Here is a 253,347-nt window from a genome sequence, read left to right as displayed (position 1 = left end):
TGCGGGACAAACTCGATTAGCAACCTGCGAAAGTCTCTGAAGGTAGAGATAGCATAGCACTGTAATGGGGGAGGGAGCAGTCTTGCATTGCAGCGGTCACTATTTTTTTAAAAGCGGGTTAAAAATATCATTTTTATTTGTAGTTTTAAAAATATAGATTTAAAAAATTATTTTAATTAAAACTACTAAGAGATAGATTAATGCATTGGTTTACTGGAAGTGGCCCATATTTCATTTGTCAAAATCAGTTCTTTCTTCTTGTGTTAGGTAGCTAATGGTATTTATAGAATGGTTAGCTCTATGTTATCCAGAACATCTGCGGAGTAATATACATTGTCAGTTTATTTGAGCTGGGTTTCCCTTGTTTTAGTAATCGGGGTAAAATTTTAGTACTAGTGCATTTTGCTTCAACCAGTGGAGAAATTTGGTCAAAGCAAGAACCTGACCCCAAAAGTGGGAGAAACACCCCCCTCCCCCAATGATATTTACGTGGATAATTTGCAGTATTATAGTTAATGGTGTTCTTAGTTTCAGTTTTCGCTAAGCTTCTGCTGAGACATATGCATTGCGAGCTCACATCACATGGGTTCCCCCTTTTCTGGCGGTTGGGAAATAGAGTTGTAGTGTCTTTGCTTCAATCAGCCGAGAAACTTGAGAGTAAAAGAGTGAGAGCCCATGATGTTGGTGTGGAAATTCTTACAAGCGAGGAAAAAACCAAGGATTTGGTTGCATGTAATTTGTTTCTATTGTTCGAGTCTAGCGATTGGACACATGATGTTTCGATTGTGAGTATTGCTCACAATTGTGGTATATGATAACGGAATCGAACCTTTTGCATCGAGGATCATCTACCCGAGTTAATCTTGCACAACAATTGAAGAGGAAGTTGTTTTGTGTTCTTATCATTCTCGACATTCCAACGTATGAACGATGACTGATCCATACGTTGCTCAGTTCTTGCTGTAGTCTTCAACTACACTCATAAACTATGGAAAGATGAAGCACAAAGTACTTTTCATCTTTCTCTGCTGGCAGATATGAACTTCTAAACAGCCTTTGAAACAGGCCCCGAGGGAACCCCGTGCACTACTTCCATGTTTTCATTTTTCATTTGTATCGCCTCTGTTATAAGACTATTTTGTTTCAAACACTACAGTTCTCTCCACAGTTTTAGAGTGAATGTGCCAGCCTAAAAAAGGTATCGCTTGGAATCTAAGAAGTCTGCTGCTAGCATATTGGATCTGATCAACCCAAATGTACTCAAAACGAAGTGGTGGATTTTTCCAAGCATAATAACATGCGGCAACCCATTTTTAAGCCAGGCCATACCATTTGATTATTTTGCATGTCAGTAGGAGATACTCATAGCAATGTACTAAGGCATCACAAAACAAGGATAAAGGTACTATGGATGGGCAAGTGATGGAGGATAAAGATCTCTTCATCTAGCAAACGGAACCAACCACAATTTGCATAATTTGGCATTTTGCAGTAGCTGCTGGCTGCACTTCCAAAATGAACCTCTTATGAGCACATCATCTCGTGTTAGTTTGTGTCATGTACTCTTCACTACGATAACATAAGAAATTCCTTTCCTCTTATAATGGAGATGATAACTGCACCTAGAATTGGCAGCATTCCAATCAGGTCAACTGGATTTGATTTCAATCAGAGGAGCAGTAAAAGTGGTGGTGCTGGTGGTTTAATGGACAGGAAAGCAAATGAGTGATGTTATTGTCTGCCCATGTCATCCTGCATTCTAGAGTTAGGAGGCAGTGGGAAAAAAATTCCTTTTCCTTAAAAGAAACAATTGAGTTTGCTCAAGACTTTACGTATAGCTATCAGGGACATCTCTGTTGTGATCATGCCTGCGGTTTGCGCTAGTTTAGCTGGTTATTTTACTCTCTTCTCTTTAACTAACCTTGCCATAGTTTGTATGTTTTTCAAGTTCCCCAACCTCGTTGCTTTGTATTTTTCCAGGGAACGCCAATGTTTTATTTTCACGAGCTCGGTAATAATATGACGTCTACATTCTTTTTGAAGACTTGACAGGAAAAAAAAAGAATGAAAAATTCCCCATGTGTGCAGTGTGCATGACTGCATTTTGAATATGTGCATACTGGCCTGCGCATGAATTCGAAATTTCATACAAAGTGGTCTCTGCTGCTTATATATTATGCTTCATCTCACTGTTTGATGGATGTTCTGTTGTATTATTTAAGTGATCCATCTTTTTTAGACTCTTACTTCCAAAATTTTGACCGTGTTTTGAATTCAGCTATTTGATTGCATCAATGGGGCTTCAACTCCTTGGAGTTTTGGACTTGCATGCTTTGAGATCGAAGAAAAACCTGCAGAATCCTGTCTTAGTGAGCTTATTTGTTGTTGGTGATTGGGTAACAATCTTCTCTCCTTCACTTGTGTTAAATTATAATTTTCACAGAAGCAAGTGTTTATGGCATGGTAGGAGAGACTAATTAAATACGACACTTGACACAGCACTACCAGATTTTCATACACTATTCGTGTGGTTTCTTAGGACCATTTGCACTTGATTTGTTTGTTCTTTTATTAGCCAAAACAACAATGTATATGAACAGCATTCAGCATTGGTCAATTTTTTGAAGATATCATGGTGGGAAGAATTCTCAAAATATCTGCAAAATCCCTTTGTTGTTTCGATTAATATCTGAATGGAAGCAATTTCTCTCTTCATCATTCCCTGAAGTCACCATGCTTTTTTCTCGTTCACTTCACCTTCTTCCTTGCCATGCTGTCTCGCGGACATGTGAGTTATATCTACCCATCAGTGGCTAGATTTTTATTCAAGTTACGATTCTCCCTGTTTTGTTTCTTCGGAGATCAAGGTCTGATTACTTCATTCTACAGAATCGAGTATACTGTGCTGTAATGTTAGTTAAAAGTAGATTGATGCATAATTAGAAGGCGGTATCCTAGGAGTAAAGAGGGTCTGGATGGGTCATTCCTTTGTTAAGTAAAACACTTGACATCTTATTAGGCCAATCACACTCATGGAACAACTTTCCAAGAAATATATAATACCTGTTTCAGTTTTTTTAGTCGAAGCTTTTGCAGTTGTTAATGCTTGATGAGGCTTCGGGATAAATAATTGCCTGTCTAAAGAACTGGCTGGATTATAACCTCAGCAACTCATTACCAATTTGTGTGGTTAACAGTGTTCTTTCAATTGGCATATTCATCCAACTGAGCAGTTTTATAGCAATTATACGAGCGCGACTCCTCTATTCAAGTGGCTACAAAATATTATGTGATTATAAGGCTTTTAGGGAGTCTTTGGAGCAGTCGCTCAGGATTCCATTCATACCTCTGAAAGCAACATTTCAGTTTTTTCGCATATTTTAAAGTCTTGGTCTGTGTTGGTTTCCTCTTAACTGAGCAAAATTGAATGAGAGAATTCCTCTTCTAGCCAGCTGCTTAAATATTGGAAAGAGGAGGGTCTAAGAGGAAAATTGTGGAGTTGTTTGAATAAAATCTCAAAATTCAAAGCAAAAGTAATTCATTTACAATTTCTTGACCCAAGATTTTATTTGTCACACATAATTGCGTAGCTACCTTGCACAGTTGTGCATTAATCTAGTTTGGATTTTAGAACCCGTACATGGGGCAGAATGATGTCAGGAGCTGCACATGTTTCATTTTCTAAGCAGGTCTAAAAATTTGTTGAGATTGCAATATCTCAACTCCCATCTGTATTTCTTGGTTTCTTCCTTTGATAATTCATGTTTGAAAGACATGGTTACTGCTTGCTTCACATGGTAGGCCTCTCTCTCTCCCTCTCTCTCTCTCTCAGCAACATCATTGATAAAAGAATAGGTAGAGCATGCTCCCTCCAAATTATGCTTTCGGATTAGACTCGAGTCGTTAAATTGGGACAATTTTATCAAGTGATTGCATAGAAAATGCAATTTCTTTTCTCGTTTGCTATTCACATAAAGTCGCAATACACATTTACACCAAATGTGGCATGATTGTAGTTGGGATCCCACGTAATTATAATTAATTGATGGCCGTTGTGATACCCTCGTATAAAGCAATTAACAACATACAACTCCCTTTCACTTCGTCAAAAGGCAAGTACCCGTGACAGCCCTTATTTTTCAGCCCACCGTACCCTCTTCGGAGTTTTGCTCCAGAAAGACCAACATTGCTACCAGTTCGGGACCTCGACGGTACCTCTCTCAATCTCTTCATAGAAAGAGAAATCTGAAAATGTTGGTTCTGCAAGTTTCGGGACCACCCATGTACAGATAATTGAAAAAAATCTTAAGCTGTCCAACGACACTGATTGACAAAACAAAGAGTTTCATTGTTGATAAATTACACTGGATTCTGTGAAACTGAAGATTTCAATTTTACAACGTTTTGGTTACATGAAAACTTATTTTATCTACACCACAAAGTTGCACTTTCACACCATTTTCACATCTATGACAGACCTCCTCTTTCAGCAACCTAATTCGAACTCGAACTCGGAAAACATTTCCAAACGCAATAATTTGCAACCCTCCCAAGGGCTTTAAACGTAGTCTGCAAATCCCAAACCCAGTCCCTCACATTACAATCTCTGGCTTCAAGATGCTCGATTTGATCTCTTTGTGGGGTAAAACCACACCTCCATTGCTGTAAATTTCGTCACACACTTGGACATCTTCTCCAAGGATTGTCATGTTCTCTACACGGGCCCATCTCCCGACAGTGGAGTGCCACCCGATGATACTGCTAGATATGCAAGCGTGCTTCTTGATGTAAACTCCACGCATCACAGAGCAACGAGAGAGTCTAACTCCTGACTCGACAATGCATCCTGGTCCTATTGCAACATCAGGTCCAATCAAACAACCCTCTCCAATCTTGGCGGTCTCATCCACCAAGACATTTCCCACAATATGGGGACCAGTGGCCAACTTAGATGAGGAATTTTTTTTAAGGGAATCTAGATAGAGTCTTAGGCCTACAATATAGTCTCTTGGCTGTCCAATGTCCATCCAAAACCCTGGAAGCACCATTGCGTAGAGCTTGTTATCTGCTGCAATTTTTGGGAAGACCTCTTTCTCAATTGAGGTGGGCCTCAGTTCAATTCTATCAATAACAGATGGGTTCAGCAGATAAATCCCAGCATTGATTTTGTTACCAACAAATATTTTTGGTTTTTCCACGAATCTTTCAACTTTTCCTGTGGATTCTTCCATAACCACAACACCATACTTTGATGGCTCATCCACCTACAGTTTAAGGCGAAACGATTTTCAACATTAGTTTAGTTCCACGTCTCCAAGGAAAACTAACGAAAATAAACTGATAACTAGTAGATGTTACCTTGGTCACCATTATGGAAGCCTCTCCACCATGGGCTTTGTGGAAATCTATCATTTGTTTGAGTGGGTATTCGCTGATAACATCACTATTGAGAACAAAAAACGGCTCGCCAGAATCATCGATTAGTTTGTCCCTTGCTAAGGCCAAAGGACCAGCAGTGCCGAGCGGCTCAGTCTCTTGTGAGCAAGTGATCTTAATCTCAAGCTTCGTCTCAAATTCCTTCAAGAAGTTGAGCATCACCTGCAGGAAAGAGCACAACCACCCCAGTTGGAACAATCTGTTAATTTTTAATAACAGTTGATAGTGGTGAAAAGGGGTTGGGAAGAGAAGCTGCTTGTTCTTACCTCAGGCTGGTAGTTGATAGCCAAAACAACTTCAGTCACTCCAATAGCCTTGAGAGCCTCTATCTGCAAACAATTAAAAAAGATCAATAACTGGATATAACACATGCATAACCAATTTCCAAATTTAGAAAATGTGCTTGACAGAGCATGGAATTGTTACGGCCCATCATACATGGGTAAGTGTCTAAATTCTTTTAGCAACTAGGTTTTAAAACAAGCCGTTTCTAAATCATGGCAATCAACGGATTATAACAAGTTATTGCACAGAGGAAGCAGTTAACCAGAACAATAGCATCCAACATGAGTTCAATTATTCTTGTATCAACACAGGCAATGCTAAAAAAATTATACCTGATGCAGGATCATAGGTTTGTTAGCAAATTCAACAAGTGGTTTAGGAACACTGAGAGTCAACGGCCTCAACCTTGTTCCAAACCCTCCAACAAGGATCAGTGCCTTCATTCTGATATGCCCCCTGCTTTTTCTGCAAATTACATGTTCAGAAACTAAGCAGAAGTCTAGCCAAGAGTAACAGAATACAATCTATGCCTGTTCTCTAACTGTGCTATGGCAAAACTGTCAAACCTGAACTAATAGGAACTAAATTAAGCTTGACACATTCATCCAGGCAGGAAGAGTAAGAAACACAAGTCCATCACAACAGTCAGAAAAGCGGAGCACACGGGACGCAGGTCAAAATTTAAACACGTGTCATAAGATAAATCATAACGCTCAAAAGAGTATGTGAATCTGTCCAGATGAATTAGCTGGTATTAGCAAACAGCTTCCAGCTATACCACAGGTTGGAAATTTTAATGAGAACGAAAAAATTGATTTTATTTTGTGATCAATTTACTCCGTATAGAAGAACAAGGAACCTAAACCAGAATCTAGTAGACAAATAAATCCAATTCTACATGAACAAGTAAATGAGGAAATTTTAAGCTGCTTAATCCATCTCTCCAGGGAAAAGATGCCTCAAGGCATTCAACTAAATATAAGTCACAAATTTCCCTTTTTAACAACCAGACACGATACATAGTCATGGATGATAAGTGCAAAAGAACTGCTAGCACCATCTTCCCAGCCAAAGACATTCAAAAGATCACATTGGAAGAGAGCACAACTTAAATTCAAATTCCCTCCAACAAACAGAGCTGCCCAAGTAAGTCTTTGTTTTGCCATTTTACCTGCTTTTTTATGTGATGATAAGCATGAGTCACTATATTCAGTAGTTTATGATTTGTTACCATAAGGGGAAAAACAGGATGCATTTAAAATGAGTACATAAGAATGAGAAGCCAGATGCGTTCTTTCATTTGCTCAAACACCCAATGAAGAAAAAGCGCAACATTCTTGTCCTTTATCAGAAATGAATGGACACAATAATGGATTTTTTTCCCTCCACAATAAAGGACAATTTGCAAACGTAGGGTCAATCTCTACCGACTGCAAAATAGACTTGCTACTGAACTAAAATAAAAAAGATCTTAACATTCTACTAATGAAAAGCCCTGGAAAATTAAAAAAAAAAAACTTCTTTCACCATTCAACTCATCAACAAGCCTGATCTCCACCGATTTGGATGTATCATTGAGTGAAAAGGTGGACATCATTTAATCATTTAGCCCAAGAAGAACAACAGAAATTTGAATAGGGATCCTCATGATGTCATAAAGACAATCTTTCAACATGATTCTTTCTTGTTGAAGTGAATTTTGCATTGAAACTTATCGTACACGTCAAATAGTTCAAAAAAAGGACTCGATTTCACTAAAAACAACAAATCTTGATGTAATATAAACTGAAGCAATAAATATACACAAGATCTAACAAAAAAAAATGAACTAACAAATTAATCAATCATAAAAATGGCTTTAAAAATTCTTTAAAAAATCAAACAAAACCACAAAAATCAGAATTGCAAGTACACCAAGAAAGAAATAAAGATACAGAAAAAACTAGCAGAAAAACAATAAAAGAAAGTCAGATTACAGTCAAGACATTATCCACATTGCTTCATTTCACCGTAGATCAAGAGAACCACACCAGACCCAAACGACACCATAAAGCCTCAAAACGAGACAAAAAAAGTAAAACGATTACCTTTGGCGTCACAAGATCCAGAATCCGAGTCACGAGAGCACGAGCAGATTTCCGAGCAAGCGAGTCAGAATGGCGGGGCCTGGGTCGACTCGGAAAGGTTTTGGCTCGCTCGCAGGCTGTTTTTAACGGTCGGTGACGAGGAGGTGTCTAAGGCTGAGCTGTCCAAATTACAAAAGGCAGCTTGGTTTGATGGGTTATTTATATACGCAAAACAATAGGGATTGAATTATTCAAATTTAATATTAATTCAATTTAAATTTTTAAACAAGGAAACTTTCCTTTTAAGAAAATAATATTGGGGTCAAGGTTTTAATTTGGTGGAAGTTCCGGGGTTGTTTCAAAATTTGGAACTTTTATGTTGCGGGTAAAATAGTACGTACCATACGTCTATTTTTTGTATTTTTTGCTAATAAAATAATAAGCAGAGTAGAGTTTTTTACGACGCACCACACAAAAACGAAGGAGGGCGGCGTTGAGCTGCAATTTGCAATATTTTTTATTTATTTATTAACAAATGATGTTTGAACTAGTTTATACCTAATTTAATTAAAAATATAAATTAGTCTAATTTATTAATTGATTTAGATTAATTGTTGAACAATCATTATATTTAACAACCTGAACCATCAGCTCCGATGAAAAAAAGTTGTATATTTGATTTTTTATCATTTAAGAAGTTAAGCCTTCAATTTTCAGTATCTCCCCCTGTTTTTAATGTCCAAGTTGATAATAATTTGTGTATAGTATTAAAACATGATTCCGTATTAACTACGAGTTGATTATTTCTTTAAGCATTATTTACGTGAATCATGTAAATAAGAAAATAGGCTCTTATTCTTGCTTCCTTTTTTTTTTGTAGAATTACTATAGATTTATTCGGGATTCACCGATTCCCACTCTAATCTTCAAGCGGTGAGGAGACGGATCCGTATTTCTTACTTGTTCTTTTTGTTGGTATAGTTTGTAAATGAATAAAGAAAAGATGTTTATCTCATATTGGAAAGAAACACTCCCCTAATATTTCTAAGTATGGATTTCTATTATGTAGTAAATTAAGTCATGGTGGACAAACTCTCCTATTTAACTTTCTAATGTTATTAAATGGATATTTATAATATCAAAAAATAGCATTTGGAACTTGAAATTTAATATGAACAATTATACTGTTTTATGAATAGTCATATTATTTGATGAACAATTATATTATTTCATCAACAATTTTATTGTTTGATGAACAAGCATATTGTTTCATCAATAATCATATTGTTTGATGAATAGTCATAGTGTTTCATCATTATATTTCAAGTCTATAAAAGTATGTTACTATACAAAAAAAAAATAATAACAAAAAGACATGTTCTTTTCTTGGTCTTATCTTTTTATTTTTTAAAAGGTTTAGAGAGCTTAGTTGTTTCCTGAAGGTATTGTTTCTATGTGGAACAAATAAATACCTTAAAGATAATATTTTCACGCATTTAAGTCAACTTCATATTTGTTTCCATCCTAAACTTTCCTAACACTTTTTGTATTTCTATATTGTTCCCGGCCGACAAAATAGAATGGTTTTCACCCATATATTACCATTTATGGATGAATCCGTCCCCTGCGATGACCAGATAGACTTTCCTTGTGCGTTGATGCCGGTATCTGAACTAAATTTTAGGCCAACTCCCAATTACACCGAAGTAGGAAACATGCTAAAACCAGAGAATTCCACGAAGGAGCTTGACAGGGCAGAGCACTGAGCAGGCCTTGCTAGTAACGAGCGTTGAAGCCAACCTAGTAAAGGGTCGTCGTTCATATCTACCGATGGTCACTGCACTGAATCAATGGCTAGTCAATCATCATTACAAGTTTCCTAACTGAAAAGACTCATTTCATTCCCGGGAAAAAATAAAATAAAAAAGTTCAGACCGTGCGGTGCCAATCATAAAACCCACAGTACTCCGTCCATTATTAACAATGCTTACGCCGCCGGGATTAAAGGGGCCGCGTGCCGCGTGCGAGTTTTTCTAAAAAAAGGTGCACAAGTTATCTTATTTAGTGGTATTGACCAGTAGTCGCCGGAAGTAACATGGCCTCGCAATTGATTCCGTGGGCTTAGACTAGATCAAGGGGTTGGTAATTCACACAAAGTAGGTTTATAATATGCGCGTTGACACTTTGTCGTACGGTTTCACCTTTGACAATGCAGCAAGCTAGGGTTCGTTATGTTGCTAACTTCTAGAAATCTGGAGGCTTGAAGTTACAAAATGTATCTACTTTTTTTTTTTATTCCTTGCCTCCTCCCTCTTTAAAACTTTTAGGAAACGTGGTTACAGCGTTTTTAAAAAGTTAAAAAACAAAAATTTTATTAAAATTTAATATGATTTATATATTTTGGATCGTTTTGATGTGCTGATGTCAAAAATAATTTTTTTAAAAATAAAAAAACATCATTGATATACATTTCGACACAAAAAATTATTTAAAAAACAACCATTACCACACTGTTGAGTTGTCTTCTTCTTCTTGTCGGATCTTGAAATCACAATGACGTCATCTTTACGAACTGACATCGTGTTAGAAATAGAGGTCTGCTTCATCGTGTTATCGTATGATCAGATTTAAAAGTAGTTGATGATGTCATGTTGAGTAACATCTCTAACCACAGTAGCGTCAGATCCTTTGGCCATCCTCCACTAGCTAAATTAGCATTCTTGAGTTTGACGCACTGTATGTTTAATGTGTGTTGCGTATGTATTTAAAAATATATATTAAAATAATAATATAAATCATTTTATAAACTCGGTGATGGTGATATTGGGCAGCTCAAAAAATTAACATAATTATCCATAGCCATGAATAAATCATAGATATATTCTCATGCCTCCCATCTCATTGGCCTACCATTACACTTAAGAGGCTGTTTATATGGGGTTACGATGTAATTTGTATTTCATAATTTTTTAATTTTTTAATTTATTATTTAAAATTAATTTTTATATATTTTCAAATCATTTTGATATGTTAATGTAAAAATGAGTTTAAAATAAAATTAATATATTTTTATAAAAAAATAATTTAGAAAACAAATTTTTCAACCACATGAATCCTTGATTTTAAATACACGTGGAGTATACGTTTCTGAATACAAATCATGACCATTTTTTAAGATTCCGACTCTTATTAAGCTCGGGTTATCACATGGAAAAAGGTTGTCAACTATCGCTACTAAATTGTTTAAGGGAGAAGATGGAAGTGATGAAACAATTTCCCTCTTTCATTGTCGGTGATATTTTTCTATTCCTTAACTTCTTTGCATACATAATTGCGCATGTTTATTAAAAGTATAGTGGAATTTTTATTTCTCTTGAGGACGATCCACGTGGAGCAAAAACTAAAAATATATATTAAATATAACCATTTAATAAGTGGTCTAGTGATAAGAGCTTGAGATCAAGGGATTTGCTTTTCTTGTAGTCTCAAATTCAAACCTTATGGTTACTAATATGATAATTACTGGAGACTTACATGGTCGTTAACTTCAGAACCCGTAAAGTTAGTTGAGGTGCGCACAAATTAACCCGAACACCGACATTAATCAAAAAACTATGTATATACGTCAAATGGGCCTTGGTATATTTTCCTTCTAACCAAAGTCTAAGTTATATACTGCTGCATGATACAATCCAATTTTGAATTATAAAAAAAATAGAAATAAAAATGACTGGGGTTAGATTCCGGAGGAGGCAGTACCGTTTGAGTCAGCTCAGATCGAAAGGTAGCCCATCATCACCTCGATGCTCATGAGGAAGTTGGTGATGATTAATTGATCAATAAAAATTAACTGCAGGACGGTTCAATTAGTGCTATATATATATATATATATATATATATGGTATTTGACCAGTTTAGGAATTACGCCAAGTTTTGATCCAGATTATGATTGATTTAAAATTGTAACTACATTTCTAGAAATTTCTCAGCTGCTGTCTCATCCAGACGAAAGGAAAATTTCCTGAATAGAAAAGCAGTTTGGGTCAATTTAATGGACAGAACATCGCGGGTGGTGTACAGGATCGATTTCTTGTACTTGAGCAGCAGAATATTTATAATAAACCTTTTACAATTAATGTCCTTGAAGTAACTAAAAGTTTGTTGTTTAATCAGCGCTACCCGGCCGTGGGTTATAAATTTGTTGTTTTAAAAAATAATATCAAGCGTTATTTTAATATGTTTTTTTAATATAAAAAATATAAAATATAAATCAAAAGGTTTATAAAAACATATAATTAAATAAATTGATAATTATTTGGGTACATAAACAAAAAAAAAATCGTTAGAATAACTAAAGGAGAAATTAAAAAAATTAAAAAATAAACATAGATCAAGATATTTAATCACACGAAATAAGATATTTATCCGATTATGTTTACTAGACTTATTTATTTAAATCAATAAAAGACAATAAAAATAGAAACATAAATAAAATTGATTTAATAAACCCACGGCCTAAAAAATATATTAAGAAATGCCAAACATATCGAGAATATTATTTAAAAAAAATAATTTTTATTTTGAAAAATAGATTTCATTTGTGTATATAAAAAAATATAGATGAATAAAAATAATATCTTCAAAAATAAAATGCAAACAAAACAATTAAAAAAAACTTATATTAAAAAAAGATTTGCAGAACCTGTGACTTAGATTATAAGACCGGATAAACTCATAAAAAATAAATTAAAGATAATCACAAAACCAATTTTTTAAAAATATATATATATAATGTAGAATGATAAGTTTTTTATTAAAATGAGATAGATGTGGAAAAAATGTGAATGATGTTAACTTTTTAAATTCATGATCCATGTTATTGGATCAAAAGCATTATTAATAGAAAAAATAAGAATCTTGGTCCCCAACAAATCAAATATCAAATGATGTAATCGGAAAAAAAATTTAATTGCATAAAATGATCTAAAAATTACAATTTAAAGAATGATGTTGTAAATCAAAATAAAAAATACATTAGAGGGTAGACAAAAAAAAATTAAATTGGAGGGTGAAATTGAAATGAAAAATAACTTTAACAAAAGAAAAGACAAATCAAAAGAACGAGAGCCAAACTGAAACAAATAAAACAATATAAATTTTGATTGAATGATGAAATTGAAAGTCAATCAAACTTTAACAAAAATGCCACTAAAAAGAAATAAACATAAAAAAAGGATCAAAGAGAAAAAAAAATAGCATTCAAGAAATTGTAATTGAATGATTAAATTAAAAACAAACAAAACTTTCATAAGAGGGATAAGAATGAAAATAAGAAATCAAAAGAACAAGGACTGTAATTTAAATACTAAAAACAAAGAGAACAATTGTACACTTTTCCTGGCATAAAAGAAAAAAGAAGAGGAAAAAAAAATAACCACTGTTTATAAACCACTCATCATTTGTTGTCACGCGCCCCACTCAGAGGAAGAGGACACATTGTTGTTTCCAATGACACAACAAAAGTGCAAGCTTGGTCACTGGACGACGTTTCACATGTTGCTCAAAGAGCGAAGATGTCACCACTCGTTCATGAGTAATGAGCACATACCAACAGTTTTTCAAAATAAAAAATTAAAAACTCAATGTAAAAATATCAAAATGCCCCTCGTTCCCCTATAAATCACAAGTGAACCTGTGTGAAATGATAAAAAAAAACCCCTAAATGCATAACTTAATTTTTTTTCTTTTACAAGGGCAAACACGTATTTTTAATTGTAGCCTAAGTAAGAAAAAAACCAAAAAAAAAAACTCAATCAATAACTACTTTTTTTTTACCTTGAGATAAGGAATTATTTTAAAGTTTATGAAAAGATAAAAAAATACTTGGTCAACAATTTTATTTTTTGATGATTTCGAGGTCAAAGATGTATTTTTACTATACAAAATTTTTGAAAAAAAACTAATATACTCTTAAATAATCTTTTATTGACCAATGAATCTCTAGAAAAGATCAAACTATCCTTAGCATAAAGAGTCCATTTTTTCCACTCAAAAAACAAAATGATAATTTTAATATAGTAATCCACTGTAAACCATGTCCGGTGTTACAATATATTTTTTGATAATATATGAATTTGCATTTTGGCCCATATCCAAAAGTCAAGGCTTAAGTAAGAGCCCGTATCTAGGAAAGCAATCAAATGTAGCGAAATTGTATTCTCTTTTTTATTTTGTTTTTTAATTCCACCATCTTTTCTTTTCTCTTTTTTTTTAAATTATTTTTTTCACTAAGGTATTTATTTTTCGTTAAAGATATAATTCTATCTTCTTGGTAATTGAGAGAAGCTTCTTACTTCATCAAAATCGTTCTAATTCAGCATACTCCTTGTTCGGGGTCATCATTTTCGGTTTGGTTTAGTTTTTACATGAAAAAATTAACCAGACCAAAATTATTACTTTTTAAAATTTAAAATCAAAATCGAACCGAAACCGATTCAAATCAACTGGTTTCGGTTCGGTTTTTGTTGTTCAAAAACTAGTAAAACCCAAAAGCAAATCTCGTTTCTGTTGTTCAAGAACTTGTTCCAGTTTACATGACCAAGACATGATTGAATTCCATTTAAAATACAAGCAAGACTTTGTTGAATTCCATTTAAAATACAAGCAAAACCAAAGTCGCATATTATAACATAATGAAAAAAGCAAAAGCCCATGGACAAATCCTAGATGTAGTTTAGCTTGATTGAAGTAAAAGGTGAAATTCATGAATTTGTTGCAACTTGCAACTCAAAAAAGAAATTAGCCGCAAAACATGAAACCTTGATGGGAGCAAGAAAGAGCCGGACCGGAAAAGCAGGATCAAGATCTGGTGTCGAACAAGCAAGTAGGTGTCACTAGTAAGATGGTTGGTGACTCACTGGGCTTAGTTCTGGTGAACCCAATGAATAAAAATGCTAGACGTGCATGTGAAATGGATCTGATCGCCATTGAAATCGATCTTTTCCGCAGTGATCAAAAGGCTTTTGACATGCTACATCTAGGGAGAGGAGAAATCGATCTTTTCCGTAATGGTCAAAAGGCTTTTGACATGCTACATCTATGGAGAAGTCTGAGAAGATAAGATGCATGGAGGCAGATAGGAAAGAGAGGGGGCGGCTGCGAGTGTTGCTTTAGGGTCTAGGTTAATGACTATTTATACTGTCTTCTTATATTCTTTTTTTTTTTTATCTTTTTAGAGTTATGGTTGAACCGGTTCGGTTCATTCTGGTTCCATCGGTTTTAGACATTTAAAACCGTAACCGAACCAAACCGGAAATTCTTTTGGGTTTTCTAATCAGTTAATTTATTTTTCTTCTCGGTTTGGTTTTTTTCAATTTTCTCGGTTTAATCAGTTTTTCGAGTTTTTTGCTCACCCCTACTCCTCGTATAAAAAATACAAGGCTTAAACATCATTACAGGATATTCAATAATACATAAATAATATTTATTTTAAAAAACAATCAAAATTCTTGACTAAACCCTGGAAAATTATAAGATTTAAATACTTGCGATACAAGAGGAAGGATATTGGTTTTTATTCCCATCTCTCAATCCAACAATACATCTCCTAACTCAGAAGATCTTTTTTATACTACTTGTTTATGGTCAATAAATGTAAATACCAAACAATAGAAAAAAGTCAAGAAAAATCTCCTTTCCAGCACAATAAATCCACACAAGAGCATAAATAAAATATAGCAGGAATTTAATTGTAAATAAAATTAAAAAAACATGTTTAGTATAAGATTATTCAAGTGAAACTGACTAAAAAATGAAGAAACAATTTTGTAAGAATCACTCACAACTCCTCTTGATTTTAATAAAAGAGATGGCTACGAGGAGATTATGTAAAATTGATTCCATTGTATTATTCATACAAAAAGTCTTACTATTATTCATACAAAAAGTCTTACTTATAGTCTACTTTACCTTATTTGACACTAATTATTTTCTTATAATAAAATCATACAAGGACACTACGATTTTTGAACATGGGCCTAATCCGATCTTCCTCTGCCCAACATGGGCCTAATCCGATCTTCTTCTACCCAATATGGGCCCAATCCGATCTTCTTCTAATCGAAGCCCGCCCAGACTTTACAAGCCTTGGCAGCGTGCTGAGAGATATTGATGATTTTGACAGCCCATGTCCAAAAAAAAACAGAAGCCAAACCACAGTAATATGGATCGGATTCGTAATTTCCCCTTCGTCTTGTAACTAGCCCATAACCGACGTCGCATAACCTCCCAGACAAAACATCATCAAAAACCAAACCCTACTTGCACTTCTCTTGTACAGACACAGACAAAAGCACCATCTCCAATCAAACCCCGACGGCCACCAGAAAATATCCTTAACCTTAACCATGTCTGTAGACATATCAGCGAAACCAAGCAAGCTGCGTTGGGGTGAGCTAGACGAGGACGATGGTGAAGATCTAGACTTTCTGTTACCTCCCAAACAGGTGATTGGGCCCGATGATAACGGGATCAAAAAAGTGATCGAGTACAAATTTAACGATGATGGTAACAAGATTAAGATTACGACTACGACCCGAGTCCGCAAACTCGCTAAGGCTCGGTTGAGCAAGCGGGCCGTGGAGAGGCGAAACTGGCCGAAGTTTGGAGATGCAGTTCACGAGGATGTTGGGAGCAGGCTTACTATGGTTTCTACTGAAGAGATCTTGCTTGAAAGACCTAGAGCCCCTGGTATTTCTTTTATTTTAATATTCTTTTTGGTTTTTATGCGTTTTGCTGTCCTAGTAGGTGTCTGCTTATGTGAAACTTGATTTTTGTCGCATGCTTGATTCTTTAAGGATTTGCATGTTTTTTAGTTCAGTTTTGGGTGGCCAACCAATCATAGATAAGCTTCCCAGCGAATTGTTTTCTCTTATTATGAATGCTAAGTAAGCTCACCGAAATTTGTGCTCTGCTGGTGGCATTTGATGGTTATCCGGAGTTCTAGTTTCCCTTTTATGGAACTAATTAATTAATAACGGCGTTACATTCTGATGGTTCAATCGATTACATTCCTGTATATAATGATTTCTCTACATCTGTTTATATTTTACTGAAGTTCTGCAAAACTGTTCTGTTCGGTTTATTCATGGAGGACAATGCTTCCTTGACGTTGTTAATTTTTCCTGATTTTGCTAGAGTGAACTTGCTTTTAAAAGCTGTGGGGTTTGAACTCTCTGCAATGCATCAGTGGATCTATTGCTGTCCTGATTCCTCTCCAAGAGAATATGTGTTATTGTCTGCCCATTGGATTTTAGTGTTCATATTACGTGTATAGTTGGATGCCTTGGAACTGAAATTGGCTTTCTGCTTGTTAATTTTGTTAATGCTTTTTGCCTAGTATTCTGCAACCCTTATGCATGCAATAGTTACTTTTAGTTGCAAACCAAAATCATTGCTAGTCTTCCATATGTTTTACCGAGAGATGGTTGAGTTTGGAGAATTCTCATGTCTGGTCTTTAGATTCTTCTAGAGTGTATCTGAAAGTCTTGTTTGTCAATGACTATTTTTTTTTAAAGTCTATGGGTTGGTTGGTTTTCCATTTTAATAATGCATCGTCATGCCAAAAGGTACGAAAGCAGACGAAGCCAAGATGGCTGGAGATAACTTGGCTCAATTAGGTAAAGGTGGGGCTGTTCTCATGGTTTGCAGAACTTGTGGTAAGAAGGGTGATCACTGGACATCACGGTGCCCATACAAGGATCTTGCTCAACCGCCTGAAACCTTCATCGATAAACCTGCTGCAACAGAGACAGCTATGGCTGCCTCTGGAGCCACCAAGGGTGCTTATGTCCCACCAAGCATGAGGGCTGGTGCAGAGAGAACTACAGGATCGGACATGAGGCGCAGGAATGAAGAAAACTCAGTCAGGGTTACCAATTTATCAGAGGACACCAGAGAACCTGACTTGCTTGAACTTTTCCGCACATTTGGTCATGTGAGTCGTGTTTATGTTGCTATTGATCAGAAGACTGGTGTCAGCAGGGGCTTTGGTTTTGTGAACTTTGTAAGCAAGGAAGATGCTGAGAGGGCAATAAACAAGCTCAATGGATATGGTTATGACAATCTAATCCTTCGAGTCGAATGGGCCACACCAAGATCAAACTAGATTGTTTAGAATCGCTGTGCATTTCTACTGTTAAGCACAGTTCTAGGCTTCCTAATATTGTCTTCCTGAAGAGTGCTTCTTGTTCTCCATCAACCTTGGGATTTTATTATCAGATAAGAGTCGTTTAATGTTCATGACTGGATTTTGATGTTCTCTTTGCTGTTATTGTTTCTCCGTGAATTATTTTTTAACAAAATGCTGACGAGTAAATTTTTTAACAAAATGCTGAAGAGTAAATTGTCCATTTTATGCCTCTTTATCGAAAGTTTGATCTCAACATGCAGATACTCAATGATAAATGGGAAATAAGATTTTAGCTAGTTGGGCACCATGATGATGAGATGCAATGAACTAAAATTTGATGAAATTGTCTGTTGTCTGCTACTGTGCTAAATGCTTTGCAATTGCAGTGATTCTGCTTCTGTATATGCAAAAACTGCTATGCGGGATTGAAATTCTCAAGTTCTTTACGGCAGAAGAAACTAAATCCCCCGGAGGTTGCAAGGATATTAACATCAAGCTCATCTCTGGGCAAATAAATTGTTGGGACATTTAAGAATTTATCACATCTATCTGATTTAGAAGACCCTTTACTTAAGAAAGAAAGAAAGAAAGAAAGCTGATAACTCCATCAAGGGAGAAAAATCAATCATGTTGGTTATCTATGCACAAAAAGCTATTGATGGCACAGAGAAGAACTAGTTTTGTATGATTTAATCTAATTAAGGATCTCACTAGACCCTACAAACTAAAACGGGGAGTGATAGCGGTGTCTTGTATTGTAGGTGAAAATGATTTTTTAAAGTGATTTTCTTCTAAAAAAACCATCATTTTTTTTTTAAAAAATATAAACTTATAAGCACTCAAGTCACAAAGCAAGATAGTGATCAATGTGATTATGCAGTGTTTTGGAGTTAGTGATCCATTTTCACTTTTTTTTTTTAAAAAAAAAATCAAGGATGCATGTATGTTCATGATCACATCTTATTGTAATTACATCCATATACATAGAGGGCAAAGCGCCAAGCAAACTCAAGCTAGGTATAGTAATATCAATTCCATAAGCACATCATATTCTGATCATTCAAATCATCAATCCCCATACTAGAGACCCAATCCTGTCTTCAAATGTTCTCTGCATATTGCTAGCTAGTTTTCGACCTCCCTTGCTGTTGCAATAGTCGTAATGTACTCAATTTCCTCAGCAACTTCTTTCATAGAAGGCCTATTCTGTCTCTTTTCCTCTATACAACTCAAAGCCAGAAATGCCAATGCCTTAACGGTCTCAAGGTGCAGAGAGCTCGCCTTCACCTTTAGCATTGGGTCTATCACATCCATTAGCTTTTCCTCTTCCATCATCCTCTGCACATAAACTGCCAGGTTTATATCATCTTCCGGTCTAGTAAAATCTAATGCCTTTTGAGAAGTCAATAGCTCCAACAACACAACCCCAAAACTATAAACATCGCTCTTATCAGTCAACTGATATTTCCTGTAATACTCAGGATCGAGATACCCTAGAGTGCCTTGGGCACAGGTTGATATGTGACTCAAATCACTATGAGCTAACCTTGACAATCCGAAATCCGAAACTTTGGCATTCAATTTCTCATCGAGAAGTATATTGCTTGACTTGACGTCTCGATGATATATTGGAGGAACAGCTGAGAAATGCAGGTAAGCAAGACCATCAGCAGTATCATGAGCAATTTGGAGGCGATGTAACCAAGACAGTTGGCTTTTTCCATCAGGTTTTAGACCTTGTAGACGGTCAAGAAGATTTCCATTTTCAATGTACTCATAAACGAGTATAGGTTGCTGAAGCTCCACACAGCAACCAAGCAAGCATACAAGGCTTCTATGATTGACTTGGCATAGAATTCGGACCTCATTGAGCACCTGGTCAGTTCCCTTGGTGTTTCCAAGCTTGGCACACTTGACAGCTACTACTGTGCCATCATCAAGAATGCCTTTAAAAACTTCACCATAGCCACCGGCTCCTAATAGGCGGTCTTTTGAGAAATTGTTTGTAGCCTTCTTTATCTGTTTGCCTGTGAAGATTTTTGCTGCTCTGCTTCCACCCGCGTTCAGGATCTCTTCACGTTCTCTAGCCAGGCGTTCTTGCGCTTCTTTGATCCGTCTACGGCGTTTATAGAGCAGGACAGATATGACGATTACCAAAAGAGTCAAACCAATCCCAGATGTTAAACCTATAGAAATTTTTGGGTTTTGTTAAACATAAATAAGAGAGAGGAGAGAATGGCTCTGGAGCTTTATAGTATAAAGAATCCTCAGCAAAAGCAATTAACAATCACGGAACAGACAAATGAAACAAAAAAATTAGTGTCCTGAGGTCTTCATCTCCCTACTATGGTTCGGTGTCTCCCACCCTGCTACACAGGAAGACATGTCTCACATTGGGACCTCTATGGGTTCTTGATACCATACCAGTAGCATCTCAGAACCTTTGTCCATCGATGTGTTAATGCTTTGCATCAATCTAAGCCCCCATAGTCATTTCCTTATTATTTTGCAGCTTATGATCAAGAAGCTAATTTTATTGGTGCTCAACTGCCTTGTAAATTGTTATGAGGGTGGCAAGCATGGCTACGTATTGTTAACATTTGACGAAAAAGAGAGAGTCCTCTACACGTAGCAGGAGAGTCGGAGGGTTTAATATCCTGCACGTCAAATGCTGAAAGAGTTCATGGGATGGATAGCAAGGCAACTGTTCCTTTCTAAAATTTTCCATCTTGCTTCTAGAATGTCGACTCCAGCCGTCACGACTGAGGCCCGATGGGCTGTTTTGACTTTTGAACCCGCAAACAATTTTAATTTTTTTTCAACCTAAGACTGCAGTAGTAGTTAGGACTTGGGACTGGGAGGCTTGGATCATTGTCGCCGTTAGTCAAATGAAAAATCAAAACACGAAAAGAAAACTAAGAAAATGTTAAAAGTAGTTTTCTTTTACCTAATTATGATCAAAAGTCTTGGAAGCTGCTTTTTAATTTTTTATTTAAAAATTAAATATATTTTTTAATATTAACATATCAAAAGAATTTATTTCAAAATAATAAGGAAACATAATTTGAATAAAAAAATTATTTTTTTAAAAAAACATTTTTATAAAACAAAAAAAAATGTCAATCATGAAAAGAAGGGGAAGAGGAAAGGAAAAATAGCTGCCGAGACAAAGACATGGCAATAGTTAAATCAAGGTAAAAATTACCTTGATTTACCTTGAAAAGAAGTAGTGTTTACCGGTTCAATTGTTAAAAATACGAAATTTGAGTGAAATCATTCTTAGATGTTTGCAAATTATCGGTTGAGATTATTAGATCATTTCTAACCGAAGCAGCTAAAATAATAGTAAAAATAAAAAAAAAATTATATTTTTACTTTTTATTTATATTTTTAATAATTTCAACGGATAAGTTATACGAATAGTTAAAATATCTATTTTTATTTTGAAATGTAATTTTTACGTTTTTTTATAGAAAAGCTAAAAGTAAATAAAAGAACATGTATAAAAAATAACTAAATTAATTATATAATTATATTAAAATTAGTTTAATATAAAATATATTAAAATATAATTGGTTCTTTTAAATAATTTTTTTCTATTCAAATATATATATAAATAAAGAAACTATATTTATATTATTAAAAAAATTATTTTATCAATTTGAGTATTTAACGTAGCATCTCCCATTTGGCTACTTATTGGAGATGCAATTATTATAGTAACTAGTCAACCATCTTGAATAATGACAAGAGAAGTACCAGCAATGAGAGCAGTCTTTGTTGATCCACCACAACTCCCATCATTTTGACACGTAGCATCTGCACAGGAATCCAAATTACACACTTCAACCAATCGAACAAAAAAAAATCAACATTTCAAGAGTAGAACTAGACTATGGGTTTTCAGGTTCCACAACACAATCCAAAATGACTACAGGGCACAGGCAAACTTACCATGAGCACAAATTCCTTGAATCGGATCCCAGTGAAGTCCACCTGTACAGTAACACCTCCTGACACCACTCAGATTTGCAGCGGGCCCACAAGTAGAATTCCCATCACAGTCAGCCTGAGACCCACAAACCGGTTCCTGAGGCAGCACCCACTCGATTGCCAGTCCCGGGTTAGACCACTTATCCACGGGCAAAACCGAATCCAAATCAACAAAACTAGTGTAAGCCCTGCACCCGGTGTCTCTTACCATTATTCTATGCGCCGTCGATGACCCGCCTGCCCTAAAAGTACAACAAATAGGAGCAGCTTGACAAGGAGCCTCCCCTTTGGTACTATTAACGTACACGTGACACAAACTGGTTGAGGTACAGTTCAACGGTGATCTAAGCAACGACTCCGTACAGTTCAAAAACATGATGGTGTTATCACTTGTGATGTTAAAAGGTAAGCTCTCGTTTAACGATATACCTTCGTAGATGTAATCAGACGTGACACATGTGTTTGGTAAGAGACTGGCTGGTTGGATCACTAGCCGTTGGATGGATGGATTTATGGACATGACCGGATAGGAGCTGTTGAGTGTATCAAACAAGAGGGTGCCTGAATTGCACCTGATCTTGTATTGTGGATCCCCGCATGCAGGAGCAGTGCTAAATGGGTAGGGGACTGGGGTGGTGCCACAGTTGGGGCAGTTTTTGGCTGAGAATGTGCACATGGCGCATCTTAGGAGCAGGATCGCCGCGAGGAGGAGGCGATGTGGTGGTAGTTTCATTGTGTGGGAGATGACACAGAGGAATTGGGTTTCAAGGTTTTTTATGTGTTTGTGTTTGTGTTTTGGTGATGATCATTGTTATAATGTGGCAGTGATTATGGGCAGATTTCGTGGGAGATTATTGGTGGACTTTAATCGGTGTTTGGAATGTAATGTATTTTTTAAATTAAAATATCTTTTTTAAAAAATATTTTTATTAATCCATTAAAATAATTTAAAAAATATTAAAAAAATTATCAACTTAACATTTTTCTAAACTAAATATATTTTTAAAATAAAAGGGAGTTTCAAACAAACAAAAAAACAGTAACTAAATACACTGGCTTTGGTCTTTATGTATAATATGTTTGACAATTGACTGTCGGTTTCATTAGTTGACTTTTTTTGTATTATTAGATAGATTTTTAGTACTTCTTCTAGACAGGGGCTGTTGAAATTAGAAATAGTATTTTTTTAAATTTAAAATATTTTTTATTTAAAATTATTTTTATTATTATTTTGATATGCTAATTTAAAAATAATTTTAAAAAAATAAAAAAATAATTTTAATATATTTTAAAAAATAATTACTACGACAACCTTAATCACCCTATCATGTCTGACTGGTTCAATCCTAATGCCATCTGTGCATGATAATTAGAGTTGTAATTAATCCAAGAATTCTTTGACAAAATTGAAGGAGTGGATTAGTGGAGGGTGGCCAAGCAAATAGTCTCTCGCAAACTGCAACTTGATGTTCATGTGCGATTGAGCGCACTAGCGAGTTAGCATTTGGTCCACGGGACGAGAGGTTTTTTATCGGTATGTTTGAAAGGTGGTTGAGGATATTTTTTTAAAATTATTTTTAATATTAATATAAAAAAATTATTAAAAAAATGTTAATTTAAAATTAAAAAATGAGATTTTTTTTAATTTTTTAAAAATATAAAAATAAATATAAGACAAGTACGGCAAGCAGCTTTATCACGCATGACCTTTCATTTGTTTCAAATTAAAAATTCTGTTTGTCAATGAGGATGTGTTCGTTTCGTCAATGTTAACGATATTGCGATAGTGATTTGGGACTGCACGGGAAGCAAGGCTGGCGGAGTACCTGGCATACTAACGGTGTTAACCAATAATTTCAACTTTCCATCAAATGGAAAAGAAGAAGAAAAAAACTCATGAGAATTGTTGCACAAATGGATATTTTTATTCAAGTTTTTTCTTCTAGTGAGTGGAGTTATTTCAATTTATTTAATATTCTTTTATTCTCGAAATGTAATTCTATAAAATAATTTTATAAGTGTAAACATATTACATGTTTTTCCTTTTGATTCCATCATATAAAATGATAGAAAAGAATTAAAAATAAAAACAATGCATGAGAAAAGCTCAAATTGTCTTCATCCTTTCTATATTATATTGTCTCGTGTCTTTTATTTTGAAACAACATTTGAACGTTACCTTAAAAACAGGGGCTGGTGCTCTTTAGTCTGGTGGTCGTGTGGGTTTCTGGGCTGTAATTTCGTTACATGAATAGCTCAAATTGATCCGAGGGACCGGAATGAATAAATAAAAATCAAAGTGATGCTCTACCAAACTGGCATGATTCTCATGTTTTAGAGAGGCAAATGGGCGTGCGCTTCGACCGGAGATGAACAAATCAAAACCAGAAAACTAAACCGAACTTCCATAACTTGATTCGTCTGTTTTCAAATTATTTGATTGAAAACTCGATAAATTAAAATAATTAAAAAGCTAAGTAAAACAAACTACGGAAGTTCTTTTTTCTCCCTTGCAATTCATGTTCTCGTAAAATAATTGAAAAATAAATTGAAAACTGAAAAACCAAATTGAATATCTTGGTTTTCAGAATTCGGTTTTCCAATAACTTCATGAGTAAACCCAAAACGGATTGCTATTTGGTCCCCCTATCTTCGACAATCGTTTTATCTCAAGGTATTGTAAAATATTTCCAGCATATAAGAAATAAATAGTTTATGCAGGATGAATAATCTTGGCCCTCTAGAAGAAAATTTTATAGTCTTAGCCCCGCCTAAAATAAATTCCCGACTCTGCCACTACTTTCAAGTTCATTTTACTAGTTGAATTCTGCTTTGACTTTGACTGGCATCTTAGGTAAAGCCCACTTCTAATCTCCCTGCAAGAAGTACTCTATTCATATCCCATAACATACCTTACCAGCTCATAACCCTATAGCTACTGTTGCCATAAATAAAAAAATAAATATTTACAGGTCAGATCCAACTAGGAAATGTTTTAGAACAACTAGTGGCTAATTACGTGTTTGACATTGTTGTAATTTGATATTATGGTAGTTTATAATTTTTATGTAGAAATATGGTGTGCTGATTAATTAAAAAAATAAATAATTAAATACTTTCAATTTTTTAGTTGAGGCAAAGAGTAAATTGCGTCACATAAATAAAAGAGTTTAAATGAGTCGGATCTCTTCTAACGTCGAGTCATTTGAGAATTGATACCTCAATTAAAAAAGCTCGGAATTCACCTTCCACAATTAAATTTTGTGAGGTTCCATCCATTGATTAACAAATTTGACACTCTAGCTCTTACCTGGACATGACGTCCCAGATGGATATAAATGGAGGGTCAATTGTAGATATAATAGATAGTAAAGGGACTCAATACACATGTATTATCGAAGGCTGTTTGAGTTTGATTCATTGTTTTCTATCACCATTTTTTTTCAAGTTTTTTCTTCTAATCATGTAGGAGCTGGCTCTACTTCAAAGGCTCACGAGGAGGGAAATAATCCCTTGGAACTCCCTGGTAATGTGCATCTGTGTGTTTGCTAGTGCGGATTAGAGGAAAAATGAACGAGGAGAGTGGGAGGGATGGAGTTCATTGAAGCCTTTCAGTTGGGATATATTGACCTTTATCTCTCGTTTCTTTGTTAGCAAAGCAATTAGATTGAATACAAATTTAGTAAGAAATGATTTTTAATTTCAAGGATATAATTAAAATATTTTCAGATTTTAGGATTAAGATGTAAAATTAGGTTTAAGCGTGCCCTTAACTCTCTACCCGGCTCCCCCGTCCTTCATGACCCAAAAAAAGAAAAACCTTAAAAGAAGGAGAGTAGCAGCAGCGAGCAAACCTCGTCAGCTGACCACACTAATATGGGAATTTTTTAGCACATTCCTGCAGAAAATGTTGCCATAGATAGTTTTGAATTTTGACTTTGCTTAAATATACAGAAAGGAAAGGACCCCACAACTGAAACTTGACACATCAATGCTATGCAGGCTGCCAGGCTCATCCAGGAGACTTCAAAGTCGTCTTCAAATAATAGCCATAATGTCAGCAGCTGCTATTTGCCAACAAACCTTGCCGGACAATTATTGTATGCGTTGAGCCAGATAAGGATGGACAAGAAGCTTCGAAGTAGGTGGTGAACACTGAAATACTAAGAAGAAACCATATTCTTAGACATTAATATTCTTCCCGTGAAAAGAACGCCCCCGGATTCAGCAGGACGCCATTGACATTTTATCCAAGAACACGCTAGTTGGTTTTGACCTTTAAACTATCACCAAGATTCTCAGATACGAAGTTTATAATTTGAGCCCTACAAAGTGTGGTGGACAAGAATTTATGAGACCAAATTAAAACCTTACATTTCATGAATATATTAAAATCCTTTTTGTTCCTGATCAGGATTTATACATGTGTGACCTTCATCCTAAGATTGTGAGCCCAAATTTCTTTACCATACAAGGAAAAAATTGTAATTTGAATATCCCTTGTTTGTTTGGGAACGCGGTGCAAACCGCGTTCTCAAAAAATTTTATTTTTTTTTTGCAAAAAATTAAAATTTTTTTGTATGTTTTAGATCGTTTTGACGTGCTAATCTCAAAAATGATTTTTAAAAAAATAAAAAAAAATCATTTTGATACATTTTAACACGAAAAGTTATTTGAAAAGAAACAACAATTACATTCTCAAACACCCAATGAGGCAACAACATCTTAAAGCTTCCTATTTAAATTGGTTTTGTATTTTTAGGAGGTAAGGAAAAGCTTATAAATTGAACGTTTCATCAGTCTCCATCCCCATGGAAACTTTTTCAAGCTTGGTGTCCATGTTCAGATTGCACATCTCAAAGAGAAAATGCAAACTGAGACTCTTCTAAGAAAAGTAACCCTCGATGGCACAATCACGAGCAAATTCATGAAAAATCTGAGGTCACAACCCACTTGCGATCACCAGAAAATGAAATGCTGCAACTCGTTCATTTTTGGGTATCCAAAACAGCACTTCTTTTCGCTTTCCTCAAGCGCGGTTTGAAAACATGACATGAGCTAAGCACAATAGCAAGCTTGCATTAAGTTAACAGACTCCATAACACTTTATACACAACAATACTTGTCTTTTCATGACATTGAGTACAGTATAATGTTCAAATGGTACTAAATAAAATATACACAACGGACCTAGCTAGATCATGTTTTACATCTTGAAAGCGTTGTATCACTGTAATAGTTTTAAAAGATGGAACTATCTGTGGTGCACCTGAGCCACGAAAGAATGAGGACGAGCACGTGTGTAAGCATACAAGCTACTGCAAGTAGCTATACATGGATCTTAATGATATGTCAGCGGTCTGAAAACACTTTTTACCTAACAAAACTGTGCCGAGGCTAGGCAGAGTCAGATACTCAGGTAGGTGACTCGGCCAGAAGTAGGGTATGCCACCAGCCACATGCTACATTTTTAGGGACACAGCCATCAATGGTAACTTGAGAAGGAACATTGCGGTCAATCACATCACCCAAGCCAAGCTGTTTCACATTAACAAAATCATACGTCCTTAAATTGGCAGACATAAACATTGGAACATAATGATGCGAACCTGAATTCCATATCAATTATAGTGCATGGTAAACATTATAAACAACAACGGAGGCTTATTTAGCTTGATATGAATCACAGAAATGAATGTATTCCAATGTCATTCCAGATGCTCGCAAATTAGATGATTGATTGGGATTAAGTATAAGTACCTGGCCATACTTGTTCCAGCCCCAACAGAACACTTTTCCATCCTCTTCGAGAAACAAAAGCAGAGAGTCAGGCTTCATAGTTATGTAGTATACACATCCAACGTAATTCTAAGAACATGCATATGGGTCACAAGTCTAAAAAGTATTGTAATAGTACTTAACAGAATGGTGAATATATACTTATTAAATAGTTGTATTTAACACATATTTGCGCTATCTTTTACATACATCAATGATTGCAACATCTCATTCACCACTAAACAATCTTTTAACTGGTCTGGTTCCTGATCAGTTATTTATTATGCTAAAAACCTATGTTTTACATTGGCTATATGTTTATCCCTTTCAAAGTGGTCCTTTTATTTCTCCATGCAGTCATCACATTTACGTTTTTAGGATTTAGATAAGCATTCACATTTTTGTTTCACCCAACCAAAACATTAAATGTCAGTCTGTTGCCAACACCAAACAGGGAGATGAGGAGGCCTAAAAATAGCCACAAACCTGAAATTATAGTACTGTGGCGAGCCCCACAAGAAATAGTTTTTGCATGTATATTTTCCAAGCTCGGAGCTTCCAAGAGTCTGGGAAGAGTCTGATTTAAAATTCAATAAATTGTAAAGTTAACCACAGAACATTCTTCAAGATAAAAACATTGGCTAACATAGTAGCTATGTTTGAGGTGTCAGTAGTCAGTGACAATGATGATGATTAAGATATAGTGCAGTACCAGTGCTTAGATCTTTCAGTGCCCAAATGAAATTTCGAAACTCTAGAATCTACACACCCCAGTATTATATTGGCGATGAAGAATAATTAATAACCTTTTCTTTTTAAGCAACACATTTTTCCGTAATTTGTTGATGAAATGCTAAATGCAATCGAATTAGTCTTCCTTTGAGATCTTATTATATGCACACCGTCTTTATCATATCCAAAAATCAGTATTTCCATTTACTATCCTGCAGTCAAGGGAAAGAGGAAACTTGAGCAACCCAGTTATAATTTGTAATGTACCTCTGCTTGGTCACCACCAGTTCCCAACTGTCCAAACTGGTTCCCACCAAATGTGTAGACATCACCATCAGCAGAAACACAGACTGTATGCCATAGCCCTGCGGCAACTCCCTCTATCCTAATTCCCAGCAAGGAAGATACACAAGTAGGGCTTAACTCATCATCTGTGCTTCCTTGACCACACTTGAAAAAACAATATAACAACAGATTTTATTCCTTTAACCATGATAAGCCAAAGCACGCAGCAATAAAATTAATCACAAGAAAAATATAAGTATATAAGCATTAGAAAGAGAAAGAGTAAATAGATAATCCCTTGTTCGAGTGGACCTCATTTTCAACATCTACATTTCTTTTTCTCCACCGTTATCTACATTACCTACATGTCAATACTGAAGAATGGTAATGCTGGAAACTGTCACCCCCAGATTAAACTTTTGAACTGCTAGTTTAAGAAGAAAAGCATGGTTTAACAAAAAATGCTCCAGGAACCTTTAGTTACACAATCTTGAAGGCACAACCAATGAACTTCAGAATCTAGAAACCGAATGGGCAGAAACACTATAGGATTTAATAATTCAAGATTGGGGAAAACAGTTGGCAATTTAAATCCACTGCAACTTTGCAATCAACTACACTATCAAGAAATGAATAATTATATCCACCATAAACATGTACCTTCATTGCTTCAAGACATGAATTCTTTACTTGTAATTGAGGGGATACTTTCAAGTTTGATTTGCAACCAATGTGCAAGAACTAAAACTTATACAAAGCACGAAGGTTCTGAAAGCATAATAGCTTAAACTATAGCAAGTAAACATGGATGAATGGTAATAAATAATGTAAGGATTGACAATTTTATTGCAGTAAAATTGGCGTAGAATTCACTCAAATACTTCCATGATGATTCTTAAAGTCTGACGATTTTTATAATGTGAGGACTTCAAAGAAGAAACTGCTGAAAACAGTGAACCTTAAAGTCTGATGATTTTATTATCGTAAGGACTTCAAAGAAAAATCTGCTGAAAGTAGTGAACCTCCTAGATATTCAAAGGTGCATCACTGATGATGAAATTTTGAGTTATTCTCGAAATAGAAAAGTTTAATCGGATGTGCATCCACTCTTTCCTTTAGTGGTGCTATTTCATAAGTATGGCAACTTCACAAAATGTTTCTGCAGTTGCTCATAAGGGGCGTGTCCCACGCAAGGAAGAGATTGCATCATAAGCAGTAATAACAAATGTAGGCCAATTCTCATGGCATCAAAATCACTTTTTACTGGCCAAGATGTTAGAAAGTAAGTCATCCAAATGAGGTTCGACAGTCAAGAAACAGACCCAACATTTAATATTCGAGTGGTTAAAACAGATGCATAAGAGTTCAACCAATCAGGACTTAATCCACAAGAGTTCACCTAATCGAGACTTGCACAAACAAAAGACAAGCAACTAATGATTTGTGTTTTTTCAAAATATTATTTACTGATGCTATTTCTTTGCAAGAACCAAATTCAAATAAACAGTCAGATCAAGTCCATATTCGCTGAAACACATAGCTAAGTAACGTATGAATAATGAAAAATACATTTTTCAAATAAAAAAGCACGGAACAGGTCACACAACAAAAAAAATTTACTTTCAGAAAATAGAAAACCCCAGGAGAGACTCATTGACTGCCAAGCATCTACCAGACCAAAGTACCTGTCCATAAAGTCCCCAGCCAAAAGTAAGTAATGCTCCAGCATCTGTAATAAGTTTGATGCCAAAAGTATCAATTAATACACGTGAAGGTCATAAAACACACAATAAAAAGGAAAACAACAAAGGGAAAACAGGTATGCATTGATCATGCGGTCAACTCATGCCGTGGCCAGAATTCAAAACTTGCAGTCTAGGTCATAAATCTTGTTGTTGCACATCCAGATACAAGTAAACCAACTGCAGGGCTCAAATGCTCCTAAAGCATGTTGCTTGTTCATTGCATAACAGATTCAACATAGCAGTACGATCATCAAAAAAGAACATCATCATTCAATCGTACCTGTAATTACTGCACTGTGTCGACCTCCACAAGCGATCCCTTTAACATAAGTTCCAGGAACTCTAAAACCCTGTCCCTCTGAAGTCATGCCCCCTCGAGAAAGCACTGCATCTCTCTCTTTTCCATAAGAAGAGTCAATGCAAGGTATGGGATGAGGAGAGGACACCATCCGTATTCGGGAGCCCAAACCAAGCTGCCCTTCGCCACCATAGCCCCAACCCCACACCTGTCCTATATCTGAAACTTCAGGAAAATTAGGATACATCAAATGTCTTGCTTAGTTTCTTTACATAAAATATCTTCCATGGCTTCAGGCTTCATACTGCCTATAATTTTGTTACCATGATTTCCTTGAATAGAGAACTACACATGAAAATACTGAGTCAGCACAGCACCATCCCAGGTGAGGACTTACCTGACAATGTTAAAGTGTGGCGCCCGCCAGCAGAAACAGTGACAATCCTCACTCCAGGGTTAAGTGTTACTAGGCATGGGAAAGCTGAGGGTGTTTCATCTCCAGTGGATGAGCTTTCAGCTGCTTGTTTTGCTGATGATATTCTCCGCCTCTTTGTACTTTCATCTTTACTTCCTCTACCATCAAGTCCAGACAAAGTTCCACTTCCACCACTGGACCTCGGACCTTGAGAGCGAGGGCTGCCTGCAAATGATCACCATTCACACATTAGCCTACTAAGAGTAAATTACTTGGTGCACTGTGTTTGAAAAGGTAGCCATATGGAAAGTACCTTGCTCTGTAAAAAAAAGATTCTGCCTTTCAAACACATCCTTCTCCATTCCTCCCGCCCCTGATGGATCACTAAAGACTTTCCCTGAGGGAATACATTCTTTCCATCCCCATGTATAGACTTCTCCATTGCCTGTACTTGAGAAGTCAAAAAAAGCTTAGTCATTTTAGGCAACGTAATATGATGCATAATGAATTATTTATCAAAGCAAGACTTCAACAGTGCCCTAGCGTACAGTTATTTACCTGTAGCTGCTACACAATGTGCCCAGCCAGCTGCAGCTTTTACAATGGAAGCCTCTGTTGGGAGAGGGAAAGCCTCGGGAGTTTCCTTAAACAAGAAAAAGAAAAAAAAACCTTGTTTGTCAGTTCTAAAACATGTAAAATTAATCAACACATACGGAATGAAGTTGAAGTGTTTTATGGTGCAGCACTACCCCATGCTTCCCGGATGTGACATAGCTTTGACCTAGATCATCTGTTGAACCCCATGTAATGAGCTTTCCAGACTCTGATTAAACAACAACCATGAGTAAAAACACTACTATTTTCTAAATCAATTGAATGGAATGAAATGATGCTTATATTAGTTTCGAAGGGAAGCAAGAAAAAGTAAAAGTTTATGCGCATCCATAAATCGTATTATAAGCATTATCTCAAGCTTCGATTAAGAGGAAAGCAAGAAGGGGCCAAACAGAAATGAAAGGTGCTTCAAATGACAATTGAATGCAAATTACAGCAAGAAAACAATTCTAGCGTCTAATCATAGTCAAAATGTTGACATAAGAAAGGGGGCAAACAAAAAGATGGCTTGCATCCAAGAAAAGCTAATTTTCCTTTCTTTAATGTGAAAAGTGAATACTGTTGCATTGAAAACTGAAATTAAAAAGAAAATTGATCCCCTGAAATTAAATGTCAGAAGCAACTTAATTTAAACTTGAAATTGTCTAAAAAGCAAATTGAGACAAAATTAAATAATAGAAATGCAAAAATGAGGATTTGGACCGATCAAAGTAAAAAACCTCACTTGAATACCTTCATTATTCCCATTTTAGCCCAGTTAAGCTCGTCACCAGTACCAAAGTAGAATAAAAACAAACGAAAAAAACAAAATCCTCACTTTCTCTCCCTTTCCCACATTTTCTCGGCAACCAAACAGAATGAAAATCAAATGTACTGGAAAACCCTCCATTTTTCCATCATAACCCAAGTTAATGCCATTCCCGTATATGACCTCTGAACCACCCAAGAAAAAAAATAAAGAAAATTGAAAGAGATTTAAAAGAAAAATCACCAGAAATGGCCATGGCAAAACCGCAACCGCCGCCACAGACGTCCTTCCAAGCGTACACAGTAGACCTAACAGCAAGGGGAGACAAAATCGGTGACCTTTGTGGCAAAGCACCAGGTAAATATCCCCACATATACACCAATTTCTCATTATGCACATCCATGTTCACCACCCCCTCTTCCTTTCGCTCCCCATTCATTGTTTATTATATTTTTATATGTAGAAGGAAATGAAAGATATATCAATACTCGCGGAAAATTTTATTGGAAATTGTTTTTTCCAATACTCGCTACTGTTTTTCCTTTTAGTTTTTCTTATTTTTTATTTATTTTGGGACGAAATTTTGGGGTTTTGTGCGTGTTTTTTTTGGCAAGTAATGGAGAGTGTAGAAATGGTGGCAATAAAAGGGGCGTATCATTTTCAAGAAAATAGAAGGTGCCACCTAGGATGCTCGCGTGGGTTCAATGAACACGTGGCTATATATGAGCCGCTAGATTAATCAGTTAATTCTAGCCAGGAGTTCTCAGAAGTTTCTGGAAAGTCGGGCCTCTTAATTGAAAAAAACATACTAAGAGATGGCGTGAAGTAGTTGTTAACGTGTGACACGTGCTTGCTGCCTATGAGGAGTCAAACCTTACACGGGTCGGGTTACTAGTGATGGGTGTTTGGAAAAGGGCATGCCATGTCATTTGTCGGGAGAGAAAAGGAAAAGGCAGATTAAAAAAATACTATTTTATACAAGAATTGTTATCATTTTCTTTTGGTGATTGTATATATCTTTATTTTCTTTTTGTGTTTATCTATCTTTTATGTAATTGTTTTTTACATCGTTAAACGGCAAAAGGTTACATGTAATTCCATTAGTTTCATGAAAATTTTAAAGAATAAATTATTAAAATAATTTTTTTTATATCTTTTAATTATTTTGATGTTAAGAATAATTTTTAAAAATAAAAAAATTATTTTAATATATTTTCAAATAAAAAAATATTATAATTTTTTAAATGAAATCATTTCCATCCATGCTGTTTATAGATTCCTGTGTAGTTAATTAGAGGGGGAAAGCATAACATTATACATGGGATGGAAAAAAGAAGAAGAAGAAGAAGAAGAAGAAGCTAAGTTCAGCATTGACACGTGTAATGGTGAACATTCGTGTAGTTTCTTTACAGAAGAGAGGTGCGTGTCTTGTCTCATCAATTCTATTTCCAAGTGCACTACATATTCGAGTTTTTTTACTCTCAAACATAAACACGGAATAAAAAACAAGAAGAGCTGGAAGAATTACAGGAATTTCCAACAACATGAGGCCGACATTTCCCAGACAAGCAAATGGACCCATCACCGAGCTTATAATATCACAAGCTTGACGACCTTGTCGAATGATTGTAACCCAGCAGTTGAGAGAGCGGGACATCAACCACCGACATGTGTTCGTGTGTTCCCTTGCGTTGGTATGTTTGAGCTTGCTTTAATTAGGTGTTAAAAAGTGGTTTACTTTTTACTTTTCCATTAATTTTTTATTTTAATTCAGACGAAAGTTGTGATTTTTTTTCTTCACTAAGCTGTCAATGCATCAATTCGAACGGTGTTCCTTAAATACACTTTACCAACAAAACCCAGAAAAGGAAAGCATTGCATGCTTTGGTGTTGAACAATTGTTGTCTGCATGCGAGACTATTACACCTACTCGACACAGCACGTAGGAGATCAACCACCTAATTCGTGGGATTCGTTCAATTCCATAACTGACCTTTGTCTTCCAACTATCACTTTCTAAACATATAAAATTTAATTGGTAAAGTTTTAAGTTTGTTTTTCATTTGAGTTTTTTCAGGGCCATTTAAGACTTTCATAATCGTTAATTTTAAGACCCGTAAGATTAGTTGAGATGCATACAAGCTAATTCAGATAGTCATATTAATAAAAAAAATAATAACATATGTGAAGCATACGTTTATAGGGGGGGCGCATCTGATTCCGGATTAAATTGATATATGATTTGAAATGAGATTACAGATTAAAGAATAACTCGTTATTTTTATTTTCTCGGTCCATGTAGGCTATTGCACATCCTTGCTTACAAATTATTGTATGTTCATGCAATCCAGTTAACCTACAGGTGCTGAAATTATTTGGTCCAGGGAAGTTACAAATTATTGGATGTTCATCTGTGTTGCAGAACTTCCCACCTCTTCTCTAAGGCCCAGGATGTCACCCTGTTGGGCCTGCAAATATATAATTCACCACTCAGTCATGGGCCCTTTTCTCACAATGATTGGACCTCTCAGCTGAGCCACGCAATTAGTTGTCCAAATTAGCTAACCCTATCAGCAGTCATGGATGATGCTTGGGGACTCTACAATCATGGATGATGCTTTCGTAGCCACAGGATTGATCACCATATACACAAGTGAGCCCATCAAATGATTAAAGAGACAGGCACGTATTATTAGAGGGTCCTACTTTGACAATCTGGGGCCACCGATTTTGTGGTTTCGCGAGGCCCAAAGTGCAAGTGTTTTTGCAGTCCACAGACCTAGAATGTGGTTTTACGGATCCGTACTTTATACCCCGCCCAAAAATTAGTGAACGGAAGTTTATTCAGTTTACAGTTGGTGACCTCGACAAGATTCATATTTTGGGCCGACTCCGTGGTTACGTCCTGAGTTGGTAAAGGCCCTATAACAGTCGCATGTTTGTTATAGTAAGTTCTGGTTTTGGACACTCCATGAAGAGGAAAGTTGATAATTTTGGATATCTTTTAATTATTATTTTAGAATATAAGAGATAGAAATAATTGAAGAAAAAAAAGAAGAAATGTCTTCCTTTCTTCACTCTTTTAAAAAGAATGAAAATCCATTCTAAAACTATTTTAAACATATATATATATGCGCGCGCGCGCAAGATAAGCGGCCACTGCACGTGGTAAGATGAGAATAGATCAGCTCCGTGTCGAGATAACATGAGAAGACCAGCTCCGTGTCGGGCAAGACTTGAGTGGTCAAGATTTGGAGGCATTTGGAATTGTATTTCAATGGTATTTTAAAAATAATGTTTTTTTTATATGAATTGGTATTAAAAAATAAAAAAATATTATGAAAAGCAAGCATTATCCTTGGATTTTATACATGATAGAGAATAATATAAATTATATCTTAAAATCTCACATAATAATTTAAATTTTAAATTAAATTGATTTTTTAACACGATACCAGAGCCTTGATGACCAGTGGTCACGAGTTTGAATATTATCATCCTCATTTATTTGATAAAAATTAAGTACAAGGTGGTATAAGTTTGTGTAAATTTTAAACTCAAAGACTCTCACATGAAAGGAGTGTGTTAGAAAATAATATAAATCATATTTTAAAATCTCACCTGACAACTTAAGTTTTTAGAATGAATTGATTTTTTTAATAATGTATTAAAGCCTTTTATGATCAAATGGTCACGAGTTTGAATCTCACCACCTTCATTTATTTTATCAAAATTAATTATAAAATAGTATACTTCTGAAAGTTTAAAATTTAAAGAATTTTTACTTAAAAAATATATTGAAAATTAATGAAAAATTATACTTTACACCTTACTTTGCTACTTAAATTTTGAAGTTAAATTGATTTTGTTGACACTGTGTACCCATAGATTGTAATCGCTGCACATTCGAGAGAGATCGCAACATGGCATATTATCAACCAATCGAATGCCTAGGATTCTCAACTTTTTTTCTATTCGTTAACCTTGTATAAATAGAAAACAAAAGCAGTTTATTTATTTGGGACCGACTATTTTCCAAAGCAAACACAACTTTTTTTAACGCTTTTTTTTTTAATTATTTGATTTGCAGCGGAAGCTTTTCATCTTATTGATTCTAATTAACTTAATTTATTTTTATTGAACTCCTCTTTCTCCTTGAAGCAACAACTTCCGTTCATTTGACGTTCCTCGATCTTACAAAATAATAATAATAATAATAATAATAATTCTTATATTAAATCGCACCAGTTGTAAAGTAAAAACCCCATTATTTACATCACTGATGACTTGGTGATGCATCAAAGTTAGAATGAAAACCACATGCACGTTCTGGAGACCCACAAAATACCTGGGAATCTGGGATCTGTCCAACAAATGAACTCTTCTACAAAAAAACTGATACATAAAAATAAAAACAGCCCAGACAGTGAAATTAAATTGATAATTCTGGGTCCAAAGAAATGATTACAAGTGTGATTATGATTGCGATTGTTTTTTTAAATATTTTTTATTTAAAAATGTATTAAAATAGTATATTTTTTTTATTTTTTAAATTATTTTTGATATCAGCATATTAAAATGATACGAAAACATTGAAAAAATATTAATTTTAAATAAAAAATTTAATTTTTTAAAAAATATTTTTTAAATATAAAAACAAACATGACAGCAAGAAAATATAATTGTGTTGACGGTGCTAGCTTCTTCCGAATGTCACTTCACGCCCCAGATACGCCAAGAAAGACCAGCAAGACATGCCTGCGTGGCTGCCTGATAGGCTCCTTGCTGAGTACGGGTTAATTACCTGTGAGACGTGACGTGACTCGGCTTGCAAGAGAGAATTTGCAATTGGTGCTTCTTTACGACCTGATCATGAAAATCCAAGAGATTCATCTCCTTGCCGTGGTTTTGAGCATTGTTCAACATCACGGAATTTTTTTTTTTAGTTTAACGTGGATGTTCGGGTCAGTTTGTATGTACCTTGACTAATTCCACGGGCCCTGAAGTTAACGACCATGTAAACCTTTAGTGGCTATCATATAAGCAACCACAGGACTCGAACCTGAGACCACAGAAAAAGTAAACTTTTTTGATCCCAAACTTTTACCACTAGACCATCACCTAAATAATTACAAATATCTTATCTTAATTATTGCGTACCTAGCCAATGATGAAAAAGCATGGACGCTCTTGGACTCAAAAGGGCGGGCTATGCACTTATTTTATTTATTTAGTTATTTGTTCAAAAGAGTAGATGACATGATGTTTATTCTGTTTTTTCTTTAACAAACTACATATTATCCGTCGTTGATGACCTGTCGTTTGCTGGAGAATATTTTCTGTCACTACCTATTAACAAATAAATAAATAAAGTTTTTGAACCCTAAAAGGCTAGTTTTCATTTTGTTTTTACTTTAAAACATCTGAAAAACTTTAATAAATTCACTTTTAATCCTAAAACATCATTTAATCAATCAAAAATTAGAAAATTAAACGAACAAAAAAAAAAAAAACAGTTTAGGCCATGACTTAACTTTATTCAACTCCCTCGAGCCTTTTATTGTCAAAATATTGTCAATCGAACACCATCTCTTGCCTCTCTCCTTTTTTTTTTTTTATATCAATTTTGTCTTGTATCTCTTAATATTCAGGGCTAAAATATAATTAAATTGAAGTTTATGATTAAAAAATAGAAACCTAAAACGATCGAAATCAAACTTTTTCATGCCCCTTGAACGAAGTAAATGAGATAACTTGTCTTTGTTTGTGATAATTTCAGTACTTATTTCTTTAATTATTTTATTTTAAACTAAAACTTACAATTCTATGTTGTAATATCATCTTTAATTTAATATTAAAATATTCTTAAACTCCTGAGAGCATGCAAAGCGAGTCGAACCTGACATGTAAAAACATTGACAGTATATTTTTCGAGTATGAAATGCAAAGAAATAAAGTTTGAGAGTGTGACTGAAAAAAGAATCAACGACAAAAACGAAGAAACACCCTGGGATTCTATATTCGCTGCCATCCTCCAAAATTGTATATTTCTTTTAGCTGTATAGATTAGAGCCCCCCCGACCGGCTAAAAAAATAAAACAAATGTTGTTTTTTGGAAACAAGAAAATCCGGAGTAGCAGGAAATTAACCCATGAGCGAGGGGTTGAAAGTTCAAGAAGAAGATAAAATAGAAAATACCAATTAACTTGCCAGTGTACTCGGACTTCGCTGCAAATAGAATTCAAGTTAATGCAAAGGAAGATGTCGAAATGCATTTTCTAGTATCATAAAACTTAATATAATTAATTAAAAAATATATTAAATGATAAATTTTAAAAAGTAGCTAATGCCAGAAAAACAGTATACCAGCAGAACTTGCTGTATTTTTTCTGTTTTCCTTTTAGTATATACTGTAAGTAAATTATTCCAAGAGAAGAAAGAAAAAAAGGACTGGATGCCTGCCACGATGGGCAGTTGGTTTTTTATTTTATTTTTCTTTTATCTTTCCCATTTTTTCACTGACTATCATCCATCGAAAGCTTTCCAGCAGTCATGACAGCATAAAGGACGAACAAAAGGTGTGGTTTTACAGAAGTAGCCAAGCTAGGCAGCAAGTAAGAGACCAGTTCCTAGTTAAAATAGATCCAAGACAAGGGGCAAGCTCAAGGGCTCTAGGAGGGCGATAATCTGGTCATCTGTCTTAAAGGGGAGAGAGAGAGAGAAAAGAACACGTTGTAAAAACAAAACCAACAAACATTTTCTAGCAAAACTTGCAACTACCAACACTTTTGATCATACACCATACAGGAATCAGGACGAAATTTCGATGTCAGTCACACTATCGCTAGATCACATTCCATAGAGGAGGACAGAATTACAATTTGCAAGCAACTATCTACATCTAAAACCGCCTCCTCAAACGCCTGCCATTGGGATTTGCTGATTCTGCTGGAGCCCCATCCGCTAGATCAACCCCAAGTAAACTGCTGCCACTCCTCTTCCTACCTGACAGAAGACTTGAGTTCTCATCTCCAGAAGCAAGTGTCTTCAGCAACTCACATAACATTGAAGGGCAGCTCTCCTCCAAGTGTCGGAACCCTTCTGACTGCATTACCGCTGCAGAAAAGAAACAATGAAGATAAAATTTTCAGCAAAACATAGAAATGTGCAAATGAGAAACCAATAAGATAAAATGATCGATTTCATTCCTGCTTTATGGGCAAATGCACTCGAGTAAGAATGTAATAAATTAATAGCAAAAGGGTTCCTTTTTTGGAATGGTATACTGTTTGGGTAGTGCTCTTTCATAAGACAGAATGACTTAGATTAAAAGGAAAACTGTGAGCCATCCAACATGATCAACGTGGAAGTTATTGGTGGATTCTATCAATCCAACGACTTATAATGTTCTTGTCATACATTCTTCTTGTTTTTTCTTGTCACACAGCAAGAACTGTCATGAACATATGCTTCCAACTGTGGCAAAACTTTGGCCAAGCAATTCTGTCCAGACCAGAAAACTGAGTAATTACATATTTTCCACACCCAACCATGCAAAAACAAAATCCTCCAAAACAATGATGCTCTAATGCATCTCCCTGGGCATTTAGAACATAAAATTCAATGAAAAGAAATGGTTGACGTGGACAGTTTTAGTATACCTGATGCTAAAAAGAAAATAAAAAAACTGACCAATCTCTGTTCAGCCATATGATAAAACTCCTATAATCTCAGATAGCCCTGCTATTTTATCTCAAGCATGCACTGCATTATATAATGAAATGATATATGATATATGGAACTTCCAGGATTCAACTAGTATTTCAATCAATAGAGAAAATAAAGCATCTAAAAATATCATCTAGAGGAAAACACATACACAAGCATATGCACCCTAAAGAAATTATCCACCAATAATTGCATCAAGGCTCTCAGAAATGGAATGCCCGGGTCAATTTAGACATAAAGGAGGAAAAAGAAATCATGTACAAGTTACTTTTCACGTAAAGGCATTGCAATGATGCAGTTGCATTGTTAAGATCTAAGCATGATGCAACTAAACATATTTCTATTTCAAGGAGCAAACATCACAAACATTTAAAACTTTCAAGGTGCTCTATTTCTGGGGTGCTAAGCATCTTAAAATTTTAGATAATGAAAATCTTTGTATTTTTATCCAGATAAGACGCAAAACCATAAAACTGATACAATTTGAATTTGCACCACTCATAACCTACAAACAACACGCACCTCCCAAGTTCGCTGGATTTGCTGCAAATTTCAAACAGATGGCCTTCAGTTGCATGCACTGATGCTGCTCAGCCAATGCCAGTGTTGTTGCCACATTCTCGGCACTGAGTTCCTCACACAACTTTGCTTCACATAACAATTTCAATCGATCTAAATTGTAAAGGTCAGAGACAGCCAACAGATGCTGCACCATATTGGTGGATGTGCACATTGATGTCGAGCCAGTTATTTCATGTGCATCAGGAAGTTTGTCTGTGTATATAAACAGAAGCATTGCCTGAAAACACAGGAGCCCAATCAAGTCATACCTGCTACTTTTAAACAAGTGACCATAACAGTGTTCAAGAAATTTGCATAAAGAATAAATTCAAAGTTGGGGAATAATAACAAAGGTCTAGAATGCAATATTTCGATATGGTGAATTTAACAGGAAAAAAAGCGAGTTATCCTTTTCTCTAGACACATAAAAATGCATCCTATTCTCTTTCTTCAAATGGTGATAGATAGGAATTAGGACAGGATCCTTACCTTGAATATCAGGGGATCAACATCCTTCACTACTACTTTATCCATGTTAGGATCCCCGACAAGTCCAAAAAATTGAGCTCTGAAAACAGGTGAACGAGCAGCAAGGATCAGCTTATGAGCTCTAAACGTTTCATCACCAACCTGGAAATCTATGTCACAACCAGATTCAGACTCCAGTAGTTCTTTAAAACCCCAACCCATGTCTGAAGGTGGAACTGAAATGGAGTACTGTTTTGGTCCTTCAAGACGAGTTCTGACAACTCCAACAGTGCAGTTCATGATAAGGCAGTCATCCTTCAGATAATCAGAAGTTTCCAAGGTTGTCCTTCGGAAGAAACGTTTGTAACCCCTGAAATGCAAACAAAGTGTCATGAGTGAAAATATTGAGAAGTTGTTTGATGCACTCCCAGCCCAATACCGCCCGACTCCCCAAAAGAAAAGGACAAAGAAGAGATGAGAGTGCACTGATTAAACTTCTATATGACATTTACAGGCACTAAAAGCAAGCAATCAAATTTTATAAAAACATAATGAAAATAATTCTAATTAACCTCCAAAACTACTGAAATTACAAGAAACCAACACAGAGTAACACCACATGGATATCTCCACAATCCCAGTGTCACAGGCATGGATCAATATGCAGGTTTGAGGAATGCAATACATTGAAGGCCAAAACTCATCTTCTCACTCAACAATGTACAATTGCAATGCCCAAAGTAAAATTCCAAACCACTTGCAGGTTAAGTTTCAAAGCTATAGGCATCTGCATGTGCAAGTGGGAATCTTGGCATTTAGCTTAATAGTGAGAGGTATGCGAATTTGTAAGGTAGCACTTCTGGATGTTTTCAGTTATAGTAATGTATTATTCTTCGTCTGTCCATGTGTAAACCTTCTAGGTATGGGAGATATAGGTTCTTTTTTCTTAGAACTTAGGATCTTAATTTCCAGTGCATGTTATTATAGATTAATTGGGATCTGTCAAGGAGAACAACAAAAGAGCTACAAGGAAATGAACAATATATTCTATCTTGACTCTGACTGCTATTGGCCGCAACAAAATCTTTCATAATTCGATTTTGCTTTTGAGAGGAGGAATCATATGCCACCTGTTTGAAGGACAAAAAGATTAATACCATATGTAATTGGACATCAGATCTTTCATAATTCTAACCTCGGCCACAACAGTAACGGCAGCACTATTGCATGCTATTTTTCATTAAGCAGAGCTGTCATTTTGCAATAGCAGCAGTCATTTACTAACACACAATATCATAGTACACAACATGCTATGACTAGCATCCCACATTCCTACACTGGCACCACGTTCAAACACATAGCAGTATCTGATAGAAACAAAATTACTGATTAGATCAACTATGCAAGCATAAGATCCAAACTTTCATCTACCATCCATCAAGCTTGGGGAGTATCTTATTCGCACTACCTAAAACAAGCTCATATCGACAGGCATAATTTTTTTTTATTCTCTTTACATCATTAACTCCCGAGCCAAAAGTCCCAAAATCCCATCTTTTAACCCGCAAACTACAGATACATTAATCAAAATCCAGTAATACTTAATCATATATATAAAACATAATAAAACCAAGATTTCGAAAACCAAGATTAACCAACCTAAACAAAGGAAACAGAACCGAACAAAATTAGAAAAAGGAAAACACTACCACATGCTGCCTCTGTACTTCAATGAATAAGGTCCACTCTCCAACGCACGATCGAAATGACTATGTACTTTATGCTTCCCTTTCCCACTCTGATCCACCAGCGTCAACTCGAACAAAGCCCTAACATCCGTTCCTTCGCTCGCTAACGCAATAAAAACCGACACATACATCGAGCTATCCTCAGGGTTTTTCCCATCTGGGTAAAAATAAATCGCCCAATCATAACCACCCACGTTGAAAACATCACTCGGTATGCATCTCCCAGCTCCCATTCCTTTCGCTAATGAATACCCTTTTATCGTAAACTGGTGAGACCCATTCACCGTCTCGTTTATTGACTTCGAACACGACTCCTTATCTACATCTCCCTTGAAATCGTCCATGATTTCATCGAAATAGAGCAACCATGGATACAGTTACGCTTTTTAGCCGTGAATTCAGGCGAATTGAATCAATTGATAGCAGAATACGGACTTTAAAGGGTGGAATTGTAGGATATTCAACAAACTGCGCTGTTTGTTGAAGGTTAGGGCAAACCCTAGAATTAATTGATGGTGAAATTAGGTTATTGTTTTTTTTTTTAGGATTTGAAGAGAAGGAAACGGGGGGGGGGGGGGTGTTGAAGAGAGATAGGGGAAATCAATTGAAGGGAATTGAGAGAGGTGAACGGTGAATTTAGCCGAGGAGCAGGTGATTGCCCGATCGATGGAGGACTGTTAATGAGAGGGAGTGAAAATAGAAAAAGGTGGAAATGTAGGATCCGTTGTTAAAGATTGGAATTTATAGAGAGAGAGAGAGAGACGTGGCGAGTTTGAATTTGTGGTCGGGTCTTCTTTTTTTTTCGTGCTGGTCGGCTGGGGTGGGGCGGGGTCAAAGTTTCAACTCTCAAAAAATTTGTTGAAAAGGAATTTATAAATTCCTTTTCGACATTGGGCCGTGTCCGTGGGCCTTTTTCCTTTCTCAGCCTTTTCTTGTGTGTGGATCAGCGCCCCAGCGGCCTAGATCGGTTGCTACTATATAAGTAATCAAACGTCATTAGATACTCCTAACACGCCATAAAAACATCTCGTTGAAACTAAATCCATTTTTAGTTGCTTTAAGTTATCATTTCTATCCAAATTGATGTGTTGTCCTTTTATTTTTTTTTATAGCTTTCTTTGTATATAAATCCTATATACATTTAAATTCTAAGACGTTAATTTCCTCGTTTTTTAAAAAGATATATAATTAAAAGCATTCCTTCCCTCGCCCGCTTTCATGCACTTGTACAAGCAGAATATTAGCCATCAACAAGGACTAGTCAAGGAAGGACAATTACTGGACTGCTATCCTCTTTGCATGTTATTAATTTCTGGAATAGTGACATGTTTTCTTCTTCTTTTTTCCTTTTCTTTTTTCTCTTGTTTTTTTTCTTTGTAATATTTTTCATATCTTGATACTAGGTTTGCTAATGATTCAACTTTGTTATTTTTTTTAATTTTTTTTTTGATATAGAGCTATTATGATACTGAAAAAATATCTTAATATTAAATTTGTATTTATTTTCATGATATTCAATTTTTTTTTGTATCATACTAATAAAAAATAGCCTATCATTTTGTTAAATAATGAATAATTATGAAAAAAATTATTATAATTTAAACTTTATAATTTTTTTTGAATTTTTTTATATAGACATCGTGATTTTTAAAAAATGTATCAATATGAACCTGTTTGGGAGTGTGGTTGCGGTTGCTTTTCAAAGTGTTTTTTGTGCCAAAATGCATCAAAATGATGTTTTTTATGTTTTAAAAAATTATTTTTGAAATCAGCGTATCAAAACGATTCAAAACACAAAAAAAATTAGCAAAAAAAAAAATTTTTTTGAAAACACAGTTTGCATCGCGTTCCCAAACGGTATTTAAGTTGATGCTCGGTTTTTTGAGCATCTACTTATTTATTATATCATTAAATACAAATGTTCTTTTAAAAAAATGATCACTGAGAAGTAGACCTTGTGATAAGTTGACGTTTGGTTTTGTAATTATTTATTTTTTATCATGTAATTAAATAAAAATAGCTTTAAAAATAAAGTTAATAAACTCATTGGAATTTGTGACATAATTCATGGGTTTAGCGGGTTATCTTAGGTTAATCCAATTGTTATTGTTTTATTTTTTAAAAAATAATGTCTTCTTAACAATATTTTTAAAGTTAAATTATATTTTTGTTAATTGTTTAAACTTGTTAAGTTATGTGGGCTACATCAACATATTTTTTATATAATTTAATTTAAATTTTGAGCTAAATAATAAATATAGTTGAGAGATTTTAGATTTTGGCCAAATAAATAAAGTTTAATAATACCATCGAAGAATTTTTTTATCTATATATATATATATATATATATAAACACATATATAATATTTTTTGTCTCATGAAAACGTAGCGTGGGGAATTTTCTTATCATAACCTAATCTCCATTGTCCAACAAAATTGATTAATTAAATTTAAAATTATTTAACAATCCTATGTCAAATATTCTCAATCCAGTAGCGTTTTGTTTCAAAAACGATTTATTTCCAAATTAATTTGAATCTTATAAATGTTCGACAATTTATTTTCTGTCACATAGAAATAGAAAAAAATTAAAAAATAACAACAGGAAACTACTGAAGGACCAAAGTTATATTTTTCTAGTACTTGGCACTTGCACGCAATCACTTTCAATAAGCTCACTCTTCTTCCTTTCACCTCATCTTATTCACAACCCGTCACTAGATCACCGACCTATTCTCGCTAGCTCACTCTCGCACCAGTGCGGGCTCAGCTCGCTCGCATTCTCAGATCCTATAAAAACCGCCGCCGCCGCCAACACATCAATTAATCATGAAACCACTCACCAATACAGATCTCATTAAAACCCCGCTAATCCTCAAAATCACAGCCTTCACTTTAATCTCAATCACATTTTTCTACCTTGGCAAACACTGGTCCAACGGTGGCTACCAGCAGCTCCTCTTCTTCTCCACACCACAAAACTCCATTTCCATCTCTCCTAACAACGACAGGTCGTTCAACATTACCCCTCTAGTTTCCCTAAACCAATCTGATCAACCCCTTACAGATCAAGCCACAACCATTTCTCCACCTCCCGATGAATCTCCACTACCCGATCCCAATCGGACGTTTGGGATCATTGATTCTGATGGAAAAATGAGTGATGATTTTGAAGCTGGGGAGTTTGATCCGGACATCGTGGAGAATTGGGGGAACGGGAGTGAAATTGAGAGTGGAAGTAAGGATTCTAGGTTTAGGGCCGAGAGATATGAGTTGTGTCCAGTGAGTATGAGAGAGTATATACCGTGTTTGGATAATGTGAAGGCTCTTAAGAGGTTGAAATCGACGGAGAAAGGGGAGAGATTCGAAAGGCATTGCCCGGAGAAGGGGGACGAACTGAATTGCTTGGTTCCCCCTCCTAAAGGATACCGGCCACCAATTCCATGGCCGCGGAGCCGTGATGAGGTATTGGAATTGAACTGGGGTTTGTTTTGTCGTAGAGAAAATGGAAAGAAAAACAGTATTTTTTTTCCCTTTTGTTTTGATGTCCTCCAGTTTTCGTTATTAACTGTGTATAGATTGAGGGATCGTTCTTTCGTGTTTGCCAAGACAGTGAAGCAAAACGAAAGAGCATGGGAAGTTGTTGATCAAATTTCTTGATCCTATCCAATTTTTACAGTGCGATTGCTGACTGTTCATGCACTAGCTCTTTTTATGAACTTAGCGCAAGTAAACAAGTGGTTATTTAGGGTAGCTGCACCACTCATTTTGTAAATTTATTACAGTAGAAAGCAATTTTGTTTATATTGTGATGAGCTGTGTGGAATATATGGAGTTGTGTTCTATTTCTAACGTGATATACTTTACTGCATTTCCTGATTCAAGACAGTCAGTCTGTTCTGGGGGGTTTTGTTTGAAAACACCCTGATGCGCAATAGCCAGGACTGATATATTTTTGTTCTCACCGGAGACTTAATTAAATGCCACTTCCCTACAGGTATGGTATAGCAATGTTCCTCATTCGCGATTAGTTGAAGATAAAGGGGGCCAAAACTGGATTTCTAAAGCGAAAGACAAGTTTACGTTTCCTGGCGGTGGTACACAGTTCATACACGGGGCGGATAAATATTTGGACCAGATTTCTGAGGTATGCCAATTTTTTTATCCGTATTTTTGGGAAGGAAATAATATTCATATCCTGTCCATTTGTTGTTTGTGATATTGCTCTATGTGTAGATGGTTCCAGACATTGCATTTGGTCGCCATACTCGAGTGGTTCTAGATGTTGGGTGTGGCGTGGCAAGTTTTGGTGCCTATCTGCTATCACGGGATGTTATGACTATGTCTATTGCTCCCAAAGATGTTCACGAGAATCAAATTCAATTTGCTCTTGAGCGTGGTGTACCTGCAATGGTGGCTGCATTTGCAACTCACCGTCTTCCATATCCGAGTCAAGCATTTGAATTGATACATTGTTCAAGATGCAGAATCAATTGGACTCGGGATGGTATGTTGCTTCTGTTTTGACTAGTTTTGGTCACAGAATTGTTTCAATGAACTTGTAGAATAAGAGAAGAAGCATTGTATTACATGTTTGAAATGCCACCCACAACTTTCCAACATAATTCTAAAATCAACTGCAGTTTTATATGCACTTGCTCTACACTCCTCAGACTATGTGAAGTTCTCCCATTCCCTTGCTGTTTTATCCCCCCCCCAGCCCGATTGTGTACATATTGTGTGAGATTATTGTATTCCTTAATGAGTTTGTGTTGCTAATGCACATCTCATGCTTTTAAGGTTTTGTACCTTTGAAAAATTTGCATTTTTCATCTTCGTTCTGGGATTCTGATAGTCTCTTTATTTTCAAACATTATGATGAAGATGGAATTTTGCTCCTCGAGGTCAATAGGATGCTTCGGGCAGGAGGATACTTTGCTTGGGCAGCACAACCGGTTTATAAGCACGAACAAGTCCTAGAGGAACAGTGGGAAGGTATCTATTTAGTTTCTCACTTGGAAATTGCATGTTAAAAAATCAAAGGTTTTGCATTCTTGATGACCTCTTTTGTTTCCCTTCAGATAATCCACACGAGTTTTGTTTTCTCCTCCTGTTCAGTGTCTGTAATCTAAATGTACTGAATTAATTGAATTTTTGATTTCTTTATGTGACAGGCTAGTTTTTTTGAATAACGAACTTTGTCCAATCCAAAAAAACAGCATATCAACCTCAGACAGAAATGTGTCGTGGGAGGGTTGAAACTACATTAGTAATGAACGCATATAATTACTAAAGAATGGTGTGATGATGTTTGACTACATATTGGTTGAACCAGTTTATTAGATATGTTGTGCCCTCATGCCATTGATAGGTTGTTATATTACTGTATTTAACTACGTTATGTCTTTCTATATTTTCAGAGATGCTTAATCTTACTACTCGTCTTTGCTGGGAGCTTGTTAAGAAGGAGGGATATATTGCAATATGGCAAAAACCCTTAAACAACAGCTGCTATCTAAGCCGTGACACTGGAGCAAAACCTCACTTGTGTGATTCAGATGATGACCCTGATAATGTTTGGTAAACTTGTTTCACCTAGAACTGCTTTTATGGTTTTCATGGCATATAGAATAGCCTTTTTTAGCTTGGCTGGAAAAACTGTTGTTACACAGGTAGATAGCCTGAGATAATCTGACCTTTGCTGCCATGGTAGTATAAAAACAGAAATTGGAGAGGAAGAAACATTTACTGGATTAAAAAATTAATGGAAGAGTAGAAAAACAAAACTCGCAACTCTCATTTGGAATGCAATTGGCTGTGGTCTTGGATATTTTAATTTCCTTGGTTACCCTTGGGAAGAATTCTTTTGGAAAGGTGCCATATGTACTTGTATCGTACTCCTACTCTTCTACTTCCCCTTAGCCCTGGAAGAGTGAGTTTTCTTTATTGTTTTAACAGCGATGCTTAACCTCATGTCAACTCTTTTTTGATCATTTAAAGCAAGTTTCTACTGAGAAATCACTTGCAAGTGGTTATCATCTTTATACTTTTCACATTGCTTTGTTCAAACTAAAAAACCCTGGTGATCTCTTTCATGAAAGATCTTCTGCAATTCTCTCTTTTCAAATGATGAATTTGTTAATAATGTGGAGGATTTAATTAAATATTAAGTTGGAAAAGATGCAGCAATGACTTTCTGTTGAAGCTCTTCCACATTGATTTTTTGGGTTTAAATTCTCCAACTCTTTTACTAGGGACGTGCTGTTCGCTGTCCGAAGAAGTTTCAAATTCTCATTATGTGGCTTAGATAGTATAACTATCTCTTCACTTTATCATGTGAACTAGATATAGTGTTTTATTGTAGTGACTATTTTGCCATTTAGGTGATTTAAAGATTTAGGAGTACAGGAGGCTTTTTTAGCAGTGTAAATGACACATCCCTTTTAGAAACTAGAGCTTTTATTTCCTGTCCCATTACTCTCGAATTTTTCGATTGAATACACTAAAAGGAAGAATGGAGGTGATTTAGTGCCATTTAAAAAAAAGGTGATACAGCTCTTTGAAAGAAAACAAGGTAAGATTATCAGGCATGTTGCTCACTTTCTTATTTTCATTTTCCATATCTGTCATACTGACAAACCTAATTCATTCAACGAAGAAACTGGTTTCCCTGTAAAAATTTTCTTGGTGAAACAATGAGTTTGTCCGAATGATCTCATAAACAAATGTTAGTTCATGCAGTCAATGAAAGACAAGTTTAGTTTGTCACTGATTCTGTACACTTTAGTTTATTGTAAACCTAATCTTTTTAGGAACTGTCGTACTTGAGAATATTACTGCTAGTTATAAATCTTAGTATACTCAAGAAAGTAAATATCAATTAGGATTTCCTATTATTTATGGTTTTCCTTTTCCTTTTTGGCTTTTCTATTTCTTATGTAGTTTAAAACTGCTAGTACTTTTGATGCCTATTAAAGAAGCAGCAATTCTGTGTAGAATAATGCTACCAATAACAATACTTATTTTCCTAATAATGTGTCTATCTGCAATAGCTACTCCAAAAATGGAAGAATCTACATTAAATTGTGGATCGACCTCTTCATAATTTTAGAACATTCTTATGTTATATATGCCACATCTATTAGTGCCATACTTTGCAAGGACATGTTAGCATACCTAACATTACTCTTCTATGTAATACGGAGCACCTCAATATGTATTTTTTTCTTGCTACAGTAAAAATCTCATTCTTCCTAATTTCAATTTTTCCTGCCTACCTCATTGTGAATCCTTTTTTGGTCACAAGCCTAATTTATCCTGCGTCACTAGTGAAGGAAACATTTTCTTGAATTAGATGAGTTTGTCTGAATGAAACTCATACAAATGCTAGTGAATGAGAGGTTTCATTTATTCCTGGTTGCTGTCTTCATTTCTTCTTTCTGAATGAAATAATTCAGCCTTAACTGATTTCTAACCTGGATGGTTGCCTGTACCTTCTGGTTGTCTCTTACCATGATGGCAGACTTGCATCTAGTTTGGTTGTTGTTGATAAATGTAATTTACTTGATGCAAATTACAGCTGTAAAAGTTTTTTGTTTTCTTTCTGTGGTTTGAGGGAATATATCTTTAGGAAAAACCAGAGAGAACATGTTTAGAACTGTTAATTTTTCTTGACAGAGGTTACATATTTAGAACTGTTAGCCGAGCAGCTGAGCCCCTTGGGCCCATCGGTTAGGATAGCTGCTGTTAAAAAATTGATGAAGAATTTTATACAATCGTTTGTGCGTAAAAAGTTAATTTGCTTATTCTTCTGAGTTATCTATTTATCCTCTCTTATAGCTTTCATTGTATGATGTTGTTAGGTATGTTGATCTGAAGGCATGTATTAGTCGACTTCCAGAGAATGGATATGGAGCAAATGTTTCCATGTGGCCTTCCCGCTTGCACACTCCACCTGATAGACTCCAGAGCATACAATACGAGTCATTCATAGCCAGAAAAGAGCTATTAAAGGCAGAAAATAAGTTTTGGTCTGAAACAATAGCTGGCTATGTCCGTGCTTGGCATTGGAAGAAGTTTAAACTAAGAAATGTAATGGACATGAAAGCTGGCTTTGGAGGGTATTCCATCTACTATTCATCTCATCTTACACTGTTCCATTACAAAAGGTTATTTTAATTTGTCATATTTATGCTTTGATTGTTGATTTTGTTAGATTTGCGGCTGCATTGATTGAGCAAGGATTTGATTGCTGGGTTTTGAACGTGGTTCCAGTAAGCGGGTCCAACACGTTGCCTGTTTTATATGACCGTGGACTCCTAGGAGTTATGCACGATTGGTACTGTTCTAAACTGTCAGAGTAGCTGATGCATATAGTTTATTGGATCCTCATTTTGGAAACCATTTCTTGATTGTTTTCATAAATATTAACATCTGAAAATAATGATGCATGCCTTTGACCGTTCCTCCTTTCCTATTGGATTTCCCCCTTCACTGATAAGAAATGCATGCAATGTTGAATTGATTTTGTTTAAAAGTTTGTTCACAATTTATAATTCTTCAACTTAGTCGAACGAGCTTCTGTTTCTCATGATGTTTCATTTATCAGGTGTGAACCATTTGATACGTACCCAAGAACCTATGATTTACTGCATGCAGCTGGCCTCTTTTCTGTTGAAAGGAAAAGGTATGCCTTATTCTTTGCTCAATTCTTGACCTGCCCAAGATCTTATAATTGAGGTTAAGCAGGAGGTTTTTCCTTCTCCTTCTCTTTTTTACGTTGTTTGTTTCTTTGACTCAGATGTAATATGTCTACAATCATGCTTGAGATGGATCGCATACTCAGACCTGGTGGTCGAGCATACATTCGTGACACTCTTGATGTCATGGATGAACTTCAACAGATAGCTAAAGTCGTGGGTTGGGAAGCAACTGTGCGTGACACATCTGAGGGTCCTCATGCAAGTTACAGGATCTTGACATGTGACAAGCGCCTTTTGCGTCCTTGAATAAATGTAATCTAAAAGCTAGCAGTGATTTCTGGAGGTAGCTGTAAAGGATCAGATCAACCCGATGTCTCCTTAGCCACTTAGAGACACTGGAGAAAGATGGCTAAGAAAGGCTGGATTTCCAAGGAGGAAGGATTGTTTTGATTTTGCAGTGATTAGGACTGTGGGTGGCTGAGATTCATTGACTTCACCCCTTGTTGTTTGAGGACTTGCCCTGCTGTGATCCTGCTATCAGAACATGGTTCATCCTGCCAAGAAGGGGAGCCCACTGTCTGCGTGTCTGGTGTAATTGTTGCAAAACACAATGTCTATAGTAGCAGAAGACCTTCTGAAGTCAAAACCAGCTGTATTATCTATTCTTTACTAACATTTGATGTAGAAATATACACAAACACTCAATCTCTAATCTCTAATTTCATCCACTTTTGGAATTGTAAATTTTTTGTCAGTGTCCTATGCTTTTCTTAAAATCCGATGATGAAATAGGAAGGCTGCTAAGCAAGTTGATCAATAAATTTATAAATTTAGGGGGTATTTGGAAGTTTATTAGTAGTTGCATTTTAAAATATTTTTTACTTTAAAATGTAATAAATAATATTTTTTTAATTTTTTAAAATTTATTTTTAATATTAGCATATTAAAATAATTTAAAATTAAAAAAATTAAATTTTAACCATCTCCGTTTATATGTATCATCACAACCAAACCAAAACAAATTACTACTGAACGTATAATTAGAAAATCATCCCCCAAAAAAAAATAAAGAAAAAAAAAATAGAGAAAAAGACACCGTTCCCACTTGAACACCTCATTCGTGAGGTTTAAAAAAACAAGAAGGAAAAAAAAAGGGGCACTACAAACACAGAGCATTATCCGTGGCCGCTTTCCCAGAGGTATCCTTCTCTTTTAAGAGAATTTGGGGCACATCAAGCCTCGATAAGATTAATTTTTGTTTTAATTCTATTTTGTTTCAAATTAATTTTTTTAAGATTTTCAAATTATTTTGATATACTGATATTAAAAATAAATTTTAAATAATAATAAAAATATTATTTTAATATATTTTTAAATAAAAAATAATTTAAAAAATAACACTGGACTCCAAATGCCCCATTACAAATGATTTTTGTTTCTTACAAAGGGCCACGGAAAAAAAATAATATTAGCCCACTGGAAAAATGACATCATAAGCCCAATAAGATTATTTCTTAAATTAATGTTCGATCTAAACTCTAAAGGCCCAACCACATGTTTGCGCTTTATAGAAACAGCAGCTATTAGGGTTTTACGTTTCCACTTCCCAACGGCTTCACAGTTTAAGCCACTTTTAGCGAGAGAGAGAGAGCGCATAGACTCGGAGTTGGAAAATGGTGAAGGGACGCCAAGGAGAGCGAGTCAGGTTTGCGATACTTTCTCTAATGTTTTAATAAGAAAAGAATCAAAATTTTAATTTTCTGTAAATAATTTGTTATTTAAGCTAATGAACAATTGCATTTTTTTTAACACTCTCTCTATATTTTCTTTTTCTTTAGGCTTTATGTCAGAGGCACAATCTTGGGTTACAAGAGGTAATAACTATAGCTTAGCTTTTATATTCTGTGAATTTATTATGCGTGTTTTCTTGATTTGTATTTTATTCACTCTGTTTGGTTACGGAGAAATCTGAATAAGAAAAGAAAGTTAAGGGCATTTAGGTTATGGGATTGGTTTTTTAGAAGCTATTATGTTTGATTTTGTTGTCTTAAATGAAATATTGGCATCAGGTTTGATGTCAAGTAAGTGCTGGCATTTTCTAGTTTATAGAGAATGTTTTGATCTTCTTTTGAAAGATAAGCAAAATAAAACATGTTTTATCAGTTCAAGATTTGTGGTTTTAACTATAACTATATTTGCAGCAATTTGAATTGACTAAGTGCAGTAAAGAATAGGATGGATTCATTGGAATTCTTTCATTCAAGTTTCAGAAATTGAATATAGTTTGTCAGAAATTGAATATTGTTTGTCAGAAATGGAATTAGGATTTTGTTTTTGTTGTGTGGATTAGTCTGGAGATTAAAATATTGTTTTGGTGGTTAGGTCGAAGTCCAACCAATATCCCAACACATCACTGATCCAGATTGAGGGAGTCAACACCAAGGAAGAAGTTGCATGGTATGCTGGTAAGCGCATGGCATACATCTACAAGGCCAAGGTGAAGAAGCAAGGATCCCATTATCGCTGCATTTGGGGCAAGGTCACAAGGCCTCATGGAAACAGCGGTGTTGTCAGAGCTAAGTTCAAGTCCAACCTGCCTCCAAAGTCCATGGTATTTTTTTTTTAAATAGCTGTTGTGATTGGTATGTCATAGTTTCTGGGTATTTGGCTTTTTGTGTATTAAATATGTGTTTCATTTGCAGGGAACTCGTGTTAGAGTTTTCATGTATCCGAGCAACATTTGAGGTACAGATAACTTTATATCATCATTACGACTCTCTTTGTACGTGTTAATCTAGATGAGTAGTTCTAATTTAGCTTTGCATGAATTTGAGTGCTTTGTTTATCCATGTTTTTTATGACTGTAATGCTTTGTTTCTTCATTTGAATTTTCCTCTTATGGTCAGTGTCTAACTTAATAGTTTGATGGTAACGTACCTAATAACACTTGGTCTGCTTTTGGTTGTTTTGCGGGGAATGATTTTGAAGATTAGATATGGTTATCAACTTGAAATATGATTTTCTCATAATGAATCTATTAGCTTTTGGAGATGGATTGTAATGCTCTAATGATTCTTCATTGCAAATGCGTTCCTTTGGGAAGTGAATGGGGTGGGTTAAATGGTATCCTAAACACACCAGTGCTTCATTATCCACCAAAACTGTCAAAATGTGCTTCTGTTCTATCGAATTGGTACTGTACACAATCTTATTACATGGTTGTACAATGTTGCGTTGCAGGTGTATTGGAGTGTAAGCATTTTACTTGCATATACATAATATAAGATGATCAAAGGGCTCTGGTTTTTTCCTGCCTTTCTGTTGGTCACCCGAGTCTTGTCAAACTTGTACTGTTTAATCATGCCTTTCTAGTAGTATATTAATTTCATTCTTTTATAAATGGACGTGGTTTCAGGATACTGTTGTCATGTGTGCGATACTGATAGAGCTCAGCTTATGTTATTCTTTTGGATTCATTTTATTCCATTGCTAACCATGCTCAGATAACATAAGAAACGTGTGTATTTTAATCCCCCGTATAGCGAGTCCACTTTTTAGTTTTATGCCGTGATTTAATTAGTGCTTGCTTTAGTTTTATTAACGTGATGTTGTGTTGTGGACAATTACCATGGTTCTGATGTCCATTATTTTTTTTTTCTTGCAGTTCCTCAGGCGTTTTGGCAGGTAGCAGCGTGGGCTCGTTTGACGTCTTGTATTACTTATTATAAGTTTAAATATCGCTTGAGTTAAGAATGATGGGTGGACTTTGTTGCTAATTCCAGTCTCTGTTTTCCACCATTTTGTTCTTGATGCGAGTGGTTTTATTATCACCTTTAGGCTTTACCTCGATTTACACATCAAGTTCTTTGATATGATGAACAAATATGAGGCGCGCATTTATTTCCTTGATAATTTCTTATGTTATAACACAATTTCGTATGGCCAAAGTGGTTAAGTTCAAAGTATGGACAAAAGCATGGCACATATTTTGCAAGGAAGCACAAAAAAAAAAAAAAAAACAAGGGATGCCAATTGTTATAATCTAATTTTGATCCCATTTCTTTTTATTTTAATTTTTAAAAGGAGGTTAAATTTGGAATTAAATGATCGATGATTAATTTTGATCAACAGAGTTATTTTTGAACTTGTGAAAAAAATAGAGATTATAATGTGTTTTTGCTTTTATCTTTTTTGATATATAATTTTTAAAAATGATATGATAATTTTGAACACATTTGTTTTTATTTTAAAATTTTAAAGATAGAATAAATTTGGCATTAAATGATAAAGGACTAATTTTGATAAAGAAAATGATTTTTCAACTTGTACAAAAAATAGATGCTATATTGTTGTGTTTTTTTTTTTTTTAAATGATAATTTTAGTTGTTTATTTTCAAATTTAAATTTAAATTTTAATCAAAATTTTAATTTTAAAAAGAGAGTAAATCTTTTTAAAACCTTGTTTTTTATATGTTACGGGATTTATAAGAGTAAGGGGTGAGATAAAAAAAGGAATATTGCATATGGCAAGGTAAATTTATTTTACTAGTATTAAAATCAAGAATATCCATATTCACTAATATCAAAATTAGGAATATCTTTGATTTTCACTAAAATCGGAGTTATGAATATTGATACTAAAATCAGAAATAATTTTGAAACTCTAATATTCATTGAAGCCATGAATATCATACATGTTCTTCATGTAATACTAACCAAAATCAGAGTTAGAAGTATTTGTATTTAAATATTCAATTACACTAGAATAATGAATATTATAGGCAAACTATCAAAAACAGAATACAACAAATCCCTAGCAATTTAAGATAAAATTAGCGACGCAACCTATCTCGGGTAAGACACTTAAGGGGTGATAGTATATTCTCTTTTGTGTAATCAATCTCATACTATAAAATCTCTGTTGACCAGTTAGGATTTCTAGTGATCATAATATTAGGTGACGACTTCTTAAACTAAACCTTTTTTTCTTCTAAGAATAAGATGCTAGATATTTGTTATTTTTTCTTAAAATTTAAAGGTCGTCACGATGTTAAGTGCAACAGAATGACAACTCCTCTGAGCACTTAGGACTAAACTTTGCTTTTTTCTTCTTATTATTATTATTATCTTGTTTGTTATGCTTGTTTGTTTATTTTCTTGTCTTCACTGTTTTAGCATACATCTCTATTTCTATTGTTATATATTACTTAAGAGCACACACCTTAAAATTTAAGATAGGCAGGGAAGTAACGGTACCCCAATAACTCTAGTTTGGGAAATACTTATAAAACCATTCAATTTTCACTTGATTGTTTACTTGGAAATAATTGGTATTCTAATTTGACATTGTTCAGGGCTTTTATCTTCACACTTCTTGTAAGTCTTATATTAACCTTTCAAGGATAATTATTGCGTAGACAAGAAATTCTTTGAGACTAGATAATAATCTACCTCTTGATGCACTTAACGACTAGAACTTACCGGCTTTACCCTTTGTAATCTCATTATAGCAAGTCCAACATGTGGTATCTTGAATTTCAAAATCATTGGGTGGTAAATGGTGGTTATATTGAAATTTTACAAGGGTCGGAGTGGTTATAGTTGATTAAAAAAAAAAATTTCTTAAATTAAAAGCCAAAGGTTTGTTAAAAGCTTAAACTTAGACAAGACTGGAAAAGATCCTCTCCAATGATATGATAATGGAAGGCAACATGAAGAGCTTATACACCCTTGATCTACGAAGTTATTTGTTTCGATCACCAACAATACCGAATGTGCTGTGGAAATTAGAATATCTAAGACATTTGCTGGTAGAATACAGTTCAGTTAGTGGTAGTATTAACAGAGTGGATACAATAAGAAACCTGGAGACTTTGAGATGGATAAGAGCTAACAATCTAATTAGTAATGATACAATGTTCAAATTGACTAATCTTCGAAAGCTAGGAATGTTCTTTGATAGGACAGAGGAAGTTGAGGTGGAGAAGATTTTGACAAGGTCCGGCACATTCCAGACCCATGGGAGCTACTCGATTGTCTTGTGATAAGAACACACATGATTTATTGTGTTATTGTGTGTTGAATAATTTAAACCATGTAATCTTTTGTTTTGTTTTCTCGTTTTTAATCGAATTTTTTCACAGATAATAATTCCATTTCTTCTGGATGTTCTGTAACTGATACAATTGAGGGGGGGGGGGGGATGATGAAGGAGAGTCGACAACGAAAAAGTAGAAATTTGAACGCGGCACAAAATCTGAAATAGAAAGAAAAATAAATAAAGTATGAGAGTTAAAATATTTATGTCCCATGTTTAAATATTATTATCCTGTAGACATTCTAAAAAATTCAAACATGAGAGTTGCCTAAAGAATTCTCTATAATTACATCACTTTCTTCTTGAATGATTTGATTTTTTTTATAAACAAATTCGAGTTTTGTGTGGTGTCAATTGCTTGTTTTTTTGTTATTTATTAATTCTCAAATTTGGGTTTTGCGAGTGGGATTTCGTGGTCGGAAAGTGCTTTCACATGGCTCGGTTTGATACATTTTATTAGTTTTACCCACCCTAGATGTCAATTAGATTCTAGAAGCAATTATGCACTTACAATCCAACAAAATATTTTCCAGGGATGGATGCTGATGGATTCAAACACTGTGATATGTCCAGGGACTAGGCCTCGACCACATAACCCACCCAGGGACCAGTAAAATACGTCTGCAGGCTAAAACATCTGCACTGTACTATCTTCTTCATGACAACTAGTAGAATCTCCCACTATGAGAACTGATGAAGACTCTCTTGATCTGATCTAGGCCTCCACTTTGGCTGTCCTTGACTGAGGTATTGTGGCAAGTGCCTTTGCTCGGTCGAACTGCTTGGGCGACTTCCCTTTCTTTGCGTGCTCAAATTGTTGGGATGGCTTTCCTGTCTTGTGTTGGAGGGTTTGAAGCTGTGCTTACGATTGAGAATACACAGACCTACTTATTTGTGATCGGGTCATAAGATGTTGGCCAGCGGTGTAGCTTGAGTTCCCAACAGGAGCTCTAACATGGTGGCCATCAGTATTGCTTGAGTTTCCAGCTGGTGTTCCTGCAATAAAACGTGATATTCGTGGCCTGACTAACGCTTCCAGGACAGAAAACCGATTCTGATTAACCAAGACAAGTTTAAGGTAGGTTGTTTGAATGGCTTCAGATATCTTCACCAGGTTTCCAGCACTAACAGCTCTCGCAGTGTTTTCTGGCTGCTCAAAGGGATCCTCAATCTAAAATAGCTTCTAATTTCTTCCGACTGCCCCGTGAACGGACAAATTCCTAGCTCTGTGGCCTTTGAACTTGTGTCATAGAACTGCAAATATAAAAAATAGATTGGAGTATATCAATAAAAACTCGGATGCAAGCTCCCCCAGGAAATGGGAAAAGCAGGTCGAACTTTGAACAGCTTGCTTATCAGAGAACTTTCACCGAATTGAAAGTTCATTGTTGCATCATAATCGCACCTGAAAACATATAAAATGGAGACATAAACCAGCATTCATACAAGCCAGCACGTCTTTCATCATGGACTCCAATTGCAGGAATTACCTCCTAGGCACATAGAATCGTAAAATAAAATTAAATCACACAATAATTATTACCTTTACAAGTAATGAAATGAATGGCCAGTGATTATCTACATCCTGTGAAATCCTATCTGGACTGGCTTCTCGTAATCTCGTCCCATATTTCTCTACTTCACCGCTATTTGTAGCCCATACTGTTCCCCGGTCCATTTGCTCCGATTGTGGTTCTACGGGCTGTCGTAGAATTTTATGCCTGCCAAAAATTTTCAACTTCAGTGGCTGCAATTCAAGTTGGACTCTAAAGGCCAGGAAGGATAATTAAAGAGATGCGTTTTTTAGATTATTTAAGAAAGAAAACGATCAAATTATCGTTTGACAAAAATTATAAAAAGAATTGTAATTCAGAAATTATTTTTTATAAAAAAATTATAGTAAAAATGGGTTAGTTGAACTTCTGGTTAAAATGATTTAAAATAATCTTTTTTTATGAAAACAAAAGGTATAAGTTAGAATTTCGTTTTACATAACAACTTCATAGAAATATATTTCTTATAAAATATCTTATGGAGAAATGGACTAATATAAACTATTTTACAATGAATTATTTAACTTAATTTATTCTTGAAAAATACTTATAAAATATTATAAAATATTTTACAAGTACTAATACATTGATAATATTATTTAACTATTTTAATTATTATCACATCATTACCATAATACTTCATCGATATTTCATTACAAATTTTATTGTTGTATTCTTTACATCACTACTAGTTGAATGTTGTAAAAAAAATTTTAATATAAAATTATTTTATGTAAAACAAACGTCTTCTAAGGCTATATTTATTTTCTGAAATTCACTTTCCGGAAAACCACTTTCCAAACTTTTCTTTGTTTGTTTGTCATTAGAAAAGTTGGTCAACGAAAAACATTTTCCAGTCAAAAAAAAATTTGGCTTGGTTTTCAAAAAAGTGTTTTCCTGAAAAATTTGGGCGGAAAACACTTTTCAGAAGTTGTGAAAAATTTAAAAATATCATATTATTTGTTAATTATATCAAATTTGGTCCTCAAACTTCTGATTACTATATATATATATATATATATATATATATATATATATATATATATATATATATATACACAATTTTGTTAATTTTTATAATTGTTATTTGCTTTTCTCTTATCATTTTTTTATTAAAACATTTTATGTATCAAATTTGGTCCTCATTCTTTTGATTGTTACTTATTTTATTTGAAATAATTTATGAAATGTTATTTATTATTATTTTAATTTCTTCATCTTTCATTTTTTTTTATTTTTTAGATTTGATTTCTATTATTTTGATTATTTTTTATTTTATATGAGATAATTTATGAAATTATATTTTTTTTTAATTTCATTCTCATTTAACTTTTTAATTTGTAAGATTGATTCCTTATTATTTTAATAAACTTGAGAAAAATAAAATATTAATAAGTTATTTTCCAGCTCATTTTCCATGACATAACCAAACATTGGAAAGTGTTTTCCAACTTATTTTTCATTAAACTACCAAACATCAGAAAATAATTTATTTTCTCGGAATTCACTTTCCAAAAAAAAACTACTTTCCAGCAAACAAACGAGGCCTAAAAAAATTAATTTTTTACTAGAGTAAAATTATTAGCTTAATTTTCCAACCGGCGCCTTTTAATCTCAAACCAAGGTTATTTATAATAAAAATACATCTTTTTTCATCAAAAATTTTTAAAAAAATGATAACTACAAATAAATTTGTAAAAGTTCTACAAAACATAAACTCTATCAAATGACACACAAGCTAACTATAGATATCTGTGAGTGTAGGGGACCAAAAACAAAGCAATTGGAAGCTTATTATTATTGAGTTTCATCTTCATTTTGCTTTTGCCTGCTGTTATCCCCCAATTGTTGTCGGCTTGGTTGTAGGAAAGACATCAACAACAAGAATCGTTCGCTCTCATAAGGGGTTTCATCAAATTAGCAATGCTGATTAATGGTGGTAATTTCTCGAACTGATAAGTGCACTTATTAGATAGACAAAGATCACATGGCTTGGCTGAAGGGGAGAATTATGCCCGTACTGGAAATGATGCCCTACCTAAATGACAATGATATATGATGTATCAGGAGTTTTTGCTCTTCGATGAAATGCATTTATTACTAGAATCTGATGCTCCATAATTCACTTCTTAGATCGTTCAAATGCTTATTCCCCGTACAAGTTCACAGCATTGCCTATCCATAAGAAGCATGAACTTTTATCACGATTAGCATAAAACTAAAGTTAAGTTCAACATGTCAATTTCAGCACAAACCTGTTACGATTGTGGTCAGAATTCATGACAAGAGGCTTCAGAAATTTGACATCGTTTCATCTGATGTCTTAAATTTGATTTCCTTTTCCTTTTCTCCCCGTTGAGAATCAGAACATGCTGTCTTTTGGGAATGGGACACGATTCTGTTCAAAAATTAAACCCTCCTGGATAAATTGACAGTACAGTCGCTGTCTTTCGCAAACTGATCTTATCAGAATATCCGGTGCGGACAAGGACTACAGAGTATAGAGAATTAAAGGCGTCAAAGAGATACAAAGCTGAGGCAAGCAACAAGCAAACGGCAAGAGAAATATTGAGAACCTTTTTTCTATCGAACAACAGTATAAAGGAGGAATGATGCCATATTCCACGGCGTATGAAAATCTTGGACTGGGTTTTTTCGTTCGTTCGTTCTTTCTTTCTTTTCTTTTATTTTTGATGAATCAGAAGACAGTATTATTAGAAAAGCTTAAAGAAAACAACAATGGCCCGGAGTGTGCTCCTGATTTTAGCACGGTACAAGGAAATCCAAAACTCAAATGCTAATCTCAAAGAAAAAATGTGAATATCTTGTATTTACTTCTGCAGGAGATAAAGCTAAGGGCTCAATTGGTATTATACGTGTTTTTATTTTATCTATATGTTTTCATATTAAAAACAGATTATTTTTTTGTTTTAATAAAAAATGTAAAATGTCCACCGCGCGTCGGTTGTCAGGGTTTTTTTAACACCAGAATAAAGCCATCTTCAGAACAAGAAAGTTTTATGTTTCAAAGTCTCAGAAGTTAAAAAACAAGAAGGAAAACGGCAAATAATACCAAGCAACCTCTTGAGTAATCCTGCTATTTGATGTTCAATTCAGCACAGTCACACAATATGCTCATTGTTTCTCTTGAGCGCCGAATCCACAAAACTTTACTCATTTAGATTTGTTCTTATTTTAGTTCGTCGGCCTGGAGAGGAAACCAGGGGCGTACACCACAGAGAAACATCATACAAGTAGTTGAACAGCAACCACATCTCTGATGTCGCGCATTCCTTTTTGATTGTGTTCATTACTGGAAACTTAATTTCGTGTGTGTGTGTGTGTATCATTGGCAGATTGTCACTTATGCAGAGAAAGGTGGCCGAACGTTGACCTCTCCTCCTGAGGTCTGGCTTTATAGTGACTGGCCACGAACTAGTGTTCTGAATGATAGTAATGCTATGAATATGAGCAATAGCGTCCCGTTATGGCCAACTTCCAGATGCCAAAGAGTGTACTCTGAGTCATCCAAAACAAGGCAAATGGCTGACCACTGATAGGTCTCCTCTCAAACAATAAGCTCTGTACTATCATGTTTCCAAAGTGCAGAAACGCGATGGAGACCCATTTACCTAGCTAGCTAGCTAGCTTGTCATTTGGATAGGGATTTACTGTTTCCGGAGTTTATTTTTTAAAATATATTTTTTTAATTTATTAAAATAATATTTTCTCATGATATTTTTTTATTTTTTACACTATAAAATATATTAATTTAAATTTTTTTCAAAAAAAAACGAAGTGCAAGCACTATCCTGAACCGCCGTGCTAACATAAATGGCCCAGACTCATTCCGCACGTCATGCGCTTGATTCACAAATCCAGTCAAAATAATTTACGTTTTTTGAGCAAGTAAATTTACTTGCAAGAAATCAATTACCGAATGAGTGAGTGTCTTCAAGACAGGTTGTGCCATCATCATCAAATCAAAACCAAATCTAGGACAGCAGAGAGAACCGAGACAAAATGCTACGTGTCTGCTGATGATTGTATGTCCAGGTGAGCCCCCCACATCTTGTCAAGAATTTAGAATCAAATAATGGAACACGATATCCACCCTTCCATGTACCCCAGGAGGAACTTAATTATCATCTATCCATCCACAACATCCGCATTATCTCCAAAGTTGACCCCCTCCTCCTCTCTCATGTTAATTTTCCTTCCGGATGTTAAAAAGGAGCATAATCAATCATAATTAACCGGGGAGTATTTTAAACCAACAACCGCACAGGATGAAACATATCGCTGGTCTCCGGCGATAGCAATCGACAGAGAACCAGAGTTACATGCATGCACATCATTTTTAATCGGATCGGCGGATGCCTTCATCTATCCATCCGCCTTCATCTCATCTATGAAGAAAGCTAGTGGAAGAACCATCTCTTTGAATTGATCAGAAAGGATGAAATTTTTCCTTGGAACAAGAAATAATCATATTTTTCATAAGGTCATCCCTGCCTCCTCATTTCTCCGACGTGGGGGGGGGAAACAGAAAGCAATTTCACAGAAATTCCTGGCGATTTAAAGGATATGATCAGACGTGGAACACTGGCACCGGGAATTTACAATAATGGAACGAAAAAAGAAAACTCGAAGGAAAATAACTGATTGATCCATCGAGGAAAAAAGAGCCCCTTAGTTCTTATACACAAATTAGAACCACATTCCCCGCCTCCTCAACCATGCATTCATATTCCTGCAAATTTTTGCAGCCTAGTATAGTAAAACTAACCATTCGTCAAGCTCAGGAGAAAAACCCATGTAAGATTTCCTTTTCCCTTCAAAAAAGGAAACTAGAAAATACAATAAAAAAACCGAATGGCACTGCCCTCCGTATTTTTCTTTAACTGATCTAAATTACATAATTTTTTTTTATCTACTATTGTACTGTTAATGTTGATTTCTTCTCAAATCCACAACAACAACACTAATATTGTCCGTGCTATGTCTAGCCAAGGCCAACTTAGTCAACAGAACTGACGCATCTGAGCAGGCCTTATCAGAGCTCCCAAGGGCGCCATTAGAACCTGGTGGTGAAGGTGGCTTTTGGGCACGGAGGCACATTCGCACAACCCCACAAGCAGTGTCATTTGACACCACATCCCACAGTCCATCACTTGCCAATATCAAACACTCATCCTCCTCCATCCGTTCCGTCACAGTCACTTCCGGTTCCGGTATGACGTAGGGCTTCAAGTAATTGTCACCTGATGACAAGCCAAAAAAACATGAGTACATGAATCAAGCAGAAACCAGCCACAATTTGATGGGGGTGTAATAAATCAAGTGCAATGTTAATTACCTATGGCTCTAGACATGGCCAAAACACCAAGGACTCTTGGGCCATCCCAATAAATTACACGCCCACCAGCTTCTTGGATTCGAAGCAATTCATCTGGTCGATCAGGCTGTAATTACAAATATAAACAGAAGTCAGCAAAATAAAATCGAAATAAAATCTACATCATGATTAACAATAATATTATAATTAGGTCCTAAGAATTAAAAATGTGCACGGCACACGCCGATTCCTAAAAAGTTCCTTAGCTATCAACAATCAACAAAGCTAAAGCTCAAACCTTGACCCACATCCGCACGCCTAATTCTTTTAGTGGAAACAACATTTCGACTTGTTCTTTAACATGGTTCATAAATAATCACTCCAAACAAAAACTAAAAGCATGGATCAATTTAAAGGAAATGATTAACCTCACCTTGTGATCAGAGGAGAGAGGAATAGCGACACCGTTTCGACAAAGCACGGCACGAGAATCGCCACAGTTGGAGACAATAATCTTCTCAGGCGTCACCACAGCAACCACAGCAGTAGATCCAACGGCGTCGCCTTGTGGCGTCTGTAACCCACACCTACAAGTAGAACAGTTTTCTCCTTCAACGCACCAATTACCCACTTCTTTATCCATCTCTACAAAACTTCTCTCCATAGTTTCCTTCCATTCTACACTTTCTTCTTCTTTAAAACCTTCAACTTCTTGTTTTACTATCTCATGCAACCGATCTCTACACTTCATCGCCACCTAAATTAAAAATAACACACCAAAATCAGCACCATAAAATAACATGATTAAAAAAAAGAAACTGGAAAGCAATTTAAGGGAGGAAGTTCGCTCTTACATGTGAGCAACCATGACCGTCGAAAACACCAAAATACGAGGTGTTTTTTGTAGTAAAAGAAGTGTGTATCGAAACGGCGTCTTCCATATCTCTTCTTCTACCACAAACAGAAGTCATGCCGAATTTAAGAGCTTCTTTCAATTTCACAGATTCTGGTTTACTTGAATCCGAGATGCTATTGTTTTTATTTTCTTCAATTCTTTTGCAGTTTTCTACTGCGTTACCACAATCACGTGAGATGGGAATGGGAAACAACTCGAGTTTCTTCCTTTTCGCCGGAGCGACATCCAAAATCGTCGACGGTGGAACAGACACGTCGGAAACCAACCGGAGTTCTAATCTCCTGCGTCTTGATGCTCGTGACCTTGCCTCAACTGCTGCAGCTGCTTCATTCTCAGCAACAACTCCGCAGCAAATCCCAGCCATTAGTTCAGATTCACAGGCAATAAAAATACTCAATAAGCAAAAACAAATCAACTATCTCCAAAATCCTCAAGTAATAATTAATTAAGGGGGGTAACAGAGAGAAATGAAAAGAGAGACGATAGATCTTTCTTGCACAGAGAGAGGAGCTATAAAATGACAACGAAAAGGAGGAGGGACTAAAAAAGCGAGATGTTTTCACCTGGGGGCCACGATGACATGACGGGCAGGACTGCCCGTCACCGTCACGGGCAAGAAGGATCCGACATGTACAGATGGTATGAATTGATCTACTGAATACGAAGGTGCTGATCTTCACCGTCCATTTTTCTCTTTCCTTGTAGTAATTCACCACGTGTTAACCTTTCTATCGAAATATTGACGTGTCCCAATAGAATACGAACACGCGCTGTTGCAGCTTCCTTTGTTTCCTGACACGCATGTGGTCCTGAAATCTTATTTTAAGTATGATTTTGTTTATTTTAATAAATTTAGTTTGGTACTGTTTAAACGGAGGTCTCGTTTTCTAATTGCAAAGATATCACCACGTGGCAGAGATCTTCGAATACGAGATTCGTGTCTGATTACTCTCTCTGCACACGCGCTCCGCGGGTTCCGAGTAAGGACATAGGTAATAAGTGCACGGCCTTTTTTACGTTATTGCAATTTGCTGTCTTGGTGCCCTGCTCTAGGTTTTAGATCATGAGCCATGATCCCATGCGGCCACCGAAAAGAAGACCATGCTCTCATGTTGAAGAAACCTTCCCACGTGACACGTGGGTGATATTTTCATGGTTGTCAATATTTTATTAGATCATCTTGTGTAATTAAAATTTCTTAAATTATACAGGACCGTATTTACAGAAACTGTCAGCTTCTAATATAAGAAACAAATTTGCTCCGGCGAAATTCATATAATTTCAAAAATCATCCAAAAGTTTAGGTGTCAGTGCATTTTTATTATCAAATTTAAATCAATCTCCATGTTTGTTTCTTGAACAATAATTTCTGAGAAATCACTTTCCAAACTTTCCTGTATTTGTTTGCTATTAAAAAAGCTGGTCAACAAAAAACACTTTCCGGTCAAAGAAAAATTTGGTTTGGTTTCCAGAAAAGTGTTTTCTCTTTTGGTTGTGTTTGTTTTCCGGAAAGTGGTTTTCGAAAAATCACTTTCCAAACTTTCATGTGTTTGTTTGCCATTAGAAAAATTGGTCAACGAAAAACACTTTCCAGTCAAAGAAAAATTTGGCTTGGTTTTTAGGAAAGTGTTTTCCTGTAAAATTTGGGCGGAAAACACTTTCCGGAAGTTGTGAAAAATTTAGAAATGTCATTATTTACTGATTATATCAAATTTGATCCTCAAACTTTTGATTGCTATGTATAATTTGTTTTGAATATTTATTTTTTAATTTCATCCCTTAAAATTTAATTTTTATATTAACTTTGGTCCTTATTTTTATAATTGCTATTTGCTTTTTCTTTATCATTTTTTTATTGAAATTTTTTATCTATCAAATTTGGTCTTCATTCTTTTGATTGTTACTTATTTTATTTGAAATAATTTATGAAATATTAATTATTATTATTTTAATTTCTTCATCTTTCTTTTTTTTAATTTTTTAGATTTGATCTCTATTATTTTGATTATTATTTATTTTATTTGAGATTATTTATGAAATTATATTTTTTTTCAATTTCATTCTCATTCAACCTTTTAATTTGTAATATCTGTTTCTCATTATTTTAATAAACTTGAGAAAAATAAAACATTAATATGTAACACCCCACCCCAATAGCAAGATATTGTCCGCTTTGGGCCTCCCAGTCCACCCAAATCCAGGCTTCCACCCAGGTCTCCCTCACGGGTTTGTTCTTGGCAGCCACGCATGGTCCCAAAACGCGTTTTACTAGTCAAGGTAAGCATGCACTGATAAAGCCCTGGCTCTAGATGCTCGCTTCCGATGTGGGATCTTATAAATAAGTTATTTTCCAGCTCATTTTCCATGACATAACCAAACACTGGAAAGTGTTTTCCAACTTATTTTCTATTACACTACCAAATATCAGAAAATACTTTTCTGGAATTCACTTTCCAAAATAAAACTACTTTTCAGCAAATAAACGGGACTTAATATGTTTTTCCAGGGCAGGTTGTAAAATTAGTATGCAAACAATAATTAAAAACATAAAAATAATATCTGGCTAACATAATAACTCAATGAGAGAGAGAGAGAGAGAGAAGAGGGGGGGGGGGAGCAATTACACACAAAATTTCCTAAGAAGTTCTTGCATTCTATTCAATTTTTTTGAGAATAATAATAAATTACTTGAATATAATGAATGGGGCTTTGATGATGACTACGATGATTCGCTTATTAAATAAAGATAATATTTGGGAGTATGGTAGTTTTTTTTTAGTGTTTTTTTTAATTATTAAAATAATATTTTTTATATTTTTTTAATTATTTTAATATCATCATTTCAAAATAAATTAAAAATAATAAAAATAAATTTTAACCGATCTTTATCTGTACAATACTCCTAAATTGTGGTTTTTTTTTTCTTCTTTCCTGGAAAGTAATAATTACCGGTATCTTTATCATAACAGAGGTAAACAGGGTGGTGGGGATGATATGCTCCTCTGCCTGCTCTTGTGTTGTCTAATAGAGCGTGATACAACGCGCGAGATGGTGCATCGACCAGTGATCAATCTGGTGCAATCGCTTTATTCTGGTTGTTACAGTTGTTCGATGAAAGGGTCTACAGAACGAGGGAGATTTGGACACGTAATGTTCCTCATGTCAACATCAATTGACTCTACCTTTTGCAGAATATCTTAATGTTTGGTTACCGTATTGCAAGACACGTGTCTATCAAATGACGTGGAGCTGAAGGTGCAAACGCCCCCTCGGTTTTTGAGCATAGACATGTCTCCAGCGTTCACACTTGCCTTTCCATTAAATTTTGCCGTCCTCGACCCAATTTTGGATAGGTATCCACCTTCCGAGTTTTATTGGCTGTTCGGATGTGATTGTGATTGCTTGTGGTTTATTATTTTTCTTGATCATTTAACTTCTGACCCTATATTATAAATAATTACTTTAATATTTTTAAATATATTAAAATATTTTTGAAATGAAAAATAAAAAGTGTTTCCGCATTCTAAAAGATAAATAGAGACATTAAAAAAAAAAAACTAAAATTGGAGTCAGGTATAGCTTCAAAATTATCCTTTTCAAGTTGGAACAATTATAACGTTACGTGAGTTTTCGAATTTGATTCTTGTTCGAGCAAAAAATAAGATGCGTCCTTGTATTGATTTGTGATGCCGTGATTCATGTCATGAGGGAAAATAGATAGAAGGAAGAGATTTTTTTATTATTATTAATGCGGGTGTTCGGCCAGCTTGCGTGTATCTTGATTAATCTAACGGATCCTAAAATTAACAACCACGTAAGCCTCCAGTAACTATGAGGTTTGTGAAACTTGAACCGGTGATCTCTAGAAAACAAATATAAAATCTGACAAGTTAAATTATACTTCTCAATATTAATACAACTAAGAGTTTTAGTTACGGTGATGTGAATGCAAAACATCTCCTGTTGTGATGGGATGTCCTTCATCATGCTCCCACGTATCTATATTTTTTTTTATTATTATTAACGTAGATTTTTGGATTAATTTATGCGCATTACAATTAATTCTATGGGTTCTAAAATTAACTATCATATAAGTTTCTAATAACCTTGAGGTTTGTAAGATTTAAACTGATAACTCTAAAATCTAACGAATTAAACTATATCCTCTATTATTAACAAGAGGGGTGTTATATGCTTATTTTTCTTTCATTCTCCGTGGCTCGTTGATTGTTGTAGCAAATCAATAACTTCTGGCCCTATGTAATGAACAAGAGGCGGTGTTATATGCTTTTTGGATGAAGTTTTTTCTAAGTGTTTTTTCATAATTTTAATATAATAATATTAGAAAAACTATTTTTTTAATATATTTTTAATACAAAAGATATTTTTATAAAAATATACGGTACCATTACCGAACATCTTTTGACTGGCACCCTTGATTTTTCGAAACTCCATGACAATTAATGTATTTGAACTCCCAGAAATTGTTTACATTATTTATGTAAATGATGGTTTAACAAACCATTTGGTGCCGACCACCATGCACGGGACATGGACACCGGAGAATTTCTGAGAAGGGACGGCCTCGATCTGTGATTTATATATTTGCTTGCATTTTTTTAAATCCATCTGCTTTCCTTGTCTAGATCTACCAGAACTTCAGCTAATCGATCGAGATATGAAAAATTGATGCATCTTAGTGGATTGAGGTCTCATCTATCAAAATATAAAGATATACTTAAAAAAAAAAAATAGCATGTGCATGTACATTAATTTTTCAGAAAACGAGTTAAAACGTGACATACCATTAAAATAGGTCCGTCAATCAGGCACTCCCTCTACATCCCAGTTTCAACGACTCTCTCGAGTTTTCAAGAGATCAATTTTTAAACATTTTTTTTTCGAACCAAATAAAGATTTTAAAACAATAGCTTTAAATAAAAATATAAACTTTAATCTTTCGAAAACTTAATTCTTTATTGTTTTTTTCGATCATTAAAGTCAGTTATTGCTTAAAGTTTAATATTTCTGTTTACTTTTCAAAACTAACGATTAGGATTATAAACTTTCACTATAAGTCAAGAGCAAAAAAAATTGGAAAGAATCGAACAAGATTTGGAGATGGATTACGACAATTGTGTAATTTGAAATTTGGGATCCCATCAACCCACAGTAATTATTCACACCAGCCCTTGAAAAGTAAAAGAAGCGCCTGTTATATATATATATAAAAAATACATTAGTAACCATCTAGGTGGTGGTCCAGTGGTAAAAACTTGGGACTAAGAGGTTTGCTCCCTTTGTGATCTCAGGTTCAAGCCCTGTGGTTGCTCATATGATGGCCACTTGAGGCTTACATGGTCGTTAACTTCAGGGCCCGTGGGATTAGTCGAGGTGCGCGCAAGCTGGCCCGGATACCCACGTTAAACTAAAAAAAAAATACACTAGTTTAATTAATTAATTTATCTGTTGTTCTTATTGCACTACGAGTAGGATAAAAATTATATGACTGCATTAAAAAATATAAAAAATGTTTTTTCCTTACTTGCATGTTATAAAATACTTGAAATAAAGATTAAAAATTCAATCAGTGCATTAGAATAAATTAATTAATCACTATAAACATTAATAAATGATAACAAATATGTTGAAACTATAGTTGTGAAAGAATTTAAGTTGAAACTATACAAATATATCATACTATATTGATCGCATTAGGCTTTAATCAACAAATAAAATTTAGAATTCAAGTCAAAATATGATACCGATCATGCATATTTTTTCTAAGCTAAGTGATAAAAAAATAATGAAATGATTTTTTTTATTTGTATTTAAATATAAAAAATCAATGATAACAAAGGGATACATTACAATTTTTTTTATAAAAACAATCAAGTGGATCATTAAAAAAAAGCCCTCTGTATGATGTGTCACGACCTGTCGAATCAATAATTTACACCAAGGGCTCAGTGGGGTCTAATAATTTGTTTTAATAAATTTATTTTTATATCTTAATGAAAACTAAAAAGAATTGTAAAGAAAAACCCATCAAAAAGCTCAGGTGTGCGGGCCTAATGGCTAACACGTCTGGGTATATGAAAAAAAAAGCAAAAGTTCACGCGCTTAAGCCTTGTATTTTTTTTTTTAAGATGCGGAATCATGGTATTGGGACTTGTGCCTAAAAATCTTTTTTTTTTCCAACCTTTTTTAAATTAAGAAATACCTTTTTGAGGTAATATTAAAGTTTGAAATAACAACTATTCAACTCTTTCCATCAAATATAACACGTGGACACCAAGATTAACCAATTTTGGTGGTCAAATAGGCAAAAACAATGACTTTCTTCCTTTACGCAGAAATCCGATGAAAATTTATCTCCCCTTGAAAAATTAGGGATTTAAAAACAATAAAAATAAAGTTGTGTATCAAAATTAAATTTAAAAAATTATAAAGGACCAAAAAATTTAATTTTATAAATTAGGGGATTAAAATATATTTTTTACACCAACTTTAAACGCACCGCTTATTTTCAACGTCTTGTTCTAAGTCGGTTCATTGTTTTTTTTATTTTATTTTTAACCAATAAATTTGATGGGACGCTAATTTTGCAACTAAAGAAAACAACCGAGAAAAAAAAAAACCAAGGTGAAAAAAATTGAAATGGCACCACTTTCCAAAACACCCTTGTATTTTAATATATTTAGTTATTTTACTTTCCCGTGAGTTATCTGACAAACTCACCTTAATTAATTAGTTCACGTAGTAGCTGATGAAAATTATGATTGTATTTTTATTTTTATTTTAAAAATTTATTTTTAACTTGTATATTAAAATAATTTTTTAAAAAAAAACTGAAAAAAAAAAATCTCAAACTTTTCACAAAAAACAGACAGTGCCGAAAACCACCATGAAAACTGTGGTCCAGGGTAGTACAAGCACTCGCCATCAAAAATTGCCACGCACAACATAAAAGCTGTCAAGCATGATCCTCAACACTCTGCGAGGGGTGACGTAACACAAACCGGTTGGCAGGTGATTGAGAAAGCATGCATGACTAACCACTAACTTTTTTATAAACAGAAACCGGCACGGACCTCTGGCCTGCTTTAGCTATGATTGGGATTACCGCCCAACTGTTTTATGATTTTTTTTTTGTCATTTTTGTTGGGCTTTTAAGATAATTTAATATTAAAAATAAAAAATAAAATAATAATAATAATTTTAATATATTCTAAAATAAAAAATATTTTAAAAAACAATTTATATCTTACTCCCGAAGTTATTGTCTTAATTTCTTTACATAACCAATATTAACGTAGGAAAGCACCCAATGCCCTCGAGCACAAAAGTACGTAAAAGCAAGAGGATTGTGCTATTTCAAGACACGTACGTGCAATGCGTGCTTGAATACTATAGGGTATTTCAAGCTTTAGGTTGGCCTTGCAATCACATAGGTGTGTTATACGGTGAGATAAATTAAATTATATATGGTTCGGAACTTCTTGAAGTAAACTAAGAAGAGATTGGGGTTTTTTCCACTGTATCCGACTATATGATTTAAGCCATGAAGGTATTGGTGTCAGTCTGGAAAGATATTTTGTTAGCTTTCGTGGCAGTAACATTGTTAATTATCTAATTGATGTATCTAGAGCTCGAGTATACAAGGAGGTTTTGGAAAATAACAGAATCCATTTTTTATTACAAGAATGCAAGGATGATTCGTTGATTTCAAGTGCTTTCTTGCTCTCTTTCTTTCTTAATATATATTTTTTTTCCATGTCACTGTATATCTGGGTCATGTGGGGAATTCAGTTTATAAATTTTTTACTGATAAAAATTTGACGAGGGCAAAAAAAATTAAAAAATTTCCAATAAATGATACATAAAACCAGGATAAAGCTTTAGTTTTGGATTCTTTGGATTCAAACCCGGCGAAAAGGCTACTGGAATGCGTAGCCCAAATATTTTGGGCCCTCGTCTTAAAAAAGTAAAATAAAATTTGAAGACAGCATATCTTAATCGCAATGCTAAAAAATCTAGAGGCAAATTTTGAGCAAAATTAATCACCACCATTTATCAGAGAAGGCCGAGTGCTGACAATATAACACTACTCCATACAAAAGGTCCTGATTAAACAGAAACACAAGGAAATGACAAATGTGCTGAGCAATAGAATGCTACACATGCATCGCTGTTCGAGGAAAATGGTTGTTTCTCTCTTAATCTTGTCTATACCGGGTTAAATCCATTCACAGTAAATCCCCCATCAACAGAAATAACTTGTCCGGTGATGTAAGCAGCAGCAGGTAGGCAAAGGAATCCCACCAGGGATGAGACTTCCTTTGGATCTCCAACGCGCTGGAGAGGGGTTCGAGAGATTATTTTGTCTAGAAACACCTTGTCATCGAGCAACTGGAAAAAGAAGGAATCATATGATAGTTAGAAGAGTCTATGTAAAGCAATCCATTCGGATCGTGCGCACGCGCAAACACACTCCCCTCACAAGACCATGCAAAACTGAAGATAGCTTTATGGCTTGTTTCGTAGAAATGACTAATGAGTAACTCCTGAAATGCTGTCACAGAAACAATGTTGAGTGTATAATAAAGCTAGAAAAACTGAATTTCTGACGCAGCCCTCGCAGTGGGGTGTATGGATCAAAAAGTGCGCAATATCAGGTCTACAGACCGCATAATTTAGTTCGATTACTGCTTGGTAGATGTTGCCAGACAGACTGATGGAACTCTAGGTAACTAAGATGCTCGATCATAATAGATCTGAACCATCCAGACAATAATCTTGAGATTAGCATCATATACTTGAATATTTATTTAGTGATTGAGGTACATGGGCCCTTAAAAAGCCTGTCTTAATCCATGATACTCGAGTAGAGATCTATTAACAAGGGTTACCGCGAGGACATTCAGTTCAAGAGGCATCATCCTGACTTGAGGAAACCGCTAGGGAAATTATTGGGATTCTTAAGAGTAATAAGTGGTTTTCGGCAATTATGTGTTTCCCAAGATCACCAAAACGACGAAAAACATTTCTCAAGATTTCTAAAGCAGTCACCCATGTGATGTTGAAAGGTTAATGGGCTGGGTTTATAATTCCTACAAATATATATGCTGTTGCTAGATATTGACTGCAATTTAACTTAGCTAGCTATTAAAATAGGTTTGACAAAACATATTTTTAACTGGAATCAGATGCCTGCTTGCTGCTTACCAATCTCCATTTATTAGCTTTAGACCAATCCAGGACCGAATTAAATATATTCATTTGGATCTGGTGACTTCCACTACTTGCAGCATAAAACATGCCAGTAGTCTTAGATGGTAATACTTCAAAAGGATAATAACATAGAATAACTAGGAACGTTCCATCCACGTGCATAAAAAGGTTCCCAAAGAGATTTTGTTGATAAGCCTTTCAAGTTCATTATCTTAAAGGTTGAAGATAAGTAAATAGTACTGTAGGCAGGTTAGAAAATCGTACATGTTCCACAAGCGAGGTTCTGATATACCAGGGTGCAACACAGTTGGTCCTGATATTGTCTTTTGCCCACTCACAAGCCAGATTTTTTGTAAGTTGATTTATTGCACCTGAGAAAAAGAAAAATGGAAGAAAACACTTTTAACTCCACAACCACCAAGTTCTCACTCATACTTAGTGTGAACACTAGATTTCAACGACCACTCACCTTTACTTGCTCCATAAATTGATCCGCTACCTATATGCAAAAGACCTGCAACAGAGGAAATAAACACAACGCTTCCAGCTCCAGATTCTTTTAGAAGAGGATGTGCAATTTGAGACAAATGGTATGCAGATTCAAAGTTGGTTGCTAAGAGGTTTGAAAATTCCTCAGCAGAATAACCAGTGGTTGGCTTCCTGATATTTGTACCAACATTGTTTACCTAAACATAATACATCGTGCATATTAAATCTCTGAAAAAAAGAAGAATGTAATAATAAACTTTGCAATAATTCTTACACATGATAAGAGCGGATAATTATCTACTGGCTTCTATAAAAATGGGGTTCAAAACATGGCATTGGAAAGCCAAGGAAGTGACAACATGAACAGGCGGAAGAATTAGAACATCATCACAATATCATGGGTCCTGACGCAGCATTCATTTATTAAAAGTACAAAAAACATTTGGAATAGGATTCGGGACCGTTGTGGTTTATTTCTCTTGGAAGCAGAAACTATGCCTTTCAAGAATCCAAAATACAGTTGAACAGTAAAGCCTTGACCTGACCGCTAGCCCCACACAATAGCACGAGAATTGGGCAGACATATAACACAAAATCAATCCCATGTGATTTAAACAATGGAATTTATTCATAAAATTAACGATCAAAATTCATATGATTCCCATTTACTAGCCACCTTAAATTCATAACGGGTGAAATATAAATATCGCCAAAGAGGCAAGGAGGCGATGGATGCCTAAAGGCAAGGTGCCGCTTTTACCTACCCCTTTAAAACAAAACAGCTAATGAATCTAATCGTTGTCAAACCATAAGCCTAAATGATGTCTAAAACAATTCACTGACAACATCCAATTTCAACAGAAATTGCAAACCAATTTCACAGACCTGGTTTTAACAGGGTTACCTACCAGACTGTTGAGTTTGCCATGAAAAACAGAACCAACTTCCTCGATAAGCTTCTCTCTCTGGACACGAGAAGATGCATCACAAACTGAACCAGTAACCACAAAACCTTTAGCCTCCCATTCTTTCAAGCACTTATTGAGCTCTTCCTCGTTTCTTGAACACGTATGCACCCTCGCTCCAAACCCTGCAAGTTCCTCCACTGTTGCATTCCTAGTAAAAAACACAGATAACACACGTTCAAATATTAAAAAAGAAGACTTCGAAATCCATGAAGTGAGAAATAAATGAGAATTTGAAACTTTGTCATTTGAGATAGATAGATTGAGAGAGACCCGATTCCACGAGTGCCACCAGTGACAAGAGCAGTCATTCCATGGAGAGACCATCTCGAGTCTTTGAATCTGCTGCTCTCTGCCATTGCAATTGATTTTCCCTCTCTCTGTTTGACAGTGTCTTTATGGATTAGGAAACCTTCGATGGTACAGCGTGAATCGAAAGGTGATGATTTTTTTGGTTTTGGACGACAAATGGAAGAGGAGAAGCACGGGGCTTGGCAATCTTAATTGCTGTCGTTTGCTCTCTATTTAATAAAACAACAATAAATTAATAATAATAATTCTGTGGTAAGATGCTGTCGTTGGCACGCCAGTGCTCTTCAGATGTCTATACTGTCCTTCCTACAATCTCCAAAGTCCAAAGTGCCCCTTGCCTTTATTTTAAAACGGTCCTTCTTAGTTCTTACTTGGACCCTAGGCCCTAGCTCGACCCTAACCTGTGCAAAACCAAGCTAAAGTACCTTCAATCCTCACCAGTCACCACCGCGCCACGGCAACATTTTCGTCCCTTTCCCATCCCGTTTATGTACAAGGTACTACTTAGAGCCCGTTTCGATTATTGTAGTTGTTTTTTTTTTTTTTTAATTTAGAAATATATTATATAAAAATAATATATATTTTTATTTTTTAAAATTTATTTTTAATATTAGTATATAAAAACGATTTAAAAATACTAGAAAGTTTAATTTAAAACAAATACAAAAAATAATTTTTTAAAATTAAAAAGAATAACACCAACTCCATATATCACAGTGAGTGCTTGCATGAATAATTCAAAGGAATTGGCCTAATGGTTAAGAAATTATGCTTTATTTTTCTGACATTTTGGATTCAAATCTCAATGTCAATATCCGAAAGATTTTATTAAAGAGGTGTGCTTGTAAGATCCTCCGAGGAAAAAAAAACTAATCTTAATTAACAGGTAAATTAATTAGAAAATACCCTTTCAAGTTTTTTTAAAAATAGAAAAAGAAAAGAAAAAAGAAAAGGATATGGTTCGATGAATCGGGCAAGGGCCACTTTAGCGGCTGCGAGTACCAAGCCAAACTCATCCGCCAACAGTTATTCGATGAAATTCTGACACGTAGAGTCCCATAAAAATATGGATCGGGCTCTGCTAGGTGCATGAACTGAGAGGCTAGACCGCAGTCATAACCATGGCAGGGCTGGACGAGCCAGGCTGAAATCAAACACAATATACAATTAAATAAATTTGGGCCAGCCATGTCCTGTCCAATCAAATCTGATGCATAAGCCTCTTAGATCTCCACATCAGCAAATGGGCCATGGAGTCATTAACAGAATGACAGCCCTTTGCATTGACATGCACGTGTATCCTGGAGCCACTAGCCACAGGTCCCCCAGCTGGCTGGGTTGCTCTCTAGACAAATTCTCTGTTGAGAGACTGCCACGTACTCGCTGTTCAATGTTCCGTAAATTGCATAAAAATGAGATTTGTAGTATCTAATAAAATTTTCCTTCTTGAAGATACCCGACCATTCGAAGACCTAGGCACTTCCTCCGTTCCATGATGTTTGTTTGTATGCAAAATAAGAAAAAAATATTTTTATTTTACAAAAACATACATATATAGAGCAATAAAATTGCAGTACCAATTATAGAAAATAAAATTCTACAAATTAATTTTAATTTATCATGGAGTAGAGGTTCAATTTTGTCAAGAAATTTGTAGAGTTTGTGTTATTTTCGTGTTTTAAAAATATTTTTTTATTTTAATTTATTTTAATATTTTTAAATGGTTTTGATATATTAATATTAAAAATAAATTATTTTAAAATATCTATCATTATCGCACACTCCAAACCAGCAGGCTAGTAACTGCGATCCAATAGGAAATGCTATCAAGGGACATAAAAGTACACTAAATTAACAACACAGGATGACCAAAGGAGCAAGCCATGCATAGGGTTGTTGAACACTATATAATTCTTCCAAGAACCCTACACAAAGCAAGCTAAGATGAGAGAGAGAGAGAGAGATCCCATTCCTTTCTATACATTCCTATAGTGAATCTCTGAAAGCAACAGAGAAACATACATCATACGCCCATGTGCACCTCTGATCTGAAGCCTGATTTATGGCTAGGCAACTTCTTTCAGCTCCACGCCAGACAAAACTCTCAACCAATCCTCTTAACCAGCTGCTACTTCATAGAAACCCAACCCAAACTTTTGCTGTACTACCATTGCTTTACTGAATTCCTATCCTATAATCAACCCGCAGACAGGTCTAGCATAGGGTTTTATTTAAAGAACGATAACTTCTTAGACAATTTTAGGCTTCTATAGGGTTTGGTCGTTGATTGTGAATAAATACAACAGTAACAGATACATACAAAACAAAAGGAACGTATAAATAGTGTCTCCGTGATGTGACATAGACATGTAGTAGTAGAAGCAGCAGCAATTCCTTTCGATTTCTCGTTTTTTTTCCCTTGTCTGTTTGACTAGACGGGCAATACCCTATATTCTATTCAATTTAATTTGACTCCAAGGGAATTGGTTCAAGTTTTTGGACTTTTTTTTGAGATTTTCGAGAGGAAAGAATAAGAAGACAGGAAGTGTGTGGATTGAATATAGGGACGGGGCAAAAGGTGCTGGTGTAATAGCTGGTTTTTTGGTGAAGGTAGAAATTATAAAGGTAAAAAGGGAAATCATGTCCCCTAATGTTAATCCACAGGTATGTAGCTGAAGTGACTTACTGTCAGTTCCTTTTCCCCTTTTAAAACCCACAGTTAAGGTCATTTCTCTATCTCTCTTTATTCTCTGCTCTGAAATTGCAGTTAACGTCTAATTGTATTTAGTGTGCAAAAGAAGATTCACCCTGGTTTCCTTACAATCTTGGTTAAACTTTTCAGACAGGACCACGCTGAGAAAATGAATTCCAAATTAATGACCACTATACACGTTTACAAGGTGGGTGGGTTCGATCCATAAGGCAGAAACCCTAAAACAAATAATGTCGCGGAGAATAGGAATTAAATGGAAGTGCAAGGCAATTAAGAGAGATTATCTCAATTCTTTCTTTCGTTTTTACTGATAGGCAAAAACCCATGAATTGGAACTGATAGAAAACGAAAGATAAACATATCAGATATGAGATGTAAAAGAAAGGCTTTTCATTCTTTTCAAATTCAGTACTACAAGAGTTGTTTGAAATTTGATATTAGCACAAGAGTTGTTTGCTTATAAATGATTAGATAATAGCTAGCAAAACCAGCTAGAGAAAAGGGGAAAAAGAGGAAGTGCCAAATTAAGAAACACTGTTTTCTTAATTTCTTCTCATGTTAACATGTTTATGTGCCCTTCAACCCGTACAATTGCACTCTACTACTACACTACTTCACCTTTGGTGGCTCACCGAGCCGGAGCTCAAGATCTATGTCCTCCATGGAGCTAGACATCGGTCCGATTGCCTCTGATTGAGTACATCCATAATTTGAACGTGGCTTAACCAACAGCGAGAGCACTGAAACATTGGTTGTAGGCCCTTTGCAACTGATTGCCTCGTTACCACAAGAATCAGGAGATGATAAACTCTGGCTATTAGGAGCAGAACTCAAGCCCATAAATAAATCAGTTGCAACGAAATTGTCATGTCTCGAGCATGTAGAATCTAATTTACCCTGATTCTTTTCTGCTTCAGGTTTTGATTCTGAATCATTCAGAAGTCTAACTGCCAAAGAATGATCCGACCCTGATAAATTATTATGGAAATGAGGATACCCTTTATGCTGTTCTTGTTCGAAGTAAGAAGAAAAGGGAGAAACAAAGGCATGATCACTTAAATTTTCATGAGTGGACAAAGCTGAAAACCTAGAAGTGGAAAGAGTTGATGCGATATTAATAGTTCCAGAGACAGAAAGTTTAGGGTCAAGATCATAATTATCTAAGTTGCAAACCTCAGTTGGGAAATGAGATCCCAGTGATTTAAGTGACCTTTGGATATGATTCTGATGTCGAAAAACATCTTTATGAGGACTAAGAGTAAGAGATTGCTTAAGCCTAGCCCTATCCCTCCTATGAACATTCATGTGACCACCTAGGGCTTGAGCTGACCTGAATTCTCTTTTACAAAAACTGCAAGAATAAGATCTTGGAGGCCATATGCAACCACCAAGATGCCCAGATGCATCTTCTGCAAAAGCTTTCTCTTCTAACGAACATTTGGAATTGGAGTCCGTTGCTGCTTCAAGCTGTGACATCAGAAGTTGTTTCCTCTTCATCCACAACCAGTATTGAGCTTGCTCCATGGTGATTTCACTAAAAATATTGAATGGATCAGACTGAAAGGAAAATAAGAGGTGGCTAGGTTCTGAATGGAAGCTTTAATACAAGGCAAGAGGTTATAATGGAAAAAACACAACTAGAACTGCAATTCTGTACTCACTTACTATTGAATACATGAAAGCTACTTGAGAATCTATTAAAAGCTTACAAGCTGAAAAGTCTTCTTTCTAGGTTATGACAGTGGGTTGCTCCTCTCATTTGGCTCTTCCATTGAAGTTATACTGTTGTTTTTTGGCTAGTATATAGAATACAGTCACTGTTAGTGGGTATTATTTTGGCAATTTTTTGAAATGTGACATTTAAGTACCTGTTCAACATATTTTTTCCACACGCGTAGAATAACTACCGGTCATTAATAATAGAGAGGAGACATTAAATTATAATATTGGCTACAATAATATATACTACCTAGCTCTATCTGTTTTTTTTTCTGTATTTGGGAGTTTTTTTTCTTATAGAGAATCTAAAAAAAAAAAAATTTACGGAGGAGGAAAATGGGTTGCGAATTAAGACCTGGTCCAACGAACCACAATATCCAGAATTTGGATCGTTTGGATGAGGGTTCGTACGAGAAGAAAAGGTAGGGAATAGGGATTTCTTCAGTGCACTCAACGTATTGCTGTGCTTCTTCGCGTGCGCTCTGATCTGTTCCACATTATTTATGAAATTACCAGAGAGCTTCTCGTGAATTTGAGATGGAATTGTCCAACGCCTTAAAGCGTATTACTGTTAATGATTTTGACATTTGCAACCCAGTACTCCTCCGATCTTCAACTGGCATTAAGTTTAAATTTTATATATTTTTTATGCTGTACGGTTTTGTAAATGGAAGATCACATTCTGCTATTTTTTGTTTTCTTAAATTGATAAAATTCACTATTAAAAAAGTTTTTTTTTAATTGAAAATATTCATTGTTAGAATCATAAAGTAGAAGCTAAGCTTAGAAAGCATACAAATAAGAAATCATCTTGGTGAGACAATCTGTACTCATATATGAGTAAATTTTCTTAACATAATGAGGCCAAGGAATTCCGTAGATTAACGTTCTTCATCCTCATTTTGTTTTTTTAGTTTAACGTGGGTGTCCGGGCCAGCTTACGCGCACTTCGACTAATCCTACGTACGGGCCCTGAAGTTAACGACCATGTAAACCTCCAGTGGCCATCATATGAGCAACCACAGGGCTCGAACCTGAGACCACAGAGGGAGCAAACCTCTTAATCCCAAGCTTTTACCACTGGACTACCACCTAGATGGTTTTCTTCATCCTCATTCTGATTTGATTGGATGTGGCGTGCAGATATCCTTGTTGGTGTGATATATATATATATATTGAGATAGTGGCAGGCTCTCTACTGAAGTAGATTTTGATCTCAAGTGCATTGTTGGAGTGGCGCTGCATGTGGATTGCTGTGTTTTGAGCCTTGTTGGTGAAAATGCTAGGATGTTAACAATGCCTTGGAATTACTTCATCAGATACTCTTGTGAAGTTCATTCCAAAAGGAGTGATATCTGTGTTTTTCTTGTTATGTTTATGGAGGTAAATTGTAGCAGAATAACTCTGGATCCCCAAACGTGATGAATTAGCTTCTTCATTTTAGCTAGGTTGGAGACGAATATTTCAAGAGAGTTAGAAATGCAACATGATATGCCATGTTTTATGCGTTTTCACTCCAGTTTGCGGAGAGATTCATGGACTGCTTGTGCTTAAATATTATACGTGACAAATCATTTCAAAAGAGCTGATCTATGGTTGATTAATAAGCTGTGGTTCCAACAAATGGCTATATTAGAGATCATTATGTGGCTTTTAATTTTCATGGAGCTACCTGCTTTCGTCTTTTTTATATAATTAGATTCTAGAATATAATTTATATTATTTTCTAATACATCCCCTCAAGTGAAAGCTTTTTGGGCATCTCTTAAGTGAAAGTCCTTTGGGCTTGAAACTTGCACAGACTCACTTTACCTTGTGCTTAATTTTTATCAAATAAACGAGGTTGGTGAGATTCGAATTCATAACCGCTTGGTTATCAAGATTCTAATACCATGTTAAAGAATCATCTTAATTTAATAGTTTAAACTGTTAGGTGATGTTTTAGAATATGATTTATATTATTTTATAACACTGCACACGCTTCAAGAAACATATCATAAACATATATAGTATCTTGCAATTCTATTTAGTAAGAGTTGACTGCATAAACATCAAGCATTTTCGTGAGTTACTCGGCAGACATCCATGTATAACATCAAGCTCACCAATCATTGGACCAAGAGTTAGATTTTCACTGTTGTTTTGGGAGTCACTTAAATTCGGTCTCTTCTCATTGCCTCTTCCCCCTACTCTATATGCAGAAGAACCTGAGGAGACTCTGGTGCCAGCATGCATGTCGACCATCTGATATATATATTGTGGGTGTCATCATGTCGCAGAAGGATCGAGAGAAGAAAGGATCGATGAGAATTGAAGCAATGAAAATCTGGCTTGCTCTTTATTAATTGTAACGTTTTAAATTAATTTTATTTGTTTGTTTGCTTGTATGTGTGATGCAAGAAAACATTATATGAGAACTAACAGCCTTGAGCATTTCAAATCCATCATCAAATAACAAAAACCCATCATTTAATGGTTACTATTCTCCAAGCCTTGCAACTCACTATATGAAACCGAACAGTTTTTGTCGCTGTATCGAAAACAAAAATATTGGCGAACATTTTCAACAGAAGAACTCAGAAATAAAATGAATAGCTCTGAAATACGTAGGCTATCCGTTTGGTCTTTCTTTTTTTCTTAAGACCAATATACAGATCTTGAATGAGATAAAGAAAAAAACTATAAATGAATATATCTAGCTACAAATTAATATCTGGGTTCGGATTCTAAATTTCTTTGTTTTCATCCGTCCAACTGGATTAGTGGAGCAATTAAGTCTCTAAGAATTGGTCAGTGGAGAAGAAGTAGAGAAAACAAACCGATCATATCAAATCTTCAATCCTCTGCTACCTAATTTGCCTGGAAAGTGGAAATCAAATAGCGCGATTAATAAACAAACACTGCTAGAAGTCTGATGCAATCAAGCAACAATATAATCTGCTTGAAAAGTGGCAATCAAATGGTGAGCTACAAGTCCACACAGCTGCCCTGACATAGGGGCAGCTTTGATTGGTTTATTAATAGTATTATATATGTGACAGTTCATAAGTTCAGTCAGCACAGGAATTGCTCCCGCTTCTCCATCGGTATTACTAATTAAAAAATAATATAAATTATATATTAAAATTTTATTTAACAGATTAAATTATTAAAGTGTAAAGATTTTTTAATATGGTATTAAAGCTTTAATGATCAAGCGATCATAAGTTCGAATTTCATAATTTTTATTTATTTGATAAAAATTAAGTATAAAGTAATGTGGACCTATGCAAATATTAAACCCAAAAAGCTTTTATTTGAAATGATGTGTTAATAAATAATATAAATTATATCTTAAAATCTCACTTAACAACTTAAACTATTAAATTAAAATGATTATTTTACACTACTTAAATACAAATCAAAATACTTTTTAAGGACTTCAATACAATCTATATATCTCATATTCAAGGGCGGTGCTAGGATTTGCCAAAGCTAATATAACCGGCTAAATGATTATGAAGGTCTCGGTCTTTGATTTAATGACCATCTTTCCTCTTGTACCTGTAGTGAATGTAATTAGAATCCTTCTGTTTTTTTCTTCGAATTGGTCCCGTCTAGTTATCGAGTCAAAGAAAGCTCCCTCTCCATTAGGACTAAACGAGCAGTGATAATAATAATATATATAAAAAATAAAATCAAACGAATCTGGATTTAATTTAAATGGGGTTATAAATAGGACATTTGAGAGCTGACAAGCCACCAAATTAACGTATTGGGCGGATCATTTTGCTAATATCCACAGGGGTCGATTAGAAAAATATCAAGTGGGTTTTTTTGGCATTATTTCATCCCGAGTAAATTGAGTGATCAGTTACCTTAAACGAAATCGAAAGTTTATTATGACAACGGTGCTGATCGAGACAAGTAAGCATGCATGTAATAGCGTTTTACTTAAGTTTTTATTTTATATATATATATATCAGTAGGAGCATTTTCTTTCTTTTTTTTACTTTGATTTTTCCAATCGAACTTAATGCGACTGGATGCTCGGATTTGTCACGGATTGGCCTCAAATTATGTAGCCCTAGCTAGCTATTTATATTTTGGTTAGGGCACACGTATTATTAAACATGGAGGACCTATTCAAGCTACTAGATTTTTAAATTGTCGACATGTTATTTCATTATAAATTATGAAAGGAATTCGGGAACTCTGAAGACTAATTATCTCCAGAAACATTGCCTTGGTGAACAACTTGCGTGAGGGAGAATTCCCTGCTATAATATGTAGTCATACCCCACCTCAAAACATTTGTCTTTCTTTATTTTTTGTCCAAGTCAAGACAGCAAAATTCCGATAGCTTAATCAATGGGTGACTGGACATGCATTGACGTGCGATATAATGTGCAATCATTGACTACAATATAAGACCACTGCTTCAGTAAAATACTCGTAAGACTGTCTTTGTATATAGTAGATAGGTGCTTGCTACCTAAAATGTCTTGATTCTCAGCTTGTGGAAGAAGTCATTGTAATAAAATACGTTCATAATTTGTCTTCAAAATCATGACTTGATTGCAAAACAACAAATAGAGATGGCTTAAAATAGACTTTTTTTTAGATAAATATAATTTTGAAATGATAATGAAGCTGAAACCATAAAAATATAAAAAAAATTGCCGACTGATCGGGAGGTTTAGCAGAGTCGTGAATGGTATGTGGTGTGTGACATGACACTCGATGAAAAAAGCAAGTGATAGTGATTAACTCATAAGTTTGGTGGGCTTTTCTTTCAGCAAAGTTCTCAAATTAAAGAAGTCCTTTTGGGCTAGAGATTAATCGACGAAGTAAATTTGCACACATAAATACAACTTAAATTCAAAACCTTTACCTTATGTCGATATTGATATGGAGAAATTAGTGGGAAGATGTTCTCTATGTATGCCTAATGCATTCGTGTCTAAATTTTTATTTCCATTCCTTTCAGAAGGCTTGCTGCATGCAGAAATGGATATGTAGGGTGGCTAGCTCGGCCTATTCATGCCATCTCCTATTAAATATATCCCTTCTAATGAGTGTTGTTTTCTCATTCTACTGTTGTCATCTCTCCTCTCATCCTTCCATCTATGAACATGATTTTACGCATAACATTATCAACTAATCTAGCCGATCTACTGAGTTTTGACTGTAGCCATATATTTTGCCTTGTGTTAGGACTCCCCAGGTGCTGACTACTGAGCCTTAAAGTGCTTTCTCATGATTGGGCTGTCAATGCTCATCCCGCCAATATAGAAGGACTACTGGTTACTGTGCTGATTTCTTAGCAAATCAAGGGATATGTAGCCTAATGATGATAGGAAACTCGTTATTTTTGCACCAAGCTAGGCTATCTTTGCGATGTTTTAAGTCTCGTTTGTTTCGGCCTTTGGCCTCTCGCTGCATGCCCAGAACTTGAGATTTTTTTTTGTCTTGAAGCAGAACTGCAACTATTCTTTTCTTTTCTTTTCTTCGTATTCTCTTCATATTTCAAAATTAATTTTAAAAAATCACGTCTACCAATCAAGATTATAAAAGAGGAGGAAAGGAACGACTTTTTGTACGAACCTCGACTGGTCTTGAGGAGAGGAAAAGGAAACAGAAAAAAGAACCAATTTAGGTCCAGTCCATTCATCTGCAGTGACAAGCTTGTGGGCTTGTGAGATGGATAGGCTTTGCTTGAAATCTTGTGCTTAATATTACGTTGCAATTTTCAGGTGTTCCAGCCACATGGGCTTATGGGCCCCGTGTCTTTCGGGATTCCCTTGTGCCAGGCTAGACCTTGCGGTCTTCATCTCCAGTTGCTAACAGTGGAGATAAGATCCCTGCGTGTGCATTTTGGATGATGGTCCAGCAAGGCCTGCAACAATCTAATTCATTCTTGAACAGTTGATTAATCGTTCAGTCTATCATTTTAAAGAATTGAGGTTTGATCTACACATTTATAATTGAATTTCATCGTGGAAGAGTATTTATCAAGAATATTATGGTGAAGATCCTCAGGAATCACTGGAAATTCCATGGAAATTAAACCTCCTGATTTCAGCAAACGATGTTGACGATGACTAAAATGCCTTGGTTAGACTAATTATCTTTCGATGTTATTATTGATTAGTGAAAAAGTTGGTTAATCAAACCTTAAGAGATGTTGGTAGGTATTTTAATGAATGTTTTTTAAAGTATTTTTTATTTAAAAATATATTAAAATAATATATATTTTTTATTTTTTAAAATTAATTTTAACATTATCATATCAAAATAATATAAAAACATCATAATAATTAATTTAAAATAAAAAATATTAAATATTTTAAAAAATATTTTTAAAATATAAAAATCGTGGCAGTCGGTGTGATACGAAAGGACACCTAACTAGGCGGCAAGGCATAGTGGGCCACCTCCCAACAGGATGTAGATACTGGAGACCCGCCCGGATTCAATTGTCTTGTACGAGGAGAACGAAAGGACAATAGGACACAGCTAGGTGCCCTGATTTGTTCATAAAAAATAACAAGAACAGAATTATTTTTTGTTTGTAGAGATATTTTCACACCATCGAAATGTTTATAGAGATTTACATCTGAGAATGATGAAACTAGATGTCAATTTCTGTGAGTGGAAAAAAAAGTTTGATTTATTGAGTTATTGAATTAATTTATGAATTACCAAGTTAAATATTTCTAATAAAATAAAGTATTTTTTTCAAGATTTTTAAAGCTAATTCGAGCTTAGACCTTATTTAACCGAGTTAATCTGATTAACTGATAGGGTTTCACAAATCAAATTTAAATTATAAACTTTTTTGATTAACCTATAAACAAGATCAAGCCGAACAAAATTTAACGACCATGTTAATAATATTTGTTTTTATAGTTGAGCATGTTTTTCAAATTATTTTTTATTTAAAAAATATATTCAAATAATATTTTTTTATATATTTTTCAATATTTTTAATATATTGATGCTGAAAAATATAAAATAATTATTTTAAATTAAAAAATCTAAATACAAACTAATATTAATATAGACTTCAGATGATCCGCTATCACTAAATAACTAAAAAATATGTGATTATTACCATGACTATTACATGCCTTTTCAAACTATTGTTTTTTTTTTATATTTTTTTAATAATTATAATAAATTGATGCTAAAAAATATAAAATAATTATTTTAATATATTTTAAATTAAAAAATCCAAATTCAAACTAACATTAATATCAACTTCAATCATCCATTATCACCTAACAACTCAAAAATCTGTCATTATTACCATGATGGACATATATACCTGACTTTATCACGTTGATCAATCTATTATTATAATGTCATTTTTAATTTGTCAGCATATATTTATTCTAACTTAAACATTCGCAAGGGAAAAATTCTTAAAATATATATAGCAATAACATAAAGTCATCTAACAAGATGCATAACTAGCATTTCCCTTGCTTTTGTTTTTTTCCCTTGATTTTTGTAGCTAAAACAACAAATTAGATCTCCCAAGATGAGAAAAAAATAAAAATAAAGTCCTTCTATATCAAATTTATAAAGTATCTCGACATTTAGCCCATGATTATTATTGCATTCTAAAGAGGATGGGGTAAAATTTAAATATTTTTTGCTTAAAATTATTATTATTTTTAATGTTTTTAGATTATTTTGATGTGTTAGTTGTTAAAAAATAATATAAATTATATCCTGAAACCTCACTTAACAACTTAAATTTTTGGTTTTGAAATGATTTTTTAATATAGTATTAGAGTCTTAATGACAAAGTGGTGAGATGGTTCCTTTACACTGATATCAAAAATAATTTTTAAAAAATAAAAAAATATTATTTTAATATATTTTCAAATAAAAATACAACTACCATATTTTTAAATATACTTTTTAAATCCGCACATGCCAGGAACACATCCAAAAAGCACATTATTTCCTTTCACAAATCACAATTCATATAAAATGAAAGCTAAAGGCAACATTTTCACTTTTCCTATGAATGAAATTCACACTGTCCACATGCCAAACATCCACCTGTAGAATCTGGCTTTTTTGGTAGCTGACAATTCCACACTCCCTCCCTCCCTCCCCCTCTCCCTCTCCCTCTCCCTCCTTCACGACAACACCCTCACGTACCCACACTGCCCTCTCTCCTCCATCTCCAAACCATCACTTCATTATATATATACCATCCTCCACTCTAACCTTAAAAAGAAAATCTGATAAACAAACACAAAGTCAAAACACCCCTTAACACAACAAAAGAGGAAGTACTTGAAGCAGAAGATTAAAATATATATAGATTACTGTATCAGCCACAGAGATATTCGTTACTGTGTCTCAAGTAAGCCTTGGTTCTCGTAATTTGATCTCAAATGCATAGGTCTCCCGAGTTCATGGATAGTTTCAGGAATTAGAATTTTTCAAAGGTCTCTTCATTCCTTTCCTTTTTCCTTTCTTTTTTACCTTTTGTTATCAACAGGATCAGCGGAGAAGCCTGAGCTCTGCTTTCTGGACACCAGTGCATGCCTTTCCTGGCCCGGAAGTGGGACTCGTAAAACTAGAATTTCTCTGTCAGCAACCTCTGGTAGTTCTTGATCAGGGGTGTGGAAGAGAAGTTGTCCGGCAATTACGGGTATTTTCATCAATTAGTATTCTTCTTGAGCTCCCTAGAAATGAGTCAGACGCGTTTACAACCGAATCATGACCCGGCCAAAAAACTTGGACTGTTCGCTCTCCCTGAAAAAACCTGCGAGGTAATTTCATATCTCACGAGAATGTCTCTCCTCTTTTGTCTCATTTCCTCAATATCTCTCGTCCTCTACACCACTTTTTTCTCCAGCAACCAAACCCAATTCTGGCCCCCCTTTCCCCACCCGACCCGAATCGAAACCCAACTCAGATCCAGCCAGCCCACAAACATCTTCCACATCCTTTTTTGCATCGGTGGATCAGCCGCAACGTGGCACGATCGTAGCCGTTATAGCTCTACATGGTGGGTCCCAAATGTTACGCGAGGGTTTGTTTGGCTTGACCAAGAAACCAACAGTACCCAGACCAATAAGAACGTGCCAGCTGTCATGGTGTCATCTCCAGAGTGGACTCGGTTTAAATTTTCTAGTTCAAGATCAGCGGTCAGGATTGCTAGGGTCATAAGTGATAGCGTCAAATTACGGTTGCCTCGTGTGAGGTGGTTTGTGATGGGAGATGATGACACGGTGTATTACACTGACAACCTAGTTTCAGTGTTGTCGAGGTACGATCATAATCAAATGTGGTACATTGGAGGTAACTCTGAGAGTGTGGAACAAGATGTGATGCATTCATATGATATGGCTTTTGGTGGGGGTGGATTTGCTCTTAGTTATCCATTGGCTGAGAGATTGGTCAGCATGCTGGACGGTTGTCTTGATAGGTATTATTATTTCTACGGTTCTGATCAGAGGATCTGGGCTTGTATAAGTGAGATTGGCGTGCCGCTAACAAGAGAACCTGGATTTCACCAGGTACGTTTCTGCACTAGTTTTTAAGGGTTTTTTTTTATTTTTTTTATTTTTTTTTATGGATATTGTTTTTGAAATAATATATATTTTTTTATTTTTAAAATTAATTTTTAATATCAATATATTAAAAAATAATTTAAAACTAAAAAAAATTAAAAAAATTTAAAAGTAAGATTACACTGTAATGCCAAAGAGTTTAGTTACTAAGCTTTTTGTTTCCTGAAAGTGTGGAATGGGCCACAAGTCAAAGGAGCAAGTTCTTAAAAAGACTGGAATTTAAAACCTTAAATCGAATGAATCTTTTTTCCATACTATTTGAGTCAAGTTCTTAAAAAGTTCATAGAAATATACACATGAAAAGGAAATAAAATTCAAACAATGAATCGTATTTCACAATCCATAAGAGCAACACATCTCTCTGTTTTTGTTTCCATGGCTATATAACATGTACAGATTCCTGTAGTTCAAGTCTAGGAATTCTTTTTTGCAATCAAATAATTATTCTGGCGTTTTCTATTCAAAATCAACATCTTTCCCAGATCCAAAATCTCCTCTATTTGACAATTAAATATTAGTCAAATGATGGCAGACTTCAGCTTATTAACTGTTGCGTAGAATCGCTCTCAATACATCCCCAGTTTTTGGACTAAAGATTTTCTCTGTCTGTCTGTCTGTCTACCAACGGCAGCACAATGTTATTGAACAAAATAAGTAGTAGAAGATGTTTATAGAACCAAGCTGATGGTTCCCTTGAAATCTAATAGGCATAAAAGTGGCAAACAACAGAAAGAAAGAATTCATTTATAAGAACGTCTACACTCCTTACCAAATCAAATATTCTCTTTTATCTTGCAAATTACATCGCCATCAAAATAACCCTAGATAATTATGATGGGCTTACAGATCTTAAAGAACATGTACAAAATGTGTGCAACAATCTGAAGCTAATCATTCAGGACAACCTTACCATGTGCAAGATCTTCCTTACAACCTTTAAAGGTTCACTAAGAGCATGGTACAATAATCTGAAACCAGGTTTAATCGCCAGCTTTAATGACCTTTGTTTGAGGATAATAGCACTTACAAAGTCCCAAGAAATGATATGCATTCTGCCCACAGGGAATCTCCAAGGGATTGACATGGTCTTTCTAGTGCTATATGCAGTAGTCTTCAAGGGATGAACGTGGTCTTTTTAATGTTATATGTACCACTCTTCAAGAGATGGACTTGGTCTCCCTCAGGACAATAGCCCCTACAAAGTCCTAGGGGATGATATACGTTCTCCCGACAGGAAATCTCCAAGGGATTGTTTAGCGGTCTCTTTAAGGTTAATAATCTCAACTACCTCCCTAGGGATAATACTCCCAACTACAACGAACACCTCGTTATCTAATGTCTTGAGTCTTAACAACATGTAGATTACTACCTGGCACAGAGAACCCATCACTTTAGGCTGAACTAAGATATTTGGGTGCTGGTTGTTTTAATATAGTCCTTGTTGGATGTTGGTTGTTTAAACTTTCCTTGCCAGTGTTAACATTCTCATAAGAATTTTTCTAAGTATTAAAGATATATGTTTTTTTAACAGTGGCATTAAACCCATTTGGACTCTTAACACAACCTGTTAGCATACTTAAATACAATAATGATGTAAGTAATGTATCATATGCAAGTGATGTATCATAAATTTCAAAATCTAAAATATAAAACATAAGCATTATGATCAAATTCAAGGCTTGAAAAGCTCTAGTATTCAAGACATTGTAATAAAAAACAAACAACCTTAAAGGAACCTACATCTCCAAGCCAAGTTTGCAGGCCAGATAAACTCTACTCTTGGTCGAGACAGCTCAAACTGGGAAGACATCAATAAAGTCTAGGACTTGGCCATCTAGAAAACTCTTGCTAAAATTAACTTGTATCCCTCTAAACAGGTTGAAGAAATACAAGTTTAACATGACCAATAAAAGCTTATCTCCTATTGTCTCTGTTAGATACACGAACTCCCCATATTCAGACCAAAAAGGCCTGGGAGGAATTCTTCAGGCTTTCTATTCTTGCACGAGAGTTTTGAACCTTCTCCCTAACTATTTTCAACTGTTCTCTTAAGGTCCTTGCCCTCTTAAGCTCAATTACCTCCTTTTCCAAGCAGTCATCTATCTCTTCAGGAGGTCAATATAGTTGTAAGTCTCCACCAACCGTTGTTCAGTTGACTCTAAGACATAGATCTGAGCTTCCATATGCCCCTACAGCTTGGAATACACAACCCTAAGAGAGTCCATTTCAATATCTTGAGCAACCTTTTCTTTTCTAAGTTCGTGTAATTCAGACTTATCAGCACGACACTACTAAATGGCCTTTTTTATGACTTTTTTCTCCTTAACTCACCTATTCTTGGAGTGGACACATATCACGAAGGTCTAAACAAAAAAGATATAATATAAGTTATCTTTCAAAATAGCATAAAAAAATTAAATTAATTTTTTATCTTACTTAAAAGTTATCTGCCCAGTAATAATCAGATGACATTGGAAACTTGGGTCGGTTAGTCCTTCCATATCATAAGAAAAGGTGATGAGTTTTTTCAATGTCTTCATCACGCCCAATCCAACAAGTCACAGTATAGACCTCCCATGAAGAATAATTGCCATCATCCCTCTCTTTATCATCATAGGGTTTTAAGTCCTTTGTTCGAGATTGTTTTTGCAGGTACTCAAGCTTCTCTGGAGTTTTTTAGATTAAGAAAAAAAAGTTCAAACACTTGAACATATTAATTAGCCATTATCCCAAACATTAAATAACTTTTTATTTACCTAACTTAGATTTTGAAACATTCATATCAGGTAGATAAGATGGCACCTGAAGTTAAAATAAGATTATGCTCTCAATTCTGAAAACAGAGAAAAGTGCACCTTCATGGACATTAACTCTCGCTACTCTGACTGTCCTGGGTATCACAGTGAGGTACTAGGTAGCGCCTTCCAGGGTCTGAAAAAATTGAAGTCTGCTTTGTCTTCTTGTTATAAGTTGCCTATAAACTTTCAGCAAAAGGAGTCACTCTTGGTGGTCTCAACTCTCAACAAATAAGAAAAATATTTTGTTCAAAATGAAAACTGTTAGTAAAGTTTCTCTGGGTGCTTTACCTAGCCGTATTATTCTCTCTAGTTGCCACGTATAATTTAGAATATGAAACACAGTAATAAAGTATTAACAGGTCGTCATTAGAGCATGGCCAAAAGATTTTTTTCAAAGATTTCGTATGTCACATGGAAGTGTCATGCTGTAAACACTTAGACATCGAAATCTTTACACTTGTTCGTTTTACTAGGTCTATTCTTTTCGGTTAGAATTTGGACAGTTCTACCTTCACAGGGAATGTATGGCTGATGGTTGTCTGGCAACCTTTTCGATTAAACATGGAAGTGATTATCATGCATTCCGACTTAAATTACATGAAAGAATTTTGAATAGAGCAGTAGCTTCATTTTCCTTTCTGGATTGTTTGGAAGTGGCGATTCAAATTTTTTCGAAACAACATATTCATGACACTTGTGTTATGATTTCTACAGTTTGATATTAGAGGAAGCGTGTATGGTCTCCTAGCAGCACATCCTCTAGCCCCTCTTGTATCGCTCCACCACCTTGACAATTTGGAGCCATTGTTTCCCGATCACAGCCGAATAGACTCCCTAAAAACCATAAATCGGGCATACCAGGCTGACCCGCCCCGAATTTTTCAACAAACATTCTGTCACGACTACAAGCGGAAATGGTCAATATCCATAGCATGGGGCTACACAGTTCAGCTGTACACCTTATTGTTGCCTGCCAAGGACTTGCAAACGCCAGTACGGACGTTCAAGACGTGGCGGAGTTGGAGCGATGGACCATTCACATTCAATACCCGACCCACGGAGGCTGACCATTGTAAACAGCCCGTTGTTTTTATGCTTGAGCAGGCTAAGGAAGTGGGCATTAATGGATCCTTGACTAGTTACACGAGGATAGTGCAGAAGCCAGGGAAGACTTGTAATACAGCAAGCTATGCCCAAGCAATGTCAGTGCAGAGAATTCTTGTATCTTCCTTGAAGGTGGGGCCCGATTATTGGAAAAAGGTCGGTCTTCACATGCTTACATATCTACATGTTTACTATGCCCACGGTGTTCATCTCTATCAGGATACATTTGTGGCTAATAACGTTGATGTGGTCTTATGAGCAGGCACCAAGAAGATACTGCTGCGAGTTAATGAATAAAGGGAGCATAAAGAAGAGCAGTATGCAGATTAGGATTAGGAAATGCAGGAACTGGGAAACTGTTACTTCTAGGTAGGTCGGCTCTTAAGCATTCCAGTCATGTAAATATTCCCTTATAGGGAATGAGATGATAGGAGAACAAGCTGCGGTTTTGACATTTTCTAAATTTCTAATAAGATATACAAACCAGCCGTTCTCATTTTTTGGCAATGATAACAAAAGAATAGTTCTTATTTTCAATTCTACAGTCCATTCCTACACTTGCGAAAATGGAATTATTAGAGGTGAAGAGGTTTGAAAAAGAAAATGCCCAAGAAAGCGAAAGCAACTAGACTGCAGAAAGTATGGTGATATAGCACCATCCAAGAAATAAGTGCAAGATTTCCACAGAACCTAAGGATAAAATATAAGATTCTCCACCAGCTCCATTCCTAAAAGTCATCAACATAATCAATTGAAGACTTCTCTGACGTGGAACGATACAAAATGCTTCATGTGGGTGGAGCTTTCACTCTACACGAGGCAGAGAAGGAATAATTGGAATTCATTTGAATGCAGCTGAATATGCCAAGAACCACCGAAGGTAGATAAAAGGTGAAAGGAAAGCATTTAGCAACTTCTCAATGATTTAAAGTTGAATATAAATGCCACTCGGTGACTTATGCAATAATCGGATTGAAACATATCTCGAGATGGTGACTGCCATACTGTGCAAATTTCTCAAATTTGGTAGCGCCATTTTCACGTTCAATTTATCATTGGAACACCATGAACCTTGTCAAGCGTAATTACACAATCCTGGTCTTGGCATAAATAATGCCAGCAACAATGTTGGAATTATTACAATTGACATTTGTTTGATTAGGGCAATCTGACACTCCTCTGTACAGAAATAAACTAGGCAGTTTCACAATGTATACCCATCATATGTAACACAAATTAGATATCTTAACTAATAAAGATGGTAGCAGCAGAAGACCTCTCCAAACTAAGAACTAGCAAATAGCATGTGAGTTTTTCGGTAATTACAGAGAGCAAAGAAAACTAGTTGAAGTTAATGATGCCCGTACTATTGAGACTGGGGCGAAGACGAATGCTTCAGAAAACAAAATCACTGAAAAGAGTATAGGCAGAGTAACAATGGGAGAGACTGTCAATAGCAACTGAAGCTTAGAAATCTTGGTTTCTTTCCATAACAAGAGGTTTCATTGCGAACAATTGTTAAGTGGGTGTTTTCTTTAAACAATTTCATGGCAAACAATAAATGATCACACAAACATACTTGATTTATGGAATCCTCAATTACTGGCAAAGACTCCATAGAGGTGACAAAAGAATCCGATCTATGATAGATGTTTAAATCATTATACAGATACATGTATACCTCTTATACAGATGAGAATAAAAGCAAGGCTATAGATATTTTACATACAACTAAGTTATTGCAAACCTGAGCTCAAACGAAAATTGCAGCTGTTACAGATGCAGTGAAGCCGCTCCCCTGTGTTTCATTTCTTCAGTATGAAAAGAAACTAGTTGCAAAGCAATGTATCGCGTGTTGCATTTCCAGTAGTTGGATTCACCCTGATGAGAAATGGATGTATTTAATGTGGATCTATTCAAAATTGTTAGACAACTTCATTTTTCAAGCAATACATAGGTCTTACCCATCTGCAAATTTACACAAGTATTCACGTTGGTCCTCCCTTAAGGGCACATCTGTGAAATCTGATCACACAAACAATAGAAACATACCAGTTATCACACTCACAGTCTCTCCCCTGGGGCACATTTATGACATAAGGCACAAATAGATTTTGCTTTGCTGCTAAAGAGAAGACTCGACTTTTATATCACGACCTCTTCAACAGATAGAAGTTCTTGATATTAAAACAAGTGGTGCTACACCTACCAGCTCCTGTTATATTTGATCCTCTAAAAGATGTGTTGCCAGTAGCAAGTGCACCTTCCAAGTTAGCATTGCTCAAATTTGCCTGCAGAAAGAGGTGGAATCAGCATTAAGACATCACCAAAGCATGCATGAAATTATAGAATTAAGCTAAATTCTTTAAGCTTTAACAAATTATTCTAGACTGCATCAGCTACTACAATGCCTGCAGGCTGGTGCTGTCTAGTAAATTGAATGTGCATCTGAAAACACATTTACATAGTATGGCACCCAAAGAAAGTTGCTGAAAAGGCATTATATTCCTAAGACAACACGTAGTTGGATAAATAACGGCTCTAGTATTGTTATTAGACATCTAAGTTTATAGCTTTCAGCAGCTGTATAAAATGACCACCTTTGTCACATTTGTCAATGAGAAATCTGCACTTCTAAGGTCAGCATCTGAAAGATCAGCCCCTGTATGACACATCAAAACAGAAAAAAGCAACAAGAAACCATTATCCAGAAAGCATAAGAAGAAAATCATATCTTCCAAACCAGCTGCAATATGCAGTAGCTAAATTTGACGAGTTCTGAATAGCAGTAGCCACAACATATTTAACATATCTTGAAGGCCAGAGTTATCTATTTGAACGTGTAAGAACAAATCTCTGCGTTCACCTAAAACAGAATAAGCATACATTTCATACTGATAACACCCGCAGACCGTCCATTTATGTTAAAACATTCTAAGAAGTCATGTAGATGCAAAACTTCCTTCCAGCCTATGTTTACATCATGGTTTGGAACATGCAATGTCTATCAATAAGTTTTCAATCCCCAATCATAGAATCCTAAAATAGAACCAGTATAGAAGGTTAAGAAAAACCTGTTAAATCAGCATCGAAAAAACTAGCTCCCAACAATTTTGCACCTTTGAAATTGGCTTGTCTTAGTATGGACTGAAACAGACAAAAAATTAAAAACTCGACCATTCCATTAGGAAGAAATTAACCAATAACAAACTCATTGAATTTTGAACATACAAATAAAAAGAGAAGGGAAAAAAAACTAACTAAATCATATACCGTCTTAAAATCTTGCTTAATCAAGGTCCTGCCACTAAAATCCTTGCCAGTAAGATCCTGACCCCTCGTAACTTCAGAACCATACGGTCCTCCTCCCTTAACATAGCTCCACAGATTGTCAAATCAATAATTTTAAAAAAATAGCAGCAATCAGTTCTATTTCTTTTCTGGGTCCCATTTAATTAACGAAAAATATCAGCAAATAAGTTAGAGTTCTTTTATTTACAACAAATTTCTCATCAACTAAAGAAACACTAAAAAGCAAACAGAGTTAGACAAATAAAGAAACCATGAATCTCTCAACTTCGTTACCTTGAATGCAAGTGCAGGATCAGTAAAAAAGAGAGAAACAGAGAGAATAGCAAGGAAGCCTGTCTTTGCAAAATCTTCCACCAGCTGCTTGTTTGGTATCAATGCCTGTTGTTGAAGAAACAATGAGAAAGTGTGAAACCGAAAAAGAAAAGGAGGATGAAGAAGAAGAGTGTAATGTACCTGTGGCTTATCACAGTGAGAGAAGGATAGAGAAGGCAAGTGTGGGATTGAGAGGGAAGGTTTGGTTATTGAGAGATGGGGTTTTGGTGGGATTTTTGTACATAAATAGACGTTAAGAAGAGCCATTTCCTTTTTTGATCTCGTAGTTTCTGTTGTCTGCTAAGAAGGCAAGTCCATGTTCTGTTCTGTTTTGTTCTGATTGATGGATATGGATAACGAGAATAATGGGATTGGATGTAAGGATATCTTCTGGTGTGATGACTTTTGCAAAACCATTCTGTATACTTCAGCACTAATATTTAGCCACGTGGTTCTTTCCTTTTCTTTTCTTTTTTTCCTCGAAGAAAGGGCTAAAATTTCACAAAATCTCTAGGCAAGGTGAGTGGGCGTTTAGTTATTGAAACGACCCTCCTGTTTCGGCCCATGGCAATAGAGCAAGCCAAGATCTGTAAAGGATTTTCAGTGGGCTGGTTTATCTGTTATGGGTAAGGCCCACTGGGCTTATTTTGATCACGGTCGTTGAAAATCATTTTTAATGTATGCCTTTGGGTTCACGAAGGCCATGCACCCTCCCTAACCACTCGAAGGAATATAAGCCTCCATTTGTGCCTCTTGTTTTAATATTTTCAGCATAGAGCACATTTTGTACCGTGGTGTTTTTCATTAAGAAAATATTAAAATAATATTTTTTATTTTTTAAAATTTATTTTTGATAGTCTAAAAATACTAAAATAACCTAAATTAAAACGAAAGATATATATTTTTTCAAACATTAAAACAAACAGCCTCTTCAAAAAAGACACTATACTATGTTTATATAATAATTGTGAATTAGAGAGCCAAGGGAAAATATGGACGTCTTAAGTGTGCATAAAATGGTAGCTACCGACTTACTATTTACTTGAAAAAGGGATCAAACCAGTCTGATTTTTTTTTCTTTTTCGGTGAGGACGGAATATACGGAAAGGACAGAGTCATGAATTAATTGTAATAAATTCTGGAGCGCAAGGAAGTACCAAATTCCATCCCAATTTTGGACGTCCATCGTTCACTCAAGTTGTGAAGCAGGAAAACGGCTCTGATGAGTCTAATAAGGTGGTCACAGACAGACGAGACGAGAGCAGAGCTTTAATTGAAATGGGCCCAGCCGAGACCCAAGTTGCGACCTTTGCTTATCACTTTGGGAACACAACCAGAAGGAAACCTTCAAAAAACAAACAAACAAAAATGAAGACTGCTAGACACGTGTGCGCCGCTGAAAAGGATAAATGGAGCGTGTAAAATACAAGTAAATGGCGAAAAGTCACGTCAACAAAAAGCTGTGATGAAATATTATATATTTTTTTATTATATTTTAATTGATGTTGTGTTTTATATTTGTAACATTTAAATAGGATTTACTGGCCGCATTAATTAAAACGGTCGATTGGTTAGTGAGGAAATCACAATATTATCCGATCTTTCAGCACGAGATTTTTAAAATATAAACATCTAACAATTTTAAGAAAAATAATTTATAGAAATTCATGTAAAAATTTTAGCATGATTCTATAATTTAATAAAAAATTACAAATTTTTTTAGCTATTATTTTAATATTGCGTGGCTAGATCTCCTCTTAGATCTAAACATGTTTTATTGATCTACATATATTTACCTGTTATGTTGTGCATGTGATCTGTTTAAAACAAATTATTATCTAGTTATGACAAACCTTATCTATCTGTTTAGAATTACTCGTGATAATTATTATGTAAGCAATAATTTTTTAAAATTTTAATTAAGGTTAATTTTTGAGTTTATAAGTTGGATAAAAATATATATTTTTTTATTCATAAAATATATTTAAAAGAATTGTAATTTTTATGTTGGATATTTGACTTGTTATAGTTAAATACAACTAGTCAACCAATAATTATTTAAATATATAGTTATCTTCACGTGTTTGAGAATAAGAAATTTTAGTAGCGTGACAATGTAAAAAAATGTTTTACTTGGCTAAATCTTTTTTAAGTAATACTATGATGTCAAAACTCATAATTTAATGTACTAATTTAAAAAACAAATCCACAGAAAAGGGGTTAAATTACACAGATTAGATAGTTAAGTACACCTATGGGTAGTACAGTCATGTTCCTAGTCTTGGCAGTCGATTCCTTGTCGGGACATGTAGACAATGACGTGTTCCCACTCGCCACCGAACACTCTCGTCTCTTGCACTTCACCCCACGCACCCCCACCAGACAAAATCCACCTCTTAAGAAATGCTAGGAGCCACCATAAAAAACTAGCCCCAGCTCCCGTCCTTTGTCCTCTTCCTCGCCATAATTACACTCTGCTTTCTTCTTCTTCTTCTTCTTCTTCTTCGATATCTGTGTTTTAGAACCATTGAGCGTGCTGTGGCATTATTGTAGCTTCAGGTTGGTATTTTTGTGCAGTGTTTGTATAAGCTGAAAATATTTTTGTATTAATTTTATTATTATTGTTATTATGGGTGTTAGGACTATGTAACTCCATTAATTTTATATATTTTAAAATTAATAATCATATAAATTTTTAATGGTTTTAAAAAAGCTTAAATTCATTATTATTAAAAAAAATAAATTTAAAATCTGACTAATTAAACCATTTTTATTAACACTCTTTAATATTACTGATTACTCAAGTATTGCAAAATACACTTGATTAGAAAATAAAACATATTAGTTTAATTCTTTCTATTTCTCCTTTCATGTTTGCAAAACAAATTTTTACATTTTAAGATTGAGGGTTTTTATAATTTTTGAAATTGCTCGCATTAATTATTTATCCATTTAGAAATTAAACTTTTTTGTCACATAAAATCCATAATTAAGTGTTTCACACTCAGTATTTATTTTAATTGTTCAAGCTAGTTTCTTATAATATATAAGACTACTTGGTATTTTTTATTTTTATTGTTTAAATCAAACTCGAATTAACATCAAACTTTGATTGTTTCATGCACATGAGTATAAGATTTTGTATTTTTTTTTATAGATGTTAATGCTAATATAAAAAACCGTTATGCACGCCATAAATATATTAAAAAAAATACATAAAATGACGTTTTGTTACGTGCCTTTCCACTAATAGATTCACAACCACACACATGTATTTCTAGAATTCAATAATTTAAAATGTCAAAATTATCATCACGAGTCAATTCAAGTGATAACAAAAACTATTTTGGACTGTTTAAAAACGTGTGAACATAACCTAAACTTTAAAAAAGAAATAAATGTAATTAACACAATTATATATATGTTTTTTTAAAAAACGACACCAGCATATTTGAAAAAATAATTGAAATCATATTTTTTAAAGTTTAAAATTTTTATTTTTTCATTTAAAATTATATTTTATATATTTTCAGATTGTTTTAATATACTAATATTAAAAATAATTTTTTTTTAAAATATTATATTAATATATCACTTCACCAAAATCATTTTAGGTACTACCGTTACCTGTCTTCCAAAAACACCCTACCTAAATAAAAGGATCATCCAACGTGAAAGTCATGAAACCTTAGCTATCAAATGATGAACAAAAAGGACACATTGATGAATGTTTCACATAATAGTACGCTAGTAATTTACCAAGAAAACCCGTAATTACTGACCAGTGGGATGCTAGTCACTGGTCCAGCTTTCATGGTAGGTATTGGGTGGGTGCATAGTATAAAAAGTTATTCAAGGAGAAGCTTGAAACTTGTAGCGCACAAAACCGAAAAAACCAGTGAGACAAGAAAGGACCAGACTCTGCAAAACCGCTGTTGGATGTAGTGATACGCGTTACACGAATTCTTATCGTACGCCTAAGTGAATTTTTAACGTGCACCCTCATCTCAGAACTGGTAAAGCAGCAGGCAAAGTACTCCTACTAAATTTGGAGTCTTAGCTAACTTCTGTGTACTTCACAGAGCTGTAAAGTTCTTTTTTTCTTTTTCTTTATTTCTTTGACCAATTTCGCACTATACAGTACTCAAGTATACATGAGAGATGAGGTGAGTTTCTTCCATACAGGTGTTTGCTTTCCAAGGCCTTTCTTTGAGAAAGGGGAGAATTTTCTGCATGTTTTGCTTCATTTGGAGTGAGGTCTTTACAAGTTTTTGGGTTCAGAGAAGTGGGTTTTGTGTTGCTGGATCTGATTCTTATGAATTTGGAAGGTAATGTTTAGGGTTTTGATTTTCGCATGCAAAACAAAGGAAACCCATATCTCTTATGTCTGATTCATTCAACATGGGAAGCTATTAGTATTTATTAACCGGGTTAGTGGGTTTGGGTTGAATTCGATTCTTTCTTCTGGTGAGAAGGAATAAAGGATAAGGTTATGGATTATATATGTTTGGACTTGTTAGCTGATTTCTCTCAATCTGCATCTAGCTTGCTGCAAGCAAACAATTAACAAAGAGGGTAATAAGGCCAAGATACTCTTCCATCTTTCATTGTTTTGGTCTTGTCGGTTACTGATTCAAGAAGGAACTGATATAGAGCGAGACAAGAACACCGAAAAAGAGTTACAACACAAATATAAGCTATCCTTAGCTTATTGTCTCCTGGATTAATTCTTTTTGTGTTCGGAAGCCTAGGCCTTTCTTGGTTCTATCAAGAATCAAACATGGCAAATCGTTGGTGGGCTGGAAATGTTGCCATGAGCGGTGGAGATCCAGTATCTTCGATTCCATCTCTTCACTTGAGAAATCTTGAAGAAGAGAGTACTCCTCCAGGTTCGAACCGTTTAGGTCCAAGAAGAGAACAGAATTTCATTGACACCAACACCAATAGCCCTAAAACAACCACAACCACCACCGCCACAGCTCCCAGTGCTCAAAACCAAAGCCAAAACCGAGAAGAGCAAGAGGATAGCAGAGACAACACCAACAACCAAGAATCTGGCGACCACATAGCTCATGAAACCATTGAACCAGGCAGTGGTAGCACTTCTCGCAGGCCTAGAGGCCGACCTGCCGGTTCGAAGAACAAACCAAAACCCCCCGTCGTCATCACCAAAGAAAGCCCTAATTCTCTCCGAAGCCATGTCTTAGAAATCAGCTCCGGCAGTGACATTGTGGATAGCATTGCCAATTTCTCTCATCGCCGACATCACGGAGTTTCTATCCTTAGTGGAAGTGGCATTGTGGACAATGTTACTCTTAGGCAGCCTGCAGCACCTGGTGGGGTTATCACTCTTCATGGAAGATTCGAGATTTTATCACTTTCCGGTTCGTTTCTGCCTGCCCCGTCGCCCCCGGGAGCAACGAGGCTAACTGTTTATTTGGCAGGTGCACAAGGGCAGGTGGTGGGAGGAACTGTGATGGGGGAGCTAGTAGCAGCAGGGCCGGTGATGGTGATTGCAGCAACGTTTAGTAATGCAACGTATGAAAGATTGCCACTTGAGGAGCAAGAGCAAGAAGGGATGCAATTGCAGCAGCAAGTGGATTCGTCAGGGACGAATAATGGCAATGCTGCTGCAGGTGGTGGTAATAATTCCGGGACTCAATCTTCTCAGGGTCTAGGTGAGCATGGTTCAATCCCTGTGTTCAATTTGCCTCCTAATTTGTTACCTAATGGCCAAATGCCACATGATGTGTTTTGGGGTCCCCCTCCTCGTCCTCCCCCCTCTTACTAATAATGTGATATAAAGAGAAGAGCTGTTAGTTTGTATTGGATGACTGATTATGTGCAAAAATATTTTAGACAGTTTTATGTAAGCATAATGAAGAAGGTAGCTAGGACAATATTTTAGTTTAGTCCGTGTGAACTAGCTGGTTCTAATCGTTAGGTTTTGCTGTGTTGTTGAAACTCTTTGATGTTTGATCTGTTTGCTTTTCTCTAATCATCCTTTTGTGGAAGAATATTGTATTTTTTGATGATGTAGGAAGAGAAGAAATATACTAGTCAAGAACTGCAATCGGTGCTAATTAATAGAAATTTGTGGATGAGACCAGATAACTTTTTTTTCTTTTCTTAGGTAAGCATGCCAATCATATTCTCATATGTTATCTGCATTATTTGGCTTTTCTCTATTTAAAATGGTTAGAATTTTGCGAAACATTGTTTCAGAAAATGTGTGATTTGGGAAAATTTTGGAAGTAATTCAGCTTACTCCATCAATGTAACAGTTGATTTTTACTTTGAATATGAAATGTGGGGTTGATTCATCTGCACTTGCCTTCGAATGGGTCGTTTCATATTCCAAATTGGTCGAGCTTTTGAAAATGGTGGAATTTTTCATCATTAGTGCACGGTGTGATAATATAATTTGCCAAGTTGGGTTGTCACTCGTACGGGCAGCTGATGATTTGACTACTTTACACTTACTGCTTCGGGAGGCTAATTCCTGGCCAAAGATAGCAAATTGGCCTCTACCCTTGAATTTTCTTTTAGCATCTAGCATCTTCCAGTAAACTATTATTGGTAAGAAGTGTCTAGGGTTTCAATAACCTACATATTGCATCCAGTTATGTAGATGCACGCTAAGATCGTCCAGATATATACTAGCTTGTTACTCTTATTTATGCGTGGTGGAAGTTCTTAATGTCAAACAACAAGAAACCTGGACAAGTCTTAACTATCGGAGCTTATCATCGTTTGGGAAGCTCACCACTGGTTTTTCCCGATGTATTACTTCTATAGCAATATTTGTTTCGTGGATAGGCAGCTTAGCAAGTTCTAATTCCGATATGCGATTGCATATAATTAGAATTTTTAGCTTAATGCTTAATTAGAGCTCGTCATTGTTTAGGAACTCACCACTTGTTTATTCTTATATATGTATTCCTTCTATAGCAATGTTGCTTCATTGCTTGGCAGCTTAGGAAGTTCTAATTAATTGGTTTAGCAACTTGAGACTAATCTATTTCAGGATGTCTCTTCTTTGGTTTAGCAACTTGAGACTAATCTATTTCAGGATGTCTCTTCTTTGGTTTAGTAACTTGAGACTAATCTATTTCAGTACGTCTCTTCTTTGGTTTAGCAACTTGATACAGTTCGAGTTCTTTCTAATCTTTACTTTTGTCTTTTACAATCATGCAATCACTTCATATAATGTCCTCAAGTTGAGCATGAGCTTTACAACTGGGAAAAAAATGCACGACCGTTTTCTATATATTGGAAATTGAAGATTGAAGAAACCAGTGTTTGCATTCCCTTGATTATAGCTAGCTAGATCTCTGTGCTGGTCTTCCGAGCATGAATTTTCTTTTAATTTTGTTAATTTTATTAATTATTGACCGTTTGAATTTCTTGTTTGAAATGAGATATTAGAACTGAGAGCTTGTCATCATCCTACTTGTGTATGATATGATGTTGGTTATTACTAGTATGGCAAGCTGCCATGAGGGCTGTGAAAGATTTATTTTGTCCATTTTACACCATTTTATTCAAAGGTAGTTGATGTAATGTTGCGGGCAAGTTTTCAAAGTGGTTGGATAGACATTGAAGAAAATATGAAGAGTTATGTGCTATGTATACGCGTGTGACATTAACACGAGTAGAGAAGACTTAAGACTTACCTTGGATTGAGGTTAAGTATGGTCGACTATGCATGTGGCACAAACTTAAAGGAAAGAATGTCATCCTTCCGAGAAATAGAATACCAGAAGTAAAGGTTGCTTTTACGGATTCATGAGAAATGCAAAATTGTCAGTGTTCAAGAGGAAATATTTCTTGTACCAACGATTTCCAGCGACGGACGTACATGGATGTCTTGTAAGCGTGGTGTGTGTCAAGAATGCAAGGTAACGTGCATGACTAGTGATTGATTTGGTTTTGAGAAAACGAGCCATTTTTCTATCATCACTTAATTTGCTCGAGTCAATATTGTTAACAGCTGGATTAATTGATTTGATTAATTTCCTTTCGCTGACAGGGAATGAAAATCTCGCTTGTGCACCGATTGCTTGCTTGGTGTGTATGAGTGGATCTTTTATTTGGAATATTTTGGTCTCGTATTAATTAGCAGTTTAATTTCTTGAATCTGGTTCTGCTGCCTCTCCCAAGCCTGAAAAATCAGAATATTGCACCCTCAATAATGCATGATAATAATGTTTTTAGATTCGATCGGATTCTCATTCCCGATGCTCATTTGATTTGGTCTCATTGGGTTTCTTCCATCATTTCAAATGTACATAATTTTGATTGCACGCATGTCCATGTATGCTTGAATCCGTATTACATGTTTCAAATTGAACTAGGAAATTCTTACAAGTTGCAAGCTATTCATCATGTCATGTCGGTTTGTGCGCCTTCATCCTTGTTGATAGGCTGATCTAATATTGTCTAAATCTCGACTTAACTTGTAAAATAGCATGTTTTTATGATTTTATATGTATTTAACATGCAAATTAAAATTAAAATTTTAAAAATTAATAAAATCAAACTTGATTTATGCAAAGTTAGTAAGCTAAAAAAAGATTTACGCATAATGGTAGTCTTTATTATCATCTGTCTTTGGATTTTTTTTATTTTTTTGCTTTATGAGAAGATCAAATGGTAAGGCCTAACTGTCAAAGCGTAAATTCTGGGATTAAATGGTGGGCTGAGACTAAGGATCATCCTTTTTTCCCCCTTCTTTCCATGACAGATATGAGATAAAACTGGTGTTGAACCATTGCCTGAAGAAACTGTTATTATGAACCTATAGCAGTCTCTCGACATTTCGTGTGACATACATATGTTTAGATCCAGTTGTGAACCTCTACTCCATTTTGATGGTTATGGAAACTTGCTGACAAAGAAAGATTCAAACTGTATTAGAAAACTATTACTTTAGATTTGCGAGTCCTCTTTCTCACCCATGAAGTCCATTAGTCTCGCAGGATCCACACCTTCACACACATTCTACAGCTGTACTGAAATGGCGAAAGATTGGTGACCATAACTGCCTAGTGATGACATGGCCGAGCTCTCACGTCAAGTCCCAGTTGCATCAAATTGCCTACTCGTATTCCTTTTCTGTTTTATTTCTTTCTTTTTGCTTCAACTGCACACATTTGTTGTAAATTAAGACCTGGAACATTTAACTCAAGATGATGATGTTTCTTAGTTGCTCAAGTTGTTGGCATTCGTCTTCCCAGTACTGTAGCCTAATCCTTTTTTCTTTTCTTTTTTTTTACCTTTCTCCTGTATCTATGTAACGGCTTTTGATATTGTTCCATGGAATACCCTACAATATCAAGCAGAAATAATTAAATAGTATCATATATTCATCAAAATAAAAAAAAGATCAAACTTTAAACAAAAGGGTTATTTTTGGTTCATACAAGATTGATGAAAAATGGAACAGAATCTCCTTCTATTTTCTGTTAAATGTTCTTGGCTTCTCTAAAATCAATTAGCAAGATCATTCTAATTTCCACCATCAATTCCTAAGTAAACCAACATTACCTAAAGTTAAAAAGATCGAAACTTCATACATACAAAAGGGTATATTTGGTTCACTCTAGGATTCAAAAATTCAAAATGGAATGAAATCTCTTTCCATTCCTTTATTTTTTTTTGGTTCATTAACATCATGAATTACAATTCTTTCTAAACTTCCATCATCCAAAGAATTGTTAATATATAATTAATTAAAAAAAATTATTTACAACTTTACAATTCAAGTTTACATTGCATTTTTCATTTCGTCTTAAAAAAAAAAGGTTTCTGATAACCCTGGGCTGATGTATTTTGGCTTCTGCAAAAGGTTGCGTCGCCGAGCTATTTATGGGTGAACAACTATAAGCATCAATTAGATTTGGATATATTGAACTGGAAACTCTCTTCACATCTTGTATGGCAGTGGTAGTATATTGGCTTCGTTTGTCAACTCTTGATGGTCTTTGTTGAATGTTTCAATTACTAACTCGAACAGCAAATTTGAGCAGTAAATTGACTATTGTAATCAGAAACCAATCCGTCTCCTCTTTCGAGGGTGGAGCTACAAGATTTTCTCTGGAAATTTACTACACCATGTGTAGATTTTATAACTTCGTCTTATTTGAAGCTAGATCCTTGACGTTTTCTGCTTCCTGTTTTCTGGTTAAAGTAAGAGCTGAAAATAAAGTCCGGTCCTCCTACTTTTAACACACGGCGAATTGAACCTCCCACGTATAATTTGATAAAAAAAAAGGAAAAAAAAAGAGCACCCCATTGACGGTTAAAATGATCTTAATTAGCCCTTCACTCGTAGCCATCTGGGTGTTACAACCTGCGGCTAAAGCGTGGTAATCGGTCACTATCGTGAAACACTGGCTCTTGCTTTCCAGGGTTGCAATACCTTATGTGAACGACTTATTAGAACAGTATAGACAAAGTCAGATTTAGGATTTAATTATAACATGTGTAATCTTTGAATTGAATTCTATTTAAAATTTTTAATGAAATCTTATGTTTAAAATTTTTTTAAGTGTTAAAAATTGAATTTTAAATAGAATTTAATCTTTAAAAATATTATAAAAGTAAATTAGGGTTTGCATTTTCAAAGAAGATAAATTTAATATTAAAATTATTTTTTAAAAAAAATTGAAGGTTGGAATGTACTTGCACTCGTCATGCATATACTTTTCCTTGCACGGTTGCAATTTTGGTGACTAGGGTGGCGGCTTATTGTTCAGGTGGTGGTGGTGGTGGGGTTTTGGATAGGGTAAAGTTGTGGGGGGTTATAATTTTTTTTTAGAGAGCAAGAGATGCATGGAAAAAATGAAAAGAGAACTTGGTGATTTTTTAGAATTACTGAAATGATGTAACATATTAATATTGATTGATAGAATCACATTGTAATTTATAAAATGTCACTAATTATATTACTAAAACTATAATCCATACAAGAAGTTGTTCCCAGAGGAGCATCAGGAAGGAGATGCAACTCCCATTCCCGGGGGTGATTACTTGCATGAGTAGCAACGTTTCACTTGAGCAGTGGTTTTTCTCCCATTTCCAGCTACTTGAGGAGGACATTAATCTAGTGAGAATGGCAGTGACTGTGTGGTCTATTTGGATTCCTCGCAGTGATCGCTTATGGAATAATGGATCAATGCCTTCGCATATAGCTAGCAGTCAAGACAGGCCTGGATTTTCTCAACATCTGGACTGGTGCTCAGACCAAATCAACCACACCTTCACGTCAGCATTCTTTGCATAACTGGGAAAAGCCACCCCTGGGGTTTCTCAAGTGCAATGTAGATGCTGCTATCTCAAATAATGTTGCAGGTATGGGAGCTGGTTTTGTGCTCAGGGATGGCACTGTACTGTTTTTTGTGATTGTTTTTTATTGAAATGTATTAAAATAATTTTTTTTTATTTTTTAAAAATTATTTTTGATATCAATATCAAAATCCAAAACATAAAAAAAAATTAATTTTTAATAAAATTTAAAATTTTTAAAAATACACTTTTGATTTTATGGGTGATGTTTCTTGGAGTCACGCTCCTGATTTTCTCTGTACTGTGCTTTCAAGTGATGCTTAATAATACCGCTACCTTTCTTAAAAAAGAAATGAAAAGGACCCCTCTGTCCATTATTATCATGCGAGGAAGTACAACTTCGATTCTTTTGTTTTTTTTTTCTTTTTTTGTTTAAAAAAATATTTTGAAAATAGAAAAATAGACTCTCTGTCTCTCTCTCTCTCAACTTTACTCTGAGAGTAGGGTTTACTTGCACACACAAAACCCTAAGCCCAAGCACTCTCTCAACCTGCAAATTGTAGCTCTAGGTTAGCCATGATTCTTCATGCTCTGCTGTCTTTTTTTTTTATTATTTATAGATATACATACACACACTCTTTTCCTGTCTTGCCTCTGTTTTTTTTTCCCATATAGTTTCGTGAGTTTGTACAGGTCCAGTGTAATGGCGGGTACCCGAGAAATCACAGCAGCAACAGAATTCTTGCTTGTAAGTCTTTTTTTACTATCACTTTTCTTGGTTGTGATATGAAGGATAAAATTTTCAGTTTAATTTTTCTTGTATCTGCACTTGCAGGATTCAATTTCTTGTTAATTGTTCTAGAAATCTTATTTTTTTGTGATTTGTTTTCTTCCTGGAATTCTATTACAGGGTAACAATAGGAAAACCCTGTATGTACAGAGAGATTTGCCTATTAATCGACGGAACCAGTTGCTGTTGGGGATGCTTCGTGGTCATAGGCCTGCGTTTGGTGTATCTGATAAAAGGAGTGTTTCATTGAGGTGTCGTGCGCAATCAAAGCCTAGAGCTTTGGTTTCTGGGGGTGTGACGAGTTCTGTTGATGAGCAGTCAAGTTTAATTGAAAAGCCCGCGCAAGAACTGATTCATTTTTATCGCATTCCGTTGATTCAAGAGAGTGCAACTCTTGAATTACTTAAGTCTGTTCAAACGAAAGTTTCAAATAAGATTGTTGGTTTGCGAACTGAGCAGTGCTTTAATATCGGGATTCGGTCTGGGATTTCAAGCCAGAAGCTTGGGGTTCTTAGGTGGCTTCTACAAGAAACTTATGAGCCCGAGAATTTGGGGACTGAGAGCTTTCTCGAGAAGAAGATGAAGGAAGGAGTGAATGCTGTGATAGTCGAGGCTGGACCCAGGTTGTCTTTTACCACAGCTTGGTCTGCGAATGCTGTGTCAATTTGTCATGCTTGTGGGTTGACAGAGGTTACTAGACTGGAACGGTCAAGGAGGTACTTACTGTACAGTAAGGGTGTGTTGCAAGATTATCAAATCAATGAGTTTGCTGCAATGGTTCATGATCGGATGACTGAGTGTGTTTATACTCAGAAGCTTACATCTTTCGAAACCAGTGTAGTTCCGGAGGAAGTTCGATATGTTCCTGTCATGGAGAGGGGTAGAAAAGCATTGGAGGAGATTAATCAGGAGATGGGGCTTGCGTTTGATGAGCAAGATTTACAGTATTATACTAGTTTGTTCAGGGAGGACATCAAGCGGAATCCGACAACTGTGGAATTGTTTGACATTGCACAATCTAATAGCGAGCATAGCAGGCATTGGTTTTTCACTGGGAAGATTATTATAGATGGACAGCCCATGAATAGAACTCTTATGCAGATTGTGAAGAGCACGTTGCAGGCGAATCCAAATAATTCTGTCATTGGTTTCAAGGACAACTCGAGTGCAATCAAAGGCTTCCCTGTAAAGCAATTGCGGCCAGTTCAGCCCGGCTCAACATGTCCCTTAAATGCAAGCAACCGTGACCTTGATATTTTATTTACAGCCGAGACTCATAATTTCCCGTGTGCAGTGGCACCTCACCCTGGGGCAGAGACAGGTGCAGGGGGTCGAATTAGGGATACTCATGCAACAGGTAGAGGGTCATTTGTTGTTGCATCTACAGCTGGTTACTGCGTTGGGAATCTGAATGTTGAGGGGTCTTATGCGCCATGGGAAGATCATTCTTTCACATACCCATCAAACTTGGCATCACCTTTGCAGATTCTCATTGATGCTAGCAATGGTGCTTCAGATTATGGAAACAAATTTGGGGAGCCCTTGATTCAGGGCTACACTAGAACTTTTGGTATGCGACTTCCTAGTGGGGAGAGGCGGGAATGGTTGAAACCAATTATGTTCAGTGGAGGCATAGGGCAAATTGATCACACCCACATAACGAAAGGGGAACCTGATGTTGGCATGCTGGTTGTAAAGATTGGAGGTCCTGCTTATCGAATTGGAATGGGAGGTGGGGCCGCATCAAGCATGGTGAGTGGCCAGAATGATGCTGATCTTGACTTTAATGCTGTACAGCGCGGAGATGCTGAAATGGCACAGAAACTGTATCGTGTTGTTCGTTCCTGCATTGAGATGGGGGAGAACAATCCAATCATTAGTATCCATGATCAGGGAGCCGGTGGTAACTGTAATGTTGTGAAGGAAATTATATATCCAAAGGGTGCTCAAATTGACATCCAGGCAATTGTTGTTGGTGATCACACAATGTCTGTTTTGGAGATATGGGGTGCAGAGTATCAGGAGCAAGATGCAATTTTGGTGAAGGCTGAAAGCCGTGACCTCTTGCAATCAATCTGCAAAAGGGAAAGGGTGTCAATGGCTGTTATCGGAACTATTAGTGGCGAGGGACGTGTTGTCTTGGTTGATAGTTCAGCTACTGAGAAATGTCGTTCAAATGGACTCCCTCCCCCTCCTCCTGCAGTGGATCTTGAGCTTGAGAAAGTTCTTGGGGACATGCCTCAGAAAAGTTTTGAGTTCCACCGGGTGGTTTCTGCACGAGAGCCACTTGATATTGCTCCAGACATCACAGTGATGGATGCTTTAATGAGGGTATTAAGACTTCCATCTGTATGTTCAAAACGATTCTTAACAACAAAAGTGGACAGGTGTGTAACAGGTCTTGTAGCACAGCAGCAAACTGTTGGTCCTCTGCAAATTACACTTGCTGATGTTGCTGTCATTGCTCAGACCTATACTGACTTGACTGGAGGTGCCTGTGCCATTGGGGAACAACCTATCAAAGGTCTGGTTAATCCAAAGGCTATGGCGAGGTTGGCTGTTGGAGAAGCTCTCACAAATCTGGTTTGGGCAAAGATTACTTCTCTTTCTGATGTTAAGTCAAGCGGGAATTGGATGTATGCTGCCAAGCTGAATGGGGAAGGAGCTGACATGTATGATGCTGCCACAGCTCTTTCAGAAGCTATGATTGAACTTGGCATTGCTATCGATGGGGGCAAGGACAGTCTCTCCATGGCAGCCCATGCAGGTGGTGAGATTGTTAAGGCCCCAGGAAATCTCGTTATCAGTGCTTATGTCACTTGCCCTGACATAACAAAAACAATTACCCCTGATCTGAAGTTGAGAGATGAGGGTTTACTTCTTCACATTGATCTGGCCAAGGGAAAGAGGCGCCTGGGTGGATCTGCACTTGCTCAGGCTTTTGACCAAGTTGGCGATGACTGCCCAGATCTTGACGATGTTTCTTACCTGAAAAAAACTTTCGAGTTTGTGCAGGATCTTATTACTGAAGAAATAATCTCTTCTGGCCATGATATTAGTGATGGTGGGCTACTGGTCTGTGCCCTGGAGATGACATTTGCTGGGAATTGTGGTATTCTTTTGGACTTGATTTCAAAGGGGAGAGCCTCTTTGAAACAGTCTTTGCAGAAGAGCTTGGTCTTGTTCTTGAAGTCAGCAGAAAAAACTTGGATATTGTAATGCAAAAGCTCAATAGTGTTGGGGTTTCTGGCGAGATTATTGGGCGAGTGACTGCCTCACCCTTGATAGAATTGAAAGTTGATGGGGTGACTCAATTGAAGGAGGAAACATCTTTCCTTAGAGACATTTGGGAGGAAACCAGTTTCCATCTGGAGAAATTTCAGAGATTAGCTTCTTGTGTGGACTTAGAGAAGGAAGGTTTAAAGTCTAGGCATGAACCTACCTGGAGATTGTCCTTCACTCCTACCTTTACAGATGATAAATATATGATCTCAACATTGAAGCCAAAAGTAGCTGTCATTCGAGAGGAAGGCAGCAATGGAGATAGAGAGATGTCTGCAGCTTTTTATGCTGCTGGTTTTGAACCCTGGGATATTACAATGTCAGACCTTCTGAATGGAGTTATCACTCTTCGTGATTTCATTGGTATCGTGTTTGTGGGTGGCTTTAGCTATGCCGACGTGCTTGATTCTGCAAAAGGTTGGTCTGCTTCCATACGGTTTAACCAGCCTCTTTTGAATCAATTTCAAGAGTTCTACGAACGACCAGATACTTTTAGTCTTGGTGTATGCAATGGGTGTCAGCTCATGGCTCTATTGGGGTGGGTCCCAGGTCCCCAAGTTGGGGGTGTGTTTGGTACTGGAGGAGACCCATCACAACCAAGGTTTGTTCACAATGAATCTGGTCGGTTTGAATGCCGCTTTACAAGTGTGACAATAGAGGACTCGCCCGCTATCATGTTCAAAGGAATGGAGGGTAGCACATTGGGTGTGTGGGCGGCTCATGGTGAGGGAAGAGCATATTTCCCTGATGATGGTGTACTTGATCGTGTGATTCATTCAAATTTGGCCCCAGTAAGATACTGTGATGATGATGGGAATCCAACAGAAGTTTACCCTTTCAACGTCAATGGCTCTCCTTTAGGAGTTGCAGCAATTTGTTCTCCTGATGGGAGGCATCTTGCAATGATGCCTCATCCTGAGCGTTGCTTCTTGATGTGGCAATTCCCTTGGTACCCCACGCATTGGAGTTTGGACAAGAAAGGCCCTAGCCCGTGGTTAAAGATGTTCCAGAATGCCAGAGAATGGTGCTCTTGAGACAGGTTAGTGTCTTTCACAAACATTCTTGTCAGGGTTTTGCTTCAATTGCTTGCTGATACTCTATTTTTCTGTTTCAGGCCTGTATCTTGTCTGATGAACGGGGAGGATGGGTTCATTACTAATTAAGGCATCTAGAACTTTTTGAAGTCAGGTGGTGGATTTGCTTCTCTGTTCAAATCTAAGTATCTCCAAGGTTTCAATTTTTTTCCTCAATTTTTTCTGCCAAAAATACACAGAAGTTTGAGTGGATTTGTGGTGCACAACTTTTTTGAGTTTCATGTTGTTCCCTTTACCATGTTCTAGCTTCATCCTTTTGTACTGTAGCTAAAGTGCTAAATGAGGTAGGCATGAGGAATTTTAACTGTTAATGAAAAAAAAATATTTTTGGCCGTCCCTTGTGATGGATGAGAGGCATAAAGAACTGAGGCCAACTTCTTGCAATGGCCCTTCCATTGATTATGCTGATGTGCAAATGAAGAGGTTCCTTTTAACCAACTTGGAATGAACTGTTTTAGTTATGCAATCCATGAATCATTTTTATTGAAAGCCTAGTCATTAATATAGGGAAGTGGGGTGCACAACTTTTTTGAGTTTCATGTTGTTCCCTTTACTATGTTTTGGCTTTATCCTTTTGTGTTGTAGCTTAAGTGCTTAATGAGCTATACAGGAAGAATTTTAACTGTTAATGAAAAATAAATTTTTTGGACATCCTTTGTGATGGATGAGTGACATAAAGAACTGAGGCCAACTTCTTGCAATGACCCTTCCATTGTTTACGCTGTTGTGCAAATGAAGAGGTTCCTATTTAACCAGCTTGGAATGAACTGTTTTAGTTATGCAATCCATGAATCATTTTTATTGAAAGCCAAGTCGTTAATCCAGGGAAGTGTCAAACAGAGTAGTCAGGGGTGTGTGGCATATGGAATTGAATGAATTTTATGTTCAGTGAATCAGTCAATTCAGGATAACCTCTCTAGTTATTCACGATCTTTAAGAATTATGTGGTTTTCCATGTTATGGCCAAACATTATCTGCGTTGCAACCAATTGAACCTGTACAATTGCGGTACATATTTTGTCATTCTATGTTTCAGTAATCAAGTGTACAGTAGCACACAGAAATGAGATGGTGGCTATTGTCCATCTTTGAAGCCTATAAACCTGATGTTTGTGATTGTGTATTTGCTTATATTTTGCTGTTTACTCCACAAATTTACTTCCCCCTTTCAGGTTTTGATTATTCACCCACTTACGTCCCAAAACAAAAAGGCTTTACTGAGTTAGGTATCAGCTGTGGCCTGAAGGTCATCTAAATTTTTTGCCACAGTTTCTCCACAGAGAAGATTTAATATATTATAGAGCTTGCGTGCCCTATCTTCACGTCTAAAATTGGCTGTATTTTTGTCAAAACCACAGTTAACTGCACTTGGTGCTAAATACTCGTCAAACCATCTTAATATATCCGTATTTCCATCTTTCTGTCACGGTATCACTTTTTGGAGGCTTGGTTCATGTTGCATCACCATATCACTTATTCACATCATTGCAGTGAAAATTTATATCCAGGTGACATGGTGCCAATATATTTTACCCATGCCGAGCCTGTTTAGAATTTCAGTATGATAACATGATATGATATAAAATTATGTAGCCCTGCATCTGTATGCCTGTCTCAGTATGTTGTCTTTCTTTCTGTTGGTACTTGTGCATGCATATTATGTGCTGCAGGTACTTCATCTGGTTCTGCTCTAGTTTCATCATCCAAATTCTTACAGACTTAATTGATCCGAAAGAAAAGGGTGTTGCATGGTGGGGATTCATTTTGGAATACATCTATGCTTTTATGTTTATAATCATAGTTGTAGTAAAATTACAAAATAGCAACCCAAATTTGTTCCCTGATGGACCAGAAAAATTCTTATGTTATTCAAGCTCATATGGAAGCCTTATTCGATCCTAAGCTTGGATCTCTCATGGTTGTGCTGTCATTGACAAATCATGGGCAATGTGCAGAGGCCTCTTCGTTTGTTCCTTCCACAAATCTCTACAATAATTTTGGCTCAGACCTGCAAAACAGTGGATTTACAAAATTTCTCACTGTACACTGTTTTCTCGTTGGTTACGGGCTTACAGCCTGTATGTTGGGGTATATGATCCTGCTAAACTCAAGCGTTTAAAAAATAAAAATTTGCAGCCTATGCTCTGTGGAATGCTGCTTGAGGCTCCATCCTTTTCACGCAAGGAGTTCCAGGCACTTCTAGATCTGAATGAAGGCAGTCATCCTTGCAGAAAGTGGATTGACCTTAAAGTTTAGGTATGTTGTCATTCTAGCATGAGCTTTTCTCCTGCTATTTCATTCAATTTCATTTTATCATGCTTGTCTGCTTAATTCCAGCATTGAAGTTACAAATACTCTATGATCTCAATCACCCGTATGTATTTATTTTATAGTACTAAAGGTTACGATCTATTTTATAGACAATTATTAATATTATAATTTGCTAATGAGATAGTCAGGCAATGTTTAATGGTGTCATAGCTTGATCTGCATTTGTACGATTGCATATGAAAATGAGACCAATAATTTTTTGTGAAACAGCATGGTTGGAGCTAATTGTTGCATTCTAATGGAAGGGCTGTGAAAGGGGCATTCCCAACATAAGATGATAGATAAACTAGTCCTAGAGTGCAAACTGTGGTTGTTGTTACGAATTGGAAACTATTTGTAGTTGCATCAATTCAATCATATGACTTGGAAAGGCACTGCATATTTGAAGTTCACTTTCTCTATGGTATTTTTGTGTTTGGTGACTTGGTGCAAGGTTGTGGGTGCATTTTTTTTGGATTGAGCACACCATGATATATTCCTATCATAATCATGTTTAGTATGTTTTAGAATTTTTTCAAGTATCTCTCTTTTTTTTTATCACAATTGTGGATATGTGCTTGTCTCGGCTAGTTACTAAATGATCTATTTTGACAACCAGAACTTGAATAATTTCTCAAATAGAATGGGTTTATTTTAGGCTGCAATATATTGTAATGACCTTGAAGCCTGATTGCAAACTGCCTAATCAGTCTGGTTTAGATTTCCCGTGTAGCATTTTGCAGTCTATGCATGTACCTTTTTTTTCTATTTCTGCTGCTACCTGAATCTGTCGTCTTGATCTCTTCTGTCTTGATCTCTTCTCATCATCTTGTAAAGGCTACTAAAGGTATTTGATTTGATTTGATTTAGAGTTCTGGATAAAAGAGATGGTTGTATGGAATTCATTTTGAAGCTTCTTACACATGTGGCATTGAAAAAGGTTTTATATGGGTAAATATTGAGAAAAGTATCAATCTGTTGAATGCTTTGCATCACTTAATATTTATTTGGTTCATGAGTATGAATGTATTGAATACATCAAATCACTTAATATTTCTTTGGTTCATGACTGGTAGTGTTGCCAACTGCTAGGAATACTATTGCCTTTGCTAGAGTTGAGCGAAATTTTTTCTGGATGTGTCTCATCTATATGATTGCTTGCAGGTCTGAGGTTAGATGTTTTTAGATGACAGGAAATGCTTATTTGGAATCTCACACCCAGACCTTGAAACCGTTGCAATCTACATAACTGAAACTACAAAGATGCAAACACAATTTTCCTTATTGATCCACAAAACATCTGTTGTGCTAGCCCTGACTTGCCACAAATGCTGTCCCCAGAGTTAAGGATCTTCTCATATTATTTTGTTTCCGCTGTCTGGTCATGAACAAAAAGTGAAGATCTCTTTGTCCATTTCTTCGTGGAGTCTCTCTAAAGGACGTGGTGAGGGTTGCAAAAACTGTTTTGGTCTTCCCATCCATATAAAGAAGGAAGTGGTGCCTTCACTTTGTGCGCTGCTGCTAAGTGGGCCGCAGCCTGGTCGTAACAGAAGTACGGTGAAACACACATTCGCTTGTGCACTTTCTTCTCAGGAATTTGCAGGCTCCGCATGAAGAGCCCAGCCCTATCATTGTCCTATGTTTTTTACTTATTTCTGTCACGGTGATTTTACTTGTAAGAAAGCTGGTTTGTTTTGGAATTAGTGTTGAGATTTGCTCTTTATAATCATCACTTGCAAATATTTAGTTATGGCTAAGAGACATTCTCACTTTTCCTATTCTTTAGGGTCTTCCTTATGGGCTTCAATTTCATTCTCAAACTGGGTAGGGTTTTCCTGATTCGTGCCTTGAAAGGGCTTTATTCATCAATAATCTTCATAAATAAACTGATGGGAAATCTAATCATCATTTTCATTGGTTGGGCTCTGAAAATGTGATATAATTGCTATAAATAGTAATTTATCTTAAAAAAGAAATGCCACCATTCAGGCAAGTACATCAGTCATTTCTTTTTAATTGGCGTTATGAAAAGTTCTTTGCCGAGGAGAACGATTGTAAGAAAAAGGGTCCTTGAACTTTTGAAACTTGGAATGTGGGCATTTCCATAAATTTTAAGAAACGGGATCCACAAATCTGACTGTCCTTTCGAAATCTCGCTACTTCTTTCGCTGCAGGCGACTAGATTCTATTTCTTTGTTGCTTGCTGTTTGTGAAAATGCAGTCTAAACAAAGCCTTTACTATAGAAGTTGAATCAAATTATGCAGTTCTGACAGTGTTGATCTTATTTGTGATGTGATGCCATCTTAATGAGTTTCTTGATTGCTTTGTGAAGGTTTAATGGACCTAACGTCTTAGGTTTTATCATGAGATCTCAGCAGAGCAGTTGCTGAAGAAATCATGATAGGGGCTTCATTAAGTTATAGTAGTTGCTAAATTCCATTGACTTGGAAATATTTGGGCTTGTTTATGCGTATGTTTCTCTCGTCAGAATTCATTTCAGGAAAAAAAAAAAAAAAAAAACGGAGACTTAAGTTTATGAAGGTCACCAACTTGTAACTTTTTTTCCCTCTGGACTCAGATCCAACCATGTAGATTGGTGCAATGCCAAGTCCAACATGGTCGGTGTGTAGAGATAATGGTATATTGTTATTCAAGATTTTATTTCTTTAATCAGAATCAAGCTTTAGGATTTGGTGCATCACGGCTTTAAGTGTGCTCTTTTAGCTGAAGGGAACAAATTTATGTTGTTTTATATGCTGAAATCATAGCTTAGGCATTGGACATAAAGTGCATGACTCATAACAGCTTTTTGTCTGGTTCGCACTAATCCCCTAATTATGCAGTTTTTGATCGACTTAATGAGGCAATAATCCAATACCTAAGCATGTTTTAAAGTTACATTTAACGGATAGGTTGTTGCCCATTTTATAATAGTTACTTTCACGGCTGCGTTTCAAATAACGTTTCTTTGAATTTTGATTTTTTATTATTATTTTTTAATGTGTTAATATTAAAAATATTTTAATATATTTCCAGCAAAAAAAAAACATTTTAAAAAGTATTCATTATCATAATTCTATAGTCTGAGCGATATAAATTCCTATTATTTGTCTTTTCAAAACTGTTAAATTTTTCTATTTAAATGGAATTATGACAGGCAGGTGTTTATGGGATGGTGGAGGATGGAAGCTTTTTGGCTTTCGGGTATAACGATGAAAGTGTCTTTCTCTAACATGGAATGATGATCCGTTTATCCATCTACAAGTGCTAAAGCTTGCTTGATAACTTTTCTCCCTGAACCTATACTTTGCACGTTCAAGAACCTAATTGTTTACTAATTACTTCATTTAATTTTTTTATTTACCTAAAAAAAGAAAGATAATACAACTAACTGGATAGAATTATAGCATTCACACACAGACAGTCCCTTTAGGAGTCGCGGTCTTTGAGGCCATTAGAGCATTTGTGGGCCAAATTTTAGGTCCCCATCTTTTCGTTTACTTCCCAAAATGTCAAGACTCAGAATTTCAGAAGAAGAGCCCCAATTCAATAGGAAGAATTTGGGTCCCAAGCTAGGAAGATAAGTCTCTAGCTGGATATCGTCACCTGTGGCTGTGTTTCAACTTTGAATTCTGTTCGGCAATGAATGGACAAGGCGGTTCAACAGTCACCTGGACAAAACCATCGACAATTCTTGCACATGACATTTTGACTCTTCTGATGAGATCCTGATAACCATTTATAATCTCAGAATTATCCTGCAGTGATGTGAGTTTCGGCCCGTAAATAATTAGGGGTTTTCAAAATAACCCAGATATTGTTCTATATTTATATTATTCGAACCGAATTTACATGTTAAAATTAGATAATATATATAGGTCTGGTTAGGATTTTTAAAACTCGTTCAACTTGAAATAATTCATACAATCTAATGTAAATAATATAAGTTTTTGATGTAAATAATATTTTTCTTTCTCTCTAATTATCTTCACATTTTCAGTCACCTTTCATTCTTTTAATTTCTTCCCCTTTTCTTTATTCTCTTCTTCTACAAAAATTATATTTGTTTTTTATAAAATTTGATAATAACAATGCATTTTACAATTCTATTTTTTTTTCTGTTTTGCAACGAAGAGATAATAGAATAACAATTGAAAATTTCAAGAATTTAAATTAAATTTTTTTTTCTAGTCAAATCACAAAACCAAAGGTATTTTATAGTCTCTTCCTGTTAGACTATTTTTTATATGATATTATACTCTTAACTGTTTGATATAATATTTGACTATAATTTTTATTTTGTTTTGTTTTTATGTGAAAATTAATTATAATAATTTTTATGTTATTTCTATTATATACATTTTAGAAATCTTATCTAGTTTTAATAGTTGCAACGGGGTATTTTTTTTAGTATCATTGAATAATAAAAAACTTAATATGTTCAAGTCATGGATATATCTAATATCTACAAAAATTTTGATAGAAACAGACAATCACAAACGAACGGGGTGTGGTTCTAGTTTCTAAAGCTTTTGTGGTAAAGAGCACCTCAAACTCAAATTGCTAAACCCTCCAGAGGAACTCAAGCTAGAAACAATTGTCCTAATGCCACGTGGAAGCAATCCAATCTTGATTGTGTGGCCGTTAGGAATTCAAAAACCAATCCTCAAAGACCCCGATTTCCTGTTGCTATAAGTCCCTCACTTCGCACCTCAAAGGCCAAAACTCTGCATTTGCTAGCTAGAAGTGACTCTACCCTTTGCATTACTTTTTCAATCAATCACTGCTGTTCGATCATGGCAGCCACCATCTCCACCGTTGGAGCTGTCAACAGAGCACCGGTACTCTAATCTTAATTTCCCGCCATTTTATTCTTCAACTGACTATCTGCATCATGTGCTTTAAATTTGATACCTTCGCCTATATATAGCTTGTTTTCTTACCCAGTTTTAAGATCGCGGCTTCTTAAACTATCCAACACGGTAACTATTTTGCTGGTCTTTGTGTTGTTGTTTGTTTCTTTTCACTTTTGGGCCTTACATAATTAGCAAAAGAGTAAAATTGTCATGCTTTGTGCTCTTATGTGTGACGCTGCAAGCATATCTATGCTTGTATATGCATGAATTTATGTATGAATGAACCTATATAATTGTGCGCGCGTGCGTGTGTATGCATGCTTGTGTACTATAAAGGTTCAATCAGTTCTTTTCTAAAGGGAAAACTTAGTCTTGGATTGCTATATGAACTGGGATTAAAAGCTTTAAGCTGAACTAACTAATTAATGGGTTCGATATTCATAGATGAAGTGACGAAGGGCTTAATTTTGGTTGTGCTATATTGAATGTTAAAAAATTGGAATTTGCGATGAATTAGTTGGATCTATACATGTGGTTTGTTGGGTCTAAATAGTGTCAAACATAACTTGATGCAGCTGGCCTTGAATGGCTCTGGCGCTGGATCCACAGTCCCAACTTCAGCTTTCTTTGGCAACAGCTTGAAGAAAGTGAGCTCATCAAGGTTCACAAACTCCAAGATTTCATCAGGGAGCTTCAAGGTTGTTGCTGAGGAGTACGATGAGGAGAAGCAGACCGAAAAGGACAGATGGGGAGGCCTTGTTACAGACATGTCTGATGATCAACAAGATATCACCAGAGGAAAGGGTATGGTGGACTCTCTTTTCCAAGCCCCCCAGGGAACTGGAACTCACAACCCCGTTTTGAGTTCTTATGAGTACCTCAGTCAAGGTCTTCGTACGTAAGTAGCGCACTTTTATTTATGGAAATTATTGTAGATTATTCTCTAACACAACCAATACTTATGATTTCCATATTGCTTGAAGTTGTGGACAAGTTTGATTATGAACATGACTTGGTGACTGTGCTTTAGGTACAACCTGGACAACATGATGGATGGTTTCTACATTGCTCCTGCTTTCATGGACAAGATTGTTGTTCACATCTCCAAGAACTTCATGAGCCTGCCTAATATCAAGGTAAATATAACAGCCGACTTCTTTTATAAAGTCAATTAAGTAAATTATTAAATAATCACTTCTATTGGTATATTTGAAGAAAAAAAAGAACAATTTCTGTGACTTTGTTGCAGGTTCCTCTCATCTTGGGTATTTGGGGAGGCAAAGGTCAAGGAAAATCCTTCCAGTGTGAACTGGTCTTTGCCAAGATGGGAATTAGGTGAGTATTTGTTTCCATCAACTTTATTTCTCTGTCTGACAGCTTGTACATGTTGAATATGTTAGACTATAGATCTTTCTGTTATGCTTGTTGCCATTTCATCTGATGATAACACATATTTCAGCCCAATCATGATGAGTGCCGGAGAATTGGAAAGTGGAAACGCTGGTGAACCCGCAAAACTTATCAGGCAAAGGTACCGTGAGGCGGCTGATATAATCAAGAAGAAGGGAAAGATGTGCTGCCTCTTCATCAATGATCTTGATGCCGGAGCTGGGAGGCTTGGTGGAACTACCCAATACACTGTCAACAACCAGATGGTTAATGCTACCCTCATGAACATTGCTGACAACCCAACAAATGTGCAACTTCCCGGCATGTACAACAAGGAGGATAATCCACGTGTACCCATCATCGTCACTGGTAACGATTTTTCAACATTGTATGCTCCTCTTATCCGTGATGGTCGTATGGAGAAATTCTACTGGGCTCCTACCAGAGAAGATAGGATTGGTGTCTGCATTGGAATTTTCAAGACTGACAATGTTCCCGAGGATGATATTGTCAAGCTTGTTGATACCTTCCCTGGCCAATCTATTGGTAAGCTAGTTCCCTTCTAGAATTTTGAAAGCTTTATTGGTGGCAAGTGTTTCTTAAAACCAAGTTTCACAAAGTAGACGTTAGGCTCAACATTCAAAAAGGCCTTGGGTGCATTTTTGTTTGGGGTGGCTAACTTTTTGTACTTGTGCAGATTTCTTTGGTGCTCTCAGGGCCCGAGTATATGACGATGAGGTGAGGAAGTGGGTCTCAGGTGTTGGTGTTGAGAGCATTGGAAAGAAGCTTGTGAACTCAAGGGAAGGACCCCCAACTTTTGAGCAGCCACCGATGACAGTCGAGAAGCTCTTTGAGTACGGAAACATGCTTGTCAAGGAGCAAGAGAATGTGAAGAGAGTCCAATTGGCTGACAAGTACCTGAGCGACGCTGCTCTTGGTGAAGCCAATCAAGATGCCATTGAGAGAGGAACTTTCTATGGTTAGATCCCTACATCCTAGAGGCCTGGATGGGAGGTTTGCGTCTGGCTTCTGTTATAGTTATGGTACATGAAGTTAAAGCAGGAGTTTTACTTGAGTTGGTGTTCTTTCATTGTTGTTTGTTGTAGGCCAAGCGGCACAGCAAGTAAAGGTGCCTATCCCTGAAGGCTGTACCGACCCAAATGCAGCAAACTTTGATCCAACAGCTAGGAGTGATGATGGAAGCTGCTCTTACTGAATCCTTTTCTAGCTTATTCGGTGTGCAAGGAGCAGCACTTTCTAAGTCATGATGTGAGATAACCAAATCCTATTGTTCCATTTTCTTAAATGGATATTGCTATCCTCTGATTTTGTGTCATAATTTACACTGTCGAATATTTACTGGGTGCTATGTTTTTTACCACCGTATCCACGATATTTTTATTCCCCTCACATTCCACCTGCATCAATTTCTCACATGTTTTCATGTTTTCTTCTTGCTGCAACTCTCAAGAACTCTATAAATTTACAAATAGTTTTGGCAAGATCATATTTTTTCAAACCCTATCTTTTCGGTTTCCCGTATATTTTATATTTGACATGAAAATTGACAGAAAGGTTGGTAGTTGACTCCAAAATTAACAAAATATTGCCACTTGGCTTCGATCAATCAATAATTGCTCCTCCCACAAAGGAATTAAATCCACTTTGGAGGAATACTAGAATTAATTTATTGTTTTTTTTAAGAAAAAACCCTTGAAAACGTTTTTAGTATGAGCAATATGTTGTGATGTTATTGATGGATTGTTTTGTTTACTCGAGATGGTAGTTGGAGCATTAGAGAGCCAGTGATGGCAAATATCGAAATACGAGGGAATTTCCGACAAAAAAAAAATTGTGATTTAATCTCTATTTTAAAAAAAAAAAAAACTATAAAGAATGCAATTCAGTTCCTATCCAATTGGTTAGAGTTGATTGACCAATATTTTGTCTATTTTTGTGCATATCGACTAGTTTGAAATAATTGCACAGACTATAGATAGTTGGTCGGTAATTATTTTTTTAATATAAAAATAATATCCTCCTGTTACTTATATTTTTTTTAATTTTTTTAATTATGAGTTCAAAATAGAATATTAGATGATATTTTTTAAAATATTGAGACGGTGATATACTGAATCGATCTGAATTAACTTGTTAAATCTGTAAACCGGATCATAAAATTATGATAATTATATAGAAAAAACAAATAAAATTAATTATAAAGTTGAATTCCTAATCAATTTAATGTTGAAGGATGAAATTAAAAAAATAACAAAAATAACAAAAAAAATTACTTGAGTCAACTTGGATTAACCTACGAAACATGTGACTTGTTCATAAGATCAAAATAACCCTAAAAAAACAAATCTAAAAAATTTATGAAACTCAATTTTCAACCAATGATTCAATATTGAAAAATAAAATAAAAATAAATAAAAAATAAAAAAAATTAAGATCAACGCGAGTTAACTTTTTAAATCTACAACTTGATTATGAAACCAAAATAACTTAAAATAATAATAAAAAAAAAAGATGATAACTCTTCTACCTCTTTGATTAACAATAACCAGGCCTTTAGAAACTATATTTCCTTGAAGCAAGTCCAGCAATAAATCTATATATATATATATATGCTCATCAAAAAGAAATTAAAACAAAAATAAGTTAATGAAATGGTGGGAAAATCCTCTCGGAAATGGAGAATATTTTACATGCCATCACTATCACTTCATCACCCAACAATTATATCGTCTTATCACATAACAGCCATGTCAGTCTCACACTCTCACCATAATACTTCCAAAATTCCACCCTATTGTAGCTATTTTTAACGTTCACACATTTTTATATATATAAAGTATAAATCTAATATGCTATTAATTATCTCATTCATACACTGTGAGACCAACTTCCTAGTATCCGCCGCTATAGGCAAGCGTTTTCAAGATTGTATGGTGCAGACTATATATAGCCAAACACATAAAATTTGTTAATTGAGGCCCAGCTCTAAATTCCTAAGAACCTACTACATAGAAAATCCGCAAAAACCTGATTTCGTTAAAGTTGAAGTGACCGTACAATCCAAGACCTAAAAACTTAGCTGTAATTTGACTTAGAGCATAAGAATATTGAATAAAAAAGAAAACAAAATTAAAATCACACCATATCCTTCATAATCCTTGACAGATATTGACGAAATTGTTGCAGACCTATATATATATTATAATCGGTCTTCCAAGACGGACAAAACTGAGAGGTTGACAATGCTAGATTTGAGCACCCACAATGCTCGTAAATCAAGTTTTTTTGAGGTTTAGAGATCTTCATATGCTCAAGCTGATTAATGTACGTACGTAGGAGATAAAGAACTTGTAAAACTATAAGTGTGTGTGTGTATTTAGTTGCAGAGAAAATATTAGGGTTAGACAAGAGAAATGAAGAAGATGAAGTTTCTAATGAGAAAAAAAAAATAATGTCTTATCTCGGGGTTCAAGGCTTATATAGTCTTGAACCCACGGGAGTGCATGTGGCCATGCAAAGACAATTAATGTTCGATGTATTTATCATTGACAGTTCAGAATTGCCAAGGGACAGAGATCTAGCAATGACAAACGGGCTAGAACTACTTTGATTTTGGGTTGAATATTGAACAAGTTTTTTAGGTGATCATACGTGGCTAGAGGGCATATATACTCCCCTTTTATTTAATATGTATGTTTTGCCTGGTTAGTGCTAGATAAACAAAGTTCTATCAAAGAGTGTTATATGCATATTGGGTATACAATGATTCTGGTATATTGGGTCTCTTGTGCATATTCAGGCCTCAATAGAGATCAGAGAGTGGCATATCTTGGAAGTGCGTTGGGCAACAAGGATAACCCCCGGACCCATGTTCATGGGGTCCTCCTCCGTGGAGAATATGGGGTCATAAGGGCACTCATCGTGGAGCCACTATCAAGGTTGGCTAAACCTCGACGGGTATATTTTAATTGATGAGATTTTAAGTTTATTTTTTAAAAATTACCAGTTTGAATATCATAAATATCAGGATCACTGAAAGCTTACATGATCGTTAATTTCAGAATCTCAGGGGATTAGTCGAGATGCGTATAAATTGATCCAGACACCCCCAATTAAAAAAAAAAAAAAAAAACAAGGTTGGCTACATCCTACTGTCTTCTTGACAAACTATGTGGCCTAAGCAAACGAGGCTTGAATAGGAATTTGTTGGTAGTCCAATGATGTAAAGTATGTATCTCTTCACAAATTAAAATTGATTACATTTGGAATTAACGAGGATGTCCGTTGAACTTTGTGGACCAACCTCTTAAACTTCTTCTATCCACTTATTTTGTCGGTAAACTGTAATGAAGAATATTCACGACATTGAATATTTTTAATTTAGAATTTAGTTCTACGCGCGTAAACTAGCTCCAGATAATCCACGAATAAAAAAAATTATTGAGATTTTGAACTCAATTAGAATTCTAAACCTTGAGATTTAGAAGGCTGCAAGCAATTTCCACGTAGATATAAGGATTTTTTAGAGTTTTTTTTTATAATTATTCTTTAAAGTGTTTTTTTTAGAAATATATTAAAATAATATTTTTTTTATTTTTTAAAATTATTTTTAATATCAGATAATACTAATAAATATTAATTTAAAATAAATTAGTTTTTTAAAAAATACTTTAAAAATATAAAAACAAACATTCATGCCATGTTATATATATATATATCAAATTTAGAGGCATTCATTTACAAAACCAAAATGAGGATGCCTTTTTTTTTTCTTTTTTCTTTTTCCTATGAAAAGGAAAAGAGTCAAAAGACATCACATGGTGTGGTCTGGTGCATCCCCACAAATTAAGTGGTAGCCTCTTTCAAAACGTTGCAAAGACCGTAGTGTCCACTTCTTTTCAAAGTGCTGTCGTTTCCGACCGGGCTTGGTTGCCTGTCATCTTTGATGTCCTATTCAGTTGGAGGTAAAGAAGAGTGTTCATCGTTTGTAGTTAACAGCTATTTATCATGCAAAGTAGCAGTTGCTAACCTCAATAGCACTGTAGAACGTTCATAATTAAATAATAATAATAATAATCATGGCAATATTAAGTTATATTTCAAACTATATGATTCCATGAAAAGTGAGAGATTATGGGTTTAGCAAATGATATATATAATCACCTTGGATGTTGATTGTGATCATCTTTGATTCCAGGAATTATAAGATATGATTTGCTTAAACGATCTAAAATATATAATCGACCTTTTGACTTTGATACATTTGTAGACACAGAGAATAAGAAGATAGCAGTTGACTCTTCACACGGTGCCTTGTCAAGATTAATTTAAAACAATAATAAGAAGATAGTCGTTCTGGCTCCAAAACACCCACAAATTCCAAATGTTTTACAATATAGTTATAATAATATTAATAAGCATTGGGGGAAAATCAATAATGGACAGTAAACAGTAATGCAAAGTTGTGAGTCACCATCTTCAATACCATGTGAAACCAAACCAGAGTTCCACTTCACCAGCAACCTCTCGGAAATCCCACCTCCCTTTTTTTCCATACCTTTTCTTCATTTTCAAACCAAATGTCTACATAACATTAATACGTGACCAAAACCATACCTCAATCCTCTTCAACTTCACAGAAAAAACAGAGCATCCTCTGTTTCACAAAGGCCAGCCTTAACTCTCCAACATGTCCCAAAAGCTCACACTTTTCTTGTTTCTCATTTTCCTTGCAAACCAAAACCATGTTCTTACACAGCTTGATGATCTGTACTTCCAAGGATTCAATCATGTTAGAAACAACATGAGCCTAAATGGTGCTGCTGAGATTGAAAAGAATGGCTTATTGAGTTTAACAAACAATAGTAAAAGCATACTAGGCCATGCATTTTACTCGCATCAAATCAAGTTCAAGAACTCTACCAGTGGAAAAGCATTCTCCTTCTCAACCGCCTTTGTTTTTGCTGTTGTCCCTAAGTATCCAAATCTAGGTGGTCATGGCCTTGCTTTCACCCTCTCTACTTCAAACGAGCTGCCTGGTGCTTTTCCGAGGAAGTATCTGGGTCTCCTCAATACAACCGTCGCTGGTAGCTTCTCCTATCACATTTTTTCAGTTGAATTTGACACACATAAAGATTATGATTTTTTTGATATAAATGATAATCATGTTGGTGTTAATATCAATAGCATGATATCAAACAAATCGGTTCCTGCAGCATATTTTCTTCTTAATTCAGAAAAGGAAGAATTGGATCTCACTAGTGGTAATCCCATTCAAGCATGGGTTGATTATGATTCAGTCAAGAATCAATTAGAGGTTAGGCTTTCACCTTCTTCCACAAAACCGATTTATCCTATCTTGTCTATTGATATAGACCTCTCTAGTATTCTCAATGATTCTATGTATGTCGGTTTCTCTTCGTCAACTGGTATGCTCACAAGCACACATTATGTTCTTGGATGGAGTTTCAGTGTAAATGGAGAGGCTAAATCTTTCTCTATGTCTTCTCTTCCTTCTCTTCCTGAGACTAAAGATCTCTTGGTACTTGTTGTCTGCGTCTCAGTTGGGTCTACTTTTGTCATAATCTTGGGGATTGCTGTATCCTTTTATCTTGTTAGAAAGATTAAAGATGCAGATATGATCGAGGGATGGGAGCTACAAGTTGGTCCTCGCAGATTCTCTTATCAAGAACTCAGGGAAGCAACAAGGGGTTTTAGAGAAAAGGAGCTGCTTGGCTTTGGTGGATTTGGTAAAGTTTACAAAGGAACCCTGCCAAATTGTGGCACTCCAATAGCAGTGAAGAGATTTTGTCACGAATCTAAACAAGGTTTGAGGGAATTTTCGACTGAGATTGCTAGTATTGGCCGTCTCCGCCACAAAAATTTAGTTCGTTTACTAGGGTGGTCTCGCCTACGAGGTGAACTGCTGCTTGTCTATGATTTCATGCCTAATGGGAGCTTAGACAAGTACATATTTGAGGAGCCTAAAACCATTCTCAAATGGGAACAAAGGTTCAAGATTGTCAAGGATGTTGCTTCGGGCCTTCTGTATTTGCATGAAGAATGGGAGCAGACTGTGATTCACAGAGACATAAAGGCAGGGAATGTGTTGCTAGATTCCGAACTAAATGGAAGACTTGGCGACTTTGGTCTTGCCAAGTTATATGAGCGAGGCTCAAATCCCATCACCACCAAGGTGGTCGGCACATTGGGTTACTTGGCACCCGAGCTGACAAAAACAGGAAAGCCTACAACAAGTTCAGATGTGTTTGCCTTTGGTGCACTTTTGCTTGAAGTGATTTGTGGAAGGAGACCTATTGAGCCTAAAGCACTGCCTGAAGAGCTCATTTTGGTAGACTGGGTATGGGATAAGTGGAAAAGTGGTGCAATTCTTGATGTAGTGGACCCGAGATTAAATGGCGAGTTTGACGAGACTGAGGCTGTTCTTCTGCTTAAATTGGGGCTCATGTGTTCTAACTATGTCCCGAGAGCAAGGCCTTTAATGAGAAAGATTGTGAGGTATTTGGAGGGAGAAGTGGCATTGCCTGAGTTGGTTGCTGCCCCAGATGTCTATGATGGGGAAAATGCTGATGCAAATACTGATAGTGGTGATGAGTGTAAGGATCATATGTATTTTTATCCACAATCAACATAATTGGAGAAGGTCAGCACATGATCTTCTGGTGGAATTACGCGGATACTCGCTTGCATTGAGCTGGGTTGGTTTTAGCTCCTCCATTTTCTGATGGAAATGAAAGCAGGTAGGTAGCCATGGTAAAGAGAACTAAATTAGCCCTTTTTTCTGTTTAACTTTTTGTTTGGCAGTGTAGGGTTTTTCTATGCGAGAGATTTAATTTTCTTTTTTATTGACAAGGATCCCCAAATGCAGGTTGTAAATTTATAAAGCACAGGCATATAGATATTCCCATTGCGATTTGATTTCATAAGAGAATATTTTTCCGCTTCTTTCAGTTTTTAATTTTTTACTATGATGATACATTGAACGTCAAGAAAATATACAAGATTCCCTTCATTCCTTTTATATGTTCACGCAGTTGAATTCACTTAAAACTTTATATAAAATTATAATTCCTACTTGTTGGCTTCAATCCTATTCATACATACGTCTATTCCATGATTCTTGTCTTTTAGCTCGATTACAAAGAAAAAGAAAAGCTGCATTATGCAGAAATCAGTGTAAGTTTTGGATGGAGTCAGAAATTTGTTATGCAAAATACCGATTGTACAACCTTATGGAGAAGGCAGCATTTGATTGTTTAGTTTGGCTAATCACTCTCAAGTTTGCAGAATATAAGCGCTTTAGTTTAGCATTCTGGACATGAAAAATATTGATACGCAGTCTATCAGGAATCTGTGGTCTAAGAACAAGAATAAACTATTGTATGCCAAAACATTATAGTATGTTTCTTGACAGAACAAAAAAACTATAAAAATAAGTGGATTATGCCTTTAGGTGTTGATTGCCATTAGATTTGTGTCCAAGTATTATCAGATATGTCTTGCTGAAGGTGGTCCTCGCATATTCTCCTATCAAGAGCTAAAGAAAGCAAAAGGTGGTTTGAAAGACAGGAGCTACCTGGCTTTGGTGGTCCTGGCAGTTTAGAAAGGAACTCTGTTATTTTGCCGAATCTGGGGCTAATGCGTTCTAACAACGTGCCCAAAGCGAGGCCCACAGTACGGTAGGTTGTGAGGGACTTGGAGGAAGGGATGTCATTGTCTGAGGTGGTTGAAACTTGAAACTTGAAACCCTGGATGATTTTGATGTAAAAAATTACAATGGAGATGGTGATGGTAGGAGTGAGCGTCAGGGTTATTTTCGATCATCTGCTGCGTTGACATATTTAGACGAGGTCAGTACAGTCACCTGGAGATGGTCATGGAGATATTGATATTGAACTTGGGTTATCTTAACCTCACGCACTTTCTGGTGGAAATGGAAGCAGTTAGCTATAGTAAAGAAACTGATAGCCAGCTCTCTCTTTTTTGTAATAATTTTCTTTTTGGGGATCTTTATTTTGTTTCATTTGTTTTCCCCCCTTGTGATGAGATGTTTAGTTCTCTCCTGTGGCATTCTTCTTTAATCCTTTTTCTCCCGAAGTTAAAATTGTTTGATATAGAAGCAGTGATGTCCTCGCTTCTTGTATTTGGGCACACTGTTTGAAGATATAGGACATCGGATAAAGAAAGTCTGTAAAACCGGTGGTAAGGTGCCGTTTTTTAGATCGGAAACGTGCCAACCACCATAGTCAGCATATCCCTTTTACTCTCAGCCACTTGGTAAGAAAATTAAGGCTGTGTTATTTTCTATCTATCTTCACATGTCACTCTCAACAAGCAAGAAAATAAATGTCCTATTCGCTACATTGTATTATCTTAATTCACTTGAATAATATTACTCATCGGAATTATGATTACGAAGAGTATCAATATCATCGTTCAAATTTAGTACCCTCATGAGGATATGCAATGAGATGGGAAAGGGCTACCGGGAAGTTGGTCAGCCCTCAGCCCTCAGCCCTCAGCCCTCAGCTCTGCTACCATGAGAGAAACCCTTTCATTACTTTGTACTATCAATAAAAATAGAAAACGAGCATCAATTTCAGTAAGATCTTGATGGATCTCGATCTTTTATAAAATATATTCCAAAACTGGTCACAAGACATTTTAGTGGGATGGGGGGATGTGCTAATCAGAGCAGTTCCAAAAGCACCTAGCGACTTGAGCGGATGCGTTTCCCATCCTAGAATATCGAGATTTTTTATTGAGCATACCAAGCATGAATGAATCTTGATTTCACTGTAATAGTGGGATAGGGATGTTTTACCATAACGCTGGCTTTTATTTTTTCTCCTTGGCGGTTCATCTTCCAAGGTGTGTTTTATTAGCTGCCCTGAGCTATATATTTATATATATAAAGTCAATTGCATGATTAATGAGTGGGGTAGGGATGTGCAAAACAGTCGGTGCAGATCCAAAATCAACTAGAAACTTGAGTGGATGAATTTACTATCCTGTAATGTTGAATAATGTGTAACCAGCATTGAATAAAAGCTTGAATTTGCAAGTAAAGCAGAATAGTCAATGGCGCGCAGCACGTTGCTTCCGTATATTAGATGAATCAAGTAGAACACGTAAAACCAATTTCTATTATTTCACGTGTTCTACAGCACAAAAAGATGAGAAATGTTAAGAGGTTTGATAAGCTTAGTATTCAACCTTTTTCTACAATAATAGAGGTACTGCATACGTTACTGCGTGGAATACCAAAACAAAGCATCCGTAACTGCAGTTTGGGTTAAAGGGGAACTGTCTCGGATATATGAATAAATCACTTCACAATCACAAAACCAAATCGCCAAGTCAGAGTTACCCTAAATGCACTGTAATAGACTAATAGCAAGCAAAGGATGGAAAAGTTACCTTCAATATATAGCCGTTGATTGACATTTTGCTTTGTTTCTGTTTCTCTGCGCAATTCGCAAGCCAGTTAAGCATCTTTGAAGCTTTTAGACCTGTCGAAGTTGCTGGCAACATAGGCACAGCTTATCTACCCATGAAAGTTGAATCTGATGTGTTAATTTGGTCCTGTTTGTTTGCTGGAAAATAGTTTTTTATTTGAAAGTGAATTCCGAGAAAGTAAATTATTTTCTGATATTTGATAGTGTAATAAAAAATAAGTTAGAAAATATTTTCCGGTGTTTGGTTATGTCATAGAAAATGAACTGGAAAATAACCTATTAATGTTTTATTTTTTTCAAGTTTATTAAAATAATGAGAAACAAATCTTACAAATTAAAAAGTTAAAAGGGAAAGAAATTGAAAAAAATATATAATTTCATAAATTATCTCAAATAAAATAAATAATAATAAAAATAATAAAGATTAAATCTAAAAAATAAAAAAAAATGAAAGATGAAGAAATTAAAATAATAATAATTAACATTTCATAAATTATTTCAAATAAAATAAGTAACAATAAAAAAAAATGAGAACCAAATTTGATAGATAAAAAATTTCAATTAAAAATGATAAGGGAAAAGTAAATAACAATTATAAAAATAAGGACCAAAATTAATATAAAAATCAAATTCTAAGGGATGAAATTGAAAAATAAATATTCAAAACAAAAATATATAACAATCAAAAGTTTGAGGATCAAATTTGATATAATCAGCATATAATATGATATTTCTAAATTTTTCACAATTTCCGGAAAGGGTTTTCCGTCCAAAATAAAAGGAAAACACTTTCCTGAAAACCAAGCCAAATTTTCCTTGGACTGGAAAATGTTTTCCGTTAACCAGAAATCAGTTTTCAGAAAACAAACACAGCCAAGAATATATCATTATCAGGGATAAAAAGGCACACCAACAGAATGTTCCACATTCTACATGACTGAGAATCAATTTTAAAGAAAATTAAATTAAGGAAAGCATGTGAAGTAACAGACATGAGTTCTTTAATGGCAGCTCATTGAATTTCATCATACGAGCTGCTATTCAAGTTCTCCTGCGGCATGGTCAGTTGTTCTGCCACGTGAAATGAGCACCCACCATCTCTAGTGGAGTCTTTTCCCCACATAGAAATTTGAACAAAGTCTGGCCAAAGGAAAAGGAAAACAACGCAATCGACATGGTCTTAATCCAATGGACATGAGTACCAATCTCTAGTGGAGTCTTTTCCCCACATAGAAATTTGAGTGTCGAAGTTACTTTCAACTGCAAATGTAAAATTAGTATCAAACAAGCCAATCGCCCATCAAATTCTTCAACATTTCACCAATTGGACATCACATAAATCCACTTTACACGGGATCACATTTACTTTGATCGAATTACATGACTCTGTACTTTGTGATCGATCACATTTAAACAAAAAGGTCAAGCCTCCGAAGGAGCACAAAAGAAACCCTCATAGTTTTCACACATCTTCCCTGCTCTTCATCCAAATCTTCCTTGAGTCAGAGTTGGTTCGAGTCCATAATAATGAAGATTGGTAAACACCTTCATCATTTATGTAATGAAATAAAAATAAATCATCCGTCACTAGTGTTGTTTCTTCAAACAAATGTTCTAATTTTAAATGTTGAAGACAATTCAGGCCGGATGCCGTAACATAAGAGTTTTACCTTAATCTTGGAAGTTCAGCCTCGATCCCTCCCCAGTACTTCAAGTTATCTTTTAGGGATTCTCTGCTTCAGCTGGCCTCTTCCTTTGCTCCAATGGTTGCAAACATTGCCTGTAATGGATTCACAATTGAGAATGTAAGGTTATTGCCATGTGCAAGAAAGAAGAAGTAACAAAAAATGTACCCACTTACTCTTCAAATGTTCAGCGCATTCTTTTTTTGTTCTACAATCCGAGCATAAATAAATAAAATCTTAATCCCGGTGTCCCTTTCTATTTCCTCTGCCTCAGCGTTTCCCAGGACGTTCTTCATTTTACATGCTGGTACAGGTATCAGTTAATTTCCACAAATCAATCCCGGGTCGGCTATCAACATCCAGAATACTTGATGATCAACCATCGCGCTGTCTTAATCCTTCCCTCCTCCTCCTCCTCCACCACCACCACCACCAAGAATTTCCATCACCGTCCTTTCAAATCATTCACTTTCGAGTCCGAGAACAAAAACCATCCCCCCTCCAATGTTTTCTCTATCTAAAGTTCATCTTCAGCACAAGAATTCAATCATTCCAATTATAAATCCTTTAGCACACCTCGAATGCTTGTCACTTCATCAAGATAGATTTGGTAAAGAAAAACAAAACCAAAATAATCGCACACCATTTGTCCTTCAAAAAATTTCTGAATTTCAATCTAACCGAAATAATAAACCAAGTGGATGGAAGGATGAATTTTGTGGTAAATTTTGAAAGTTGAAGCTTTAACTGCCTTTTCCAGCGTCGCATGATCCATGTGATTAAATCATTGGGTCACGAGGAAGGGTCAACGTGACTTACTCGTTGAACCACATATAGCAACAGAAGAACTTTTTCTTTTGAGAATTGAAGAGCCGGGAGGCGCATCTTTGCTTTTTTTATTTATTTATTGTTTATGCTAGTTGTTTTTGTTCAAATTTAGAAAAAAAAAATATAATTTACATTTATACTGTTTTTGTTTATTTCACATAATAAATATTATCGAGTCAAATTGTACATCCACTAAGATTAAGAGGAGTGTTTTGAAATGTGGTAACAATTATTTTTCAAAGTGTTTTTCACTCGAAAATGCATCAAAATAATATTTTTTTTATTTTTTAAATTTTATTTTTAACATAAATGCATCAAAATGATTCAAAATCATTATAAAATATTAATTTGAAGCAAAAAAAATCAAATTTTAACAAAAAAACAAGTTGAAACTTAATGTCAAACACCCCATAAATCTTCTCATACAATCTTAAAAACATACCCCTCAAATGAGTCTGATGCATTTTGAATAAATGTGCCATTTGAACCCAAAAATTCAAGTAAGGAAATATACATCTTCAACCATTTGAAGTTATATACATTTATATAGTTTGAAATACAAGCCATGCACCTAAGAGAAAAGGAGGAAAAAAATAGATTTTGTTCTCTAAATTTACAAGTACTATCGATCTTTAGAGTATGGAATTTCTCAACATTCTCCTATGATTTTAAAAGGTCTTGATTTTACTTCTAATAATTAAATAGCTAATCAACACTAATAATAAGCTAACTTTTTAATTTCTAAATATTCATATGAGATATTAGCATATCTATACGAATTAAACAGGCTAAAATGAGAGAAAAAACATACTTATAAAGATACAAATCATGAATATTTTGAGTGGTAGTTTAAGAGGCATGTTCAATTTCTTAATTTTTTAGATTCAAATTTAGAGTCAGCACCTTAAATTTATTTGGATGCTGATATAAAAGTGCGCCTTTAAGATAAATTGAAATAAGAAGTGAGATTTCTTTTGATAAGAACTTGGACCTAATTTAGGATTGAAATCCAACCATGGTTTTGAAAAAAAATTAAAAAAATATATCTTTAAATTAATTTTTTTAATATTTTAGATACATGTTCATGTCAAATATAATTTTAAAAAATATATATTATTTTAAAACATTAAAAAAATATTTTAAAAAATAATCTTACCTATTATAAAAATACCCTTTCTCTGACGAGTGAAAAACTCATCAGAGGTTGTAGGAGTGACATGATTGAACAGGGTGTAAGCGTGAAAAAAAAAGACAAACCATTCGTGCACCAAGCAAGCAGACATCCATGATTAGTGGGGGTAATATTTTAAAATAAGAAAGATAAAACAATCCCATGCATCAGGAAAATTCCGTACTCTCCTAAACACAAAAGCTGTTTCCGCCTGGTAACATTTTTGTACAGTCACGATCATAAATTAATTACCTCCTCCCTTTTTACATACTTAAAAACTTGTACAGGAACTCTTTATCTTCTCTGCAAGGACTCGGCATGCTCACCATCAGAGCCCCAGCTAACCTGATTCTAGGTATATCCTCAAACTAAACATGTACAGTTTTTAGTACAACAGATAGTTCTTATTTTCATGAAGCTCCAATCCATCCAACAAATAGACAGAGCCCTTACTAGATATGAAAAGAAATAACAGAGAAAGAGGCGTTCAATACTATCCTCAGTTAGCTGTACAACGCTAGCCATCTATGCAGTAGCTGGATTCAGAGTAAGGAAGCTAATTCTCCTCTCTGCAAACAAAGCAAAGAAGAGAGGACTTGTTAGAGTCATTTCTGCACAAGAAATGCAATAAAATGCAACATTAATCTTTCGAGCCTGAAAATCTTGTATGTAGGTAAGCATCAGTAAGAGGAAAAGGAGAATATTAGACAAGGAAATTGATAACGTGAGCCCTTCATGTCATGTAAAAAAGAAAAGGGAAAAGTTGGATGCAGAAGAACTCTAAAAGATCATTTGAAGATATTCCGAAAGCATTCTCTCTTTAATTTAGTGTGAGAAAATGCATTAATATCAAAAGATTCCTAATTAGTGTATGAGGCATGCTTATGGAATCCAGGCACTTGTGTGGGAAAAGCTTGCTTTTGGCGAACCTCAAAAATCTAATATTTACCTGCATGATTTAAGTGTAACATAATAGAGTTTTCACTGATTACAGAAACAACAAAACATGACATGAAACATCATTAATCTTCCCACTCTTCTTGCTCATTGAACACCACAAAATGCTCATCCAAACACTAATGTCCTTAATCAACCATCAAACACTGAGCATACAAAATGAGTGTGGAAAAAAAATCAATGAACCAAAAGTTTGCAGCATTTATGGATGTTTTTCCTTTAGTGCAAAATCAGATACAGGAGAACCACATGTAAAAAAGCAGGAAAGGGGAGTCTCTGCTTACCTCCAGCTGCAACAAGTTTCTCTACACGCAGAACTATATGTTTCCCATAAGTATACTTCTTCAGAGCATTTAAGTGAACTTTTATTCGACTGAGTATGAGTCCAAGTTGCTGGTCATCACAAGTTTCCAGCACTTTCTGTACAACATAATTTGCAAACTGATCTTTCATCATGGCCTGCATATAACAAGAAACAGGAATCGAACAGGGAATCAAAGACTACAGAGACATCGATACATGAGGATCGCCATTTCAAAACAAATTGCCAAATAAAGTCCCACCAGAATCATATTATATTAGCTAAAGCAGAAGAATGTGCTACTGTGAATAGAATTAAAACTTACAATATAGAGAACGAAACCTAATCATCTTACTAATTAGACAAATAGGAATAAGTAAAAACACACAAGGCAAAGTTAGAGAATGCAATATGGTAATAAGCAAATACATAAGCAGAAACTTTAAATGCTTCTTCGCATGTTTAGTTATGAAGGGAGTACAGTACACACACAAGTCACAAACCTGTAGAGGCTCATTCTCATCAGTGGTGCCAAGCATCTCATCCACCAGGGCCTGACGTTCTGCAGGAGTGCCAAAAGTTAAGCATTTCTCTATTACATTGGAGGCAAACTTCTGCTGGCTCATTTGAACTATCTGCCCAGTTAATTTCTTTATTATTGCTGAACGCTCATGTGGTTTCCCATGCTCCAGGACATGCTGCAATATTATTTGAAAGTAACTAGGACAGATAAGTTTAAAAGTAAAATGGAACCAAATATGCATTTAGAGAGAGAGAGAGAGAGATTGCAGTTATTATAATAATCTGCAGAACAGGTTGGTTGACATGAGTTATGTCTGTAACAAGGGAAATACAGACATTAGCAGCAAATAATGGCCAAATGCTTCAGGCGCTTATGGTATGGCAGCAATTGAACTTCATGCTAAACTTCACATGTGATGTTATTGGTTAGAAATCCCACAAATTTAGGCAGGTATAAGAGGGTTTATCCATTATGTTCATTTAACAGGTACAACAGGGTAAGTTTCCACAAAAAATATGACGACTAAATGTTTTCTTGTCAACTGAACAAACTTGAGTTCACAATGGTGAAGAGATCAAACATAATGTTCTTTCATGGAACTATACACAAGTTATCTAGCATTGCTCGATCATATAATTAAGGGTGGATACCAGACTACTGCCAGCTTGAAATCAAATATCTCAGCCAGCAGAAAATGCCATAAAGCAGTGATGCTTCAACCTGGGAGCTGGGGCTGTACCCAATATGTCAGATATCAGCACTTCTTTGACACATTGCAGATGCTTGCCAAGCATGTTCAGAACATGAAAATTACACACATGCCCCCACACGCTATCCCTAGATCGGTATCCATGCTTAATTAATGTACTTTAAAAAGCATTCATATATGAACAAACCTGTACAACATAATTTCCATATTGGTCTTGTGCCAACATGCAAACAGACTGCAAAATCTCATCCATCATTATACGCTGGGTTTTGGTGTCATGGCAGTGCTCCAGCACTCTCTGTCACATAAAATTCATAACTATTTATAATAACAGTTGGACCTCTAAAATATATTCACAATAGACAAGCATACAAAGACATTCATAGCAAGTAAAAACAGAGTTTACATACCTGTATCACACGGCACCCATATGGATGAGTGGACAGCGTCACAACTTGATCATAAAATGTAGAAACAATAAACTGTATGGCATCTTCAGGTACACATTCAATACACTTCTGAATGACATGGTTTCCATTCTGATCACGTACACATCGCAAGATATGACCATTAAGCTCTGTGACCATTTTAGTCTGCTGGTCCAGTTCAACCACTTCTATAGCCTTGTTATTAAGATCATAGTGCATCGAACCCAAGAAGTTAGGTTTTAAGCAAAGTCAGACACGTCATTCTATATTTAATCAAACATCAGTGCACAAGTAATAGAAAAAAAAGGGCTTCAGTAAGATAAGAAGAAAAGTGATTTGGTCATGTCTTCAACTTAGCTTATGGCAAATACTAAACAGACAGAATTATGCAAGCACAAGGCATCACTGCAGATTATAGAAGTGATGTGAAAGAAGATAACCTATCTACAGAATATTTAAGATGCCTTCAGAAATAGTACAGGTTCCATAAGCAAGGTAATTGAAGTGTACCTTTTGGATAACACGACAGCCATACATTTGAAGGCTAAGGGTCAGCACATGGCCAGTTAGCTGATCAGCCAGTTCTCTTATTTGGGATGCAGATCCATGCTCAAAAAACTGAAGACAGACAGGAAAAATTCTATTCGTAACTCATTTTTTTCCTTCTTAGATGTAGGTGAGGGAGTGTGATGGGACTTCAGCACATGATAAGCATAAAAGGACATGGTAGTAACAAAGGCATGTCAAGCACAGCATAAGAGAAAATACCTTCTGAATCACATAATTACCAAAAACATCAGTCATTAGTGAAAGGGCTTGGGGCATAATTTCATCAAAAACCATGTTATTCTCTTCTGCCGTGGCAGTCTCAAGCTTCTGTTGAATGAATCGGCTCCCATACTGATCAGCGCTGTGCATTGAAGTTGGGAAAATAAATAAGTAAATTCCGGAGGCCTAAACTACGAAGATAGAAAAGTTCAATCAGGTTGCAATATATACCTGAACTCAACAACATGACCAGCAATTTCTGACAGTTCAAAACATTTAGTTTTATTGCTTTTGAACTCATCCAGTAAAGAGGAAGGAAAACTTTCATCCAGGTTACTACCAGCTTCTGAATGCCATGATCCCATGACACCCCCAGACAGATTCCTCATCCCAGGAGAAAAACGCATATTCCGTTCACTGTGCCTCACAGGACCACCAGATCCAGCAAGCAAATTTGGAAGAACGGGCCCCCCTAATGGGCTTCCAGAATAGGACATGCCAAGACCAAATCCTGTGTTTCCATAGTAATTATGGTTCAAGCTACCAGATTTGCCAAGGTATGGAACACCATACTGTGAATTTTGAGAGGACAGCAATGTCTCTAATTGAAGCTTTTGGAGGAGATCATATGCATTACCAACATACTCCCTGTCCAGCATGGGTTCATTGAGAGCTGCAAGCTGGGCAGTTGCAAGCTGGGCAGCTGCATACTCATCTGATCTCAAGTACTGAAGATATAATGGGTCCACAAGAGGCACACCTGCAGTTTGATTCCCAAATCTACTAAGATTTTGCAATTCTGCTGCTGAAGCCATTAAGTTCGGCCCTATTGCACCTAGTGCTTGAGAATCCAACCCACTTCCAGCCATTGCAGCAGCAGCAGCATTTCCAAACAAAGGTGGCAGACTCCCATTCGCAAGAGCACTTCCTATCATGGACGGCGATGAAGGATTCACAGGATACCCACTGAAGCCATAGTTAGCATATGGGGAATTCATGTTATCTGCATTCTGGTGATTAGAAGGAGAGCCTCCTCGACCACTCAGAGTCAGAGTTGAGGGTAATTTAAGGTTTGAGCTAGCAGATGACTTGTTTAAATATGATTGTTGCTTGACATAGTTTTGATCACCTTGCAAATTGAACAGGTTATGGCGATCATCAATTTCATGTTGGCTTCGTGACTGTGAGTGGTTCTCTTCATCAACTAAACCATTTGTTGACATCTTCAACCCAGACAATGCAGCTACGAGCTCAGAATCATTGAAGCTTGTTGAGATGCCATTAAATGAGTGTGAACCACTCACATCTCTTTTATCCATGGAATTGGTCCTACCTCCTCCAATGGGTGGAATGCGAGGGCTAGGAGCCCTCGCTACAAGCTGAGGGTCAGGTGTGGTGCTTCGAGACAAGGTGGCACCTAAAGCAGAAGCGTAGGTATGAGAAGCTGATGCACCAATGTTTTGAACTGCAGACATGCCCTGTTTGTTTGAACTGGAGCGTAGAGCATCAAGGGATGCCAAATCACCATGCAGCTGACTAAACTGAGCTTCAGAAGTTTCCATATCATCATCGAATGCATTGCGGCTAGCAGGACGTGAAGGGTGCCTTGAGATCGGGTTTGCATGACCCATATCATTCTGTATTGCAAAATTAAACAATTAATCTATCATCAAAAATGCAAGTGAAAGACAAGATATTCAGTAAAATTTTGAGCGAATACAATAAATCAAGAATAACAGGAATGGAAAAGGGAGAAGCTCTTCCAAAAAGAGATTAGTTTGCTTAAAATGAGTCAATCGCCAAAAACCATCATCTGCAGATTGCATCAAATATCTGAACAAATCAAAAAAATCAGGGAAGAATCTGGTGGTCGACTATAGATATTTTGTAACAATGAAGCCTTCTGTTTCGTTAGGCTTGCCATAGAAATCATGTATGCTTGAACATACAATAACAAATGCTTGCATAAACACATTTGTGCATGATTCATGCAACATCCATAGGGGCTACAAAAGAGAATAGTGAACACGTCTGATCTAGATACATATATTTTCAGCACTACAAGTGATCTCAAAGCAAACAATTAGAAATATAAAACAAATAAAAGAAGCACAAGGATCAAATAACAGGTTCTCATTCTCAGATCAACATCAAACTAGATTACCCTAACTTTCCCTTTCTGGAAATAGACAAGTTATCATGGGGAGAGAGACCTCTGTCCCTCTCCAGTGCCGCAACTCACTTCTCAACACATCGGAAGATTGCCATTAAAAAAACAATATCAGTAGCAGCACAACATGTTCTTCTTTCCAAAGATAATGACAGGCGCATCTTTTAAAAAGCAATATGTAGTTGTCAAAGAAACAAAGCAAGAGGAGCCAAGCTGGGAAGAGCCACAGCTGCCATTGAGGAGAAACAAATGAGCATTAAAAAACAGAAAATTAGATGAATTAACTCTTACAAAAAAAAAAATGATACTTGGCCGAGGTGGTAAAAGAGGATTAAGCATAAAAAATTCGCAATACCTTATAAAAAAATATTGGATTTAACAAAACGGAATGAAGAATAGAGATCCATGTATTTGAATCCAACTAGCTTGGGAATAAGACTTCAGAGTTGAATTGTTCTAGTCTTGCAATAAATTCTCACAAAGAAAATAACATACAAACTGGAAATTAAAAATATGAAGAACGCAGTATACCAGTGAGCCGCATACAAATATGCATAAACACCTACAAAGATTGGTATTGTATAATCATGTCAACTAGTTATAAGAAGAATTGGAGTTTTCATATCATCAATAGTTATACAGATACAATAAAAAGAGACAAAAAAGCATAAAGTGGTTAGATTAGCAAACAAGAATTTTGAATTGCTCTAATGAGTTGACTTTAGGCAACTAAGATCGACATAAAAAGAATGATGGCGTCAAAAATATTGCACCCAATACAGCATAACATCTTTATCAGATAATGGAAAAGTACAATACCAACAATCAATCTTCCAAATACCAACACAAACCGAAACAAAAAAAAACAAAAGTTTTCAGGCTTTACCTGAATGATCTCTGCAATGCTCTTTTGCCTACTTCCCAGCCCCAATCCCGGCAACCCAATAAGCCCATCTCCTCCCCACTCCACTCCATTCTCATTCCCATTCTCCTCCATTCCTCCTCCAAACCCTGGCTGCACTGCAAAAAGTGACCTATGCCCTTCATTTTCGCCGCCTCTACTTCCCCTCCTTCTATCCCCAACCACAGAATTAGAACCACCGCCACTTCCATGTAATCTCTGTGCAAATCTCCAATCCTCCTTTGACAATGATGGAGGAGGCAATCTTGGATTCAAGTTCACATTCGAATAATAATAATTAACATAAGCTGGGTCAGACCTTAGGACCTCTTCACTCGAAAAACCACCTCTATTGCTATTTTTGATACCAGGAATCCCTGTACCATCAAATAAGCCTCCAATAGAACTTAAAGAACCTTCTACTGTAGGCGGGGCTGAACCACTTCGATAAATATTGAGTTCTTTCTCTATTTCACTTGTTGCCTCTTGTTGCAACCTTTGCTCTCTAATTAGCTTGCTCAAATCCTCGTTTTTCAGCATTGATCGCTTTGAGATATCAGGCAAAACCTTTGAATATGTGTCAGTGATCATTAGGTACAAGTGTAAGGATTAAAACTTGGAATTCAATTTTAGCTAAAAAGTGATAAAAGAAAACTGAGTTTTGTTGGTAAGGCTCAGATAAGTAGGTTTTGTTGATCAAAACCAAGAACCCATGTGACCTCAAAATTAAAACTTACAGAAAAAGATAAACGAAAACCCAAGTTTTGATTTCGTGTTAGAGTGTGGATTTGAGGTAAAGATTGGAACTTTTGGTTATAAATACCGCGATCAGAGTGAGAGTGGCAGGTGGTCAATGAAGAAGGTGGCTTCAGCCATGTCTCTTTTTCTTTTTTTAGAGAGAGAGGGAGAGAGTAGAGTGAAGTGAAGAAAAGGGTGGGTGATAAGCACTAACGGTGGACAGATCTAAGCCATTGGATTTGTCAATTAAAGGCAAGGATGGATTCTTCCAAGATTTGTTCTTACAATGAGAGTCTTTAGGGTTTTATTTCAGATGGTTTTATGCCCGATTATTACTGATTTTTGTTTTTTCTTTTTATATTTCTGACCGGTATCAGTTTGTTTGGTAATAACAACAATAAAAGTCACGTTTGTTTTCTAATGTTGATTTGGTCGTACTGGGCTCCTAACCCTTTTTTCCCCTCCCTATCTTAGGTGTTAAAGGCCCCCCCCAGCTATCTATCTGTTCGAATTAGCAAAACATGGTGTGGGATTAGTTTAACGGTTCAGATGAACAATGACCCGGTTTATATTTTTTTTAGTCGTTTTATAACATTTTTATCTCTTAACTCGGGTGGTTATCACATGTATCTCAATCAAGGTTGCGGATTTGAAACACACCGGGTTTTATATGATAATTTTTTATGAGTTTGTTTTGGTATTTTAAAAGTATTTTTAAAATAAAATAAAATTTTTTTATCTTTTTATTTGTTTCAAATTAATTTTTTTATGTTTTTAGATTGTTTTAATGTGCTGATATCATAAATAAATGATTTTAAAAAAAATATTATTTTGATATATTTTCAAGTGAAAAACACTTTGAAAAAACAATCGCTACCACACTTATAAATACCCCAACATCCACCGTATTTGCCACTTGGGCTCACGCATCTCGACTTTTTTTTATTGGTTTTTTTGGTTTTTTTTTATATATTTTTTAATTTTTTAATTTTATCATTTTATATTGTGTTTTTATTGAATTGTATTTTTCAGTATTGAGTTTATTCTAAATTAATTTTAATATCTTTTATCATATAATAAAATAAAAATAATTCAACCCGATAGAGTTCATAACCTAAATTGCAGGTTTGACATGTTGATCTGAGTAAACCTAACTTTTTTTTCCTTTGAGTTTTTCTCTGGATTTGCCACGTTGATAATATCACATTGGAATAATTTTTACATAATGTAATTTAAAATTTAAATTTTCCCGGAGTTTTAAAATTTAAATCAGTGTACGGAATTTAAAGATATTGTTGAATTTTTTATACAATCCATAAATTATTTTTTTTAAGTTTACAAGAATTCTTGTCTAGCCCACGGGCGTGGAAAATAACAGTCGTTTCCTACATGGCATTACCAAAATTGAAAAAAAAAATCTCCTGATTATGCTCTACAAATAATGCATGATTTCATTGTTTTGAACTTTTGCCTGTTCTCAGAATTATCAATGTCTCCGTTTTTCTTTAATTCTCAGAGAGGCAAATGTTCACACACAAAACTTTATTTTCGTGCGCTTTTCGTGGATGAATGAAACAAATATTTTTGGGTGTAAAATAACTAAATTAGTGTCTGAAAACTAGCGGGTAATGTTTGATTATGTAGTAATAGCTAGAGGAGAGCAAAATAATATATATAGTATTATGATAATATTTATTTTTTAAAATATTATTTGTTTTTAAATATATTAAAATAATATTTTTTAATTTTATAGAATTTATTTTTTATACAAGTACACCAAGATGATTTAAAAAATAATTTAAAACAAAAAAATATTTTTTTTCCGAAACACGGCCAGCCATGTAGCAAACGGAATCTCAAGTGTAGCTAAAAACAATATACTTTGGTTGATAATCCCATGTTGGTGTACAGACCTTTAATCAATTGATGGAAGAAATAATATAGAACGAGGGCGAAGCACTCTGGTTTTACAAAGTGTATTGTTTTCATGTGAGTTTTTTATTTTTACCAATAATATTTTTTAAAAAATATTTGTTATTTAAAAAAAATTAAAAAAATTATTTTAAATTTTTAAAAATAATATATCAAAATTATTTATCAATTTAATATTTTTTTCATGTGGCTTTTTTTAACCTCAAACTCTGATATATATATAATAATATATATAGTATTATGAAAAGAAAATGGTCGATAATAATAGAATGATTGAGGAATGACATCTGTAATAAAAACTTGATTTAAGACGTGGAGGTATTGGGCTCAAGCCCACTATCTTGATGGCTTATCCAACTAATTCTTGCGAGTCACCGAATCTTTTTCTACAAAATAAGGACAGGATGGACTTTTGCGTGATTTGACCCAAAAAAATCCAGAATTGTCAAACTAGAAATAGTTGTGGGGACCCAGGGACACTAGATATCAAATAAATAAATAAAATTGTATTTTTAAAGCAATTTCAAAACACCATGCTACTAGCTCAGGTCAGGTCACCATCGTCTATAATTGTAACATATACTAAAATTATTCAATGAAAGTGTTTTTACTGTGTAAATTCACAGTAAAACATTGAGTTTTTTTTTAATGCCTTTCATGTTTTTTTTTTAACTTCTTTCTTTGTTTTTTTTTTAATAAAATTTTTTTGTTTAATTTAATTTGTTAATGTTAAATTATTTTTATTTAATTATCAAACTTTCATGACACGAATCTTGAATTTAACGGGTTAACCTGGTTTGACGAGTTAACCCGGAGTTTTTTTTTTTTGCTTTTTTTCTTTTTAATTATTTTTTTTCGTTTAGTTTAGTTTGTTAATGTTAAATTTCTTTTTATTTTGTTATCAGGCTTTAATGATATATATCTCGGTTTTTACGGGTTAACCTGATTTCACGGATTAACCAAGTTAATTCTAGGTTAACCCGTCAATTTTTTTTTCTATTTAGTTATCAAACTTTCATGACGCGAATCCCGGGTTTGACGGGTTAACCTGGTTTGAAGGATTAACCCAATTAATTCAGATTTTTTTCTTTTTCTTCATTAGTTTTTTTCGTCATGTTAGTTTTTATTCATTAGTTTTTCTCTTTTTAATTAATATATTTAATTATCACACTTTTATGACACGACCTTACAGCTAGACTCACATTCAAGGCTTTTGGATCTGGTGTTGCAGTCAGACTCACTCAAACTTGAGTTATGTAAGTTAAATATTATTATTAATATTATAAATATTACTTTTGGGTCAAGCGTTGCAGCTAGACCCAAGGCTTTTGGGTATCTCTTTACAGAAAAACCTAACACTCTTAGATCTTAGTTTTTTTTATATTTTTTATGCAAGAAAAAAAAATAACCCGTGGTGCATGCCTTTGTTTTTTTTCCTTTTCTTTTCCTTTTTAAGCATTTTACCGTGGATTGCACAGTGCAGTCCATAATGAAAAAATTTATGCCTTTAGTTTAGTTCATTAATATTAAATCTTTTTTCTATTTAGTTATCATATTTTCATGACATAAATCTCAGATTTGACGGGTTAACCCAGTTGATTCAGATTTTTTTTCTTTTTCTTCACTAGTTTTTTTCTTTCAATTTTTTCTTTTAATATTGTATGCAGTCTACAGTGAAAAGGCTAATGCCTTTAGTTATTTTTTTTTCTTTTTATGCCTTTTCATTGTGGACTGCATAGTGCAGTCCACGGTGAAAAGGCTGAAACCTTCTTCTTCTTCTTTTTTATTATTTTTTTTAATTTAGTTTGTTGATATTAATTTTTTTTCTATTTAGTTATCAGAATTTTATGACACGGATCTCAGGTTTGACGGGTTGACCCAATTAATATAGTTTTTTTTCTTTTTCTTCATTAGTTTTTTTTCTTCTTATAGGTTTTTTTCCTTTTATTTTTCCTTTTTAATTAATATATTTTTTTTAATTTAGTTCATTAATATTAAATTTTTTTTATTTAGTTATCGACTGATGCCTTTAATTTTTTTTTCTTTTTATTTTTTTTATATCTTTAACTGTGAATTGCACAGTACAGTTCACGATAAAAAAACTAATATCTTTTGTTTGTTTTTGTTTTTAATTAATTAGTAGAAGTGTAGAACTACTAAAACAACACCGATCTCCACCTATGCGGCGCGTCGCTAATGCACAGGTGGCACGCGGCATTTGTCTGTACGATGTTTGAGTGCAACTGGTGGGTCCCGTCGCACATTACTACTGCCCGTGCATGTTCCTAAAATCCTTTTTTTATAACCGGAACTTGTCACGTTGAGATGCCCGTGATGGCCACACGAAGATTTTTATTTTTTAGAAAATAATTTGGAAGGATTCAATCGAAAAAGAAATTAGTAAAATTGACTTAGATTTTGCCAAATCAAATATCAACTGAGCTACCGATTTATTTCTTGACACTGCAAGAATCGTGAATCAAATCAATCAAAATAAATTATATAGACCAATCACAAACTAATCTAATACAAAAATATCAAATTAAAAAAAAAAAAACATTAGCGCGGCTCACTGTACAACAGTGTTTCCACCCAAGTTTTTATAAGTATATTAATAATAATCGATAATGTTTTATATGTTCTCTGCGAGTGACATGCGTGCTTCTCTGAGAACAGATTTGCAATCAAACGCTCCTATTCTTGAAAGCTGGATAAAAAAAAAAAGTTCAATTTATATTGCCAGACAGGCCCCTCCTCGTTGAAAGATGCTTACCGTATGATAGGAAAAAAGAGTGAGTTGACGTTACAAGCACTGTCTGCTCGGGGAGAAATACGTGTTTCATCGTCCGCCAATAGACCCCGTGCACATTTCTTTATCTGTTAATAAATTCTCACTGGCAAAACTTCACATGAATTTCAATGAATAATCAATGCTAGTGGGAGGATGCTAGCTGCATAGATCGGCCATGGAAGATCTGGAACTGGCACAGTAATATTTATACTTGTAACTTTTTTCAAGCATTACAAGCATCGAGATGGTGTTAGTATCGCATTTTTTTTTATATTATTAATATAGATGTTTGGACTTATGCATATTTTAAATAATTTTATAATTTTTAAAGTTATTGATTATATAGATTTTTAATAATTTAGATTTATAAAATTTGAATTGATAATTACTACAAGAATAAATTCAGAGTTTGATGGATTAAATTACATCCTTAACCATTATAATCGCCAATATCTTGACTCGACATGCGATGATTATTGCCTGTATCTTCACGATAAAAATGCAAAGAAAGCTCTTTACAGTGGAACGCAGCCCACCCAAACAAAGGGACTCGATATGCCTTTGATATTTTTATGACCATGAACGACAAAAGCATCCACGTACCGCGCAATCCGCTAGCATTATTTTTGGTGGTTACGTCAGCCTTTGCTCCATCGGGTAATGGATAAAAATGATTTTGCAGGCACGTGAGGCAGTTTAGATATTAAAATTATAGATGACGAGGATCACGTGACCTGTCAGTTGGGGTGGAATTAGAAATTTTGATTTGTAAGGGCTAAATTAGAGAAACAATTGTAGACGAGTCTGAATTTTAATTGTTTTTTTATTTTTAAGGATTAAAATCTAATCTACTGAAGAAAGGGACCGAATTTTTTTTTTCTTGCAGGTCCCTGCCCCTGCCTGTCAGTCCCTCACCAACCCATCTCTAAAGTCTAAACACGCTCAGAATTGTTGATCTACTTGCAAGATACATCCTGAATACCATGAACAATCTGATTTTCCTGTTTATATATATATATATATATATATATATATACATATATATTCCCTTCCTGTTAACTTATGTTATCTTCTATCCTAAGGTTTCAGTGCTTTTATTTTACTCTATCAGTATATAATGAGTGAGACCAAGGGAAAAAATAATAATCTAACTACATGTAAGTGTGTGAATTAAAAACTAGTGCATGAGAGGTCAATTAAAGCTTCGAAAATTGGAAGTGCAGACAGCGAGTGCTGGAAAACCCAGGCATGTCGTCGCAAACATGTTCATGAACCTGTGCTCCCATTAATTGCTTTCGGAGATAATTTCCTCGCCGAGCACTCCTTGTACACAAATGCTGATTCCTTTCAGGAAAAGCTACCGTAATAAAATGATTTGGTATAGATTGATCTTGATAAAACAGACCCAAAAAACCCTTCAAAATAGACTATAAAATTTTCCTCGATCCTGCAAAAATACGAATCCTGAATCCACAATGCAACAAAGAGCTTAAATAAAAATAGGCTCGATAACCTTCTAGGTGGTGGCCCAGTGGTAAGAGTTTAGGACCAAGAGGTTTGCTCTCTCTGTGGTCTCAGGTTCGAGCCATGTGGTTGCTCATATGATGGCCACTGGAGGCTTACATGGTCGTTAACTTCAGGGCCCATGAGATTAGTCGAGGTGCGCGCAAGCTGGTCCGGACACCCACGTTAAACTAAAAAAAAAAAATAGGCTCGAGCAACCCGAGTCTAACTCCCTAAAAAACATGAAACATGAGCTCATGGAGGGTGCACGCCCAGTATGGACATGACATGCCCAACCCTCTTAATGTTGGGTGTGCACCCTAGTGTCTTCATGAGCTCAGGAGTGTGTCCCGGGCCTAACATATATTATAAATTATAAAAAAACAAGACTCGTGAACTATAAATATATAATAAAATATTTAGAATAATAGTTCATAATTTTTTTATTCTCAATATTTTTAGTATATATATTTTTAGAGTTTATATTTCTAAAATATCATTGCATTTCTTATCTCTATATAGTTACTGGCTTTACAATCGAAGAGTCTCCAAGTCCATTAAATAAAACTTTTTGGAGGTACTAGTTACAAGCCATTTTGATTTACCATACATCAAGTATAAGTTTTTGACCACCTTGACCAGGAGAACAAACGAGATTGTTATAACCAATTAACTAACCAATTATCCAAACTGGGAGCACTGTTACTAGATTATTGAGTCTTTTAGATTATTATTATTTTAAAATGTTATTTTATACTCTGAAACGACATATTTTTGGAAGTAAAGCGAGTTTGAACAATGTTGCAAGAAATATTCAATAATCAAGATTTAGTTTTTACTTTAAATGAGTTTTCTAATTAATTAATCAGTAGAAATCATGTTCTCGCCACTTTGCTGGAATTAATCAGGAAGCTTGAGGAACTAATTCACTGCAAACTATACAACTATGCAATAAAATATTCTAATCAGAAAAAAGGAAAAATTACTTGGAAAAACAATAAAAGATATTTATACAATTTTTCTTTCCACTGCATGATTAATATACCCTCACATCAAAACTTATAGCAAAAAGAAAAAAAAACAACGCAAACCTCAAGATCTAACATGGGAGTTATAATCATTTTCTTGGTTTTTAAAATTTAATTTCCGAGACTAAAAACATATTGGCTATAAAAAATATTAATTTTATACCTTTCAAAACAAAAAAAATACTCGATAAACAATCTCTGTTATAATTCTAAACTGGACCTTATTTGAAAGACACAGTGCTCTTGATATGTAAACAATGTCAGGGAAAAACATGTTGAAATATTTATCTGCAAAAAATACTAGACTTATTCTTAGAGACGAATGTTAATACAAACATCTAGCGGATGGTAAAAATAACGAGAGCAGGTCACAAGGAGAGGTAGGAAATCGAGTGAAATTCAATTGCTTCTCTGCTCCCCGCCCCTGGTTTTTTCACGTCGGCAGCAAGGAATTGAACCGGAGTTCAATGCCGTCCTTTTCTGCCATTCCTTCTGCGTTGCCCATTCAATCTTTCTTTTTTCTCTCATTAAATTCTTTGTTATGAGTTTATTTAAGAAACAGATCTGCCCTAAAGCATCCCAATTCAATGGAGGTGATATGAGGGAAGTGGTGGCAATTCAAACGGCTAAGAAACACATGAGATCCCTCTACTGTTTAGAGTTGTTCAAATCAAATTCTCTACTTTAATATTGTCTCTGGAATCGTAGCATGATGTTTTTAAAAAGTTATTTTAAGTTTCAAAAGGTTTAAGTTAATGTTTTTTCGATAATTTTAATATATTAATATCAAAAATAAAAAAATTATTTTAATATATTTTTAAATAAAAATACTTTTAAAAATATTATTTGTCACAGTAGCAGTGCTGCTTTCCAATAAAAGGTAATTTCAGCCCCTCCGTGGCTTCATCCGATATTGTTACCATTTAATTGTCTAAATGAATGCCACGTGTTATGACGTGATTGAACAGAGAATTTCAATTTCTCTGTAATCGGAAGTAAAGGAGCTGATATGATAAAATATAGGGTTTGGTTTGATCAAATCTGCAAATCAGGGGACGACATTCATTTTGAACCCAGTTTAATTTCTCGTGGACTTTTACTGGGAAACAAATTTTCTGGTGACTTCAAAACTCGACCAGTGTATAATTTCCAACGATTATTAGGCCCTTTAGCACATTGATCTCTCAGCCATACAAAAATGAGATCTACCAAACAAGTTCTCTCGATTTCGAGTGCTGCGAGCTGGCAACCAGGATTGATTTGAGCACGCGTCCGAATGGGCAATGGAAACTAGCCCGACGGCACTATTTGACCGAACAAATGGTATAGTCTGAGCTCTCTCTCGCATTATCAATATTCATAAGATAAATCGACAATTTACTGGGGATATATATAATTAGATATTGATGAAGTCATAAAAAATATATTTCACATCGAAATAAACCCTTTCATGATTAAGTTTTGAATCTAAGTTGTATTGTAAAAACAAGCTGCTCGTGAAACGAAAGATATTTAGATACTTGATTAATTTTAAATTTGGTTATGGGTAAAAATCAAAAACATGAAAAATATATTTATTGTATAGAGATTTGTGTCCTGCTTGTATGGAGATAGGTTGAGTGTAGAGATGAGTGTTTTCCTTAGTGTTTATTGTGTAGAGGGAAGTCGAGCGGAGAGATAAGTTGGGTGTTTTTGACTTTTGGACATTAATGGGTGCAAGAGGGGGGGCGAGAATGTTATAATAATTATAGTTTAAAGTGTTTTTTTATTTAAAAATATATTAAAATAATATTTTTAATTTTTTTTAAAATTATATTTAACTTCAGTATATAAAATAATTTTAAATATTTTTTTTTAAAAAATATAATTTCAATCGTGATGTGATGTAAAACACTATCTATTGCTTCTTTTTAAAATTTTAAGAAACTGTTCCGTGAATTACACGTGGTGGGTGATATAGCTTACTTTGTCCAGTGACATTTTATTAAGGTAATGATGACATTTAGCATGGCGCGATACCGCAGGTCAATTATTTTTTGCATTTCATAAAAACCTAAGATCTAAAAGTATTAGGTTTTTTTGCAAAGTTATACTCAAGAGTCTTAGGTTTAGTTGTAACGCCTAATCCAAGAGTAATATTTATAATATTAATAATAACATTAAACTTGCATGGCCTAAATTTAAGTGGGTTTGACTGCAATACCAAACCCAATAGTATTGGACGCGAGTCTAGCTGCAAGGTCGTGTCATAAATGTGTGATAATTAAATAGATTAGTTAAAAAGAAAAAAACAAAGAAAAAAAACCAACAGGAAAATAAAAATTAATGAAGAAAAAGAAAAAAATATGAATTAACTGGGTTAACCCTTCAAATCAGGTTAACCCGTCATACCTTGAATTCGCATCGTGAAAGTTTGATAATTAAAAAGGAAAAAAAACAAACTAATGGGTTAACCCAGAATTAACTGAGCTAACTCGTCAAACCAGGTTAACCTGTCAAACCCGGAATCCGTGTCATGAAAGTTTGATAACTAAATAGAAAAAAAAATTAACATTAACAATTTAAATTAAACAAAAAAAATTAATTAAAAAAAACAAAAGGATGAGCCTTTTCACTGTGGACTGCACTGTGCAGTCCACAGTCAAATGCATAAAAACAACAAAAAAATAAAAAGAAAAACTAAAGGCATTAGCCGAGAACTACTTAGAAAAAAATTTAATATTAATAAACTAAATTAATTAAATAAAATTAATTAAAAATAAAAAATAAAAGAAAAAAAAACCTCTAAGAAGAAAAAAAACTAAATAGAAAGAAATTTAACATTAACAAACCAAACTAAACGAAAAAAAAATAATTAAAAAGCAAAAAAAAAATTTCAGGTTAACTCGTCAAATCAGGTTAACCCGTTAAATCCGGGATCCGTGTCATGAATGTCTGGTAACTAAATAAAAAAAAGTGAACATTAACAAACTAAACTAAACGAATAAAATTAATAAAAAAAATTAAAAAAAATCCGGGTTAACCCGTCAAACCATATTAACCCGTTAAACCTAGGATCTGTGCCATGAAAGTCTGATAACTAAATAAAACAAATTTAACATTAACAAACTAAATTAATCAAAAAAAATTATGAAAAAAAAAAAATTGACCGGTCAACTCAGAATTAACTGGGTTCACCCGTGAAACTCGAGATATGTGTCATGAAAGTCTGATAACTAAATAGAAAGAAATTTAACATTAACAAACTAAACTAAATGAAAAAAATTAATTAAAAAGAAAAAAAGCAAAAAAAATATATTTCTGGGTTAACTTGTCAAATCATGTTAACCCGTTAAATCCGGAAAACGTGTCATGAAAATCTGATAACTAAATAAAAAAATTTAACATTAATAAACCAAATTAAACAAAAAACTTTTGTTAGAAGAAAAAAAATAAAGAAAGAAGCAAAAAAAAATCCCGAAAGACATAAAAAACAGCTAAAAAAATAAGACAACTTAAAAAAAAAAAACCAAAAACGGATCAGTGTTTTACTGTGGACTGCACTGTGCAGTCCACAGTAAAACACTGATCCGTTTTAGTATATGTTACAATTAATTAAAAAGAAAAAAAAATTCGGGTTAACTCGTCAAATCAGGTTAACCCGTCAAACCCGGGATCCGTGTTATGAAAGTTTGATAACTAAATAAAAAAATTAACATTAACAAAATAAATTAAACAAAAAAAATTCATTAAAAGAAAAATACACAAAGAAAAAGGCAAAAAAAAAACCCATAAAGGCAATAGAAAACCAAAAAAAAATAAAAAATAAAAACAGAAAAAATGAGAAGAAAATAAAAACAAAATAAAAATAAAAAACAAACAAAAAGAAGAAAAAGAAGGCAAAAAAAAACAAAAAAAAAAATTATAAAAAACTACTCAGTGTTTTATTGTAAACTTGCACAGTAAAACACTGAACAATTTTAGTTTTTTTTTAATAACTCTAGCACGGAGGCCTGTGGTGGTGTTTTATGTAAGTGATGATGACATATGTAACAACATGGATGGTTGCTAGCAAGTAACATGTAGATAATGCACCGTGCACGTAGCACGTAGATGCACACCTGCCGAGCATGTAGAGGATTATTGTAGCACGCACGTGGTAATAAAAATTACGCGTGCTACACACATTTATTTAGAAAATAAATGCAAAGAAAACCCAGAGAGAAGAAGGTAAATAAGCGGAGTAGGCGCCCAGCCCAGGGCGATTTTATTTTTTTAATAATTCAACAGGTGTACGGTGTACCACTACGAAACTTTGGTGTGCTACAAAAGCATAACGAGGATCTGGGCTTGGGCTGAGTGGCTCTCAAACATGTTATGGGGCCTCGAGCAGTTCATGGACCAAGCCCTAATACTAAGTTGTTAGCCCAATCAGAGTCGATACCCACTCAAACCAACTACGAATTATCCTGGACACCAAAGATGGATCAGTCTCCCTCAACTCAGAACAATAATTAAATCCCACATTTAGCTACGAGTTCATCAACACCAACTCGGGAAGTTTTGTTTATTTAATTCATGGCAATTCTGTAAGAGATTCTAGCCTGATGACTAATTAACTTCATAAATTGTACTAAGCCTGTTCCCAAAAGGCCAGAATTTCCTAACAAATTTCCGAACATATTTCCTACCAAACTTACCTAACGTAAAGGAGAAAGATTCATAACAGCCTGAAAAGAAAGTTAAAATAACAACTAGCATTTTGTAATCACAAGGAGTATTGCCCCAAAGAAGTTGAGCAACCGTAGTCAAAGAAGGCAAGAGCATTTTCTAACCCACTTCTAATTCTCAAGGAGCTTTAAAACATTTTCTAAATCGCAAGTGTCTTCTAGCAAGCATCCCATGATGACAAGCAAATTACAGCTATATATTCGGGACATTTTAGGCTGGATAAAGTCGAGGCATGGTTTTCTTCATACGGGCAATTAGTTACGTGTAGCCGAAAAACAACAACTTGGTGTTTGTTTACTGTTCAGGGATGAAGCGTCTTAAATAACAGTGTTGGCCATATCTTGAGCGACTTGTAATCTTTTTTCCTTCGAAACTATATATATATATAAGCAATTGATTTTCGGGCGCCTAACTCTATCATTGTTGATTCAGGCATGGGAATGATGTCATAGATTGGGTAGCCTAACAGGATGGGCTCGGGAAATCTCGGCTAGCAGTTATATTTTCTTACAGGATGATCCCAAGTAAGGCCGATGCGGTTGCAACTTGCATCAATTAATTTGGTACGAATAGGAACGATTCTTTTGCGCCGTTGTACATATTCGGAATTAGAAACATGCACTTCAATAAAGTAGCAAGTTCCATGACCATGCAACTTAACCTTAGATTAAGTTCTTGAAGCTGCAAGTTGAAGCTTGAGGGATTATGTTTGAAAATGTTTCATCAAAATATCCTAGGACTCTTCCTATTTGATCATAAAGCATGGCAGGTTGTTTTGAAAAAACTTGATTGCATGTGTATAGTTGTGTGTGTACACACACACAAACACACTACAAATTAAAATAAACGATGGATATCGCGAAAAAAAATTCCAACCAATTTCCAATCGGAAAGAAATTATATGATAACTGCCACGCAAAATCTTACTAGTCGAAAAAACAGCTGGGAAAAATTCACCCAGCCAACGCTATCGATTGGAAGTAAATATATATAATATTAAAATTCAATGGGGTTGCAAAGCTGTTATAAATCTACCAGCAAAAAAAATTCGCTGCTGAGTTGGTCGGTAACTGTCCGTCTTCCAGTGATATATACACGGGTTGCTAAGTATGTTGGTGTATAACGAGATCCAGTCATAATTTAATTGATCAGTACAGTTTATGAAACATAATCATGGTTCACACAAGACACAATTTTTGTTTGATGTCTTGACCTCCATTTTTGAAAAAACATTGACCAATATGTTTGGCATTTTCCGGAAGGCGTAGTAAAAAATGTTCTCTCTGAAGGAATACAGACATGTACCTTAACTATTCTGTTTCCAACAATAACAATTTGAAGCCCAGCTCGTGATTAGATCACTTCTTTAAAATAGACGAATTAAACTCTGCATATCATCTGTTTTCAATCTCTAAATTCACATAACTTGACACGTTGCAAGCTAAATTGAGAGCAAGTGTACAGACAGCGGGAGAGAGTTCCAGAAACTACCACAAGAGAGCTCAAAGAAAATGTGAAGCGTGACTAAAATGCATGTAGCTAAACAATGAAGAAGCAGCAGAGGCTGAAGCCAGCTTGCTAATTCCCATGCAACAACGTGGAAGAGATTATCACATACTTTGCAAATCGTCAGTCGAATTACATCACAATATATAACACACACATGTACAAATGGCTCAAGTTATCAGGTTAGTAACCTAATTTTAGGAGTACACATGGAGCAGTCAACCTGGTGTGATTGTTATATATAAAATTGCATAAAGTTGTTGGGGTTAAGTAATCAATCTTTGTATGGTAACGTGGCGTGCAATACTGCATATCCACGCAAGAGGCAGAGATTAATTATAAAGTATATAAGGGGTAGTTGTAAACTGATAAACCGTCTAATTTCAACCTTAGAGAGAAGTCAAGCCAACCTCTCTCGTAACCTTTTTAGCCCATAAAACCATTGTTACCTCGAGAGCAAATTAAGAACCAAACTAACATTTTGAACACACAAATATTATCCTCTCAAGATAGAAAAATAACAAAACACCAAAAACCCAAGCAAAAGAAAACCCCCATGGATTCAGTTGTTTCGGAGCTCGAGGGAACTCTTCTAAAAGGCGGAGACCCCTTCTCTTATTTCATGCTAGTAGCATTTGAGGCATCGGGTTTGCTTCGTTTTGCCTTGTTATTGATCTTATGGCCTGTGATTGGGTTACTGGATATGTTAGGGATGGGAGAATATGGGCTCAAGCTAATGGTCTTTGTTGCCATTGCGGGTGTTAGTGAATCGGAGATTGAGTCGGTAGCAAGAGCAGTTTTGCCAAAGTTTTACTTGGATGATATTGACATGGAAGCATGGAAGGTGTTTAGCTCATATGATAAAAGAGTTGTAGTGACTAAGATGCCAAGGATCATGGCTGAGAGGTTTGTGAAGGAGCATTTGCGAGCCGATGAGGTTATTGGAAGTGAACTTGTGATTAGCCGGTTTGGGTTCGCCACAGGATTTGTCAAGGGCAACATTATTGATTCTTATATTTCGAGTCGAGTCGCCAAATTGTTTATTGACGAAAAACCTTGTCTTGGACAAGGAAGGGTTACTTCTTCATTCCTATCTTTATGCAAGGTGAGTATTAGCAACCTCAAGCTAATGTGATTTAAGAAAATTAGTTAACTCAGTATCAATTAGCTTTCTTGGTTGAAATATAATTTAGTTTTTTAAGAACTAAATTTATTTAAATTACATGTGTTCAATGCATACAGAAAGAAGTGTAGTTATCACTATTCCCTAGGATCAAATTTTGGAATTTTTTGTCAGTTGTTGTGTATATGGACGAGGACTATGTGGAAAAAAAAAAAACAAAAACTAGTTCAATTAAACTAGTTCACACAGTATATATATTTCATTATATAATTCAAGCCCGCTAGGCCACCAATTGTATAACAAATTAAGAACTGATCAATACTATTCCAGTTAATTAATTAATTAATTAGAGCTAACCCTCAAATCTATTTCTTGTGCTGTCAGGAACAAATACACCCCCCATGCATGACCAATGATCAAAAGCAGCATGATCATCAGCTCGTCCGCCCTCTCCCGGTCATCTTTCATGATGGCCGCCTAGTCAAGCGTCCGACACCGTCCATGGCTCTCCTAATCATCCTATGGATGCCTATAGGCATCGTCCTCGCAGCAGTTCGGATTCTAGTGGGAATTATGCTACCGATGTGGGCTAAACCTTACTTGTCCAAGATGTTGGGTGGCAAAGTTATTGTCAAAGGCAAACCACCACCTCCCGCGTCCAGTGGCAATAGCGGTGTGCTGTTTGTTTGCACTCACCGAACCCTGATGGACCCTGTCGTCTTATCTACTGTGCTAAGACGTAAAATCCCAGCAGTCACATACTCCATTTCAAGATTATCAGAGATCTTATCGCCAATCCCCACCGTCCGATTAACAAGGATTCGCGATGTGGATGCTGATCAAATCAAACGAGAACTGGCCAGAGGTGACCTTGTGGTTTGTCCAGAAGGAACAACTTGTAGAGAACCATTCCTATTGAGATTTAGTGCACTCTTTGCTGAATTAACTGACCAAATAGTGCCAGTGGCAATGAACTATAGGGTTGGTTTTTTCCATGCAACTACAGCTAGAGGATGCAAAGCTTTGGACCCAATATTCTTCTTCATGAATCCTAGACCAGTTTACGAGGTGACTTTCTTGAGTCAGTTGCCAGTAGAAGCTACGTGCTCATCTGGTAAAAGCCCACATGATGTTGCAAATTATGTCCAAAGAATCTTAGCAGCTACGTTAGGATTTGAATGCACGAACTTCACCAGGAAGGACAAGTACAGGGTTCTTGCTGGGAATGATGGATCCGTATCGCACACCTCCTTTGCTAATCAACTTAAGAAGGTGGTGAGCACGTTCAAGCCCTTTTTTCACTAGCTATGATGATATATGAGAATAAGATTTGTCTTGTATTTCTGCTTCAATTTATCTCTGGTTCATGTATTCTTTTCTTTCTATTTTTAATTATTGTTTAATTTGTAATTGTTGAATAATGTTCGATGATTGACTAATGTTAATCAGTTGTTTTTATTGTTAACGTTAGCAATCCATATGGACTTGGAATCACAAATATTTTGTTTTATTTGCAGCTGAGAATGTTAATTTATAATATCATTTTCTTTTTATCTATTTTTACATATTTTTAAATTGCTTCTGATTATTAGGATAATTTATTATTCACGGAAATCATGTATGAATAAAAATTATTTTGTAAAGTATTTTTTATATCAAAATAATTTTTTTAAAAATATATTTATTTTTTACACTAATATATTAAAAGGATGTGAAAATATAAAAAATAATTAATTTAAAATAAAAATATTTTTAAAATATAAAAACAAACAGGCTATAGATATATTGTAAAATTTGTATTATTCATATTTATATTTACACAGTACTTTGTCTACGGTTTTTTTAATTTTTTTTGGCTTTAAGCACCTTTCTTTATGAAAAAAATAAATAAATAAAATGAAGCTCCTTTTCGTAAAAATAAAAAAAAAACAATTAATGGATCTTGAAAAATCGATAATTAAGAAAGGCTGCTTCCATTTCATGCTCCCTCGAATAAAAATAAGGGAAATGAAAATCAATATCTGCGATTTCTTTTATTTTTAATTTATTCTGTTGGGCGAACAAGCCAGGCCCTGGTCCATCACACTGGCATCTTATATGGACCACGACATAAGCGGACCATGATGCAGCAGGCACTGCCTTTCGACGAGGTATTATAATTATTATGGGCAACAGGCCTACAACACTGCAGTAGCCTCGTAAAGCTATACATGGACCATTCTCTTTGGTCCAGGATCTAACACCTACTTTATTCCCACTCCTACAAGAGACCATCTATTAATGAAAAGTAGTTTATTATAATTTGAGTTATTAATTATAATTCTTTTAATACAGTGAGTTGCTCTGGAAAAATCATAATTTAAAATTTGATCCAAATTAAATTTTAAATTGAATTAAAAAATATACTATTCTAATAAAATCTAATAACCTAGATTGAATCATGACTTAATTGATTTGATAAATCTTGAATTTTAATCAGAATAACTACAATTTTTTTTTTAAAATGAAATTATATTATTTTAAAAAAAATAATTCACATGAATTGATCTATTACCTCACTAATTACCTCTCTTTTTTCCAATCATTCCATGGATTTAGTTAAATAAATATGTTTTAAGCATTCTTTTTAAGATTTTTCTGTAAGTTCCAACTTGGAAAGATTAATAAGCCCACACAATAAACAAAACGCTACCCTTTTCTTCCATTGTCAAGGATTCGTTGCCAACTGAGTTTTTGATATTGACCATAAATATTATGGTCCCCAGATATGTTTGTGGCATAACTTTGCCTTTTCAAATCTATGTTCGAATTAACCATGGAATAACCTTGACATCCTTGAGAATATTTGCTTCCTCGATTTGGTGGGCGGATTGGAAATTCAGCTGTTTTGGGCTGTTTGATTTCAATTGTTCGGTGAGGCAGTTTTGACATTTTCAATTGCCCTTGGAGAAATGGCTATGGCGACCATTTAAGCCTACTGATTGGCTGTTATATTTTAAGGCTTGATGGGCATTCTTACAGGCACTCCAAACTTACAACTGTTTTTTTATGATTATTTGTTACAGAAGACAGGAATTTATGATATAACATTACCATTGCCCACTTATCATTTGCCATCTACATATTATATATCTGTGACATGAACACGTCTAGATAGCTACCGCAATCTAGAACACCCTTGTACACGGCACATTACTGTCAACCACGTCCAGAGGAAAATCAGGTACATGGTTTTCTATCTGGGATAGAGAAATCATTATCTACAGAGTAGAGGAAGGGTCTCTAACTATACAGAAGCTTTATTAAAGGTGATCTTCCCTGTCGTGAAAAGGCAAGTGATCTTTATACATGAACAACGCCTCATGTTTGCATATATTCCGGTCAAGGTCGTAAAGCGATCGTTATAAATATTACACAGGAAGAATATGTGAAGCGTTCTAAAGGGTTGTGGGAGCTTAGTTTGAAGATATAGGGAGTTGGTGGCAAGAGACCCTAGTAGAGAATCAAGAAGGAAAGACCAGAGAAGACTAGCTCTCTTGTAAGCCAAGTGCTAGTGGAAGCTTCTGTGTTCTCACCTGTCATGGTGAGCTTCGCATTTATCCAGAAACTCTCGGAGAAAAGAAAAGGGAAAGAACGAAAAGAATTGGCGACCAAATACATCGCAACGACCAGTCCCATTTGCTGTCGTGTGGAGGGATCGCATAAGATTTTTCTACAGGGCATCTATTAAGTCTTTTTTTTTTAAAAAAAATTATGCTTTCTTTTCCAAGACAAACAATTGTAATGCCAAACACGCTACATGGGAAATACAATGTTTTATTTTTTTTCAATGCTATTATGTTTTTATAAAAAAAAAAAAGAAAAAGAAATAGTCAACGACACCTCATAGGCTCATACATGTCACGAGAGAAGGGAACATCAACTTAGAAATTCAATACTTGTTGTTCATATTACACTACACGAATTGTTTAATATCCTTCAAACGAAATTTACGCTTATCGTGGATAGAAATGATAGATAATAATATAAATTATATTTTAAAATTTTATTTAATAGTTTAAATTTTTAGGTTGAGATGATTTTTTGATATGATATCAGAGTCTTGATGACCAAGCAGTCACGAGTTCGAATCTCACCATCCTTATTTATTTGATAAAAATTAAGTACAAGGTAAAGTAAGTTTGTGTAAGTTTCAAGCCCAAAGGGTTTTCATTTGAGGAGGTGTGTTAGAGAATAATATAAATTATATCTTGAGACCTCACCTAACAGTTTAAATTTTTAGATTTAGATAATTTTTTGACATGAAAGTTTCGAGTTTTTATTGGAGAACAGCTGACCACGTGGAAATCCACTCTCAAGGTTTCTTTTTCGCCATTTAAAATCTTATCGGCATCTTGCAAGCTTTGGAAAGGCCTTGACTGGATAAAGAAGTAATCTTCTGTTTTAACACTTGAGCGTGCACAGAGGGAGAGACAAGAGGGTGCTATTAAATTAATAATGGCTAGGATTTGATGAAAGGTCCTAATCTTCGACAGTAATTGTTCCGATTCGCATCATTGATGATGATTCCCCCATGTGTGATCTTGCCGGTAGCGATCAAGCCAGGTCAGAGAACCACCACAGCTGATCAACCGAAATTCTATTTTATTGATTAATTCAACCCGGCCATTTATTAAAATTGTATAATATGCAGAGCTATGTGCTCGGTGTCTTCTTCTACGTTTACAAGGATCAATAATGCAACCATTTACAAATTGCAGGCACCAGGATTAGAATTTTCTAAGAAGCAAGGGTTTTTATATCATTTATGTTTTAGATGTGATTTCGAAAAAATAAAGAATTTTTTTTCTTTGTTTTAAATGATTTTTTTGTGTTTTTAAAATTGTTTTAATGTGTTGATATTAAAAATATATTTAAAAATTAAAAAAAATTATTATTTAATATATTTTTAAATAAAAAATACTTTAAAAAATAACAATTAAAAATAAAAAATAACCCTTAGTAATAAATAAAGTTTTACACAGCAGAAGAAACCAACCAAACGCAAACTTGCGAAAGGGAACATGAATTCATGCTATGTAGGTAGATGGTGACGTGTCATGGAAAAGACGGGTCCATCTTCTCTCTGATCATGACTCAGCAATGCCGCGGGTGCCACGTTTCATGGCCTATAAACGCGCGTGAAAACGCACGGGTTTGAAGTAGTCAGATAATACAAATATTACAAAGAGCTGGTTTTTCTTATTACCACACATAGTTTGAAAGATTTCCCAGGATATTCAATTCAACCCCCCAGCTTTCAATTGATATGCAATTTCTGCCCCGTAATTTTACAAGAATGGTAATAATATTTAATTATTTATATCTAAAAATATCATACCTCGAAATGAACAAGGGAACCTCGAATGAATTATGATGCCAGTCAGCGTTCTCCACGTGTTGCACGTAGGAATATCTTTTAATATGCTCTGATTCTCATTCGCACTCGCCAAGTGGATTTTTCGTGATGGATCGTATAGAAACATGATTATTTTAAATTTTCTCTCCGTTATCATGGACTTCCAACTATTGTAGTTTTGCTTTAAGTTTTTTTTTTTAAAAAAAGGAACTATGCTAGGTTTTCTAGCGTATCAATCTCGATGCTAAAACTCCAGGAAAGGGGAAGTTTTTTTTTTTTTTTTTTAAATATAAATTCTTTATTTTTACATTTTAAAAAAAATTAATTTTTTTTTAAATTAATATGTTTTTAGTATTTTTAAATCATTTTGATGCGCTAATATTAAAAATAATTTTTAAAAACTAAAAAAATATATTAATTTAATACATTTTTGAGTGAAAAAAACTTTAAAAAATAATCGCAACTACACTTTCAAACAGTGAAGAGGGTAAAATATTTTTCATGCTCTCACCGTGGTCATGTTCATCTTCTCTGGATAATGAACTTGGGAATTTTAGTTATGCAAAGGAATTCAGAAAAAAATCTACACGAACAAAATAAACCATGTAGATTTTAGGTGGCATCCGAGCATGTAATTCTCGGTGATTTCCTCTTAAACACAACCATTTCCCTTGTGTTTTCCATTTTTTTTCATATAGATAAACATATAATTACGATAACATTGGATGTTGTTGAGCCTTTTTTGGTAGGGAATAATTGCTAAACGCAAAGGTCTCGGACATGCATTCATTGTTAGCCAATATGACCCTAAAAGCTAACACAGCAAATAGTGGAATGTCGGAGGATTTACATTATTAATGCAGCTGTAATAATCTATTCGCAGGTGTTCTATGAAGATGGCTTGCTCCGGCGAAGAAGGCAACAAAATGTCACGTCCACAACCGTAGATCAACCATAAAGCTTGACGTTTTAGAAGTCATCCCCCCCCACCCCCCCTTTTTTTTTTTTGCTTTGGTAGCAAAAACCAACATTCAATTATATATATATATATATATATATATATATATTCAAACACGGTGATTTAAAAAAAAATTATGCAATTGATTGTTGGGTTTTGATATTTTTTTTGAAGTGAAAAAGATTAAAAATAAAATAAAATGAGAGAAGCTTTTACAATCATTATGGGAGTCATAAAGTATCAAAGTATTTCCTAACATGATATCCGGAATCTTGTAACCCGGTGGATTGAATTAAATTTACAGTATTAAATCAATTTTATGTTTAAAAACCTTTTGAAGACATTAACCTGAATTTTAAACGGAATTCAAATTATAAAAAATGTGAAAAAATAAATTAAAACTGGGACTTTTTATCTGTTACAGTAATTTAGAATGAAAAATATTATTAAAAATTATTTTACATCATTTTAAATAAATATAAGGTTTTTGTAACAAAAATAAATGATTTTTACAAAAATAAATGAATTAAGAATAAAATAGTAAAAATTGTTAATTCAATTCAAATCAATTTATTCTCTCTGTTCAGGCTTTCTTATATATATATATATATATATATATATATATATAGATTCTTGATTTCACCAAAAAAAAAAATATAATTCAAATCAATTTATATATTGAGTTTAATTTAATATGTGACTTGATGGGGCTGCAACCTAAAATACACCAAAACCTTCCTGTTGGAAGAATTCCAAAAAAGAAGAAAAAAGGAGCGTTCCTTCCAAAACCCACCTTCCTTTGTTATACAATAATCAAATAGAAAAAAGAAAAAAAAGCACACCGAATCGAATCTGACTATACGAACCAAGAAATCAAACTAAACGTCCGTTTATATGTCACCAATCATCACACTCCACGTGTCGCGTTATAACTACGCTAACTCCGTTTACGCGTCTTAGCCGTTAAATTACCCCCCTCCACTCATGTAATCTCATCCCCTCCCATTTTTCTCTTTTAAAATAAAAACCCCAAATTTTCCCTTCAATTTTCTCTCCAACCAAACACCAAAAAGCTTTAATCTTTCACCAGATCTGATCCAAAATAAGTTTTGGATTTGTTTGAATTTGATGTCATCTCCAACAACGCCGTCTTTTTGGTGCTATGGATGCAGCCGTTTCGTTCAGGTTTGGAGACAAGACTCGTTAACTTGCGCAGAATGTGAATCCGGGTTCATTGAAGAAATCGAAAACCCACCGCACGTAATTCAAACAGAAATATCGAGTGACCGACACCGCAGGTTTTCTCCCGCTGCCGGAACCATGTTCATGATCGGTAACCGCTCAAACCCCCATAACCGGAACCGACGGGGTGGTGGCGCCGGGAGCGGAGACCGGTCTCCGATGAATCCTGTGATCTTGCTTCGTGGTGGGGCTGGAGGGGCGGCGGATGACGTGGTGGGAGACGACGGTGGCCGAGGTGGTGGTGGGTTTGAGCTTTATTACGATGACGGTGGTGGGTCCGGGTTGAGGCCGTTGCCGCCGAGCATGTCGGAGTTTTTGTTGGGATCAGGGTTTGAGAGATTGTTAGATCAGTTAGCACAGATTGAAATAAATGGAGGGTTTGGTCGGTATGAGAATCAGCATCCACCGGCCTCGAAATCCGCGATTGAATCGATGCCTACGGTAATTGTTAATGAATCCCATATTTTTACTGAATCTCATTGTGCTGTTTGTAAAGAGGCTTTTGAATTAGAATCCGAAGCACGGGAGATGCCTTGTAAACATATTTATCATACTGATTGTATACTTCCTTGGTTATCTATTCGTAATTCTTGCCCTGTTTGTCGACGTGAGTTGCCTTCTGGTGATGATGATGGTGGCGATGGTGATAATGGGGTTGTGAGTCCGTTGCCTGAAGCGGGGAATGGGCAGGGAAATAACGAGGAGGAGGCAGTTGGATTGACGATATGGAGGTTACCCGGAGGAGGGTATGCGGTGGGGAGGTTTACAGGGGCGAGGAGGGGAGAAAGGGAGTTGCCTGTGGTTTATACAGAGATGGATGGTGCCTTTAACAATGGTGGATTGCCGAGGAGGATATCTTGGGGGTCTAGAGGGGGTGGAAGGAGGGAAAATGGTGGTGGGGGTAGTGGTGGTAATAGACGGCTTGGTTTTGGGAGAGTTTTGAGGCACTGGTTTGCTTGTTTTGGCACGGCGCAGAGTTCGAATTTGGATTCCAGAGTTACAGGGAGCAGTAGGCCATATTCAGTTTTTAGCAGTTCCTCTTCAATGAGGAGAAGAGACTGGGCTAGAGAGATTAACAGTGCAAGGAGACGGTGAGAATAAATTAACAGGAGTTGAACAAATGATTGATCTGTTTTTGGCTTCTAAGGTGCTTGTTACTGAAATGTATATATGGAGATTTGAGAATGACTCCAATTGCGAGTTCAATTCATAATCTATCGAAAACTGATGGTTTGATGAATTGTGGAGGAACAATGCAATCTCAACAAATGACCTGCGAAGAAGCATTAGGAGCAAGGTACCTGAAAGATGTTTAGGGTCTGGCATTTGGAGAGAAACATTTTGGAGCAAGAAGGCACCTAACTATATTGAAGTGTCTTTAGCTAGTTTTCATGTAGTGAACTGTAGGCCTTGTAATTTATTTTTATCTGTTTCTTTTTTAATTTTTCGTTATTTGGTATTTGTAAGTTAGTATCAGAACAGCAGTTGTTTTCATTCTGTCATTCTTTTTCCAAGAAATCTATAAATTCTAGCACCTCTCAGTTTCAAGCATGTTGCACTTAGCTTTGTTTGGGATTGCTTCTCTATGCTTATCTTGATCAACCCTTGTGTTGAATCTTCTTGGAGTACTGGTTAGGAGGACATACTTCTCACCCTTGCTAGAATATACTAACCTTGGACTGATTTCACTTTTGTCTCAACCTAAAGGCCAAGGGTGTTGAACTCAACTGAACTCTTCAAGAAACCTGTGTCACCGCAGTTCTCTGGGGTGTTTGGCAAGTGGGGTTTACATTATATTTTTTAAAAGTGATTTTTAATTTAAAATATATTAAAATAATATTTTTTAGATTTTTTTAAAATTTTTAATATTAATATATTAAAATCATTTAAATTTTTTAAAAAATACCATTTTGATTTTTAGGTGAAAGTTTGAAAAAGTTTAACTTGCAAAAACAAACTCATTCAATAGAACATATCGCATCAAGTGATCAATGATTTTTTTTTTTTTTTTGCTTTATAGACAAACATGTGCTGTCAAAGTTGAGCCTGGAATCCGAATTATCTGTCTTGCTCAGCTAGAGTTGCAATAAAAAAGAATAAAAATGTGATGAACTATGGAGGGTAGCAATCAGATATCATGTTGGTATTGTCAGGAATGCTAAATATTCTTGTGAGATTTTGTCCATTGGGACGCTTTACAGTTTTCATTCCAACAAAATTCGGGCCTCCTAAGCTGGCTAACCAAGTTGTGCACGTCGTGTATACTCTTGGGACAAACTAGGACAGAGAAGCAGTGAGATACACTTAAAATCATGCCTTAGACGAGTGAAAGTTTTGCAAGCACCTTACTTTGGAAAGAAATGTTGACATGAGTATGAATAACGAAAATTATTTCATTTCAATTTTGCCGCTCGCGAATTTGCAATATATTAGAACTTTCAGTTGCCAGCTTCTTACACATCTGATTTGCAGTGAGCCCACAATTATCTGCAAGGCATGTGCAACAAGATTTCATCCTATCTCTACGTCGCGTTTAATCGGGATCAATGAGCATGGAAAGAACAATGACTTTATGCTGGATTTTATCCGAGTTCACGGGAGAATCCTTGCATCTGGCTGTGGCAGACGCCCATTTCTTGGTCGAAGTACATTTCCAACATAAGAAGAAGATAAGATCAAACGTTCTGTACAATGTCTGAATTTTGAACCATTCATTAAAACCCACGAGTATCATGTCAGCCTCCTTGTACAAATCAACTTGGATGTTTTTTTATGCCTTGTTCGAAACCCACACTAGATGCTAACATGTGGGATGTGTTGCGTATGTACGGCGACAATGAGTAACATGCCGTCTAGACGGCAAATCAATTTTGGGCCTGCTGATTGTTCGACCTCTAAGCCGTTTATTTTCTCTGGCAGCTAGTGTGGGTTTCGAATTTCTGAATGCGGCCACATAGTATAGAGTATATGCCTATATCGAGATAAAAACCCAAAAACGACCAGGGAGGCTTTGCATTCTAAGATGGACTCCTTGATGATTGTTATATCTCCATTACATTGCAACATCGGCAATGTTGCCTGTTCATAGAACGCATTTCCATCGCCATCTTCAAGATGTGAATCCCTTTGAACCACCAATTAAGTTGAGCCTTTGGCAAAGCCTTTGCGCTGATTAAATTGCTATTCCTCAAGTTTTCTCAGGACAAAAACCAAGATTTATATCCAGTTTGCCCAGATATTTCAAGCCATTTTCAGATAAAGCTGTGAGTAAATAATTTCCTCTTTCAGTAAAAATGACTTTTAACTCATCAGAAGAGTTTGTCCTGTGTTTTTGTATGCATTATGTGATGATTTTGGCCCAATCATGCATGTGAGGTGTATATTTTATGTTTTTGTCAGCTTACAGTTGTTTCCTACAAAATACTCTTCACAGGTTCTAGTAGATTTGATTTGAGGATTTACTCGGTTTAAAGCTCGAGTTATGGGTTAGGAGTTGATCCAGGTTAATTTAATATTTATTTTTATTTTAGTAAAAAGGCTAAAATATTGTTTTGTTAAAAAAAATATTCCACCAACCTTGCTTGGTCTAGATTATAGGTCAACAAGTCACTAAATTAATCTGTTGTGATGGGCCAATTATGCATATGACAGTAAATTGCAAGCAAACAATTATAGTCTATCACTTTGTATAAGCAAAAATAAATTCAAGGATTGTATTATAATATTAAAAGATTTAAGAATCAAATTAAAAGTAATTTAAAGATTTGAGAACCAAAGTGTAAAATATAAAAGTTTTAAAAGGCATCTTTTCAACTTTGTTTCATAACATTAAATTAAAGTATGAACTACATATATTATGTGTGAACATGCGGTTGAATTCTAAAACAAATGTTTGAAAATGAGGTTGAAGATTCAACCGGATGTTTGATTACTTAAAAATAATATTTTTGTTTTTTTTACTTTTTTCCTTTTAAAAAAAAATAAATGATTTTTTAAGTGTTTTTCTCGGATTTTTTTTAATTTTACTGTTCAAGATTCTTAGAATTTTTATATTGGTTCTGAAAATGTATGATCTAAATTTAATAGCATCTACTTTTAAGATAATATTATTTTTACATAAACAATCGCCAATTCTCTGAGATCACTTGCATAGATTTTACAAGAATTGCCACTGAAATACTGAGGACGGCAGGGGGGCAAGAGGGGACCTCTAGCTAGCAGTACAAAAGCGAATTTCCACTGCAGTGCTGTCATGACATGATCTTCGTGTCTATTCCAAAGAAGAAGGTAGGAATGCAGGAGAGATGTGAAAGACGAACCGACGTGTGCCTAACGAAGGTCAACAATCAACAGAGTCAAGTGGTTGGGAAAGATTTGGACGAGTCTTTGTATGATCAGAGCAATCATGCATGGAAGTCAGATATATATATTGTACGAAAAGAAGCATGCCTCCCCGGAAACAATCAAACTTTACTGGAATCAACTTACACAAATCTAATCAAGTGGAATTTTCTTTTTGAAAAGTAACACAGTTCCGAGAAAGTTAACAGGGCATCACACAATTTTGAAAAATTCCGGGGGAATGACATAGTTTATAAATGATTGTTTTGGAAATCGTGGTCACTGAAAAACTGCTAGTTTAAATAAAAAATATAATTTAGAATAACGGTTTTAAAGCCATAGCTATTTTTAATAATGATTTTTTAACAATTGCGATTTAAGACGGTGATTTCATAATAAAATTATGATTTTACGATGTATTTATAAATGCTCCTCTTTATAAATTAATAATATTTATTTGCTTTATAATAAATTGAGCAATTTTTATATGATAGTTGACATGCTGTGGTTGATTTTTGTGATCTCGACGATAATGATGGACTTACTTGTTATTATGTATATTCTTGTTTCGAGACATATCATACTACAATTAACTTTTATCATACTACAATTAACTTTTTATGAGAGATATTGAAGTTAGATGTTGTCTTGAAGGATGAGACTACACAGACATATGAAAGTCGTATTATTGATAAAACTAGTTCATTTACTCGTCATCGTAGAAAATATAAATAGTCTTAGATGTATTATTATATTATGCATAATTATATTGTGTTATTTTCCTAGTTAAGAGTTATTTTTAATATTACTATTTTTATAATATTATTTTTGCTAACTGTCATGTTGATTTTAAAGTTGTCTTGCATATCATGTATTTTCATACTTAGTTTATATAAACATAATCTAGTATCGTTAATTAACAAGTGAGCATGTGAATAAGTTATTTATAATTTCAAATCATCCATTGACAACTTAAAAAAATAAAAAATAAATAAAAACAATGTTTAAAAACAATACACATTAATAACTTTTGTCTCATGTGCTATTTTTTTAAAAAATTTATCAAACTGTGCTAGTATGATAAAAGACCCAATGAAGTGGGGTCTTGGTTTTTATATTTAAAAACATGTCTTTTTTTTTAAAAAAAAATGTGTTATAGTTATTAAAAAGATGTTTGAGATTGTATGATTCCGGTTATTTTTTAAAATATTTTTTATATATATTAAAATATTTTTTTTAATATTAGCAAATTAAAACAATAAATAAAAAAAACGTTATGCAAACAGAGGCCAATTAGTTAGAACCAAGTTCACATAACGCTCTGCATGCGTCTCTCATCACCTTCTCATCAAGCCATGACTTTTGATGATGAAAGCACACTTGCCTTCAATTTGACTTTTCCATTTCCCATTTCTTCACGCAAATTTCGTATGAATCCAAAAGTTAGCTAGACAAGTACCAATTTTATTGTAAGGTATCTTTTTGTTTAGAAGCAGCAATCAAAACAAATTAATGCTATCGACTAGAGTATACCTAATTGAATTGAAACCAAATATCTCATACGTCTATCTGCGTAAAACACTTGACTTGAAGGGCAATCCCTGCAAAGTTTCAAGTTTTATATATATTTTTTTTTAGTTTAACGTGGGTGTTCAGGCCAGCTTGCACGCACCTCGACTAATCCCACGGGCCCTGAAATTAACGACCATATAAGCCTCCAGTGGCCATCATATATATGAGCAACCACAGGGCTCGAACCTGAGACCACAGAGAGAGCAAACATCTTGATCCCAAACTCTTACCACTGGGCCACCACCTAGATGGTTTTCAAGTTTTATACTTTTGGTTTCACCACAAGGTAGGCAGTAACTAAGTATATATTCATTTCTGATTAACGATGGACAATATATCCTCTCCAGAATTGAAAGTTTCATAAAACTTTGCTTCGCATTCAAGCATGGCATTCAAGTTCTACATGCAGTGTATACGTAAAGGAGATTGAATATTCTTACCTCGTATGTAAACCCAACTAACAAGCAAATGTTAAAGAAAAACATCAAAGTTGCTGGACAATTTGGAAAGTGGGTCAGTGACCAGGCAATGAACTAGAAGGAGAAACATGTTTTAATCTGGGTGGGGAAGCCCTGTGTAGTGTAATAATCAACTAACCAACGGACATGAAATGTACAATGTAACGCCACCAACTCAATTTCCGAGGAAATGTGTATATGTATGCTTTCACGCCAACGTATATTGTCTTTATTGTAGAAAATTTGTAGCATAATTGTGGAAAAGCCAAGAGCGCAATAACTATTCGGTGCGCGATGGACAACGAGAGGTTGGTTTGGTGGCATCGCTGGCTGGCTAGCTAGCCAGATAGGAGGTTCCTTAGTACAGTTCTGACTTGGCTTCTCGCACGATTGAAAGCTATATATATATATATATACATGTTTTTTCACGAGTTTTATTTTAGTCGTCCTTGTACTCTTGATAATTTGTTCTTTATATTTTATTTTTATTTTAACACGGTCCTTGTTAAGAGCTTTTTTGGTCCTTTTAGTTTCTTAAAAATTAAATAGATTTTAATCCCTATATAAAAACATAATAAGCCATCATTATTATATTATATTATGGTCAGTTACATCGAACTAAACATATATTATTATTATTATTATTATTATTTCTAATGTTCCATAAAAAAAATTCATAATGAATTAGGCTTCATTTGGTATTGCTATTTGGTCGTTGTTTAAAATTGATTTTTTTCTGTACTGAATTGATACTAAACATACACTTAGATTCAAAAAGATTTGCGATGAGCAATGTCTAGCAAGAAAAAAAAACTCAGTGTAAATTATGTATGAAAATTTTATTTGAAAGCTAATAAAAATTCACAGCTTAAAAGCCCTTTTTTGGGATAAAATTCAGCTTTATGATTCAAATGTTATAGTTTTGATTTTTTAAATTTATTTCCTGTTTTATTTAGCTGGTGGAGCTTTTATATACACACACGTGAATATTCGAGTTAGCTTGTGTATATCTCGATTAATTTCTTGAGTTCTGAAATTAACAATCATGTAATTTTCTAGTAAACATAAAAAAACTCGTATTTATAATTATTAAAAAACAAACTCAAGAAATATAAGATGAGTTAGCCTCTGACTAACTTATATATTTCTTTTATATGATAGAGATCTTAATTATAATTAACTTGATGAATTGATTGGAATTTGTTCTGGTGCAATTATCATGTTTTATCCTTGCATTTTAGGATTTTGATCCCTGCGTCAGCAAATTACATCTCGAGAAATTAAATTTCAATTAAAAAACAAAACTGCTCTCAGCATGTCATAATTGACTGATTTTGTCAGTCAAGACCGAATATTATAAACGATAATTGTTATGTACATTTTAATGTGCAGACATTGCTCCTCGGTTGAAAACTACAGTTGCAGTTACAATTTATAATGCATGACAGGCCATCGATCAATCATCAATCAAAACAAACCTAAAGTTCCACGATTTCTCCCCGGTGCAATTTATAGACGGGAAGAGTTGGCAAGCTAGCTCCCCCCCCTCGGACCAAAGTCTCGACTGCTAATTATCTTTGCCGAAAGTTTCACATCTCAAACCATTATTTAATTCTGTGTCACAATCACCGATATATTACACGTAAATCAATTTTAATTAACCAACCACTTGTCTATTATTGTTCAAGTGTCAAAATTTAAGTGAAGTCTCTCATATCCAAGCAAAGGGTTTTGGTGGCTGCCATTACTGGATTCATCTTCCTGGTTTATATAATATTATCCACTTATTGTCCCCAATATTGCACCTTCCAGAGATTCCCTTTTTGAAAGGGCTCGTTGGCATTGAAAAACTGTCTCAAAGCACCATGAAGTAGTTGGAAATACAATCTTTGAACTAAAAAAACAGAGATTTCTCACGAAGACAAAAATTGTAAGTAATTACAGATCCAAGAAGAAAAAAAAATCAAGTTGAACTTTGTAATAATATCGTGGATTCATGGTGTCGTTTTATTGATAGCGAGAGTGAGATTACAAGACAATATGGAACCACACAGGTTACGATGAAACGTTAATAAAATAAGCTTTCGAAGGTAATTGGACATTGTTTTAGAGTACAGGGTTACATTATTCTGTTATGTAATTTCAATGTTGGAATTGTACTTTATAATAGGAAATTTCTTGTTTCTTCATCATCAGATTCGAGTGTTGATAAACTAGTTTTGGCGTATCTAAATTGATAATTCCGGAAGGGATACCTTGCATTTTGAGGCAACTTTATGCAATTGCTACCTATCAGACTGCAAGGAAAGTGAAAAGCAATTTGAGACAAAATGCAAACCGCAATGCACTGCCTCGCACATATAAGAGTTGTTTTTCTTTCATGCCAGATCAAGCAATTGCTAAACCATGGCTAGAAAACTTCTTAGTTACCTACGACAACAAAAGGAGTTTGGTAAAAGTTAAACTTTAATTTATGATTTCATGAAAAATAAATCACTAACTAAGCACCTAACCTGGGACCTAGCTAAATGTCATCTCCCCACCAAACATATATATATTAATCTCCATTTCTTTCCTTTTCTTTTCCAGGTTTCGTTGTTGATTCAATAACCATCATTATCTTATAATTACTCATCTAAATTTGTGTTCTGTGGGTGAACTTTGCAGATGGAATTTGTCATTTTCATTTAGAAAATCAACTCCCATGAACAGCTCTGATGCACTCAAATTTGTCATTTATATCATCTCCAATAAAAACCTTTTGTTTTGTAACCGTCCCCAATACCAAAATCCCCCCAAAACTAACAACGCGTTCTTTCAATTAATGCATCATTTCAAGCAGTAACCGTAGCTCTCTCCCTCCCTCCCTTCATTGATCTTTCAAAGTTTTCAATTATAAGCAAACGAAAGCAAAGCCCCAACCAAGGGAAACAGTACATTAGTAAACAAAACATCATGGCTTTTCTTCAGCTTCTCGTTCAACTATTCATTTCCTTCATTTTATTGCAATCCAAGCACTGTCTCTCTTCAAACCAACCACCAATAGTATTAGCTCTAAGAACCCAAAAGCACCGTACTCCTATCTCTACGCCAAGACTCTTCTCCACCACCTCAAAAACCACGGACAAGCTGTTATTTCACCACAACGTTACCCTCACCGTCTCTCTCACAGCTGGTACACCCCTGCAAAACATTACAATGGTCCTGGACACAGGGAGTGAGCTTTCTTGGCTCCATTGCAAAAAAGAACCAAACTTTAACTCAATTTTTAATCCCCTTGCCTCCAAAACATACACTAAAATTCCCTGCTCTTCACCAACCTGCGAGACCCGAACCCGTGACCTACCCCTACCCGTTTCCTGCGACCCGGCCAAGCTCTGCCACTTCATCATCTCCTACGCGGATGCCTCCTCCGTCGAAGGAAACCTAGCATTTGAAACTTTCCGGGTCGGATCGGTGACGGGACCTGCAACCGTTTTCGGGTGCATGGATTCGGGTTTTAGCTCCAATTCAGAGGAAGATGCGAAGACAACCGGGTTAATGGGCATGAACCGTGGTTCATTATCATTCGTGAACCAGATGGGGTTTCGAAAATTCTCGTATTGCATATCGGATCGCGACTCGTCCGGTGTTTTGCTTCTCGGGGAAGCCAGTTTCTCGTGGCTTAAACCATTAAATTACACTCCTTTGGTTGAAATGTCGACCCCGTTACCCTATTTTGATCGGGTCGCTTACTCGGTTCAGCTCGAGGGAATAAGGGTAAGTGACAAAGTTTTGTCTTTGCCCAAATCGGTGTTTGTGCCGGACCATACCGGTGCTGGTCAAACTATGGTGGACTCAGGTACCCAATTCACGTTTTTGTTGGGTCCGGTTTACAGTGCTCTAAAACAGGAATTTCTGTTGCAAACGAAAGGGGTTTTAAGAGTTTTAAATGAACCTCGTTACGTGTTTCAAGGAGCAATGGATCTGTGTTATTTGATTGAACCGACTCGGGCTGCTTTGCCAAATCTACCGGTTGTTAACTTAATGTTTAGAGGAGCCGAGATGAGTGTATCGGGTCAAAGGTTGCTGTATCGGGTTCCGGGTGAAGTTAGAGGGAAAGATTCAGTGTGGTGCTTTACTTTTGGAAACTCTGACTCGTTGGGAATTGAGTCCTTTGTGATTGGTCATCATCAACAACAAAATGTTTGGATGGAGTATGATCTTGAAAAATCTAGGATTGGATTTGCTGAGGTTAGGTGTGATCTTGCTGGTCAACGGCTTGGCTTGGATGTCTAAAATTTAGACAGAAGTACCAGAGCTACTCTAGCACCCAGTCAGCTCACACGTGGGGGCTAATCAGGTCTCCATTTTCAGCTGTTAAGGAACATCGTTATCAGCCTTCGATGAATGGGGGCACCCTATTTTAAAGACTGTACAAGGTTTAGCTGGTTTTTGGTAGCAATGAAAAGTTGGTATTATCGGATCGATCCATGAGTTATTGTCCAATCCATGGATGACCTCGATGCTCCAGAGGTGGCCCATTGATCGGACAGTGTCGGAAAGTGAAGGAAATTTTGGATCTCGGAGCATCAAATGTTGAAACTTGCGTGATATTATTCAACTTACTTTCATTGCTTTTATATTTGTGATTCTTGAATCTCTGAATTTGGTGAGACTGGGGCCAGGTGGTAAAGTAGGGTTTAATATTTGAGGACAGTTGGTTTACGGATGCCATGCCCAACACATTTTACTAGGTGTGTACCAAAACATGCCCTCTTGGCTGTTTTCTGAGACTCGTTTCTTTGGGGCTACAGCAGAGATGAGGTGAAATTTCATCATCAATCACGATGTCTGTCCCTCTCATGTTAAGGTACTCTCCTGTCTTTTCATGCAAACGCACTGCTTGTAATCGTAGATGCTTTGTTGGTGATTACTGCTTCTTGGTTTCGAGATTTTCTGTGCCAGTCTGGCACTGTTAACTGTCTTACGACTTTCGTATGTCTAGTCATTCAACACTGTACGGTTTGACCAAAAAAACTTTTCCTTCAAAAAAATCGCACCTAAATTTTTTATTTTTTTGGATAAATTATGCATTTACCGCAATAAAATTAAAAAAGCTTAAGAATTGATGTATGTTTAAAAAGATTTGGTGAATTAGTATAATATCACATTGTTGTGTTTTTAAAGCTGATGAGATTAAATAGTGTTATTTCTAGTTCAACTGATAAACTAGTTTGTAATGATCAATAAAACTGATCGACTGATTTCAAAAATAATAAGAAAAATCTCAACACTGACGAGACTGGAGGGGATCTTGGTAAGATATTTTATATCTAATGATTTGATGGTTTGAGTAGCGACACATTAGCTATTCTAAAAAAAAACCTCCAGAAACTCCTATAAAAATTTGAACGAGATCTAACAATTGAATCAAAAGTTATAGTTGTTTTGAGTTGTTATTCATGTTTGGAGTTATCAGACCTCCTCGAGTCTAGATCTATTCTACTGGTCTATAAATATATATGTTAAGTTATCCACATAATTTGTTTTAGACAAACCCTCTTTTAATTATGATAAATTTATATTTGACTGTTCAAAAATCACTCACTACTTCGAGAACATTATCTTTTTTATATTTTAATTAGAGTATATTTTTTATTCAACAAGTTGAACAAAAACATATACTGACTCATGAAAAATATTTTAAAAAAATAATTTAAAATTATAATTTTGATGTAAAATGATTGATCAATTAATATAACTGGATCTAAGCAGTCCACTTATTGAGATAAAAGATTGGAATTTGGCAATATCATGCTTTTAAATGTGATGTGATCCAACTGTATCATTTTGCCAATTTTTTTTGAACCAAAGTTAATTTATCATTTTTATTTATTTATTATGCTAATTTAAAAAAAAAATCTTATGTGCAACGCGAATCTTAGTTGTCAGTAAGAGGGTAGTTTGATTTTATTAATTTTTATTTTTAATTATGGAGATTAGCAGATCTAAAGTATAAAGGTCGTATAATAATGAAGGATTGTACTTGGCTAGTTTTATCTTTGACAAAGTAGCAGTACAGGTCCTTCATTTGAACGAATGAAGTGGACTTCTCATGGATGCCAGTCTTTATTTCTTACAAGGTGTTTCTTTTTGCAGTCTAATTATACTTTTAAAATATTTAATTTTTATTTTATTTTAAATTAATTTATTTTAATAGATTTTCAAATAAAAAATATTTTAATAAGTAATAGTTACAGCAAAGAGGATATTCAGGTAAAAGTTGAGTTCATACAGACCAGACCTCATCCTTTTCATTTTTCAAGCTACGCAAGTGGAGTTCAAATCGGCCTCACTCTTCAAGCTGGGCTCGGTATTCGGTCCACAGACTCTGGTCTGCCCATGCGTGGCCTAACATTGGACATTGAAAAAAACTTTGAGAAGAAGATTGAAAAACACCGTGCAGAGATTGCTGATAAGATCCAAATCGACGATCCAAAATGAAAAAAAAAAAAAAAAGTTTTCGTCAATTTTTTCACTCTGATCAAAACACATACAGTCGACATCAAGATTAAAGAATTTATGAGATTTTCATTTTTCCCAATATAATTCAAGTGTTGAATATAATCGCTAAAAAAAATTGAAATTATTGACCATCAAAACTTAATCAAGCCCTCTCTGTTTATTAAAGCTCCTGCGTTCTTTTGCTTGTAGCAGTGCCTTAATAACTTGAGTTTAGTGTAACTTAATTTATGTTTGTATGACTGTAATTTGATGTGATGTAAAATGATTTTTAAAAATATTTTTTAATTAAAAATGTATCAAAATAATATTTTTTAGATTTTTTTATTTTTAATATTAATACATAAAAAACATAAAAAACACTTAAAAAAACAATAATTTAATATTTTTTCAAACAAAAATAATTTTAAAAATAAAAACTACCAAACACTTAAAATTTAACAAAATTAAATAACAGTCTTTAGGGTCTTAGAAAGTATACATTTTCTCATGATACTTTAACCCATTCATAACATCGTCCTTTAACACATTATTTTTTTAAAAAAATAAAAGTGGTGGGGTGAAAACACTTGATCGAGGAAAGGGATATTTTTAACGAAAATCTTCTAAATTGAAGATGGTCGGCGTTGATAATTATATTTTGCAACAAAAGAAGAAAGATACAGGCAATGCTACTGGGAGCATTAGAATTGAGTAAAAAATCCGAGAAAATTAAGAAAATTAGAAAAAAATAACTAAAAAAACCAAACCGTGAAAAAAAACCAAATAAACATATTAAAATTTTGGAAAAACCAGCTGGTTCGGCTTCGGTTTTATAAGCCTAAAACTGAAAAAACCGAACCAAACCCAAACCGGCAAAAAACCGAACCAAACAGGAAAAAACCAAGCCAAACCGGTTTTGGTCCTAAAAAAACCAAATAGAACCGAACCGAAACCAGTCGGTTTGACCCGATTTTGGTTTTTTTTAAAAAAAATAACCAAACTGAATTTTTTTTTAAAAAAAACCAAACCGAATAAAAAATAATCACCTCTAGAGAGCATGAAGTATTCAGATGATGAGCTGACACGCATTGTGTGCTTCGAGCAAGTTACTGTAGTTTGGGGAGAGAGGCCTGTATCTTGACTTGTTTACATTAGTATCCATTTATTTATTTATTTTTGTTTTATAAAAGTTTTTTTTTTTAAAAATTTTTTATTTTTAATTTGATTTAATAGGTTGATATTAAAAATAATTTTTTAAAAATAAAAAAATATTATTTTAATATATTTTTAAATAAAAAACAATAACGGTCACAATTTTAATCACCAACTACGACTCTTGCAGCGGTTATTTTAACTTCGCAGCACCCTTTCGTTTTATTAACCGAGTACTAGCCATGGTTATGACAAATTTAAAGTGCTAAAACAAAAACCAACGTGCACTCTTCTATGCCTTTTGGTTTCTAACTTGCTTCCTTGGATAGTCAGAAACTCAGTTCAAACTTTCCTCATGCGGCTCGTTGAAGCAATTTCTTTGCATCTGCTATGTTGCAGTTATTTCAGTACTCCTTTTTCTTGTCTCTTCTTTCCTAAGCTCTTACCATCTTTCTCGTTTGGTTAAATAGTCCTGTATTAATTGATTTTCAAAAACGAATATTATGCGTGTGCAAAACAGTTATCTTTAATGGCTTTGCGTTTGTATTTAAACAGCGTTAAGATTTGACACCTCATGCAAGAAAATATTTTCATTTTGCAGTTCCGTGCGAATTGCATTGGCCCATGGCTACGGCAGGGAACATGCCCTGTCTGTGATGGAAATGGACAAGGTGGATTGGATGCTTCTTACATGCTTTCGTTACAAGCACTGGCCCATAGTTTGATGGATTTAGAAGCTAAATATAATGCATATATGAGCTCATTGATAAAGATGGAAGGTCTCATTTTTAGAGTGCAGCTTAGCGTTTGTGCAACACTTGATTTAACATTACAGAAATGAAGGTTCCTGTATAGTCAATGTCTTAGATATAAGGTGTATAACAGTGCTCTAGAAGCGCAGAATGATGGTTATATTCTACCATGATATCAGCCAAACAATCTCGGAAATAGATCCGAGAATCTTCGTTCAGAGCCGAAGGCTGCAAATTGAAGCCTTCAATTTTCAGTGGCATACATATGCTTTCAGAATCAGTCCAAAGCGGGGTTGCTTTCTCAGCTTTCTGCACGGTTGTAGCATTTATTGTGCGTTCAGGACGCTATACGAGGATGCTTCTTTTACTGAGAAATTGAAATTTTACTAAGAAATTTCAGTTTAAGATTGGGGTTTGGCGGATTATCGATTTGAAAGAATTGAAAGGGAGGCTAAGGCAGCCTGGATTCTAAATGACATTAGAGCTTATTTGTTTTTATAATTTAAAAGTGTTTTAAAAAAAATTAAATTTTTTTATTTTGTTCTTTACTTTAAATTAATTTTTTTTAATATTTTCATATTATTTTGATGTATTAACATCAAAAATGAATTTTAAAAAATTAAAAAAATTATTTTAATATATTTCTAAACATAAAATACTTTTAAAAAATAACTATTACTACACTCCAAACCCTCCCTTCAAATTACCCCCCTTGAAATTTTTACAAGGTGGGTTATTGTTTGCATACTGAACTGAAAAAAAATAGTAAATGTGCAGGCCAGGCAACCTGGGCCTAAATTCACGAACCTGAGTGTCTCCCAAGTTGAGATCGGGCTTAGGCTGTTGCCTCGAACCTAAATCTTCCCATGCTGCTGCTGCCACCCCCCTAAAAAAAAAAAAAAAACCTCCTCTACCATGAGCCATTTTCTACAAGACCACACATCGCACAAGCAATGGTTGATTAATAAACCCATCTAAGAAGAGCACACCTCATTACTCAATGGATTTCTTCTTAAAGCTCTGGCACCATAATGTGTTAACCATGTGATTTCAACAAGGAGGGAGCGGACTCGGGATCTCCAGCCCTTTGCCTCGTCTAAAAAGATCAACTCAGTACACCATCCAAGGTGAGAGCAGATTCGGACTTGAACTGTCTCAGAGACATGGGGGCAATCTTGACAAGTCCACAACACTAAATTCATGAGAGGAAGGCTAAGATATTAATCACCCATATAATCTAAAGGTCTTTCATATCACAACATGCTCATTTGCTGCATTCAACTACTCATATATCGAATATATTTTCTTCATTGGCCTTATTTTCCCTTCCCTTTTCCCTTTCCTTGACCTTTCTTTGATTCCAGCTTGGCTTGCATGCGGGCAGCAGCGGCTGCTTTAGCCTCTTCTCTCCTCTTCTTTTCTTCCTCTTTAGCTGCAGCAGCATGCTCTCTTTGCTTCTTCAGCTCCCTGATTCAACATTAAATCATGCGACATAAAGCCATTTTATTGCATGTCAATGTGGAAAATTGCAAGAAACAAATTTGTCAGATTCATCTATTTTAGATGTACAGCTTACTCTAGCCTAGCCCTCTCTTCTGAAACATCGGTTACACTGGAACCCTTCCGTGGTCTGCAGGCCACTAACTCCACCTCAAAGATAAGAGTTGCGCTGTTTAAAGCATACAAATATCTGATCAGCAGAGGTACAGATCCCCATTTATATGATAGAGCAAAGACAATTACCAAGAGCATGCTAAGATTTTAAAGCACTCCAATGATGACCGACAATTGTCATGCACAAACTGGCGCATTAGACTATTTATCCATACAAGAAGAAGTCCTTATATAAGTTTCTTATATTGTGACTTACAAAAGAAAAAAAGGTGAGAAATACATCCTTTGTTAGCATATCTCAAAAACTAGGAATCAAATTTCCCACATAGAATATCCTAGACTACATTCATAACTATCCACAAGGAGAATTGGATTACTTGTTTAGAAAAACACTCAGTCCAACTGATATCCAACAAGGTTTAAATCTTGGGGGAGATTCAAAGGGCTGTCTAAAGGGGAGGTCTAAGTCAATACAGGGCAAAATTAAGGATGGGCTTCCTATTAGCCTTTATGGGTCAGTTTAAGATACCTCGTTGATTGTGCACATATGCAGATTTTAATTAATACTTTCAATAGGTCGTCAATAAGGGTGCCGGTATGATTATTCAGCCTGCCTGGGTTGAAGATGGTGGTGGTCAATAAGGATTCTGACGAGATACTCAACAAAATCAGGTGAAAATGGTGGTGATGGTGGCAGTGGGTGATTCTACTGAAACATGCCAAAAACTAATGGTTGTAATGCGATATTAAATAAAAGAATGCTTCAGAGTTTGCAAATGTTTTAGTTAATTAACACAGTAGACAAATAATTAGGCAATGCTTTTGGAAACACAAGACTCCAAAATATTCATTTCATTTCCAGTATATCTTTCTTAGGCCTCTGGTCTTGAGAATGAATATTCCTAATTCACAGGCAACGCATTTTCGATACCCAACAAGTCTCTGTAACAGATAAGTAAGAGGATCTAAATAAGAAATTAAAAAATATGAATCTACATTGACATACTCAGTTGGGATATCTGGCGGGGAACCTGCACTGCCATACGCATATTCTGGTTTGCAAGTAATTTTTGCAACCTCCCCGACCTGGTATGACCAAGAAATGAGTTACAATACATGTATAAAAATCACAAAAAACTTAAAAAATTTGTATTGAGAAAGAACGTTTAAACCTTCATGGTTTTCACGGCAATCTCCCATGCCTGAATCACCGAGCCCTTCCCAAGTTCAAATGAGAAGACAGTGTTATCCTCGCGTGTCGTGTCAAAAACCTCACCGGTTTCAGCAAGCATGCCCTCATATTGAACTGTTCAAAGCAAGAATTCATATCCTATTTGGTGTTCTGACAATGAGTTGGTTAATATTAATAAAAGTCGACAAAAGCAAAACATACCATCAACAAGAGGAAGATCCTCCGAAGGACAAATCGCATCAGCTTTTCCTTTCCTCAAGATTGACTTGAAAACACCTCCATCCCCGGATAAATCAATAGAATCACCCATGGCTCCTCAATAACCTAATCCATCCGATTAAATCAGATAAACGGTTAGTTAGCATTAAACTAGAATCAAAAACCAAAAGACAAATTTAACGACAATTCCGAGGGTTTTAATTACTAATCAAGAAATTAATACCACTTCATTTTGCCCCGCATTTCTATATTAATAAACAAAAAAAAGTAATCAAATGCATGACAATCGAACGAAAGTTCAAATGACACAGTAAGAAACAAAAATTAGAAAAAGAGAAACTGCGATGAAATTATTTTTTTTTGTTTACTGACCTGATTCAGTGATAGAGCCGAGAAACCGAAAAGAAACGAAGAAATCAGGTTGAATCGCAGACGATATATCGGGGGAAATGGCGTAGATATCGGTGGCCATAGGCGTCTTGTGAGGTTTTTCAGTGAAACTGTGGAGCTAATTTCTTTTGTGTGAAGAAACGAATATTCTGCGCGTAAAATGGAAGCGTGGGCTTGCAGCCCGATCCACATGTAGAAAGAAAGAAAGTTAAGGTCTATGGGCTATGTTGTTATTTTGGGCCCAAACCGTTGAAAGCTTGGATCTCTTGGGCTCAGTTGTTTCAGCATCGGATGAGTGAGTCTAATATTAGTTCTAAGTTTTTAATTTTGTAGACTTAACAAGTTTATATAGTTATATGTCGGCGCTCCAATGCAGGTCGAATTAGATTTTTCATAAACATAACAAAAAGCATTTAGGTTATAGAAAATAATTGGATATTGTTATTAAATTCTGTTTATTATATCAATCTTCAAATTTTTCTGACTTAATTCCTTATTTAAATTTAATATTAAAGCATATGAAAATTATTCTGATATGAACTTGTCGACTTAACTAATTCAAAATTAACTAGTTGACATCTATAAAAAATTTGAGGATGAAATAAAACAGTAAAAAAAAATTAATAAAATAAAATATTTTTGAATGAGATTTTTTATAGGTTTAAAATTATACCATGCTAGGGTTAATATGACATGATCCATCCGAAGTAATCAGTCCAAAACAATCTAATTCAAAAATAATCTAGTTGACGTCTATAAAAATTTGAGGATGAAATAAAAAAGTAAAACGAAAAATTAATAAAATAAAATATCTTTGGAAGAGATTTTTTGTAGGTTTAAAATTACACCATGCCAAGGTTAATATAACATGATCTATTCGAAGTAGTCAGTCCAAAACAACCTAATTCAAAAATAATTCAGTTGACATTTATAAACAATTTGAGGATGAAATAGAAAAAGAAAAAGGAAAAAATTAATAAAATAAAATATTTTTGGATGAGAATTTTTTTATAGGTTTAAAATTACACTATGCAAGAGTTAATATGACATGATCTATTTGAAGTAGGCCGTTCAAAATAACCTAATTCAAAAATAATCTAGTTGGCATCTATAAAAAAATCGAGGATGAAATAAAAAAATAAAATAAAAGAATTAATAAAATAAAATATTTTGGATGGGATTTTTTATATGTTTAAAATTATATCATGCCATGGTTAATATGACATGATTCATTTGAAGTAGTCAGTCCCAAACAACCAGACGATTATCTACAAAAAAACTTAAGGACACCTATTAATAAAGTAGGTGTGTTGCATTTGAGTTGTTTTATGGCCTGTTTAGGATTGTGGTTACGATTTAAAATATTTTTTGTTTAGAAATATATCAAAATAATATATTTTTTATTTTTTAAAAATTATTTTTGAAATCAGCATATCAAAACAATTCAAATATATATAAAAAAATTAACATAAAAAATTAAAATTTAAACAAACACAGTTTCAACCGCATTCTTAAAAAGACTCTCAGAATAGAATCAACTCCGACCCATCTGCAATCTACGTATTAACGTTTTCTTTTCCCTTGACAACAGTATAGTTAGTATGATTAATAAAGAATAGAAAGCATGATTTTATCTTGGTTGTTCAGTTTTCCATGCCTGGGACCATAGTTTAAAATTAGTAACAAGTAAATACCTTCAATATTCTAAAATCATAGCTTTTTAATCACCAGAGCCATGGCTATGGCCGTGGTAACATCTGTATCAAATTGGCTGGGAGGAGAGGGAAAGAGATCTCAATGGAAAAGGAAAAACAGGGTTAGGGGTGTCAAGTCCGAACATGGGAGAAAGTGTTTCAAAGATGGTCAAACATTAAGCCATAACACAATCCAAATGAAAACGCAAATATCAACTTCAGAAACTCAACATTTAATACTCGTGGGAGTGTAGTAAAAGATCACATCCAAAGATACCATGTCCATGTCTTCGGAGCCGACGAACTCAGAGGGGTGGGTCCCTGCACCCTACGTTCCAGTCCCTACCTTTCAATAATTGCTCAAACCTCCTATTCCAACCAATCACAATCCAGAACCAAAACTAACCCTACACACCTTACACTTGCGACCCACCGAATACAAAACCATCTCCCTCGTGATGGCGGGTCCCTTATTCCCACGTGACCATCGGTTCACAATGGACGGAGACTCCTTTCTTCTCTCGTTTTTTTTTTATTGGCTATATTCTCATGCAATGGAAGAATTCCAGGTTTTGGAATATTTATCTCCATGCGCTTGATCAGATTACTCACTCTTGCGTGTCCAGGATGTGACCGTTGACCAAACAGGGACCTGGAGCGCTGCTTTGTCGTGGGACCCTTTGAGAACCCGTGCGTGGGTCAACGATCAGAATGGGTCCGCTAACAGTTTAGCCTTTTTTTGACAGAGTTTGGGGCTTTTCTCTCAGAGCCCGCACAAAAAACATTTTCCTGGTTCTTCTTTCCTTCCTCCTAAAAAACCCACAATTTGTTGCCTTTGAAAACAAGGCTTGCTTTTGTTTTTTTCTTCGTCCACTCACTAGATGTTGTCCGAAGAATAATAATAGATTTTTGTTTTGTTTTGATCTTATTATAGCTAATGTCCCATGAGAGTATAAGAGTATCGTTTTCCTTTAACTGGTGTGCATCCTTCAGTTCTAAGCTATTTTACTATTTTTTTTTTATCCATAAAAAGTATTTATAATAGAAATAATTCTCTTTCACTGTATTAAAACTAGAGAAACAAATGTCATTGAAACTCAAACTTGACTTGTTTTATTCGAGAAATTGACACTGTTTAGTCAAACTTACGTGTGCAGTATATCATCCATTTTCATTATCGTAAAATGAAGCGTGATAAAAACAAAAAGTTGAAGTAAATAATAATCTTTAATGCATATTTTACGCCGAAAAGAAAAGTTGAAATTCTTAATGGAGGCTACTCTAAATAGACGTGGACCGGGTCAAGGGAAAGTTCACGCTAGGTGGCTCGCAAGTCTCACATCAAGATTGCAGGAATCAATTTGCAATGATCAGTGGGGATTTTGTGTGTCCCAGAGAGAGTGAATATTTATTTGAGATTTACCACGTTTAAGCACAGAACCTGTTTTTGTCTTAAATATCAAATTACTATCATTAGAGCAACTGTAGAAGAGTGATTTTACTTGCTGTTCATACACACACACACCAACCATCTGGACAAATCAAGATAAATCTCACACTGGGCATCGTTTTTTAATCTCTAAATATTTAACAAATTTTTTGCATGGTAGTGGATAGAATCACTCAAATAAATAATGATGATGATCGCTACAGGTTTGCGAATGAAACCCTAGAAGATCCTAACTTAACCAGTAGAAAATGAACCACCATTACAAATGCAAGAATCCATTAAGAGTCTTGATGACCAGAATCACAAGTGGGAGAGGATTTGTGGGGTGGCCATGATTCCTTTTTCTTCCGGAGCTATTATGCGCAGGTCACCTCCCTCTCTACTAAAGCTAAGGAAGGAGATAATGTTTTCTTTGTTAATTTCCTTTTTGTTTTTGGTGAATCCTTTGGCACGCCAAGCTAACTTTAATGATTAGCATTGAGATCTTAATTTGTTATGGAAGTGATGTTTGTCTGGTTGCTAAAAGAGTGCATATAAAGAAGAAAATGCTAGGGAAAAGCAAGGTGTTTTTTTGACCATAACGAACAAGTAACTAAGACCGGGGAAAAGAAGAGAAAATGGAAAGTGTTGGGAAATAGTGAAACCCTATCTTAATAACTTGCCGTGGGCCAAAATTTGAAAAGGGGAGTGCTGCCATTAATGACACCAACGATCATCAACCACCATTGAATTCAAACTACGACAACAGAGTACACACAGTATCAAACTACTAATGCATCTGGGCACGTCACGAGAACAGACCGTATCCCGATTAGGTATTTTCGGCTCACAGGAATGTAATATATATTATTTCCAATTACTAAATGCACCTTTTTTTTATATATTACTACTCCCAATCCACCTTCTCACCTATCTATTTATTGTGAAGACGGGTATTTTTATTTTTTATTGTGATAAAGAGAAGACCATGTAAGAAAAAAAGTGTAGTTCATGCCTTTATATTCATAAATTCATGCCTAGCAAATCAGCTAAGAGATTTTTTTTTTCTTTTTGCGAAGGCAGAATTAACCCGACGTATACTGCTAATAATCTTACGAAGTGATCACTCAAATAAATGCCGAGACTATGTTTTTGTGGCTTCCGATTTTGTATACTATGAATTGATATCTTAACTAGTCTTTTTTTTTTTGGCTTCTTACCAATGGATTAAAAATCTATTCGTATGGAACCATCAAGTAGATGATCCAGTGCTAAGAGCTTATGACTAAGAGGTTTGCTTTCCTATGGTCTCAGGTTCAAGCCATGTGGATGCTAATATGATGACCACTGAAGGCTTACATGGTTGTTAAATTCAGGGTTCATGGGATTAGTCGAGGTACGCGTAAGCTGACCTGAACACCCACACTAATAATAATAAAAAAGAATCTACTCGCATGGATTAGATACATTACTTGAGATCACTCATCATAACCACAAAATACGAATTTGAAAATGTTGTGAAAACAATGTTGCTTAAAAATTTAAATTTTTTTTATTTTTTTATTTAAAATTATTTTTTTATATTTTTAAATCGTTTTAATATTAAAAATAAAAAATATTATTTTAATATATTTATAAAAAAATATTTTAAATTATAAGCACTTTTAAATACCTCAAACTCAATAACATAAACGGATCAAGGTTAAGATTTATCCACTACGGGTAGATGAGATGATATATATGCATATTATTAGAATACACAGTGGCAAGGAAAAATGACCCAAATACTTTATTACCGAGTGGTAAGGTAAGGATTGTCGATAAAAAGGAAGTAAAGGTATCTCGCGACTGTTAAATCTATAAAACCATCATGAAATTAATATGACGTGGCACACAAAATGGAAATAGGATCATTAACTCAATAAAGGCATATAGCATCATATTAATCTTGAGATATATAGTTTAATTAGTCTAGTTTTAAATTTATTTTTTTAAAATCATTCTTAAAGTTTTTGAAGTTTTATCTAATTGTTAATTTTAAAAACTTAAAAAATTGGTCGAGATACGTAATCCGAACATCTAATATTAAAAAAATAATAAAAATAAGACATCTGCCACGTGAAATGTGAACCGTGAAGGATACGAATTTGGGAACCCATGTGTCCATCAGCTAATTCATTGTCAGCCATGAAGCCAACTTGCCTTTTCCAAAGCATCTACTGTACTACTACTGTTACTATATAAATTATTACACTATACTCGCACTATATATATATATATATATATATATATATATATATATATATATATATATATATATATATATATATATAATCAAGTAATTTCCGATCTGTAACACACGCCAAAAAGTTTGAATTCTTAACCGTGCTTTCTTATTTTTAGCAATTGAAGCTTTATGTTCCCAAAGGTTTCTATTTTATAACTAGTCGTCGTCAGAACCCATGATGATAACACCACACTACCGATCCAGAGTCTCAAGCCTCAACATCAGGGAGCCCAGGTGTAAATAATCTCCACAGAAAGAATTACCCCCACTGCACTTGCTATTTTACCCTTCGCATGCCTCAGAGATGTACCACTGATATTGTTCATGGGAAAAGTACAAAAAAAATACCCTGAACTGGACAAGAAATCGAAGTGGTCCTCACTCCAAACTGTGGTCAATGGTTAAAGATTGCAGGATATTACAGTGATTTCGAACATTGAACACGGCACTGTAATTCGTGCTCATCAACTTCCCTAAATCTGATTATGAGCCCTATCAGTTGAAAATGATAAAAAGGTAATTAAATTGTGGTAAATATACATACAGTAGAAGGAAGTAGCAAGTATGATATTTTCTTCAAAATGAAGCTTTAATGGCTGTCATAGACTCATAGCAGTTAATATGCAAAAATAATTGAAGAAAAGGGCATCTCTTTTGCACTCCTTTGGGGAAGGACCCTAATAAAGAGACTCTCTCTCTCTCCCACGTTGATCCATCTTCATACTGAGATGACTATCATTATTTTATTAATTATCAACATCCATGATAGTATTAAAAATTCAAAAAATGAAATAAAAATAATAACTAATGCAGCCAATCATACCAGACCCACCCAGACGCACCTGTAGTAGCTGCAATGGTTGAATGGAATCTCTCTGACTCTCTCACAAAGTCCAGAGATAGAAGAAACTAGAGTGATGTGAGATCACACCCGTCACTTCAATCATTGAGACAAAGAAAACCCAGAAACGAAACGGAGAAACAAGGACAAAAATGGATTGTAGTGAACATAGAAGCATAATAGCGAGAACTATGTTTGAACGATCTCTCTGTCATATTAATCTCTGATTCTGAAAGTGACAGTAACATTAAGAACCCATCTCCTTCTGAAGAGTTCCCGGAGCCCAAAAAAATCTAACCCAAAAGGCAAAATTTAGAAAAGAAAACGACTAAAAAATCTTAATTTATATACATGTATATATATATATCTTCCTTCCTCTTCCTCTTCCTCTTCATCCTGGATGCCCAGAAAATGCCTTGACAGTGGGTCCTTTTGAAGCGAAGCCCAAGACACCATCTCATTGAGAGAGAGATAAATCTCTTAAAGAGGCTAAAAAAAGATAGAAACTTTGGCCAAAATTTCTCTTGCTAGATCCCTCTTGCCTTTTCTTTCTTTCTCTTCCAATTTTTTTTAAGCATCGTTGTAGTCTCTCCAGCAAATAAGCATTGTGACGCACCTCCTCATGATGTAGAACCTAGCTCTCTGTTCTTTAACAAGCCTTGCACATTTTCTTGTAAAAGAACACCTCCTTTGAGATGAATTCTTCATTAGAGAAGAAGTTGAGGATCTGCTTCTTGATGACCCCTCTTTCTTGGTCAGCTTCCACTTCTCATCGAAGTATAATTGTGGTGGAGCACTTGCACTGTGAGCGAGAGTATTAGTCATGACAGTTAACAAAGAAATGAATTCTCAGAAAAACTTATAAATATCTTCTCCCTCTTTAGTAGGCTTGGAGGCAAAAGAAGAGAGATGGAGAAAACAAGAGTTACGAGAAGGGAAAACGGATCAGTGAGGTTTGTTTGTTTTTCAGTAATGAGATCGAGTCACTGAGGAAGGAACATTACGGGTTAGGGCTCCTATTTATAATGAGTGAAGAGTAAAATTAAAGAATAATAAATAAGATGTAAAAATCCATTTCTTTGTCAATAGCGTTACTGTGGCTATCACCCGGGCCTTCTTCGCCTCGAGAGACCCATCATATAATTTCTTATTGTTTAATTATTTTATACAAAATATCCGTATTTTATTGAGGTGGGTTCCCAATCAGCACACGTCATCGGCCATGGAAGGGAGAAACGAGGTGAAGGAAATATTAGGGATGGTTTGTTTTTACATTACAATATTAAGGTTCTTAATGTGTTATTGTAAGAATTAAAAAAATATTATTTTTAATTAAAAAATAACATTTATTACAATAACAAAGAACCACTAATGCAAGAAATCTCACTGTGCTGTGTTTACAATAACAAATAACATTTATTACAATAACATTTTTGGGTCGTTTATACAGTTATCATTTCAATCTTGCTTTTTGACGGCACTGATACCATGTTTCTGCAACTTTACAACTAAATGGCATTTTGCTTTTGTAGTAGGAGCTCTGCCAAATAAAAATCTGTGATGCAATCGAGCCCGTTGATTTGGGTTTTTGTCTTTCTCGTTTATGCATTTGTTTGAACAGGATCGGGCGGGGTTCGATGCCCATTAGTCCCGAGAATAATAGGAGCAATGTTTTTTATATAATACAATTATGTATAGTAAAAATAATCCAATAACTTAGTAAAGTGTTTATAGAAGCTGAAAATTAATAATGCTACCTAATTGTTGGCGTCGACACTGGCTTTTAATAGAATTGTGTATAATAAAAATAATATAATAAGCAGAAAATAAATAGAGTTACTTGACTGTTGGTGCTTGGTGTGGGTCGAGGAGGAAGGCAGATGGGGTCGAGGAGGGAGGCAGATGGTACCAATCACTTAAAAAAAAATTGGGAATATATTTTTTGATAAATTTTTGCGTGTTTAATTGTTCGAGGAACAGAGATAATCTTGTTATACAGGAATTGAACTTACTAGAAGTACTCTTCGAGAAATGTGATTTCTGATGTGCGGATCACTCTAATTTATAGTATAAAAAAGAAAATGGCACCTTCCACGTAAGAATTATAGAGATACCGTGAGAAAAGGAACAGATTCAGTGACCTCCAGACGAATTTTCTTACAATACCGGGCCAAAATGAAAATTTAGAGAGTCCAGGTGCATATCGTTTCAGACTTCAGTGACTAACATCAAAGCTTCTTCGTCGACTCGAAGTTACTCAATTTATCATGATGTCATCCATTGGATAGCCTTTTTCGAGGCCCAGGTTATAGCTTCAGCACTTTCAGACCTAGAATCAGAACACAAAGATGATTTCTTAAGAAAATGGGTAGGCACCTAGTTAGCTCTTAGAACAGAACGTAGTAAAATAAAGTGAAACCATCCAAGATTTTTTATCTTCTTGATCTCTTGCACAGGAAAGAAAAGGGTCAAAAGATCTTCTTGATTTTCACTACAGAATCAAGAAATTCGCAGGTGGCAAATCATCATCGAAAGAATTTGTAGTGGTGTCGACTGTAGAAAGAGAGTAGAGTTATTTCTGATTACTCTAAGTAAGTGTGAATGGATGGTCACATCTCACACTAGATTGACCAGGACAGTACCGTTCTTATGTCTTTCGTCTTTTATTATTATTATTATTATTATTATTAATGTTCAAAATGTACTAAATTACTATTACTTTCTGCAGTTGCGATATTAACGAGATTTTGAGATGTTAGATTTTAGATGGAATACTTGATTTTGGGTTGCATAAATTTTGATTGGATTTTTGTAGCGCTGTGAAATCTAAACACGAGGATATACGGTGACAATTAAAGAGAGGTACTCCCTTCGCCGGGATTCAAATGGTAGAAAAAAAGAGTCTCTTTGTGCCGGTAATTTTATTTTTTTACTGTGCAACTTTCAGATAATTACGAGAACCAGTCGTTGTGTCCGACTCAGTGCGTGGTTGTGTTCTAATTACGAAATGCCTCTTCTTATTCAGGAAATATAAGTTTGAAAAATAGATGATTATTATAAAATAGGATGGCATGTATTTACCGATTTACATTTTGTTATTGAAGAAAAGTTTCAGTAACAATTTCAGTGAGCAATTGCCTTCCATCATTTACTGCATGACAAAATTACATGTTTACTATATTTAGAGATTTTTTTTTGTTTTTTTCAATATTTTTGTTTTAAAATATATCGAAGTAATTATTTTTATTTTTTAAAACTTATTTTTAACATTAACACATTAAAATAATTTAAAAATATTAATTTAAAATAAAAAATATTATTTTAAAAAAATTAAAATACAAAAGTAAACATACCATTGCACGTGCAAGAGCACCGGCCACCATGACAGTGTTTTTTAAAGGAGTTGCGCACTGCTTTGCGGTTTCTCATTTTTAGAGCTTTTTATATATATATATATAGCGGTGTAAATGGAAAAAAAACACAATACTTGATATTTTTTTAAGTAAAGCCGTACTTCTATGCCGTTCGAGATTATTGTTTTTTGCGCAATTAGTATCCAATGAATTCACATAAACCTCGTGGATCTGTGTTATTTCTAAAACTAGAGAGTGGGTTAATTAGTGTATACTTGCCAAGGCAATATACGATGATTTTGTAAGAATATATTTTAATTAAAAATTAAAATAGAAGCTGATAATAGAGGAGACTATTCTTTTTTTTTTTTTTACGTGGGTGTCCGGGCCAGCTTGCGCGCACCACGACTAATCCCACGGCCCACTGAACATCCTACAAACCCAGTGGGCATGTAAGGCACCACGGAGATGACAGACATGCACATGAGGACTCGAACCCAGGAGCAGCAGGAGGAGACAAGCCCCTCCCACCGCCAGGCCAAGACGCTCAGTGCTAGAGGAGACTATTCTTGTTTATGAGATTAGAGGCTGTTTTTATAATCTTAAATTCATATGGACATGCCAATATTAAAAATAGAATTTTAAATGTTCAAGTTACTTGTGACTATAATGTTGAACTACTTAAAGTTGTCTTCAATTTATAAAATTCAAAATGATAATATAATTCATCTTTAGAAGAAAAGCTCAATTATCTGTTAGAGAATAATATAAATTATATCTTTAAATCTTATCTAATAGTTTAAGCTATTAAGTTAAGATGATATTTTAACATGGTATCAGAGTCTTGATGATTAAGCGGTCACGAGTTCGAATCTCACCATTCTTATTTATTTGATAAAAATTAAGCACAATGTAATGTGGACCCGTGCAAGTTTCAAGTTTAAAAGACTTTCACTTGAGGGGATGTGTTAGAGAATAATATAAATCATATTCGAAACCCTTATCTCATAGTTTAAGATTTTAAATTTAGATGTTTTATTTATATTTGAAGAGAGCATTGAGAATAATACTAATTACTAGACTTCGATGTGATTTTTTTTCTTGATTTGTTTTATATATTAAAAGAACAAGAACACTCAATTAAGATCAACGGGAAGCATAGTGATTCCAGAACATAATTTGTACCGATATTACAGTCAAATTTGAATTTCATCAGACCCGATGTGTGTGTACACTACACACACACACATGCATATAGACAGAATATCCGCCATTACAGTATTGACTCTCTTTTTTTCCCTGATCAGAGTGCTGGTGGCTCGATTAATTAAACTTCGATCTAAATGCAAACTCGGGGACTTTCTAGAACTTGGCAAGATTTAACTGGCGAAATAAACTTGTACCTATAGGCATGCATGCTTGCTACAATGGAGAGAAATGATTACGTGGATGTGACCGTACACGGTAATGAGCCGACATGATTTTCACTCGGGTGTACATTTGATCAATCAATTGCAGGCGATCACCTACAAGCTACAATGACAAAACGAAGGAGACCGATGACTGATGGTTGGCGTGCTTTCTATTTTAAGCACTAGGAAAGGGTGGACCCATTATTCTATGGCTTTGATCATGCGTGCCTCTGCCAACTGTGGCGGTGGAAGGAAAAAAATGCTATTATGCATCCATGACCATTGATATAATATGACAGAGCCACGGTTGCCATTAATAAAAGTGTACTCGAAATTTATAGTAGAAGATGTACTGTACATTTTCATGTGGGTATAATTAAAAGGGTATTTTATCAACATAGCATGATTTGATAAAAAAAATTAAAAAAATAACAAGTCAGAAAAATATATTTCAAAAATAGTATATTTTTAACTCCACTGCTATACAGAATATGGTTTTATTAACGATAATTAACTGATTGCTAGTTAACTAATTCAAATTAATAACAGTTTATTTAAAAATTTTAAAAAATAAAAATATTATTTTAATATATTTTTAAATAAAATATACTTTAAAAAACAAAAATATGAAATTCCCGCAACAAATTAGTTGTTAATCCAGAGATGTGTAGCTCAATTAATCAGGTTTTGAGTTTGTTCTTTAAAGATCATCAATTCGAGTGTTATAAATCTCAGAATCATTAAAGATTCACATAATTGTTAGTTTCAGGATTTTAAAAGATTAGTCGATGTAAAATATCCATAATAAAAAAAAAAACAAGAAGAAGAAGAAAGAGTGATGCACGGGTGGAGCCGTGACTCTCTCAAAATAATTCACTAGTGTATAATTGCACCACCCTTAATGGTTAAACAACAGAGGCCCAGTCCTCTCCACTTCTAACCGCTAACCTCGTTTAATCTATGAATTATCAGAAGAAAACTTTTCACGGGATCAGAAACTCGTGCCTTGTCTCCTCACATCCGTCCAGTGAATGGAAACTGGCACCAAGATCATGCATACGACCAAATTATTTATTTGACCAAGTTGATCGTATACTCGCTCGAAGACAAATCTTGAAACAACGAGTCCAAAAACTGCTGTGCTAGTTAGTGGTGTAGCCTTAGCTATATTCGACCGCGCTTGGAGGTTGAATTTCAACAAATGTTGCGAGCTTAGAATTTTAACAAATCGATTTCAAGCTTCGCTATTGTTTTTTTTTCTCTTTTATTTTGAAAACTATAAAGAAATCTGCAGATAAAAGTTATACGACGCCGATGAACTAGAAAAGTAAAATAGAAGGAATGCTTAAAATATATCGGGCACTCTCCATTTGTGTAAAATATGTACGCGCAGGCGAAGGAAAGCATTGTTCTTCTGGAGTAGCGTTATATTGCAGGCTGATGATGATCACATGTGGCACATGACAACAATGCCAACAGAGGCCAACTTTTCATGGATTATTTATGCATTATCTATTATATGGCAATTTAATTTAGGGTAAACCATACTCCAATCCTCTTAACTGTGTTATATTAAGTTTCGGTTTCCATGGTTTAAAGTTTCCATATTGACCTTATAGAGTTTTCAGAAAAGTTCAATATGATCCCTTTCCATCAATTAACAAACTACAATTCATGATGGGATTTTGAATTTTATTGAATATTTGGACTTCTAAGGGTTTCTATAGAAAACTATCACGTGAATGATGCTCTGAGAGAAAAGATTGAGAGCAAACACGGAAAATTAAGTTGAAAATGAGCCTGTCCCATATTGAAATGTTCTGCAAACTATAAGGTTAACATTCGGAAGTCTTGATATACAGGGACTGAAATATATTTGTCTATTAGTCTAAAATCGAGGGTGCCCGTATCTCTTCGCACACGTGTCGGTCTGCGCCATGGACGCTTTGCGTCTCAGGTCACGGATACCGAAAGTCCTCACCGACTCTTCTCAGGTCAAGGAATCTCGTGCATGCACGTGTAAATAATTTAAAAGGTAATTTTCCAAGGCTTTTTTTTTTTTTTTTGCGTAGTCATTAAAAATAAATGACGAAAAAAATAATCAAAAGGTTCCATTTTCTCTCTTCATAGAATACTAAAAGGTTCAGCGGATGGAAATTAGTTTGATAACTTTTGGATTATGGTCGATCCATGGTCCCAGCTTAAAAAAAATGCTCACATGTCAACAGTTCAATAGCAAGAACTCTAGCATGGGGGTCGTGATAGATTGGTCTAATTGCAAATAGAGTTCGTTGGTTGCTTGAAGTTTGAACAGAATTATGATTTGAGATGCTCTATGTTGTAACATCGTAGCCTCCAATCAAGAATTTTTTAAAACCAGTTGTATATTAAGATCAACTCTTTTTTTTGGATATATTCGGTTAATGATGGCGTTTTGAGGATAAGAAATGTAAGCAGCTTCAAAGGCATCGAATTGCTCCTACTCGCTTCTCTCACATTCACATGGTTTAGGAATCAGGATCGACTAGTAAAAACTATCTTTGCTTTTGCGTGCTTGAATGTGAAATACAGAGCATTACATCAGAAGGATTGAATAATCTCTCAAACTAGCAGTCCTTCTCATTGGTTTTGTAACGAATCATTGACCTGGTTACTGACATTCAGACAACCCGTCGATTTTCTTCTCGTGAAGTTTCAATGCAATAATGTTGCGATGATTTGGTTGTCCTCGGAGGAAACAGGGTGCCTGTTTAGAATGGAAGTGCCGTGACATTTCTTGTATACCTCAATTCATCCATGCAGTCTGAGACAGATTTAAATACAATAGTGCAAATGGACTGACATCAAGTGAGTCCTAATTCAACAACTTCTTGAAAATTAGTAATCCCTAGAGGGTAAATCATACATTCGATGACATTAAGTGAGCATTTTAAGAACTGCAATGAGCTTTTCAAGGTTAGTAATGTGCACGTGTTCTTCAGCTTAGAGTTTCAGTTTGCCTTTCGAATGTACCTGTCTGGACTAGAACGTATGGACTGGTTTAGTTTCTCATTAATTTATGGGTATGATTAAGTGCATTTAGGAAAACAATTATAGCAAAAACAGTTTGTTTTAAATTTCTGGCAAAATCGTTGAGTGGTGAAAATAAATTCGAGATCAATTCGGATTAGCAGAAAAACTGATGCAGTTACAAGCCCCGGGACAATCTTTCGATGTACAGACAAGAAATTTCGATCGTTTCTTACGATTCCAAACCATATGATTTTCTCGTTCAGTTCATTGCAATTTTAATGGCAGGAGCTCCTGTTGTGAAAATCCTGAACAGGAAATTTCTTGCTTATTAGTGGCTTACTAAAATGGAGCAGAGTCTTACTCTTGTTAATAACTAAACCTTGACTAGATCCCATGAATCAGAAGTTGAAGGAAACTGTAATGCTGCGTGTTGAGTTGCGTTCTTAACGTTTCATGAATACGTTGAAATTAAGACCAGCTCGGACGAGGAAGGCCAACAGTGTTCTTGGGAGGACATTTACCCTGAAGATATTCATCATCAGGTTTTCTGTCAAAGAAATTCCCATGGTGTCGTTATTTTTCTTATGATGATAAGCTGAGGTTTTCTCTCTCTCTTTTGTTTTAATTTTTTTTGATAAAATATGATTAAGTGAGTTCAGCGGTCAAAACTCTCATCAACTGCAAATTGGATGCCAGAATACTAAAGAATTCAATTTGTGACGTCAATGTTACGCTGCATTAAAATTGGAAATGGCCAAAATAAGGAACGAATAGACGTTGGCTTCTTGGGGTCATGAGGAGGTTCATCAAGAGACGTCTTATTTTTTCTTAACTAACCAATTAGCGCTTCTTGTCCTATTCGCCGGTGCCCTTTAATGGTTTCTAGATCAAGGTTCGGGACCACTAACAATGCTTTTGACCTGCATAGGCTAGCTTTGGTCATAATTTATCCTCCTCTTTCTGGATATGTTTTCTCCGGTTAGACAGGCACTGTTAAATCATCACGTAAACAAGAGTCGCCTGTTCCCCCTGTGACTTCTTTTAGTATCGTGCAGGAAAGTGTTCTCCTCTAAAGTTGCAGCAATGTTCTAAAAGCAAAGGTCAAACAAAGAGGAACAAACTCTGGTTCCAGCTTTAGTACGTGTTTGGCTTTAGAGGTCATGTGTTGCACTCGAAGTTGTGTAACAACATAATTCAAAGAAAACTTCGATATTTAAATCAGTGGACAAGTGATCTTGCAGGGTAACTTTGCCGTATGGTCACTTGTTTAATCAAAGTGGGGAGAGAATCTCACATGGTTCCATGACAGTAAAGCCTGGAAATTGATAATCAAACCTTTTGTTTTGTATTGGCACTATGCACTTAGCAGTTACTGCCAAAGTATTTCACACAACATCTACCTTGCAAAGCTGCCGGGCATAAGATAAATAATTTTGCAGAACTTTTCCAAGCCTTGATCAAATCTTTGTTATTAGTCAATTTGAAAGAGAGGGCCATTATGGGAACATTAAACACCATTACCCATGTCTTTGTTTAAAGGCAGTGCTTTTTTTTTTGTTCCTGTCGGAGTCTGCGTGACGTAGAATATGATTTGGAGCGGCCTGTATAATATAAATTTAGGTGTCATACTTATTTTCTAATCAGATGATTAATATATATAATGATCGGAGGAGATTTTCTGCCCCTTTGTGCTCTTTTCTGTGAAAGATAATGGCCTTAGAAATAATTTCCTCTCTCAAATTATTCCTATCTGATACGAATATTGTTATCCAACCGATTCTGCTGATGTCCAACGTAGCAAAACACAAAAGTTTCCCTTGTGGCAAACAATAATGCTATTTTTATTTTCACAAACAAGGAGAATGCTAGACTTGAAGGTCTTCATCATACGACAGTTTACAGGCATGGCCCATTGGCCCTCGGAGTTCTTCATATTCAATGCTTTATCTGGTGACTTCGCGACAGTAAGCATGTCAAGAGATGAACTGACATTCAAGGAACCTTAATCATTTGAACTAAAAGCTTCCCTTTGTCCCTATTGAATGTACCAGTTTCAAGAACATTATGCAGTGCTTCAGTCGATAATCATACAGGTTCTCAGGTCTGGTGGAATGCATTTAGGCTAAAATAGATTTTCGCTCGCTGCAAGTTTACTTCCCTGAACAAACAGGGCACTTATTTTTTCAAACAAGCAGAAAAACTTAATCAATTTACTTCAACTTCACTCATGTGTGTAGCATTATCAAAACGATTCTCGGACAGGGAAATTTCTTGGTTAGACAAATGATCATGGGCCAAGATTTGCCTTTTCCTTCTGAACTTCCACCAGAGTAAATTATCTCACTTGCTACAAACCCTGGACTACTTCATTAACTAGCTACCCTTTTCTGCAGGAAAGACCCAGCACAAAGTATTCTTTGAGCCATAAATATACAGCAATGCACCATTGTTCATCGATTAAATAATAGAATCACAAGTCTTGCCATGTTAAGGGGTTAGCTACATTTGCCTGGATTTCATTTGTTATGCTTTTAAGAACGCAAAGATGTATATCATAATAACTTCCATATATTGCCAACAAACATGTAAATATAATGTTAGTTGGCAACGAAAGTCAACAATTGCGCAAGGCTTTCTTTGTGAATTTATATGGCAGCAGCACAAATTTCTGGGGCTGAACCTGTTCAAATGAAGTTGGCATTTCAGTATTTTTGAGCTTAAAGTTTCTCTGTCCCAATTGAATGTGTCGATTAAATGAAGGCAAACTGTTCATACAAAATCATATCTTTCGTTACTAAAAGTAAGAAACAACTTTCTCGTTACCAGTAAATGAGAGATTTTTCTTAATTTCACTCCACTTCCACTCAAATGGTTCTTCAGATTTATACTTCCCAGAGATTTCCTAGTTCGCTTATATCCGAGACCAATGATTAGTCTATCTGCAAAACCTATAGGCAGAAAGAAGGAAATATTTTTTTTTATAAAAAAAACAGAATCTTGATCATACAGACAATTCTTTTCATGCAGATTGCTTATAAAAAGACCTCGGCTGCCTTGTATTAAAAATGGGAAATAATACAGTTGGCTCTTTATCAATGCCGATGAAAATCTATCATTACCTCCACTTTCAGGGAATAAAACACCTTTCTTTTTGGAAATACTATATGAAACAAAATTTCAAAAGCAGGAGCAGCTCCCTTAAAGCATGCCATGTTCTCAGGACAGGATGCACTCACTCTAAAATTATCAATCCTTTTCTCTCCCATTGGTTTCTATGGCATCTTTGTTTTGTTTGTGATTATCTGACTTGACCCGTCAAAATTCCCCTCAAATGTAATTTGCCATACCATACAAGCACAGAATTCCTTTTCCCATTCTGCACATGAACTCAAACAGCCCAATTAAGAAATGAAGAGAAGGAATCTGGGATCATTGGAGTAGTTATTGCTTTTTCTTAATATTTTGGCCTACTCGGTCGCATCCTTAGCTATTGATTTTGAATTTATTATTTCTTCTAGAATAATAACTCTGCTGCTTGTAATTTATCCTTCTTCCTAACCCTGCGTTGTCAAAGTCTTCTTTGTTGTTATTTTAACTCCTAGTTTATGATTCCAAGCTACATAAGATGAAGGTTTTGCCGATAATATTGTTTAACATCTCTCTTTTAAATTGCAGTTTGTCAACAAAAGAAGCCTGTGCCTTTACCTATAAACCATTTCTTTTAACATTTCAGCTGCTAGGAACTCTATCTAACCAGTAACCATTAGCATCTTAATATGTTAAATTTCATCGCTGAGTAGTCAGTCATTCAGCAATCACAGGGATATTCGATGTCATTTGGTACACTGGCCTGTTTATTCATCTCAGCAGTAAAATCTTTAATTAATTTATTCTGAAGTTCGAGTAGCACAAGCAAGAGCTTGCAATGTAGTGTTAAATTACAGTTTAGCGAATTCTCTTACCTAGTGAGATGAGAATACCACATGCCTTCATGTGGACTACATGGTTTTAACCTTCAAGATAGAGGCTTTGTTGATATTTTATCTCAAAGCAGAGGCTTCGCTTGCCCATATCTTTCTTCCAAATTAAATTTGTTTTCTTGTTGCCATGAGAATCTAATGTGCTAGAAAGATGACTCGGAGGAAGATGAAACCATGCAGGAAGATTCAATGCATTCTGAGCCTCTTTCTGATAATTTATTCAGATATAGTTATCCTTGTTGGATTAGCAGAGTGCAGTCAATATAAATGTATATTAACATCATCTGTCTGGTCCACTTTTTTTCTATATGGTCAATCCAACCCTTTATATTTCTTTCTGTTCTTTTTCCCTGTTGTCAAAACAATGAAAAGGAAAAATAAAAAATAAAAAACAGAAACAGAAGCAGAACACAGGCCTTTATTTTACTTAATTTGTAATATTCAAGAGATTGTTCTATTTATCCAATTGCAGTAGTTTGGTAAATGGAAAATGATCATGTTCAATTTCCTTTTCATTTTCTTTCCCTGTTGCTGTCCGAACCTAAATGTGTAAACATGATGTGGAGGAACAAGAAATCGTCTACGATGATTCAGAGCAAACCATATCAACACTTCGTGTTTATTGTTTTTTTTGGTGTTCTTACTATTGATTACGATTATAAATTCAGGATTTTGTTCTCCTTTGTCAGACGATCTTCTACAAAGATCATGGATTTAGCTCCAAGAACAAACATCATAAACAGATCAAGATGCTTTTATATCACATTTCAGAAAAAAAATAAAATAATTCTATCTGACTCAAAATAAATAAAAAAAAACATTAAGAAAAGCAGAAAAATGTTATCCAATAGGAGAATCATCTCCAAGCAAATTAATAATTTTGAAATCTGAAAATGCAACGGGAGATGGTAATCAAATGGGTTAATCTGTACACATTAAAACACACTTTGACCAAAATAACAGCGAGATTGGCTCTGTTCCACGGTACAACTTTGTCTCGTTTCAGCTATGGTAGTGAAAAGCTAGTCCCCTACCTAGAATTATTTTTGGGCCCGGTGTCAACTTATGAAAAAGTTTATACCTCTGGGCTATCCGAAAGCATAGCTAGAATGCAAATGCAAGGTTGTCGATTTATATTCTGTCCAGAAATGATTGGTATACTTAAAAACCAAAACAAATAAAAATAGATTTTTTCTGTTCAGAATCTGGTCTAGAAATACCGTTCAAATTCTACCCGTCATATTATGATTAAATAGTGATTTTTTTGTTATTTGTTTTTAAAATAAAATATTTTAAGTTTTACAATATCAATTACATCTCTTAATTATATTATTGGTGATCTCCTTCCATACTATTATATCTCATATTAAAATCTTAAAGCAATTAGAATTTAAGCATTTTTATTATTTTGTTTAGAAATATTATTTTATTATATTTTTTTAAATTAATTTTTTTTAATTTCATTATTCAACAATAAATTTATTAATAATTAAATTTTATAATTTATTTTAATTTATTTTATTTAGAGTTATTATGATCTAATAATTAACCCGGGTTATAAATTTAAATTTAAAAAATTAATATAAGTTGATCTACATCAATCCAATGTGTTATTTTTTAATTATTATTATTTTTAATATTATTTTTAAATTCATTAAATCCATAAAGTAATATCAATTCAACTTCTTTTTAACTGAATATTTGTTGAATTGACAAGATGATATCTGCTATGATGAGTGGATGTTATCCTCAGCTAGCAAAGGCAATAGCTGTCATGCAAAAGAACCAAGAACCAAAAATCATCAGATTATGATTCAAATATACATGTATTAATACAACATCATGATGATCAGCTAGGACCCCCTATTTATTCACAGTTGTTCTTCTGGGGACTCAGACTTGCATAAAAATTAAACATCACAGGAATATCTGCAGGCAGGAAAGAAAGAAACCTCCCATGTCTGGCCTGAATTTTGGTTATGCATGATATTCACGACACAGCAAGGGAAAAGGAAAAAGAAAAGAAAAGAAAAAAACAAACTGTCAGGAAATAGATCCTGAAGTGAGAGCTTAAAGTTTTCAACTAAACATTTAAAAATAATCGGGTCTTAATTATCAATGAAGCTGTGGGAAGAAAATTAAATACATCACTCAAGAAATTCAAAATAAGATTAGAATTTTATTGATAAAATGTTAGATTACAACAAATTCATGGAGAGTTTATATACATTATCTACTCCTTTCAAGATCAATAATCAAATAATTCAGGTTCTTCCTTGGAAGTCAATTTACCTGGATTCAAATTAAATATGCAACATAAATGAGATGGAGCAATTAACATTAATCCCTAAAAAGACGTTCAACATTCGAATATTGGTCTTACAGTGAACAAAAAGAAATGCCACCTAAATGAAGAAAATGTAATAAAAGAAAACAAAAGCCAAAAAATTAGGCAATCTTGAAATGTTCTGAAGAAAAAGAGTTCTAGTACGGATTAAAAGCTTAGCTAAAGTAGTGGATAAGAACTCAGATAGGCACCTCAAACACATACCAAGTACTCTGTCAAGCAATAGGTATTAAAGAACAGAATTAGCAATCCCTTATAACAAGAAATTAATTAGGGTACGTAGTTGAAGCATTCCTCATTCATTGGGAAGATCTTTGCTGAACCTGAAGAACAAAATCATAGTTTCCATGAATATTCTTAGAAGAATATATGGTATTTCCTTCTTTTTATTCTCAAATGTATACCAAGAACATTGATAAGAAACTGAAAAGCCAAATCGGAAAAATTCCCTGCCATAAACCTGTAGATTTCCATCAAGAGGCAAATTAAGGATCAACCAAACGTAACTCTACAATGTTCATTTACGAAAGAGCAACAAAATGATTGTATATGTGACTTTTGTGTATTCAAGCACATCACATACCAGGTATAATTAAAGCATTGTCGTCAATCTGAAAACTTGCACGCATAATACACAGGTGAAAATGATGATCAAGATCTAGAGAAAGAACCAAAAGAGAAGAAAGATTTACAGGGCGAAAACTAAAGAAACACCATGTATCTGAGAAATAAAAGATGCCCACGATGTTTAATAATGTACAATATTCCTACCGAAGTACAGACATATATACTTACTGAGATCAGATCAAGTGGTGGCATGCAGTACTAAAAATCACCCGAGAAAAGCAAGTCAGAGAAAAGCACTCACAGAGAATCATCACTACAGATACAAATCTCTTCAGTTAACACAGATTTGCACCGTATTTCCAATTGGATCATAACCGAAGCTGCTTAACACAAACCCTTGTGCAAGTTGGGGTTAAACAGAACAAACCCTAACAAGTATTAGTGAATTTAAATTGCCCAAAACAAATTTATTAGTGAATAGCAACGTCATAAACTTAAAGAGTGCTGTTCTATTGACAATATAAATTAAACTCAGAAATATAAGCCGATAAGGTATACGTTCCAAACTATTTAGAGAGTTCACCTTCACCTTTGGGAGCCGGTAAAGATGAAAAGGGAGATAAATAAGCCATTTATTGCCGCTGCAGCATCATCAAGATTCCCAATTCAAATGGCTATTGGGTTGAAACGAAGGGACCACCAAAAGCCACCATCATCACCACTTATTAGCCCTAATAAAGTTTGTGAATCTTGATGGTGCTCCATCGGCAAACAGTGACTGGTTTCGATTCTTTTAGATCTTGGTAACCATCATCAGCATCAGCATCAGCATCATCCTCATGCAAAAGAGATGTTCAAAAGATAAAGGAAAGAGTAGAGAGCTATTTGGCTGATTGGGATATTTATTTACAAAGGGAACCCTCCTGACTTTGTTTTTCTTAAGCCAAGGGAACCCAATCCAAACCCTAAATCTTATCCAATGAAGGGAAAGTAAAGGGCAAAAAAGTATAACGAACGACGAATAAAACAAAAGCTTCAAAAGTTTAAGCCCATGTCCAGGTGTGGGAAATAAGTTAGACCCATTTGATACAAAAAGCTATCAATGGCTGTTCTCTTTGCATAAACCGTCAAGTGCTAGAGACTTAGAAAGATACAAGAGAACATGGAGAACTGTTAACTCAGCAACATAAAAAGCCTAGAGAAATAGACTCAAAGGCAAGGAAAGGGAAGTGAAGAGAAGAGAAGATGGTTGAGTGCTCTGAATCATTCAAGGGTGTTAAGAGGTATAAATACTCTTAATAGAGGCTCACTAGGGTTACCATGAGTAATGACTACGAGAGATACGATGATTGTTTGGTGAGATTTGTCAGTTGTGTGTGTGTGTGAGAGAGAGAGAGAGATGGAGGGGGGGAGATGGTGTGCCCACAACAGTTATCCATCGTAATCCACGGTACTAAATATGCCAAAATCTTTAAACCTCACTGACCAAGTCATTGTTTCTATACAGGTATCAAAGGAATAATAGCCACTTTGAGAATGGGAAAATGAACTTCTTACCGCCAGTAATGGTAGATATTGGTTATGGTTGCGTCTTCTACAAGCATTTTCAAGTGGATGGGGGGGTGGAATTGACGGGACCCTGACCTATCCTCGCATATCAAGAGACTCGGGAAGGTGAAGAGGGGAGGGGGGTTTCCTAGGGTTTCAGGTTCCTTGTTTTGATCCATCGTTTGCTATTTTGGGCCCTTAATTTTGAAGCTTTTCTATGAGACGAAGTCTGGCAAATTTATGCCCTCTTTTGGTTGTTTTTCAAGTTTTATCTAGTCCAATTTATCTAAGAGGCAAAAAGACTTAACTACATGTGCAAAGTAGTACTTGCGTGTTTCTCTAGTGCTCATTTTCATCAACTTACCCCAGTCCCCTCTTCTCGTTTCCATTTCATCGTTCAGTGTTTTCGTTGATTATTGAATAACTTACCCTGTAGTACTCCTATTTGCATGTCTATACATCTCTTATCTCTTGTATATGACAAAGGTTTAATTTGCTATCTAATTTGCACATGGCTAAAACTATATATTGATGAGACACTTGTAAGTAAATGTGCATCTACATGCATATCGAACTTATCACTTGCTCCAGTCTCCTTTAATTGATATTCAAGTGGACGAGGAGTGATCATTCCATGGATGTTGTGACTGACAATAATATTCTATCAGTTCCCTTTCTCATGGTAATTATCTCTTAATTAGTTGAAGGGTATTCCATGTATATTGATACTGATCCATGCATCCATCCATTTCCTCCAAGTTCCTTCCAGCTTCGAAGACGGGGACATGGGGGTCATGATCTTGAATTATTGAATTTCTGTAGGTCCCTCCAACTACATAATGAATTTGCCTTTTGATTCATTTGCAGTCGAGTGCAGTCGAGTGGGGAACAATAATATTACCCTTTCTTGTAAGATTGCGTGTGAGAGGTACGGTTTGATTTTCTACTCAGGTGTTTCGATTTTGAAAGGATTAATATCCAGATATTCCTGTTCTTGATTACATCTGGATTCAGAGTTCTTAGTTAATTTCCTTTCACACGTACGGTACGGTTAAGTATCAATGTTCATCAGTTCCAACTTTTCTTCTCAGGTTAGCAGATTTTGATGGCTGAGATTTCGAAATTGATGGTCTAAATATTTATGACAAGAAGGATATGTTTTCGCTAATTTGAAAAAAATCAAATCTAAAAAAGAAAACGACAGCATGTGAATTTCTGTACTAGCAAATCTTTTATAATCTTCGTTCATGCAAGTTTTTTGAAGCTTGGAAGAAATGTTTACATCCTCTAGAGATGCCAAGATGAAATTGTCGTTGTTTGCCCCCAAATTCATTTTGCTAAGACTATATTAACCACCTTCTACTTTATACATCAAGAGGTTATTTTAGATGACATTCCATCTAATCGCAAGGCATCTTTTTTCTAGTTAATTGATTGCTTTATTCTAATGATCGTATGAATTTCTTTACGTTCGTAGTATCATTCTCTGTTTCTCTTTTGCCTATGCGCACCTTGCACGCTACTAATATACCTCTTAAATCATAAATAAATTAGAGTTATATTTTGTATTTTTTATTAACGTGGGTGTTCGAGTTAATTTGCGCATACTTTAACTAATTTTACGGGCTTTAAAATTATCGATCATGTATTTTCCAGTGGCTTTAAGATTTAAAAGACTTGAACTGGTAATTTTTAAAAAGCAAATCTAGAACCTGATCAGATGAATTATACTTTTGAGAGTTTATATTTTTTAAATTTATTTAAGGTTATTATCATTTGATGTTAGAATTTGTGCTTTTAAATGTAAGAGATTATTTTTCTTTCAATTATTTTTTTTAAAATAAAAACCATAAAATTACCATCCCGGTACAGTGATGTTGTGTAAACAATTATGGGTTCTCAACGTGCTTATGAGCTATAATAAATGATTTGATTTTTTAATGCATAAACACTAGGTCACTGTGTTTGATAAGCTATGATCAAATTATACTTTCTTTCTTTCTTTCTTGAACAAGTCAACTTATCCAATCAGTGAGTTGATTGAATAACTTTCATCTTATTATTATCATTATTATTATTTTCATCGATTCACGAAACTTGCATTAGGTTTTCTTTTTCATCTTGACACCAACTGTATACGCGGCCAAGGCTAGATTTTTTTCTCTCAATTTCAAACATCTCCAGGAATTGACAAGCAGCATTTATCTAGTATCTAGTGCTGTGTGGTACATTAGTAGTTAAGAGAGTTCTCCATGGGCCTTTGTGTCCAAAGAAACCCTTCGACGCGTCGGAATTAAAAACCACCTGAGAGACAAAGAAAGGACTTGATGACTGATGTGACAATAATGATGTTGCTGCCATGGTCGTACGGACTCTCAAAGACAGGGAGGAACGAGTGTTGAACACAGTGAAAGTGGAGCCGTTTTACCAATATGGACAATGCCCACTGGCGAGCATAGTCCTCGTACGGACAAACTCCTGCCTCCCCTTTCTCGTTTTTGTTTCTGCTTTCTCGACCTTCTATATTGAAGTAATATTCTCCACTCCTCCCTACGACCATATTCACTTTTTAGGTGGCATGTCTTGAAACTTTTTGTTGGTATAACTATATATGCATATTTTATTTTGAAAAAAACACTTAATCCCAATATCAGTATAGATATATGCTACAATTACAATGGTAGTTTAATAATATTATTATATATGCAAGATTTTTCATACCCTGGGCTATTAAATAAATATATAAATATTTTTTAAGATCAATTATTAACTCATGTATATAAATTTTTGAAATTAACAGTAAAATTTTAATTCAAATACACTACCCAAAATATTAAAAAATAAATTTGAAAATACATAAAATTAAAGTAAAAGTAAAAATAAACTCATTATTAAAGTTACATCCTTTAATATTTTGTGAAATATAATTCATCTATAATCGAATCTGAATCGATATTGTAACAACTTCATGTCAACTGGAAAATAAAGTAATTAAATTTTTTTCCTCTCTCAATTCCTCATTCCTTTACTTGATTCTTCTTTAGATTAGTGTTTTATAAGGTGGACTTTGTAGGTTTACAAGGTTATTCTCTCACCTTTTTTTTATTTTTTTCCTTGGATTTTTTTTTATGTTTTTTCCTTACTTTTCTCTATCTCTCTCGCCTTTTATTTTTTTTCTCTATTCTGCTTCTGCCTAGTCGGAAACATATAAAAAGAAGGAAAGAGTTGATTTGTTTTATTTTTTAATGGCAAATAATTATTTTACTCTTAATAAGTCGTTTTGCTTTTATTTGACGGTCCCTTTTTTTTTAGCACTACCAAACCTCATTCATCCTAAAATTTTAACAAGATTTTATTCAATATATTTTAAGATTTCTCGTAAAATTTCAGCTCAATCTGATAGTCGAATTGAAAATTACGCCTAATAATATAAAACTGGTCAAATTGTGATTTTTCATCAAATTTCTGAATTTCTCCAAAAATTCTAAAATTTTAACTCAAGTTAAAACATCATATTAGAAGGCTCCACGCAAATTTTCAAAAATTTTTGATAGCTCAATTGAAAATTATAAATTTTTTTATATAAAACTTGTCAAAAGATATTAATAAAATCTTCACCTCAACTATATACTCACCCAAACCTTTAACATGCCTTCTCCCTTGATATATGTTCAGTAGCATTTCTGCTGGTAATATCGCCCGCTGCTGTTTCTAAAAGTTAGCAATAGTAGTGGTGGTTCGTAAAAAGTTGCCGACCATTTTTCTTTTTCTTTGTTGGTAGAAGTCCGCCAGGCGCAAATTGCAACTGATTGATTATGTTAATAGTTTGTTTAAGAAATCTTACAAACCATTTTTTATAATATAAGAGGCGTTGGAAAGATGATCTTGCTTAATAAATCGACGTTAATATCATCATCAGAGATCTCAATCCAATTAAAGTGCTCATGTAAGCTGATTTATAGGTAGCATCCACTAATCTCATGGTATAATTAGGAACTCCCGTCAATTATGAGGTGGTTTCGAATCATTTTCATTTCATGTTTTCTCCTTGTTTTTTTAAATTTAAAATAAAAATAAAAAAATGTTTTTTTATTTTAAAAACTTAGAAAACCAACATATTGAGAAAATTTAAAACAAAGAAAATGGTTTTCAAAAATTACAAGAGTATTTTTTTTCAAAAAACTGAAATTATAAATGATATCAAACAACTTCTCAAAAGTTTAATTTCTTATAAGCTAAAAGAATTTATTAAACACTCTAAACAACAAAAAAGGCGACGCGAACGATTCTATTTTTTTTAAGGACAAAGCAAGAGGAGAGGTAAAGGCTCAAGAATCTCGTATATATACGCAAGTTAATTTGAGACTCGGTCACTTTCTCCAGGAGTTAGGTTGATGTTGGAGCGAGGCATGCGCGCATGGTGATTTTCTCTTACTTGGCAAGCTACCGAGCTGGTCTTTCTCTTTCCTTGAGAAGAATATATCCCCTCGGAGTTTTAATTTGTTGATCGTTTGGTGCCAATCCTTTCATGGATTTCTATCCGACGCAAAACCTGGGACTAGTCAACTCACCAGCAACAACCAATTAATTGCTGTAAATATTCAACCTAACTCGTTAACGCAATAACTCGCTAGCTAGATGGTCAAAGACATATACCAATATATATGGATTGATAAGTTTTGAAGATAAAAAATTTAAATAAGCCAGCCTATGAGATAGAATTAATTTGAAGTCGTTACCTCGTCGAACAGAGATACAGCTAGAAGACGTTGCTGAATAAATCTTTTCGGACGAAATACCATGGTTTTTTATAATCTGATCCACTGGGAAATCGAAATACTAAAGACCAATTGTATCTATACCAGCATTTGTAGCTACTGTAGCTAAATAAAATAGTGCTTCAAATTTGACTTCCCAAATACTCGTTCCTCTATATTATAACAGCTTAATCGCAAAATAAATGCGGCAATTATATTCTCAATCTATGATGTTACACATCCGACCGCGGAGAAGCATGTTAAACCTTATAAATTTCTTAAACTTTGTAGGTCAGATTGCATGGGTCTTTATGAAATTGCTAGGCCAATATGATTAATGCATGCCGAAATTGTTTGTTTGATTGATTTTAGTAGGTTTTAATAATATCGTTGGCTGTTGAGATGGTTTTTATAATGTGATCAGTTTTTGGTCTGAATAAACCTGCAGGTTTGTGCAATATTTTTATTAGATATGTATAAATGTGTCTCGAATATCCTTTTCTAGGGGATTACACCTCTGAGATTTTCAAAAAAACAAAACTAATCGAGCATCAGAAGCGTTATAGAAGACGATTATGTCGTACTTCCTCATCGTGTCATTGATTTTCTTTTTCCTTTTTTAAAAAATATTTTACTATATCACGTACATTCGCAGCATTGATTTGTTGTTGGGGATCATCTATCTACACATTTACTCTGGTGGGACTGCCTGCTTTCCTCGTGGCCTACAACCTTGTACTACTTTTCAAACTCAAATAATTAAAAAAATAAATATCACAAGGGATAGTCCAGCGGTTAATTTAATTTGAATTTCTGTCTAAATCTCTACCGAGAGATTTTCAAGATGAAATCATGAAAAGCATAGAATAGATTGCGCTCTGAGGAGACGGAAGGTTACTCCCATTAATTAATCGGAAATCCAATTCGGAAGAACAGCATTCAAAATCAGCTAGCTAGATCAATAACTCGAATACATTTCCTAGTCACCCTCAATTGAAAAGGGAATAAAAGAAAAATGAATAATATATATGAATGCATGCTTTGACATGATTTATCACATGCAGACTTGCAAAAAGCAGCCCAGGAATCTCGCTGAGAACTGGAAGGAGAAAGTGTTGTGCATAGCAGATGCTACATGTATTGCATTCATTCTAGCTGTCTCCAAATGGCAACCCAAGTGTACGCAGCCTACTTGTCGCCTTATCACATAGACTTCATCCACCTACATTTTTCCTTCTGCTTACACGCTATCTCACCTCTCTGTCCAGCGTTTCTTTTCATCTCTTTCAGTGTCTAAATATTTTTCATTGCTCTGATTTCTATACTCAACAATCAGTGTGTTGTATAATGCCAACAGCAAAAATAGTTTTTGTTCACAAATTTCCTTTTCTTATGCCTGATTGAGGCTAGCTAACGTTAGATTTTGCACCTGTAATTGAATTTTAGATGTATTTAGATCTTGCAATCCATCTCTAATTAATTTATAACGTTTCAAAAAGTCAACTTAATTTTAGATATGATGTAGATTTATTTTTAAGTAAAAAGTTCAGTACTGATAGTGTTTTATTTTTTCATTAAAATAAAGTCGAGCACTCTATTTTGCATTTGTAATTATTTTAAACATCTTTAGTTGTAGAATATCCTCGTTGCTATAAATATATTAATTAAACTCCCTCTAAAAAATTCTAAGAGTGAATTTTGTGTTTGCTTTCAAAAAATAGTTTTCTTATTTACTCTAGATGTATTTTTCTCAGAATTAATTAAGAACACATGTTTATCATATGCAAAAAAATTAAAATAAAAAATAAGGATTTTTTATGGTGGAGAGTTTGGAAAACAACTATTTTGGTGTTGTCCAGTTTTCTAAGAAAGTGGAAAATGAAAAAACATGTATTTTTAAAATAGAATAAAAACATTCTCCATTAGAAATGAATTTTCTTTAATTTTCTGTTTTGATGAAATATTTTAAATTGCTGGAAAAAAAATTCACAAGTAAATTCTCTTAACTATTCAATGTCCCACGTTTAAAGGTTGTTTTCCGATGAACTTTAATATGCTTCTAACAGCATTTTTATAGAGAAAAAACATCTTCTAGAGTCGGTTTTTAATCTTTTGAAAACGATTTTCCTATGGCGATATGATAACAATCATGTGATGTATATTGATTGTGTATGTTTTTAATCAGATTTGATATTGATTTGGCCGTGACGTCCCAGTATCAGTAGATTCATGATTTCCCACTTAAATTATAATAGCGAATATAAAGCACATTTCATTGACCATGACCACGCATTTCCACATTTCCACATTTCATATAAAATAAGTTGAAAAATCGCTTATTGATATTTTAATTTTTTTTATATAAAAAAAAACATCTAACATAGAACATTAAATATATCATTTGCCAATTACAAGAAAAAAATATATAAAAAATATAATAGTAAAAAAAATTATAACATCATACATACATACATATAGATACATACATATGTGTGTGTATGAAGTACTGTAGCTTTTTATTTTTTTAATCCTTCAATAAAAATGTTTTGCAATCTCTTAAACTAGAAAATATTTTCCTTCATCCAAAAATCATGAAATTGCTTTGCCCGAAAATACTTTCCAGCATAGGCGTTACACGAATATCCGTCTTCAAGGAGCGTAGCGTAATAGTAAAAGATTTGAGATCTGCACAGCAGGTCTCGAGTTCGAATTAGGACGTGCATCTCTTGTAAGAGTCTGGAACAGCCAGAGTTTTACTCGCTTACCTGAACCCACAAAATATATTTTCCGGAATAGAATTTCCTCGAATCCAAAAAGTAACACGAAAATCCGAGTGAGTTTGACACCGAGTGACGAGGGCTAGCTGTGGGGTTCTTGCCCAACAAGGTAAAAGACCTCTTGTATCAACTTACCATTTAGGTCCTCTTTACTTCACGTGGCGTAACTATGTGGCTGTATATAGTAAAAAACAGTTTTGAGTTTCAATTTTCAACTCTGGCATTGAATTGATGGGCTGGTTTGAGAGCTGGCGAGATCTTAGTAAACTCTGCTTTTAGCATAGATGATGCGGCCACAGTGCTGATGCCATTCTACGCTAAGCTATTCTACAATTTTGAATGTAACTGGAGTTGAGTATAAAAATTAATCTACTCTGTATAGTGTATACGTGTCCGTGACCATTTTCCATTAGATGTAGTGATACGATGACCAAAAATTAATTACAGTAATTTGGATTCCAAAACCTAATTTCAATCTATTTTTATATAAAAACACAAAAAATATATCATAAAATTCTCAATAACTCTATTTTCAAACCGAATACATCATATAATTAGTCACAAAACTCAAAATCAAAACAATCTTTAAAGATTTTTTTTTTCTCAGCATATACTATATCATTAAACAGTTTTTCCGACGGATTAATTTCATTCCCGTGAAACTATCATCAATATTAGTTTTATTATGGTAGAAATACAGCTGATCGAAATCTTTCATTCTACTTTCTCTTTCTGATGATTTTCTCGATATTCAATGGTTGAAATATGAATAAAAAATAAAGTTGTATGACTAAAATGTAAAATGCAAAAATTATATGCCAAATGTGTAAAAAGTCAAAAAAGAATTAAGGACCATATTGTACTTTTCCACACTCCATGAACAATGAAAAAACAATCTACAACATAGGTACAAATTACAATTTACCATCTCTAGAAGAAGGAATTAGGCCCCTGAGACCACATGAACCTGCATGGTATCCAACGCCTTCGTACATGAGCAAGAGTTGCAAACCAAATTATCCACCACACATTACAGTAGACACTAGTACAGAAGGTGCCTTGCGTCACGTACAATAATTTAACCCAGCTATAAAGAAATGGCACAACCTTCGAAACATCCGAACTTCTCTAATTATTTCTTCCAAGATTAAAAATACAAGCTTTCAACAGAAAACGCTTTGCGTGATCAGTACTAGATACTGGGAAACATCGTTGTAAGTTCACGGCTAACATTTTGGTAATCGAAACCAGCAATAGAAATTATCACAACCGCTTCAGTTACAACTGCTGTGACGATAGACATGTTCAAGAAAAGCATCGATAGAGCTCAAGACGGGTTTGGTATTCCTAGCTGGCTGGTAAACCACTGACAAATTATAGGTCCTGTGGAAATGACTAGCTTGATGGAAAAACTAGCTAGGAACTCTCTTCGGATTCTTGTTTAATGTTCCTATTTACTTTAATATAGTTATTGAGAATTGAGAATCTGTTGGTTTTGTTGCTTTCATTTATTTCTGGTAGAATATTGGCAGTGAAACTGGTATTCATGATCATAGTGGTAGGGTAATAACAGTAATGTGGTGATGGTGAAGTTGATTATGGCGCCATTGTGCTGATGGTAGTTAACTGCAACTGTAGATTATAAGTGGGATATACAAGGCCTTATTTTGACAATGTCGAATGTTATCACAGTGACCAGCCTATTGATCCACCACAAGACCACTACTGTACTGAAGGCCCAGTATCACCTGCGTGCGATAAGTAATGAGTTGGGGCGTGAGCATAGCAGTTTAGCTCGGCCTCAAAAGGGTCTATCCTTCATGGAGGTGAACTCCATTTTCAACTTCAATTGCTGCCTTGTCGATGTTCAAACCTTTGCCCGGTGCCAAGAGCTAACCGTTCTCAGAAGAACCAGTAGGACCTGGCCCTGAATTTCTTCACGTCAGATTTAGGCATAAAGATGCTCGAATTATTAGGTCGTCGATAAAATGGCGAGAAGTGAACTTTTTACTTTGTGCAATCCAATCCAAGCCCAATACCCTCCCTGGCCGCTGGCTCTGCAAATTGTCACTCGCAACATGCCACTGACCCAGAAGTGTGGCTTAACTGGTGCTGTTGGTTTGAACTTTGAAACCCACCCTTATCAAATCACGGAGAAATTACTATATACGTTGTTGTGGGGGAGGGTCATGCATCCCTCAAAAAATTACTATAGCTCCTTGTTTCTAAATTTCGAGTTCCCTAGTCAATTGAGCAACAATTTTCCTTCCACTGCCGACAACGTCATTATCTGAAATTTATTGACTCCGCGTTCGGAACATTTGGCTTGATATCATTCATCAGAAAAAAAACAATTGTCTGTACAGGGAAAACTTCCCGCCCTATACTGCGGTGTGGAAAAAAAAACACAACATGATTGCATTAAGACGCATAAAACTTTTTCATATTATCATTAAATCTAATATAATGGGTTTAATTTGAGCACTAACAACTTAATTCTCTACTTAAATCAAGTTTTAAATTCAATCATATAAAAATCGCATCTACATGATATTGTTTACTTGATAAATTTAAGAAAACACAAAATTAAATGAATAAAAAACAATACGGTTCGTATTAATCCGATTTAACTTGTAAAATTTGTAAATAGAGTTATAAATTTCATTGGTTTTAATTAATTTTTATTTTATTTTATTGTATGATTAAAAAAATTCTACAACAACACAAAATTAAAATAAGATTGAAAAAAATAAATAAAAACTCTAAAAACAATACATAAAAAAAAAAAACCAAAGAATCCCATTGGTGTGAAAGTATGGCTATTGGCACTTGGGCCTCATTCAGGGCCGCGTGTCTGAACTATGGAGCTCATCAATATCCAATACAAATGGAATTCCCACCATTCTGGGAATCTTAAAACCAGCTCACCCAAGGAGTTATAATTAATCCTAACGTTCATTGATTTCCATCCCACCCGAAAAAGTTACAGTAACACACACCACAAAAATCATAACACAGCGAGAGTGAAAATTAAACCATATTGAATAGCAAGATTGACAGATAAAATATATAAACGTTTTAGAACCTAAGAAACAGAGTACGAGCAGAGAATATGTCTATAATTCCTACCCTAACTACAATCCTTCTAACAAACAAGTGGTTTTCCTTAAAAGGATTAGTGGGTTATCTTCAATTAACAGCAAAAAGATTCCAAGAAAGATGCTGTAATTCACAGATCTCACAACTACTGGGTATACAAAACAAGTTAAATGATAATACAAGCCACCTTTCTTTACAGTTCTCGCACAGTAGCCAGTCAAGCACAAGCTTCCCTTCTTGGTGCAATATCCATTAAGACTCCCTCAAGATCAGGAGGCTGAAAGTATCCTTCCTTTGGAGGGACCCTTCTTTGCTTAACATAAAAGGGTTTCTTCTTTGGTGGTGGCGGGCACACCAAAGGTGCCGGTATCTGATATTCGCTGCGTCTTGGCGTCCTGCATCCTTCATCAACTTCCATGATTGATTAGTTCAGACGAGTTTGAAATCCTGATGGAAGTGAAGCTTTGTTTAAATGGCTGTTTGTGGTATCTGAATCTAGACTTGCTGCTTGGCTACTGCAGTTTTGGGGAAGTATATATGCTGTCTCTCATTTGTAGGAGGCTAAAGCATCGCGCCAGCTTGCTAAAGAAGGTGTGCTGTTTGACTTATTCCATCGTGTGGTGGAAGCAACTACAGGCTGCTAGAAGCTTGCGTGGAACCCAAATCCAAGTAGTCACCAACCTGTTACTTGCATGCCAGTTTTTTTGTCCTTAAGCTAAACATGTACATGTTTTCAATAATTTCGAATTCCAAGAGCAGAATTTACAAGGTAATTACTTCTTTAAGTGTTTTGTTATTTTAAATATATATATTTTTATCCTATATATTATGTTATCACATTTAAATCCTATTCAATATTGTGGTTCAACCATATTTTAAAAAAATTTAAATTTTTTTATATTTAAATCATTTTGATATATTAATTTTAAAAATAAATATATTATTTTAATGTATTTTAAAATAAAAAATATTTTAAAAAGCAATTTTTTTTACACTCCTAAACAAGTCTTTAAAATATTATGTTGCAAAGTATATATTTTTTGTTTATTTTAAAGGATATTATAGAATCAGTTTTTTCATCTCGTGTATATAGTATGAGTTAGCATTTGGATTTTGATTATGAAGTTGCGAAGAAGATAACACGCTCCTTGGTGATTGGTACAGACAACTTACATTGGACAGGGACTTCTTCAATTTTTCATACGAGAAGAACAAAAAATATGACTTTAATCGTGAATTTCTGAATTGAGATCGACTATTGCTTCCTTTTCTTATTATTTCAATGAAAAAAAATATTTTTAGCCTATTTAACGCATTCAATGAGATTAATTATTTTTCATCGAACAATTTTAAAATTGCATCATTCATATAAATTGAATGTATTTAGATGGGTGATAATTCGTCATTTTAAGAATGTATTTTTTTATTATTGCATTAAAAAAAATAACAAATCTATATAAGTATTGATATCAAAATTGAAATATATATATATATATATATATATACATGCCTTCTTTGATTATTACATCACACCCTCTTTTTTATATTAATTTGTATTTTAGAACTTATTTAAAAAGTGATGAAACCGTGTTCTTTTAAATTTTATAATTATTATTTTTATTAAAATTTTATATATATTTTTAAATTGTTTTGATGTGCCGATATAAAAAATTAATTTTTAAAAAATAAAAAAATATTATTTTAATATATTTTTAAATAAAATATATTTTAAATTATTATTATAATTTTAAATAAGTGTTTAATTGAGTGATGATGAGTTCACGGGACGCAAAGCTTTTGTGCTTGCGTGAAAGACCCGAGGAAATTTGATTATTAATTTTTTTGTAAGAGTGATGCACCCGTGGAGTTTTGGTTTCTAGAATGATGAACCTGTGTTTGGCGCGAGAAGGTTCAGGGAACTGCTGGATTTAAATCCGGACCACCTGTTGATGGTTAAATAATGTGGTAGGGACCAGGGACTGGAGTTATGGGCTTGCCAGGCCAAGTGGGGGCCTGGGCCCATGAGGTGAATTCATTATGGCGGAAAGAGGCACACGTGTACAACGAGCATTGGAATTTGATCATGTCGTTTTCGTAAAAGACGACAATGTCGTTTTCGTAAGAGACGTCACCGGCACCGGCACCGGCACTAGCTCGGTTGGCAAGCCCACGTGCCACTGTAAAATGAGAGGGGCGCAAAAGCTGAACCAAACTTCTGCTGGAATCTCCTTTTTCTTTTTTTATTCCTTTAGTTGGGGCCTAGGCTTGGACCTGATTTTGTAACCTACTGGGTTTGGAGAGCTGTGATTGCATGCAGTCGAGTGCTTATACTCGGGCTATGATGCTACTTACCCTACCGAGCATTTTGTTGGATTTATCTTCTACTTGGCCCAGTTCGGACGTGGGTGGGCGAGCACCAGGGTTCCAAAGAGGCTTCGGCGTCATCGGTTGATTTGTGAATTCAAAGGTCCGAGTCCTGGGCAACAACATTGAGCTTTCAGTTGTCAAACCAGTACTTCTCTGGGTCCATCATGTACAAAACTTTCGAACCACTGTACACTTTGATTTACATGATTTATTTATTTTTACTTCAGTAATTGAATTGTTGCACGTTTGAATTTGTATTTTTTACTGTCAGATTTTATTAAAAAGTCCATTAAAAATATATGAAAATTGCATGCATATATAGCAACAAAAATAATCTAAATTAACTTCATGTTATAATTGTAGATTTTATAACACTTTACTTTGAATAATCATGTACTAAAAATATGTTTCTTTAAAACTTTGTAAAGAAAAATCTAATGGAAAACAATCTAAGCAAAGAAAAAAAAGTATAATTTGCATTGACTTTATCTTAAAAATACATGTCTCGTGGTAAATTTTTAAGAAGATATTTTTCAATATTATAGACAAGTTTCTTGAAAATTAAGGCTGGTAAAGACTCTGTAAATAAATATGCTAAATTATTACTTTACCTGACTTGCTTAATCAAATTTTCCCTTCTGTTGAAGCTCAAGAATATTAAAGAACTTCGATGAAATATGCTTTATCTTATCTTTTTTAATCTTTTTAATGTAGTTTTTTTTAAAATTGAGTGATGCTAGTAGTATTATCTTTAAATAATTTGTTAGACTATTTTCAATGGTTAATAATTCTTATTTTTTTGTGTGTTGGATGACTGACATTAATCATGTATATTCTTGATTTGCTTCATAGATTGTAATAATGTGAATGATTTAATAAAGTAACAATTAATATTTATTTGCTAGATCTCCAATAATTAATAATTAAGAAACCTAAGTATCATATAAAACCACTAAACCCAAAAATTATAAAATCTAAAAAGTTCTAACATTTAATATATATAATTATAGATTTTATAACTATTTTGATTTATACACTTTTAGTTTTTTTTTTTAATCTCAATAGCTTAGCTGTACCATGTTTGGATTTACATCTCTTTTATTAAGTTACATCAATAAATATGTTAAAAAGCATCACATGTACAATAAAAAAAGTCAAAAAATTGACAAATAAAAAAAAACAAGATATTATACAATATTAAAGTCAAATTGAAAAAATAAATAATTATTCTGACTTTTTTTTTTGTGCATCTGATTTTCACGTGTTTCTTACCTGTTTGCTTGTGGAATCTAATAGAATGAGTGCAGATACAAAAAAGTAATTGTCCAACTTACAATAATAAAAAGAAATTTAAATATTTAAAATTGTTTGTTCCACGTTTATTGTTTTTATTTCACAAAAAAGAGAGACGAGGATGCTTGATTTTGCAAGGTGTGGGAAAGAGAATAGCTACTTAATTCTTGTTTTATTGCAGGTTGGATATAGTAATATTCCAAGGTTCACTTAGGCTTTGTTTTGTAATATAAGCTGTATTTGTTTTCCTGGAAAGTGGTTTTTTGAAAATTATTTTATAAATTTTCCTGTGTTTGTTTGCCATTAGAAAAGTTGATTAACGAAAAACACTTTCCAGTCAAAGAAAAATTTGGCTTGAGTTTCAGAAAAGTGTTTTCCTTTTTATTTTGGGCGGAAAACACTTTCTGAAAGTTGTGAAAAATTTAGAAATATCATATTATTTGTTGATTATATCAAATTTGGTCATCATTCTTTTGATTATTACTTATTTTATTTGAAATACTTTATGAAATATTAATTATTATTATTTTAATTTCTTCATCTTTCAATTTTTTTTCTCTTTTTAGATTTGATCTCTATTATTTTGATTATTATTTATTTTATTTGAGATAATTTATGAAATTATATTTTTTTCAATTTCATTCAACTTTTTAATTTATAAGATTTGTTCCTCATTATTTTAAAACTTTTTTTAAAAAATAAAACATTAATAAGTTATTTTCTAGCTCATTTTTCATGACATAACTAAACACTGGAAAATATTTTTCAACTTATTTTTCCATTACACTACCAAACATCCGAAAATAATTTACTTTCTTGGAATTCACTTTCCCGAAATTCACTTTCCAAAAGAAAACTACTTTCAGCAAACAAACGGGGCATAGTTTGTGTAGTTGAAAGTGAGACGGTAAAATGGATGCCTTTTACGCATTTTTAGATGATATATGGTTGTTTGTCATTGTGTTTTAATATGTATTTAGCATAAAAATCATATTTTTAGTGTGTTTTTTTTATTTTAATATGTTAATATAAAAAATAAAAAAAATCTGAAAAAATTATATTAATGTTTTTTCAAGTGAGAAATATTTTTAAAAAACATATTACACTGTAATGCCAAACATTCACTTAATTTTAAAATGTTACAACCATTAAAAAACATATAAAAAACATTAATTATCAATTAAAAATCACTTTTATAAAAATGCACCATACATATGAAAAAGATCAAAGTGGTCTTTATTACAATTTATTCTAATATTAAATGAAACCAGTCTTATTTTTTTCTTTCCTAAAAAAAATTGATATAATATTATTAATAAGAATAACATTTTATATTGTTGCAAGGACCTGGTAAGAATAATATAATTTTGACTTACTATTTCAAAGATTTATCTCGCAGTCGAACACTGATAATATGGATGATCTATCCAAAACCTAATTAAAAAATCAAATTGATTAATAATATATATGAAGCTAGAACAACTTTTTTTTTCATTCCATAAAAGGTCTTATGGGTCTAGAAGTCTTGGACCAGAACATTACACTTTTTTATTATTATTATAAATGTAAGTATTTGGGTCAGTTTGCGTGCACTTCGACTAATCCTATGAATATTAAAGTTAATGATCATGTAAGTTTCTAGTGACTCTGAGGTTTATAGAACTCGAACTAATGATCTTTAGAGAGCAAATTCAAAACCTAACCAGTTCACAGAGTTACCGGAACATTAAACTTGTTACAGTTAAAGATGTTAGTGGATAGAAGAATTAGTTTATTAGCATAAGAGAAAATAATTTCTCTGGGAAAAAAGAGAGGAAAAGGAACTGATGCTAAGGCTGGAGGCAGGAGTAGGTGTCTATGCAAGAACAGAGGGCAAAGCCAATAGAGAAAACCATTTGATGCTTTTAAGAACAAAGGCATCACAAAGAGCGGCTATTTTGGTAACCAAACCACAAATCCAGCTCTGATGAGCTTGGCCCAAGCAAGAAATTGACCGTTGGAATCTTGAAACAAAACACACTATATAAAAACAACTTTAAAACCCAAAAAAAACCCTTCTCTTTACCAACTCCGCTCCTGCATATCCTACCCAAAATTTCGACCGTTGCAAGTCTTCTTCCACACAAAAGAACCCTAAAACAAAAACCCTCCATTGAGAGGCCTTTTCAATAAATATTCTTCACTGCTCATCAACAAAATCAAAAGAGAACCCAATAGCTCAAAACTTCTCAAAAATATTAAACAAATATGGATTCAACACCAAGAAGAAAGAGTGGCCTGAACCTCCCATCTGGGATGAATGAGACTTCTTTAAGACTAGAGACCTTTTCCTCTTCCAGTTCTTTTAGAGCAGTAACATGCGTATCATCACCCAGAGCAATATCAAGCTTATCTTCACCCTCGAAAACCTCATCTTGTAGTGATAGATTCATACCTTGCAGATCATCTTCAAGGCTCCACACTTTTGGACTCGTAGAGAAAGGATCTCCTGTTAAAGAAGGAGGCAACGAAGCTTATGCAAGGTTACTGAAATCTGAGCTTTTCGGGTCTGATTTTGGTTCCTTTTCTTCTCCTGCAGGTGGTCAAGGAGGATTGAGTAGCCCTAACAAGAATATGTTGAGGTTCAAGACTGATCATTCGGGGCCTAATTCGCCGTTTTCTCCTTCAATCTTGGGACACGATAGTGGGATTTCTAGTGAGTCTTCTACTCCTCCTAAGCCACCAAGAAAAGTCCCCAAAACACCTCATAAGGTAACTACCGAGTCTTCTTTTTTCCTTTTCTTTTCAATTTTGGGTTTCTTTGGTTGTTTAGAAAATTGTGGATAAAGAAGATTGTTTTGCATCGCTTTTGATTTAATTGGATTCGATAGAAATCATTGAAGATTCAGTCCAAGAAAATGGTAATTATTGAAGGTTAATTTTGCTGCAGGTTTTGGATGCCCCGTCACTTCAAGACGACTTCTATCTGAATCTTGTGGATTGGTCCTCGCAGAATGTACTCGCTGTTGGGTTGGGAACTTGTGTCTATTTATGGACCGCATCAAATAGTAAAGTAAGTTCGATCGTACAAGGTTCTTAGCATGTTGAACAGCTCCAAAAACTGTCCAATCCAATGCAAAATGGTCTCTTAAGTAGTTTCTTTGGATAAACTTGCTATTTAAAATGGGGCCGACTGAGGTATTAGATGTTTAAACCTTTTTGCTATCTTGTTCTCAGGTGACCAGGTTGTGTGATTTAGGGCCTAATGACAGTGTATGCTCTGTGCAATGGACCCGGGAAGGCTCATACATATCAGTTGGTACACATCTTGGTCAAGTTCAGGTAGCTCTAACGGTCTAATTTAGCCCAAAATCTTGTATTTTTATATGATTCATTTTGATTTATGGTCTGCTGTCAATGTTTGTTATAGGTGTGGGATGGAACACAGTGCAAGAGGGTCCGAACCATGGGAGGGCATCAAACAAGAACAGGTGTCTTGGCTTGGAACTCTAGGACACTAGCATCAGGAAGCAGGGACCGCCATATACTTCAGCATGATCTTCGAATTTCCAGTGACTATGTCAGCAAACTTATTGGTCACAAATCTGAGGTAAAGTCTAAAGCAGAAGAGTTGAATAAATGGCTCAGTTCAACAATTCCTGACTTGTATTTCCAATATTTTGTCTAAATGGATTATATGGACTAGGACAGTTGTGAAATAATATTTTGTGTATGGTGGAAAAAATGGAAGTAAGCCCCTCTATCACTTTTTCCAGGTATGTGGCTTAAAATGGTCACATGATGACAGGGAACTTGCATCAGGTGGAAATGATAATCAGGTAAAGATTACTACATTTTTCTTGCTCATGGTAGCAATTCGTTTTCATTAGCTAATAAATATTCTGGTGGCATGTCCCCTTTTATTTGTGTGTATATTAATGTGTAATCAAGTCAATGTCCTGTTGGTGATCAGCTCTTGGTATGGAATCAGCACTCCCAGCTACCAATTTTGAAACTGACTGAACACACAGCTGCTGTCAAGGCCATTGCTTGGTCACCCCACCAGAGTGGCCTTCTTGCATCTGGAGGTGGAACCGCTGATAGATGTATTCGCTTTTGGAACACCACCAATGGTCATCAATTAAACCATGTTGACACAGGAAGCCAGGTTTTTCCTCCTTTACTTCTTGCTTAATTTTCACTAGGTCATGGAGCTTCATAGAACTAATTTGCGATCTCTTAAGGACCCCTCAGCTTACTGGATTTTCACTGGCTGACTGCAGGTGTGCAATCTAGCTTGGAGCAAGAATGTTAATGAGCTGGTCAGCACTCATGGGTACTCCCAGAATCAAATTATGGTGTGGAAATATCCATCATTATCCAAGGTATTAGCTAAAGTTGCTACTAGTTCTTTGTAATTAATCTGCCTCGTAGCTAAAATAGCCACCAGTTCAAGATTTGCAAGGAAAAATCCTGTTAAGAAAATCCGTCTGTTTTCGGTTTGTGATAGGTTGCAACTCTAGTTGGTCACAGTTTGCGAGTACTCTATCTTGCCATGTCTCCTGATGGTCAGGTACCACAATATCTCCATTTCCAAGCATTCCTGGCAAAATTATGATTTCTGCATATCTAAGGATAGAAGAAGAAATGATCATGAACAAGTTTTTAATGTCAAAATTGTCTGTTCATCATGTAGACAATAGTAACTGGAGCAGGGGATGAGACATTGCGGTTTTGGAACGTCTTCCCCTCTATGAAAACACAGGTAAGCAAGCGTGTTACGTGATATCATTGTGGTTTTAAGGGGTTTTCAGTTGGCTTTCCAGTACTAAGATTTTCTTTTTTATTGTGGTTTCAGACACCAGTGAAAGATACAGGCCTTTGGTCATTAGGACGAACCCAGATTCGGTGACAAGGCCTTTGGTCATTAGGACGAACCCAGATTCGGTGACAAACACTACGCAAATCTGAAGCTACTTTATATTGTAAATACATACACCACAAACAAAGTACAGGAAGAGGAGTTTGATTTCTTTTTTTCTTTTCTGCCCGAGTTTGAACAGGATTATATTGTAGAGTTTGCTAAATTAGTTTGCTAAATTATATTGTAGAGTTTAAACAGGATTTTTGTATATTGTACTTGTTTTTCACACGTACCCATTGAGAAAAAGAAAAGGATCGGATGAAGTAATTCATTCTCACAAGTCTGGATTTTATGGGTTTTTCCTCCTTTTGTCTCTCTCATTTTAGTGACTGTAATTGATTAGATCGAAATTAATATCACCAATGAAGTGCTGTTATTCCTGCAAAATAATCTTCATGAGAACATGAGCCGAACTTTTCAAGTTCTGTATGAAAAAAGAATGAATAAGAAAAGCAGGCTGGGAATAATCTCCAATGCAAAAGCTCAGAGATGCATCAGATGATGATACAGGAATAGAGTTGAAACTGGCAGAACTTTTCCTTTCTCCAGCCAACTCTTGATGAACACCTCGTGGCCTTGGGCCTCAACCACAGGCTGGGAATAATCTCCAATGCAAAACTCAGAGATGCATCAGATGATACAGGAATAGAGTTGCAACTGGCAGAACTTTTCCTTTCTCCAGCAAACTCTTGATGAACACCTCGTGGCCTTGGGCCTCAACCACGATGCCTTTCTGAAGAGTAGGCTTGCAAATCCGGCTAAATTCTGCATGGCAAACAGTGCTGCAATGGAAGTCAGAAATGTGCTGTTACCACATCTACTGGTATCTAATCTACTCCATAACCATAACCTTGTTACCACCTGGTTGCAATATTCCATTATCATCTGCAACATTCACAGAATCACTTAACGGCCTGTGTATTCTAAAATCATCATCAAGATGGGCTGTTGCTGCTCGACCAACTGCCAGACCAAGTGCTTGCATTCCTAACCCTGCATATGAAGCTGCATCTCTAGTTGAGATCCCAGAAACCAAGGGACATATGTCTGACAGCACCACAGAAAACCCCTTCTGCCGCGGAACACACAGATCAAACCCAAATCAGGAAATCCGCAAAGGCAGACAAGGAGACATTTGAAGAAAAGTTTTGAATTCAGGAAACCAAGGTAATCATCGCATTGAATCTCAGGAAAGTTCAATTGGTTAATTAAGAAGAGAAAATGGCTCATAAGAATGATGTTTTATCACAAGTGAAACTAGAACCCTGCATTTTTTTTCCCTGTTAAGTGAGTTCCTGTGGGCATCTGGAAATAAAATTTACTCATACATCAAGGATTTATCTTGGCGTGTGATAGTATCATTTAATTTTCATGGTTATGGTTTGAAAATTTAAAATTTAAAAAAAATTAATGGAACTCGCACAAAACTCAGATCTTTATTAATTAGTCAAATACTGTTACACTTATGGTTAGAATAAAACATAAATCCCACGACATCAAATCCCGGGGTCAAAATTATTATTTATTAGCAGTAAAAATGATTTTTAAATTCCTAAAAGTTAATATATTATACACACACTGGACAAATCCCCAAGGCCATTAATTGGGCTTGTCGTCAGAACCAGTTGTCCTAAACCGGGTAAGACTCCTAATAATCTTGGGCTTCAAGTCCACCAATATATACGCAATGGGCCATTTTGGTCTTTTGGTTTTATTCACCCCTTATTATATTATTAAATCAATAGTATTTTGAAATATGTGTTTGCCTAAGAGAGCTCGTTTGAGGCTTAACGGGTTAATTTGCAATATTGTTTTGATTAAAAAAAATTAAAGTATTATTATTTTAAAAAATATAAAAAATGAAATTGAATTTTGATCGAGTCTATTTTAGATTAATTTGTTTTTAAAAAACCTAGCTGGATAAAGGGTTGTGGCCTCAGAGAGCTTCTTTACATGCATGTTGACTTAGGAGCCTCTCTGTCGAGCAGGTGGAGATGCATGTTGGTACTCCCAATTTCGTTAAAGCCAGTTAATCCGGCACGTTTAAGAAGATGAAAAGAAGGATTTTGATGGCAGCATAACTTGGACTAGCTAGTCTTTCCGCAGCACCGTTCCTTTCATTTATCTGGACGGTATTTGATGTTATAATATTGATTATTTTTTAAAGTTTTTTTTATTTATAGATATATTAAAATAATATTTATTTATTTTTAAAATTATTTTTTAATATATTGCATCAAAACAATTTTAAAATATTAAAAAATTTTAAATTTTTGCCACGTTTCTGCAGCTTCCCAACGCTATCTACCATCACATGCAAAATTTTCTCTAGTTGACTTAAGATACACTGACTCGGGTTGGAAGGGGATAGTTTTTCTTTGTGTTGACTTACGATTCAATGGAATTCTCAAAGGAAAAGCAAAGAAGATACATTGAATCGTAAAAGTTGGAATTATTTTCCCATCCCATTCTGCAAAACTAGATATACTCCCAGAATATCGTAAATAGAATTTTAGATACATTGAATCGTTATTGACACCCTTTTTGTTTTTATCTTTTAAAGTTTTTTTTTAAAAATAATTTTATTTTATTTTTTATTTTAAATTAATATTTCTTGGTGTTTTCAACTCGTTTTAGTGTATTAATGTTAAAAATAATTTTTAAAAAATAAAAAAAATATTATTTTAATATATTTTCAAGTAAAAAATATTTTAAAAAATAAGATAGCATTGTATTTTTTTTTGCCGAATTCTTACATGAAATCACCTTTTATGGCATCATAACGTTGATACCCTGAATAGCGACTAGCAAGTGTTTGGGAATTATCCCCTTCCTACCTTTCCACACCCAATATTGAGTTTTCCACCAAGATATACTAGATATTCTGCTAGGTTTTAGCATTTGACTTATCGTATGTTTTAAGATTATATATCATATTTTGCATGTTCGTAATGCATGACATCGAGTAAGATAACAGCTGCAGCACAGCAGTTTTTTGCTGGTATATAAATATATGGGCGTAGCATTACTGAGAAGAGGTCAAGAAGAAGAGTAGGTGACCTGAGAGATTAACAACGATGCTTGGCAATGGTAATTCATGGACTTGAAAAGGAAATCAAACCACCAAACTCTTTCCTTGGCAGCAGAAATCAGAAATTTAATAATCATTATTCTATTCATGTCAAGATGTCTTATCATGGATTTAGCACCATGAACAATTGTCTAAATCACAGTGTCTGTCTTATCATGTAGATCATAGGTCACTGCATCTCGTCATGCCGTAGTGCATGTCATCAAGTAAACACAGAACTTAGCAAATACTTGCTATTATTCCCTTTATCAAGTCTATAATACATTAACATGAAATGGATGGATGGTGCGATAACGACGGGTTCGCTGCAAGGTCCTTGTTAGCATGTCGTATGAAGGCGGGACTTCCTTAAATTACTAATCATACCTTCCCAAAGTAAAACTTCTCCGCGCAAGTATTAGGAAAATCAGATCAAGAAATTCATGTTAACAGTAGACCGACCTTTCATCCATTGAGCGGTGGTTAACTCCTTTGCTTTTGTTTTTCAATTGGGATCTCTCTTCAATCATCCTCATTTCCTACACTGCATCAAACTCATGAAAACTTCCCTGGCAATATCAGGTGGTTTTCACTTGTGAATTGCAATAGACAATAGGGTGTGCTTTACTTCAACCTTGCACCATTCCACATCATGAATGCACAAAAAACTATGAATACCTTGAAAAATGGAACACCTTGAATGCAAATAGGCAACAGTTCAAGGTAACAAATGATTGAGTCAACTGATAGATGTGTACTGATTCAACTAAACAGGGAACTACCAAGCAATAGACGACCATGAAAACACTTTTTTAACTTTGGTGCTGATTCTGTATTGCAGAACACTTTACAGAACATATGCTCAAATATCTGTGAAATGGGAAGGCGTGAGTTAGTAGGGGCCATCATTTCACAAGCCTTTTGCTAAACTAAGCTAGTACGGATCTGGTCGGAGGAATCAGCATGCATTTCCGGCAAGAAATGATCGGTGAAACTGTTGCACACACATCTTAAACAACAAAAACCAAGAACAAGAGTATTCTTGGCGGCAATTTCATTAATAAATTTAGAGCTAAAATGACACATTTAAGTGGACAGTATGCACAGGGACCACTTCTGACTCCAGAACCAAGATTGCTGCTTGCACAAGAAACGAAGAACCTGGGCAAAAATGCGCATGCATTATCTTCTTTGACTGCAGAGATTCCTAAGAATCATCATAATTCTACAACCCACCAGCATTAACTTTAAACATCATCGCTGCTACAGATATCTTTTGTTTAACTACAACACTGAACTAGAGTCGGGGGTGGCTTTCTTTTTCTTAAGCCCTTTTTGTGCATATTCACCAAGATATAGACCATTCTGACTGGTGACATGAGAAATATCAGGCGTCAAGCAACACATTAGTTGAATTTTTTCTTATAAATTGATGAATATTACTGCTACTTGAACAACGGGCATCTAATAGAATTGTGGTGAGCAGCAGCCAAAACTCTACTCCCACTATCCCTGCTCAGCAAATACATAATAACATCATCAATTTCTTTTCAAGTTCACTTCCATTCCAGAGTAAACAAATGGCAAGGTGATGAAAAGAAAAATGAGACTTATTTTTAATGGGAAAATGTCAGTACCTTAAATTCTGAGCAGAAATCTACAACAAAGTTGATATAGCACAAGGGCACCATGTCAGCCACATGGAGAATCCTGTCACCCTTCCGATCCACAAATAAAACTCAAAACGCATTTAACAATCAGGCTTCCAAGAAGAGAGTGCATAAACAATCCGGCCCTTCCACCCTTGGAGCAACCACTGGCTATCTTCATCAATTACAAAATCCTTGTGGTAGAGAGCTTCCACCCTCTCCTTCGCTGTCGTAAAAATCTCCCGATTCAAAGGGAGCTGCCTAAACCCAGCCCTTAGGACCCGCATCTGCCACTGCTTGTATGTCTCTGGCCTCTCTATCCTCTCTGCACCCTCGCATGCAATTACATTCATTGCCTCCCACCCAAAAATCTCTCTCTCAATAAGCATCCTCTCTGGAACCTCACGAGACACATTAGCCTCCAGAACATCAAACAAAGTGGAGAAGTGGAACAGGGCCTCTCGGAAGCGTGTGATAAAGAATGGAGCATTGTAGGCTCCATTAACTACCCCTTGTATGAAAACATCAGGATTCATATTCCTGATCAAATTGAGAACGATATTTCTAGGACTCTCCACCACCACAGTCTCATCAAGCAAGTTTCTTAATCTATACCCAGAATTCACGACAAGCACCTCATTTCTATCAATCTTGAGATCCTCAATTTTAATGGTTTCCCACTTCTGTGCTATAGCATTGAACTTGAATGGAACTTTGAAAGTGTTCGCATAATTTGCTAAGCGGCGTCCTGTCTCCTCAACCCTTTCTGCTGGTCGGAAACCTGGATTTGGGAGATCAATCCCAGTAATCCGCAGATGGGGAGGTCCTCCAGGTCTGGATGAGAGGCGCTGAATAAGGCAGGGCCATTGGAAACCGTACATGATGCCAAAATCAACAATGTGAACCCTTGATGCATTTTCAGCTATATTCATAATTGTTTTATTTGAGAAGAAATTAGACAGCTTCCTAAACGGACAAGCGGCAAGAAACATGTGGTAAGCTTTCAAAACATCAGCAGCTGATGTTGGCTTGGAAATAAGTGCTCTGTAAATCTGGGTTCCCGAGCCAGCCAAGCGTGCTTCGAGACCATCAGCAAAAATATTGGCTAGTCTCTGCATGGCATCCCCTGTCGATGGAGCATTCTGTCTGATTTGCTTCAGCAGGTCATTTGCACTCCTCCGGTCATCTGCTGCAACAGCTTGTGCACAAAGGGTCAAGAGAGTTCTCAAATCCACCACATCCCTCTTACCTCCCTGCCTCTTACCTCGAGCTTTTCCACCACTCGATCCTCTGGCTTGTCCATTCTGCTGTACACTCTTGCTTTCCCCGTTATGCAAGGCTGCTTGGAGGGCAGAGTCATCTTTTCCACAATTGAGCAATACCATGTCAAAATCCGCTGGACTCGCAGTTGATTCAGAGTAAACTGCAGACTGCTTGTTACTCCTACCTCCCTCTAAAGCCGACTCCTCAGGATGAGGATTCTTCTTCCCCCTCGAACCATCTGCGTAATTATCATTCTCACGCTTCTCCCCTGCCGTAGCTAACACATCCTTGACATCTTCCTTCAGGTCTTTTAGAAACAAGCCCTTACTCTCCAAATCAATAAGCAGATTGCCATTTGGAATGAACTTACTGGCCTCCTCAAACCCTTTCTTAAACTGCATAACAGACTCACTCTCCCCAAATATCTCAGCAACCATATTAGGACCAACTGGAGAGTCGACAAATCCATCTACAGTAACACTGCTGTTCCCTGGACTATAGGATGACTGAGAAGCATGTCTCGAGGACTTGTACTCGCCAAGATCACAAGTCGACCCATGATCCAACAAGCTACTGCCACTGCTGCTGCTTGTACTGCTTGTACAATTACTACAATTCAAATCATGATTTTCATCTGGCCTTTCATGATTTTGATCTAAAAATTGTACAGGATCATCAGGTGCAGAAGGATGCTTCTCCCCAATAAGCTCATACAACGATTTCTCCGCAGCTAGGAGTGCCGCTGAAGATTCTTGAAACATACATGTCTTCTCTTCCATTTCCTCTTCCATTAGCATCTTGCTAATATATTTCAGAACCACATCACTGAAATCAAAATCTTCATGAGAATCTCCCTCTTGACTCATGCTTGCGGACAGAACTGAGTTACTTAGTGTTGAATCAGGCGGAACACGAGTACTATTTACATAGTTTTGGTTGACACAGTTGTTATCCAACTTGAACGCATTAACAAGATCCTGAACCGATGAAGCAGATTGGGTTTCATTGCTTAGTTTCAATCCATTTACAGAACCATATAAACCTCTTAAGGACTGATCCATGATCATCAATACCTCAGAAATTTCACAACTTACAACACACTCCAAAACCTTGATGTTTCGGCCTGCAGTTATGATAATACCAAGTACCCACAAGGCCAAATTATACAGCTTCAGTTCATACTCGTAGTTTCTCCAAGAAATAGCTTTCCACTAAGTAATAGCTCTCACCATGTATCAAAGTCCAGATTTTTGTTTTCTACTAACACCAGAAGTATACACATAAGAGCGGGGAAAAAAAGGAAAAAAAAAAAAGAATAATCTTTGCGCTATATATGGTGACTGAATAAAGTAGACAAACAAGAAAACAGAAAAAAAGATGATGAAAGCATAGAAATTATCAGAGCTGTTCTACAAAAGAACAAAACAGTGAATACAAAAGGATGCTTTCATGATCCTCGAAATGAAAGCGCTTTGAAATCACTTTACACGGTTTCTAAATTCTTCTTGTAGAAAAATAATTAATGAACAAAAAGAGGAAAGTACCTGAAAAAAGTTCCAGCCTTGCAGGAATAAAAGAATTAGGAGCGTATTTTTTGAGAGAGAGGGCAGGAAGTGAGAAGGGGTAGCGATGGTGAGGATTCAAGGTGATTGTTTCTGGAACATTGTAAGCCGGCTAATTAGAGCCTCTTCATTTTATTCTTCGACGCGCTCAGGGTGACTCGTCCACGATGTGCTTGTCTTGTTTTTTTTTCTTCTTTTCCCTGATATTTCTTACAACTACTTTCTTGTTTTATCATTAAAAAATTGTGATTCTAAAAATTCAAAAACAAAAAAAAGAATTAATAATAAAAAGTTAAAAGATATGGTAAGCCATATATATAAATTTATTGTGTATTTAATAATGTGGCATATAATATTTTAAAAAATATTTTAATTAAAAAAACAAAAATTTAGAATTTTTCTAGATTTTAATATTAATATATCAAAATCATTACCATTTTATCTTTCTGTTTTTTTTTCTTTTTTAAAAATAAAAACTTCACCTCGCTCTGCCTCGTCATGTCACCCATTCCTTCTAGTATAAGTGGGACTCGAAACAAACGCTCTCTTTTTTTGATTGATTGATTGGACTTCCTAAATGTCAAGTCATCCGAAACTCTAATATTAACTCACACAAATTAAAAAATACAAAGACAAAATTGACAATCGAAAACAAAAACAATGGCAAGCTACAAAGTTAAGTTTTTCCACTCCGATTCCTAACTTTAATTTTTTAAAAAGAAATTGTCACGGTAATCTACAAATTTTGACAAAATAATACTATTTAAAATATTTTTAATTAAATAATACATTTTTTCATTGTGACACCTTTAAAGTATGATATATTTACTAAAATTTGTTATTTTCTAGCGCTACTACAAGATAGTTATCAAAATTCTTTAAAAGTGTGCTTCATAAAAAAACAGGTTGTTATTTAAAAATACAATAACTTGATATGAATTAGTAAATAAAATAAATTAGTGATCCGTGTAATGTTGTGGTTCAGATCAAAAAATCTCTTAACATAAAAAATAATTTAAGAGACAATTATATTTATAAAAAAGTAAAAGAAATTTTATAACCGGGTAAAATCTTGATTAATTTAGTAATATAATAAAAAAATAAGGTAACAATAACAAATAAAAAAAATATTGCCTCGGTCGACATGTAGGTGCCCATATATGCTTGTGAAAAGCAGTTATTTTTTCTTTCAACCCATTTACTTGTTTTTACATAAGAAAACATGTAGAAGATGTTTTCACCTACATCAAAAGCATGAAATAAATAAGGAATGGCAGCACAAATTCGAGCATATTCGAATTTGAGCTGCCCATCCTGTCCTTGGTCTAGATTTGTCAACTTACCAGACTGCTTTTTGACGAGTACATATTCCTGCATGTGCGTTGTGCACACACTTGAAAGTTATTCTCGTGCCTGGCCTACTCTATCACCAATTTAGTTTTGTCAACTTCAAGAGGAGAAAAAAACAGAAGAGAAAAAAACAAAATAATATTATCTTAATAAAAATTATGAATCATAAAGTTCGACTTCGACATCATTGTTCGGTATTGTAATTTTTATTTTTATATTATTTTAATATCCCCGTGCTGTATTAGTTGGCACTAGATCAGAAAAAGGACGTTGCACGGGGAGGTAGGACCCATCAGCTGTTCGGGATTGTAGTTGTGTTCATAGTTAAAAGTATCTTTTATTAAAAAATATATTAAAATGATAAAATTTTATATATTAATTATTTTTATCATTATCACCTACTAATATTGTCATCACCATTGATAGTGATAACTTTTTATTTTTCACTATTGCTGTCATTGTTCTCCACCACTCTCACCATTTTTCTTGGACCATCACCACTTTTTTCCACCACCATCCCTCATGGTGGTGACATTAAAATATACTATTGTTATTGTTATTAATATCATATATTCCTTTTTTTATTATTATATTTTTTTATCATTACCATCATGACAATCACCTCAATTATTTTTGTTATCTTGATAAAATTATTATTATTTTTTTAATCTAAAAAACAAAATATTCAAAATTTTAGACTTTATTTAGATTTTTTTATTATTCCAAACTCAGTACTGGAATCAAGATGCCGCTCGGATTCTTTAATTTTCATTATGATTCTTGATGACCAAATGAAACCTAATTTTCATTTTCAACTGTAAAACAAAAAAAAAAAATTGTATATTGATCCAAATATTTACGAGCGATGCTATTGCTATCCTATAGAAACACCATGAGAGCTAAAAAGTCCTATATAAATATTTGGAGAGCCCTAGATTAGTCCCTAACTTGTATATCCATTTTCAATTGATTCATAGAGTAATAAATTTTATTAACTAACTCCCAGATGTTTCAAATCTTTTTTAATTGGATCCTTTTTTTCAGATTTTATTAATATTTTCCATCCGGTATGCACACTTGTCAGTGATATGACGTTTTTCGCACAATAAAATCTGGCATCAAATTTATCAAAAATGGAGAGAAGGACCCAATTGAGATATCTAAAATATTAGGGATGTAATGGATAGAATTGTTTGTTTGAGATGCTGTTCATGATTAGGTTTTATGCTAAGGGCTAAATCGAGGTATACCTGAACGTTTATACATGAAAAGGTTTGGACAAAACATTTAAACTAAGTAGATGACGATGACAGGAAAAAATAAAAGAAAAACAGGGAGACTTTTCAATAACATGCAAATCAATTAATCATCTGAGTGAGACTTTTCAATTATATCGGATAACCTCACGGGTGTATTTAAAATTATGATAAAAGTAATGTTTTTTTTATTTAAAAATATATTAAAAAAAAATATTTTTTATTTTTAAAAAATTATTTTTAACATTAACACATCAAAATAATTCAAAATATAATTTTTTTATTTTATATAAAATAAATTTAAATTTTAAAGTAACGCGATTTACACTGCATTCCCAAACACTGTCATAGTGTTATAACTACGCATGTGTTTAGAAAATTTAAGTTTTATTTATCTTACAAGAACAATAAAATAAATTTTATATTTTTTTTAATTTTTAATTTTGAATAATTTCAAGAATTAATACACCGATTTTTTTGTAACCTTTTACTTTGTATACATATATTATCATATTATTAAATCAATATTGAGAAAGATTATTCAATGAAAATAAATTATATATTTATTATGATTTTTTTTATAATTCTTCTCGTTAAAAAGAATAATAGGGTAAGTAAAAAAACATTAAGACAGGTAAGAAAACATATAAAACATGTGAAAATTAGAAAACAAAAGCATCAAAAATCCATATTAAAGCATAACACACACAAAAGTATGATTATATATTTTTATATTTTATTCTATCATGTACTCTATAATCAAACAAAATAAAAAATGAAAATTTATATATCATACACCAAACCAAATTCAAATCCTTCCTACTCCCCGCATCCCGTCGCTTACCATCCCATCCCCGTGAAACCTCCTCTTGTGTCTGGAGTTTATATGGCTAAAATATATTGTACTAAGAAATAAAATAATTTTTTGGACGGCGATCTCAGATTTGATTCGATTTATGCTTACCCACTTACGCCTCCCAATATTTTTCGAATCCAAAATGGAGAGAGATTGAAAGAATGGGCTCTGCTATTGCAGCGCAAGGCTCCTTACAGAGACAACAGAATCGCAGTGGGCTTGTTTATTATTCCTTTCCGAGACAAACTAGCTCAGGATTCTCAAATTACAGGCCTGGAAATGCAGAAAGATTTTGCCAGTAATGGCCTTCTGGCCCAGTGACAAAAAATAACAAAAAACAGTGAGGGGGGTCTGATTTTGATGCCGTTTGGTAATGCGGCTGTACCGGAGGTTCAAATAAACCACAGTTTCTATGTGTTTGGTTATGCAAAAAAATAGATTTTATTTTGGTGGGACCCACAGTAATTGTGGCTGCACCTGTGGCTGATAAGAAGCTGAAAAATTATGCTTTTCGACAGCAGCTAACCTCATTTTTCAAGATCCACTGTGCTAAGAGAAAAAAGCCGGCTCAACTATTCATCTTTTGTCTCTGTATATTGCAAATTCTATATGTTGTAGCTTGTCTTCCCCAAACATTAGAGAGCATGTAAAAGATGAATTCCTGGAGCTTTTCCACTGTCTGGAGAACGGAGTAGCACTGTTTCGGCCGGGTCAGGTTGGTACAAACCTAAATGTAAAAAAAATATATTTTTTTATTTTTAATTGTGTTTTATTCAAAAAACTAGTGTTTAATATTATTCAATGACACTACATAAATTAGAAGGATATCGCATAATGACGTAGTATTTACAGAATTTGATCGTAATTTCAATTTTATTCCTGATAATATTTTACCCGATGTTGTTGCACGCTCAATAAACCATGAAAATTGTAGTCCTTGTCGAATGAATTTCGTACGTTATGGAATTGTAGATGGTTTAATAGAATAATAAAAAATATTTTATATAAATTATTATTTATTTCATGATGTAATAGCAGTAGTTAAATCTAAAATATTTAAATTAAAAATCATCAATATTAATATATATTTTTTAAAATTATTTTATAACCTAAATTTCAAAAGCATTCTTAACCAAACACATTAAACTACTTTTTGTTCAACCTCAATTTCAACTACAGTTTTAACCAAACATCTATTTTTTCAAACCAACCTCAACTAAAAGTACTTTTTATAAAACAATTTTTTTCAAACCACAACAGCTACCGCAATACCAAACACACTCTTCACCTCTCTCATCTTCTTCGGTGGCACCGAGGTTCTGACTCGGGACAAGTCTCGGGTAAAATATAAAATGGAAGTCTACTATCCTACTGTTCGATGACCTTTCGCCTAAAATATATGAGGAAAATATGTGAAGCATAGAGTATCCAATCAATCAAAACGATGACATTAAAGGAAGAGAGAGGGAGATTTCTGAATGAAATATTTTAAGCAGATCTTTAGGCAATAAGCCATTATCAAGATTAAATTTTAAATAGCTCCGCGAGGTACATGCCAAGACCACTGATATTATTCACTCGATCCAGATCCAGATTCCTTTCCCAGACCGCTGTTATCCTTAAAATTGGACATATTCAGTTATTCACAATAAATTAATAACAAAGCTAAACTAAAAGAAAACATAAACCAATATACAAATATAAATTGGCGCGGTGGCAGATAAAAAAATAAAATTACAAACAGCCAGATCGGACTCTTAAGCTGCGGCATGTGACGTGCTTGTGCCCTTGAAACGGTTGTTTTCATTACATTTCCGTAGGGGGGCGTTGCTTTGCCCTAAACATTTTAATTAGTTATCGGAAGACTTTGATCACACGAAACCTAACAGTTGGCGTTAGGCCATCTTTTTTAAGCAAAGCCTTCGATTCATTCTTGGTGCAGGAAAGTTGTTCACCTTCACATGGAGGTAGCGTGTGCAGGGACACAAAGTAGGTCATAAATGCCTTCACTGTCTGGATTAACCTAAACTTGGCTTTGAAGCTGAAAGAAACTCGATCTGTTGGAAGTTCAACTTCAAATTCCTTGCCGTGCCTATACTGTGATTGTGTGGAACTGTCATGCAATATATTATTTCTTTTGTAACAGTCATGGTATTTTCATGCCAGTTTTGCATTTATGATTAAATCCCTCCCCAGCACGTTCTAAAATACATCACTTACACCTGCTACATGTAGAAGAAAATATTTCTTCAAAACCTATCAGATTCTAGCTCGAGGGAACCTAACATGATATTCAGAGTGGAATCATTATGTTTTGGGGATTTTCAGGTTCAGATTAATTGGAACCGATGGCTTTGCACCAGTCCTGAAAATTCGAAACCGCGTGCTGCAATGAAAAAGTTTAGATTAGTTGCTTTTGTTGGAGAATGTAATAAATTGACAAGTTAATAAATAAGAAATCGTACTCCAGAAAAAATTAATTGTATCACGTCAAGATTGACTCGGCAATAGTTCCCGGTCATGCATGATACCAATCAAAAAAAGGAAGGAGAAAAGGAAGACCAAGAAAACTCACAGAGGACCATCTACAGAAGATAGGGAGCAGCCATCACAAGAGAGCAACAAAAGACAACTAATTTCTTTGACTTCTCTGTTCTATCAAACTTGATTAAAAAAAAAAAGTTTTACAGCAAATAAATCAATGAATGTAAAAAGAAAAAAAAACACTGTAGATTCTGTTAGAGCAGGTTCCTTATTCCATCAAATCATTTACAAATGCCAGCCTCACGGAGTTTGGGAAGGTGGGCAACGAATCAACCTGAGCATGAAAAATACTAAATAAATTTGAATACTCTGTACATCTCCTGTTTCCTGTCCGTGTCAACATCTCTTTCTTTGTACATCATATTGAGTGGTTATCTTCAACTCCATTTCTAACAGCATGAGCGACAGTGATCTTTAATATAGCAGCCTGATTCTTGCTATGTTGCTTAGCTTGATGTTGAGACCAGTAAGCATGAGCAGCCAAGACTCTGTCCAAGAGCTCCTGGGGAACAGGCTCGCCCCTTCTTTGCTGAGGGGCAATCCGAGCTGTGTGAACCAATGTCTTCCATTTATCCTGCACAAACCAAGCACGATAAGCTACAAACAAAAAGCTGTGATACCACCATTGCAAACCTTTGTCGATGAAACAAAGCTCATGAGCAACCTCAAAACCTCATCAGAGGCATTGTTTTTTAGTCCTTGGGATTGATCAGGGTGGGTCTACTACCTATAGGAACTAAGTGGGAGAGGGGCTGTACAGCCTGAATAACCATCCTACAGTCCCACTGGAGCGGAGTCTCGAAAAGGAGAACTAGCAGGGGCCGTACAGCTTGCCTCCAGAACAGATGATGATATCATTTTATATGAAAATTAAACAAAACCCTTACCTTCAAATCCACATATGTGCGATGGTCTGCATCTTCAAAAGAACGCAATTTAACATCTCGCCACCTGCAAATGAGAATATTGTTGAGCTTCAGAAACCTAGCAGATTAAACATTGATCAGAGGTGCAGCAAACAGAATAGCATACCTTCCAGTTCCAACTTCCTCAACTGCATGCACAAGTGCTTCTACTTCTGACACAGAGAATGGTCTCCTGGTTCGACGCTGTACAAGTTCAGATCGCTTAGATTTCGGGTTTAAAGGCACCATTGCAAGAGCCTCAGCATTAATTGGTGGAACTGCAACCAGAGCTCTAGAATCCGACAGTGTATCATCAGTTACCATGTCAGAATGAGAGGAAACTGATTCATGATTACTTTCAGTGTTAGTGTCCAAATTAGTCGATGGAGGAGGATCAGGTAAGGCATCAGAAATTCCTGAATCTATAATAGGAGTGGTCGGAGAACTGAAAATAAAGCAAAAAATAAAAATAAAAATCAAGTAGTGTAGCAGGCCTAGATAGTGACACCTTAGTTTATTATTTGCTTTACAAAAAGTAAATAGCAGAACAAAAATAAATTGTATTTTGAAAGACAAACAAGCACTGCATAAATTCCAATACCTCGGAATGGTCACTCGGCTTCGATTTCCCATTCAACAAAAAATCAAAATAAAAAAAAGATTTCAATTACCTTGATATAAGTTGAGATGTGTCACATGGTAATAGTGCAGGATCTTCTGTGCATAAGGGTGGAGGAGCTTGCACAGGAATAGGCTCCAATGAGAAACCCAGGGTATCAAGATTCTCTTTAGAAGTCATACCAGTCTGCAATAGGGTTCTATTGTCATCCCTAACCTTCATTCCATGAAGAAGCACCCCAACTCGTAAACCACTTCCAAGTACAGCACTCACAGCCTCCAGCACAGTTCTCTATAAATAGTCAAACAGGAATAAAATCAAATATCAGGGACTCAGTAAGAAATTCATAGTACTTCTAGCCTAGCAAACTTGTTTTAAAATTTCTGATGCCCAAAAATAACCTATTTACAGCAGGTTTACGGACGAATGATTCTCATTGAAATGCAATTGAAGGAAAGAATAGTAATGTATGGCAAGAGAAAATATGAACTAAAGCATGAAGAGAGCAGCGGTTCTGAAAACATTCTAGATGTACATCACACACACACACACACACACACATATTAGTAAACACTAGCAGAAATATAAAAAGAAAACACATCTAAAGATTATCCTTGGTATGTTTAACATAACAAGAGGGAAGACCGTGCAACGATTATACCTTCAGTGAACCAACAGTTGCAGTTTCTGGGATCTCAATGAAAAGCTCTGGAACTCTGAAGGACTTAATGCTTAACTTCACTGCACAAAAGCATGAAACACATGTAAAAACCTCTGGATGCCAGGAAAAAAGAACAATAGTTCATTGTATATCAATTATAAACCAGCTATAGTACCATGAGAATCCTTGGAGTGAAAGGGTGATTGATGACCTATAACCGAAGACGATACCCCATTTGCTGCATTCGATAACTACAACTATTTAGGAAACTCCAGCGCAGAAGAAACCAGGAAACTCAAGACAATACATGGGCAAAATTATTAATAACATAGAAAAGGACCTCCATGAAGCATTACGGCTGTGCCATTCTTGTCTCCAGTCAAGCTCTTATCAGGTGAATTGCAAACACTTTCACTGCTGAACCCTCCATCAGAAGTCATAACTACACTACGGTCAGTGCACTTCCTCTTATAAAAAGTGTCATGTTGATACCTTTCACGACTATAACATAATTTCCTCTTGCGATAGTGAGGCTTCATTCCCCCTTCAAAAAATGCTGAATGAAAAGATCCACTATCAGAATACATTTATTTTCATCCAGGCATACAAATAGATATAATCAAAAGAAGAATACACAGCATGAAATAAATAAGCTACCAGAAGTGCTGCTTACCAGGTTTGGAAAGTTCACATTCCTTCAATTTTGGAGCTACTTTCCAGTATTTGGAAGTCAGCAACTTCCTTATTCTTCGGTCTCCAATTCGTTGTGGAGGCCTAAAAGCCTTTGGCTTAGTTAACAACTTTTTACACCTAGAAAAGTTTAGGTCGTCATCTCTAACACCTAATTTAGTATCATTCCTACGCCTTGGAATAGAAGCATTAGGAACTGGTTCCCTGCGTGATGGCAATTCGACATCATTGTCTGGTTTAATCAATGCGGGAAATTTCATACACATTTCCATCGGATCCTTCAAACTGCAAGCATTCTCAGCAGTCAAACCTCCAGTATCTAGCCCATCACCACCTTGTTGTCTCCTAAACCCATTGTCTACATATCCATCACAAGACACCCTAGAATCAAAAGAGCCCTCAACTTTACCAGTGAAATTTTCACACACGCTCTTGCTTTTGCAAATCACAGTCTTCAAATCAGCACCAACTTTCTCTGAGGAATTAGAATTTGAGATCATTGAAGAGCGCTCCAAAATGGAACAGCTCTCAGCATGTGGAAAAGCATTTAGAAGGCACTTTTGATCACTGTTTGGCGAGGTAAACCCGGTGACAAAAGCACTTTCTCCACAACTTCCATGATCAAGGCATTCTGCTTTCAATGGTCTTTCTTCAGCTTGCTCACATTTCACACCACCACCACCAATTATAGGTTGATCATTTGCTTCGGATGCATTGCTAGAAGCAGAACTTTCACTCTCCTGCAATAGCTTGCCCGCTAAGGATGCGAGTAAATCAAATGCGCATAATTGACTATCCTCAACTTTCTTTTTATTCAAACTCAAACCCCTCTGCTGGAACAATAACCAAGAGACAAAGGGTTAAGAGAGTGGTCAACAATCAACACGCATGGCAAAGGCAAGGCAAACCTTGAAATTAGATACATACTCTAGCTGATCTCGGAGCCCTGGGAACTGGGGGCATATGGAAGCCATTGAAACCATAATATTGTCTCTTCTTCACCACCATATCTTAAGCATACACGGCAATTAGAATTCATCAAACGAGCATCATTGCTCAGATCCGCTTATCTGTCAAAAAATTCCAGGAAAAAAGAAGAAATAACTAGATGAGAAACGCCATTGTACAGATTAAAAAAACATGATCCTGTCACTAAGCAGAATTTTGTAATTATAATACTCTGACATCATAGTAAAATAAAATTGCAGTCCACATTATAGTTTTGATTAATCACAGAAACACAACACACTCACACCCCATCAAAATAAATGGTCTTCTATCTTAAAATGGTTACAGCAATAATTGTCATAACTATCCCACCCCACCAGTGGCCACCCAAAGCAGAAAATAAACAAATATATTCAAAGAAATAAAAAATAAAAGAAATGCTCATAGGCAGGACATGTATCTATACTCTATCCCTTTTACCGAATTGTTCTGAGTTTTTTCTTTCTTTCTTTCTCGCGGGAGATCAACAGTGATCTCATTAAAAAGAAAAAATTCGAGAGGTTTAGCATCAATCTGATTTTAGAAGGAAAAAAAACCTTCTCCACTGGAATCATTTTAACTGTGAGATCCCAAAACCCCCATGCAGCGATCAATCACGAGAATATAAAATTAAAACAGAGACAGCAACCATTTACATGAAATTTGGTTTTAGGACTTATAATCTGCGGTCCTAATTCCAGATCAAAACTGGATTTCAATTTCCATTAAACCCAAATCCTCAAAATATATCCAAATATTTCCAAATTCTTCGTACTTAAAACCCTTAAAAATCTAATAAAAACCACAGTAGCTTTTATTTGTTAAAAAAATAGATTTATATCTAAATTCCTTCGACAACAAAACCCACCACCACCGTGATCTTGAATTTGCAAAATACCAATTCCCGGAAAAACCCAATTCCACCTTACCGAACCAAAACCAACTTCCACAATCAGATCCCGATCTCCAAAAATCTCATCAAAACCAAAACATCTTGAAATTTTCACCGAATAATCAAATTCAACTGTCTCGGACACAATTCACAAGAAAACGAAGAGAATTCAAAGGAAATCAAATTCCAGGAGAATTGAATTCTCACTCACCTTGTGTTATAAACAAAGACTGATCTCCTGTGTTAAAAAACCTCTACAATTATGTACAGATTAAACGAAAAAGAATGAAAACACAGGACGAAGATTCACTGTAGAATTTCACGAACCCAGAGAATTCAAGGAAACCAAGAAATCAATGTCTCCCAAGAAGACCAGGTGTTGGATTCAAATCCCTCTCTCGAGATTCTTTCTCTGTGTTTTTCTCTCTCTTAAAAATGGCAAAGCAAAAGACCACCAAAGAACAGTAGCTTAAACCTCCCTTATATCTATCATCTTGTAAGTTTTTTACCACAAAACCGGATCAGCAAGTTAATGTACGGGTAATAGGAGGTCACCCACGTAAACCCTCTTTCTCTCTCCATGAATTTTTCAAGCCAATATGGGTTTTGCCACGTGGCTTTCATTTTTCGGGATAAGGAAAAGAAAAGGGCGTGGATATGTGGGTGGTTATTAGAGTTTTATATAGGCACTCCTTTATTTTTATTGGTCCTCATCTGGTGTCGATCTCCTGTAATAAAAAACTGTGGTCGGTATATTTACTGCAATTAAAGTTTTTCACCTTTGTTATAAAATTATTTTTTAAAATAAGTTTTACTTAAAAATAATATTTTTTTAATGTTTAAAAAATTATTTTTAATATCGATATATTAAAATTATCTAAAAATATAAAAATATATTTTTAAATTAAATTAAAATATTTAATTTAAATTTAATTGTGATTAAATCTACATGTTTAGAATCATTTTTCTATTATAATTAAATTAAATTATAATATTTAATTTAAATTCAATTGATAAATAAATTGAGTTTATATATTTGAAAAAAAATCCAATTATTTTTTTTATATATATTACCATCATTACTTTCATTTTATTTTTATAAAAATCTTAAAAAATGAGGTTAGATAGGTATTTTGTAGAAGACAATCTTAACATTAAATTTCTTCACTTTGAAATTGAAAATCAAATGAATTGATTTCTAACTTATTTTTTATAGTATTTTTAAATATTAAAATTTATTTTTTAACACTTAAAAGGATTACGAGTATAAAATTTTATTAAAACTTTTGAATTTAATTTAATTTAATTTAAAGATTTTTTGAAAATTCTGTAGATAAATTTAAAATCCCACGACAAACAAGTGCCATTGGGTACAAAATAATTTAAATTAATAATAAGGGAAAATGGAACTCTTATTGCTAATTATCAAGCCAACATCTCAGGAACAGTTTTAGAACTTGTTCTTGGTACACTCAATTCAAGGCTTGCCTCAGCGAATATTCGCGGAACATTACAGCCTTGATTTTATGCGGTTGCATGTTAACGCAGATTTTACGACAACACGATCCAAAAATAGGAAATGAAAAAAATAGGTGGTGAATCTCACCCTGCTATCATACATTTAAAATCTCGTCCAATCTAAAGGAATTTCGATTAACTTGATAAGACGTATTAAAAATCTGGTTGTAATTTATTAATTATTTTTTTAATAAAAATAATATTATTTTATTTTATAAAAAAATATAAAAATTAAGTGTCAATTTAAAAGACTCGATAAGCAGATCAAAACCCAATAACCTGGATCTTGGGATGAGTTGACTGCTAAATCAAATTTAAAAACTATCCCAATAATGCATAATGGTTAAATAAAATCCAAGTGAAAATTATTAGGTTACCGAACAAATAAAGAAATGATCGATATCGATACTTGCTTTATTTATATTTTGAATACTTACAAAAATTCTCTAATATATATATATATATATATATATATATATATATATAAATTATATTTTATATCCTGAATCAAATAAAAAAATTTAAATAAAATATATTATTCAGATTGTAAACTGTTATTGAATATATGAATTATAAAATATAAAATATAATTTATAAAAATATAAAATAAAAGTAAAATTCATAACAAACTATATATATATTTTTTACAATTACCCATTTATTTTTCGGTACATGAAATTTCATGTACAGTATTTAGCAATCAACTGTACAGGTGGTGTTTTACAGTTTTATTTTTTTCTTGGCAGCTTTAGTGTGGTTGTTGTGTTTTAAAATAATTTTTTTTAGAAATATATTAAAATATTTTTTTATTTTTTTAAATTTATTTTTGATATCAATATATAAAAATAATATAAAAATATAAAAATATTAATTTAAAATAAAAAATTAATTTTTAAACAACTACGCCCAATAACAAACCATCACTAAGTAAATTGTAATTTTTTTCTTAATTTATTCTCATAACAATAAGAAAGCATACGACCAGAGACCAGTCTAGTTATTTCCACGCTCTTAGTCTTCCGCTTGAAAAAGCCAAAGTTTTACCTGCCTCCCATGTCATGCTGGGCGAAGAGATATAGATTGAACAGAAGACCCTGTACTATCTAGGATCGCATCATTTCCCTTTCCGAGAATAAACATGTCGGTAGATTCGTGACTTCGATTTCCTTCTCTGGTGTTAGATTTCCTCCTCTTCTAGAATAACCGTGCACGCATCATCGCCACGCCATTGCCTGTATTCGACGACACTGCTGTGTTCGTTCGACCAAGTTTTTCTTTTTTTTTTTAGAAAAAGAAAAATCTGGTGGTTATCTACCAAGTTTTATAGTTCTTTCAAGCGTCTCTATTTAATGATTTGCAGGGCATTATCTATTATAATAATGCAACCAGATATATTTTATTCTACTTTTCTCATCTCAAGAAAACAATTCAAATTGCCGTCGCAACAAGAATACATGGATAAATAAACAGCAAATGAATATCTTCACGAAGATTAATATATTGAAAGGACCAGTGAGTGACAATTTTTTAGAGACATGAAAAAAAGGCGAGAGCTCGATGTGCTTGGACGAATGAATCTTACCCAGAACCTGGTAGCGACATTCTGTAACTAGAAACAGAAGATTTTGCAGTAGGTTTGATCGGGAGAGGTGAATAACAACAACAAATCCAATCAAGTGGAATAACTTGGAAATTGGAGCTAACTTGGCCAAGCAGCAAGTAAAAGAGCCTCCTGTTGACAGAGGAAAAGAAATGCAACAAGGCATAATATATAAGATAAATGGTTGCAACCAAGGCCAGCAGTTGGGATGTAACTTGTGTTTGGTGGTACTGTGCGTGAAGCTTTACTTGTTAAGCTATGATTAGTTCATCTTATTTATTTTTCTTTCTAAACCAATAAAGAATTAAAGTAGAAGTGTTAAAGAATTTTGAGTTATGAAGTTTACATTGCTAATTTAAATTGCTAGCTGAGCAGAAAGATTTATGTTTAATGAACAGCATATTTTAGCTTAATATTGGACATTCATTGTTGATAGTTTTGAGAAGTTGTAATGAGATTTTTGTCTGTATTAACTTTTTCTCTAGCATGATTTTCATCAAGTTTAAGACTGTTTATGATATTGAAGGTGTTTGAGAATAATATAAATTATATCATGATATCTCATCTCACCTAATTAATAGCTTAAATTATTGGGTTCAGATGGTTCTTTAACATGGTATCAGAGCCTTGATGACCAAGCAGTCACGAGTTCGAATCTCACCATCCTATTTATTTGATAAAAATTAAGCACAAGGTAATGTAGGCCTGTAAAGTTTCAAGCCCAAATGACTTTCACTCGAGGGAGTGTGTTAGAGAATAATATAAATCATATTCTGGGACCTCATCCAACAGCTTAAGCTATTGGGTTGAGATGATTCTTTGACAGGAGATATGATACAGTCTCTCTTAAGTTTTCGAGTTACATAATTATTTGATATAATATTAAATTTTTAATAATCAAATAATTAAAATTTTAAATATTATTATTTCTTAAAATAATTTTTTGATGTAATATTGAATTTTAAATAATTAAGTGATTAAAAGTTTAAATAATGACGGTATTGCAGCTTGCATGAATTTCAAATTTAGATGATTTTTATTTTAAAAAATAAAATAATATAAAATTACTTATTGAATCCCATTTTTTAACTGGGATGGTTAGATGAAACCAAACTACCATGGATATATATTTCTGTGTAAACTTAATAGTTGACAATTGAGTTTTTTAAGTAATTATTCAGGGTTTGAATAATCTAGTCTTTAAATCATAGTTTTGAAACCCGACCCGGTTAAGTGATCGGGTCACGGGTCAGATGGGTTGACCCGGGTTAACCCGGGTCAACCAAAAAAAAAACAAACCTAAATTCTAAATTAACACCACATTCACTTTTATTAATCAACACATTAATTTCTTCTGCTCACATCATCACTAACTATTTTAAAAAATCCTAACAAACCTAAACCCTAAATCTCTGCTTCCAAATCTTTAGTTTCTCCGTTCGTGGCGGCGGCGACTGTGCTACCCGATGAGGTGGCTCCGCAACCGGAACTGGTAAGGGTGAATTCGGTGGTTGTTGAGGAGTATGATCCAACCAGGCCGAATGATTATGAAGATTATAGGAGGGAGAAAAAAAGGAAGGCGATGGAAGCGGAGAGGTTGAGGGAGATTGAGAGGAGGACGCAAGAGGAGGAGGAGGAGAGGGAGAGGGAGAGGGATAGGGACAGGGATGTGAATATTTTTGGGGAGGAAGCATGGAGAAGGCGTGCTGCCATGAGTGGAGGTGTTCCGAGGAGTTCTTCGCCACCCAGGAATGGGGATGGGTTTAGTATTGGGACGTAAGGGACGGTAGGGTTGGGAGTTGGTGCTGGTGGACAAATGACTGCGGCGCAGAGGATGATGGCGAAGATGGGGTGGAAGGAAGGGCAAGGATTGGGGAAACAGGAGCAAGGGATTATGACGTCATTGATGGCGAAGAAGACTGATAGGAGAGCTGCGGTTATAGTGAATGCTAGTGAGAAGAAGGTGAAGAGTGTGAATTTCAATGGAACTCCTCCAACTTGGGTTTTGCTCCTTAGACAGCAGGTGCAATAGGCCGGGACGCGGAGGTCGAAGGAAGAGAAGAGGCAGCGGCAGCGGCAGGAAAAAAATTGACCGGGTCTCACCCGGGTTTGACCGGGTGGACCGGGTCCCGGGTCGACCCGCAGGGTTGACCGGGTTTTCCCGGGCCAATTTCCAAACGGGTTTTTGCCTCCACTTGGACCGGTCCCAGGCCCGGGTCGGCCGGGTCCCGGGTCGACCCGTCGGGCCGGTCCGGGTTTTAAAACACTGCTTTAAATGCCACCACCTGCACGACAAGTACCTACTGAAACAAAGAAAGGAAAAGAAAAGAAGAGGACTCCGAGCATGTGCAAATGATAAGAAAAAACAACTATTTCTAACTAATAATGTGAAATAATTATTGGGTTGGAATAAAGAAGAAATATTCCAATTCCATCAGCTTGCATTAAATGAAACTATTCAGTATCCACCCATCTCCCTGGAAACTATAAGATTTTTGAAAAAGATTTGTCGTGTTTCTATTAAAATAATTTTTTATTTTTAAAAATTATTTTTAATATTACTATATCAAAATCATTTGAAAATATAATAAAAAAAACATTAATTTTAAAAAATTAAAAACAATTTATTTTTTTTTAAAAAAATATTTTAAAATACAAAAACAATCATCAATCAGTCAAGATCTGTGTAATTGCATTTATTCTATTATTCTACGTGGTACATAGTTTAATTTAATACGCAACAAGGACAAACTAGTTGATCGACATAGAGTTCCTAGCTAGCGCAATATTAATTCTTTCTCGATAATGATATTAGTTTTCAATCAACGACGATCTCTACCTGCTTTGTCCGGTGGTGATGCAATGGCAACAAACGGTGAGCCAGCAAACGTTGACGGCGACGGTTCAGAGAAAAGGACTGTAGTCTTTCATTTTCACAATATCCAACCTGCAATGTTTTTTCAAGCAGTAAATGAACTCGTTTTTTAATTAACTTTTTATCTTATCTTAAATGGTTTAGTATGGTTGATAAATTACCTTTCTCGAGGCTTCTGAATTGCATTTTAGAAGAGTCCATTTAAATATATTTTTTTATTAAAAGATAATTGCGTTTGTTGTGTTTTGTGCACGATGTAAATTATTATTTTTTTAAAATAAAAGGATTGTTGATTTTTGCCGTAGCTGTTGGATTCAAATTTATATATACTATGGACTCATACAATATCTTTAACTTGTTTTTTTCTTCTGTTCACCTTATTACATCACAATCATAATTACAAAAAAATCTATCTTGAACTTTCTGGATAGGACTGCAATAGCTTCTTTCCCGAGTACTTTATCAAAAATATCTTTCTTCTTAAAAGTATTAAAATATCTTTCCAAGTTATCAAATAAGTTTTAATATATAATTTATATTATTTTTAAATTTATAATTATTTAATCATTAAAACTTTGATATCATATTAAATCATCTCAACACGTCAATTTAAATTGCTAGGTAAAATTTTAAAATATAATTTATATTATTTTTTAATAAAAATATATCAAATTGATGCTTTTTATAATATAAACTTGCTAACATTAAAATATAAAAAATATCTTTTATGTATTTTTAAATAATAAACAATTTTAAAAAAACACGCAACATAATAATATCAAAGACGCACTTCATCTCATCTCATGGAAGCTGCTGGTCGTTCTCGAGGATGTCCCTGTCGTTTGTGTTTGGAATGGAGGCTGATGCGGTTCGCTTTGAGTTGCCCTGCAATCAGGAATGTTCAAGCTTGTGGTCTCCTCGTAAAATGGTATATCGAAGCGATTGGACAGGAGTGGTTTTACCGGTTTATCCCGTCAAAATGGGGTAAGCGTTATCATTGTCCGACTCGGACTTGTTTAATACCTACACGGGTTTTCATAGACACCAAGTGTCAAGCGTGGTCAGAAGGGTAGTTCGCACACGTGTCAGTCATTTTACTGATCAAGGAAGAAAGCTTGGGAGTTGGGGTTCTGGTTCGGTGTGGTTGAGATTTTTGGTAACTTGGTTGGTGATGGTTTGTGTGGAAATTGCGCGACGATGGTAAAACAAGAGCATACCAATTTAAAAAATCGAGTCCCTATTTCTATTTTTATTTTTTTTACTAGCGAAATACAGGAGTTCGGGTTAAACAGAAATAATATTTTTTTAATCTTTAAATCTCATTCTTTAAAAAACAAATTCCAAACATAAACCACTAAGATATTGTCCACTTGTTTTCAGCTGATAATTTTTCAATTATTATTTCGAAGCAATTGTTCAAGGTAATTTCTCGCCATTTTTTTTTCTTGTGAATTAAATTGATCTCGCTGACAATACACAAACGCATAAATGGGTGTCGTTTTTTTTTAGCGACCCAGCCCTCTGTGTAAACTGCATGGATCCACCATGAAGAAACTGGTTTGACTGCGCAAATTAATACGGGATATAATCCGTGTAACTGCAACAATTCTAAAGGCGATCACCGCTGTTTACTCTGGAAAAGCATATGGGACAGAGAGATGAATCTTCGAGACAAGGGAATCTCCTAAAGATATAACTATTGATCGAAGAAAAGACATCCAGTGTGGCTGCGAGCATCCCCCACAACCTATGTTTTCCTCACTTTAGATTCACGGGTCCTTAAAGGAGAGATTTAGAGCCAGAACCATGGGTAAAAACAAGAAGAAGAATTTCCTCACCAATAATTAGACGCAGTGATGAGCTAATAAAGCATGGTGGTTACCATAGACATTCACATGATACATTCACAGACAAGGAGAATCCATGTGATTTCAAGAGGTTATAACTGCATGTGATGTCTTGTGGATACAGCATGACTATGTTAGGCCTAGCCAGCGGCCAGCTAGCTGTCTAACAAGATAGATCGGCGAGGGAAAACCATCGGGTGACCTTGGCAAAGGTAATTATAAATCTGGGAGGCTGTCAAATTCACC

General features: G+C 34.9%; 25 protein-coding genes and 3 long non-coding RNA genes across 39 annotated transcripts; 14 read left to right on the top strand and 14 right to left on the bottom strand.

The window, feature by feature from the left end:
* Positions 1 to 4,327: 4,327 nt before the first annotated feature.
* Positions 4,328 to 7,989, bottom strand: LOC7487979 (mannose-1-phosphate guanylyltransferase 1). The gene is made up of 5 exons (XM_002311154.4): positions 7,809 to 7,989; positions 6,054 to 6,186; positions 5,703 to 5,765; positions 5,359 to 5,598; positions 4,328 to 5,264 (listed from the first exon to the last, which is right to left on the bottom strand). Exons 2-5 carry the CDS (start codon positions 6,162 to 6,164, stop codon positions 4,593 to 4,595), a joined length of 1,086 nt encoding a protein of 361 aa, XP_002311190.1. The 5' UTR covers positions 6,165 to 6,186; positions 7,809 to 7,989; the 3' UTR covers positions 4,328 to 4,592.
* Positions 7,990 to 16,047: 8,058 nt separating this feature from the next.
* LOC7494459 (uncharacterized) lies at positions 16,048 to 18,105 on the top strand. Its single transcript, XM_002312081.4, has 2 exons — positions 16,048 to 16,535; positions 17,414 to 18,105. The coding sequence occupies exons 1-2, from the start codon at positions 16,193 to 16,195 to the stop codon at positions 17,950 to 17,952; spliced, it is 882 nt and encodes a 293-aa protein (XP_002312117.1). The 5' UTR covers positions 16,048 to 16,192; the 3' UTR covers positions 17,953 to 18,105.
* An 807-nt stretch (positions 18,106 to 18,912) lies between these two features.
* LOC7494458 (wall-associated receptor kinase-like 20) lies at positions 18,913 to 22,795 on the bottom strand. The gene is made up of 3 exons (XM_024606921.2): positions 21,931 to 22,795; positions 21,736 to 21,795; positions 18,913 to 20,162 (listed from the first exon to the last, which is right to left on the bottom strand). Exons 1-3 carry the CDS (start codon positions 22,700 to 22,702, stop codon positions 19,102 to 19,104), a joined length of 1,893 nt encoding a protein of 630 aa, XP_024462689.1. The 5' UTR covers positions 22,703 to 22,795; the 3' UTR covers positions 18,913 to 19,101.
* Positions 22,796 to 27,050: 4,255 nt separating this feature from the next.
* On the bottom strand, positions 27,051 to 33,368 carry LOC7459331 (ultraviolet-B receptor UVR8). Of its 5 annotated transcripts, XM_024606304.2 has the most exons (12): positions 32,829 to 33,210; positions 31,972 to 32,045; positions 31,781 to 31,865; positions 31,536 to 31,667; positions 31,205 to 31,447; positions 30,790 to 31,032; positions 30,450 to 30,493; positions 28,747 to 28,929; positions 28,234 to 28,324; positions 27,730 to 27,773; positions 27,347 to 27,507; positions 27,051 to 27,238 (listed from the first exon to the last, which is right to left on the bottom strand). In XM_024606304.2, the coding sequence occupies exons 1-11, from the start codon at positions 33,022 to 33,024 to the stop codon at positions 27,385 to 27,387; spliced, it is 1,458 nt and encodes a 485-aa protein (XP_024462072.1). In that variant the 5' UTR covers positions 33,025 to 33,210; the 3' UTR covers positions 27,051 to 27,238; positions 27,347 to 27,384. The 5 variants fall into 5 exon arrangements, with proteins under 5 accessions (XP_024462072.1, XP_024462071.1, XP_024462073.1 ...); XM_024606303.2 differs by having other exon boundaries at positions 27,051 to 27,507; positions 32,829 to 33,209; XM_024606305.2 differs by having other exon boundaries at positions 27,051 to 27,507; positions 30,790 to 31,026; positions 32,829 to 33,208.
* Positions 33,369 to 39,317: 5,949 nt separating this feature from the next.
* On the bottom strand, positions 39,318 to 43,823 carry LOC7467565 (BTB/POZ and MATH domain-containing protein 3). The gene is made up of 4 exons (XM_002311150.4): positions 43,052 to 43,823; positions 41,364 to 41,712; positions 40,836 to 41,112; positions 39,318 to 39,701 (listed from the first exon to the last, which is right to left on the bottom strand). Exons 1-4 carry the CDS (start codon positions 43,432 to 43,434, stop codon positions 39,487 to 39,489), a joined length of 1,224 nt encoding a protein of 407 aa, XP_002311186.2. The 5' UTR covers positions 43,435 to 43,823; the 3' UTR covers positions 39,318 to 39,486.
* Positions 43,824 to 45,752: 1,929 nt separating this feature from the next.
* Positions 45,753 to 52,536, top strand: LOC7487977 (probable methyltransferase PMT11). Its single transcript, XM_002312080.4, has 9 exons — positions 45,753 to 46,555; positions 47,088 to 47,237; positions 47,327 to 47,597; positions 47,975 to 48,085; positions 48,511 to 48,670; positions 50,953 to 51,210; positions 51,306 to 51,428; positions 51,699 to 51,776; positions 51,891 to 52,536. Exons 1-9 carry the CDS (start codon positions 45,920 to 45,922, stop codon positions 52,096 to 52,098), a joined length of 1,995 nt encoding a protein of 664 aa, XP_002312116.3. The 5' UTR covers positions 45,753 to 45,919; the 3' UTR covers positions 52,099 to 52,536.
* An 813-nt stretch (positions 52,537 to 53,349) lies between these two features.
* LOC7467564 (60S ribosomal protein L35a-1) lies at positions 53,350 to 55,731 on the top strand. Its single transcript, XM_002312079.4, has 5 exons — positions 53,350 to 53,497; positions 53,631 to 53,666; positions 54,175 to 54,403; positions 54,495 to 54,537; positions 55,457 to 55,731. The coding sequence occupies exons 1-4, from the start codon at positions 53,466 to 53,468 to the stop codon at positions 54,534 to 54,536; spliced, it is 339 nt and encodes a 112-aa protein (XP_002312115.1). The 5' UTR covers positions 53,350 to 53,465; the 3' UTR covers position 54,537; positions 55,457 to 55,731.
* Positions 55,732 to 64,089: 8,358 nt separating this feature from the next.
* Positions 64,090 to 66,216, bottom strand: LOC7467562 (protein phosphatase 2C 37). The gene is made up of 4 exons (XM_002311147.4): positions 65,635 to 66,216; positions 65,214 to 65,537; positions 64,802 to 64,907; positions 64,090 to 64,706 (listed from the first exon to the last, which is right to left on the bottom strand). The coding sequence occupies exons 1-4, from the start codon at positions 66,058 to 66,060 to the stop codon at positions 64,390 to 64,392; spliced, it is 1,173 nt and encodes a 390-aa protein (XP_002311183.2). The 5' UTR covers positions 66,061 to 66,216; the 3' UTR covers positions 64,090 to 64,389.
* A 7,527-nt stretch (positions 66,217 to 73,743) lies between these two features.
* Positions 73,744 to 76,932, bottom strand: LOC7467561 (tropinone reductase homolog At5g06060). The gene is made up of 5 exons (XM_002311146.4): positions 76,658 to 76,932; positions 76,328 to 76,535; positions 75,400 to 75,616; positions 75,195 to 75,301; positions 73,744 to 74,108 (listed from the first exon to the last, which is right to left on the bottom strand). Exons 1-5 carry the CDS (start codon positions 76,741 to 76,743, stop codon positions 73,926 to 73,928), a joined length of 801 nt encoding a protein of 266 aa, XP_002311182.4. The 5' UTR covers positions 76,744 to 76,932; the 3' UTR covers positions 73,744 to 73,925.
* A 2,845-nt stretch (positions 76,933 to 79,777) lies between these two features.
* On the bottom strand, positions 79,778 to 81,168 carry LOC7487976 (uncharacterized). The gene is made up of 2 exons (XM_052455447.1): positions 81,119 to 81,168; positions 79,778 to 80,943 (listed from the first exon to the last, which is right to left on the bottom strand). The coding sequence occupies exons 1-2, from the start codon at positions 81,166 to 81,168 to the stop codon at positions 80,019 to 80,021; spliced, it is 975 nt and encodes a 324-aa protein (XP_052311407.1). The 3' UTR covers positions 79,778 to 80,018.
* A 7,987-nt stretch (positions 81,169 to 89,155) lies between these two features.
* Positions 89,156 to 95,107, top strand: LOC7467560 (uncharacterized). The gene is made up of 4 exons (XM_024606145.2): positions 89,156 to 89,493; positions 89,632 to 90,655; positions 94,222 to 94,767; positions 94,874 to 95,107. Exons 2-4 carry the CDS (start codon positions 89,825 to 89,827, stop codon positions 94,982 to 94,984), a joined length of 1,488 nt encoding a protein of 495 aa, XP_024461913.1. The 5' UTR covers positions 89,156 to 89,493; positions 89,632 to 89,824; the 3' UTR covers positions 94,985 to 95,107.
* A 1,127-nt stretch (positions 95,108 to 96,234) lies between these two features.
* On the bottom strand, positions 96,235 to 98,574 carry LOC7487975 (thylakoid lumenal 15 kDa protein 1, chloroplastic). Its single transcript, XM_002311144.4, has 8 exons — positions 98,377 to 98,574; positions 98,197 to 98,301; positions 97,885 to 97,980; positions 97,686 to 97,758; positions 97,212 to 97,273; positions 96,821 to 96,902; positions 96,576 to 96,636; positions 96,235 to 96,492 (listed from the first exon to the last, which is right to left on the bottom strand). The coding sequence occupies exons 1-8, from the start codon at positions 98,500 to 98,502 to the stop codon at positions 96,441 to 96,443; spliced, it is 657 nt and encodes a 218-aa protein (XP_002311180.1). The 5' UTR covers positions 98,503 to 98,574; the 3' UTR covers positions 96,235 to 96,440.
* A 3,431-nt stretch (positions 98,575 to 102,005) lies between these two features.
* LOC7487974 (AT-hook motif nuclear-localized protein 15) lies at positions 102,006 to 104,367 on the top strand. Of its 2 annotated transcripts, none has more exons than XM_024607585.2 (2): positions 102,006 to 102,251; positions 102,421 to 104,367. In XM_024607585.2, exon 2 carries the CDS (start codon positions 103,016 to 103,018, stop codon positions 104,024 to 104,026), a length of 1,011 nt encoding a protein of 336 aa, XP_024463353.1. In that variant the 5' UTR covers positions 102,006 to 102,251; positions 102,421 to 103,015; the 3' UTR covers positions 104,027 to 104,367. The 2 variants fall into 2 exon arrangements, with proteins under 2 accessions (XP_024463353.1, XP_002312113.2); XM_002312077.4 differs by having other exon boundaries at positions 102,006 to 102,321.
* A 5,582-nt stretch (positions 104,368 to 109,949) lies between these two features.
* Positions 109,950 to 115,156, top strand: LOC7487972 (probable phosphoribosylformylglycinamidine synthase, chloroplastic/mitochondrial). The gene is given in 4 exon segments (XM_002312075.4): positions 109,950 to 110,272; positions 110,435 to 113,453; positions 113,456 to 114,635; positions 114,711 to 115,156. Coding segments are annotated over 3 exon segments (4,356 nt in total). The 5' UTR covers positions 109,950 to 110,110; the 3' UTR covers positions 114,631 to 114,635; positions 114,711 to 115,156.
* Positions 115,157 to 121,673: 6,517 nt separating this feature from the next.
* LOC7487971 (ribulose bisphosphate carboxylase/oxygenase activase, chloroplastic) lies at positions 121,674 to 124,656 on the top strand. The gene is made up of 7 exons (XM_006379544.3): positions 121,674 to 121,842; positions 122,433 to 122,755; positions 122,888 to 122,993; positions 123,107 to 123,192; positions 123,317 to 123,792; positions 123,944 to 124,225; positions 124,353 to 124,656. The coding sequence occupies exons 1-7, from the start codon at positions 121,798 to 121,800 to the stop codon at positions 124,460 to 124,462; spliced, it is 1,428 nt and encodes a 475-aa protein (XP_006379606.3). The 5' UTR covers positions 121,674 to 121,797; the 3' UTR covers positions 124,463 to 124,656.
* A 4,000-nt stretch (positions 124,657 to 128,656) lies between these two features.
* LOC7467559 (L-type lectin-domain containing receptor kinase S.4) lies at positions 128,657 to 131,232 on the top strand. Its single transcript, XM_024607850.2, has one exon. The coding sequence runs from the start codon at positions 128,957 to 128,959 to the stop codon at positions 130,919 to 130,921; it is 1,965 nt and encodes a 654-aa protein (XP_024463618.1). The 5' UTR covers positions 128,657 to 128,956; the 3' UTR covers positions 130,922 to 131,232.
* Positions 131,233 to 135,019: 3,787 nt separating this feature from the next.
* Positions 135,020 to 136,300, bottom strand: LOC112328320 (uncharacterized). Its single transcript, XR_002983079.2, has 3 exons — positions 135,607 to 136,300; positions 135,416 to 135,525; positions 135,020 to 135,290 (listed from the first exon to the last, which is right to left on the bottom strand). It is a non-coding gene; the product is annotated as an uncharacterized LOC112328320 (long non-coding RNA).
* Positions 136,301 to 137,547: 1,247 nt separating this feature from the next.
* Positions 137,548 to 145,246, bottom strand: LOC7487970 (pumilio homolog 1). Its single transcript, XM_002311143.4, has 9 exons — positions 144,172 to 145,246; positions 141,347 to 142,752; positions 141,116 to 141,257; positions 140,858 to 140,965; positions 140,330 to 140,542; positions 140,107 to 140,217; positions 139,191 to 139,385; positions 138,671 to 138,845; positions 137,548 to 137,998 (listed from the first exon to the last, which is right to left on the bottom strand). Exons 1-9 carry the CDS (start codon positions 144,775 to 144,777, stop codon positions 137,955 to 137,957), a joined length of 3,000 nt encoding a protein of 999 aa, XP_002311179.3. The 5' UTR covers positions 144,778 to 145,246; the 3' UTR covers positions 137,548 to 137,954.
* A 13,522-nt stretch (positions 145,247 to 158,768) lies between these two features.
* Positions 158,769 to 161,033, top strand: LOC7487969 (glycerol-3-phosphate acyltransferase 5). Its single transcript, XM_002312072.3, has 2 exons — positions 158,769 to 159,499; positions 159,902 to 161,033. The coding sequence occupies exons 1-2, from the start codon at positions 158,951 to 158,953 to the stop codon at positions 160,820 to 160,822; spliced, it is 1,470 nt and encodes a 489-aa protein (XP_002312108.1). The 5' UTR covers positions 158,769 to 158,950; the 3' UTR covers positions 160,823 to 161,033.
* A 5,829-nt stretch (positions 161,034 to 166,862) lies between these two features.
* On the top strand, positions 166,863 to 168,666 carry LOC7487968 (probable E3 ubiquitin-protein ligase RHC2A). Its single transcript, XM_024607339.2, has one exon. The coding sequence runs from the start codon at positions 167,002 to 167,004 to the stop codon at positions 168,208 to 168,210; it is 1,209 nt and encodes a 402-aa protein (XP_024463107.2). The 5' UTR covers positions 166,863 to 167,001; the 3' UTR covers positions 168,211 to 168,666.
* A 7,423-nt stretch (positions 168,667 to 176,089) lies between these two features.
* LOC7467558 (aspartic proteinase PCS1) lies at positions 176,090 to 178,540 on the top strand. Its single transcript, XM_002312070.3, has one exon. The coding sequence runs from the start codon at positions 176,442 to 176,444 to the stop codon at positions 177,762 to 177,764; it is 1,323 nt and encodes a 440-aa protein (XP_002312106.1). The 5' UTR covers positions 176,090 to 176,441; the 3' UTR covers positions 177,765 to 178,540.
* Positions 178,541 to 182,555: 4,015 nt separating this feature from the next.
* Positions 182,556 to 185,436, bottom strand: LOC18101400 (peptidyl-prolyl cis-trans isomerase FKBP20-1). Its single transcript, XM_006379541.3, has 6 exons — positions 185,274 to 185,436; positions 184,884 to 185,006; positions 184,663 to 184,796; positions 184,497 to 184,576; positions 183,453 to 183,545; positions 182,556 to 183,343 (listed from the first exon to the last, which is right to left on the bottom strand). Exons 2-6 carry the CDS (start codon positions 184,990 to 184,992, stop codon positions 183,193 to 183,195), a joined length of 567 nt encoding a protein of 188 aa, XP_006379603.2. The 5' UTR covers positions 184,993 to 185,006; positions 185,274 to 185,436; the 3' UTR covers positions 182,556 to 183,192.
* Positions 185,437 to 205,074: 19,638 nt separating this feature from the next.
* LOC112328407 (uncharacterized) lies at positions 205,075 to 207,179 on the bottom strand. Its single transcript, XR_002983280.2, has 2 exons — positions 206,230 to 207,179; positions 205,075 to 206,106 (listed from the first exon to the last, which is right to left on the bottom strand). It is a non-coding gene; the product is annotated as an uncharacterized LOC112328407 (long non-coding RNA).
* Positions 207,180 to 207,275: 96 nt separating this feature from the next.
* On the top strand, positions 207,276 to 208,265 carry LOC112328408 (uncharacterized). The gene is made up of 2 exons (XR_002983281.2): positions 207,276 to 207,496; positions 207,721 to 208,265. It is a non-coding gene; the product is annotated as an uncharacterized LOC112328408 (long non-coding RNA).
* A 15,707-nt stretch (positions 208,266 to 223,972) lies between these two features.
* LOC7487965 (protein FIZZY-RELATED 3) lies at positions 223,973 to 227,237 on the top strand. Of its 2 annotated transcripts, XM_052454846.1 has the most exons (11): positions 223,973 to 224,805; positions 224,984 to 225,106; positions 225,271 to 225,375; positions 225,464 to 225,643; positions 225,810 to 225,872; positions 226,007 to 226,201; positions 226,317 to 226,418; positions 226,544 to 226,606; positions 226,730 to 226,798; positions 226,892 to 226,912; positions 226,952 to 227,237. In XM_052454846.1, the coding sequence occupies exons 1-11, from the start codon at positions 224,302 to 224,304 to the stop codon at positions 226,982 to 226,984; spliced, it is 1,458 nt and encodes a 485-aa protein (XP_052310806.1). In that variant the 5' UTR covers positions 223,973 to 224,301; the 3' UTR covers positions 226,985 to 227,237. The 2 variants fall into 2 exon arrangements, with proteins under 2 accessions (XP_052310806.1, XP_002312104.2); XM_002312068.4 differs by having other exon boundaries at positions 223,978 to 224,805; positions 226,892 to 227,237.
* Positions 227,238 to 231,037: 3,800 nt separating this feature from the next.
* Positions 231,038 to 234,673, bottom strand: LOC7467554 (scarecrow-like protein 9). 3 transcript variants are annotated; one of them, XR_002983383.2, is made up of 3 exons: positions 234,484 to 234,673; positions 231,665 to 234,199; positions 231,038 to 231,539 (listed from the first exon to the last, which is right to left on the bottom strand). XR_002983383.2 is itself a non-coding variant. In XM_024607303.2 (2 exons), exon 2 carries the CDS (start codon positions 234,004 to 234,006, stop codon positions 231,778 to 231,780), a length of 2,229 nt encoding a protein of 742 aa, XP_024463071.1. In that variant the 5' UTR covers positions 234,007 to 234,196; positions 234,484 to 234,673; the 3' UTR covers positions 231,038 to 231,777. The 3 variants fall into 3 exon arrangements, 1 of the variants encoding a protein (XP_024463071.1); XR_002983382.2 differs by having other exon boundaries at positions 231,665 to 234,196; XM_024607303.2 differs by having other exon boundaries at positions 231,038 to 234,196.
* A 5,926-nt stretch (positions 234,674 to 240,599) lies between these two features.
* LOC7467553 (telomere repeat-binding protein 3) lies at positions 240,600 to 245,749 on the bottom strand. 4 transcript variants are annotated; one of them, XM_024607231.2, is made up of 10 exons: positions 245,473 to 245,749; positions 244,310 to 244,452; positions 243,366 to 244,215; positions 243,033 to 243,248; positions 242,868 to 242,930; positions 242,693 to 242,772; positions 242,084 to 242,322; positions 241,540 to 241,704; positions 241,395 to 241,458; positions 240,600 to 241,081 (listed from the first exon to the last, which is right to left on the bottom strand). In XM_024607231.2, the coding sequence occupies exons 2-10, from the start codon at positions 244,388 to 244,390 to the stop codon at positions 240,866 to 240,868; spliced, it is 1,974 nt and encodes a 657-aa protein (XP_024462999.2). In that variant the 5' UTR covers positions 244,391 to 244,452; positions 245,473 to 245,749; the 3' UTR covers positions 240,600 to 240,865. The 4 variants fall into 4 exon arrangements, with proteins under 4 accessions (XP_024462999.2, XP_024462997.2, XP_024462998.2 ...); XM_024607229.2 differs by having other exon boundaries at positions 241,540 to 241,857; positions 245,473 to 245,746; XM_024607230.2 differs by having other exon boundaries at positions 241,540 to 241,857; positions 245,589 to 245,746.
* Positions 245,750 to 248,314: 2,565 nt separating this feature from the next.
* On the top strand, positions 248,315 to 250,511 carry LOC18101398 (DNA-damage-repair/toleration protein DRT111, chloroplastic). The gene is made up of 3 exons (XM_052455097.1): positions 248,315 to 248,384; positions 249,810 to 250,100; positions 250,161 to 250,511. The coding sequence occupies exons 1-3, from the start codon at positions 248,315 to 248,317 to the stop codon at positions 250,409 to 250,411; spliced, it is 612 nt and encodes a 203-aa protein (XP_052311057.1). The 3' UTR covers positions 250,412 to 250,511.
* The last annotated feature ends 2,836 nt before the right edge of the window (positions 250,512 to 253,347 follow it).

Source organism: Populus trichocarpa, chromosome 8 (genome assembly GCF_000002775.5).
Source record: "Populus trichocarpa isolate Nisqually-1 chromosome 8, P.trichocarpa_v4.1, whole genome shotgun sequence".
NCBI lineage: Eukaryota > Viridiplantae > Streptophyta > Magnoliopsida > Malpighiales > Salicaceae > Populus > Populus trichocarpa.
Note: the sequence above shows the minus strand (reverse complement) of the source record. Positions and strands in the feature narration are given on the sequence as shown.

Excerpts from the sequence above, each read along its gene's own strand:
- LOC7467559 (XM_024607850.2), top strand. The coding sequence starts at position 128,957 with ATGTCCCAAAAGCTCACACTTTTCTTGTTTCTCATTTTCCTTGCAAAC.
- LOC7487977 (XM_002312080.4), top strand. The coding sequence starts at position 45,920 with ATGAAACCACTCACCAATACAGATCTCATTAAAACCCCGCTAATCCTC. Across the intron at positions 48,671-50,952 it reads GATGACCCTGATAATGTTTG|GTATGTTGATCTGAAGGCAT; the intron begins GTAAACTTGTTT and ends TGATGTTGTTAG. Across the intron at positions 51,777-51,890 it reads TTTTCTGTTGAAAGGAAAAG|ATGTAATATGTCTACAATCA; the intron begins GTATGCCTTATT and ends TCTTTGACTCAG.
- LOC7487975 (XM_002311144.4), bottom strand. The coding sequence starts at position 98,502 with ATGGCTCTTCTTAACGTCTATTTATGTACAAAAATCCCACCAAAACCC. Across the intron at positions 98,302-98,376 it reads CTCACTGTGATAAGCCACAG|GCATTGATACCAAACAAGCA; the intron begins GTACATTACACT and ends CTTCAACAACAG. Across the intron at positions 96,637-96,820 it reads ATCAAATATAACAGGAGCTG|ATTTCACAGATGTGCCCTTA; the intron begins GTAGGTGTAGCA and ends TTGTGTGATCAG.
- LOC18101400 (XM_006379541.3), bottom strand. The coding sequence starts at position 184,992 with ATGGGTGATTCTATTGATTTATCCGGGGATGGAGGTGTTTTCAAGTCA. Across the intron at positions 184,577-184,662 it reads TTGCCGTGAAAACCATGAAG|GTCGGGGAGGTTGCAAAAAT; the intron begins GTTTAAACGTTC and ends TGGTCATACCAG. Across the intron at positions 183,344-183,452 it reads GAAGAGAGGGCTAGGCTAGA|GGAGCTGAAGAAGCAAAGAG; the intron begins GTAAGCTGTACA and ends ATGTTGAATCAG.
- LOC7467562 (XM_002311147.4), bottom strand. The coding sequence starts at position 66,060 with ATGGCTGGGATTTGCTGCGGAGTTGTTGCTGAGAATGAAGCAGCTGCA. Across the intron at positions 65,538-65,634 it reads ACGGTCATGGTTGCTCACAT|GTGGCGATGAAGTGTAGAGA; the intron begins GTAAGAGCGAAC and ends TTTTTAATTTAG. Across the intron at positions 64,908-65,213 it reads CTCTCTCCTCTGATCACAAG|CCTGATCGACCAGATGAATT; the intron begins GTGAGGTTAATC and ends TTGTAATTACAG.
- LOC7467558 (XM_002312070.3), top strand. The coding sequence starts at position 176,442 with ATGGCTTTTCTTCAGCTTCTCGTTCAACTATTCATTTCCTTCATTTTA.
- LOC7467561 (XM_002311146.4), bottom strand. The coding sequence starts at position 76,743 with ATGGCAGAGAGCAGCAGATTCAAAGACTCGAGATGGTCTCTCCATGGA. Across the intron at positions 75,302-75,399 it reads AATTTATGGAGCAAGTAAAG|GTGCAATAAATCAACTTACA; the intron begins GTGAGTGGTCGT and ends TCTTTTTCTCAG. Across the intron at positions 74,109-75,194 it reads GAACCTCGCTTGTGGAACAT|TTGCTCGATGACAAGGTGTT; the intron begins GTACGATTTTCT and ends TTCTTTTTCCAG.
- LOC18101398 (XM_052455097.1), top strand. The coding sequence starts at position 248,315 with ATGAAAAAAAGGCGAGAGCTCGATGTGCTTGGACGAATGAATCTTACC. Across the intron at positions 248,385-249,809 it reads GAACCTGGTAGCGACATTCT|TTTCTCCGTTCGTGGCGGCG; the intron begins GTAACTAGAAAC and ends CCAAATCTTTAG. Across the intron at positions 250,101-250,160 it reads GCGTGCTGCCATGAGTGGAG|GGACGGTAGGGTTGGGAGTT; the intron begins GTGTTCCGAGGA and ends TTGGGACGTAAG.
- LOC7487970 (XM_002311143.4), bottom strand. The coding sequence starts at position 144,777 with ATGATCACTGACACATATTCAAAGGTTTTGCCTGATATCTCAAAGCGA. Across the intron at positions 142,753-144,171 it reads GCATTGCAGAGATCATTCAG|AATGATATGGGTCATGCAAA; the intron begins GTAAAGCCTGAA and ends TTTGCAATACAG. Across the intron at positions 139,386-140,106 it reads ATGGAAATTATGTTGTACAG|CATGTCCTGGAGCATGGGAA; the intron begins GTTTGTTCATAT and ends ATAATATTGCAG.
- LOC7494458 (XM_024606921.2), bottom strand. The coding sequence starts at position 22,702 with ATGAAACTACCACCACATCGCCTCCTCCTCGCGGCGATCCTGCTCCTA. Across the intron at positions 21,796-21,930 it reads TCAAGGAATTTGTGCTCATG|ATGCTACGTGTCAAAATGAT; the intron begins GTAAGTTTGCCT and ends ATTCCTGTGCAG. Across the intron at positions 20,163-21,735 it reads AAAGACTGCTCTCATTGCTG|GTTTAACATCTGGGATTGGT; the intron begins GTACTTCTCTTG and ends AAATTTCTATAG.
- LOC7487971 (XM_006379544.3), top strand. The coding sequence starts at position 121,798 with ATGGCAGCCACCATCTCCACCGTTGGAGCTGTCAACAGAGCACCG. Across the intron at positions 121,843-122,432 it reads GAGCTGTCAACAGAGCACCG|CTGGCCTTGAATGGCTCTGG; the intron begins GTACTCTAATCT and ends AACTTGATGCAG. Across the intron at positions 123,193-123,316 it reads TTTGCCAAGATGGGAATTAG|CCCAATCATGATGAGTGCCG; the intron begins GTGAGTATTTGT and ends CACATATTTCAG.
- LOC7487968 (XM_024607339.2), top strand. The coding sequence starts at position 167,002 with ATGTCATCTCCAACAACGCCGTCTTTTTGGTGCTATGGATGCAGCCGT.
- LOC7467553 (XM_024607229.2), bottom strand. The coding sequence starts at position 244,390 with ATGGTGGTGAAGAAGAGACAATATTATGGTTTCAATGGCTTCCATATG. Across the intron at positions 243,249-243,365 it reads ATGTGAACTTTCCAAACCTG|CATTTTTTGAAGGGGGAATG; the intron begins GTAAGCAGCACT and ends CTTTTCATTCAG. Across the intron at positions 242,931-243,032 it reads AGCCGTAATGCTTCATGGAG|CAAATGGGGTATCGTCTTCG; the intron begins GTCCTTTTCTAT and ends TATCGAATGCAG.
- LOC7487976 (XM_052455447.1), bottom strand. The coding sequence starts at position 81,168 with ATGAGAGGAGCAACCCACTGTCATAACCTAGAAAGAAGACTTTTCAGC. Across the intron at positions 80,944-81,118 it reads GAAAGAAGACTTTTCAGCTT|TGAAATCACCATGGAGCAAG; the intron begins GTAAGCTTTTAA and ends CAATATTTTTAG.
- LOC7487974 (XM_024607585.2), top strand. The coding sequence starts at position 103,016 with ATGGCAAATCGTTGGTGGGCTGGAAATGTTGCCATGAGCGGTGGAGAT.
- LOC7487965 (XM_052454846.1), top strand. The coding sequence starts at position 224,302 with ATGGATTCAACACCAAGAAGAAAGAGTGGCCTGAACCTCCCATCTGGG. Across the intron at positions 226,419-226,543 it reads AATATCCATCATTATCCAAG|GTTGCAACTCTAGTTGGTCA; the intron begins GTATTAGCTAAA and ends GGTTTGTGATAG. Across the intron at positions 226,607-226,729 it reads CCATGTCTCCTGATGGTCAG|ACAATAGTAACTGGAGCAGG; the intron begins GTACCACAATAT and ends TTCATCATGTAG.
- LOC7467565 (XM_002311150.4), bottom strand. The coding sequence starts at position 43,434 with ATGGACGATTTCAAGGGAGATGTAGATAAGGAGTCGTGTTCGAAGTCA. Across the intron at positions 41,713-43,051 it reads AAGTACAGAGGCAGCATGTG|GGGTTACAAACGTTTCTTCC; the intron begins GTAGTGTTTTCC and ends TTTGCATTTCAG. Across the intron at positions 41,113-41,363 it reads TTGATCCCCTGATATTCAAG|GCAATGCTTCTGTTTATATA; the intron begins GTAAGGATCCTG and ends CTGTGTTTTCAG.
- LOC7494459 (XM_002312081.4), top strand. The coding sequence starts at position 16,193 with ATGTCTGTAGACATATCAGCGAAACCAAGCAAGCTGCGTTGGGGTGAG. Across the intron at positions 16,536-17,413 it reads TGAAAGACCTAGAGCCCCTG|GTACGAAAGCAGACGAAGCC; the intron begins GTATTTCTTTTA and ends TCATGCCAAAAG.
- LOC7467560 (XM_024606145.2), top strand. The coding sequence starts at position 89,825 with ATGAGTCAGACGCGTTTACAACCGAATCATGACCCGGCCAAAAAACTT. Across the intron at positions 90,656-94,221 it reads GAGAACCTGGATTTCACCAG|TTTGATATTAGAGGAAGCGT; the intron begins GTACGTTTCTGC and ends TGATTTCTACAG. Across the intron at positions 94,768-94,873 it reads GGCCCGATTATTGGAAAAAG|GCACCAAGAAGATACTGCTG; the intron begins GTCGGTCTTCAC and ends TCTTATGAGCAG.
- LOC7467564 (XM_002312079.4), top strand. The coding sequence starts at position 53,466 with ATGGTGAAGGGACGCCAAGGAGAGCGAGTCAG. Across the intron at positions 53,667-54,174 it reads ACAATCTTGGGTTACAAGAG|GTCGAAGTCCAACCAATATC; the intron begins GTAATAACTATA and ends TTTGGTGGTTAG. Across the intron at positions 54,404-54,494 it reads ACCTGCCTCCAAAGTCCATG|GGAACTCGTGTTAGAGTTTT; the intron begins GTATTTTTTTTT and ends TTTCATTTGCAG.
- LOC7467554 (XM_024607303.2), bottom strand. The coding sequence starts at position 234,006 with ATGATCATGGATCAGTCCTTAAGAGGTTTATATGGTTCTGTAAATGGA.
- LOC7487969 (XM_002312072.3), top strand. The coding sequence starts at position 158,951 with ATGGATTCAGTTGTTTCGGAGCTCGAGGGAACTCTTCTAAAAGGCGGA. Across the intron at positions 159,500-159,901 it reads CATTCCTATCTTTATGCAAG|GAACAAATACACCCCCCATG; the intron begins GTGAGTATTAGC and ends TTGTGCTGTCAG.
- LOC7487979 (XM_002311154.4), bottom strand. The coding sequence starts at position 6,164 with ATGAAGGCACTGATCCTTGTTGGAGGGTTTGGAACAAGGTTGAGGCCG. Across the intron at positions 5,599-5,702 it reads CTATCAACTACCAGCCTGAG|GTGATGCTCAACTTCTTGAA; the intron begins GTAAGAACAAGC and ends TCTTTCCTGCAG. Across the intron at positions 5,265-5,358 it reads CTTCCATAATGGTGACCAAG|GTGGATGAGCCATCAAAGTA; the intron begins GTAACATCTACT and ends CTTAAACTGTAG.
- LOC7459331 (XM_024606304.2), bottom strand. The coding sequence starts at position 33,024 with ATGAATGGGGAGCGAAAGGAAGAGGGGGTGGTGAACATGGATGTGCAT. Across the intron at positions 32,046-32,828 it reads TTTTGCCATGGCCATTTCTG|AGTCTGGAAAGCTCATTACA; the intron begins GTGATTTTTCTT and ends TTGTTTAATCAG. Across the intron at positions 28,325-28,746 it reads CTGGTGGTGACCAAGCAGAG|ACTCTTCCCAGACTCTTGGA; the intron begins GTACATTACAAA and ends ATTTTAAATCAG.